This window comes from Lissotriton vulgaris, chromosome 4_1 (genome assembly GCF_964263255.1).
Source record: "Lissotriton vulgaris chromosome 4_1, aLisVul1.2, whole genome shotgun sequence".
NCBI lineage: Eukaryota > Metazoa > Chordata > Amphibia > Caudata > Salamandridae > Lissotriton > Lissotriton vulgaris.
In genome coordinates, this window is record NC_141691.1 from 52,141,651 (window position 1) to 52,430,008 (window position 288,358).

At 47.8% G+C, this 288,358-nt stretch overlaps 1 protein-coding gene across 1 annotated transcript; it reads left to right on the forward strand.

Annotated features, from left to right (window-relative positions):
- Window positions 1–15,785: 15,785 nt before the first annotated feature.
- Window positions 15,786–201,545, forward strand: IL2RG (interleukin 2 receptor subunit gamma). Its single transcript, XM_086918287.1, has 8 exons — window positions 15,786–16,211; window positions 57,442–57,532; window positions 71,721–71,908; window positions 96,433–96,572; window positions 155,416–155,578; window positions 170,082–170,178; window positions 177,322–177,406; window positions 195,191–201,545. The coding sequence occupies exons 1-8, from the start codon at window positions 16,049–16,051 to the stop codon at window positions 195,533–195,535; spliced, it is 1,272 nt and encodes a 423-aa protein (XP_086774413.1). The 5' UTR covers window positions 15,786–16,048; the 3' UTR covers window positions 195,536–201,545.
- The last annotated feature ends 86,813 nt before the right edge of the window (window positions 201,546–288,358 follow it).

A 288,358-nucleotide genomic window follows, 5' to 3' on the forward strand; every position in this document is an offset into this window, starting at 1 on the left:
TTGAGAATTTAATTTTTTGTAAATTAATTAAATTGCAATAGGAATTTTAAATTTGACATTTTAAATTCATTTAAATTTTTAGGAGCGGGATGTTGGGTTTATAGGGGATAAGGGTGGGGAGTGTTTTCAAAATATATATTGAGAATAGAAAATTTTGTAAAATAATGAAATAGAAAATGGAATTTGAAATTTGAAATTAATTTAAATTTTTAGTAGTGGGATGTTGGGTTTATAGGGGATAAGGGTGGGGAGAGTTTAAAAAATATATATTGAGAATAGAAAATTTTGTAAAATAATGAAATAAAAATTGGAATTTGAAATTTGAAATTAGAAATTAAAAATTAAATAAAATTTTTAGGAGCGGGATGTTGGGTTTATAGGGGATAAGGGTGGGGAGTGTTTTAAAAATATATATTGAGAATTTAATATTTTGTAAAAAAATTAAATAGAAATAGGAATTTGGAATTTGAAATTTGAAATTAATTTACATTTTTAGGAGTGGGATGTTGTGTTTATAGGGGATAAGGGTGAGGAGTGTTTTAAAAGTATTTAAATTATGCTAAATGTATAAAAAATTGAATTTTTTTAATTTTTAAATTGTTTATAAAATGTAAATTTTTATTACTCGGATGTTGACTTTATAGGGAATAAGGGTGGGGAGTTTTTAAAAAATCTAAATTAAATAGAGATTTTTTTAAATTAAAATTTGAAATAGGATTTCAAAAAAGCAAATTATAAAATAAAATTCTAATTTTAAGAGTGGGATGTTGAGTTTATAGGGGATAATGGGTGGGGAGTGTTTTAAAAATATTTACTTCTTCATTTAAAAATTTTGAAATTTATTAAATGGAAATAGGAATTAGATTTTTAAATTTACCAAATTATTTTAAATTTTTAGGACTGGTATGTAGTGTTTATAGGGGATAAAGGTGGGGGGATGATTATAAATATAAAAAAATTGAAATAATTATTATAACAAATAAAATAAAATTATGTTTAATTTAAAATATATAATATTTGTTTAGGAGATTTATGAGTGTGATGTTGGTTTGATAGGGGATAAGGGTGGTAATTGTATTCATAAATATTAAATGTATTATTTAATAAAAATATAGAAAAAAATAATCTATTGTTATTATTTGTGATTTTTAATAGATTTTAATGATTTTAATGTCATGAATATGTGTTATTTTTTTTAACAATATAACACAAATCATAACAAAATAGTTAAAATAATAAAATTGATTTATAAAATAAAATATTATAAAAATAAAAAAATCTATATATTTTTAATTTGTATATTAAATTTAAATAAGTTTAGTGTAAAGCATCTACCAAATTAAATGTAGATTACTGTTGGAATAGAAAATTATATAGGTTCCTTGTCCAGCACCGACTCTAATTAAATGTATATTGGAGTTGGAATAATAAATTAAATCGGTTAATTGTCCAGCACCTACTCTAATTAAATGTATATTGGAGTGGGAATAGTAAATTAAATAGGCTCAGTGTCCAGCACCTACCCTAATTAAATATAAATTGGAGTTGGAATAGTAAATTAAAAAGGGTCAGTGTCCAGCACCTACCCTAATTAAATGTAAATTGGAGTTGGAATAGTAAATTAAATAGGCTCAGTGTCCAGCACCTACCCTAATTAAATGTAAATTGGAGTTGGAATAGTAAATTAACTAGGCTCAATGTCCAGCACCTACCCTAATTAAATGTAGATTGGAGTTGGAAATGGAATAGTAAATTAACTAGGCTCAGTGTCCAGCACCTACCCTAATTAAATGTAAATTGGAGTTGGAATAGTAAATTAAATAGGTTCAGTGTCCAGCACCTACCCTAATTAAATGTAAATTGGAGTTGGAATAGTAAATTAAATAGGTTCAGTGTCCAGCACCTACCCTAATTAAATGTAGATTGGAGTTGGAAATGGAATAGTAAATTAACTAGGTTCAGTGTCCAGCACCTACCCTAATAAATGTAGATTGGAGTTGGAATAGTAAATTAACTAGGCTCAGTGTCCAGCACCTACCCTAATTAAATGTAAATTGGAGTTCGAATAGTAAATTAAATAGGTTCAGTGTCAAGCACCTACCCTAATTAAATGTAAATTGGAGTTGGAATAGTAAATTAAATAGGTTCAGCATCCAGCACCTACCCTAATTAAATGTAGATTGGAGTTGGAATAGTAAATTAAATAGGTTCAGTGTCCAGCACCTACCCTAAATAAATGTAAATTGGAGTTGGAATAGTAAATTAAATAGGTACAGTGTCCAGCACCTACCCTAATTAAATGTAAATTGGAGTTGGAATACTAAATTAAATAGGTTCAGTGTCCAGTACCTACCCTAATTAAATGTAAATTGGAGTTGGAATAGTAAATTAAATAGGTTCAGTGTCCAGCACATACCCTAATTAAATGTAGATTGGAGTTGGAATAGTAAATTAACTAGGCTCAGTGTCCAGCACCTACCCTAATTAAATGTAAATTGGAGTTGGAATAGTAAATTAAATAGGTTCAGTGTCCAGCACCTACCCTAATTAAATGTAGATTGGAGTTGGAATAGTAAATTAAATAGGTTCAGTGTCCAGCATCTACCCTAATTAAATGTAAATTGGAGTTTGAATAGTAAATTAAATAGGTTCAGTGTCCAGCACCTACCCAAATTAAATATAGATTGGAGTTGGAATAGTAAATTAAATAGGTTCAGTGTCCAGCACCTACACTCATTAAATGTAGATTGGAGTTGGAATAGTAAATTAAATAGGTTCAGTGTCCAGCACCTACCCTAATAAAGTGTAGATTGGAGTTGGAATAGTAATTTAAATAGGTTCAGTGTCCAGCACCTACCCTAATTAAATGTTGATTTGAGTTGGAATAGTAAATTAAATAGGTTCAGTGTCTAGTATGTACCCTCGTTAAATGTAGGTTTTAGTTGGAATAGTAAATTAAATAGGTTAAGTGTTTAGTATTAACCCAAATTTAATTTATATTGGAGTTGGATAAGTAAATGTATTCTGTTCAGTGTCCAGCACCTACCTCCATTAAATGTAGATTTATGTGTGAATAGTAAATTGACAAAAATATTTTAGTATACTTTTTTCAATGTTTAATATCGATATATATAAAGTTTTTTAAATAGTTTTTTTTATATATTGGTAGTCATGATTTTATAATAGGTAGTAGACAAAAATTACACAGTTTAAAAAAAAAATCTTTATTTGTTCATATAGTACATAAATCAAATAATATTTTTTTTATAAATGAATGTATACAATTTAAACAAATAAATATAAGTACATTTTAAAATAATTTTTTAGTTTTTGGATAATTGTTCAGTAAAGTACATTTTAGGTATATCTAAATAATATAGTAAATGAAAATACATTGAAGATTACAATATATAGAGTACATACATTTAGAAAAAAATAAAAATATTTCTAAATTTTTATTACATGACATTTTTATTAAATTTTTAACATGTAAATGTGCTGTTCAAATTATGTTATACATGTTGATATATTTTCAAAAAACAACATCGATATTATATATTGTTAATATTATACAATATACATAATTTTAATAAAATGTTTTAAATATAATATCAGTTACATATTTTAATTGTATTAAAATTAATTTATTATTATTAATATTAATACATTTAAAACATTTGTAAAAAAGTTTAAATAAATACAGAAATATTATACATTGTGTTTCACAATGTTTAACACAACATGTTTTAATAATTATAACATTAAATATTAAACTGTAATAGTATTTTATGTTATATTTTTAAAAATATTAATATAATAATCTAGTTATAATAAAACATACATAAATTGCATAAATGTTGAAAAATAATTTATTACAGTTTTACTAATTTTTTACTAGTAAAATAAATATTTTTGACATTTATTTCACTATTTCCTTGGTAATACTATTATTTGGGTCTTTTATTTTGTACCCGCTCCTAGTCTTTTTGGGTCATTTTTGAAGATTCAAGCTCGCGGTTGGAAGCTACTTCGCGTCTGAGAAGGTAAGTGTTCTATTCGTTATATTTTAACAATTTTACCTAAGTTTGGAAGGTAGTAGTTTGTTATTTAGGGTTTGTGGACTACTATATTAGGATTTAGTTAGTATGTAGTTGGTTATGTACGTTTTTCAGTTTTCTTTGCGTTTTCTCGATTTACGGCCTTGGAGTTATTGTGTTTGTGGCTGTTTATTTAGTTTTGGTTTTAAATATGTATGTTATGGTCATTATTAATGTATAGTTCTAAGTTTTTTGTGGGTGGAAATGTTTATTTTTCTATTCTAGGATTTTAGATACAGCCTTTTCCGTTTCCGAGCTGTTATGTTTTTTTTTTAAAAGGAAGTGTGTTTCAGTTGTTTTAACTGATATGTATTTTACACTTCCTTTATTTTTTGGGTTTCCTGGAGCGTTTATTAAATGTTTTTACCTTTTTTGGGTTTTTGATGGATTCTGAATTATCAATTTATTTGGATGTTGGATGGATTTTGCACAGTTGTATTTTTTCATTTTACTGCGCAAATTTTTTTTATGCTGTGGATTTATTACTATATGGATTGTTATAGATATTTGGATTTGCTAATTACGTTGCTGTGATAGGTAAGTGATTTTATATTAATATTTTTGTGGGTTGGGAAATGTTCAATTTTTAAACAGTTTTTGTTTAGTTACATATTTATTTTGTCTACATATTTTTAAAAATGTAAATTTAATAGACAAAATAAAAATGTTATAATTTGTTAAGGAGATGTGTTTGGTTATATTTCAGGCATTTTTAGGATTTTGATCATTTTATATGGTTAGTGTTTTCAGTTTAGTGTGTTGGCAATCATTTTCAAGTATTCTAGTCCTCTTGTAGGATAAAGTTGTACTTGTTGTAAACATTGGTACATTTGGGCTGTTTGTCTTGATAGTTTAGGTTTTAATTGTAAGACAGATTGCTCCATTCTTAATTCTTGAAAACTTTGTTCTTTTTGGATTGCTGTTAGGAGTTTATGTACTGTAGGAGTTGTTCGGCCAGTTGAAGATAGGAAGGCATTATGCCAACCGTCCACTGCGTTGTTTGTCTTGGCTTTTTTGGTTTAGGGTTGGTAGATATACATTCTACCAAGGTATAAGGAATTTAGGTTGGCGTCTGTGGCCTGACCTGTGTAGTCTCCCTACCCAGGTGTCCTCAAAATAATCCAAAAGTGGAGCTAGTTTTTGTTCATTTTTTGTATAGAAAGGACTTTCTATTAAAAGGTTATAGTGTTCAGCCACATCAGTGATTGGCACGTATGCTAGGGCTATTAGGTGTTTTATTTGGTAGGCAAATGTAATATTGGTTGCATATTCTACACTGAGGGGTCCATTAGGATGGCGGGCGGATTGCCCCCGCCAGGCAGGCGGTAGCCACCAACAGCCTGGCGGGGGAAATCTGCCCGCCATCCTTCCCTGTATTCCCCCCGCCATATTAGAATGGCGGGGGGCACCACGGCGGAGAAAAACATCGCCCGCCACTTTTCCGCCCCGGTTGCATTGCGGCCGGGGCGGAAAATGATTAATATGGGGGCGGTGTCTATGAGACACCGCCAGCCATATTACAATGGCAAGAGTGCAATGCCTTTCCGCGGCGGCAATGCCGCCACGGAAAGGCAGGCGGTGTTCACTGGGCCCCCAGAGTGAAGGCCAAAGGGGGTGGCAAACGGGGGGTACCTGTGGTACCCCCCTGCATTTGCATAATCAAAGCAGCAGGCACAGCGCAGTTAGTGCCGCTTTGATTATGTAAATGATGCAAAGCATTTTTAGTATTGTGGTGGGCGGAGCAGAGGGCTCCGCCCGCCACTATACTATAAATACAGGATATGCCCACCACTGTGGCGGGCACATCCTAATGGTGCGTGCGGGACCCCGCCCTTAGGGCGGCCGGTCCCGATTTCTGATAGGATGGCGGGTGGGCAAAGCCCACCAGCCATCCTAATGAGCCCCTAAGTGTTGATTTTTGCAAATGTCTCCATAGACATTGGTTAAAGTGGAAGTAACATCCTTGTATGGATGTGTGTGGATATATTTTAAGGATGGAATTTATCATTGCTTGTTCAAAGTCTATTATAATTTTTAGGGGAAAGAAGTCTGTTGTTTCGTCATTTATTTTGTTTAATATTTCTGTATATGTAGAAGTTTGTTTGTTCGGTAACAAACAATAGATAAATGGTATGCAAGTATTATGGTATTGCCCATGTATGGTATATAATTGATAGAATGGTTTAGGGCATATGGTAAATGTGCCATCCATCATCCATGTTTGACTTTCTTTAAATTTTTTTAGGTTGTTGTTTGTAGCAAACATTATTATCCTTTTATCTTTGTTGTTGTCATCGTAGAAGATAAAAGGTTCATCAGGATGTATGACGTTACATCGCATACATTTACATCGCACACCATTACAACGCAATTTTTACAACGCAGTTTCCTTTACAACGAATGCCTTTACAACGCATGACTTTACATAGCAGATGCTATTACAACGCATGCCATTACAACGTAAGTATAGGTAAGTATATTATTTTATAAAAAAATGTAATTAATAAATATTTAATTAATTTAATAAATAAAATAAAAATTACATTAATTTATTTGTAAATATATATATATATATATATATATATATATATATATATATATATATATATATATATATATATATATATATTATTTTTTTAAATAGTTTAGGTGTTTATAAATAATATTCTAACTCCAGGGGAGTGTAATAGTAGGGTAAGTGCTGGATAGTGTAGGGAAAAAAATTACTTTTTTTTTTTTTAAGAACTATTATTAATAAATAATAAAATTATTAAAATTACTTTTTTTAACTTATTTAAAATATTTATTTGAAAACTGAACCCTAAAAATACCCCAGTTTCCCAAAACCCTAAAATTACCCCTGTACCCCAAAACCCAAACTCAGCCCTGAACCCTAAAAATACCCCTGTACCCCAAAACCCAAGCCAAGCCCTGAACCCTAAAAATACCCCTGTACCCCAAAACCCAAACCTAGCCCTGAAGCCTAAAAATACCCCTGTACCCCAAAACCCAAACCAAGCCCTGAACCCTAAAAATAGCCCTGTACCCCAAAACCCAAACCTAGCCCTGAACCCTAAAAATACCCCTGTACCCCAAAACCCAAACCAAGCCCTGTACCCTAAAAATACCCCGTACCCCAAAACCCAAACCCAGCCCTGCACCCTAATAATACCCCTGTACCCCATAACCCAAACCCAGCCCTGAACCCTAAAAATACCCCTGTACCCTATAACCCAAACCCAGCCCTGAACCCTAAAAATACCCCTGTACCCCATAACCCAAACTACATATATAAACGTACTTAAATTAATTTATTTAATTTATTTATAATGTTTTTTAAATTAAATTAAAAAAAATTGTAATTAAAAAAGTTTAAATAAAATGATATACTTACCTATACTTACGTTGTAATGGCATGCGTTGTAATAGCATCTGCTATGTAATGTCATGTGTTGTAAAGGCATTCGTTGTAAAGGATCCTGCATTGTAATGGTGTGCGTTGAAACAGTATGCGTTGTAAAAGTTGCGTTGAAACGGTTGTATACCGGCCGAAGCATGTGCCGGCGTTTTTTCTGGCCTGGACTTTAAAGTTGAGGTCCTGGTCCATCCAGATACCTAGGCTCTTGACTTCGGTCTTGGGGGGTAGGGTGTGATCCCATACAGGGTGGCCAGGAGAGAGATGGGGGAGTCTGCGTGGGTCTCCCAGAAGGAGGATCTCGGATTTCTCTCCGTTTAGTTTCAGACGAGAATCGCACATCCATTGAAAGATATTCTGGAGGCAGGATGACAAGTTGTCCAGACATTTAGTCGACTGGTTTATGGAGATGACCAGCTGGGTATCGTCGGCGTACATAACAGTTTTTATGCCGAATGGAGTTACGATGTCTTCGAGGGGAGACATGTACACATTAAAAAGTGTGGGGCTCAGGGAGGAGCCCTGGGGGGTCCCACACTGGTGAGGGAGAGCTCTGGAGTTAACTGAGCCGTCGGTCACCTGGAAGGTTCTGCCTTCTAGGAAGGATTTGATCCAAGACAGGGCGGTGCCGGAAATTCCTGCCATGCTAAGATGGTGGATAAGGATGGCATGATCCACTGTGTCGAAGGCGGCACTCCGGTCCAGGAGGATCACTGCCACTGATCCTCCCGCATCTAGGATGGTTCTTGCCTCTTCGACCACGGCTAGAAGTGCGGTGTCCGTTCCCTGTCCCGGTCTAAACCCTGTCTGGGATTGGCGGAGAAGGTTGTTAGATTCTAAGAAGAGGGATAGTTGGTGATTGACGAATTTCTCGGCCACTTTGCTGATGGCCGGGAGGAGGGAGATGGGTCCAAAGTTAGACAGGTCAGCGGGATCGAGATGGGGCTTTTTGAGAAGCGCGCGGACTGTGGCTTTTTTCCAGTTGGTTGGGACAGTGCCTTGTGCAAAAGACGCATTAATGAGGTTGGTGAAGGGCGAGGAAACTGTGGAGTCGACCAATTATAGTTTGCTCATAGGAGCTGGGTCTGTGGGAGCCCCACTCTTCACTGTATGAAAGGTGGTCAAAAACAGTTCTGTGGACACCTGGGAGAACGCATCGAGACATGGGGCCTCCGGGCAAGTGGAAGGAGTCGGGGGAAGTTGGGAGGTGCTGTGGGTGGGGAGGGTTTTTAGGATGTTGTTGATTTTTGTTGATAAGAACTCAGCTAGCTGGTTGCATCTAGTGCCCGATGGTATGGGCACTAGATGGGCCGTGGTTCCGGGGTTTTCGCCAGAAGATGAACAATACGATAGGTTTCTTTGGCAGAGTTGGCTGCAGCTAGTATTTTTCCCTTGAAGAAAGTTGCCTGGGTGTTTTTTATGCAAGTTTTGTAATCCTTCATGGCTGACCTATATTCATTTTTACTTTCGTTAGCCCAGTCCTTTCTCCAGAGGCGCTCAAGCTTTTTGCACCTTTTCCTAAGTTCGCGTAGTTCCGGGGTGAACCAGGGAGATTCAAAAGTTCCCTTTTTACTGGGGAGAGGTTTGACGGGGAGGATAACGTCGAGGGATTGTTCAATCCAGGATCGGAGTTGGGCATCTGCTCTGGAGGGATCTGGTTCCAGCTCAGGTGTAGTGGAGGCTAGTGCTTGGATCCATGCTGCCGTGTCCAATTTTTGCCATGGGGGGGGGGGGTGGTGCTTGGGGAGGAGATCTATCTGGCGCTTCGTTTGAGAGTTGAAGCTTAAAAGGGATTAAGTGGTGGTCTGACCAAGGGATAGGGAGGGGTTTGTTCACTACTAGGCTCTGGAGGTTAGTAAATATGGGGTCCAACAAGTGGCCCTTAAAATGGGTGGGCTGATTGCATTTTAAGTGGATATTAACGGAGGCTAGATCTTCCTTAAGGTCCTCCGCTATTTTGTTTGTTGAGTCGTCGAAGTGGAGATTTAAATCTCCTAAGACCGTAAGTTGGGTGACAGACAAGCAAGAGAGGAGATGGTTTCCACTAGGGATTTGCAACAAAGACTTTGCTGTCCCGGGGGCTATAGACGAGGATCCCCGAGAGGGTTTTTGACGGGGATAAGTGGATGGAGAACCGGACATTTTCACAGTCCTGAATTGGGCTGTCCTTGAAGTGGCAGGACAGGTTATTTCTGTAGATAATCGCGAGTGGACAGATACAAGAAAGACAGTCACCCAGGCCCTCGTCAGCAGCAGGCTCGGCTACGGAAACACCCTCTAAGCGGGAGCCCCGACCAAGCTCATCAAACGACTACAACGCATCCAAAAAGCCTCGGCACGACTGATCCTCGACGTACCACGCCATGGCCACATCACCCCCACCTGAGAAACCTGCACTGGGTCCCCATCAACAAGAGGATATCCTTCAAGCTCCTCACCCACGCACACAAGACACTCCACAAGACCGGCCCGCCTACCTCAACAGACGGCTCTCCTTCTACATCCCCAACCGCCAGCTACACTCCGCCGACCTCTCACTCGCCACCGTCCCGCGCATCCGAAGAACAACCACCGGTGGAAGATCCTTCTCCCACCTCGCCGCCAAGACATGTAACACCCTGCCACTGAGCCTACGACTGACCCAAGACCTGCTGACCTTCAGGGGGATACTCAAGACCTGGCTGTTCGATCAGTAGCTGCCCCCCCTACCCTATAACACCACACAATTCACAACACACATCTACATTTAAAACAAATGTACCTCCATAATTAACATAACGAATTATCAATTAAATAAAAGCAACTTAAAACAGATAAAAATTAATTTACTCCCCAAAGGTTACCCCTATAAAACCAAAACCCACATACAAAATAAAAATAAACAATTACCATAAATATTATCAATTGATGAATTAATATTAATAATCAACTAAATGGTAATTAATTAAACAAGAAATTATTTTCCACCCTTTATCCCAATAAACACCACAACCCATACCTAAAAAGCATTACACAATTTCCCTAATAAATTTTACATTAATAAATAAATATCAATTAACAACTTATGAATTCATTTAAACAATGTAGTTCCCACCCTTTACCACTATAAACCCCACAACTTACATTTAAAATATGACACAATTGCCATATTTAAATGTAATTAATTAATTAGCATTGATTAACATACAATTATTAATTAATGATACATTAATTCATACCCTATTCCCCTACAAACCCCACCACCCCCTCCTTAAAAATGACACAATTAACATAATAAATTACCAATGAATTAATTAATAATGATTAACATCCAATTAATAAGTAATTAATGATTAAAGAATTCCCACAGTTAACACTATAAAATAAATATTTATAAATACAAAATATTAATACATTATAATTAAATTACTTACCACCTTATTCCCCTATAAACCCACAACCCACTTTTAAAAAATGGCAACATTTACATAATTGCCAATTAATTAATTAATTAATAATAATTAACACCCAATTAAAAAATAATTTCTAGTAAATTAAGTCCCACAATTAACACTATTAAATATAAATTAAATAAATTAAATAAAACATATTAATACATGTATTATAATTAAATTACTTCCTACCCTATTCCCCTATAAACCCACAACATGCTCCTAAAAAAGGACACAATTAACATAATTATCAATTCATTCATTAATAATAATTAACAACCAATTAATAATTAATAGTAAATTAATTCCCACAATTAACACTATAAAATCGAAATTAAATAAATACTAATACATAAAAAAAAGTTATTCATTATAATTAAAATACTTCCCACCCTATTCCCCTATAAACCCACAACCCGCTACAGAACTAAAAAATGCAAAATGTAATTAAAATAAAATTAATAACTACTAAACAATAAAGATATATATTAAAAAAGAAAAAGCAATTCTTACAAAAAAATAGATCACATACTTTTAAAATACATACTGAAATAAATAACAATAATTAAAACATCGATATTTTAAACAACCATATTTTTTGCAAACGATATTAATAACTTCAGTATTTCCAAAAATGATATTCCTTACCTGGAAGTCGATATTCTTGACCACGATATTCTTGCTGTCGATATTTCTGTATCACGATATTTCCAACTCAATATTTGTGCATGTCGACATTTCAAGCTCGATATTCTGTCTGTGCACCATACTAAGCCAGCCCCCTACAGTACACAAATGTTGTAGCGTGTTTTATGAGTGCGGTGCTAAAAAGAGAAGGGATGTCACCTCTATATCCCTAACACAGAGGTAAAGGACTTGAAAGCAGGTCTCCTCGCACACACATTGATATACAAACACAACTAAGAGTCATCTAATCGTCCTTATGTTGTCCAATCTTTTCTTTAATTGGATACGGTTTGCTCTGCCAGCCGACACGTGTTTCGTCAGTATTCAGCAATGTCCAATATAAGTGCCTGATTTGTAAACCTTGAAGGTGCAGACACCCTGGAATCAGGGTATGTAGTGGAAAGCAATCACAGGTTTCAATGCCCTATTGTTATAAACACGTTCTTAAATATGTCTTACAATATATTAACATGAATATTGCGACACGACAATTTAGGTAATTTTGATTAAATGTCTTTAGTAGGCCATTAACACTTTGTGGGATGCATATGGGTCTTAAGCTGTTCAATAGTTCATGCTAGGATCGAATATAGATCGCAGACGTCAAGTTGGCTGTGGTTCACCCTATACCCTCGTACTCAGAACCACCTCCTTCTTATCAAGACGTCGGTTAGATATGTGGGTATTGATGCACAATCATTTTATGAGAAGCACAACAACAGTTGTTTAATGATTAAATATACATTAAAATCACTAATACCTGCCACCTACAACTAAAAGAATAGTTTGGGTGTGATGCATGAGTCATATTTAATGTGATGTGGTGTCTGAATTGGCTCCAGAGACCTCAAAACTCTGTTGTAAGAAATGCAGAGAAAGAGCCACGTGGCAGGGCAGACCTGCGTGGTGAGGTAAAGAGCGGTGAGGACGCACCTTGGTCCCCGAGCACACTTTGCCAAGGAGAGGACCTTGGTGGGAAACAACCTTTGCAACGCAACTTTTACAACGCACTACCATTACAATAAAACTTTTACAATGCAACATCCATTACAACGCATGCCATTACAACGCAACCATTAAAACGCATTACACTACAACGCATACAACTACAACGCATGTCATTACAATGCAGTCATTACAACGCATATCATTACAACGCATAGCATTACAACACATAATACCCTTACACTATCCAACACTTACCCTACTATTGCACCCCCTGGAGTTAGAATAGTAATTTTTACCCCTACACTATCCAATTCTTACCCTACTGTTGCACCCCCTGGAGTGGGAATAGTATTTTTTACCCCTACACTATCGAACACTTACCCTACTGTTGCACCCCCTGGAGTTAGAATAGAAATTTTTACCCCTACACTATCCAATACTTACCTTACATGCAATGTAATGTTATGCGTTGTAATGGTATGCGTTGTAAAGGTAGTATGCGATGTAATGGAATGTGTTGTAAAGGTAGTTTTAAAAAAAAATTGTAATGGCATGCGTTGTAATAGAATGCATTGTAATGGATGTTGCATTGTAAAAAAATGTGTTGTAAAGGTATGCGTTGTAAAAGTATGCGTTGTAACGACATACATCCGACCTTGGTACCACACTCTGGGCACCCCCAGGCTTCCCTGTGTCTGACCTCATGCCTCAAACACGTGCTAGCAGACAGAGAAGGTGCCGTGCCAGGGTCCAAAGACATGGGTTTGCTGTCTCCCCCACAACCATCCAGGGATAACACTGGGGACGCAAACCTGCCAACTCCCACGGTGCTCTAGGGTGACCAACCGTCCGTAAATTTCATGGACTGTCCGCAATTTGGACCTCATGTCTGTTGTCCGTGAGGATCCTTTTTACGGACACCTTTTGTACGCAATTCTGGGCCTTGCAGGGAGCCGATGCTGCTACGTAATCCAGTTCATGAAAAGAAGCTGGTGAAAGAAGTTAAAGTTCTTTCACAGTCTCATCATTTTAGAACTGATGCATTTTCAACATTATATTCAAGGAAGCCATGGTTGCTGCTTTTTATTTTAGGCAACTAACATTCTTTGACAAAGCCAATAGTTCTGGCTTGTTGTAGGTGTAACGTTACTTGTTGTGTTATATATCGGGATAAAATGACAGAAGAGGCAAAGTACCAGTCGGGCAGCACACTATACTAAGCACAGATTTTTAGCTTAGGTGTTTTAAGCCACACCCTTAATTACACTCAACACCCCCTTTGGAGATACACCCCAGTTTCTTCATCTCACTTAAAAACCTGGAAACAGCACCATGTTACAGTCACAGTCATCTCACGTCCAGGCACTGTGCCTCATGCATGACTCATGACTTCCAAGGTTTCAGATGGCCCATGTGGAGGGGCATAGTGAACCCTCCCCTCCCCCCCCCCCCCCCTCCCCACCCCCCTCCCCACCCCACCCCTTGCTTTAGGAACTACAGCGAGGTGAAGTTCTTGATGGGCCTCTTCTGCCTGCAACTCTGCAGACAAAGGCTCAGCTCATAATTAATGTGAACAGGTGGGCGAGTGAGTAAGTGAATGGATGGATGGATGGCTGACCGGATTAGTGAAAAAGGTGAATGGATGAATGAAAGGGTGAATGGATGGACAATGAGAGGATAGATGAATGGATGGATGGATGGATGGATGGATGGATGGATGGATGGATGGATGGATGGATAAGTGAGTGGAAGGACGGATGAGAGAAAAGGTAAATAGATGGATGCATGGGTGGATGGGTAGATGGATGGGTAAAAGGGTGGATGGATGGATGAGTGAAAGGATGGATGGATGAGTGAAAGGATGGAAGATGGGTGGGTGAATGGGTGGATGAGGGGAAGGATGGATGAGTGAAAGGGTGGATGATGGGCAAGTGAATGGGTGGATGGGTGAGTGAAATGATAGATTGACGAATTGATAAGTGAAATGGTGAATGGATGGACGGATGAGTGAAAGGGTGGATGATGGACAAAAGGATGGATAGAAGAGTGAAGGAGTGCAAGGATGGGTGAGAAATGATAGATGGATGAGTGATAGGGTCAATGGATGGATTCATGAGTTGATGAGTAGATGGATGGGTGGGTGGATGGATGGATGGAAGGAAGGATGGCTAAGTGAAACGGTTGATGGAGAGAGAAGGGAAGATGGATGACTGAAAAGGTGAATGGGTGAATGGATGAGTAAGTGAAAGGATGGCTGTATGGGTGAAATGGTAAATGGCTGGATGGATGAGTGAATGGATGGATGGATGGGTGGAAGAGTGGATTGATGAGTGTACAGAAGGATAGGGTGAAAGGGTGGATGGATGGATAATGGATGGATGAGTGAAAGGTTGGAGAGAGGGATGGATGAGTGAAATGATGGATGGAAGGATACATGAGGGATAGGTTTGCAAATGGTTGAATATGTTTGGAAATGGATGGGCTTACTTACATCCTATTGCACGACCTCCTTTGATGTGTCTGTAAAACTCACCTTTTGTCTCGAAACTTTGTCCTGAATTTTTACACTCACCGTCCTGAATGTGCACCCATGCCAGTTGGGCACCCTACAGTGCTACCGTGTGACACAGGATGTGGGCTCTCATCACACTGTCACCTGGTGACTGCAAAAAGTGGGTTAGAACTGCCTACATCCATTAAGGGGTGTGGAAACACCCTAGGAAATTGGCACCAGCCTCAGCAAGCATTGTTCATGTTTTTAAAGGAGGCGTTTGGGGGCGTGTTCGGGGTGGGGGCAAAAGTTCCCCCTATGTACTTCTGGCAGGGGGCCTCACCCCCTCCAAGGGCCTGCCCCCTCCTCACACTGTGAGATTTTTGTTCAAGTTGGCAGGTCTGGTGACGCCGTGTGATCTTGGGCGAACCCCGTCCGTCTTCGCACGCAGGTGGCAGTTTGCGTGGGGTGCGAGGCCCGTGTCTGGACGTGGGCATGCGAAGGGAGAATGTCTGCCAGGAGTTAAAATCAGATTTGATATTAGTTGTTTTAATAATGGTGGTGTGGGGGACAGGAAACGACGGGGGTCGCTCTGTCTTCTAGACCTGTTTGTCTGACAGAAGCTGTGGGCAGAGGCGCGTCTCGTGGCCGCTCGCTCTTCCGTTCTCTGCCGGGGCCCTGGGGGGCGGTGGGGGTTTCCAGCACAGGAAGCCTTCACACCGGAAGGTTCACAGGATCGGCGTCTGTACTGAGAGGGAACTGCTGACATCTATAGCTCTCTTCCGTTGGGTGCCAAAGAGGCTCTGCCAGTCAGTTGGGTTGCCAGGCCTGGCACCAGCGAGGTGTTCAATCTCTGCAGGGTGAGAGACCCCCAGCTGACGGGCGACTGGCCCCTACCACGGGCGAGGGGCCCCTGTCACGAGTCAGGTGCCATCTGCAGGGAGGTGGCCCCTGCTTGGTGAACACCTCCACCCCAGCCATGGCACCGTGCGCTGCTGGCACAGCTGCGCGCACCGTGGGCACAAGGATGCACCTGGCTCATCTGCTTGTGGGATGGCAAGATGGCAGAACGTGGCTGCGTCTCCTCTTCGTCCTGGCATCGCTGCAGCTCGGCATCACCGGAGCGGCACAGACGCAGACAGGTCAGAGGGTGTCTGTGTGAAAGAAGCCTGGCACTGCCAGGCGTACTGACGACATCTTGCAACAACTTCTGCGCCTCCAGGGTCTATCAGGGCCTCTCTTTTCTTTCTTTCTTTCTTTCTTTCGTTTTTCTTTCTTTCTTTTGTTTTTCTTTTTCTTTCTTCCTTTCTTTCGTTTTTCTTTCTTTCTTTCTTTCTCTCTTTCTCTCTTTCTTTCTTTCTTTCTTTCTTTCTTTCTTTCTTTCTTTCTTTCTTTCTTTCTTTCTTTCTTTCTTTCTTTCTTTCTCTCTTTCTCTCTTTCTTTCTTTCTTTCTTTCTTTCTTTCTTTCTTTCTTTCTTTCTTTCTCTCTTTCTTTCTTTCTTTCTTTCTCTCTTCCTCATCTGTCAATCTTTCTCTCTTGTATCCATCCGTCTTCATTTCTTTCTTTCTTTCTTCCTTTTTTCGCTCCCAGGCCAGGGTTGTTATAAACTATGGTTGTGCTACTGTAGGGCCGTGTAGAGGTATTGGTGACCTTGTGACCTTGAACAAAGCATTGTCTCCTGGTAGGTTATTCCCCTTTGTATGTTCAAATATTTTAGCTTAGGACACTCTGATGACATCCAGCTGCTAACAAGGAGCTGCAGAGGGCGAGCCTGCCCCCCCCTTCTTTCCTGAACTCAGTTAAAGGTGCTCAGTCTCTCTCCATGTCCATGTGAAGCACCCCCCCCCCCCCCCCCCACCATCCCTGTAATTAGACTCGTTGCTTCGTCTTCGGGGTCTCACTTCCTGGCGTTTGTCATTCTTTGGTGAGAGCCACTGGCGGCCTCAATATTTCAACAGGTGCAGCACCGAGGCTGGGATTGCACAGTGCCTGCTGCACGCACATCCAGGTGCCTGCTGCACGCACATTCAGATGCCTGGTGCACACACTTTCAGGTGCCTGGTGCACACACTTTCAGGTGCCTGGTGCACACACTTTCAGGTGCCTCGTGCACACACTTTCAGGTGCCTGGTGCACGCACATTCAGGTGCCTGGTGCACACACTTTCAGGTGCCTGGTGCACACACTTTCAGGTGCCTGGTGCACACACTTTCAGGTGCCTCGTGCACACACTTTCAGGTGCCTGGTGCACGCACTTTCAGGTGCCTGGTGCATGCACATTCAGGCGCATGGTGCACACACATTGAGATGCCTGGTGCACGCACATTCAGAGGCTGGTGCACACACATTGAGATGCCTGGTGCACACTCTTTCAGGTGCCTGGTGCACGTACATTCAGATGCCTGGTGCACGCACATTCTGGTGCCTGGTGCACGCACATTCAGGCGCATGGTGCATGCACATCCAGATGCCTGGTGCACGCACATTCAGATGCCTGGTGCATGCACATTCAGGTGCCTGGTGCACACACTTTCAGGTGCCTGGTGCACACACTTTCAGGTGCCTGGTGCACGCACTTTCAGGTGCCTGGTGCATGCACATTCAGGCGCATGGTGCACGCACATTGAGATGCCTGGTGCACGCACACTCAAAGGCTGGTGCACATACATTGAGATGCCTGGTGCCCACACTTTCAGGTGCCTGGTGCACGTACATTCAGATGCCTGGTGCACGTACATTCAGATGCCTGGTGCACGTACATTCAGATGCCTGGTGCATGCACATCCAGAGATCTGGTGCACGCACATTCAGGTGCCTGCTGCACGCACATTCAGGTGCCTGGTGCACGCACATTCAGAGGCTGGTGCACATACATTGAGATGCCTGGTGCACACACTTTCAGGTGCCTGGCGCACGTACATTCAGATGCCTGGTGCACGCACATTCTGGTGCCTGGTGCACGCACATTCAGGCGCATGGTGCAGGCACATCCAGATGCCTGGTGCACGCACATTCAGATGCCTGGTGCACGCACATTCAAGTGCCTGGTGCACACCCATCCAGGTGCTTGGTGCACGCACATTCAGGTGCTTGGTGCACGCGCATTCAGGTGCCTGGTGTACACACATTCAGTGCCTGCCGCACGAGCAGTCAGGTGCCTGCCGCACGTACATTCAGTGGCTGCTGCACGCACATTCTGATGCCTGCTGCACTCATCTTCAGCTGCCTCCTGCACGCACAGTCAGTGCCCGCTGTACGCACGTTCAGATGCCCGCTGCAGGCACGTTCAATTGCTTGGTGCATGCACGTTCAGAAACCTGCTGCATGCACATTTAGCTGCCTGCTGCACGTACGTTCAGATGCCTGCTGCACGCACGTTCAGAGGCCTGCTGCACGCACGTTCAGTGCCTGATGCACGGACATTTAGTTGCCTAGTGCAAGCGCTTTCAGTGCCTGGTGTATGCACATTCAGATGCTTGCTACACGCACAATTAGATGCCTGCTGCATGTATTTTCAGATGCCTGGTGCACGCACATTCAGTGCCTAATGCACGGACATTTAGTTGCCTAGTGCACGCGCATTCAGATGCCTGGTGCACGCCCATCCAGGTGCTTGGTGCACGCACATTCAGGTGCCTGGTGCACGCACATTCAGATGCCTGGTGCACGCACATTCAGATGCCTGGTGCACACACATTCAGATGCCTGGTGCACGCACATTCTGGTGCCTGGTGCACGCACATTCAGATGCCTGGTGCACACCCATTCAGGTGCTTGGTGCACGCACATTCAGGTGCCTGGTGCACACCCATCCAGGTGCTTGGTGCACGCACATTCAGGTGCCTGGTGCACGCACATTCAGATGCCTGGTGCACGCACATTCAGATGCCTGGTGCACACACATTCAGATGCCTGGTGCACGCACATTCTGGTGCCTGGTGCGCGCACATTCAGATGCCTGGTGCACGCACATTCTGGTGCCTGGTGCACGCACATTCAGATGCCTGGTGCACGCACATTCTGGTGCCAGGTGCATGCACATTCATGTGCCTGGTTGTTAGACCTGGCACCATTGGCGTGGGTCTCTTTCCATTTTTGCTGTTGCCTCATGTGTTTTTGCTGGTGTTAGATGCTTTTGGCACTGTGCCACTGCTGTCCAGTGCCACAGTGCAAGTGCTACCTACTGTAAATTAATTTATTAATTGGTGATTCCATGATTGACTATTTGGTTTACTTGTCAGACCCTAGTATAGTGCACCAGGAGTGCCCAGGGCTTGTTAATCCAAATGCTGCTAGTGGGCTTGCAGCACTGGTTGTGCCACCCACAGAAGCAGCCTGTAAAGGTCTGTCTAAGGTCTGCCATTCCAGAGCCTGCGTGCAGTCTGGTACTGTCATGCTGACTGGGCAAGTGCACCCACTTGCCAGTCCCTAAACCTTCCCTTTTCTTCATATCAGACACCCTATGGTAGACCCAAGGGCAGGGTGCATTGTAAGTATAAGGTAGGTGTGTGTGGCATGGTATAATAGTGAATTACAGCCATTTTCGTTCTTCACTATTGCAAGGCTACCTGTTCTCCATAGGCCAGAATGGACAGTTAGATTATTACATTCTTATAATCCTAACTGATTCAGAGAACATGGTAGAAATTCGAGTTTAGTGTGCCTGAACTCAGAATGATAAAATACATCTTTTAGTGAAGTTGGTTTTAACATTCTGTGTCTGAAAATACCACTTTTAGAAAGTAGGTATTTTCTTGCCTAACCTTTCAAACCTGCCTCTGCTAGGTTGTGTATTCCCTCTCTGGAGTTTGTGAGTGACAGGGCTGGGGATTCCAGGAGACAGAATGAGTCAGCTCAGTGGTGAATAGAGAGATCTGAATCTAGATGGGTAGGAGGGGTTGCACCTGAACCTTAAATAGGGCTGTGCCTGCCTTCCACAATGCTGACTCCACCTCCTGGGGTGCGGCTGATGTCTCTGTCCTGCACAGTGAAAGGAAAGAAGGGGTCATGTCACAGAGTGCTCCAGAACTGGTTTGAACTGGACAAAGGCCCCTCCCCCTCAGAGAACAAAGGATTTTGGGGTGTATAAATATTGGGACCCTTATCCCAAGAAATTAGATCACGTTTAGACTACAAGAAGAAACCTTTACTGAGAAGAGGAACCTGAAGAAACTGAAGAGAGACTATCCCTAAACTATCCCTAAGCTGAAGTGCCGCATGGGGGATTGGCTTGCAGTGGTTGCCTGACTGCCAAAGGAAGGAGAAAGAAACGTTGTGTACTTTGCTTTCAACTTGTGAAGGATCTCCAAGGGCTTGGAATAGAGCTCAGGGACAACAGACTTCAACCCACAGCTCCCCAGAGTTCTTTGGAAGTTCCTGCTCCTGTTATGGGCCTTCTGAGGGACTGCGTGTTGCAAGGAGCTGGAAGCGCGACTCAACGAATAAGAAGTGTGTCGCTGTCGCTGCTGCTGCAGTCGCATCATAAATGTCCCGCTGTAGCTGTTATATTGCACCACATCGAGAGAAGCATCTCGCAACGAAGAGGAAGCGTGTCGCCGTTGCTGCTGCTGTCGTCGCAACTCCGAAGGAGGGTGTCGCCACTGTAGCTGTCGTATTGCACATCGTCAGGAGAAGAGTCTCGCAATGAAGGAGAAGCGTGTCGCCATCACTGTTGCTGCCGTTGCATCGTGGATGTCGGCGCTGTAGCTGTCGTATTGCACCGCATCGAGAAAAGCGCCTCGCATCCCCGGAGAAGCGCGCCGCCAGCGGAGCTGCTGCCGTCGCATAGTGGATGTTGGCGCTGTAGTTGTCGCATTGTGCGGAAGCTCCTTGCAACGTTGGAGAAGAGTGCCGCAGCCAAGGCTGTTGCCGAGAAGCGCGCCTCATCTGGAAGACCTTCACGTCTTTATTTCTTTGCACCGTAACTTTGCCGTATTTCCATCGCTGCAACATTACTTGTTGTGGAAGCGCAACGCATTGTAAGGTACATTGACGCAAAGTGTCGCATCTTAAGAACTGAACTGAACTAAGCTAAAACTACCATTTTTAAGTATAGTATTGTGGATTTTTGTCGTTTGTGGGCTTGTGTTAAGTCTATGTAAAGAATACTTCTTTTTGATATAAACCTTGTGTGGTGTCCATTTGTAGTGTTGTCACTGGATTACTCTATGTGGTCACAAATGCTTTACACACTGCCTCTGAGATAAGCCTGTCTGCTCGTGCCAAGCTACCAAGGGGGTGAGCAGGGGTTATTTTAGGAGTGCACCCCCTTACCCTAGCTAGACGCAAGAGTCCCTATTTGTCACAAGTACCTCCGGTGCCAACTAGAGACTCCCAAAAGCTAACACTGGTGCACGCACATTCAGGTGCCTGCTACACGCACAATCAGAGGCCTGCTGAATGTATTTTCATATGCCTGCTGCACGCACATTCAGTGCCTGATACATGGACATTTAGCTGTCTAGTGAACGCACATTCAAGTGCCTGGTGTATGCAAATTTAGATGCCTGCTGCCCGCACCATCAGATGCCTGCTGCATGTTTTTTCAGATGCATGGCGCACGCACATCCATTTGCCTGCCGCACGCACATTCAGATGCCTGGCGTACATAGATTTAGATGCCCGCTGCACACACCTTCTGAACCTTTTCGAGGCGGTTGCCACCAGGCTGCCTGTATAATGCAGCATTACTTATGCTGTGACGCGGCTGCTCCAACTAACAGCGACATTGAGGTACTCCTCATTAAGTGGGACTTTCAGGATGCTGATGTGCAAGGGAGGAGCCAGAAAATTAAAATACCCCCCACTTAGAACCAAAGCTCTGATGGCACCAAGCAAGGGTAGCAGGTGAGCCTGGCCCTCCCCTGAAGAGCTCCCTTGTAGCCTCTATCCTGGCATCAATACATTCATCCTTTCACTCTTCCATCCGCACACTAAGGACCACCATTTCCTCTTTGCATTCTGTCATCCGTTCATTCTTTCAGTCTTTCACCATTCCATCCATCCATCCACCCTTTTACACATCCATGCGCCTATCTTTTCACCCATGCATCCTTTCACCCACTCACCCACCCAAGCAACTTTCCATCCACCCAGGCATCCTTTCACCCACCCACCCATCCTTTCACCCACACATCCTTTGACCATTTCACCCATCCTTTCACTCATTCATCCTTTCACCCATTCTTTCACTCATCCACCCTTTAACCCATCTTTTCACTCACACACTCTTTGTTTCACCTATCCTTTTTCCCACACACAAATCCTTTAACGCACACCAACACATCCTTTCATCCACCCAACATTTCACCCATCCTTTCACCTACTGAGTATTCCTTTTACCTATCCACTCTTTCACCAATTCCTCCACCCTTGTATCCTTTCGCCCATCCACCCTTTCACCCATCCTTTCACTCAACGAAGCATCCTTTCACCCATCCACCCTTTCACCCAAGCTTTCCCCCACAAACGCATTTTTTCTACCACCCATCCTTTCTCCCACCCTGCATCCTTTTATCCATCCACACTTTCACCCATCTATACATCTTTTCATCCACCGACCAATTCACACATCATTTCACCCACCCACGCACCCTTTCACTCATTCTTCCTTTTAACCTTCAACCCTTCTTTCCCTTTTTTATCAACCCATCTTTCTTTAGTTAATTATAAGCTTTTGTCAGCCAAGTTGCAGGCAGAAGAGGCAGATAAAAAAACCCTCCACGCTGTAGCTTGTGAAGTGGGGGTTCAGGACGCTCCTGCTGACGTGGAACATCACCTCCGTGAGGGCAGTGTCAGAACTTGGCAAATTCGCTCAGTCATCCACCCATAGAGGCCCCTCAGTCAGTTAACCACCCACTCCAGAGATCTGTCTCTAACCTGATGCTTTAATAGTACGCAGGGCACAAGTCGGGGGCACACGCGGGTAGACGGCGTCCACCCACTATTTTCCCTGGGTGGACGCTGTCCACCCTGCCAAGAAGTTGTGGGGTGGGGACGCTTTAAGCAGCGCCTGCACATTGTCGGCTTTCATTCTGAGCAGCAGCGCGGCGGAGAGCGGGGTGAAGGGGTGGAGTGGGGAAGAGGCGGGGTGGGGCTTGTTTTTTTAATTTTAAATGGACCTTAAACAAAGACTGACGTCAAGGGGCCATCAGCCCTCCTTTTGTTCATCATGGCTGTAAGCTCTCTGGAGCTTCACAACTAAGATGCAAATGTAATGGAGGGGAAACAGGAGCACACAGCTTGACGTCACTTCACAAGGGACCCTGTAAATATGAGCTTTGCATGCACTGTAAGATTGTCAGATGTGTGGGGCTGTTCCAGTATTTACACAAATACCAATTTCATTATCACTGCTTTATTTTATTTCTTTTATAGTACTTCTGAGCCCAATGCAGGAGTCAGAGCATTTTACATCATACATACACGTTGACAATAAATCATATGTGTGTAAATCAATGTACAAGATGTGTTACATAGGACTCTTAAAACCTAGACTGCAGTGTCAACATTATCGGCGCCATCTTGCCCCCTTTTCGAGCCCATTCGTGCGCGTAAGCGGCAGCCATTTTAAATACCATGGCCTCTCTGCCCATCGCCGACAGCCAGCGCGTCTCTCTCTCTCTCTCCTAACCTCGCAAGCATCCCCCGCGCGCTGACAGCCCCCGCTCCCACATGCCTTGGGCCATAAACCCCTCTTCAGCACAACTCTGCCTTGGAACCCCATCCTGTTCCCAGCTCAACACCTCCCTTCATTCCTTTCATGATCCCGGGTCCTTTGATAAACCCCCTTTCCTCTGTGCCCGTTTGTCTTACTCGTTCCCAGGCCGCCACCTGGCCCTGCGGATGCTGTTTATTGCCCCCCCATACAGTAGGAAGCTTCTCCCATCAAAGGATCCACAACTGATCAAAGCCCCCACCCCATGAGATCCGATCAACCACATACATTCCGTGAATCGGCGGAATGTCCAGCTGCGCGACAATCATCACCTGTTGTGACCGGGGTGGGGACTTCCACTGTAAATGTGTGTGGGAAAGGGCCTGAAGCGGGGATTCCGAGGATGTCCTTTCATACTTCAAAGCATTTGCAGGAATGTGCCACATGCAATAAACTGTAATAAAGATCATAAACCTGTGTATAAGAGGCCAGGCCTCAGAGATGCGGTTAGAGCACCTCGAGAAGATACCCTGTTGTCTGATTTGATGTGTTCTGCTCCGTCGGAATAAAACTTCTGTTTCCTGCCTTCCAGTCTCCAGTGCCTGCCTCTTTGATTGATAACTTGAATGGTAATAGAGGCGGTTAACGCCGGGCAAGTCTGAAAAAGGTCATCGGCCCTACCTTTTTCCACAGGACTGTGTGGGTTACAAGGTGTAGGAGTCACATGTCCTTCAGAGCTCACTGTGCTATACTAGAAGGATTACAATGTATGACCTGCGAGTAACATAAGGATCTCTGTGTTAAAAGCATTAACCCACTTACCCATCAACACAAAATAAAAATCTGTCATCTGCCTGTTACATAATGTGCTTTGCAGGAGACACATTAACCCAGAATGCTACTTTGATTCAAAACTGGGACTAGACAAAACACAGATCTCTACAGCAAATGACTTAAGCACCAGAGTTATTTCACCATTATTATTACTCCCTGAGAGTTACAGGCACACAAAGCTCTCTGCAGCAGGTGCCTTAACCCCAGAAGATATTTTTAAATGCAGACTTTGCAACAAATTAAGCAGGTCAGATTTATTGGCAGGCGTCTCCTTGTTTCAATTTCTAAGTGGCAGAGTTAAAAATATATATACATAAATGAGGTCCAGTTTTTCTGTCGGGGTTGTGCCACTTTTTGGCAAAACCGAAACGTAAAATCTCATTTGTTAAATCTGCCCTCAAATGTACTTCTTATAGACCTGCTAAACATATACTTGAGCTCTTAAGATTTGAAGTAACTTCTTGTGATGTCAATTTCTTTGAGATTATGGGTTGTATTGCCTCTTCCTGGTATGTCACTTCCTGTCATGTAACTTGCTATGTCACGCACAGTGATATCACACACTGTGATGTCACTTGCACACTGTCTAACTTGGTTAGCTCCCAACCACTTCTTTTTTAGGACTCGTGCCCTGATTGCTCGTGAGCCTCGTGTTCTGTGAGCGATGGAAGCTTGGACCGGGCTGCCCTGCTGAGTCTGTTCAGCCGGGTATTGAGGACAGCACGTGCTGCATTGTGTGACAGGGAAGCTTGCTTTACTGCCATCATGCTGTCCCTGTGCTGTGATAAAGCAAAGCTTGCACTGCTGCGGCCTGATTTGTACGTGTCGTGTCGTGTGAAGGGCAAAGCTTGTGTGGCTATTGACCCTATATCTGTCCTCTGATGGTGGAGAAGTGTGGCTCACTGGTTAGAAGCGGCAGAACCTGAAGTAGAGATCAGGCCCGGGGTTCAATTCCCGACGCAGCAGGGTCTTGGGTTCAATGTCCGCGGACTCGATAATTCTCGCTTCGGCGCCTTCTCTAATCATGAGCCCCACGCTGCAACTCTGGGCAATAGCTTGCTTAATCTCCACAACGGCCCCCACCAGCGCTGGGATGCCTGGCTCCGCCCCTCTCAGGGAGAGCCTGGAAGGGTTCCACAGCCTAAGCGCTGAGATACCCTTATGGGTGATTCAGCGCTATATAAATCAATAACTATAACTAACTATAACTATGGAAGGAAGCTGGCAATGTTTCTGCCCAAAGCGTACCTGTGCCCTGATGCTGCATTTCCACTGCTGAATGAAGGTGTTTCCATTGCTTGTAAGAAGGAAGGATCAAATGCACCTGCATTGCCTGCCCTGTGAACAGGGACTCTTCAACACTGTTTGATATGAGATACTTCTAGTCCTGAGCACGTTCCTGTCTGACAGGGGCATAATGTGAGAGCCGAAACATGTTGACAGGAAAGACAAGCCGGGTATATTACTCTATCCTCTACATTAATCTTGTGGCAGGAGGACACCTGTGAACAGTATTAGCTCACCAACTCTCAGTTCTAATGTAGGTCTGCAAGTGTAACAAAGGGAGAACATACATTTTGATTTACAGGACGACACCTTACGAAAACTCAAACCCATACCTGGGAGAGCGTACAACCGATGAACAGGAGCACTCTTGGGTGCTCACAGAGCCTGATGTGGAACCCCGATGACCCGTCCCACTCCAGGCAGATCGCGTTCCATCATCATGTATAAGTAGATGACTGAACAGTAATTCTGTTCGAAGTTTCACTCTTTCCTCCTGGTGCGTTGAGCTTCTTGTATGTTTACGGAGAGTGTACAACAGTTCCTAACTCCTGTCACTGCCTCTTTAGTGTGTCAGCTGCCTGTGTTGTACCTGTCCTGTGTGTGTGAGAGAACTGGTTGATGTTTCACCTGCCGCTGTCTCCTGCCCTTTACCTATTCTTTGTGTTAGGGAGAGCGGTGTCGCTGGTCTCCATGTTGTACCTTTGCTGTGTCGTGAGCGGTGCCGCTGCTGTCCATGTTGTGCCTTTGCTGTGTTGTGAGCTGTGTCGCTGCTGTCCATGTTGTACCTTTGCTGTGTCGTGAGCGGTGCCGCTGCTGTCCTTGTTGTACCTTTGCTGTGTTGTGAGCGGTGTCGCTGCTGTCCTTGTTGTGCCTTTGCTGTGTTGTGAGCGGTGTCGCTGCTGTCCTTGTTGTACCTTTGCTGTGTTGTGAGCGGTGTCGCTGCTGGCCTTGTTGTACCTTTGTTGTGTTGTGAGCGGTGTCGTTGGTGTCCTTGTTGTGCCTTTGCTGTGTTGTGAGCGGTGTCGCTGCTGTCCTTGTTGTGCCTTTGCTGTGTTGTGAGCGGTGTCGCTGCTGTCCTTGTTGTGCCTTTGCTGTGTTGTGAGCGGTGTCGCTGCTGTCCTTGTTGTACCTTTGCTGTGTTGTGAGCGGTGTCGCTGCTGTCCTTGTTGTACCTTCGCTGTGTCGTGAGCGGTGCCGCTGCTGTCCATGTTGTGCCTTTGCTGTGTTGTGAGCGGTGCCGCTGCTGTCCATGTTGTGCCTTTGCTGTGTTGTGATCGGTGCCGCTGCTGTCCATGTTGTGCCTTTGCTGTGTTGTGAGCGGTGTCATTGCTGTCCTTGATTGTACCTTTGCTGTGTCGTGAGCGGTGCCGCTGCTGTCCATGTTGTGCCTTTGCTGTGTTGTGAGCTGTGTCGCTGCTGTCCATGTTGTACCTTTGCTGTGTCGTGAGCGGTGTCGCTGCTGTCCATGTACGTTTGCTGTGTTGTGAGCTGGGTCGCTGCTGTCCATGTTGTACCTTTTCTGTGTCGTGAGCGGTGCCGCTGCTGTCCATGTTGTACCTTTGCTGTGTCGTGAGCGGTGTCGCTGCTGTCCATGTACGTTTGCTGTGTTGTGAGCTGTGTCGCTGCTGTCCATGTTGTACCTTTGCTGTGTCGTGAGCGGTGCCGCTGCTGTCCTTGTTGTGCCTTTGCTGTGTTGTGAGCGGTGTCGCTGCTGTTCATGTTGTGCCTTTGCTGTGTTGTGAGGTTCAGTATAAAACTTTCCACTGCACAAACAGCTATGCATTGTGTCCTACCAGTGCTGCCTTTAATGCATGAAGTGAATGGAGTGAACCCTCAGAAAAGACACAATCAGAGTTTAGTTTGGGTTTTATGCAACTTTGTAGCATTTTAAAACATACCTCATCTCTTGTGTAACACCCTCGGTCAGTTGTAGCATTTTAACCAACAGCACTTTGTATCTGGGGCTTCGAACCCATAAAGTGTAAAATCCAAACTACAAAGCGATCCCGACTGAATGCTGTTGGCTGAAGAGCAAGGACGGCCCTGCCACAGTGAACTGGGCAGACGCGCGAAACACAAAATAGTGTTGTGTTGCCGACTGTCTGCCTTGTTTCTTGAGGGTTGAACAGTCCAGTGGGTGAGAGCGCAGAATGAGCCATTTAAAGGGAAATCAGAACATCTCACTGGCAATGCACTAACATTATCACTCCTTATCACTTCTTGGAAAGTGAACATGGCCTGCTAGAAAAAAAACAATATTACTCAGAACCATCCGCCCGATTCATCAAACAAAATTGCGCTCGCAAAGGGCCAGATTCTGAGAATCTGGCCCTTTGCGAGTGCGATTTTTGCATTTGGGATTCAGCATCCCAAATGCAAAAATCGCTAATTGCGATCTCGCAATTTTGCGAGGAATTACATTTAAGGAATCTCTATTTGAGATTCCTTAAATGCAATTCATCATCCAATTTTTTTTTGCGAATTCGCAATTTCTGGCCGCAATTTACCGCGAGGTCAGACCTCGTGGTAAATTGCGAAAACTCAGAAAAATGCATTTAAATGCATTTTTATGAGTTGCATGTTACACACAGACATGTCCTTTGGACATATGTGTGTGCAACACCTGTGTAAAATTTCATTTGAGGGGTGCTACAGGGTGTCCTTTGGATACCCCTGGCACCCTTCAAATCGCTGTCTTATTTGCGATTAGCAAATTGCTAATCGCAAATAAGGAATATGTAGGAATCGCAATTCTTCATGCAATTTCTACATGAATCCCATTTTGCGAGTCCTTAATAGCGATTCGCTATGAATCGCTATTAGGGGCTCGCAAAACGGGAGAATGATGAATCAGGCTATAAGTGAGCAGAACACATATATTTTAGATATGTATGTGGTGGTATTTTATAGAGCGTGCCTAGCCAGCGAGCACAGCAATGCTGCAGAGGGAGGAAGGAAGAGGAGAAAAGGGTACTTTCTTTAAGAGTGTTTACTGGGAGGGGGACGGGCCTTATCTTATCTTATGCAAATGTATACAGCGCATAGCTACCCGAGGCTTCCCAGTGCTAAGTGAGTCGAGTGTGCACCCCAATCGTCTAGCGCTGGAGTTCAAGTTAAACTAGTGAGTGTGGGGTCCTGTTTTGATCACCTTCCTGAACGCAGTCGCCTCAGGCTCCATTCCTAATCCCCTTGGCAAGATCAGAGAACCCCCAGCCACCCCACCTTGATCCGTGAGCGCGAGGCACCCTCAATATACCTACGCTCGAGTACCCTGAACTCCTTTTGGGATCAGAGGCTGATAGAAGAGCTTTTATCAGTGGAGGACCCCATGACCCACACTCCTGTGAACCATGCAGGGTGTCTCAACAAGTGTGTGGGTGTGAAGCACTACCCCTGTATGTGTGCACTCTGCCCCCACCCCTCTTCCGTCTGGGTGCTCTTTGCTACTTGAACAGTGATACCAAAGGCCGGAGGGTGGTGTGGCTGTACCCAGGTGACACCCACGCTAGTGCCAAGCTCAGCACTTTGATGTGGTCTATGGTGCGTGTCACATGCCAGAGTCAGAGTGACACGTGTCACATGCCAGAGTCAGAGTGACACGTGTCACATGCCAGAGGCAGTGACACGTATCAAATGCCAGAGGCAGTGACACGTGTCAAATGCCAGAGGCAGTGACACGTGTCAAATGCCAGAGGCAGTGACACGTGTCAAATGCCAGAGTCAGAGTGACATGTGTCACAGCCCAGAGTCAGAGTGACACGTGTCACATGCCAGAGGCAGTGACATGTGTCACATGCTTGAGTCAGAGTGACACGTGTCACATGTTTGAGTTAGAGTGACACGTGTCACATGCTTGAGTCAGAGTGACACGTGTCACATGCTTGAGTCAGAGTGACATGTGTCACATGCCAGAGTCAGAGTGACATGTGTCACATGCCAGAGTCAGAGTGACACGTGTCACATGCTTGAGTCAGAGTGACACGTGTCACATGCTTGAGTCAGAGTGACATGTGTCACATGCCAGAGTCAGAGTGACATGTGTCACATGCCAGAGTCAGAGTGACACGTGTCACATGCCAGAGTCAGAGTGACACGTGTCACATGCCAGAGTCAGAGTGACACGTGTCAAATGCCAGAGTGACACGTGTCACATGCCAGAGGCAGTGACACGTGTCACATGATTGAGTCAGAGTGACACGTGTCACATGTTTGAGTCAGAGTGACACGTGTCAAATGCTTGAGTCAGAGTGACACGTGCCACATGCTTGAGTCAAAGTGACACGTGTCACATGCAAGAGTCAGAGTTACATGTGCCACATGCCAGAGTCAGAGTGATACCTGTTACATGCCAGGAATGGGTTTCTACCCCCACTGTGCTGCGTTCCATTTGGACTTTGGTAATGGCACAGAGAGCCTGCTTTTCAGTGGAAGATGTTTCCCGCAGAAACACTCAATGCAACTTTATATCCTTCTGCATTTTACACTTTTAAATATTCTTCATTCTCTTTATCCTTTTATTGAATCCTCATTCCCTTTACTCTTTTATATAATCCTCAATCTCTTTAAATTCACATGCTCCTCAATATTGCTACTTTTCGAATACTTCTCAATCTCTCGATCCCGGCATTGACTCGCTCCAACCTCATCCCCTGCTAGATCCTGTCTTGCTGCCCCCCTCACAGGTGTGTTTTTGCCTTTAAAAATATTGATATTTATCCTTTTTGGAGGGTCCAGCGGGGGAACTTTGGTATTGGGCTTTCTCTTTGATGTGCTTTGAGCATATCCATTTTTTAATATACCTCTCCGAGATTGTGGTCCAACATCTTTCATAAATCAGAAGCAAAAAATGGCCAACATGTCATGACGTGCATGTGCGTATATGTCATCGCACCTCAGCAACTTTTTTTAGTTTTTGTCGTTTCTGTTCCAGGTGAGCAAGTAAGCATATTTTTTCGCTTTGCAAAACAGATCTGCATTTGCAAAAAGCATTGGCAAAGTGATAAGGTCAAGTGACGTCATTGAAACATGAGTCCTGTCGGGTACACCCCAGCTCTGGAGCACACGAATGACCACGCCACACATGGAACTCTGTAACACACGCCTTTTGTTTTCAGCATGCAACCGTTAACTGAATGCAATACGTCATCATCTTTATTGACCACACCCAGATTCATGCAAATATCTTCCAACTGATTACGTAACTTTGTAAGGGGCCTGCCGTGTAACCCAAGGGTCCTACTGCACATGATCACGTGACACTACAAGACCTACCGGCTCTGCAAAGCCGTCCTGCCTTGCGAGCTGCGCGGTCTGCGACGAGGCCCAACATGCTTCAGCAACAAGACATCAAAGGTCTTCCGGGGAAGGTGTTGTTTCCTCTCCTGCCACAGGACAGGAAATAGAGCTTGTTTTTTCAAAGCTGGTCTACCATCAACCAAGATGCTCTTTCATTGTTAATTGTGTCAAGGGTTGCGTTGGTGCCTCATTAAAACACAGAACCCGACCACGACAACACACACTTAAGCAACTTGTGCTTTCATCCTGTCCCTCCCATGACTCGTTCGGTCCGGTGTGAATCTGAGTGTCGCTGTGTAATAGCGGGCTTCGCTCGCGTTCACTCTCACGCGGGTTTGGCTCGTGGGGTTTGGCTCGTGAGTTCGACTCGCGTCTATATCACGAGCCAAAGCCCGAGGCTAACATTGTTTTCTTTTAAAGTTGTATTCACGAGCCACGGCCCGTGCCTACTGTATTATAACATGTTGTGATTTAAATACTCTCCTCGCGCACGGTCGGCTGTGTCTTCCCGTTTGCCATTGTAACCACCGGCTTAACGGAGACCAGACGTCCATGACAGGTGGAGTCAACTACTCATGGAATAAACTTCACTTACCGGAATCCTCCGCCTCTCTCTCATTTATAACATATTTTGGCGACAAGACGGAGACTCCACCTCACCCACGCTGATTTTTCCCCTGATTCAGCACCTCGTCAATCACAAGCTTTTCCATTGGACGGTCGAACCTCTTGGTTTTCCAATCAACAGAGCTGCCTCTACAACTTTCTTCAACCGGCAACTCTTATTGGACGGTGGCAATCTTCTTCAACACGATCAACCTCATTGGATATCCTTTCATACAACTTTATTGAGGTATCGTGCGAAGACTGTTTACAAGACGCAACCACAAGGTACTGTGTTGATCTTAAATGTTTCTTTGTTGTGCGCACCTTCAACGATACGCACGTTGTAATTGAAAACATTGCGTCTCACTTCAGCGACACGCACGCTTTCGACTTACAGCGCATTTGTCATTTAAATAATTTATTTTAAAGATCCGAACTTTGCGTGTCATTTTCAACGATACGCACGTTATTGTTGGACCAACATGTAAACATTGCGTATCATTTCAGCGATACGCACGCTTCCAACAGATAATCACAGGATATTTACAAGGTTGTGCACGGCGTATCTTTACAGCGATACGCACGCTTTTCAATTGTTGAAATTGCATATTTACAACGCTATAAACGTTATTGGAAACATTTATTTCATTATTTAAACGACTTTTCCACATCTTAAACCGCAAATACTCATTTTAAAAATGACATATTGTTATTGCTAAGGTTATTGTGATTTTAGATTTATAAACCCCACTCATATTTCTGCATTGATATTTAACATGGCTAATAACCAGTGGCATCAGATTACTCAACCTCCACCTTTCTTGAGCAAACCAGGCACTCCAGACATAATTTGGTCCGAGTGGTTCGGGTTGTTCGAGAATCATTTAATTGCTATTGATGCCACTGAGTATTCTGATAAAAGAAAATTCGCTATTCTTTTCGGTTGTTTAGGACAAGCTGGTCAACGAATCTTTAAGAGTATTGTTCCCATAGCACCACCTATTTCACTAGATGAAAGTGGAGACAACCTTTGGAACGTTTACATTGAAGCCATTGCAAGATTAAAAAAACAATTTTGTGATGAACCTAACATTATGTTAGAAAGGCACAACTTCTATGCCAGGAAACAAAATGAGGACGAGAAGGTGGAAGAGTACATCGCTGCACTCAGAGTTTTAGCAATCACTTGCAATTTCGAACCTTCTCCTGATAAATTTATAAGAGACCAGTTCGTATTTAATTGCGCATCAAGGAAGATTAAACAGAGAATTCTGGGATGCAAGAACCCATCTTTAAGTGAAGTCATAGACCTTGCTCTTAGCATTGAACGTTCTACATTAACCAGCAAAGTTGTTATGGACCAACCTAAACAGGGTGTTAATGCTATAGACTGCTATGACTCTGATGAAGGAGAAACTCTCTGTGCCATTACTAATAAAGGCAGAGTTCAACCCAATAAATTTAACCAAAGAAAGAAAACCTACTTTTGTTATAGGTGCGGTTCAAAGGATCACATTGGGAACGCCCCAAATTGCCCTGCCCTCAAAAAGAGATGTTCTATTTGTAAAAAAATTGGACATTTTCAGGGGGTTTGCAGATTTGCGAAGAAACCTCCGAATGTTAATATGGTAGACTTTGATGCATGTACTGAATCTTTTAAAAATATTATCGTGACTCTTGATGCTAATGGTGACATTGACTCTATTAAAGGTCCACTATGTGCAGCTATTATTGATAATGTACATCTCCAAGTCATGGCGGATTCAGGCTCCCCATACACTATCCTTAGAGATTCAACCTTTTACGAAAAATGGGACAAAAGAGTCGAACTGATTGAATCTGATGTTAATCCACTAGCATATGGGGAGAAGAATATTAACATGCTAGGGTATTTTGAAGGATTAGTCCAATGCTTGGGGAGGGAGACCGTCACTAAAATTTATGTAGCAGAAAAAGGCAAAGACATCGTGGGTTGGAAAGACTTAGCCTTGATGGGTCTTTATTTAGTTCCAGGTGACGAGAACCCCATTAAAGTTGGGAAGTTACCTACCTTTAAAACTGATTTACCTGTTGCTGTAATTGATGATCATAACGCAAAGGTTCAAGAAATTTTGGCAGAATTTAAACCAGTATTCATGGAAATGGTAGGGAGTGTCAAAGGATTTGAGCACAAGATTAGACTGATTCCTGGGGCACAACCAGTTAGTCATAAAGTTAGAGCTGTCCCACTAAGTGTCAGATCTGAATTAAAAATAATGTTGGATGATCTGTGTAAACAAGGTATCATTTCCCCCATCAATTCTTCACAATGGGTCGCACCAATTGTAGTCGCACACAAAAAGACTGGGGAAATTAGATTATGTGCGGATTTACGCTCATTAAATAAGAACATTATTGTTGACTGTCACCCGCTACCAAGAATCCACGAGCTTCTGGCTAACATAGGCGACGCTAAATGGTTCTCTTTGATCGATCTGAGGTCAGCGTACCATCAGGTGTCTTTAGCGAAGGAATCCCAAGAACTTACCTCTTTTATTACTCCTTTCGGAGCTTTCAAATTCCTTCGCCTCCCTTTTGGGTTAGCGTCTGCTGGGAGCGTTTTCCAGAAGCTGATGGATGTGATGTTTCAAGGCATAGCGGGTGTGCAGGCATACCTTGATGACATCCTGATTTTTGCAAAATCACTAAACGAACACAACGTTATTCTTAAAAATGTACTTTCAATTTTAATGTCTAGGAACATGACGGTCCGCGCAGACAAATGCAAGTTTGCGGTTAACAAGATCGATTATCTGGGACATACAGTATCGGACCAAGGTATCACTCCCAAGTTTTCAGTCATTAGAGCCATTCAAGACGCAAAACCTCCTCCCGATAAGGATGCCTTACGATCCTTCCTAGGACTCGCAGAATATTATGCAAGGTTTGTCCAGTCATATTCCCAAATAGTGGAACCTTTAAGGAAGCTTTTGAGGAAAGGGTCTAGTTTCGTTTGGACGCAGGAGTTAGACAAGGTTTTTTGTGAGATCAAGAAGATGATTGTTTCCGCTAAAGCCATACATGCCTTCAGAGAAGATGCCACCTCAGTTATCACTGTAGATGCGAGTATTTCTGGTCTAGGGGCAGTTCTTACACAGAAGGTGAATGGTCAGGAACAAACTGTGGCGTTTGCATCTAGAGCACTCAAAGAGTTTGAACAGAGGTACAGCACTATCGAAAGGGAAGCCCTAGCTTGTGCTTGGGCGGTCCACAAGTTTAAAATGTACATTTGGGGTAGGAGATTTGAGTTGGTCACTGATCACAAGCCACTAATTTACATCTTTGATAAATCCAGTTCAGCGTCCATGTCAGCTCGACTGATGAGATTAGTCTCAAAATTACAAGAGTTCAATTTTTCTGTTAAGCACATTGTTGGTGGCAAGAATTTTCGGGCTGATTGCCTATCTAGAATGGCCATGGAGAAGGACGATGAGGAGGATTTTCTGGTAGAGGACGTCGAATGTGTTACCTTGGTGGATGCAGTGGATGTAGTTAGTGATGTGATTTCTGAGGGCGATTGGAAGGAAGCCACTGCTTCAGACAATGTATTGTTAAAAGTGATAGAGTTTACCACACGGTGTTGGCCTGAACCAAGAAGTCTGAATGGCGATCTACGTAGTTTTGCCCAAATTTCTGAGGAACTGTCTGTTGAGAACGGCATAGTACGAAGAGGTGAGAAATTTGTCCCTCCCTTTAAACTGAGGGAGTCTATTATTAATAAAGCACATCAAGGGCATCTGGGGACAACTAAAACCTCTATGCGCATTAAGCAGCGCTATTGGTGGCCCTCAATTGATGCCCAAGTTAGAAATTTGATTGATTTGTGCCCGGAGTGTTTATTATCCGATAAACATTGGCGCACACTGAAAGTTCCCCTACATCCCACGGATTTCCCTAGCTCTCCCTGGGAGAAAGTTGGGGTAGACTTTTCGGGGCCATATTCCATTCTTCAACAGGAGAATAAGTACATTATTCTTTTGGTGGACTATTTTTCAAAGTGGATGTACTTCGATTTTGTTAAGACTCCTGATTCAGATTCCACAATTACCTTTCTCAAGAGGGTGTTTGATTTAGAGGGACCTCCCAAGTTTATCGTCTCAGATAACGGAACTCATTTTGTTTCGGATAAAATGTCCAAATTTTTGAAACAATTAGACATCAAACAACTCAAAGTCTCTCTTTATTCCCCAGCTTCGAATGGTCTTGTCGAGAGGGGGAATAAGGTGGTTAAAGAAGGTGTTCAGACGGCGATTTCTTGTGGTTACAATGTGGTTGAATTTGTAAAGCAAAAAGTGTGGCACTACAATACCTCCCCTCACTGCGTAACTGGGGTCTCCCCGTTTTCCTTGCTGAGAGGTAGAGAGAATCGTTCTGTCCTATTTCCTTCATGGTTGCATCAGGACTCTGCTGGTAAAATTATCGATTTGGATTCTGTTAAGAAATCTGTTCTAGAAAAACAGAGCCAAATGAAGTTACAGTTTGATGGTACCTCAGATGGTAAATTGGTGGACCTGCAGGTTGGTGACTGGGTTTTAATCAAGAGTCCAGGTAGAGTAGTGAAAGGACGCTCAAAATTTTTTGCACCCATTCAGGTAGTTAAAGTAAGTAAGGGAGCTGCCTTTCTGGGAAAAAAGGGTTGGTGGAACAAACGCCAACTAGTGAAAGTCTCTGATCACCAAGCAGAGATTATCAAAGGAATAAAGCATAATGGTAACTCCAGTAACTTGGATTGGAGTTTTTGGATGGATGCTCCTTCTGTTCCCAGTGTTCCTAACCATTCCTTTTCACAAGCTCCTCAGCCTTCGGTACAACTCTCAGGGGAGGTTGCTGTGGATCCTCCAAACGTTGTTGTTGACCAGGATGTCCCCTCCCACACAAAAGTTTCTTCTTTTGGCAGGCACATCAGGGCTCCTGAGAGATATAACGAGTTCATTAAATTTTAGGCATTTGTGTTACTTCTGGTTAGATCCATTTTAATTTGACAATGTTTCTTTTTCCATTTTATTGACTGTTGTAAGGGGGAAGGTGGTGTAATAGCGGGCTTCGCTCGCGTTCACTCTCACGCGGGTTTGGCTCGTGGGGTTTGGCTCGTGAGTTCGACTCGCGTCTATATCACGAGCCAAAGCCCGAGGCTAACATTGTTTTCTTTTAAAGTTGTATTCACGAGCCACGGCCCGTGCCTACTGTATTATAACATGTTGTGATTTAAATACTCTCCTCGCGCACGGTCGGCTGTGTCTTCCCGTTTGCCATTGTAACCACCGGCTTAACGGAGACCAGACGTCCATGACAGGTGGAGTCAACTACTCATGGAATAAACTTCACTTACCGGAATCCTCCGCCTCTCTCTCATTTATAACACGCTGGCAGCGGGCATTAGAAGGTTTAGCCAGGGGCGGCTCTAGGCTCATGGAGGCCCTGGGCAGGGAGCGTAGGTAGGGGGCCACGGAAGAGGGGGTCTGGGCGGGGCGGAGTGCGGAGGCCAGTGAAGAGGGGGGTCAGGGTGTTTGGAAGTGGAACAGAGCCGGAGGCCGCCAAATCCCTGCCAGGGGCCACCACGCAAATATGTATCCATCCTCAGAGGATTATTATATTAAGGATATATATTGGTGTGGTGGCCCCCGAGGTTTGGTGGCCCTGTGCAGGTGTACAGCTTGCACATGCCTAAGGCCGGCCCTGGTTTAGCCCATGGTGTGCCAGGACCTGGGCCGAAGGCGCATGTAGACGTTGAGCACTGCCAGTGAAGAGTCCAGACCCTTGAGGTACTCCAAGGGGCACCTTCTGAGCAGATGAAGCCCCAAGCCCAGTTCATGCTTGTTGGCTAGGCTCCAGGGGGCACGAACGGACCCCGCCTAGAACGCTCCCTGGGAGCCCCGCTCCTCAATAGTACTGTGGAACCCTCAGATTCAAATAAAATCAATAATGTAGCCAGAGGCCGCACAGTTCATTCATGTTTTCCTTTCCTTTCTTCCTGCTTCCCCCTTCTTTATGTGAACATAGGACATGCATGCTGCCTCTCCCGAATCAGGCGGGAGACTGCAGATTTCAAGGCTAATAGGCAGATTATTCAGCAGATGATGGATTATGTGGCAAATGCGGCAAATCAATAATGATATGAACATTGCTGCGCAGTCGCATCATTGCAGCGGCCCTGCTAACATCCGATCCTGCAGCAGCGCACATGCAAGTCCCATACACGACAATAGCCCGATTCAGGCATCTATACAAGTCAATTGGGGAAATACATTCTCCCGATCATTTTTTATAAATCTTGCACTCTCGTCTAAAATGTTGGAATGCGTGATTGGTGTGCCTCGCCTGTGCTTCCGTGTTTCTGTCCTTCAGCTTTTCTCAATAAGAGCCCTGTGTCTCTCACTGGGCGACGTGTTCTTTCCAAAAGTGTTAGGTTGGGGCCTACTCATTATTCTCACATCCCCGACCACCAGTGAAGGAAGGGACATCTCCTCCTCAGGAGCAGAGGAGCGTCGTCCCGCTTGCTGCGAGCACAGCTGACAAACCTAAATAAGTAAAATGTCATGTCAATACCATTGTATTTATTTGCCACCGCAGCGGCTTGCGCTGCCTACAGGGCGAGGTTGGGGGCGGGCCTGAGTCCGGCAAATGCAGGATGACAGCACTGTCTACAGTGCGCATGCCGGATTGGCCGGCCTTCTTGCGACGGCCAGCCGACATGCGCATTGTAGACCCAGCAATCCAAAGGCTTTGAATCAGCCTGGGGGTTGTTGCCACAGGCCCCCACCCTCAAAATAAGCGTTGGGTGAGCCTGCTCCCACCAATCCGGGAGCTGCTTTCACAGCATGAAAGCAGAGCCCAGGTAGGCCCCTGTCCCTCATTATGTAATGTAGATAAACGAGAGTAGGACACGGAGTAATGCAATTACCGGTAAGTAATAGAAGCATTAGCGAACTTCAGACCTCAAACAGCCTTAAGCAAGGCTCCCAAGCTCCATGGTCCACCCTCCCCAGACAGGCCTGCGACGACCTCGAGTACATTTACAACTTTGGTGGGCTTTGGGACAGAGTGCTGCTGGCATGCTGGGACTACAGGTGATCATTATTGTCTCCCAGTTTGTGGGTTTCTGATGTCCCTTATAAGTTATCGGGGTTGTGTAATTGATTTTTAGGACAATCACAAGACACGCATGGACGCAGGTGCCAAGCGATGTATGGTTCCTTTAAATGTATTAGATTGGCGCCTCTATACAGCTTAGGTTGGGTTCTATAGTTTATTTTTTGTAGGACTCCATCTACACAGTGGAAGACCCTATAAATTCCTCGTAAGTCTTCCTCGCCAAATGGGTTAACTACTTCAGTAATGTGGCGAGGAAGACTACACTCGGAGTAATGAAGATTACCGGTAAGTAGCCGGGGCATTATCGCCTCTATTAGTCGCTGTGGCAGTAGGACGTGGGAAAGCTGCAGGGGAGAATGAGGGCAGGGTATAGATTTAAAGGTCTAGGAAGGCGACAGCCTTAACATTGGACATGCAGGGGCCGATTCAAAGAATGAACTTAAGACAAAATCCTAAACTTACTACTTTTGGTATTCCCAGAAGTTGGGATTTTGTCTTAATTTTGTCTTAAGACAGATTTAAGACAAACTTAAGACATTCTTAAGACAGACTTAAGACAGACTTAAGACAAAATCCTAACTTAAGTCTGTCTTAAGTCTGTCTTAAGACAAACTTAAGACAAAATCTTAACTTCTGTGAATACCAAAAGTAGTAAGTTTAGGATTTTGTCTTAAATTAATTCTGGGAATCGGGCCCAAGGAAACTAGGAAAATACGCAGTGGCTTTACTTTTCTCTTGATTCTGATCTCTCAATGTTTAGCCATGATGGACATCAGAACGGGGGAGGGGGCCGATGAAATGGAGACCGGTAAAATCCCAGAAGACCTCAGTGAACGATGCACTGTAGGTCACATGCTCAGCATAGGCGCGTGCATCCTTCTTCAACACCTGGTGCTAAATGCAAGAGCTTTCTGCAAGCATGGGGTCCTTCGAGGCGTACCGCCCCGGCTAGCCCATCCGGTTCTGCGCGCCATGTTGTGTGCTCTTAGGACAGGGCTCAGTGACTGCACCAAAGGCAATTGTGATCTGTAATTGTGAACGAGAAGATGGCCCGTGCCTTGGCAGCGACAAACTCCTGTCCTGTGCTCTGTCCTGTCTATGATAACTCTCGACAACAAGGCCACACAGGAGCCCGGTTGCCAAGGCTGGTGTTGGCAGTTTCCTCTTTGAGATTACAGAGAGGCCACATTTCAATGAATGAATCAATCAGTATTTGTTGAGTGCGACTACTCACCCGTGAGGGTCTCAAGGCGTGGGGGGATGAGTGGGGGAGGGATATCTGCAGGTCCGACTGGGCACTGAGGTTGAGTCGAAGAGCCAGGTCTTGAGATCCATCCTGAAGTGGGCCATTTAAACTAAAGAGCTTACAACTGCTTTCCAAAGGGTACTTCGGCTTTAAAAAGCACGCGTGAACGATGGATGGAGGTAAGAGTCAAGTGGCTGTCAGAGCTAGTGATCAAACATCAGTATAAGTACCAAACCACAAGTTACTTTAGGATGCATAAAAACAAGGGTGAAGTCTCGGGGGTGGAGTGTTGAACCCCCTCACCCTCCCATAAATCTATTTTCTGATAAATATTTGGGGGAAGGCAGTAGCGGCCGGCAACATTAACATATGGTGAGGCGCAATGCCCCAAAAAAACTCACCATAAGTATGTTGCTGGCCACAGGGTCCGGCCGCCATCTCTCCTTCCTTCTGGTGCTCTCGGACTCAGGTGGAAAGGGAGGGACTTCCTCCGTTGCGCCACACGAATCCAACCAATCCTGGAGCTGCAATTGGTTGGAGCAGGCTAACCCAGCGCTCATTCTGAGGCTGGGGCCTGTGGCTGCAATCCCGCGGCTGGTTATTCAGCCCGGGATCGCAGACTTTGAAGTGCGCTTGACAGTTGGAAAATCTGACGAACCCCGCCCCAAATATTTCAAACCCCTTCATACAAGCCCTGCTAATGTCGCGTGTGAGCTTTGAAACCCAGCATTTGAAGGAATACACCTTTGCATTCTGGGACTTGTAGTCTCAATGGTTCTATTAGCTGTGTGGTCTTTGAACTGCCACCATACAGAGTGATGCTGACAGAAAGCACGCGCTGGCTGCTTCCAACCTGCTTGGGTGTTCATGTTAACTAAAAAGCCAGATCTGAGCCTCGGGTTGTGTGAGTAGCTATTCCACTCCGGGTTTTATTGATATGATTCTGACGTGTGACCACTTCAAGTTGAGACTCCTGAAGACTCCAGCACAGCAAGTGAGTCCTCAGTCAAGTTAAAAACAAATCCAGTCCCTTCAATTCTCACTTCCTTTTGGACAAAAAAAGTCCCCCGGCCAACTCAGCAAATGAGCTGTCCTTACCACCTGCTCAGTCAGTTGCACAACCCTCATTGGTTCTCAGCCAGTAGAGAAGATGAAAAAAAGACTGTACCGGTAATGCATCGTCAAATCTCGAGTCTCAAATCATATGGAGAGTTCATCAAAACTCGTATCACCGGGAAATTCAGTAGATACGAGTTTGAGTAGATTTTCATCACCCGGAAGTAATTCTAATATTTCAACGAGGTCTCTTTGAAAATAGCTCCGCCACCCACAGAAAAGTGGTGTTTTGGTGTGACGCAAGGGAGGTGGAAAGAAGTCCAAGGGAACAGTGAGCCATGGCCCATTGGACTTTGGTGATGGCGTCGAGAACCTGCTTTACCAGCACAAACACTCAATGCGATTTCACATCCTCCTCCACTTTACACTGTTATGTACTCTTTAATCTCGTTATTCTTTTACTTAATCCTCATACTCTTTACTTTTTTACTTAACCCTCATTCTCTTTACTCTTTTACATAATCCTCAAATTCTTTTGCTTTTATATACTCTTCAATCTCTTTACTTTTAGATACTCCTCAATATCATGAGTCTTTTAATACTCTGCACCTCTTAACTCTTTTTCACATTCCTCAGTCGCTTTATTCTCTTACAGATTCATCAATCACTCTCCTCTTTTACATATCCCTCAAGCTCTTTGGTCTTTTACATACTCCTCAAACTCTTGACACTATTACATTGTTCTCAATATTCTTGTACATAGTCCATAATATCTTTCGTCTTTTACATACTGCTCAAAATTCTTACTCGATTACATATTCCTCAATCTCATTATCTTTTACGTACTCGCCCGCGTATTTACTCTTTTATATACACTTCAATCTCCTTACTTTTTTACATACTACTCAGCCTCTTTATCCTTGACACACGCCTCAATCTCTTTAGTGTTATACATGCTCCTCAATCTCAGGGCACCAGCATCAGTCTTCTAAGGACAAAGTAGAGACAGTGTAAACATCTTTTCAGGACTGTGATGAATCCATACTTGGGAACCCTCTAGCAGTTACATCTCCTTTCCCACCTAATCTGTTCACTTCCTTCTCCCCTCCTCCCACAGAACAGCTTATCCAGGTGGTAAAAACATCCAAATCGGAGGCTCCATTCGAACCTTGTCCTCCTAAAATACTGCACCTGGTTCCTGATGTCATCTGTGAACACCGAGGTGTTGTATACAAGGAGATACTCTGCTCAGGTACGTTCCCTGACCATGGGAAACAACATTGATTCTACCACTTCTAAAAAAAACAACCTCGATCCAGCCAATCCCAGCGGTTACCGACCTATCTCCAGACTACCCCAACCAGCTAAGGTGCTGGAGAAAATACTAAATGCACAGCTCACGGCATTTATCTCCTCCACGGACCTTCTAGATCCCTCACAATACGGGTCCGGGAGGGGCACAGCACTGAGACAGCTCTGGCCATGGCAGCAGAAGAATTAAGAGCAATGCTAGACGCTGGGGGTAAGGCTGCCCTGATTTTATTAGATCTATCGACGGCCTTTGACACAGTGAACCATGAAATATTAGCCAACAGGCTAGCAGAGCTGGGAATCAGAGGCACCGCCCTTAAGCTGCTGACATCATTTCTTTCCGATAGGTTTCAACCAGTAGAGTCCGGAGCCTTCTCGTCCGAGCAATTTAAACTCCTCTGCGGGGTGCCACAGAGATCGTCCCTGAGCCGTACGCTTTTTAATCTCTATGTGACCCCACTAGCTACAATCATCAGACGGCACGGAATCTCAGTGGTACACCCAGTTAGGGGTGTCAGTCTCAAGCACCTTTCAAGAGACAGCAGGACGATTAAACAGCTGCATGACACAGTTAAACCAGTGAATGAGGTCCAACTGCCTAAAACTAAACAGCGGAAAATGGAGGTCCTTCTGTTAGGTACTGACACCTCCTTTTGGTCACCCAGATGGTGGCTAACCAGTTTGAGAGACTTTCCAGTTCCAGTGCAGAAGGTGAAAAACTTAGGGTTCATTTTTGATCACAAACTGTCATTCAAAAATCAGATCAATAAACTCACCTCAACTATTTTTTTCCTCTTAAAGATGATCTGGAAAGTTTGCCCTTTTATCCCGCCCGACTCCCTGAAAACACTTGTAACAGCATTACCCTCTCCAGATTAGACAACGGCAATGCTTTGTACATGGGTAACCAGTCGCAGTTTCTGCCGAGGCTGCAGCGCCTCCAAAATGCGGTAACTGGACCACTGCTGGATATCCCGAGGTCCCAGCCAGTCTCCCACTGTCTGAGAACCCTGCGCTGGCTCCCAGTGGCCAGGAGGATCAAGTTTAAACCGTTAAGTGCTGCAGTCAGCCGTTGAACGTTCGGAGCACTACCTGGCTGGTGCTGCGCACGTTCAACGGCCGGCGCAGCCCTGCCCGTTCTTTAAAACGGCTGCACTGCTGCGAAAAAAAAACGGGTGCAGTTAAATGGCTAAATCCCAATGCCTAGCTTTTAAGGCACGTTTGCAAAAACAACAGGTGATGGACCGAATGTGGATCAATGTCACACATTCAACCCAGTCAAAAGATCTGGGTCCTAATCCATCGTTTTTTTGCACTCCACACCACCCTGGGTTAGACAATGGCGATATGCAAATCAGCTCTGACCCTGTGCCCCATGGGAACAGTCCAGTCCGAACTACAAAAGCCATGTCCTTCCCAGAACGGAATCAAGCATCCGAGGACCGGACCGGTTTTGAGGTAACACCTCTCATCAGCCCGGCTAGCTTGACTCCAGTGGTGTGGAGTGCCTGGGACCCACGTCTGGGCATCCCCAGTACACTTATAGCGAGTTTGCAAAAACAACAGGTGATGGACCGAATGTGGATCATGTCACACATTCAACCCAGTCAAAAGATCTGGGTCCTAATCCATCGTTTTTTTGCACTCCACACCACCCTGGGTTAGACAATGGCGATATGCAAATCAGCTCTGACCCTGTGCCCCATGGGAACAGTCCAGTCCGAACTACAAAAGCCATGTCCTTCCCAGAACGGAATCAAGCATCCGAGGACCGGACCGGTTTCGAGGTAACACCTCTCATCAGCCCGGCTAGCTTGACTCCAGTGGTGTGGAGTGCCTGGGACCCACGTCTGGGCATCCCCAGTACACTTATAGCGAGTTTGCAAAAACAACAGGTGATGGACCGAATGTGGATCAATGTCACACATTCAACCCAGTCAAAAGATCTGGGTCCTAATCCATCGTTTTTTTGCACTCCACACCACCCTGGGTTAGACAATGGCGATATGCAAATCAGCTCTGACCCTGTGCCCCATGGGAACAGTCCAGTCCGAACTACAAAAGCCATGTCCTTCCCAGAACGGAATCAAGCATCCGAGGACCGGACCGGTTTCGAGGTAACACCTCTCATCAGCCCGGCTAGCTTGACTCCAGGGGCACAGGGTCAGAGCTGATTTGCATATCGCCATTGTCTAACCCAGGGTGGTGTGGAGTGCAAAAAAACGATGGATTTGGGCCCAGATCTTTGGACTGGGGTGAATGTGTGACATTGATCCACATTCGGTCCATCACCTGTTTTGTTTGCAATACCGCCATAAGTGCGCTGGGGATGCTCAGACGTGGGTCCCAGGCACTCCACACCACTGGAGTCAAGCTAGCCGGGCTGATGAGAGGTGTTACCTCGAGACCGGTCCGGTCCTCGGATGCTTGATTCCGTTCTGGGAAGGATATGGCTTTTGTAGTTCGGACTGGACTGTTCCCATGGGGCACAGGGTCAGAGCTGATTTGCATATCGCCATTGTCTAACCCAGGGTGGTGTGGAGTGCAAAGAAACGATGGATTTGGGCCCAGATCTTTGGACTGGGGTGAATGTGTGACATTGATCCACATTCGGTCCATCACCTGTTTTGTTTGCAATACCGCCATAAGTGCGCTGGGGATGCTCAGACGTGGGTCCCAGGCACTCCACACCACTCGAGTCAAGCTAGCCGGGCTGATGAGAGGTGTTACCTCGAAACCGGTCCGGTCCTCGGATGCTTGATTCCGTTCTGGGAAGGATATGGCTTTTGTAGTTCGGACTGGACTGTTCCCATGGGGCACAGGGTCAGAGCTGATTTGCATATCGCCATTGTCTAACCCAGGGTGGTGTGGAGTGCAAAAAAACGATGGATTTGGGCCCAGATCTTTGGACTGGGGTGAATGTGTGACATTGATCCACATTCGGTCCATCACCTGTTTTGTTTGCAATACCGCCATAAGTGCGCTGGGGATGCTCAGACGTGGGTCCCAGGCACTCCACACCACTGGAGTCAAGCTAGCCGGGCTGATGAGAGGTGTTACCTCGAAACCGGTCCAGTCCTCGGATGCTTGATTCCGTTCTGGGAAGGATATGGCTTTTGTAGTTCGGACTGGACTGTTCCCATGGGGCACAGGGTCAGAGCTGATTTGCATATCGCCATTGTCTAACCCAGGGTGGTGTGGAGTGCAAAAAAACGATGGATTTGGGCCCAGATCTTTGGACTGGGGTGAATGTGTGACATTGATCCACATTCGGTCCATCACCTGTTTTGTTTGCAATACCGCCATAAGTGCGCTGGGGATGCTCAGACGTGGGTCCCAGGCACTCCACACCACTGGAGTCAAGCTAGCCGGGCTGATGAGAGGTTTTACCTCGAAACCGGTCCGGTCCTCGGATGCTTGATTCCGTTCTGGGAAGGATATGGCTTTTGTAGTTCGGACTGGACTGTTCCCATGGGGCACAGGGTCAGAGCTGATTTGCATATCGCCATTGTCTAACCCAGGGTGGTGTGGAGTGCAAAAAAACGATGGATTTGGGCCCAGATCTTTGGACTGGGGTGAATGTGTGACATTGATCCACATTCGGTCCATCACCTGTTTTGTTAGCTTTTAAGGCACTGCACAGTGCCGGTCCTCAATTCCTGAAGAAACACCTGAACTGGTATGTGCCTTCCAGAAATCTAAGATCCGCACATGGCAAACTCCTACAAACTCCCAGGTTCAAGAAAGCTCGATGGGGCGGAAGAAGCTTTTTGGTAGGAACGGTCCAAACATGAAACCCGCTTCCAGCCTGCACAAAGAACAGCGCTATGCTGTTATCTTTTAGGAAATCGCTAAAAAAACCTGGCTCTTTGCCAACTACCATGTTCATCCACAGTTTCATCTGCACCTTACTCGACTCGCTGGTCTCAGCGCCTAGACGCCCTTGGGCATTCATGCACTATATAAATGCACAAATCAAATGAAGTTGGTGAATCAGTGTTAATCAATGCAGGCATATATTTGGTGGAAGGCTGAGAAGCGTGCAATCAGTTGACATCGGGTGACAGTGCGACCAAGCATCAACTAGGTTCAAGTCTCCGCTCGGGTCTTCCCATCTACTGAAAGTTCAGGAGTCCCTCCTCAGTTATAATTAATTGTACTCAATTATCTCCTGAACGACGTGTAACAAGAATTTAACCTGTCCTTGACTGGGGGATATAGTAACACTAAGCAGCCGCGGCCGCTGCAGGTGAGAGTGGTGGGGCCGGCTGGGGGGGGGGGGTTTCGAGAGAAGAACACAAGGGAAATTTTATTATTTATTTAAATTTCCCTTCTGCTCATCTCTCGAAATGTGGTGTACCTTTTTACACGGCACTCACTGGGGAAATACCTAACCCAATCAAGTAAGCACCCTATCCTGACATGGGCAGGAAGGGCACGTGCCCTTTCCCGCTGCAGTACAGTGCGAAATTGCCTGGTGTCCTAAGGTCATGAAAAGAGAGTCGGCAAAAACCAGGAGGACAAAAAGCAAAAAGTTTCTCAGAAATCCCCATAAGAAGGGCCATGCCCAACATAGTTCTCCCAGGAGTTTGTTTTGGCTTTTGGCGGCCTCCAATGTTGTGAGTTGCTAGTGTCAGCTTAAAGGAATTATGTGACCTCAAGACGCGTGAGGAATTGCCGCATTGTGTAGAGTCACCATATTGGCATGTAAACCAGGGATTATGGTAATCGTCTGAAAAAGTCAGGACCCCTCCACACCCCAAACTTGAAACATTCAGAGCCTAACTAAACTTATTTGAACTGTAACTTACAACTTTAAATCCATTTTGAATGACTTCCCTGTCCCATCTCCTAACACACCAAACCAAGTAGTGCAGGTTGTCTACAGTACAAGAGGGGTATGAGCTCTGACTGCCAAAATGACAGACTTTAAATCACAACCTGTGCCCCACCCTCCGACACAGAAAGGATCCCAGGCACAGCACCACTGCAGCCTGCGGCGGACAGACTCATACTTACAAATAGGTACTCCAAGATAGTACAACTAGGGTTCCTATGCCCTGTGTAGAAGTAGCTGCAGAGAGTCATCCTATCCAGAAACATCTCAGAAGATGGTGTAGGTGCACCACAGCCCTTTATCATCTACTAATATTATTAATGTATTGTTAATGTTTACTATGGACACTAATACCTTATAAATACTCTGCTTAGTTTTGAACCTGGGGCCCCATGTTTGCATCCCGGCTTCAGTGCTTCGTGTAACATTGTGTGATTCTGGGTAAATCACTTGATCTCCTTGTGCCTAAAAAATGGTTAATGTGCAATATGCGGTGTGGCTTTTGTATGTGAAATTTCCACTTGATGTATATGATCTTGGAGATTGTCTCTCAAGCCCCCCTACCCATATCATGTAACATACAGCGCTCGGTTTTCTACATGAATACCAGTACAGACATACATGTCTCCTGGAGCCTTATACCAATCTGATACTTTACGTGTCATTGTTTTCTACTATGATCGCAAATACCTTGTACATATTGTGCTACTTGCAACAGTGCACAACGCGTTTGCGCCCAAGGACCTCAGAATGCTCGACAAAGAAAGTGCTTTCAGGAAACATCTCAAAACCTGGGTTTATAATTTATCAGACAGTATCGCAATGGCAGCAATCTAGATATTCATCGTTACGGGACACATCTGAATAGCGCCAAGATGCTTCTTTCGGAGCGATAGGTTGCGCTCTACAAATATCCAAATACAACTACAAATATCCAAATACAAAATACAAGAGAAGAGGCTTAGAGATTAGAGATTTCCCCATGGGTAATTCATCAGAGATGGAAAGAAAGTTATTTGACAGCAAATAATACTTTTGTAGACCAGTCAACAAGTGTGATGTAGATAATAATTTAGTATAAAAGCCCATCTTTATATTAAGTAGTTTTAAACGATTAAACCACTAGCTGCAGAAGAAAGAGTTACTCAACGTATTTGTCTTGATGTCTTTTACATATTCACGTGTGACTTGTCACTCAAGAAAGGAAAGTGCAGGTTGAGCTGCTCTGAAGTGACAGCCCAACAAAGCATGAACAGGGCAATGAACTGGACAATCTTCTGAGGTTGGTGGGAGGAGTTAAATAGGGGATTCTGGGACAAATGTTGCAGCCCAACGACCAATTGGTGGACTTTGGACTCCATGATCCGGCCTAAGATGGCGACCCCCGGTTCTACGGTCAGACCCTACAGGCTGAGCTAAGCCCTACCAAGGAACTCCCCTCATAGCAAGCAACCCTGCACCAAACGCGAGAGCGTGCAGCGGAGATGAGGGCATGCCTGACCGCGGAGAGGTGCCAAGGAACTGAAGGCCCAGATCACTATGGCATCACCACAGGCCAGAGGGGTCCTGTTGCCATGAGCAACAAACTCAGAGACAGCTAACCACAGGAGGAAGGCGCCAACCTCTGGATAGTAGCTATGAAGCTCTGAAGCAGGTGACCCCAAGGCGAGGCAGCCATCTGTCTGAGGGGAACCCACCTGCCCCCCACCACGGCGGTGAAACTGTGGCCTGTAACGCTCCTTGACCAGAGGCACAGGGGATCCCCCACAAGACACAATGGGGGGGGGAGGGGGGGGGGGGTGGAGGACAAGATGAGATACTCTGATGATGACCTGAAGTTGACGGGTGGATAGAAGCTGGTGGTGAGACCCCCCCCCCCCCCCCCCCCTTGGAAATTGTGTTCTTGAGGGTGGGGGGATGCTTGTCCGCTTTGTTCAGGAGATAGAGAATTGCTGCACTTAAGATGGAGGCTGAGCATGTCACACTGGATCCTCTCTGCAGTTGAGCGATACAGGAGGGTCGTGACCTGAGATTATCGTCTCCTGGACCACAGAAGCGATCATTTGCATGGCATAGAGGCCTTGGAGCATCCCGCCATGAGAGCCCTTGGACCCTTTACTACTCCTAAACTGAGAAAAATTCTAACTTTAAGACTTTCGGTATTCACAGAAAGCATTTAGGAGCCCTAAAGTTAGGACTACTATCTTCGGTGAATATCGAAATGAGTGAGTGTCTTCTGTGAATACCAAAATGGTAGTAAATTTAGGATTTTGTCTTAAGTTAGTTCTGTGAATCGGGCCCGGAGTGACCAAGTAGAACTAGAAAGAACACAGAGTGTCGGCCCGCCATCTTGATGCGAGATCTGGTCCCTGATGAGTTAGCCAGGGAGTATTTCTATGAAGATAAATAAGTTATACTGTCTAATGCACGTCCACCATGAGCAAATGCAGCTCTTTCTTTCTGGACCTTTCTTCGCTCTCATTGGGCAAACAAAGGTCATTTGAACCAAACATGGACTATCTTTAGGGTGATTTTCCAGTGGGAAGGTAAACTTCTTTCACTTGCCTCTCTCAGGGAAGGTTGCAAATATCTGGGTCTTGAGACTTGTGAGGTGGGCCAACTCACAGAGGGGAGTAAAGGAGGAGGGTGGGCAGTTGTCACAAAATGGCAAGTCACCCACCCCACCACTTTCTAAGGCTAGCAGCCGCCCGTAGTAGTAGTTAGGCTGTATATAGCTAGGCTGTGGGTATGATTCTCTCCACAATTGTTTGACCACTAGGGCAGTGATATGGAATGGTGCGAGCAGGCTGAACACGTTGTCTAAAGGACAGGAATTTGAGTCACTGGTTTCCAGGACTCCGCACCACCACTTAATTGTCAACACCGGTACACATGACAGTCTGACACATGGTGTCTAATTTAGAGATGAGCACAACAACAGATGTTTATTAATAATTTTATATTAAAAATGACTAATACCTGCGGCCCAAGAGTTTCTTACAGCTTGGGGTCTGGTATAGTCGGACTTGTCACACTTTTCGGAGTGTGATGATTATGTTATGTCAAAGGTGTTTATTGAGCACACTACACCAAGCGGTTTCATGGCGCTAAGATCCAGGGAATGCTGCCGCTGAGAAGTTCTTTCGTATGCCTGATAAAAGAGCCAGGTCTTTAAAAGCTTCCTAAATTGAGAGTACGAAGTTGTCACTCTAATATCAGGAGGAAGAGAATTCCAGAATTCTGGGGCCAGGACTGCCAATCTTAGGCCCCCAGTTTCTTACGTGTGGAAGTAGTAACCAAAAGGGTAAGGGGGGCAAGACGTAACATTCTGGGTAGGGAAGTATCTCTGTACCCAATAGGAACCACATTCTGGACGTTTGCCATGGAGCACTTTAAATATGATGCATCCCAACTTGAATGCACTGCGTTCAGCGACCAGTACCCAGCGTAACTTTTTCATGATCGGGTGACATGGAACCTTCTGTGCTGGTGATATATTAATCTAGTGGCCTGATTTTGCACTAGTTGCAGTCTTTTGGCCTGGTATGCTGGTATACCAAAGTAAAGAGAGCTGGCATAGTCAATGTGACAGAGGACTAAGGCCAGTACTACTTGGGTCAGGGCATCGGTGGTAGGAAATCTGCTGATTTTCCTGATCCTCCAGAGCTGGAAGAAATAGGTAGAAACCACTGTCCCAATCTGAGATTTCATCGACAGGTCGCTGTCAATAGTGATGCCAAGGCTTTTGATGGATCTGGACAGAAGGGGGGATTTCCCAACTCTGGCGGCCAGAAGTTGGAGTTCCAGGGGTTAGAGGGCCCTCCGATTAGGATCAATTCAGCTTTATCAGGATTCAGTTTCAAGTGATGGTTACTAGGTTTGTTTAGGGAGCATTAGAAGGGGCAATGGATGGTGCCAGCTCTAGTGACCTCCTGACGAGGGCTCCAGCACTTATTTTATTACAAATTAAGTGCTGGGGCTGTCCCTGGTAGTGCGAAAAAATGGAATGCCAGGTCTGTGTACGAGGGGCGCCTGAGGACCACGGACAACGGAAGAGATTGCCCATACTCCAGGAGCGACCACGGGTCGCATCCTTGAATGGGAACTCACTGTCTGGACTCAATGACCTACTGTTATGTGAGGGGAGGGTAGGCGGGATCTGGATGCACACTGACTAGACTGACCCTATGATTGTCCTATGTCAAGCACTGTATCAGGTTTCGTCTGAAAACAATAAAAAGTAAAAAAAAGAACCATACAAGCAATATATAAACTGTGGTTGTAGTCACCACAATGTGGGCTATTTGAAAAGAACAAATTGGGCTGCACACATCTACACCCGTTTTCAAACACGGAAGTTCTCCTGCAGCGCAAAAAGTGGTTCAAATGTACGAGGTGCTTTCAGTGGTGTAGCAAGGGGGGCAGGGGGCAGTCCGCCCCTGGAAGCATGAGTTTTGGAGGTGGCGGCCTTCCCCACCCCTGCTCCTACCTGCGGCCCTCGGGGCAGCAAAAGCAGGAATCGCCAATACTCCACCCTTACATGAAGCCGTCGTGGGGCAGCAAACGCAGGAACCGCCACGCGCGGCCAAAGGTCTAACTACGTCACTGGGCGCTTTTAATAATTTATTATAAGCAATTGATGTTTCACACATTTTTGCAATGTTTTCAGAAACTGATGTTCATTTTAGTTGTGGTTCAGAGGTGTTTGTGTAACACTAGGGTGGAATATGGGTCGCTCCTTTCCCCATTCGGCAAGTAGCAAAAATAGTGCAAAAACACTTTTACTTCTTGTACCAGTGCAAACTGTGAGGAATCGATAGTAAAGGAACCCCCTCTTTCTTGATTGAAGTAGTAAGCGTTGTATGTATCCAATACGGTGCATTCCTGTCCTTTCCCCTGGCACTGACGCCATTTTGGCTGCGTAGCGAGACCGCAAGCACCTCTGCAACTAGGTGCAATTTATTTATTTATTTATTTATTTTATATTCTTATAAAGCGCCAGACTAAACTCCCGAAGGGGTATCTCTGCGCTATTGCTGTACCACGAGATTGTGCTAGTTACGAAAGCATGACTAATATAGGGTGCAGAAACTGAAAAGTAAATTATTTATCTGGATACAGGTACGTCTTTAAGTTCTTCCGAAAACACAGGTGACTGGAAATTGATCTGAGTTCTGGGGGCAAGGAATTCCAGAGTGTTGGGCCGGCATAGGCTAATGCACGGCCACCTTGTCTGGTTTTTTTTACTCTTGGTATCTGCAGGAGCTGCTGATGACTGGAGCGCAGAAAACGCCCCGGGATGTAGGGCTGAAAGATCTTAGTCAAGTACTTCGGGCCCTCCCCTATCATGCTCTTGTGAATCGTGCATAGAGTCTTAAATTGGACTCGCTTCCTCACTGGAAGCCAGTGGAGTCTCTTCAGCAGGGGACTAGAAGGAGTCCTAGCTGGAACATTCAGGACAATCCTTGCTGCTGTGTTTTGAATTACTTGCAATTTACTGAGCTGCTCCTCGTTAGCTCCGAGGAGCAGTCCATTGCAGTAGTCCACCCTGCTGATGACCAGAGCCTGCACAAGCGTTTTTCTATGATGGTCTGGTATGTAGGGGAAGACTCGTCTCAACATCCCGATAGCCCGGAAGCAGGTACCAGCAACCTGATTAACATGTCCCTTGAAAGTAAGTTGCTGATCAAAGAGCACTCCCAGGTTCCTGACAGAACTCTTGGGGGTGGGGACAGGGCCTAGCTCCACGGGCCACCAGTCAGATGACCAATATGTTGCCGCTTGTCCAAAACACATGACCTCCGTTTTCCCTACATTGCACTGCAGACAGTTAGTTGACATCCAGTCTGCAATGGCTCTCATCCCATCTGCAAAAGATCTTTTTATTGCAGATGTGAGAGTTTTGAAAGGGAAAAGGAGTTGGGTGTCGTCCGCATACGACACCGGGGTGAAACCGAAAGATCTAGCTAAGTTGGCTAGGGGTGCCACATACACATTGAAGAGTGTAGGACTTAGGCATGAGCCTTGTGGCACACCCTTATTGAGCTCCCTTAGTGTGGATTTATGGGAGCCCAGCCTAACTTCTTGAACACGACCAGTCAGGAAACTCCTCAACCAAGTCAGAGCCTCTCCCTCCACGCCCACCTCACCCAGGCGGTCGAGGAGCACCGCGTGAGACACCGTATCGAAAGCGGCGGAAAGGTCCAACAGCACCAGAATCAGGGAGCTGCCCTCATCCAGTGCCATTCTGATGGTATTGGTCACTGTTTGAAGGGCTGATTCTGTGCTGTGGTTAGGCCTGAAACCAGATTGTGAGTAGTCCAGGCCTTCCGTCGCTTCTAGATGTTGAGAGAGATAGGTGTTCACATGTTTCTCTGTAACCTTACCTAGGTGAGGCAGGAGGGAGATAGGTCGTAGATTGGAGAGGTCAGTCCAAGGAGAGGATGCCTTTTTCCTGATCGGGTTCACCACCGCCCTTTTCCAATCTGCAGGGACCTGGCCTTTAGTTAGGGAGATGTTAATCACATCCAGCATGTGCGGGCTCAAAATGGGAATCATAGGGCCGATCATTTTAGTTGGAATAAGGTCATTAGGCGACCCAGATTTAATGTGGCTGCAGAAGGAAAGGAGCTCTGTGTTGGTAATCGGGGGAAAATGTGAAAGGGTGGGTTTCTTAGCAGATACCGATATTTGGGGATGGGGATGGCCCATGTTGGAGATATTTATGGCATCATTGGCTGCCACTATTTTTTCGTAGATGTTCTTTATTTTATCTTCAAAATATATCGAAACTCCATCACATAGGTCTTGTGAGAAGTCCTCAGAGCTGTCACAGGCAGTCGGCTTAATAAAATTCTGCAAAATATTAAAAAGCTCCTTAGAGCAGTTGCCGGCCTGTGCAATCTGCTGTGTTAAATGTTGCTTCCTGGCTTGCTTGATATTTTTGTAGTACTTAGATTGAGTATCTAAAAAAGCTACTCTAGTGCTCTCGGTCTTCCCTTTCCTCCAGGCTTTCTCAGCCCGTCTGCAGTTTTGCTTAGCTACCCTCAATTCATGGGTATACCAGCTGTCTTGTTTAGACACTGGATATTGTTTGTGCTTTTTTAATGGGGCTACAATGTCAATAGCTTGCTTAATTGAGACATTGAGCTTAGTTAAGGCCATATCAGCGGTGTCGGTTGCTGAGATTTCTGGGTTTATCCAGAATTCCTGGATTTTATTGGCCGTGACTTTGTGCCACTCTCGTCGCCAAGTAGGGGGAAGAGGAACGCTCTTAACAGTTTTTACAGGGGTAGCCAAAAGGAATTCAAGCATGGAATGGTCTGTCCATGTTATTTCTTTTGCCGGGGAACAATTAACTTTAGCACAGTTACAAAAGAGTAGATCTAACGTGTGACCTCCTTTATGGGTGGGTCCGTGGTTCTGTAATTCCAGACCTAAGTTGGCAAGGTCTGTAATCAGGGCAGTGGCATCAGAGTGTGTGGGTAGATCAACATGTGTGTTAAAGTCTCCCAGAAGAAGAAAGTCTTCTTTAGATTTAATGTGAGGGGCCAAGATTTCTTGAAGAAGAAGAGCAAAGTTCGTATTAGTGCCTGGGGGTCGATATACCAAAGCACCTTTCCAGATGATATGATTGGTAAGAGTGAATTTAAAAATCATTATTTCTAACTGAGGGAGCATGTGCTGCTCACATATAGTAACTTTTATACAATCCTTATGTATTATAGCAAGGCCGCCTCCGGTTTTTATTTCTCGGTCTAGATGTTTAATTTTATACCCAGCAGGGATCCCCATGGCAATGGCAGTGACTGTATGCGGCTTTAGCCATGTTTCGACCAGGAAGCAGATGTCTGGTTGCATAGAGTAAATTAGATCCCACACTTGATGTTGATGCTTAGGTAATGATCGTACATTAAGGAAAAAGCTCCTGAGACCCGAAGGAGGGGGTTTAGAAACTGAGGGGGGAATACTATTTTGAGATAGACGCCGGCATTGCAGACAGGAGAAACCTCCCTCTACCTGGTGCCAGGGAATGTTCGTGCTACATGACCATGATGGTCTATAGCTCAGAAGCGTTTGGGCCGAGTAGGTAATTATCCGTGTGCCCTTACCGGTCTGATCTTGGTGGGTAGGGTCAGGGGCCATCGCCCCTCGCCCCGTCCTGTCGCGGACGGGTGCAGACGGGCTTTTCTTCGGCGCTTCTTAGGCGCGCTCGAAGGCGCCCCCTGCGCGCAACCGCTGCGCGCTTGAAGGAAGGGCGTGGCTAAATAGCCCGGAGTGAGGTAGCCACTAGAGCGCTAACCTCAACTCCGGGGCTACCGGAAGTGCAGTCTGCCTGGCTCTTGCCTGTTCGCCCTCCGCACAACGGCACTATTGCCGGGTCGGACCGAGGCGTGCAGGCGGGAAATCGAGCCCAGGAGATTTAGAGGGAGAGGAGCTGTTTTAAAATGAACGCGTGAGTCTGTCCAGATAAAAACACAATTATACAAGTAAAAATATAACAGACTCTAAAATCAGTCCGTTTGTTTTCTCGCTTCTCGCAGCCCCCTATAATTACCACTGCTCATAAAAGTGAGGACGCTCTCTAGCACAGCAGCGGGTCCGGGAGACACTGCCACCGTCTCCCTACCGCGTTGGCTCGAGGGTCAGGGCGGCCTAAATAGCCCGGAGTGAGGTAGCCACTAGAGCGCTAACCTCAACTCCGGGGCTACCGGAAGTGCAGTCTGCCTGGCTCTTGCCTGTTCGCCGCAGGATTGATTTTGTGCAGGAAGGGACACCTTCCTGCTCAAAAAGAATCCTGAGAGGCTGTTTTCTCTTTCTATCTGTACTGTTGAATGCTGCACACATAAACAGGGGAAACAAAGAGGAGAAATAAAGATATTTCTCCCTGTTATGCCTCACCTGGGAGGCGTATCTCTTTTGGCTCATTCCCAGTTTCACCAGGTTTTGTAAATCTGTAAATGTATCTTAAACCATGGGAGTTGTGTGGGAACATCCACACGCCTCCCTTGGAACGCCTCCCTTGGAACGCCTCCCTTGGAACGCCGCCCTTGGAACGCCTCCCTTGCACAGAGCAGCGTAACGCAGCGATCTGCGCTGCATTTCATTACTCCATATTCTTGAGGTCATTCGAAGCCACACACTATGGCTTTGCGTGGCTTCAAAAATATGACTTTGGGTTTGCGTCGCTCTTGCACCTCCTTGCGTGGCACAAAAGTGACGCAAACTGGTCATAAATATGGCCTTAAGTCTGGTAGACAATCCGCGCGTGCACCTTACTCCCCCGTGGGAGAGAGTGGTGAACTGAATTCCGTCAGAGGATTCTCCTCCGGGATTTACTGTTACCACCCACTCTAAAGCAGTGCACGTGCAGGGTGGCGCTGGCGTGAGTGACCAGTAATACATATAAGAGAGCCCCTGAGCGACGCTTGGTCGGCAGAGCTGCTCGCTGCTGTACATGGCGCGCACATTGAAATACCACGCTGTTGTGATTTTACCAGTGCGCTAGGCAATGGCTCTCTCAGCAGGGCCAGCTTTAGGGGGGTGGGACCGGTGCAGCCGCACTGGGCGCTGACCTGGAAGGGTGGCGCTGACCTGGGAGGAGGGCCGTGCTGTGTTTAGCATTAACGTATGATGTAACAACACCTGCGACAGAGTTTCTTGTACGTCCAGTTTTCAGGCAGCAATAAAAATTTCAAGATAACTCTTGTCATTAATGTTCCTGCTAGAGAGAGAGAGATCAGGGTTTTATCTAGGTACAGTTTGGACTCACCATAAAGTAGCACAGAGAGTTAATATGCATGCAGATTGGTAAATCTAGCCCTTACCAGCACTTTAAAATAAATGAAACATATGTGAGAGAGGAGCTATGGAGAGATAAGAGGCACTTTTGCTGGGTGGTAGTGAGGAAATCTGAAGAGAAGGTCATGGAGTGGGGGAGGGAGGGGGGTTGCTAAAAAAGGTTGTTGCACCGGGCGCCAACAGTGCTAAAGCCAGCCCTGTCTCTCAGGGCCATAGGACACGTCTGTTCCACCCTCAAAACTTGCATCCCCTGAAGGCTAGTGAGAACCTCTAGCCATATTACTGACCCGCTGTCGAATTATCTTTTCCAGGTGTGGAGTGCATCATTTTCAACAAGGAGCACATGACATGCATGTGGAACAATCAGGGGAGGCCGGAAGTGAACAATTCCCTCTTTTACTGGTAGGTGAAATATGACCGTCGCGCCTACTTCCTGTCCATCTCATGTCCTTTGTTTGTGTATTTAATTCTACCTTCGTTTTACAGCCCCAACCTCCATTCCATTTCTTCCATCATCCCTTCTTTGTCTCCCTGTTCGACCCTCCCCCAGTCTCTCTGTCTCTCTCTCTACTAAAGTCAGACATCCACTCAGAAGCAGGACAGTCCGTCAGCCACTCCCTCCTTGGATGATATACAGCACCACTGTCGTGCAAGGAATCACACTTAAGGACTGTAAGGCACCACTGCCATGCAAGGTACCACCCTGTGGGGATGTAAGGCACCACTGTCCGCCTAGAGGCCACACTCGGGTGTAAGGCACCACTGTCCTCCTAGAGACCACACTGGGGGTGTGTAAGGCACCACTGTCCTCCTAGAGGCTGCAGTGGGGGGGTGTAAGTCACCACCGTCCTCCTAGAGGCCACACTGGGGGTGTGTAAGGCACCACTGTCCTCCTAGAGGCCACACAGGGGGTGTGAGGCACCACTGTCCACCTAGAGGCCACACTGGGGGGTAAGGCACCGCTGTCGTCCTAGAGGCCACACTGGGGTGTAAGGCAACGCTGTCGTCCTAGAGGCCACACTGGGGTGTAAGGCACCACTGTCCTCCTAGAGACCACACTGGGGGTGTGTAAGGCACCACTGTCCTCCTAGAGGCTGCAGTGGGGGGGTGTAAGTCACCACCGTCCTCCTAGAGGCCACACTGGGGGTGTGTAAGGCACCACTGTCCTCCTAGAGGCCACACAGGGGGTGTGAGGCACCACTGTCCACCTAGAGGCCACACTGGGGGGTAAGGCACCGCTGTCGTCCTAGAGGCCACACTGGGGTGTAAGGCAACGCTGTCGTCCTAGAGGCCACACTGGGGTGTAAGGCACCACTGTCCTCCTAGAGGCCACACTGGGGTGTAAGGCACCACTGTCCTCCTAGAGGCCACACTGGGGGTGTAAGGCACCACTGTCCACCTAGAGGCCACACTGGGGGTGTGTAAGGCACCACTGTCCTCCTAGAGGCCACACTGGGGGTGTGTAAGGCACCACTGTCCGCCTAGAGGCCACACTGGGGGTGTGTAAGGCACCACTGTCATCCTAGAGGCCACACTGGGGGTGTGTAAGGCACCACTGTCCTCCTAGAGGCCACACTGGGGGTGTGTAAGGCACCACTGTCCGCCTAGAGGCCACACTGGGGGTGTGTAAGGCACCACTGTCCTCCTAGAGGCCACACTGGGGGTGTGTAAGTCACCACTGTCCTCCTAGAGGCCACACTGGGGGTGTGAGGCACCACTGTCCTCCTAGAGGCCACACTGGGGGTGTGTAAGGCACCACTGTCCTCCTAGAGGCCACACTGGGGGTGTGTGAGGCACCACTGTCCTCCTAGAGGCCACACTGGGGGTGTGAGGCACCACTGTCCTCATAGAGGCCACACAGGGGGTGTGAGGCACCACTGTCCACCTAGAGGCCACACTGGGGTGTAAGGCACCACTGTCCTCCTAGAGGCCACACTGGGGTTGTGAGGCACCACTGTCCACCTAGAGGCCACACTGGGGGTGTGAGGCACCACTGTCCACCTAGAGGCCACACTGGGGGTGTGAGGCACCACTGTCCTCCTAGAGGCCACACAGGGGGTGTGAGGCACCACTGTCCACCTAGAGGCCACACTGGGGGTTTGAGGCACCACTGTCCACCTAGAGGCCACACTGGGGGGTGTAAGTCACCACTGTCCTCCTAGAGGCCACACTGGGGTGTAAGGCACCACTGTCATCCTAGAGGCCACACTGGGGGTGTAAGGCACCACTGTCCTCCTAGAGGCCACACTGGGGGTGTGAGGCACCACTGTCCTCCTAGAGGCCACACAGGGGGTGTGAGGCACCACTGTCCACCTAGAGGCCACACTGGGGGTGTGAGGCACCACTGTCCTCCTAGAGGCCACACAGGGGGTGTGAGGCACCACTGTCCTCCTAGAGGCCACACAGGGGGTGTGAGGCACCACTGTCCACCTAGAGGCCACACTGGGGGTGTGAGGCACCACTGTCCTCCTAGAGGCCACACAGGGGGTGTGAGGAACCACTGTCCTCCTAGAGGCCACACTGGGGGTGTGAGGCACCACTGTCATCCTAGAGGCCACACTCGGGGTGTAAGGCACCACTGTCCTCCTGGAGGCAACACTGGGGGTGTGTGAGGCACCACTGTCATCCTAGAGGCCACACTGGGGGTGTGTAAGGCACCACTGTCCTCCTAGAGGCCACACTGGGGGTGTGAGGCACCACTGTCCTCCTAGAGGCCACACTGGGGTGTAAGGCACCACTGTCCTCCTAGAGGCCACACTGGGGGTGTAAGTCACCACTGTCCTCCTAGAGGCCACACTGGGGTGTAAGGCACCACTGTCCTCCTAGAGGCCACACAGGGGGTGTGAGGCACCACTGTCCTCCTAGAGGCCACACTGGGGTGTAAGGCACCACTGTCCTCCTTGAGGCCACACTGGGGTGTAAGGCACCACTGTCCTCCTAGAGGCCACAGTGGGGGTGTGAGGCACCACTGTCCACCTAGAGGCCACACTGGGGGTGTAAGGCACCACTGTCCTCCTAGAGGCCACACAGGGGGTGTAAGGCACCACTGTCCTCCTAGAGGCCACACTGGTGGGTGTAGGGCACCACTGTCCTCCTAGAGGCCACACTGGGGTGTAAGGCACCACTGTCATCCTAGAGGCCACACTGGGGGGTGTAAGGCACCACTGTCCTCCTAGAGGCCACACTGGGGGTGTGTAAGGCACCACTGTCCTCCTAGAGGCCACACTGGGGGGGTGTAAGGCACCACTCTCCTCCTAGAGGCCACACTGGGGGTGTGTAGGGCACCACTGTCCTCCTAGAGGCCACACAGGGGGTGTAAGGCACCACTGACCTCCTAGAGGCCACACTGGGGGGGTGAGGCACCACTGTCCACCTAGAGGCCACACTGGGGGTGTAAGGCACCACTGTCCTCCTAGAGGCCACACAGGGGGTGTGAGGCACCACTGTCCTCCTAGAGGCCACACTGGGGTGTAAGGCACCACTGTCCTCCTTGAGGCCACACAGGGGGTGTAAGGCACCACTGTCCTCCTAGAGGCCACGCTGGGGGTGTAAGGCACCACTGTCCTCCTAGAGGCCACACTGGGGGTGTGAGGCACCACTGTCCACCTAGAGGCCACACTGGGGGGGTGTAAGTCACCACTGTCCTCCTAGAGGCCACACTGGGGTGTGTAAGGCACCACTGTCCTCCTAGAGGCCACACTGGGGGTGTGTAAGGCACCACTGTCCGCCTAGAGGCCACACTGGGGGTGTGTAAGGCACCACTGTCATCCTAGAGGCCACACTGGGGGTGTGTAAGGCACCACTGTCCTCCTAGAGGCCACACTGGGGGTGTGTAAGGCACCACTGTCCGCCTAGAGGCCACACTGGGGGTGTGTAAGGCACCACTGCCCTCCTAGAGGCCACACTGGGGGTGTGTAAGGCACCACTGTCCGCCTAGAGGCCACACTGGGGGTGTGTAAGGAACCACTGTCATCCTAGAGGCCACACTGGGGGTGTGTAAGGCACCACTGTCCTCCTAGAGGCCACACTGGGGGTGTGTAAGGCACCACTGTCCGCCTAGAGGCCACACTGGGGGTGTGTAAGGCACCACTGTCCTCCTAGAGGCCACACTGGGGGTGTGTAAGGCACCACTGTCCGCCTAGAGGCCACACTGGGGGTGTGAGGCACCATTGTCCTCCTAGAGGCCACACTGGGGGTGTGCGAGGCACCACTGTCCTCCTAGAGGCCACACTGGGGGTGTGAGACACCACTGTCATCCTAGAGGCCACACAGGGGGTGTGAAGCACCACTGTCCACCTAGAGGCCACACTGGGGGTGTGTAAGGCACCACTGTCCTCCTAGAGGCCACACTGGGGGGGTGTGAGGCACCACTGTCCTCCTAGAGGCCACACTGGGGGTGTGAGGCACCACTGTCCTCATAGAGGCCACACAGGGGGTGTGAGGCACCACTGTCCACCTAGAGGCCACACTGGGGTGTAAGGCACCACTGTCCTCCTAGAGGCCACACTGGGGGTGTGAGGCACCACTGTCCACCTAGAGGCCACACTGGGGGTGTGAGGCACCACTGTCCACCTAGAGGCCACACTGGGGGTGTGAGGCACCACTGTCCTCCTAGAGGCCACACAGGGGGTGTGAGGCACCACTGTCCACCTAGAGGCCACACTGGGGGTGTGAGGCACCACTGTCCACCTAGAGGCCACACTGGGGGGTGTAAGGCACCACTGTCATCCTAGAAGCCACACTGGGGGTGTGAGGCACCACTGTCCTCCTAGAGGCCACACTGGGGGTGTGAGGCACCACTGTCCTCCTAGAGGCCACACAGGGGGTGTGAGGCACCACTGTCATCCTAGAGGCCACACTGGGGATGTGAGGCACCACTGTCCTCCTAGAGGCCACACTGGGGGTGTGAGGCACCACTGTCCTCCTAGAGGCCACACAGGGGGTGTGAGGCACCACTGTCCACCTAGAGGCCACACTGGGAGTGTGAGGCACCACTGTCCTCCTAGAGGCCACACAGGGGGTGTGAGGCACCACTGTCCTCCTAGAGGCCACACAGGGGGTGTGAGGCACCACTGTCCACCTAGAGGCCAAACTGGGGGTGTGAGGCACCACTGTCCTCCTAGAGGCCACACAGGGGGTGTGAGGAACCACTGTCCTCCTAGAGGCCACACTGGGGTGTAAGGCACCACTGTCCTCCTAGAGGCCACACAAGGGGTGTGAGGCACCACTGTCCTCCTAGAGGCCACACTGGGGTGTAAGGCACCACTGTCCTCCTTGAGGCCACACTGGGGTGTAAGGCACCACTGTCCTCCTAGAGGCCACACTGGGGGTGTGAGGCACCACTGTCCACCTAGAGGCCACACTGGGGGTGTAAGGCACCACTGTCCTCCTAGAGGCCACACAGGGGGTGTAAGGCACCACTGTCCTCCTAGAGGCCACACTGGTGGGTGTAGGGCACCACTGTCCTCCTAGAGGCCACACTGGGGTGTAAGGCACCACTGTCGTCCTAGAGGCGACACTGGGGGGTGTAAGGCACCACTGTCCTCCTAGAGGCCACACTGGGGGTGTGTAAGGCACCACTGTCCTCCTAGAGGCCACACTGGGGGGGTGTAAGGCACCACTGTCCTCCTAGAGGCCACACTGGGGGTGTGTAGGGCACCACTGTCCTCCTAGAGGCCACACAGGGGGTGTAAGGCACCACTGTCCTCCTGAAGGCCACACTTGGGGTGTGAGGCACCACTGTCCACCGAGAGGCCACACTGGGGGTGTAAGGCACCACTGTCCTCCTAGAGGTCACACAGGGGGTGTGAGGCACCACTGTCCTCCTAGAGGCCACACTGGGGTGTAAGGCGCCACTGTCCTCCTTGAGGCCACACAGGGGGTGTAAGGCACCACTGTCCTCCTAGAGGCCACGCTGGGGGTGTACGCACCACTGTCCTCCTAGAGGCCACACTGGAGGTGTGAGGCACCACTGTCCACCTAGAGGCCACACTGGGGGGGGTGTAAGTCACCACTGTCCTCCTAGAGGCCACACTGGGGTGTGTAAGGCACCACTGTCCTCCTAGAGGCCACACTGGGGGTGTGTAAGGCACCACTGTCCGCCTAGAGGCCACACTGGGGGTGTGTAAGGCACCACTGTCATCCTAGAGGCCACACTGGGGGTGTGTAAGGCACCACTGTCCTCCTAGAGGCCACACTGGGGGTGTGTAAGGCACCACTGTCCGCCTAGAGGCCACACTGGGGGTGTGTAAGGCACCACTGTCCGCCTAGAGGCCACACTGGGGGTGTGTAAGGCACCACTGTCATCCTAGAGGCCACACTGGGGGTGTGTAAGGCACCACTGTCCTCCTAGAGGCCACACTGGGGGTGTGTAAGGCACCACTGTCCGCCTAGAGGCCACACTGGGGGTGTGTAAGGCACCACTGTCCTCCTAGAGGCCACACTGGGGGTGTGTAAGGCACCACTGTCCGCCTAGAGGCCACACTGGGGGTGTGTAAGGCACCACTGTCATCCTAGAGGCCACACTGGGGGTGTGTAAGGCACCACTGTCATCCTAGAGGCCACACTGGAGGTGTGTAAGGCACCACTGTCCTCCGACAGGCCACACTGGGGGTGTGAGGCAGCATTGTCCTCCTAGAGGCCACACTGGGGGTGTGTGAGGCACCACTGTCCTCCTAGAGGCCACACTGGGGGTGTGTAAGGTACCACTGTCCACCTAGAGGCCACACTGGGGGTGTGTAAGGCACCACTGTCCACCTAGAGGCCACACTGGGGTGTAAGGCACCACTGTCATCCTAGAGGCCACACTGGGGGTGTGTAAGGCACCACTGTACTCCTAGAGGCCACACTGGGGGTGTGAGGCACCACTGTCCTCATAGAGGCCACACTGGGGGTGTGAGGCACCACTGTCCGCCTAGAGGCCACACTCGGGTGTAAGTCACCACTGTCCTCCTAGAGGCCACACTGGGGTGTAAGGCACCACTGTCCTCCTAGAGGCCACACTGGGGGTGTGTAAGGCACCACTGTCCTCCTAGAGGCCACACTGGGGGGTGTAAGGCACCACTGTCCTCCTAGAGGCCACACTGGGGGTGTGAGGCACCACTGTCCTCCTAGAGGCCACACTGGGGGTGTGAGGCACCACTGTCCGCCTAGAGGCCACACTCGGCTGTAAGTCACCACTGTCCTCCTAGAGGCCACACAGGGGGTGTGAGGCACCACTGTCCACCTAGAGGCCACACTGGGGGTGTGTAAGGCACCACTGTCCTCCTAGAGGCCACACTGGGGGTGTGAGGCACCACTGTCCTCCTAGAGGCCACACTGGGGGTGTGAGGCACCACTGTCCTCCTAGAGGCCACACTGGGGGTGTGTAATGCACCCTTGTCCTCCTAGAGGCCACACTGGGGGTTTGAGGCATCACTGTCCTCCTAGAGGCCACACTGGGGGTGTGTGAGGCACCACTGTCCTCCTAGAGGCCACACTGGGGGTGTGTAAGGCACCACTGTCCTCCTAGAGGCCACACTGGGGGTGTGTGAGGCACCACTGTCCTCCTAGAGGCCACACTGGGGGTGTGAGGCACCACTGTCCTCCTAGAGGCCACACTGGGGGTGTGAGGCACCACTGTCCTCCTAGAGGCCACACAGGGGGGGTGTAAGTCACCACTGTCCTCCTAGAGGCCACACTGGGGTGTAAGGCACCACTGTCCTCCTAGAGGCCACACTGGGGTGTAAGGCACCACTGTCCTCCTAGAGGCCACACTGGGGTGTGAGGCACCACTGTCCTCCTATAGGCCACACTGAGGGTGTGTAAGGCACCACTGTCCTCCTAGAGGCCACACTGGGGGTGTGAGGCACCACTGTCCTGTTAGAGGCCACACTGGGTGTGTGAGGCATCACTGTCCTCCTAGAGGCCACACCGGGGGTGTGTAAGGCACCCCTGTCCTCCTAGAGGCCACACTGGGGGTGTGTGAGGCACCACTGTCCTCCTAGAGGCCACACTGGGGGTGTGAGTCACCACTGTCCTCCTAGAGGCCACACAGGGGGTGTGAGGCACCACTGTCCACCTAGAGGCCACACTGGGGGTGTGAGGCACCACTGTCCACCTAGAGGCCACACTGGGGGGTGTAAGTCACCACTGTCCTCCTAGAGGCCACACTGGGGTGTAAGGCACCACTGTCATCCTAGAGGCCACACTGGGGGTGTGAGGCACCACTGTCCTCCTAGAGGCCACACTGGGGGTGTGAGGCACCACTGTCCTCCTGGAGGCCACACTGGGGGTGTGAGGCACCACTGTCCTCCTAGAGGCCACACTGGGGGTGTGAGGCACCACTGTCCTCCTAGAGGCCACACTGGGGGTGTGAGGCACCACTGTCCTCCTAGAGGCCACACTGGGGGTGTGAGGCACCACTGTCCTCCTAGAGGCCACACTGGGGTGTAAGGCACCACTGTCGTCCTAGAGGCCACACTGGGGTGTAAGGCACCACTTTCCTCCTAGAGGCCACACTGGGGGTGTGTAAGGCACCACTGTCATCCTAGAGGCCACACTGGGGTGTAAGGCACCACTGTCCACCTAGAGGCCACACTGGGGGTGTGTAAGGCACCACTGTCCACCTAGAGGCCACACTGGGGTGTAAGGCTCCACTGTCATCCTAGAGGCCACACTGGGGGTGTGTAAGGCACCACTGTCCTCCTAGAGGCCACACTGGGGGTGTGAGGCACCACTGTCCTCCTAGAGGCCACACTGGGGGTGTGAGGCACCACTGTCCGCCTAGAGGCCACACTCGGGTGTAAGTCACCACTGTCCTCCTAGAGGCCACACTGGGGTGTAAGGCACCACTGTCATCCTAGAGGCCACACTGGGGGTGTGTAAGGCACCACTGTCCTCCTGGAGGCCACACTGGGGTGTAAGGCACCACTGTCATCCTAGAGGCCACACTGGGGGTGTGTAAGGCACCACTGTCCTCCTAGAGGCCACACTGGGGGTGTGAGGCACCACTGTCCTCCTAGAGGCCACACTGGGGGTGTGAGGCACCACTGTCCTCCTAGAGGCCACACTGGGGGTGTGTAAGGCACCACTGTCCTCCTAGAGGCCACACTGGGGGTGTGTAAGGCACCACTGTCCTCCTAGAGGCCACACTGGGGGTGTGTGAGGCACCACTGTCCTCCTAGAGGCCACACTGGGGGTGTGAGGCACCACTGTCCTCCTAGAGGCCACACTGGGGGTGTGAGGCACCACTGTCCTCCTAGAGGCCACACAGGGGGGGTGTAAGTCACACTGTCCTCCTAGAGGCCACACTGGGGTGTAAGGCACCACTGTCCTCCTAGAGGCCACACTGGGGTGTAAGGCACCACTGTCCTCCTAGAGGCCACACTGGGGTGTGAGGCACCACTGTCCTCCTAGAGGCCACACTGAGGGTGTGTAAGGCACCACTGTCCTCCTAGAGGCCACACTGGGGGTGTGAGGCACCACTGTCCTCCTAGAGGCCATACTGGGGGTGTGAGGCACCACTGTCCTCCTAGAGGCCACACTGGGGGTGTGTAAGGCACCACTGTCCTCCTAGAGGCCACACTGGGGGTGTGTGAGGCACCACTGTCCTCCTAGAGGCCACACTGGGGGTGTGAGGCACCACTGTCCTCCTAGAGGCCACACCGGGGGTGTAAGGCCCCACTGTCCTCCTGGAGGCCACAGCGGGGTTGCATAAGTCACCACTGTCGTCCTATAGGCCACACTGAGGGTGTGTAAGGCAGCACTGTCCTCCTGGAGGCCACACCGGGGTTGCGTAAGTCACCACTGTCGTCCTATAGGCCACACTGAGGGTGTGTAAGGCAGCACTGCCCTCCTATAGGCTACTTAGGGAGTTTATAAGGCACCACTGTCCCCCTAGAGGCACACTGGTCACTGCAGCAGATCTCATTACCAATGCTTAAAATGGCAGCATGTCCTCACTTCCTGAAACAACTCATTGGCTTCTGATTGGCAGCAGGTCTTCTATAAATTTATGATCATCAGCCATAAAGCCTGTATCCGGGTCTACCAGAGTTCATTGGCTCGAGTTGTCATTGGCATGGGTCTCCTTGTTCTCTTCGCTCAAGCTCTCGGTTCCTCCTTGACCTTCTGAGAGTAAAAACATCTCGCCATGGCGACCAGGCCTTTTGTGTCACTGCGGCCAAGGTCTGGAACTCTCTTCCACCACACCGGTGACAAACACCTCCTTAAACTACTTCAGGGAACTGTAAAGGAGAGAGCCCCTAAGGCTGGAGAGATAAGGTCCTAGTTATTTTTAGAGCATTACGTTTACGATGGGGGAAAACTCTTCTAGGCCTGGATCTCCTCAAGAGCATTGGCCACTGGCGATGATACCAATAAAGTAGGGTCGGCAGGAGATGGCTCAGCCTTTTAGCAGATTATTATTATTATTATTAAAACAGTTTTGTATAGCGCGTGGTTACCCTAGAGCATCCCAGCCCTTCACCAAACAGAGTAACAGATTAAGAGAGAGAAAGGCACAGCGGTTTAACAAAAGAGAAAAGTTTTCAGCTGTTTACGAAAACGCAAACGGCATGGCTCCGAGCGCAAGCCTAGGGGGAATGAGTTCCAGAGGGTTGCAACCTTTACGGAGAATCTTCTCCCTCCTGAGCGGGCCTTTTTGACCCTGGGGATCATGAGTAAGTGTTGTTGGTCTGAGCGTAGTGTTCTACTTGCCTTATATGGGGTCACCAGCTTTTGAAGGGCAGTAGGGCCTTTGCCTTGCAAGATTTTATGTGCAAGGCAGAGAGATTTGAATTTCACCCTTTCTCGCACTGCCAACCAATGCAGCGCCCTTAATGCGGGTTTGGCCGATCATGACATAGGGATGTTGTGGAGCAGTGGTTCCCAACCTTTTGACTTCTGGGGACCCCAAACTAATCATTGCTGGAAGACAGGAACTCCCACTGAGTCATTACTGGAAGCCAGGGGCCCCCCCTGAGGTCATTACTAGAAGCCGGGGACCCCCACTGAGTCATTATTGGAGCCCGAGGACCCCCCATCCTCCCCGAGCCATTACTGGAAGACACCACTGAGTCATTACTGGAATCCAGGGACTCCCACTGAGCCATCATTATTAGAATCCGGGGACCCCCACTGAAACATTACTAGAAGATCAGGACCCCCCATGAGTGATTACTGGAAGCCGGGGACCCCCACTGAGTCATTACTGAAAGCTGCTGTTGTGTAGCTCCTATAAATCTATATAGAATATGCATGTATAGACAACATAAACTAAGGGATTGGTGTCCAGACTGATTCCAGGCACCCCCAGAGGATATGTTAGTCTGTAGACCAGCTAGTTCACAGTACCACCAAGAGCCCCTCTTACCAAGAAGCGAATACTTTCTGGCAACTATCGAACATGACAACCCTGACCCCTCCGGGATCGTGGAAACAGTACAGTACTTTTCGCTCAGTCACTCATGCTTACTTTGTCTCAGAGAGATATACAGAATAAACGGTGGGGGCGTTTTCAAAAAGCATTTATTGAACCAGCATCTTTCTAGTATAAAATACGTGTGCTGCAACAACCATGAGCCAGAAACAGATGTATACGGTTATAAGCACAAACAGACTAAATAGATGGTCGAATTCTACCTTTGTGCTAAAACAATGAATACATGCAGGCATATAGATACATGACAGTAATAATGCGTACTCTTACCATGTAGACCCTAACTAGATGTACCTAAGTGCACCTTGCATGTATGTATGTGTATAGCCAAGAAACCCCTTAGGATAGAGCCAAACACATTACCTGATGTTTGAAAGCGAAGGACCCCGTCATGGTCTCGAGATGGACACCCTGCAAGGGATGCCAAACCACTGCGTGCTGGAGTGAGACTGCTTGCCGGGACTTGAGCGTCTCGTGTCAGTGTGTCAGAAAGGAAGTCCCTTTTCTCCTCTGGCTTGCCCAGCGAAGATGTGGGGCTTATATACCCAAAAGGTACCCTCAGGGGTTCTACCTAGATGTGTCATGGTACTGTGGGCATGTCAGACAAGGATGGCAATGGTGGTGACCCTTATATAGAGTTATTAAGCAGACAATAGTAATCCTGCTGGAATTCAGAGTATCCTAATGCATAATAAATGAGGCTAGTTTTCGGAGAACACCACAGAACATTTATGCAGCACCTAACTAGGTAAAAGGTCAGCATCAAACCTGTTAAGTAGAACAATGGTAGGACAAATATAGGTAAAACTACCTAGGCCTATATTGGGGTACATTGGAGTTCATAACACTGGGACCCCCCACTGAGCCATTACTGGAAGCCGAGGAACCCCCTGAATCATTACTGGCAGCCAGGGACCCACTGGTGTAACGAAAAGTGAGGGGGCCTCCCTGCACGGTACTTAGGGGGGCCCCCTCCGGGCTCAATCAGGAGCTCTCCTGGCCAGAGTTCAGTGCCAAGGGGGCCCCTTGGAGATAGAGCCCCCCCCCCGCACTGCGTGGGCTGCGGGGGCCTGTGTTACGCCCCTGCAGGGACCGCCTATGGAGTCATTAATGGAAGCCGAGGGCCCCCACTGAGTCATTACTGGAAGCCGGGATCCCCCACTTAGTTATTACTGGAACCCAGGGACCCCAACTCAGTCATTACTGGAATCCGAGGACCCCCACTGAGTCATTACTGGAAGCCGAGGACCCCCACTGAGTCATTACTGGAAGCTGGGGACCCCCACTGAGTCATTACTGGAAGCCGAGGACCCCCACTGAGTCATTACTGGAAGCTGGGGACCCCCAATGAGTCATTACTGGAAGCTGGGGACCCCCAATGAGTCTTTACTGGAAGCCGCCACCCCTGGCCTAAGCATTATCCATGAATTAAACCACAAAACAATACACAAAATATGCAGAAAAAAGCCTTCATCAAACAAATACACAAACGATGGCACATTTTATTTAATTTGCAAACACATATAAATGTTTGTTTTATAAATGTTTTACTAAAAAGGTTTGAGCTTTTCTAAATTCACTTGAGGCCACTCATCGACTATACTATATTCTATTTAATGCACCCGCACTGCTCCCACAAATTAATCTGAGGATACTTGTTACATTTTAGCCTCCAATTTCAAATTCCTTTCCATTTACGGTACATTGAATTGTACATTCTGCTTCTTTATTTCTATACGCTTTATTAATCTGATAACATTGTTTAATTTTCTAAGTAGTCGCGGACCCCAAGGGTCCCCGGACCACAGGTTGGAAACCACTGATGTCGAGAATGGCTGTACACATTGAAGAGAGTTGGTGGCATAACTGAGCCTTCTCAGATAGAGCTGGTCATGAAATGACTCACATTCAGAGACCACATGCGCACACCACCTGCGCACTCGCTGTGCGTTGCTCCTTTATATAGAGCGCTGCCCGCTACTACGACCAGCCACCGAGACTGCTGGACGACATATCCTACAGTGGGGTCAGCCACACTAGGCATTTCTCACCAGCCACACGTCAGACACCGTATCACTGCCGCCTCATGACCTCTGCCGCAATGGTTCACGGTAGTTACAGAGCAGTGTCCATACTATGCCTCATTCCATGTTTGAATGTCTTTCTGGAACCTTCTTTTTTTTTTTTGGTAGAGTTTTATATAGCACGAACTAGACCCAAGAAATCAGGCATCAGAGCGCTTTACATGAGCACCAGTTTCAATACAGATGGACACATTCATTTTTGTTAGGCGCAGGGAGATTAACACTAGCATGCATCAATCTCGGCATTTGCGATTCCTTAATTGCGATTTTTAAGGAATCGCAAATAAGGAATCGCAAATGGCTATGCATCAAGAAATCGCTGAATAAATAGCGATTCCTTAGAATTCCTTATTTGCGATTAGCATTTTGCGAATCGCAATTAAGGAATCCCTTCCCATTCATTCCTATGGGCCTAGAGGCCCATAGGAATGAATGGGAAGACAATCTCAATTTGCGATTCGCAATTAGCTAATCGCAAATTGAGATTGCGATTTCAAGGGTGCAGGGGTGTCCAAAGGACACCCTGTTGCACCCCTGAAATCAAACAATGCACATATGTTGTGTACACACATGCCCTATGGGCATGTGTGTGCACAACATGAAAGTTAAAAATATGAACAAAATTGCATATTTCTAACTTTTCGCAAAATTACCATGAGGTCCAACCTCATGGTAATTTTCTCTCTCTAATTGCGAAATCGCAATTTTTTTAAGTTTCATGCATTGCTTTTAAGGAATCGCAAAATTGAGATTCCTTAAAAGCAATCGCACTTGAAAAAATCGCTAATATAGCGATTTTTTCACTTTTAGGTTGATGCATCCCAAATAGTGATTTGGGAATCGCAAACGGCCGAATTTTGCGATTCGCACCGTTTGCGAGTCCCAAATCGCTTGATGCATGTGCCTGTAAGTGATTTGCCCAGAATCACAGGATGTTGAGTGTCGTTGCCAAGACTCGAACCCGGTTCTCAGCTTCGAGATCGACTGCTCTAGTCGTAAGGCCACATCCTCTCAGGTTGAATGATTTTTGTGTTATTATGTGATACAACCATGTCAATCCCTTACATTTGGTTCTGTCCTCCACCAGGTACAATGATAATCAGGGTTCCGTGGTGGAATGCCGGCGCTACCTACAGGAAGGTGGAATCAACACTGGATGCTGGTTCGAAGCCGCGGAGCTCAGATACTTCCTGGGTTTCAACATCCGGGTGAATGGGAGCCATGGTGGAGACGAGGTTGTTATTCCCACCAAGGAAATGAGGCTGCAGAACCTAGGTAAAGATACACAGCATACACTGGTGGAAAGAGACAACCCGCTCATAGAGAAGTCCAGCCCTAAAGGCGGCCTGGGTGTGGGTGGTGAAGTGATGTTATGTCTTCCTATAAAGTGCAGTGTGAGGTATACTGGTCCATCTGACCCCATGACCTGCTTCTCACCTTCAAGCAGTTTCCTCCTCGTTGTCTTGCTTGCTTCTCCTTCCTACCTGGCTGACCTCTTCTGCCTTCTGGCGCTGGGCTGGACAGAGAAGAAGACCTTTCTTCATAGAAGAGAAATGATCATTAATAAATGCTGCACAATGACATTTGTTGGAAAATGAAATGTTGGCTAACCATGTGTGTACTTTATAAATTCAGAATGTAAAGGATGGCAAACTGAGAAAAGGATATTCAGAACCTGTGGAAGGTGCCCTGTCGGACAATCCACCAACATCGCCCACACTTGTCAACAAAATCCACAGCGCGCACTCCAGCGCTGCACGCCCCAGTCCACACTTCTATAACCCCCCAACCACCCCACGCAGAAGACCTCAGAACCCATGGATTGTACCAATCCTCTACAGGCCTGAGAATCACTACTTCTAAATGAACACATCCTCCTGGCCCTCCCAACTCTGCCAGCTACACCACTCTACAAGGTTCAATTCTTCTCTAATAATCTTTATTGTAAATATGGGACTCTTGGGGGTATTATTAGTCAAGCAAGTCAACCCCCAACAGCATACACTGCTGTATCTCAAGTTTGATGCATGTCCTTTATGTGACTTGAGACCCACCAAAACAGAACACACAGATGCCAGCTCCAGCTCAGACCAAGATAGCTCAACTAGATGTCACTTCTTCCCTTCCCCCACTCGACTTGCACTTTCTTTCTGGTCAAGAACATCAAGTCCTGCTTCAATGAGGACAGCAGGTCAACTGGAATGGCTAAGCCTCCTCTGAATCAAACATCCCCTCCCAGCTGCCATCTTTTGAACTAGGGTGCCAGACCCCATGCCCCTTCACATCAATGGGTGCAAAGTCTCACCTCCTATCCCACCTGACAGCCCCAAACTCGTAAAATTCAATCTGATGGAGCTTTTCAAGATATAGAAGAGAAAACAAGATAACAGGCTTTCTGCTTCAATTCACACAAACCATCGAACAACTCGTTCCTCCATTCGATACTGCCCCCCACACTTGAGACCATCATGAAGAACTTAAAATTCTCTTCCTTCAAAGTGAAATATTCAGAAACTGCATTATAATAAATGGATATTAAAGTTAAAGAGGTAACAAGCAAACAATTCCATACGTAAGCCAATACTGTGATGCCAAACACATCTCAAAAGAAAGACTATCAAAGTGTGTCCAAGATGAGCATCTTTTTCACTCCTCTTCTGGAAAAAAAATTGCAAACAAAAGAGTTCATAATTGCCAACTGAAAACTCCTGAAAATAGTGCTCCACTGCAAAGCTTGACGCGTGAATCACAATTATTGTGCTTGAGTACTTGCCTGGATCCAGTTCAATCTTGTGTCAAACTTCCAAAGATAAAAATAGTCTGTAAAGATTCCAAACTCTGACAACATCTGTGCTGCAGCAACTATGCGTCCCACCTGCATAAATGAACGCTACAGACCAGGAGGAAATTCAACTCTAAGAGTTCAAGATGGCCACCATCTTTGTGGCCCCATGGCGCACACAGTCAGCATTGGCTTCATTTGTGCTTCTTATAGCGTGTCCATCAGTGATGCCAAGCCTCTTTTCAGATGTTGCCCACGCTCCATGCATGCTGCTGCCAGCCTCTACTGCATCTGAAAGTGCGACTCTAAGAGTTCAAGATGGCCGCCACTCTTTGTGGCCCCATGGCGCACACAGTCAGCATTGGCTGCATTTGTGTGTCTCAAAGCGCATCCATCAGTGATGCAAAGCCTCTTTCCAGATGTTGCCCACACTCCACGCATGTTGCCAGCCTCCACTGCATCTGAAAGTGCGACTCTAAGAGTTCAAGATGGCCGCCATCTTTGTGGCCCCATGGCGCACACAGTCAGCATTGGCTTCATTCATGTGTCTTATAGCGCCCATCAGTGATGCAAAGCCTCTTTCCAGATGTTGCCCACACTCCACGCATGCTGCCAGCCTCTACTGCTTCAGAGGTGTGTACATTCTGGCAGTTCGGAGTCTTGCATCTCTGCAAAAGATCAGGTCAAGAAGGTGAGTGCAGGCAGAAGATCATGACAGGAAGAGAATATATACTCGTTTTTGTACAATACAAGTCTTAAACATGCCATTAAATCCCAGTGGAGGAGAAGACTATAAATACCATTCTTAAATTGCGGATCGCACTACCGTCTTTGACATAGATCATTCAGTGAAAGATGTCACAAACTGTCTTAAGACATAAGAAAACGCCATTGAACAAAAGGGAATTATAGAATCCTTAATGTAGGTGATGTAGCACTGGGTAAAGCGAACTTTTCTTAACTTTTCACTCACCTGCTCTTTCAAAGAGTTTGTGTTTTTTAATCAGGATAGCTGGGTTTGGAGTATAGCGCCTACCAAGCCTACTTTCCCTAGTCTTTGATGGGACCGGCTGCTTTCTTACTTCTTTTGTTGAGTATCTAACTTTGGATACAAGCTGTTGCTGGCACACACCAGTCTATCTTTGATCAATATACTCTTGAGCCATCTCCTCGGTGGATTCCATACGATTGTGATACTTTCGTTTTTGGTCCACTTCAGAATAGATGTTTTTTTAACTATCGTAGACGCTCCTATATTTATTGTCCTGATGAAGACCATTTAGTTTCCCCATGGTCGAAACACAGTTGACGCACATATGTGGCCTAAAATGAAGAGGACACATTGTCTGCTTTGTGTTGATTCAGTTTTATTGATATACTGGGAGGGTTTGAGGTATTCCAGAATAGGACAGGCGCACTCCCTAGTGGCCGCACATTATCGTGTTACAGAGTGTAAGATTCCAGGCAAGGGGGCGGGCGGTAATCCCTCTTAACCGCTCAAAGGTGGATTACAAATCCACACTAATTCGTACAAAAACAACAAGTGCCCCTGCTCTAGGAAAATATTATAAAGACTTGGTAAGTTCAGGTTGTGATACAGCAGTAAATTGCGCACATCAATGGTGTTTCAGAATCCACAGTAAGAAAGTTCAAAGGGGTAGAGTCTTTGTTATAGAAAACAAATTTATTGTTCCTCTTGTTCTGGCCAACACGTGTTTCATCGCAGGGAAACAGACTGCGAATCTTCAGGGCTGGGTATAGATACAAAAGATACATTTGTATGGTTGATTTGAACTGAGTGAAAAGGTGATTGGTGATCATTGGTGACATAGGGCGGGCATGCCATTGGGTGACATTGTCTAATAAGAAATGTGACTTAATATCTACGTTGTTTGTGACTGTGAGAGGTAGTGATTATTTATCGTGGCTATTCCGATTGTGTGGATGTGATCTTTAAAAATTGGCGTTTTTCTAAAGTTTATGAATGTTTTTAGAAGCAGACACATTAACCAGTATGCGTGAATAATATTGCAAAAAAAGAGGAAAGTTAAGATACGGGAATATGGCAAGATGTGACAACCGAGTGAAAAGGTGTCCGTGCTTGTAGGCGAGTGCATGCCTCATTGTGACTAGTAGTGACTTTTTAGTGTTATAATTCTGTCAATTGTATTTACAAAAAGAAGGTTTAACAAATAAAAATGTTGACAATTCCATATAATACACCATGTAGGAGCGAATAGTGTTATTCTATGTACAGAAGGCGATGTGTTAGTCTGTTTTAATCTCAGTTCATGGATTTTTTGAAAATTGCACCATGAAATTAAAAGGGTAATCGAGCCTTACTGCTAGTTCCCATGTTAGATAGATATCCCCAGTATCTCTTGCGAAGTTGTGCTGAGAAAACGTTCGTGAGAAGCGTCACTGGTTAATGTGAGCGCCAGACTTGCACAAAAGGAGGGTAATAATTTTGGGGAGTTTGCTTGGAAAAAGCACTTGTGTATTCAAGGTTAGAACACCAAATACGAATTACCTCGTGTTTGATATGTATACGCGTTTAAGACGTTACAGAGGATGAATTCTGGGATATGATCGTTGTGAGGCTGAATATAAATCTAATCCTAAAAAATATCCAAAACATCGGTATATAACTCACCCTTTGGATAGCAAAACCGGAAGTAGTGTTAAGGCCAAGAGTATTAATATTGCGCTAAAAAAGCGTGGTCAGGTGATTCCTACAGGAAAACATAATTTGAATCAGAAACGTTTAAGAAAAGTGATGGTCATGTATACCATGGCACTTAAACACCTTATGGGAGCTGTTACTGTATAGACAAACCAATGCTAAGTATCCATACCTTAGAACGTTTGATAGGAAAGACCTTGCCCGGGAGGAGAAGAGTTTTAAAGCTGTTGCGCTGAAAAAACGGGTATTTATGGCGGGTACACCTGTAAAGCGAAAAAGGAAAAGAAAAACACGAGTGGTGTAATCTTTTCTCAATGTAATGCGGTATGTTACCGGAAATGGAAGAAAATTATTAGTATCAGAGGCGAGTTGTCTTACCTCAGAAAATTCGATCTCCCTCCTGTAGTTCCCGGTGCCGTTCTTCGTAAAACGGTCACCTGACAGGAAGTGAGGATCTCTATTTAAGCTTACTTCCGGAACTTGCTCTCTCAGTCTTAGAGACACTAGAACGGTAACGTGTCGTTTATTAAGACGAAACGTTGGCCGATTTTAGAAAAAATACTGCATTCTAGAATCGGGTTGGGTGAGTCAATAGAAAAGAAATTGTTCAAGGTAAAAGAAATTTGAGCCTCGGCGTTCTAATGGTTGGAGTGGAAATATGAAAAACCAAGAATCAGTTAATATGTCGATTGAAGCAAGGTGAATGAGAAAGGGAGCACACATTCAAAAGCGAGTTCGCTTAGCCAGTTAAAACCAGGAGTCAACCCGGTTGGCATCCAGTAGAATGAGAGTATTAGGAGCAGGAAAAATTATATTAATTATTTGTGCTGATACTTGGTCTTGATAATGGTAGTGTTTAGTGTTGTGTATGTGATATTAAACAGACGATTTCAACAGCAAAATACATATTTGAAATTATAAAAGGTAATATTCCAGTGAGTATATACAGTTACATACTTTCTGACAAGTAACAAAAAGAAAAAGGCGTTCGAGAGCACACATTAAGTATACATAGTGTAGTGTAAATACAAACATTAGTCTTATTTTTGAAGAAAATGTCCCTATTGTAAAGGGGAATTGGGATCCAGGAGATGTTCTGTATCATTGTAAGGACTGTTTTGATTTTGTCTTAATCACCTAAGAAATATTGCATCTCAGGGTCGTAGTTCACGATAAATAATCACTACCTCTCACAGTCACAAACAACGTAGATATTAAGTCACATTTCTTATTAGACAATGTCACCCAATGGCATGCCCGCCCTATGTCACCAATGATCACCAATCACCTTTTCACTCAGTTCAAATCAACCATACAAATGCGTCTTTTGTATCTATACCCAGCCCTGAAGATTCGCAGTCTGTTTCCCTGCGATGAAACACGTGTTGGCCAGAACAAGAGGAACAATAAATTTGTTTTCTATAACAAAGACTCTACCCCTTTGAACTTTCTTACTGTGGATTCTGAAACACCATTGATGTGCGCAATTTACTGCTGTATCACAACCTGAACTTACCAAGTCTTTATAATATTTTCCTAGAGCAGGGGCACTTGTTGTTTTTGTTGATTCAGTTTTATCCTGAACTCCCCAATACTCTTTTTTTTATATAAGTCCTTCCCTCAGCCACTTATTTGACTACACACTGTATTGTTTATTTTGTTATATGCGTACTGTGTTGAGCGCCATTGTTATATATGTTTTAGGATCTAACAGATGAGTTTTGTCAGTAAATTTTATACTAATTATATTTATTTGTACATGGGTTATTTATTTTCTCCCTTTATCTTCCCCTTTTTTTCAAAGAAACTTTTTTCCATTATCATTTGATTTGTTTGTCCTTGCTTGTTTTTATTTTTGATTAATATTTAATCTATGTATTGTGTTAAATTGAACCCTTGTTAGGATTCCAGTTTTGTTTGCCCCTGGTTCAGGTTTTCAGGGCTGCCTTTGTTGTTGTTAATTATTACTTCCAGTTGAAGCAATGGTGAAGACCAAGTTGAAAGCTGTTAATCAAAGGTTCCTCTAGAGGAAGTAGCTACTTGTATGGGGCAAGAGGGAAAAGTGAAAGATTGAATGTAATATTCAAACAAGCATTTGCAATGCAATAGGTCTTGTATTTGCAAGAGTTTAAGCTATTGGCATTGTAAATGACAATGCCTTTTATATATCTGTTTTGATAATTAACACATAAATAAAAGGCATTGTCATATACAATGCCAATATCTCAATCTCTTGTAAATGCAAGACCTATTTCATTTCAAAGAAGCGGCCGCCATTGTCCAGGGGGGCTTGGAAAGTGAAAGCGTGCATGGCGCGCTGAAATCTGCAGGAAAGCACGTCGTGCCTGCAGTATGAGAAACTCATTAAAGAAAATAGTGTTTACAGACTAAATAAGACATACTGTGTAACAACAAGGGCCAGTCCTAATGGGCGGTAGCAAATGAAGACAAGGCGGTACTAAGGAGGGATTAACACGCCTATTAACGAATCAGAAGTCAGCATTTCAGAAGACAATGACACAAGGCAATGACAATTATGGGCACTAGTGGGCGGAGCTTCAAGTCCATACTAGAATACAGCATGCCTCGCTGAGCAGCGCATGTACTGCCCAGACTCGACCTAAAAAAAGGCTAATAGACCATGTGGAATTGAGAAACTAATAGTTGTTTGAAAATGCAAACTTAAATTCTTTTAACTGCTCTTAACAAACATGGCTTTTAGCCAATTTTTTGTGAACCTTTGCAGTTTTGTCAGTGTTTGAAAGTGTTGTTGGGGAACATGACCCACAAACTCCCGGTGACAGTGAGCCCTGCTGTGCACAGGATCAAAGAACGACTCTACACGGTCAGGATCCAGGGCTTCTAGGCACTTTAGGTATTCATTATGCTCTAAACGTCCTATGCTGGCTCATTCTTCCAGAACCCGCCTTATGTGTCCGGTTCCTTCCTGTTATTGACGCACCACCGCAGTGCCACTTCACCAGACGCGCTGCGAAGTTCAACAGCCACGACTGCCATGGGGCCCTTCGGGGGCATTGTCACCAGGCCCTGAGGGGCCCTGCCGGTTCGTTTCCTCGGTAGGGTGTGCAGGGGCGGCTCTAGGCTCATGGTGGCCCTGGGCAGGGAGCGTAGGTAGGGGGCCCTGGAAGAGGGGGTCCGGGCGGGGCGGAGCGCGGAGGCCAGTGAAGAGGGGTGAGTGGGTCAGGGTGTTTGGAAGTGGAACAGAGCCAGAGGCCGCCAAATCCCTGCTAGGGGCCGCCACGCAAATATGTATCCATCCTCAGAGGATTAATATATTAAGGATATATATTGGTGTGGTGGCCCCTGGGGTTTGGTGGCCCTGTGCAGGTGCACAGCTTGCACATGCCTAAAGCCGCCCCTGGGGTGTGAAGGTGGGGGCTGTGTTACTGCTGGGGCATTTCCTGCCCGCAGCGCTTCCGTGCTCTAAAAACAAATAATGCAAAACAGATGGTTTTAGGGGGCGCCCAGTGAGAGCCCGCTGAACCCTGACCCCTGCCTGGCCTGACCCCCGGGGGTGAAGTGGGGCGTTGGTAGGTGAGGGGGCCTCAGACCCTGAGCACGAGCTGAGCCATCGACACATCTGGAATTTATATTCAGAGACTGAGTCCAGGCCACTGATGGGAAACGAAGACTCTTCCGGATTCTAAACCATGTATTTCTATATAGCGCCACCTTTGTAAACGCCGCAATTCAAGGCGCGTGAAATGAGGTGCGTGCGCTGCCGGGCTTCACGTGAGACCATGTAATACTGTCACCGCCGTGGCCGCAGACACGCGTGTGGCGTGTCCTGCAGCTGTGACATTTACACGTGACCTTTTTAAAGGTCAGGCGAGGACCCACGCACGTCTCTGACGCACCGATGGATGTTTCTGAGTCATTCGTCCTCAGCTGAGGCGGGAACAGAGCGAACCATGAATGAATCTTAGGAAATGCCAACCCCGTCCATAGGTGCCATGACAGGCGCTGCGTGTGGGCATCTGTGATTCTGCAAAGCCCATGCGTGCTGGAACACATGCGACTACAAGGACCACAATGCAACGGGAGGCTGGAAAAGAGGACGGTCTCTTACGCTCATGTACGCACCAGAGAGTCTTCGATGACCCCTGGCAGGAGGGGGGCAGCAACACACGTTTTCAGAGGCCAGTGTGCGTCATGGTTCACGTAGGTCAGGTATTGGAGCTGCTTCGAAGCACACGTGTCTCCTCATTGTTAAAAACTGGAATGAGTAACATGGTGTACTTTCATCCGACAGTGGGTAGCGCTGTACATAGCGCAATGGTGGGTAGAAGCACAGAGGGGTGCTTCTGGGCGCTGCCTGCGCTCATTCGGCCTCTCCACTCGTGGACAAGCTTGAGTGGCCCTCAGCGGAGGGGCCCGCCTGGAGAGCCTGTAGTGTCGGGTCTTGGGGCGTTTCTTGCTTCTTATGTCTGCTCGAAGTTGTAACAAGTGTGAGACCCTCAAGGCACTTCTGGAAAATGTAACTGCCCACCCCCTTTGAGAGATATGGGTTCAAAAGCCCCTGTCAGCACCTTGGTCAGCGCTGCACAGCATCAGCGCTGACAGAACTGACTGACCACGAGTCACCCCTGACCCGATGCTCTTACTTACTCCTGTACTATCTGTGCCTATCTTAAATATTTAATAACCATAGCAAAGAACAGAAGTGCAAGTTGTTGTTTACATGGTTGATGTGCAAGTTATGGATTGCAGGCCTAATCATAACTTGAGATGTCAAGTGTTTTTTTCGGTTTTATTTCGCATCTGCATTTTTTCGGAGAGGTGAGAGAAAAGTGTTGGCTGTAATAGTTTTCAAATATTGTTATGACTAGGAAGAGACACGAAGAAAGGTTTTTGGGTGAAAGACAGGAATTTCTCAAAAGGAAAAGATGATATAAAAGACAATTCAATGTCTTTCCAAAGTAGGGAGAAATTTGAAGCAGTATCTAATAAATATTGATACATTTTATTATGTAAGAACACGGCATGATTACATTGAAAGTCAGAAAAGTTCACACCAACTTGCTGTTTTTTTCATTTTGATTTAAGAAGAGTTTTTCCTTCTTATTCCATTGGAATGAGGAGAGAAAGGAATCTTTTCAAGTAGGCTGGGATATTAAGATGAATTGCAGATAAAATAAATTGATCAATCCGAACAAGCATCATCTTAATGGGGTCAATCCTGCCCCATCAGGACAGAAATAAAGGACGCCACACAGCTGTTAAGGTTGCTAAGTTAGCTCTAACTGCATTTAGAATAAAGGAAAGGGTTTCCTTAGTACATGTTGTACACCAAAGGCCTACATATTTTAGTTTGGAGATGGTGCAGGCACAGTTAGATTGAGTAAAATCACGTTATAAAGCATAAAAGTTTAAGAGGAATAATTTCACATTTGTCAAAATTAAGTTTGTAACCAGAAAGGTAATCAAAAGTATGAAACTTCTGTAAAAAATGCTGGGAAAGAGGAGTCAGGTTTAGATAGAATTAGTAGAATATCATCCACGTAAACACAATTCTTAATGTGTTTATCTCCCTTATGAAAACCAAGTATATCTGAATTTTGTAAGAAAAATGTCCAATGCAAGAATAAAGAGCAAAGGGGAAAGAGGACAACCTTGTCTGACACCTCTAAGTAAGGAAACATTGAGGTTTTAGGAGCTGTATAAAGAAGGAAAGCCAAATCAATAAAATCCTCTGTCAACCCCCGGGACCTCAACACATTTTGACCGATCTCCTTGCTCTCCAACCCAGCCAAAGTACTCAAGAAAGGCATCAACCAATAGCTCACGAACGCTTGTAACTAGACTACCTACTCAACGACTCACAATCAGGATTCTGTGGCAACCACAGCAATGAGACCGCACTGATTGCCACACTGGACCACATCAGAGCTCTCCTCGACAGTGGAGAAACTGTGGCCCTGAGTCATATTGACCTCTATGCTGCATTTAATACCGTCTCGCACCACACCCTCATCGACTGACTCCACAATATCGTCATACAGCAAAACGCCCTCAAGTGGATTGCCTCCTTCCTCTCACAGAGCATCCATCTGCCTCGCTTCACCTCTGCGCCCAAAGGCACTACATACGGCAAACCACAAGGATCATCCCTCAGCCCCACCATGTGTAACATCTACATATCCCCCTCACAGACATCACCAGATCCCTCGGACTCAACATAATCTCCTATGTTGATAACACACAACTGATCCTCTCGCTCATAGAAAACCCCTCAAACACCAAAACCAACTTCTGCAACACCATGACCGACGTAGCCAAATAAATGAGAGACAGCTGCCGCAAACTCAACTCCGACAAAACAGAAGTACTGATCTTTGGGAAGTACACCTCCGCATGGGACCACAGCTGGTGGCCAGCAGAACTCGGACCAACACCCACACCGACAGACCATGCAAGCAACCTCTGCATCATCCTTAACAGCGAACTGACCATAAAACGACAATTCAACGCAGTCGCCTCCTCCTGCTTCCACACCCTTTGCATGCTCTGCAGAATCTTTAGATGGACCCCAATCAACACCAGAAAGACCGTCACTGAGGCCCTCCTCAGTAGCCACCTCCACTATGGCTTATATGCCGAAATTTCCACCCAGCTCCTCAGAAGACTCCAAACTATACATAACACTGCAGTTGGACTCATCCTAATCCTCCCCAAATGGACCCACATCAGTCCATACCACAGAAAACTCCACAGGCTACCCATCCAGTAGAGATACCAGTCCAAGATCCTCACACACGCACACAAAGTTCGACACAACCAAGGACTGTCCTACATTAACCATCAACTGAACTTCGACCTGCCCACAAGAAACTTGTGCTCCTCTTCTCTTGCCCTCGCACACACCCCGCACCCATCACAGCTGTAGTGGGGGTTGCTCCTTTCTCATACATCGCTGCCAATACATGTAACAACCTGCCCCTCTACCTCTAAACAGCACCCTCACTGGCGGATTTCAGAAAGAAACTCAAGACCTGGCTTTCGACTGAGATGCGGCGCGCTCAGCTCCCAGATACCACTAGAAGTGATAGTGCTGCGCTATACAAATTCTTATTGATTGATTGAAAAGTGTCTAACAACAAGAAGGTATTAAGGTGCCGTCTTTTGTTACCACTGGTGACCGGTAGCAAATCTAAATCTAAAATGACAAGAGCGTGATCTGAAATCAGTTTGGAACCAATATCGGCATGCAGAATATGTTGTGGGAGGGGTTTAGAGACATTCAGGTAGTCAATTTTAGATTGACACAAAGTATGCTGGGGCGGGAAGGGTACATCCTCTTAGTGATGGATTACATATTCTCCAATTATCTATAAGAGATGATTGTTCTATAGCTGTAGTGAATTGGTGATGCATAGTGGAAGGGACAAAAGTCAATTTAGAATTGCAGTCTATCAAGGGATCCAAAACTAGGTTACAATCACCTCCAAAAATTACTTAATTGGCCGAGATTGACATCAATTTACGAGAGAAAGCAGGCAAAAAAGTGTAATCTGGTTTAGTAGGAGCATAAATGTTGAATAAGGAGAAAGGTATTTTATTTACGTGTAATTTTACCTCCACCCATCTCCCATACATATCAGACTCTTAAGAATTTAACATAACATCTAAAGCTTTATGACCGAGTACAATACCACCATTCTTTTCCCCTGAACCTGGGGAAGAAACATATTTCTCACTCACTGTTGCTTAAGTTTTTGAACTTCTGGATCAATAACATGAGTAACTTGTAAAAATATATTTTCTGCTATTATCTTGGACAAGCAGCTGAGACCCGCTATCTTTTAAATGCAAGCCTAACCCTTTAACATTCCAAGAAATAACTTGCAAAGTCGATTAAACAGAATTAGAACATTGGAATGTTGAGAGCTCCATTGCAGACAATGGAGTGCTCCCTGCTTCTACGGGCCGGTAAAGGCCAGCAGAGCAACATTCCAATGTTCTACAAAGGCTTCTCGAAGCTCGAGGGGATTTATAGCCCCTCGAGCTTCGAAAACCCTTTGTTTAATTTGTTAGAACATTCTGCCTTCTAGTGGCAGAATGTTCTAATAGCCTTATAGCCCGTCGTAGCAGGGCTATACCGGCAATTAAAGTCCAGCTGTCTCGTTAAAATCCCTCGCCTTAGGCTCGGGCCTTTAACAATTCAGCGGGCCTTTAATAGCCGGTATAGCCCTTTACGACGGGCTATAAGGCTATATGAACAATGTGAGAAAACCTACACATCTAAAAGGAAAAACAGAAAATGTAGGTACAAGAATAAACAGTCCTGAAATAAGTCAACAAGTGACAATTGTCATGAAGAGAGAGAAAAAAGAATGAAAGGGAGAGAATAGAGAAAAAGAGAGAAATGAGAAAATATATAGATAGAATGCATGTATAAAATACCAAATGTGGCATACCTGAAGAACAAACATAAAATCGAGGGTGGTGAAGCCAGACGAGCAAGATGACATGAACTCTAGGACATGTCAGAGAAGGAAACCAAGCCAGAGGTAGGGAGATATGAGCCAAGTGGGGCACAATACCTAATATAGGCAGAAGATAAAACAAAAATAATTACAAAAGTACTGATGAATTGTAATATATCAATTAATGACAACTGAAACATCTTATCAAGAATGCGAGACTAAGTAGTAGAAAGTCTAGTCACATCCATTGCTTCTTCTCTGCAGTTATCCAAAAATTTCTGTAAAGGAGCTGGATCCTCATAGGTTGTACTCTTCTTGTTGTAACTGACTTTAAAAAGGCAAGGATGAAATAAGCCAACTCTGGCATTGAGATTTTGAGGAGCCAACCGCATATCCATAGAATGTCTTACTTCTGTCTACCATGGTTTTGCCTAAGTCTTGGGAGAAGAACAAGTTGTATCCTAACCAAGAAGTTTGACCTTTATTCTTAGCTGCTTGTAGGACTTTCAGCAAATAAGTGTATTCCATAAAAAGGATGATGATCCCTCTGGGTATTTGAGAAGATGATGCTTTATGAGGATTGTAGTCTAAGTGCCTGTTGAATATTCAATAGGGGTGGGCGAAACTCGCAGAGTTTCAGTCGGTGGACTTCTGCAGAGTTACATAACAACTCTGCGATATTCTGCAGAGTTCCACCAATGAGCAGAAAATATACATGCAATTTAGTGTCAGTCGCGCAAGCAGCACTGAAAAATCAGTGTATTCTGCACCATGCGGTGCCAAACAGCACACGGCCATTCGAGTTGATTTTGCTGACCCTTGGGAGAGAATCGAATTGAGTTGCAGAAAATCTACTGAGAAGCAGCCTTTTGACTGCCTGTGTTAGAAAATGGTGCTAAGGGATGCCAAATCTCACTCGCATTTCTGGAGCCTCATAGGAAAAAATTCTGCCATGCGGCTATTGGTGGAATTTGGCCAGAACTCTGCGTTACAAGAGTAACATGGAGTTGCCAAATTCCGCCTATTCCTCAAGCGAATAAAGTATTATGCCCACCCCTAATATTTAATGAAAGCATTTCAGGCAGTTCACGAACCTTAGAGAGGAATGACTGAAAAAAGGAAATCGGGTTGGATTCTTACAAACCGTCTGCTAAACCATAAGTACAAAGATTATTCCCCTGACTGCGACTTTTGGGATCTTCCCCTTGTTTCTTTAAGGGACAACCCTGCGTTTGTAAAGGAGTGACTTGTTGAGTAGTATCCTGTATGATTTCAACCTGTTGTTTCAACTGCGTGACTCTGTTGTCGATGACGGACCATTTATGATCCCGATTTTGAATGCATCTATTTGCTTCTTCCACATACAGTTTAAGAGCCCGTTCTTCTTCTGGAATAAGTTCCATACAAATAGGAGGTAAAGACTTGACTGGTGAAGGAGGGTACTTTTTTAACCCTTTTAGGCGCTCACATCTTAGGTGTACCACTGAGCTTTGATTCAGATTTAGCATCGCCTGCAACAGTACTGGGTGCATCTGACACAGGTGATGATGATTGGGAGGTTTGAGCGGTGGGACCGAGTCCTCCATGGTATCCAGCAGAACAGAGAAGGGATTAGGGTCAGGGAAAGGAGGAGTCTTGTGTTGTGATACTAAATGAGGAGAATTACATTTGAAATTTAGGGGCTAATTACGATGGCGGGCGGATTGCCACCGCCGACCCGGCGGTGGCGATCCGCCCACCATTGTGACCTGATTTTCCCCCACCATATTATAATTGGGGGGGGGGGGATGGCGGCAGGCGCAAAGTGCGTTCGCCACTTTTCCTCCAGTCAATTGCCAGCCGGGCGGACTGGAGCCTCAATGGTGACGGTACCTAGCAGACACCACCATCCATATTACGATGCTGGCTTTTAAAGTCCTTTCCATGCTGACGAGGCTGGCGGGAATGTGCTTTGGGGGCCCGGTGGGTGTGGGGGGTGGACGGACTTTGTCTGTTGTTTCGAGTTGTTCACTCGCCCTGAGGCGGAAGCCGGGGCTCTTAGCGCTCTCTTGCGCCCTATTGAATCGGTGTTATTGTTGAGGAATAATAATAGCACAGGAACTACTTAGGGCTCGCACGAACGCTGCCTTCAGCACCTAAGAATTGAAATCTTTTAAAATTGTATATATCTTAAATTGCTCGTTTTTAAGCAAGTTCTTACCTGGGGTGAGATTACTTCCCTCCAGGCAGCGTCAAGACCGGACAGCGCAGCTCAGCTTGTGAGTGACGCTGGGCACTCCCCCCACCCACCGGAGCCGCCATCTTGGGAAGGGAAGGGAGACGGTGCAGTCCATTGTCCCTCCCACCCTCCTCACTTACCTATGGATAAAAACACCCGATTTGCACGTCCGCGCAGCGGGCGGGCGCAGCGGGCGCTCCGGCGGCGCGCCAAAGACGCGCCAAAGACTAGCCCGTCTGCGCCCGTCCGCGCCAGGACGTCGCCCCAAGCCCAAGGAGACATTAAAGAAGGTTACTATAGATACTCAAAAAATGAGCTACTGTCTCTGAACCAAGGACATGTACACTGTACTAAATTCAGCCTTAACTGCAATAACTCCCTTGCCGTGTGCCCGTGTGGATTTCATGCGCCTACACTCACACTTCCACCGTCGTGCATCAAATCCCCCCCTGCAACCCTTAGACTAGGCCTTTTGAATGTCAGGTCCCTTCCAAAACACCATCTAGAAATATTCGAGTTGCTATCCAACCAAACCTGTGACATTTCATTTGTTACAGAAACATGGTTGAAGGAGGACATGGACTCCATTATAAATTTAGCAACCCCTAAGGGTTACACCGCGTACACCCTAAATAGACATTCCAGAGGAGGTGGGATAGCAATGATTGCTAAAAGTCATCTTACGTGCACCTTTACTAATTTAGTAATAGAGGACTGTGAAAGTGCTCAGTATCATATCAAAGTTAACCCCCAACTCACCCTCACGGGTCTCCTGATCTACAGACCCCCGGGCGCGGATGCGAACTTTATAAAGTCCCTCTTGGAGAATGTCTGTTCCTTAGTCATCAAAACCGCCAATTTCTCCATCATTGGGGACCTAAACATCCATTTTGACTCAGTTACAGACAACAAGGTCGACTCCCTGATTGCTGACCTTGCTGCCTTACAGCTCTGTCAACTCGTGAAGGGTCCCACACACAGTGGTCTGCACCTTCTCGACCCAGTTTTCTCTAACTTGGATAATCTGAATGTCCATTCTCCCATCCCCATGACCTGGACAGATCACTATCTAGTAACTATGGATTTATCCGCTAGCAGTGACCTTTCTACCATTTCCACCCACCAGGTCTTGAAAAGACCATGGAAAAAACTTCGCTTGGAAGACCTCCACACTCTCCTTACTGCAGACCCTTCCATTTCCAGTGACGACCCCCATTTAGACTACGATTGTTTCTGCAACCGGATAACAAAAGCTCTAGACTCATTAATTCCAGCTAAACTAACTAAACCACGAGCCCATGAATCTAGCCCCTGGTTTAATAATGAGCTCACCTTGCTCAGAAAAGAGCTAAAAAAAGCAGAACGCAAATGGAGAAAGGAATACGACCCCATGCTAAAAAGCATTTACTGCCAGCTTCAAAAAAGCTACCATCGTAACATATGTAGGACCAGGGCGGCATACTATGCATCGGAAATTCAGAACAGTCACAATGCCTCTAAAACCATCTTTCGCATAATGAAAGAGCTGAGTGCAAAAAAAACTGTAAAAAACATCAATACCTCCCCTGACCTGTGCGAAAATCTGGCCACCTTCTTTATGGACAAAATTAAAAAAATCTACAACACATTTACAACTGTACCCCATAATTTATCCATCACCGATTCTCATGGACCTAAACTTTCTGTTATTCCTCCCATTAGCCATGACAACTATTTGAAAGTCTGTGCCAAAATCAAATCCGGTTCTCCCGCCGATCCTTTAAAACCTGAATTCTTCAGAGAAGCTGGTGAGCATGTTCTGGGTCCGCTCAGAGCCATCACCAACTCGTCTTTCCTTACGGCCAACATCCCCACCACCTGGAAACAAGCATGGGTCTCACCTATTATAAAAAAAACCTCACTTGACCCTAGCCTCCCGGAGAATTTCAGGCCCATTTCCCTGCTCCCCTGGCCTGCCAAGGTGGCAGAAGCCTATGTCAATTCCATCCTGACCAACTTCCTAATGTCCAACTCCATTCTAGATAGGTCTCAACATGGATTCCGAGCTGGACACAGTACCGAGACTGCTCTCCTTAGCGTCATTGAACATCTTCGAACCATACTGGACGCAGGAGGAAAGGCAGCACTGATTCTTTTAGATCTCAGTGCTGCCTTTGATACAGTTTCACACAAGGTACTGCTGTCCAGACTTGAGGAAGTAGGAGTTGTAGACCAGGCCCTTGACTGGTTCAGGGCCTTCCTTGCCGACAGATCCTTTAGGGTCTCTACCCCTCCTTTCATCTCGAAGGAATGTCCCGTTGAACAAGGAGTTCCTCAGGGGTCGGCTCTTAGCCCGACCTTGTTTAATGTATATGTCCTCCCACTGGCAGAGGTAGCTAGGAAATATGGACTCACATTGGTGTCCTATGCTGATGACACCCAGCTGGTGGTGGCTCTAAAAGACGATAATGGCCTTAGTGCCATGAACTTTAGGCAAACTCTCAGTGACATCACCAGCTGGATGTCAGCAAACTACCTCCAATTAAACGCCGGTAAAACGGAGGTTCTGCTCTTAAGCAAAGACACTACGGTCTGGGGCAATAATTGGTGGCCTGAAACCTTAGACCAACCGCCTGCCCCCAAGAAGGTGGTAAAAAATCTAGGAGTTTGGGTGGACTCTGCTCTGAACTTTACCCACCACACAAAAATAGTTGCTGCCACATGTTTTGGAATTCTTCGAAACCTTCGGCCCATCTTAAAATTCTTCGACCGCCAAACCCGCCAAGTGATAGTACAGTCGGCTATTTTATCACGGCTGGACTACGCTAGCTCACTTCTGCTGGGAACTAACGTAGCTGAGAAAGTGAGACTACAAAGAGTCCAAAACGCCGCTGCAAGAGCTCTTACAGGGCTACCCCGGCACAAATCGGTCTCCTCCACCCTCAGGAACCTACACTGGCTACCTGTTGAAAAGAGAATCCATTTTAAAACTCTCTGTCTTGCTTTTAAAATCTTGAAACTCTGCTCTCCACCTATGTTATGTCCTCTGCTCTCACCCTATGTCCCTAGGCGGTCCCTTCGGTCAGAAGGTCAGAACTTGGCCATTGTCCCCCGCATCAGGTTATCCAGAATGGGCGGCCGCTCGTTTGGATACTTGGCCGCCAAACTTTGGAATGGACTTCCAGCCCACATCCGCGCAATGAATGACCTTTTATCCTTTCGCAAAGCCATAAAAACTTACCTGTTTAACTAGTTTTGTTGTGTTCACCTCTGGACCTCCGCAATTCCATCTTGCTGTCCCCTGGACATAGGCAGCTAGCGCCGGGACGCCCCTTGGCTGGGGCAGCCGTGCGCTATACAAGCACATCTAACATAACATAACATAACTTGGAGGTTACACATGGTACCCCCTCCTACCCCCCCTCCATTTCCATGCACAAGGTGGCACGTTGTGCATAGAAATGCACACAATGGCACTTTGACATTGCGGCGGGTGCTGCTTAGAGCAGCACCTGCCGCAATTTCAAACATGCGGAATTTGACCGCCAGGGGTGCAGTCGCATCACAATTAGTGGCGTGGGACCACATCACATCTGACGGCCGGTCCCAGCACCGCTAGAGTGGCGGGCAGACTAGAGTCCGCTCGCCATTCTAATAGCCCCCTAAGTATTTTCCCCATAAAAGAACAGCCAAAAACAAGTGTTCTTTGTAATAATAGGTGGATGATATAGTTTCCCAAAAAGACGTCATACGTAATGCCAGTTTTTGAATGGTAAGAGAAGATGACCTGTTAGCAGAGTAAGAATATCCAGAATGCTAAGGAACTGCTAACCTAGAAAAAAAGGGGTTGAGCCATTTAAGTAAAGAAAGTCATAGGGCTATGGTATGGAAAACCTACAAATGGGAACAAATCTTCCTGGGCTTGAAATTTGTCTCAAGCATTGAGAGAACAAAATGGCGGGCACGTCTTCTGGCAGTCAGGGTGCCTGCCATATCATAAAAAAATTAGGGCTATCGCCGTTCACCTTGTGTAGAGAGGCATACCCTAAAAGGCAGGGTATTTTCCCCTGCAATTGGTGCTCCGAAATGGTGACCATGGAGGAAGTAGTCTGCCGGAAGGCCGACAACCCCCTCTGGTTGCTGAGGAGCCAAACTAGCGACTGGCCATCTCCCATGGCGCCAAGACACTCTATCCCATTTCTTCACTTTAAACTTTATTTTTTCAGTGAATTTATTTACATTTTCATATATAAAACCGAGTCTGCAATAATGACTATATAGTTTAAGTTAAGATTAATGTTCTACTGAAAAAAAGATTTTTGGTTTGCCTATAACTTTGGGACAATTTTATGTATCTGCTAAAAAACTATGGGCCCAACCCTAACTTTACTACTCCTAAACTGGGAAAAATCCTACCTTTAAGACTTTCGGTATTCACAGAAGGCATTTAGGAGTCCTAAAGTTAGGACTCCTAACTTCTGTGAATACCAAAATGAGTAAGTGCCTTCTGTGAATACTAAAATGAGTAAGTGCCTTCTGTGGTAACAAAATGGTAGTCAGTTTAGGATTTTGTCTTAAGTTAGTTCTGTGAATCGGGCCTTATCCAATTAAATAGCGTAAATCGCTATACTTTGGCAAGCCATGTTTCGCGCAGATCCATCTGGGACAATGTTAATATTACCATTAATAGTTTTATTTTCAAGATTAACTCCCAAAGGAATCTCTGCTCAACGCTACAGCAAAAACTGCTGGATGCTGTAACAGCTAACTTGGCATGAAGCCTCTGAAGGAGTGCCTTTCCTTTGTTCAGAGTAAAGCAGTTCAGTAATATTTGAGGAATTTGCATTACAAAAAGGTGTTTGGCGGTCTCAAAGGGTTAATGAGGAGGACCCATTGGAAGAGAAGGCATTTCTTCTTTTTCCTCAACGCAGGATTCATGGGTCCTCAGAGGATTCAGGGATCTGTGCAATCTGATTGGTTAACAGTAACTTATATTTTTGTTGCAATGGCTATCACAAGATATTAGGCACTAATGCTTGTGTCCAAAAACAAAATGACTGCACACAGAGCAGCAGCGGCCCCTCTGATATGGCAGAGGAGCGTAGCCCCCCAACAGCAGCCCAAAAAATAAAAATAAAACGATAATAAGCCCATGTTTATTTTCATTTTTTTTTTTGCTCTCAGAGCTGAGTCTTGGGGGCGGGGCCAGGGTGTGACAGGGACTAGGTGAAGTGGTTGCACTGCTCTCAGTACGCAGTCTAAGGTTGGCCACACCGTTATGCGCAGTGAAGCTCTCTCCAACCCGAGCTGCATTGCTGGGTTGGAAGACAGGCCCAGTAAGCATGGGCGAATTTTGCGAATCTGGCGTTCGTGAATTTTGCGAATTTGCGAACTCGCAATCCGCAAAATCCGCGAATTCTCGCGAATTTGCGGATTTTTTTTGTGTTCGCAAGGATTTCTGCCAGTTCGCAAGGATTTCTGACAGTTCGCGAGGGTTTTGTAACAGTTCGCAATCGCGAACTTACATGTCGGCTCGCAATGGTCACGATTATGTTGTTTCTACGTCTAGTTCATCATCATAGGTTCCCAGCACCCTCTGTTTCACCCCTGCCACCCTCTGTTTTACCCATGCCACCCTCTGGTACATCAATGCCTTATGCCACCCTCTGGTTCATCATCACTGTAGATTATGGGGGGGAAAAGCAAGCACACCTGCCTGCTTCAACTGACATGAATTAATTTGGGGTTGATTTATTAATGTGTCACTGTTTTAAAATTCCAGTCTGGCACCTGCATCCTTATCTGTAATTTGCTTTCTGTTGCAGTGCAATTTTTTTTCCAGGACCTTTGTGGCCTACTTGTAGCTATTCTATGAGCCTACTGTGAGGGTCAGAGCAGGGTCATACAATTGTTGCAACTAGCAACTGAACTCTGGAGGGGCCCTTGTCAGGAAGCACTACAGGGAATGGTTACTAATGATGAGTTTGAACTTTTGAACCTGCTGAATGCTTTTTTTGTGTTCGCAAGGAATTCTGCCAGTTCGCAAGGATTTCTGCCAGTTCGCGAGGGTTTTGTACCAGTTCGCAATTGCGAACTTACATGTCGGCTCGCAACGGTCACGATTATGTTGTTTCTACGTCTGGTTCATCATCACATGTTCCCAGCACCCTCTGTTTCACCCCTGCCACCCTCTGTTTTACCCATGCCACCCTCTGGTACATCAATGCCTTATGCCACCCTCTGGTTCATCATCACTGTAGATTATGGGGGTAAAAAGCAAGCACACCTGCCTGCTTCAACTGACATGAATTTATTTGGGGTTGATTTATTAATGTGTCACTGTTTTAAAATTCCAGTCTGGCACCTGCATCCTTATCTGTAATTTGCTTTCTGTTGCAGTGCAATTTTTTTTTTCCAGGACCTTTGTGGCCTACTTGTAGCTATTCTATGAGCCTGCTGTGAGGGTCAGAGCAGGGTCATACAATTGTTGCAACTAGTAACTGAACTCTGGAGGGGCCCTTGTCAGGAAGCACTACAGGGAACGGTTACTAATGATGAGTTTGAACTTTTGAACCTGCTTTCACTTTTGCAAAACTCGTTTTTCTGCAGAGCAGCATTACAGCAACTTTAATGCCCCACCAAGCTTATATGAGAAAGTTGATTTCTAATCCAAAAGTTATCCAAAGAAAATCAAAAGGCCTCAAATCTAAAAAAGTGCAAGCAAATGTCAACCTGAGGAGTTATTCTGATAAAAATAATCATTTTCAGAAGGTCTATGCTGCTTGCTAGTAGATTTCTTGTGCGGAATTGCAATTTTTGTAATTTCGCGAGTGCGAGATTGTTGCGGCCCGCCGCACCTACATGTTCGCAATTGCGAACTTACACCGCAAAGAAAAAAAATCCGCTGCGTGCGAATTTGTGGATTTTGCGGGAAATTCGCGAATCTCGCGGATTGCCAATTTACCGAAAATCCGCAAAATCCGCGAGCGTAACGGATTTTCCGCCCATGCTTAAGGCCCAGGCTCCCAGTCTAACTGGGAGCGCGAATCGAATGCGCGCAGGCCAATCCTGATGCTACCAGGAGCATGAAAGCAGCAGCAGGATTGGCCGCAGTACACTCTGGGAGCCTGTATCTGCAGTGGAGAGGAGGACGATGCGACAATTCGACAGGTAAGTATTTTAAGTTTTTTTTTGTCTTGTCCCCCCCACTCCCACCCACGCTCACTGCAGAGGGTTATACTGGCTGTTAAAGGCCCTGATTCCCAGTTATAGGCCCGAATCGCGGCGACGACCTTTAACGAGTTAGAGGGCCTCTAACAGTCGGCACAGCCAGTAGCAGAAGGGCTATAATGCTATTAGAACATTCCATCTTCTGATCATAGAGTCTTCTAAATTAAAAAAGGGACGAGCACAAAGCGCCAACACTGGAACGTTGAATCCGCAGGCCGGGGGCAGCCATTATTAGCGCTGAACCGCTTCATTGTCTTCAGTGGAGCTCACACCGTCCCAATGTTCTATTATTAACGTTACGCACGCTGCAAGGTACCTCACACATACCCATTGCAAACAGACACCACACGTGCCACACCCGGTGTCCCACAAACCCACACAGACAATCTCACACACCCTTCCTGCAGGGTGTACAACTGTTACCACGGATTTTTTACAACGGATTCCATGACCACGGATTTTTTACAACGCAGGTCATGTTACAACGGATCCTTTTACAACGCTATTCACTACAACGCAGGTACTATTACAACGCAATACCATTACATCGTAAGTATAATTATAGGTAAGTTTATCTTATTTGGGGTTTTTGGGTACAGGGGTATTTTTAGGTTTAAGGGCTGGGTTTGGGTTTTGGGGTACAGGGGTATTTTTAGGTTTAAGGGCTGGGTTTGGGTTTTGGGGTACAGGGGTATTTTTAGGTTTTAGGGCTGGGTTTGGGTTTTGGGGTACAGGGGTATTTTTAGGTTTTAGGGCTGGATTTGGGTTTTGGGGTACAGGGGTATTTTTAGGTTTTAGGGCTGGGTTTGGGTTTTTTTCTGGTACAGGGGTATTTTTAGGTTTTAGGGCTGGGTTTGGGTTTTGGGGTACAGGGGTATTTTTAGGTTTTAGGGCTGGGTTTGGGTTTTGGGGTACAGGGGTATTTTTAGGTTTTAGGGCTGGGTTTGGGTTTTGGGGTACAGGGGTATTTTTAGGTTTTAGGGCTGGGTTTGGGTTTTGGGGTACAGGGGTATTTTTAGGTTTTAGGGCTGGGTTTGGGTTTTGGGGTACAGGGGTATTTTTAGGTTTTAGGGCTGGGTTTGGGGTTTGGGGTACAGGGGTATTTTTAGGTTTTAGGGCTGGGTTTGGGTTTTGGGGTACAGGGGTATTTTTAGGTTTTAGGGCTGGGTTTGGGTTTTGGGGTACAGGTGTATTTTTAGGTTTTAGGGCTGGGTTTGGGTTTTGGGGTACAGGGGTATTTTTAGGTTTTAGGGTTGGGTTTGGGTTTTGGGGTACAGGGGTATTTTTAGGTTTTAGGGTTGGGCTTGGGTTTTGGGGTACAGTGGTATTTTTAGGTTTAAGGGCTGGGTTTGGGTTTTGGGGTACAGGGGTATTTTTAGGTTTAAGGGCTGGGTTTGGGTTTTGGGGTACAGGGGTATTTTTAGGTTTTAGGGTTGGGGTTGGGTTTTGGGGTACAGGGTTATTTTTAATATATATTTACAATTAAAAAAATTAAAATTAATTGTATTAATATATGTTTTATTTTTTAAATAATAAATAATTTAAATTAATAATACATTAATAATTATTTACTTTAAATATTAATTTTATTTACTTACCTGTAAATATACTTACGATGTAATGGTATTGCGTTGTAATAGTACCTGCGTTGTAGTGAATTGCGTTGTAAAGGGATCCGTTGTAACATGACCTGCGTTGTAATGGATCCGTGGTCATGGTATCCGTTGTAAAAGGACGCGTTGTAACATCATATATCCTTTCCTGCAGGTGACACATATAGATAACTCGAGCCCAAACATAAGGTAGAACCCTCCAGTATAGACAGCACACGCATGCCTCCCGCACAGAAGTCCAACATATCCCAGCCTATGCACATACTCCACAGACATGCACGGAGTAAAGAGAGAGAGGAGACAGCAAACCACCAGGTAATGACTAAATCTATCCATGGGGCACTTTTTGGTCGCTTTTCCACAGGAATGTAGTTGGTTGAGTATTCTTAACCCATGCCCAAGTGATAACTTAAAAAAAACAGAGCACTTTGGACTTTACTCTCTTTTGCCCTTTGCATAACTTGGCAAGAGTTGAAAACGCCTGTCTTATACAGCAGGTTATAGATTCCTTCTCTCTTTGGACACTATGGACATTTGTTCTGCAGTTTTACATTTTATCGGAGGAGCGAGTGCAATAAGAAAGAAATATGGATAAGGGAGGGTCAGTGTATTCTGTATTGGTCTGTTTAATTTGTGATTTATTCCAGATGCTTACAGTTGCATTGAAGCAATGGGGGGTTTGGGGGGGGCTTCTATTTTTTATTATCTACTATGATGCATTTTGGAATTTCTCTTTTTATATGTATTTTGAATAGGTTTTACGATGAATACTTGTCCCATGTGCTTTTATGATTTATTGTAAATCAAATAAAGCTTGTTTAACTGACTGAATCTGTCTCCTTTTCAGTGAAACTAGGCCCCCCTGTGAATCTGACCATAGTGAATGTGACCAACAACCAGCTGCTGCTGAGGTGGAACTCCAGCTACAACAGGGGATGTGTGGAGTTCAAAGTCAAGTACAGGAGCAACAAGGAGACGGAGTACACGGTGAGGAGGCGGCCATCTTGGACCGGCCCAGAGGAGTGGGCATCGCTCCCCTTATGCGCTTGTTGCATCTCTCTACCTCTAGGAAGAAGTGACCCTTGAATGTAGGGGGCTGTCCCACATAGACATGGCACAATGGGCCAGATGTATCGAAGGGTTTTACCCATTCTGTGTCTATGGGAAAATCTGTTCATACTATGATCCCACTTTGTGTCACATTCAATTCTGTATCTCATACATTACATGCACAGGACACCGAAAGCAATCTTTTTTGTTGTTTTTTAATCCCTGCAAGTCACATTGGTTGACCTTACACCAAAACAAATGCTTTGCCAGTCTGCCAAATAACAGCTCCTCCAATGGCTTCCATGAAAGTGTGACCTAGCAGGCACATTTAGCTGCTGCACTGCTGATAAACCTCAGTCAATTCAGCAGCTCCTCTGCTCCTGCTGCCCGATCACTGCCGAAATAAGCGTTCAGTCTGCTTACTGAGTTTGGATAAGCCAGTAGGTCTGACATAGAAGTTGAAATACAAGCCAGGCCCATTGGCTCTGCCAGTGCTTGTTTTCTTGTCATTGACTGGCCCCTTTACCACTTCCATGGTTGGTTTTTGTGTTGAGCAATAGAGATGTAACTTGCTGAGTAAAACAGTAGACGTCAGATTATGGATTTACATCTCACATCATAGCATGTATAAGGCCCAGGCAGGTAGGATGCAGTAACAATGCCACATGCCCTGAAAAAGGATGTAAAGAAGAAGCAGTGTGGCCAGACAGGGGCTGTCTGTGAATAAACACTAGCAACCGGCTGTCAGGGTTCAGCCCAAGGGGGCAGCAGCAGGCAAGGTCTGATGATGATCCCCCAGTCTCCTCCTGGGAGGGCGGCCAGTGGCCTCTGATATAGACACTACCACAACCTCGGCAGGGGAAAGGGGGTAAGTGATTAGGGACAGAAAGAAGCCAGCACTGCTGCGGCCGCACGTCTTCTGGCTACAAATGACACGTATCCCGCGGCAGCTCCTCCGTCATGGCGGAGGAGCGTCGCCCCACTGCTTAGAGCCAGCAGATGACAAATAACACGATGATAAAACTATTATATTTTCATTTTAGTTTTGACTGACTGAGACGAGTCCGCCGAGTCTAGGGCGTGCGGGCCATCCTCTATGGCGAGCAGAAGGGAGTGGTGGGCACTATAAGTGCACATGTAGGTTTGGCCAGCTGTCTTTGGACGGGCAAATCGCCATGCGCACGTAGATTTCTCCAACTCAGCTGTGTTGCACTGCCGGGTGGAGAAGAGGCAGAGGCTGCCTGAGCGAGCGTCACACCAGGCTGCTTAGACCAATCCCAGTGCTTCTCTCATGCTGGGTAGTATCATGAGAGCAGCATATGAATTGGGTTGGGAATCTGGGAGCCTGTGCGCCTGTGCAGAAACCATCTACTCGTGGAAGAGGCTGTGAAACTGTGGAGAGCACCGATGCAGCGAGCGGCAGCGGCAGGTGAATACTTTTTAAAAAATTATTATTCCCCCCCGTGCTGCCTCACCACTTTCTATTGGCAGCAGCCACCACTGCATGCATCAAGGTCCATCTCTCAGTAGGAGATTGGAATATTAGAGGAAACAGAGAAAACAGCAGTACCTGATATTTCAGATAATGCAGGCGCATTCATCTAAAGCAGTGTATAGACTCACCTCATGCTCCAGGTGTTGGACAGGCCACATGACGGGCCGCTCTCCCCCGGCTCGACCAAGCCCGAGCCAGTCATACAAGCACCACACACCACCATTGCACGTCCTACGTCCCCTCAGGGACACCTGCCCTCAAGCATGATAACCTCGTGGGTCCGATCCACGGCCGACCCACGCGCCCAGCCCGGGCCGCCATCTTGGACACTTCGCCACGAGGCCGCCTGGCCCCCGATCGACCTCAACCCTGGGCCTAGCCCGGCCTCAGACATTCCGGCACCACCCTCCACCCAGGAGGCGAGCGAGCTACTTGGCCAGTCAATGGGAGAAAGAGGTGTCGATGGTTCTCCCCCGGCCAGTGCCGCTCGCCCATCGCCTCCCCGGGCGCTGGCTCCACCCCCCTGCTGGGTGTCTGGACTCCCTCATCCCGGACCTCCCGACCTCCAAGTGCGAGGGTCCGGACATCAAAGCACGCCAGCCCTATAACTGGGGCAGCTCCAGAACAGGAAGGCAGTTGTATCTTGGAGTCGAGAGACGAAAGAAGAACTCATCCTGGACGGACTACTGGCGCTGCCGTAGCTCTGTCCTGTGCACCATCATCCTGCCTGTTGGCGCTGCCACAGCCGTCGTAACCTTCATCCTTCACCGTCGTCCGGATCTGCTGGCGAGGCCGCGGACCGTTGTAACTGTCATCTGCATCGGGACCTGCTTGGCTTCTCCACGGCCCGTCGACCATCCTTCATCCATATCGGGACCTGCTTGGCTTCTCCACGGCCCGCCGACCACCCTTCATCCATCTCGGGACCTGCTTGGCTCCTCCACGGCCCGATCAGCAACCACGCCGAGCTCGAGGATTGAGAGCTATTGAACTCATTGGTAACTAAGACTGTCCCGCTACCCTTTTCCTCAACCAGAGATCAGAACCGAGGGGACCCCTGAGTCCAGACCTCCTTGTATTATATCAACGTAACCTAAGAAGTGCATATAAAGTCTCGTTAACCTTCAATCTTGTGTGGTGTCCGTCTGTGGGGGGGAAGTTACTTATCTGTACAGTCGTTGGAGACGGCTCTCCCTGGAGACCTCTCCCCGTAATCTCGGCCGACCCTCCCGGTCCGTCTAACATTGGTGGCCAGCGGCGCGATCCGAATCACCGCATAACGTACAGAGAGTAGCTCACCCCACAACGAACAACAATGTCGACTAAAGAGAGCGGATCAACTGAGAAGTTCCAAATGGAAAAGCTAGAGGAATACAGCCATCGTGAACTAAAGCAGTTCTGCATCGAACTAGGTATCGCTACCACCGGACTAAGTACCAAGGACGATTTTAAGCATGCCCTAGAATCTTGGGCAGAGACCGGGGATGTCGAAGCCCCGGAGCAAAGCACCGCGAAAAAGACCAACACGGCCCCTGAAGAGCAAAGAACGGGTCTCTCGCAAGACGAGATCCAAGAAAGAGAAAAAGCCCGACTACACGAACTTGAAATGGCCCGACTCAAGATGGACATAGAACTCAAATTGGCCGAGCAAAAAATAAACTTAGAGCACCTTCGCCTCCGAGAAGAAAGAGAGGAGAAACAGAGGCAAAGGGAGCTCGAGGAAAAAAGACTAACGTACGAGCACGAGCGGAACCTAGCCGAGATCAACCTGCGCAAACAGAATAAAGAATTAGGGGTGCCCGACAGACCGTCCACCCCCGGGACCACGGACAAAAAAGTGCACATCCCCAAGGATGTGGTCCGAGAATATTTTCGAGAAGACGACATCCAGCAATGGTTTAAGGCATATGAAATCGCGATGACTGCGCACCGGATCGATAGAGCCGACTGGGGAGCCGGCCTATGGGGCAAATTCCTCAATGAGGGCCGCGATACTCTGTTACAGCTCCCAGACCACCAGATGACCTCCTACGACCATATGAAAGCGGCCCTCCTCACTCGCTATGGCCTCACGCCCGAGATGTACCGTCAGAGGTTCCGAGACTGCACACGCATTCCAGGTACAACTTGGGTGGACTATGTAACGTACTTCAGCCGAGCCTTCGAAGGCTGGATCAGAGGGAACAACGTCACGACCTACGAGCAGTTGTTCAATCTGATGGTATGGGAGCATCTGTCCAACAACTGCTTCATTGAACTACGCCAACACCTCCTCGACAGCAAGTTAACCGATCCCCGGCAGCTCGCAGCCGAAGCTGACCGGTGGGAGATCACCCGAGTGGGCCGGAATGGGTCCTACGAGCAGAACAGGAACAACAATGGTCACCACCGATCCAGAGGAGGAGGAGGGGGCCAAGGACGAGGAAGAGACAACACTCCGGCCGCCCCCACTACCAGCACCACCCCCCCGGCCAACCGGGGCAGCACCCCGGCGCGACCGGGATACAGAGCCAATGTTACATGTCACCGATGCCAACGAGTAGGCCACTATGCAAATGACCCAAGCTGCCCGCAGTATCCGAGCCCAAGACCCCGCCAGGTGGCCGCCGCGGCACTAGGGGAAGAACAGATCTCCGAGGAACCAGAAACAGACGAGCAAGAGTATCAAGGGTGGGAGCCAGCCGCCATGACTCTCGCGTGCTTAGGGGGAAGAGACATGGTCCCGCGGGTCCCCCTACCCGCTAACACCCAGAAGTACAGCCAATGGGTGAGCATCAATGGACAACGGGCCGAAGCCCTTCGAGACACCGGGGCCAGTGTGACAGCCGTCCGCTGTCATCTGGTGACCCCAGAACAATATCTACCGAACATTCTCTGCCCTGTACGATCAGCCGACAACTCGGAGAGTCTGTGTCGGATGGCCTGCGTCCCCTTTGAGTGGGGAGGGGTCTCCGGCATGTTGAAAGTAACGGTCCGAGACGACGCCCCCGTGGACTGCCTCCTCGGAAATGACCTGGAAAGCTCCCCGTGGGCAGCCGTGGAGCGAAAAGAACACTTGGGGATGTTGGGCGTCCCAGACTGGGCGTGCGTCACCACCCGGTCTATGGCCGCCCGTGCCAACCATCACCCGGAAGAACCAGAATGGCCGGCGCCTCCGCCTCCGGTCGCCCCCGCCGAGACCCCCGACCAGGGCATCCCCCTCGAACCTGCTCAACCTTCCGACCTTGCTAATCTCGACCAGTGGGCTCAAGAAGGGGGGCCCACACAAGAACAATTTCGTCAGGAGCAGAAGACCTGTCCCTCCCTTGAGGGACTCCGACAACAAGCGCTCGCCCAAAGCGCAGGGGATACCTCCGGAACTCATTGGGTCTACTGGGACAATGACCTACTGTACAGCGAGCAACGAATCGCCGAGCTGGGGGCCAACCGAGTACTAGTGGTGCCACTCCGCTTTAGAGACTTCCTGCTAAATCTGGCCCACGATGTCCCCCTGGCAGGGCACCTGGGACAAGATAAAACCTACAGCCGCCTAGTGACCCACTTCTTCTGGCCGAAAATGAGAAACGATGTGCACCAGCATTGCCGATCTTGCCCCACGTGCCAAGCCAGTGGGAAGAGCGGCCGCAAATTAAAGGCCCCCCTGCAACCCTTTCCCGTAGTCACGACCCCATTTGAGAGGGTCGGAATAGACATTGTGGGACCCCTAGACCCACGTACAAGACAAGGCCATCGCTTCATCCTAGTACTAGTGGACCACGCCACCCGCTACCCTGAGGCTATTCCTCTCCGGACCGTCACAGCCCCAGTGGTCGGCAGGGCCCTGATGGGGATCTTCTCCCGTGTGGGGTTCCCCCGAGAAGTCGTCAGTGACAGAGGCACGAACTTTATTTCCAAATACATGAAGTCCCTCTGGCAACAGTGTGGGGTCACCTACCGCTTCACGACCCCCTATCACCCCCAAGGAAACGGACTTGTTGAGCGGTTCAATCGCACTCTAAAAGGGATGATCGGGGGATTGGAAGAACCCCTCCGTCGCCAGTGGGACGTGCTGCTGCCGTGCCTCCTCTTCGCCTACCGGGAGGTCCCACAGAAGTCCCTAGGCTTCAGCCCATTCGAGCTGCTCTATGGGCACCCAGTACGGGGGCCACTCAGCCTGATCAAAGAAGGCTGGGAGTTGCCTCCGGCCAAGAGTCCTCCAGATGTCTTCCGGTACCTCCTCACCCTCCGCAACCAGTCCCAGCGGTTCAGAGACCTAGCGAAAGCCAACCTAGAGGCCAGTCAAGAGGACATGAAGAGATGGTATGACCAGAACGCCTCATCTATTGAATTCGAGCCGGGGCAACAGGTCTGGGTAATGTCCCCCACAGAACCGTGCGCTCTCCAAGACAAATGGACGGGACCCTTCAAAGTAATCGAGCGCAAGGGACCCGCCACCTATCTGATCGATATGGAGTCCGCCCGGAATCCGCTCCGAGTCCTCCACACCAACAGACTGAAACCCCACTTTGCACGAACAGAACTCAGCCTCTTGATGGCCACAGACAACGGGGTTGAGGACGACTCCGAGCCTCTCCCTGACCTCTTGCGGACCCAGGAGCAAGACGGCTCCGTGGATGGGGTCCGACTCTCGGAGACCCTCTCCCAGGAACAACGCCAAGAGTGCCAAGCCCTCCTATCACGGTTTGCCAGCCTGTTCTCCCTCACCCCAGGTGTCACTTCCTGGTGTGTGCACGATGTGGACACCGGAGACAGCCCTCCTATCCGCCACCGGGCCTACCGCGTACCTGATCGGGTACGGGCCTGCATCCAGGCGGAAGTAACTAAGATGCTCACGCTCGGGGTCATCGAGCCCTCCGACAGTCCATGGGCCAGCCCGGTCGTACTGGTCCCCAAAGCAGCCGCCCCCGGAACCACACCCGAACTCCGGTTCTGTGTCGACTACCGGGGCCTGAATGAAGTCACCAGAACGGACGCACACCCCATCCCCCGGGCAGATGAACTGGTCGACCGAATGGGCGCTGCCCGCTACCTCAGCATCTTTGATCTAACGGCAGGATATTGGCAGATCGGCCTCACACCCCGAGCACAAGAACGTTCTGCCTTCTCCACCCCCGATGGCCACTATCACTTCACGGTCATGCCCTTCGGCATGAAAAATGCCCCAGCGACGTTCCAACGGCTCGTCAATCAGGTCCTGGCGGGGCTCGAAGAGTTCAGCGCCGCCTACCTGGACGACATCGCTGTGTACAGCCACCACTGGACCGAGCACCTCCACCACCTCCAAGCAGTGTTGCAAGCCCTTCAGCGAGCTGGCCTCACGATCAAGGCCAGCAAATGTCAAATTGGACAAGGGTCAGTGACCTACCTCGGACACCAAGTGGGAAGCGGTCTAGTGGCCCCTCTTCAACTGAAAATTGCCGCCATCCAGAACTGGCAACCCCCTAACACTCAAACTGAGGTGCGAGCCTTCCTGGGCCTCACGGGCTACTACCGAAGGTTCGTGAAAGACTATGGTACCATCGTGGGGCCTCTCACCGAACTCACGTCGAAAAATCAGCCCAAGAAGGTGAACTGGACCCCAGAGTGTCAAGCGGCCTTCGAACAGCTAAAGGCCGCCATGTGTTCCGCTCCTGTACTCCAGGCCCCAGACTACAGCCGGGAGTTCGTCGTCCAGACGGATGCCTCCGACCAGGGCATTGGGGCGGTCCTGTCCCAGGTGAACACCGAAGGCCTTGATCAACCGGTGGCCTTCATCAGCCGGAGACTCCTACCACGGGAGCAACGCTGGAGCACCATAGAGAGGGAAGCCTTCGCTGTGGTATGGGCCCTCAAGAAGCTCCGACCCTACCTTTTTGGCACCCACTTCCGGGTGCAGACTGACCACCGACCCCTGCAGTGGTTGATGCATATGCGGGGGGAAAACCCAAAACTGCTACGCTGGTCCATCTCCTTGCAAGGTATGGACTTTACCGTTGAACACCGGCCTGGGTCTGACCACGCCAACGCGGATGGCCTGTCCCGGTTTTTCCGCCTCGACGAAGAGAGTCCCCAAGAGGATGGGTAACTCTCCCCGCCTTCAGCTGGGGGGGACGCATGTTGGACAGGCCACATGACGGGCCGCTCTCCCCCGGCTCGACCAAGCCCGAGCCAGTCATACAAGCACCACACACCACCATTGCACGTCCTACGTCCCCTCAGGGACACCTGCCCTCAAGCATGATAACCTCGTGGGTCCGATCCACGGCCGACCCACGCGCCCAGCCCGGGCCGCCATCTTGGACACTTCGCCACGAGGCCGCCTGGCCCCCGATCGACCTCAACCCTGGGCCTAGCCCGGCCTCAGACATTCCGGCACCACCCTCCACCCAGGAGGCGAGCGAGCTACTTGGCCAGTCAATGGGAGAAAGAGGTGTCGATGGTTCTCCCCCGGCCAGTGCCGCTCGCCCATCGCCTCCCCGGGCGCTGGCTCCACCCCCCTGCTGGGTGTCTGGACTCCCTCATCCCGGACCTCCCGACCTCCAAGTGCGAGGGTCCGGACATCAAAGCACGCCAGCCCTATAACTGGGGCAGCTCCAGAACAGGAAGGCAGTTGTATCTTGGAGTCGAGAGACGAAAGAAGAACTCATCCTGGACGGACTACTGGCGCTGCCGTAGCTCTGTCCTGTGCACCATCATCCTGCCTGTTGGCGCTGCCACAGCCGTCGTAACCTTCATCCTTCACCGTCGTCCGGATCTGCTGGCGAGGCCGCGGACCGTTGTAACTGTCATCTGCATCGGGACCTGCTTGGCTTCTCCACGGCCCGTCGACCATCCTTCATCCATATCGGGACCTGCTTGGCTTCTCCACGGCCCGCCGACCACCCTTCATCCATCTCGGGACCTGCTTGGCTCCTCCACGGCCCGATCAGCAACCACGCCGAGCTCGAGGATTGAGAGCTATTGAACTCATTGGTAACTAAGACTGTCCCGCTACCCTTTTCCTCAACCAGAGATCAGAACCGAGGGGACCCCTGAGTCCAGACCTCCTTGTATTATATCAACGTAACCTAAGAAGTGCATATAAAGTCTCGTTAACCTTCAATCTTGTGTGGTGTCCGTCTGTGGGGGGGAAGTTACTTATCTGTACAGTCGTTGGAGACGGCTCTCCCTGGAGACCTCTCCCCGTAATCTCGGCCGACCCTCCCGGTCCGTCTAACACCAGGTATCGTGCCATGGACAAAACCCGTGCACGAGAAGACTCTCTCTGGGTTCAGACATACTGGAAGCAACAGCATAGTATGGCAAGATAGAACCGCCGAGTGTTTTAAGAACATCTCAAGAGCCACCGGAGCTACAAATAGAAATCATGAAGAGGGAAGAGGGAAGAGGAAAGCAGAAGCAAAGCTGCGGGAACACTAATGGTGAGCAAACTGAGCGGAGTGGGGACCTTATGAAAGAGGATGGTCACATTTCACGAGGTCCGTATGCTTAGGCATTCATTGCTCTTTTAGTTAGGCACCCCAGTACCGAATCTTGAGACACGGTCAAAATTCATCAACAATTATTCCAAGGGGGGCATGGCCAAGACGCCGAAACGACATGGCTCCTGCCTTGTCGGTTCTTCTGCCGGTACCTCAGTGCCTCAAGGCCCATTCATTGCTCCCGGTGGCCTTGTCCGGCGCCCTCCATGCAGGAATGTAAGGAGAGGCAGCTGATGGGGTGTGCGGTCCCAGAGGTGCTGAAAAATTATCCTGCACCATTGTATCTGTGGAGGTGTATGAAAGCCAAGATGGCAGTTGGACCGCACTCCCTCAGCTGATTGGGGCCAAGTGCGCAGCTCCAGGAGTCTCAGTCTACACCACTGAGTGGACCCCGGGGCCCCTCCCTCCACTGCCATTGACCTGGGGAGCGTACAGTGAAGGTCCCGTAGTCACTTGGGAGCACTGCCCAACTGTTGTCGTGTGGCACGCCGCCTCTGTAGTTGCCCGCGTGGGGCCTCAGCTACATCGACCCTATGTGGAGCACACTGCCCCTGAATCCTGGCACTCCTGGATGCCCCCTGTTGCTGTTGGCTGGGTCAGGGCCACAGTGGGGGACCCCAAATCTATTTGGGGGTGCTGCAGGGCCTCACTGAAGCCCAACATTGAACCTACACCCATCTGGATCCGCTGCTCTGTTCCTCTGGTCGGTTGACTGGCCTGGTGATCATCGAGACATCGGGGGATGTGCGAGGAGGCTGGGAATGTTCCACACCCCATATTTTTCTCTTCTTTTCGCACCGGCCCCCCATCTTCCATTCTGACAAAGATTGTAAGAACTGGTCTCTAAGAGGGGAAATGGACTGAACCCTTTCCTGTTTCCCTGTGCCCCACAAGCAAAAAAAGTAACACGGTGGCCTGATTGTGCAAAACAAGGTCCAAGGCGCCTCAGGCTAATCACCTGGATAAGTATGCATTCCTTGGAATGAGGGGTGTAGTTGGAGAGGGCTCCCTGGCTGCGACCACGGCTACTGACTCTGGGGTCCTACCATGAAAGAACTGCTCAAGGGGTATCCAAGCCTCCAGGGCAGTCCTAGAGACAAAAATTGATATGGTGGCAGTGGATATCACTCTGATTCGGGCTGACGTGGGGAAGATCACCATTGGCAACTGAGTCTGCCCTGAAAGACCACAATGCTACCATCAAGGCCTTTGCTGCAGATATCAATCAACTAAAGAGATCACCCAACGGCTCCATGCCAGACGTGGAGGACAGGACTCGCAGCAACATTGTACGGTTTGTGGGGATACCAGAAAAGGCTGAGGGAATGGATGTCTGTCACTTTATTGAAGTTTTCATAACCACCAGAGTGAACACCAGGGAATTTGCCCCACAGTTTGTGGTAGAGCGAGTCAATAGAGTGCCTAGAGCGCTACCCCAGCTAAGTGTGTACTCACGGCCAATCATTGCTTGATTGCTTAATTTAAAGGAACTGGACATTGTTTTGAGAGTGGCTAGGCAGTAGGGCCGTCTTATGTTTGTTAACCACTGTCGTGGTGTTCTCAGATTTCACTCATGAGGTGCAAACGAAGAGGCGCTCATTTGATAAAATCAAACAGGAACTCAGAAAACGGAAACTGCAGTACTTTTTCCAGCAAAACTGCACATACATGAAAGTGGAAAGTCCTGGTTCTGCACTACTCTTGAGAAAGCATGTGACTGGCTCGAGGGTTGGTGCCCCGCTGGGCAGCTGCGGCAGGTGGGCCAACGGCCCCTCCCTTCCCCGATGAAGTGGAAGGCGAGATATCCTGAGGACGTAGGAGGGCTAGAGGCGAGGTAGACGATGCTGGGCAGCCCACCACAAGTTGGGACAGCTGCAGTCCGTTGGGTTTGGAATCATTTCTCCCCATTCCCTGTCAGGGAGACTGGGATTGCTTGACTCTCAGCCAGTTCAATAGATTTTATGTTTGGAATGAGGGGATGACCGATACCACAAGCAGGTCTGGTAGGGAAGGGGTAGTATTTTGGGGAGTTCCAACACCACATGTGGTGCATACACTGGGAAGATGGCACCAGCGATTGGGAGACCATTTGCAGACTCTCTGGGATACCAGAGATGGTGACATCTGACACACACCGAGGGAGACTCACAATACTCTCCTGGAAAGTGAACAGGCTGGGACACAGGCTGAAGACGGGGGTGGTCTCCTGTTTCCCATACTGTCACAATACAGATAGTATCCTGCTCCTAGAGACTCACTTGGTGAGCAATAACTGCATATATCACTGGTAAATGTGACATAAAAACAAAGAGGCAGTTGAGCTAGAATCCTATCTACTGACTGCAGAGGTGCCCGAGCATTACATAGCCCTTCTTCAGGAGGAATTCTGTAGCCTGATAGAAGATGAGGCATGGACGCAGTACCGCGCTAAACAATACAGATTGTATTATCTAGGCAATGAGGCCAGGAAATTGCTGGCCTGGCTGGCACGTGAGAGGATGGGAGGCACTGGATACACCAAGTAACTAACCACGAGGGTCGGACAATGCAAACCCAAGGATATTACAAGCTTTTTTGCAGTGCACCTCGCGGTGCATTACCACCCAGAGGCCTCATGGCCCAGAGCTGACCTACAAGCGTTTGTGAGTGACCTGCCTACCCCTAAGCTTGCTTAGGATGAGTCACTGGCCTTGGACTGGAAGATTGGAGGGAAAAGACCCCATGTTCAAATGGTCTCCCACTGGAATTTTTAGATGCAAGGGTAGACTTATAGCTGAGCCCATATGAAAACTGCTACATACAGTCAAAAAAGAGGGGACTCTAGTGGTAGACTTAAGGACTGCCACCATAGTCCTAATGCGCATCATAAAGGGAAAGCCTCCTACAGGCTGACCACGCTACTCAACTCCGAAGTTAAAATCCAGGCAAAAATCGTAGTCAATAAACTAACACAAATTATCGACAAACTTGTGGAACCCGACCCATCAGGCTTTATGCCCACTGACTGGACCCAACACAACCTGCAAAATCTTTTTTGCTCTATGGCCAGGAGGCAGAGTCTGGGAGAGTTGGAGGTATTGCTGGCTCTAGATGCCGAAAAGGAATTTGATTCAGTCGGTGTTGGGCACGATGGGGTTTGGTGAGGAATTTGTGTCCTGGGCACAGGAACACACACCTGCTAGGCACCAGTCTGGTAGCCAGGGTCCTGTTAATGGGACACTCAGAGACATTCACTATGGGATGAGGGGCTAGACAGGGCTGCCCACTTTCCCTCTGTTATTCGCCATGGCCCTGGAACCACTCGCTTGCTGGCTGAGGTCTGATGCTCAAGTAAGGGCCCTGAAATGGGCGATAGACAGGGAGGATAACATCTCCCTATATGCTGATGATGTTTTACTGTACTTGGCGGACCCGATGTGCTCTCTCCCCAGGGACCATGGGGCATATTACCAAGCTATAGCGATAATTATCGCTAAGCTTGGTTAGCGGATATTAAAATATCGCCGCGCCCCGACGATTTTTACAGCTGAGATACCTTGATATTATCAAGGTTTATCTCAAAAGCGGTAAAAATCGAGGGAAATGCATGAATATCGCTGTAAAATCAGCGATATTCATGCATTATCGTGACAATGCTCTTAGCCATGTTATCCACCTTCCATTGGATAACATGGCTAAGAACTGCTCTGGGCAGGCGTTAGCTTTTGGAGATAATCGCGCTTAGCGCGATTATTTCCAAAAGTTGGTAATAGGTGATAGCGATGTTAGCGACTGTTTCCAGTCGCTAACATCTTGGCACGCCCACTTTGCATGTCATTAGCGATAATTATTGCTGACATGCATAGTGGGCCCCTAAATGCCCGCTACCGCCTATTAGCTGTCGCTAACTGGTGTTAGCGACAGCTAGGTAATAGGGCGATAAAATTATCGCCGCTTTAGCGGGAAAAATTCCCGCTAAAGCGGCCTCCTTGAGATTCTCAATACATATGGAAGGTGTTTTGGGATTCGCATAAACTGACAAAAGCTGATGCTATTCCCACTTACCAGCTAAAAGCCCCCTGCAGCTCTGACTGTAAAACAACACTCTGCAGGTGCGCAACACCCATTGGACTCACCGAGCTTAGCCCCCCCCCCCCCGTCGCGTGTTACAGATGAGGCAGATCCCGGGCACACACAGAGCCGCACCCGAACGTTTCACAGGTCTTTAAAAGACCATTTGAATGTTAATTAGGCCTTGCAGGTGTTTCGCCCCTTCTAAGAGCCCCTGCAGCTCCACTCTGCCTACTGATTAAAGGTTCAGCCCCCCCCACCAGCAGCGGTGCGTCCATTGGGGCGAACCACCATGGACCTGCATCGCGGCCGCCGGCCGTATCTCCAAATCAAATACATTGCGCAGGGGGGGTGGCCTGCTGCAGCTTGAGTGACAGTCCACACACTCAGGCTGCAGCAGACCGTAGTGCGCAGTCCCGCTGGGGAACTTACAGTGCACATGCTTGAGAAAGTTGAAAACTTTCTCAAGCATGCGCACTGTAAGTTCCCCAGTGGGACCCAGGGGTGCTTCACAGTGCTGTTCGCCTGCCACAGCCCGGCTTTTCTAAGGGCGACAGGGCGAGCAGCAAATGTGCCACCCTAGCCAATCCTGGCGCTGCATGCCGCGCCAGGATTGGCTGGTCCACCGGCGCAGCATCCCATTGGATGCCGCGCATGGGGGTGGCCCGGCATTCGTCTCAGGACTCAGAGCCAACGGACCCGAGGCGGCGCGGACCTGATCAGGTAGGATCTGTTATTTTAAAGCTCCCCCCAGGCCCCCAACCCTACGAGACCCCCCCTCCCCCCCTCCCCCCCCCCCCAAACATGTTTTATATGACGGTTGCGCAGCTCTTCTCCTTGTGATGTGTGAATGTTCCTCGTCCCTGTGATGCGTGCCTCTGGCCTGCAAGACAATTAATTGCACGTTACCCTGGTATGGAAATTGGTGTTAAAAGTAAAAACACAGCACGTTGGTAGCCTAAAGTCCAAGTAACGTATAATGCAACACAGCAAGAAGCAAAGCAAAACTTAAAAGGCAATTGTTTTTTCAAGTGACCCTGGTTCTTGCTAGAAAACGGCGAGTTGAAAGAGCTAAAATTAATGTAAAATCAACCTTGTAGATATACACAATTTCTCTCAATGCAATGTGGCCAAGTTACAGAAGGTGTTAACACTCAGCAAAAACTTGACTAATGTGCTCGTGTCCGAATCTTCGCCTCAAGGGAGCACAGAATGGTCATGAGGGGAAGTTATATGTACAATACTGGCCCCATTATTCTCAAAATACCTCTTCCCTTGCCCGGTTTGAAAATGTGCAAAGTGCAATACTGAGCTCTGGGGCTTCCTGCTCTGCTAAGGCTGTAAAAGTCTAGCAAAAACTCAATGTCATAAGAAGCCTCAAACAAATAGAAGGCAACAGCTATTTTTGATTATTAGTTAATACATTAATCACTACATATGTGGTTAACATGACACTTCCTAGGAATATATGAACATAAAATATACAGATTCTCAATATGTTTTCACAATGGTAAGGCTTTTTACAATAACATCCAGGTTCTTCTTCATTCTCAGTAGTAGTGCAGGGTATTGACTGCCCAGCTCGGTGCCCCACACTGCGGGCGATGCAGTGAGACCTTCTGTTTAAGGTTCAAATGCCTTCTGCAGGAACTGGAGGCTGCTCCGTTCTGGATAACTCATGCTGTTCCCACTCTTGCAAGGGCAGCAGAACCTTTACTCTCACTATTTCCTTGTTTAAAGTAACTACAGAGTACCTGCTTCGACGCTATATGTCAGCCAGATCCCGCTCCTGCACAAGTTCAAGATGCTCACTTTAGCTTTAATATGGGCAGCTCTATAGAGTGACTGGCTGCGCTCCATGGAGCTTGAGGATCCCTATTTCCAACAAAGAGCAAGGGAGGAAGAAAGAGGTTGGGTACGTTGTGGGCTCCGCCTCCTTTAGAAATGAAGAAAAAACAAAAAGTCCACCCATCATTCATGGAAAAAAACTGTCCTTCCAGTGATTTCTTTAAATTTGTCAAAGAAAATGATTAGTTTTCTTAAAATAAACCTTCCCCCACCAAAAAGTCCCTTGGTGGCAAGCTTCATCATAGGATTCTTCCCACCCACTGCGGGACGGGGAGTGCTGCGACCGCCGAAGACGTGGGAGCACTTTTGTGAAGTGATACTATGTGTTATTGTTAGAGTGGAAGAGTCAGAAAAATTGTGTTAAAAATAACTGGCTATGTCGAACCTACACTTTATTAATTCCTGTGGCTGGTATTTTTAAAAAGGGGAGAAGAGAAATGTACACTATGAGGAGTGGTTTCCTCCCTGGTCTACATGTTTCAAGCCTTCCCCTAGGCTTTTCTTCAGGACCAAAGTGAGATCCCTTTAACCACTCCTTGTTAACCTAATTGGTCTACTTGATAAATATCAAGGTGGAATGTGCATTTAAAACATGCATAAATACAGTACCTAATCTGTATACTTCCTGTAAGCAATATGTTCGATGCCTACCTAAGGCCGCATGAGTTTATCACGGGAGGGGAGGGGGCGCTTGCAGTCGCACAACCATCAAAGCTCTCTCACCCATTCAATTCCTACCCGTGGCTCTGAGGAATGGTTCACAGCACACCAGTCCTGCTCCTTCTCACAGCGTTAGATTTGGTACTCCTGCCTTGATAGTCCCATCTGTTACTAACTCAGTCCTGGCGCTCCCGTCTCTATGGCCTTGCACCGATGTTGCTTATTGCCATCTTTAATAGGCTCTCTCCTGGTCACACCAGTTCACCAGATCGTGCTAAGTAGTATCATTATCTGCCATTGCCTTTTCTAGTCTCTGTCCCAGGGCCATAGATACTATCACATATAAAAATTACCCAAGTGTCCCAGTGTCTGCAGTGATAGCTGTCTGGATTCTCCTGCAAAGCAGCACAGATGTTGTTATACTTAAGGTACACATAGAATAATGAAACAGGAAAAAAAAAGAAAAACAAGCAGTGGCTCTGTGTTGAGTAATGTAGTCTTTTTAAACCATACTGCTCACGGTTCGCAGGATATAAGCAATACACCGTGATACTGGGATCTGTAGTGGTGCTTAAAGTTTCAGTAAAAAACACTTTTGATTTCTGAATAATAAGTATAAAAGTGTTAAGGTAGCCATGTTGTTCTACTTACATTTCATATGCTTTACTTAATCTTGCATCCATATGAGGGTTTGCTTTTTCCAGGAAGGTACTTTTTTTCCAGGCAGCATATCACTCTTGTGCATAATTTGAATTGAGCCGCATCCAGGTATATGTAGCAGCCTAGCAGGGCACAACTGGGTTGTAGCTGAAGGAAGTGTGGGTGTCTCAGTGGGATAGTATGGTGTTCATTGGGGGATGTGACACTACGCCAGAGCTGCCGAATTTCGTTCTGGGGAACCAGGTTCAGCCTTCATGAACAGTCCACCAGACCACTCTCCTGGATTCCTCTGACTTCGTTCTGTTTCTTTACTTTTTGTGACTGTTGGTCCTGCGGGGAACCATTTTCAATTTATGTTGTCCTGTTTACTGGGAGCATTGCTTTTATTTTCCTTTAGTGTAATAGGCTGGCTGGTGAAGTGCACTTCCCATAGTGTGCAGTCACTTCAATTTGCCTTTAGGTGACTACCTGGCTTGATGGTGGTTTTCTATTTGATTTCATGTAACTCCTTGTCTTGATGAGTGCATTGGTTTTAGTTTGTTTGAGGTAACTGCTTCACATGCTGGTTTCATCACACAGCTGACACCCACCCTGAGAAAGCCAGAGCTGCCCTGTTATTGGTATCAACACCAGTGCGCTTAGGTTCCTTACAGCTCCTTCACTTGAAGTGGGTTACCACCTACTCGTTTACTTTTTGTATCCTGCTCGTACCAAGTCAGATCCAGACCCAGACCAGTCATTTTTCTTTCATTAAACTGTTTGACTTGCTTGGTGCTTTTATGTTGGTGCCTGCATGCTGAGGTGTACTCTTCTTCAGTTTAAATGTATGTGACTGGCCTGTTGACTAGCACCCTGCTTTCAAAGTGAAGGTTCACAGGTTCACACTTGCTTTAGTTTACTTTTGTATGGTTGACTGCATGCACTGTTTTGCTGGATGCATTGCTTTAAGTTACTACTTGATGCATTGCTTTCAGTTTGCTTTCAAGTAATTGCCTCTCATTTTCCTAATGCTTTGTGAAGGCTGTTTCCCAACTGCTGTGCAACTTCTTCTACTCTTAGAGCTCAGATTTTCATGAAAGTCTTATAGCCTGAATTCAGCACCTGAGCGTAATAGGACGGAATGAATGAAGCTCTGTGGTATACTGAATAAGCAGCTACTTATGTTATGCCATCTATTAATGTAATAACTGCACTTTCAAAATTGCTTTATTAACCTTCCTGCTTTCTCAAATTTGCTTGAAAATGCACGATTTTTCTTCTTTTTTTTCAAAATTTTCTTGGTGGGGGTAATCCCCCCAAACCCCCCTTTTGGGGTTCGGGCTCGCTCGCTGCGCTCGCTCGCTACGGTGCTGTATACAAATCACTTGGCGCCTCACCACTCTGAAATGTCACCCACCGCCCCTGCCCCCCACCCCCCGAAATTCGGCTTTAGTTGCGCCTCTGCTCCATTCCCAAAATGTACCACAGTCTATGCAACCAGCCTTGGTGTGTCGGAGTATGGTCTGTACCCCAGTGCGATAGTATATTGTGCAAAGATGCCATTAGTACAAGCCCCATCTGCCTGCCTCTGCGGGATTTTGGTGGAAAAGTGAGAGCTTCTCTGGAGTTCCGTTTGAAGAAATTGGTCGATGTCATTAAGGACGCTTGCTCAATATGGCTCTAATTCCGGGCATTCCCATAATATATGTGATAAAGTGCCAGGAAGGCCACATTGACGCCAACAGTCTGGGGATTTTGACGGTGCGAACTTGTGAAGTCTGATGGGGGTAAAATACCAGTATGTTATAATCTTCTTCGCTGTTTCAATCCCTGGTATGTTACGGACTGTGTGCCTAGCGCGGTAGTGGATGTCTTCCCATTTGCTCGGGGTCAGTTCCCACCTAATCTCGGACTCCCAGCGGAGTTTACCTGTGGTTTTACTAGGTGAACTCGGAGGCTTAGGGATCTGTATAAGTGTGTGATTAGGCATGAGTTCGAGGAGTTTGAGAGTAGCCAGCGTTCAAAAGGTGTGAGATGTCGTTGTTTCCCAGGTCGGACTGCTGGTTGCATCACCCAGTGACGTATCTGCAAATAGTGCCATCGCTCACTTTCGGGAAGCCCGAGATCTGCACGGAGGGACTCGAATGAAATGGGCCCTCTGTGTCGAACAAGTGTCTCACTAACCTCGTGGTTGGCTCCATTGATGGAACGCTGGTTCGTTCAGGGTCGACGTAAATTCAGGGTTCCCTGCTATGGGGGTCAAAGGGGAAGGGAAGGAGGTGAGGTTACTCTGGAAGGCCAGTTTGTCCCAGATATTTAATGCTGGTTTGGTAATGAAGGACAGGTGTAGGTTGGAGGGCCGGCCGCTTTTGGGGAAGAAGGAGATTTGCCGACGGGGTTGTCCTGCCAGCGCCCTTTCCATGAACAGCCAGTGTTTCTCTGACTCTGCTCTGGACCATTCCACAATATTTCTCAACTGGGTAGCCTGGTATTATCGTATTAGATCTGGACCCCTAGGCCACCTTCGAGTGGAGTGCAGCAGGGCATTTCTCGGTGGGGGCATTTATCTGCCCAAATAAAGCGGTTTACCTCGTCTTGGAGGGTGTGAAGGGTGCCCGGTGGGGGTTCTCCTGGAAGGGCTTGGAACAAGTACAAGATCCATGGAAGTGCGTCATTTTTATAGCCGCGATCCTCCCCAGCCAGGAGAGGGAGTCATGTCGCCAGTGAATAATGTCAGCGCGTATTTGGCGAGTCAGTGCCATGTAGTTGAGAGCAACCATGGCCGGTATCATAAGGGCAATTTGAAGTCCCAGGTAGGAGAGATGTGACGGGGCCCAACAGAGAGGAAATGTGTGCTTAAGAGTGACCATCGTATGGGGCTGCAGAGACAGGCTCAGGGCCTGCAATTTATAGATGTTCATTTTAAAACTGGATGCTTGGCCGAGCGTCTCTAGTTCTTCCAGGAACACTGGTAAGGAGGTGGATGGGTTCTCCAAAGTTGCCAGAATGTCATCTGCGTACAGGCTAAGTACGTGATGACCTCCACCAAATTTAATCCCTATTATCAATGGGTTGGATTGAACTCAATAGGCCGTGGGCTCCATGTATAATGCGAAAAGTAATGACAGCAGAGGGCAGCCATGCCTGGTGCCCCCTGTTTTTGGAAAGCAGGTGGACGTGTGGCCATTGACCCAAATCATAGCTGTAGGGCAGTCATATGCACTGAAAATCAAAGCCAAAGTGCTCCAGCGTAGCCTTAAGGTACGGCCTGTGCACTCTAACGAATGCCTTCTCGGCATCAACCGCTCCTGGCTGTGTATTTCTTCTTTGTCTATGAGATGAAGAACCCTATGCCTATTGTCTCTGCACTGACGTTGGGTGACAAATTCGACTTGGTCTGGGTCAATAAGGCCCGGGAGGAGGGATTAAGGCAGGATGCCAAAATACCCATGAAGATTTTAATGTCCACGTTTAACAGGGATATCGGGCTGTATGACGGGCATTGTCGGTTGTCCTTCCCTGGCTTGGGGCTCACTACTATTGATGCCATCTGCATGGAAGGGGGAAGGACCGCTAAGTTCCCCAGTTCATTAAATAGACGAGTGAGAATGGTTGCAAGGGCCTTGCAGAAGGTCTTATAAAAGATGGCTGGGAATCCATCCAAGCCTGGGGATTTAGAAACCTGTTGGCGGGCGATGCAAGAGACGACTTCTTCAATTTGGATAGGGAGGTTTAATTCGTCCCTTGGTTTGGGGTAAGAGCAAGTGTACGCACACCCCTAAGGTAGGGTGGGATGTTTTTGGATGGAATTGTCTGGGGTGTTTAAGACGGATAGACCTGTATTCCGCTATGTCAGTGTCTAGGCCGGGTAGCTGAGATCTGGCAGCTTCCAGCTGTCTCCATATTCTAGGGGCACCAGTCCCTTTATGAATGCGTTCCAGTTCTGCAACTTGGAGAGATAGTTGTTGCTGTTTTTCCCAGCTGGTGTTATTTTTTGCCGACGATATGGCAATCAGTTCCCCACTAATCACCACCTTTAGGGCGTCCCATAGAATGGACGTGGTCATACACGGGGTATAATTTATGGCTAGGTAGTTGTCTATGGCATCGGAGATCTGTTTTACATTTTCAGGTCGTTGTAGGAGGTTATCCCAGAGGTGCCAGGTTCTAGTGTATGTGCTGTATTTAGAGATCTCTGGTGTAATTACTACTGCCGCATGATCAGAGTGGGATATGGGTTCGATAGTGACACCTTGCACTCTAGTGATGAGATCTGGTGTGACCAGGCGGTGGTCCAGTTTGTCATAGGTTTAGTGAGAAAATGAGTAGTATGTGTAATCTCGGGTCTGGGAATGGGTGTATCGCCAGATGTCTGTGAGGCCTGTGCTTTAAACCCATTGTAGTCCACCTTTGGAAAGGGCACCTGTTGAGCCATGTCTTTGCGCCGGCCTGTCCAAATCGTTACCAAATACGAGGTTAAGGTCTCCCCCCACTATAAGTGATTGAGTCTGGGACCCCAGAGGGTCCTCCTTAGTAAAGGTTCCTGTCCCTCATTAGGCGCGTATAAGGTGGCTATGGTGGTCATACTTGAAGCCGGTTTGTATTTAGGAGGCTAGCATCCTCCCCTTAATATCAGTCCCTTTGGAGAAGAGCACCCTGCCCCTGAAATGCCAGGAGATCAGGATAGCTACTCCTGCGGTTTTATTCAGAAAGGATGAAAAATATGGGTTGGGGAAATTTTAGGAGCGGAGTCTATGTTCATCCTTAGGGAGGAGGTGGGTTTCTTGTAACAGGCAAATAAGGGCCCGGAGTGTTCCAAATACGATAATATGGCGCTCCTTTTCAAAGAGTAATTGAGGCCTTTTACATTCAAGGTAAGAATTATTAAGAAATACGACATAAAGTAGTGAAGGGCTAAAGCTACTTAGGTCACTTTGGAGTAACCAAGCATAGTTATGGGCAGGTGAAAAGGGAGTTCTGAGGCTAAGGGTGGCAATGTCAGGATATTGTAATGGCGGTTCCCGGGTCCAACCAACAAAAAATAACAAATCGCTCAACTTAACAACGAAAAACCATAATAAGATAAATGTAACTATTGTAAAGACAAAGGACTACATGCATCAAAGTAAGGAATTGCGATTCCTAAATTGCGATTTTTAAGGATTCGCAATTTAGGAATCGCAATTCCTTATGCATGTAGGTATCGCAAAACAAATTGCGATTCCTACACATTCCTTAATTGCAACTCGATTCCCATTCATTCCTATGGGCCTAGAGACCCTCAGGAATGAATGGGAATTGCAGGCGCAATTTGCAAGTACTAAAAAGGTACTCGCAAATTGCGCATGCAATTTCAAGGGTGCACCCTGATACACCCTCGTAATTGGCATGTGTACACATGTGGCACGCAGACATGCCCCAAAGGCACGTGTGTGCGCCACATGGTACTTTGAAAAATGCACTTTTGTGTATTTTTCAAAGTTTTTGCAAATTACCATCAACTTGCAGTTGATGGTGATTAGCGTTTCCTAAATGCGAAGTCGCATTTAGGAAAGGCTTGCTGCATCCCAAATAGGGAATTTCAATTTGCGATTCCCTAAATGCATTCACAATTTAGGTAATCACAAATTTTGCGATGACATATTTTGCGAATTTGCATTTGGGTTGATGCATCCCAAATGACAAAATACCGGTGGCAAAGGGGCCGATTCTGCGATTCGGCCCGTATGCGACCGGTATTTTGGTTGATGCATGTGCCCCAAAGTCCATTTCCCATAAGTCCATGGAATGTTCTCAAAGTGGGGTCATGGAAGCCCTTTTCCGCCCCACCCGGCCCACACCAACCCAGGGTAAAACCCTTAGCTACAAGGCTGGGATAGGTGTAGGAGAAAGACATCACACATTTGGAACCTCAATAGCCCCGGGCTGAAGTGCACTGCCCGGGCATTAAGGAGAAGGCAGTCTTGAGGTGTTCTGGGTCAGGGAGTCGATCACGGCTTGTTTCGCTCTGGCTACAGTGTAGGCATCTGGTCTGTGCTCTGCAGGGAAAGCTCTTATGACTCTCCAACTATGATTGCCTCCTCCGTCGTGGTCTTGTGTGTCCTCCTGATGGGGCTCCAGGGGCATGTCTGCCAGGTCTACAATTTGGCGAGCCTCTTCCATTGATCTTGTTTGGTGAAGTTTCCCTTTGTAACAAAAGCTGAGATGGAAGGTGTGCCCCCAGTTATAAGGCACTCCCCCGAAGATGTGAGGTGATTCGGCAAAAGGCTTTCCGCTTTTGAAGAGTAATAGCAGCGAAGTCCTGATACAGAGTTGGGTGGTGGCCCTGGAACTGTATAGGATGTTTCTCCCTCACCCGTTGGAGATTCAAAGGGAAATCATAAATACAGGTGAGGATGTTCGATGGTGGAGCTTTGGGCAAGTGTTTAGGGTCCACCCTGTGTTTTCTGTCCAGCTTGATGTCCTCCTCCGGGGGGCCGCCTGTGTTGATCTGAAGAGATTCTTTAGGAAAGTGGAGATATCTGATTCCTCTGCGCCGGAGGGCACGCCTCCTATGTGGATGTTGTTGCGGCGTGATCTGTTCTCTAGATCCTCTGTGTGTGCCTGGAGGTCTAGTTGCTGGTCCCTAAGGCGGAGAATCTCTTGTTGCAGTTGTTCGATCCCCTCATCCCTTCTTGTTTCATGATCTTCCAGTGTGGAGATTTTTTCCCCAAGGCCATCCAGGTCTCACTGTGTTTCTTTAAACTCTTGCGGGAATTCCCTCTTGAAGGTCTGAAGATCTTCACGCAGTGCTGCAAACAACGATTCCAGGTAAGGGCGAGTGACTGGGTCCTCTGTTGTTTCCATACCGGCAGGCCACTCTGTAGGTGCCCCCGCCAATGCGTCACTTGACTGGGCCCCTGGTGTTTTGAGAAGTATGTCTTTAAGAATGCGGTCCTTCTTCCCTTTTGCAGTCATCATTGTGGAAGGCACGCTGTAGCCCAGTAAACAGACCTGGCACGTGATGTCGGGAGCCCAGGGACCGGCACCCAGATGAGACCGCCATTCCAATGGGTGGGTGAGAGTCTCCTAGCCGGGTTCAATTCTGTCACTTTGTTTGGCGCCCCCATATGGTCTAGCTGCCGGCATTCTCTGGATCATTTGTTGTTTGCCTGTGAAGTTTGCACTACAGGTTTGGTGTCAGTGGAGCACCCATCGGGCTCTACCCTCCAGGAATGTCCTGTCCCAGGTGAGACTGATGGACCTGGGACCAGCCAACACTGGGGACCATGATCCTCGGAGGGCCGAGGCCTACCTCTTTTATAAGCTGCTGCGCTCAGGCCCCGCCAGTTTGGAAGAGTCCGCCCCTGTGGTGTGAAATGCCCATTATAATGAGGGTCGCAGAAGTTCTCTCACAGGGGTGGGCCTCGTCCCCGCATTAAGGGATCTCCAGAGCCGACTAGTTCCGTGCTATACTGTATCTGGCTGTAGGCCCTCTGACATTAGCAGACCCACCAGATGGGTCCCCGGGGGCGCAAGGGCCTGTGCCGCGTCAACAGTCGATTGTCCCGGGCCTGTCGGTGGATAAGCAAAGCAGCCTTTCCTCTCTTAGGAGGTTGATTGCTGTCTCTCGGGTCTATTTCTTTCTAGGCCCTCTGTTTCTGTTCCAGGGGCTTCTTCAGTGGCCCTTCGGGTGCTTTCCGTGGTGCCTAGGGAGCTGTAGGGGTCTCCGCTCTGGGAATAAGCTCACTGTGGCATTTAGCAGGGGCCACTTCCTTGCACGCTCCATCGGTGTCCCATAAGTCGGCCTCAGTGCTTTCGGTTGCACCCGTCTATTTCCCGGGGCTGGACAGCCAAACCGACCTCTGCCTCGACTCCAGGAGACCCCCCCTGGCAGTACAGAAGGAGCCGGTGCTCCAGAGGTCTGCCCCCACGTTTAGTGCTGTTCTGGGCAGATGGGCCTTGGGCGGGGATTTAGAGACTCAGAGACACGTCCCACCCATCCATCATCTTGGCCACGCCCTCCCAATAAAAATATTTAAAAGAAAAAAACAATTCTTCCAGGGGCAAATGACTTTCTATCCCACTCACTATAGAAGAGCCATTTTTTGCTAAAGGACTTAAATAATAAAAACTGCCCTGTTCTTCTAAATACTTTTTTAACTGAACACCACTTGGTTCTGACCATCTAGATTTTTTTGATGACTTAATGCAGTGAAACAGAGTCTTTGTTAATACCCCTATCTAAAGTATGTTTGCAGCCTGTCTATTTTATACGCCAGTTAGAATCTGTTTACTTTCTGCATTTACTGGTGACGGGTTTTGCACAAGAATTCATCACAATCATGTTTTTTTGTGTTTGAAATTAATGTCTTTCGAGAAAATTGTCATTCATAATGTATATTTTGAATAATATAGTAATGACTTTTACAATGATTGTGAGAAGTTAGCCTGGCATATGATGTCCACTATTCTAGCGGGCACCTTGCACCAGTCTAAACGACCCTTATTGATGGTGGTTGTAAAGTCAACCTCATAGACAAGCTATCATAGTGGTAGCATGGACCAGCAGTCTTAGGCTAAACTCCAAAGAGCATGTGAAGCTGTTTGTTTTACCAATTATAATCCCTTGAAAACCAAATGAAAGGACACCACACAAGGTATATATCAAATATATATGTATTCAATTCTAACACAACCCCTCTGACTTCTTTAATCAATCAATCAATCAAGAGTATTTGTAAAGCGCGCTACTCACCCGCTAGGGTCTCAAGGCGCTGGGGGTGGGGGCTGCTACTGCTCGAAAAGCCAGGTCTTGAGATGCTTCCTGAAGGAGAGATGGTCCTGGGTGAGTCGTAGGTGGGTGGGGAAGGTGTTCCAGGTCTTGGCCGACAGGTTGGTGAAGGATCTTCCTCCGGTGGTGGTTCTGCGGATCCGTGGGACGGTAGCGAGGGCGAGGCTGACGGAGCGGAGCTGGCGGGTTGGCGTATAGAACGTGAGGCGGTTGTTGAGGTATTCGGGGCCCAAGTCGTGGAGAGCCTTGTGTGCGTGGGTGAGGAGTCTGAACGTGATCCTTCTGCTGACGGGGAGCCAGTGCAGGTCGCTCAGGTGGGCGGAGATGTGGCTGTGTCCGGGGATGTCCAAGATGAGTCGTGCTGAGGCGTTCTGGATGAGGTCAGAGATCGAAATACATCACAAGTTACTCATTAAGCATACTATAAGTTGCACAAATACAGTTCTGCCCTAGGGGTCTCACAAACCATATACTAAGTAAGTGGTATAAGAACGACTTCAGGAATAGTGAATAGGCCTAGGGCCTAGGGAATTGCTGGGGCTACACTAGACAATCAAAGGTTAGGAAGTAGGAGACCCACGAGAGACGCGTGCAGTGTCTAAACACAGTCGCGAGTTACCATTGACTTACAATGGAGAACGTAGAAGTTCCAAAGTTGCAGTTTTAAGACACTTCCGGATGGACTACGGTAATACCCCTTTAAACTAGGGCACTTCGGGGGAGGAGCCAAGCTCGCGACCGTGATGGCCGCACTGTAGCTCGGCTCCGTCAACCTTCCTGCCTGAACCGTAAATCCTGTACTTCATCCTGCCCCGAGGAGACACACTCGACGAAATATGGAAAGGTGAAAGGCTGCTTGCACTCACCGTTTGTCCCGCGAGCTCCTGGGTGCCGCGGATCTTGAGCTGTGCCCTTGTTTGCTCCGGAGCCTCCGTGGCGTGCAGGCCGGGGAAACACCTGCGACAGTCGGCCGGAGCGGGGTATCGACGCCGACTCCCGGCGGAGGAGAGGAGTCGGCCGAAGAGGCCATTGTGCGGTTGAACCGGTGGCGACTGACTAGGCCCGGTCTGGTGGCCCGGGGGCTCAGCTGCGGGGCGCGGCCTGCCTCGGACGGGGGTTGACCGTGCAGGAGGCTTGTCCCCCCTTTGTTGTCCTGTCCGGCCATCTTGAAGCCCTTCGCCCGGAGTCGGCGGGCGGCGCCCATGAGACGGTGGCGCCGGCTACCCCTTGTGTCTTGGCGGCCCATCTTTCGGCACCAAGATTGCCATTAGCGGGACCCGGCGAGACTCCGCTGGGCCTTGTTCGACGGCCCGGACCGGGGTTGAGGAACGGAGCGTCTTTGTTGCACCGACAAAATGGCGGCCGGCGCCTTGGGTCTCGGACCTGTTGGGGGCGGCGAATCTGGTCTGTCGAACAGCACGATGGCTGAAGATTGTGGGAGTGAGCCAACGATTGGCGATGTCTTCGCTGCCCTGTGTTCCTGGCGCGCGACCATGGCCTTTGACGCAGCTGTGCAAGATAAAGGTTCGGCCGCCGGGCCTGTTGGGCCACCCCCCATGTATGCGGCTCGACTGAGGGAGTGTGCTGACTTGTCTCCCCCGGCTGTTGCAGGGAATGCGGCCGCCGTTCATCTGAGAGTTCATAAGTCTGTTGCCTCGAGTCTCCAGGAGGTTTTGATTGTGGCGGACGTGGGTGAGGGCCCCACGCCGGGGTCCGTCCAGGTCAGTCTGGTTGGAGTACTCGGCGGCTGTTTGACTCGAACTGCTTTGGTGGGGACACCTCCCCCCTTTGGTCGGCGGGACTGCACCCACGCTGTTTGCTGCTCCTGACGTGGCTCTTCGCCAGTTTGGTCCGCTGCCGCCATAGTTTGCATTGCTGCTCGAGACTGGGATCCCCTGTTTTGCACCCTTGGCCTGCCTTGTTTCGATCCTACGTACACTCCATGCCTAACTGCTTGCTGTATTCTCCTTTATTGTGTACTAAAGTAATGATCAGGAGAGGACAGGGGTGAGACAGCCTTGACTCGGCTGACTGCTAATTAATGTATGGAGATGAGGACTGCTCACAGCTGAAATAGTATGACCAATTCCTCTTCATGTGCCTGATGTTTGAGTCTGTGTCGATCTCGTTTCGATGTGATTCTAATTGTGTTAAGGCGGGGGGTGGGAGCTGAATGTTCGATTGCATATCTCCTCTCCCACTGGTTCTTTCTTCCCCCTTTACTTCCTCTTTTTGTCTGTAGTGTTCTTTTCTTACTTTCTGATTCTTCTGTATTTCGGGTTCTACTTAGGGCGACAGGCACGCTGCCGGGGGGGTAGGCCGTAGCCTTCTGCAGGGGTGCAGGGTGGTGTGGGTGGGGTGGGGTTTGTATATTGTTTGTTTTTTCTTCGTTCTATGGCTCTTTTGTATCCCTTTATCGGGACGCTGTGTCAGCGCGTGCTCCATGGGGTGTTGGCTGGCAGTGTAGGACATGACTTCTTCGCGTTAATGATAATGATAGCACACTTACACGTCTTACTTGCCTTGACCCTGACTGTGGGTCTCTAGTATTGTGTGCTTTACTCGCCATGGGGCGCGTACTGCGGCGCTGCGTTCTTTCTTTATTGTTTTTCCCATCCCTTTGTCTATCCTTCTTCTCTTTTTCCCTTTCTCTGGGTTAGTATAGTGGATGGCTATCTTTGCGTTGCTGTTCTGACTTATTTGATTTGTACTAGCACATATTCAACTGGTGACGGGTGGACGGTGGACAGCGGTGGGAACTGATTTGAAACGGGGAAACTATGCGTTGCCTTTGCCAATTGTTGCTATTATTTCCGATTCTCACTGCTCCTTTGTACTGCCGCTTTACCAACTGCCCGCCATAGGAATTCAGATGTCAACAGTTGCAACTGATCCTGCTATACTTCCTGCTATATCATAAAATTAACCTTCACTTATCCTGCTCCTAGCGGTTGTATCGGGCCCTTTAATGTTGATTGATTGCTCATATACTGCTGAGAAACTGCTGGAGAATTTCAATCCTGATTTCGTGCGCCCATATTGTGTTGTGGCTGGCCTGATTGGTTGTAGGCCCGTATTTGTACGCTTCTACTTGCACAAAAAAAGTTTTCAAAAATGTAAAAAAAACAACAAAAAAACTAGGGCACTTCGAGAGTCAACACCCACGGGAGCACCGGAGTACTCGAGTTACCTCACCCAGGGAAGCCGGGTGCATAGGTGTCTTTTTGTGTCGGGTTTCGTCGATGTTTTCAATGTAGATCTGCAAAGAAGTGCTGTAGGCAACCAGAGGAAAAGTGACCGGGTGGATCCAAGGGTGGATCAGAGATGAGAAGAACCTGAAAGCAGAGGGGGCAGAGTCTGGGTCGCTAGCCAGTGACCAGGAAGGAACCAGGCGATGTCGAGTTGATTCAGGTGAAGAGGTGAAGCTTGTCTCTGCAGCCACGAGGACCAGGAGGTGTCGACGATGACCAGGAGCTGGATTCCAGCTGTCCCATGAAGGATCTAGTTGACTGTGATGTCGGTATCCAGACTCGACCCAACAGGCCTTGGTAACCACAATCCACGGATGAAGTGAAGATGGGTTTCGAGTCAGACCAGCAAGGTCTGTGGAGCTTCTCCTTTGGAGGGAAACTAGAGAAAGCCTGGAGCAACCAGGAAAGCAGTTTAGTTTCAAAGGTTCGTCTTCAGAGGCTCACTAGCCAATGGGCTAGCAACCGGGAAGACGCGTCAAGCTAAAATGCAGGAGCAGTGCCAACTTGTGGAGTGTGGAGGGCTGAGCTTTAATGCAAATGGTAATCAGGTCTAGGGCTTCTCAAACCCTAATGCAGAACTTCGAGGGTGCCTCAGTAGTTGCACTGTTAGCAAAGTGCAGGATGTCCACGGTGTCCGGTCCCACATCTCTCGTGTCCGCCATGGGTCTCAGCTTTCCTGTGTATGCGGGTTGGAGTCGGAGAAGTCTGGAAGTCCAGTTCCTGAGTAGCTGAGTCTTTGGGTTCCGGCAGGAGCGTCGACAAAGCAAATTGGCAAGTTACTGGTGGTGCCTGTTTGCACAGGGTGGTCACTCCTTGACCACAAGGGAGATGTCTTCAGTCTTCTAGTCGATATAGAACGTTGAAGGTCCAAGAGTTTGTATCAAAGTTTCTTCCAGGATTATTCTAAAGTCTCTAGACACAGCTCCTATCTTTATACTGATTTTAGGGGCTGGATTACCTGCTAGGTCCCTCCTATTGGTGGACCCTGAGAAGGGGGTGGTTACACCCCTTTCCCTTTGCCCAGTTTTGCGCCAGAGCGGGGCTGGAGTGCCCCAGCAACTGGTTTAAACCGGGCTATGCATGGAGCACCTTGTGTGCCCCAGGCAGTGTCTGGAAAAGCATCTTTCCATTCAACCCACCCTGCCACAATACACCACAGGTTGTTTGGGGAAGTGATAGGAAACCTATTGTCCAGGCCTCCCTTGCCGGAGTTTCGTCCAGCAGCAGGAGGTCAGACTCGTGTCTGTGGCAGCAGCATCCATTTTGTGATGCTGAGGCTCTGTTTAACTTTAACCGGGTAAAGCAGTAACTGCATGTCTTCTCCCTCTAGAAGGGTGGAACGCTACCCCCACTGCCAGGACTGGCGGGTGGTAGTATTCCAAAGTGTTTGACACCTTACACAACATGTTTTGATAAAGCCAAACCAAAGTTAGCATTAACCGCGAGGATTATAAAGCACTTAAGAGTATATGGTATGGCTATATCATAAAACAGTTATAAGGAGATTGTTCTGAAAGCTGCAGAAGGGCTCAGCTCATGCTAGAGCACCCTCTCACATAAAACCAAGCACTCTACCTTCAGGATTGTCAAGGCCTGCCATCAGTGGCGGTTCCTGTGCCTGGGCGTCGGGGCTCCGCCCTCCTAATTTTGTGAAGCATGTGGATGTTTTAACTGCTTAAAGCAAAAGCAATTACTATCCATCCACATGCCTAACAAAACAAATCAGTTCCTCCGTGCGGCCGTGCCTAGTCCTACCTTTCTATCACTCTGACTCTCACAAACTGCAGGGTCAGGCAACCAGGCCATTTTCCAGTGTGACACATGCACGCTGTGCGCATGTGCCCGACAAACTTTTCTTAGTTTTTTTGGCTACGCAGGGCGGACCTAGCGCAGGCCCTGGTCTGCTGTAATTAGGGTCCTCTGGGACCACCCAATTATGACGCGCAGCAGCGCCACATTTTAGAAGCAGCCCGGGCGTGCAGGGCATCAGCCCTGTACTTCCCGGAGCTTCTTGTCAATCATTGCTGAGACTGCATCACCGTCCCACCCTTTCCCATGTCGTCATAGGGTGAGGTGGGGTCGGTAAGCGTCACTGACCCCACCCTCTGATGACCTGGGAAGGGGTGGGGTGGAGTTGCAGGAGGCTTCTTGGGATTCCCTCGCTTCGTGCCGATGAATGATCCAGGGATTTTTCTGAGCGAGCACTGGGCCAGGGCAATACCACACTGGAACACGCACGGTAGGCCCCCGCCTTTATTTATCACATCTGCCCCTTAACATACACTTGTCCATGTTAGGGTCACTGCACTTTTTGTAAAGGGGAAGCCGACATGATGACACGACTCTGAAGAAGATTAACAGACCCGGTAACAGGAGACGATGTTTCTTCATATCCCTGATCCTGTGATCCTCAGCTCGGTGCTTCTCCAGCTCCTGACTCCTCTCCCACACCAGAGTACAAAAAATGTTGACATATTCATCAAGAGAGTGGAACTGTATGCTTGGATTGCCTGGGTCACCTAGGTGCCCGCTCCCGCACTTAATTTGTTTTGATTCTGCACGCACCAGCAAGTGAACGGACAGAGTCTGTTCACTGCTACGTTGCTATTTGTCATTTTATTGCACACTCTGCAGTGCTTTTAAAGTAACAAAGAGTGAGGCATCGACTTAAGGGAAGCCAAACACTACATAAATCAACCAAAAGCCCAAAATGCAAAGTGTTCCACATTGCGACACAAACGCTTGGTGAGGCCAGGTCACTATTTTCAGATATCTAATTTATGAACCAGTGCATTCCGTGAATAATTAAAGCAGTTCTCTGATTGCAGCTTTAGACAATAAATGTGTTTCTGTTTTAAATGCACTATAGTTGTTCCCGAGTAGAGGTGGTGTGGCTGAGTAACTGTTTTAGTTCTGGATCCTGCCTGGAGGGAGCGACGGACTCGAAAAGCAGTTAGCAGCAGCAGGCAGTGCCCTTCTTGAAGTTTTGTTTTTTGTGTGAAGGGCTGACTGTGGATCTAGTTTGCTTGAAATTGGTGCATGATATGTACCACGTTTATTTGCCACCTCAAAGTCTGTGAGTTCCAGAATGCACAATGGTTTCCACTTCAAATGCTTTGGTTCTGTTTAATCTTCGGCGGAAGAGGGACAGAACGTCTCTCAGTTCAAGTTTAATAACTCTCACTTTAAATGAATACTTTTCATTGGCGAGATGAAGTCTGAAATACTAAGGTGAAATGCTTCTTTTGGAATATAATAGGCTGTCTTCAATATTCAAAAAAGTGCATTTCTCTAACACGCAGGTTCTCTAACACGCAGAAGCGTTTCACCTTACTACATCAGATTTTCTCTCACATTGAAAATAATTTATTAAAAAGTTAGCGTTTGAGTACCTGAACTGGGAAACATCCCTACCCCAATTCTAATACCAATGCTATTAGTGAACTAAGACAAAAATCAGTGGTCATGTGATCCTATGTGGACTAGTTACCTATTATATATACATTATTTTACACCAATTTGGAAAACCATTCTTGGTGCGAGAACCACTCCCAAGAAATGTCTCGCTCGCTCGCATTGCAAAAGTCATTCATTGATCTTGCGCCCTGCCACTTTTAAATTTCACCAGCCGCCACTGCCTGCCATAGGAGTGACTTATAGGTATATATGTGTCTATATATGGGTAGATATAGGTATACTATGCCTAAGCAAAGGGTGATTACACCACCTTGCCCAAGCTGAGTGATCATCCTGTGGTGTCAGTTTGGATGGCCAGCCAGGGGTGGCATAATACATGCTGCAGCCCCTGGTAGGCCTTGGATGCACCTATGCCCTGGGTACCTATGGTACACTATAAAGGGACTCACAAAGGTGACCCAATTCCCAATTAGGTATGTACCTAAAGTGCATGGTATCAATTTAGAGAGAGAACAGCTGGGCTGTGGGTCTGATTAGCAGGCCCACAGCCATACTAAAGTCGAAAAACCAGAGAATCACAGCAAAAAGTGGGGGTGACTATAGGAAGCAGACCCTACTCTACTACACTACCCCCCCAAACGCAGAGACATTAAACTAACCTTGACCAGTTGAGTCTTGATGTTCTAAGTGGAAATATCTGGAGAGTCCATCTGCATTGCCATAGTCAGTTCCAGGTCTATGTTCCACTGTAAAGTCCATCCCCTGCAGGGAAATGGACCACCTGAGCAGTTTGGGATTTTCACCCTTCATCTGATTTAGCCACAAGAGGGGCTTATGGTCTGTCTGAATCTTGAAGTGAGTGCCAAACAAGTATGGACTCAGCTTCTTCAGGGCCCAAACCACAGCAAAGGCCTCCCTCTCAATAGCTGACCAACGTTTCTCTCTAGGGGTCAGCCTTCTGCTAATAAAAGCTATTGGCTGGTCTTGACCATCTTTATTCAATTGTGAAAGAACAGCTCCTACACCCAATTCAGAAGCATCTGTTTGGGCAATGAATTCTTTGAAGTAATCTGGACTTTTCGGAATAGGTGCATAGCACATGGCCTGCTTCAGGTCATCAAATGCCTTTTGACAGCTTACTGTCCACTGAACCTTCTTTGGCATTTTCTTTGAGGGTAAGTCATTAAGTGGTGTCACAATGGACCCATAGTTCTTAACAAACTTCCTGTCGTACCCAGTCAGGCCCAAGAAAGCTCTGCCCTGTGTCTGGGTGGTGGGAGGAGTCCAGTCCTGTATGGTCTGGATCTTGCTCTCCAGTGGTTGAACCTGACCTCCACCTACAAGGTGGCCCAAGTACACAACCTTACTCTGCCCTATCTGGCACTTGGTAGCCTTGATAGCTAGGCCTGCCTTTTGCAGGGCCTCCAAAACATTATTTAGGTGGATCAGGTGATCTTCCCAAGTGGAGCTAAAGAAAGCACTATCATCAAAATAAGCTGCACAGTAGTCATCCAGACCTGAGAGGACTTGGTTCACCAAATTTTGGGATGTGGCAGGTGCATTCTTCAAGCCAAAGGGCATTACCACAAATGTATGATGACCTCCAGGGGTTGAGAATGCTGTTTTAGCTTTTGCATCTTCAGCTAGTCTGATCTGCCAGTAGCCAGCTGTCAAGTCAAATGTACTCAAAAACTTGGCAGAAGCCAATCTGTCAATGAGCTCATCTGCTCTTGGTATTGGGTGGGCATCTGTCCTAGTGACAGCATTGAGGCCTCTGTAATCCACGCAAAACCTCATCTCTCTCTTACCATCTTGGGTGTGAGGTTTAGGCACTAGGACTACAGGAGTGGCCCAAGGGCTCTCTGAGGGCTCAATGACTCCCAACTCCAACATCTTTTGGACCTCTGTCCTGATACAGTCCCTGACATGGTCAGGTTGCCTGTAGATTTTACTCTTCACAGGCAGACTGTCACCAGTGTCCACCTCATGGGTGCACCAGTTTGTCTGACTTGGAGTCAGTGAAAACATATGTCTATAGGACTGTAGAACTTGTCTGCAGTCCTGTTGCTGTTGGTCAGTGAGGCTGCCCGCCAAGGCTACACCATCAACTGATCCATCGTCAGGGTTCTGAGAAAGCAGGTCTGGGAGAGGGTCACTCTCCTCCTCCTGTCCCTCATCTGTAGCCATGAGCAATCCCATGTCTGCCCTGTCAACATATGGTTTCAGTCTGTTGACATGAAGCACCCTGTGGGGGTTCCTGGGAGTTCCCAGGTCAACCAGATAGGTGACTTCTCCCTTCTGTTCAACAACAGTGTGGGGTCCAGACCATTTGTCTTGGAGAGCTGCTGGGGCCACTGGCTCCAACACCCACATATTCTGCCCTGGCTGGTAAACAGTCAGCACAGCCTTTTGGCCATACCAGGCTTTTTGGAGTTCCTGGCTAGCCTCAAGGTTTTTGGATGCCTTTTTCATGTACTCAGCCATCCTGGGGCGGAGACGAAGTACATAATCCCCAATGTCTTGCTTTGGAGCTTTGAGAGGTAACTTCCATGCCTCCTTCACCAGACAAAGGGGTCCTCTTACAGGGTGCCCAAATAGAAGTTCAAAAGGGCTGTAGCCAACCCCCTTCTGGGGTACCTCTCTGTAAGCAAACAAAAGGCAGGGCAGAAGGATGTCCCATCTTCACCTAAGCTTTTCAGGTAAACCCTTGATCATGCCCTTTAATGTCTTGTTGAATCTCTCCACCAGACCATTGCATTGTGGATGATAGGGTGTGGTGAACTTGTAGTTCACTCCACCCTTTTTCCACATAGCAGTCAAATATCCAGACATAAAGTTTGCAACTCTGAGACAACCTCCTTCAGAAAACCCACTCTTGAGAAAACTCACAGGAGGGCTCTTGCCACAACAGGTGCTGTTGTGGTCCTTAGGGGAATAGCTTCTGGGTATCTGGTGGCATGATCCGCTACCACTAGAATAAACCTGTACCCAGCTGCTGTTTGGAGATCCATTGGTCCAACAATGTATATCCCAACTCTTTCAAAGGGAACCCCCACCACAGGTAGTGTTATTAGGGGGGCCTTTGTGGTGCCACCTGATTTGCCACTGGCTTGGCAGGTGACACAGGAGCGGCAAAACTCCTTGGTATCTTCTAACATGTGGGGCCAGTGAAAGTGAGGGACAAGCCTGTCCCATTTCTTGTTCTGGCCAATATGTCCTGCTAGGGGAATATCATGGGCTAAGGTAAGAAGGAAGGCCCTGAATGCCAAAGGTATGACCAACCTCCTGGAAGCACCAGGCTTGGGGTCTCTAGCCTCTGAATACAGGAGCCCTTCGTCCCAATAGACTCTATGGGTACCTGTAGCATTCCCAGCAGACTCAGCAGCAGCTTGCTGTCTGAGGGGTTCAAGAGAGGGGCAGTCCAACTGCGCCTGCCTCAGATCTGCCCTTGAAGGTCCCCCTGTCCCAAGAAACTCAACCTGATCAGGCTCAAGCTCTTCTAGGACAATTCCTTCTTGGGTCTCACAGTCAGCTTCCTTGGAAGGCTGATCCTCATTCTGAGGCAAGGGGGAGGGCACTGCCTTAACCCTACTGCTCTTTCTCTTGGTAGGCAACTGGTCCATAATTTCAGGATCCAGGGCCTGTTCAGTTTTGCACTTTTTTGGCCTGTGACCTGGTCACATCAAGGACATGTGCTGATATGCCTAACATCTCTGCATGGGTCCTATACTCCACTTCAGACCAGGCTGAAGATTCCAGATCATTGCCAAGCAGGCATTCTACAGGGAGGTCTGAACTAACAACAACTCTTTTGAGGCCAGATACCCCTCCCCAGGAGAAATTAACAATTGCCATACTATGGGTGTTATTGACATTGCTTGCATTGGTCACTAGGTAATTCTCACCTAGTATGAACTGTCCAGGGTCCACAAAGTTAGGCGTCACCATGGTGACACTGGCACATGTGTCCTTGTAGGCCTGAGCCACTTTATTATTAATCAAAGGAGTCTGTCTGTACTTGCCCAGGTTACTGGGGCTCACAGTAGAGGACATAGCCATGTAGACAAGAACAGCTTGAGTTGGTATTCTGACTAGGCCAGAATCCATCTCAGTTCCCAGGGTTAACCCTACTACACCCTTCTGTGTAGAACCACCACTATTAGCTGTACTAGGGGGAACAGTTTCCTTAGGGGCAATGGTGGTTGGAGCTGCCTCCTTCTTGGTGCAATCACTGGTCCAGTGAGTATTCCTTTTACAAAAGTTGCACCATGGTTTCTTTGGACCTTCTTTCTTTTTGGATCTCTTAGAACCCCCCTCATTAGAAGCTTTTTGGGGACCTGACGAAGACTTCTGGTCTTTTGCTTTCTCCCCACCCTTTTGGTCTTGCTTCTTCTGATCACCACCTTGGTTCTGTACCTTCTGCTTCACCCTGGTTCTGCCCCATTTGTCTGCCTTCTTCCCAATTCTTGGGGAGAGGTCAGATCAGAGTCAAGCAGGTGCTGATGCAATAACTGGTTCTGACAGTTGTTAAGAATTTGTTCTCTCAAAATCAAATCATACAATCCTGTATAGTCGCCCACTTTACTGTCCAGCAACCAGCCTTCCAGAGCCTTAGTAACACAATCTACAAAGTCAGTCCAGTCCTGAGTCTGTGTCTTCTGTGTGTCTCTGAACTAAGCATGGGCGTAAAATCCGTTTCGCTCGCGGATTTTGCAGATTTTCGGTAAATTCGCAATCCGCGAGATTCGCGAATCTCCCGCAAAATCCGCAAATCCGCGAGCAGCGGATTTTGCTCGCACTGTTCGCGTGAGTTCGCGGCTTCCCAGTACAACTTCGCGCCCCGCGAATAAGTGCAAAATTGCAGAAATACGATTTTAGCAAAACTGAAACTACTTACCAGGTTCAAAAGTTCAGGCTCATCATTAGTAGCCATTTCCTGTAGTGCTTCCTGAGGGGCCCCTCCAGAGTGCAGTTGCCAGTTGCAACTATTATGTGACCCTGCTCTGAACCTCAGAATAGTTACACATATGCCACAAAGGTCCTGAATTACAGCTAAGGGAGACAAGCAGGAGCCAGGCTGGAGGTTCAAATCCATTAATCAGCCCCTAATTCATTATTGTCAGTTGGGGCAGGGCAGGTGTTGTAACTAATTTTGCAACAATGAAAGCACTTAGCAAGTTCAAAAGATCACTAATCAGGAAGCACTAAGGAAGCAGGTGCCAGCTAAAAAAATATTCTGTGACACATTAATCAGCCCCAAATTAATTCAGGTCACTTGAGGCAGGGAAGGTGTGCTTGTTGCCACAATAATGTACACTGACTGGACAACCAGAGGGTGCTGTGATGAAACAGAGGGTGGCATGGGTGGGCCAGAGGGTGGCATGAGTAGTCAGAGAGTGGCAGTGGTGACAGAGAGTGGCAGTGATGAAGAAGAGTGTCCCAAACAGGCTGGACACGTAGAAACAACAAGTTCGCGAAACTTGCGACCCGACAGGTAAGTTCGCAATTTGCGACATTGTACAAAACCCTCGCGAACTCGCAGAAACCCGCGCAAACACAAAAAAAAAAAAATCCGCAAATTCGCGAGAATTCGCGGATTTTGCGGATTTGCGAGTTCGCAAATCCGCAAAATTCGCAAACGCGAGATTCGCAAAATTCGCCCATGCTTACTCTGAACAGCAACCTATACTGTTCAGTGGTTAAGCCAAACCCATCTATCAGAGCACTCTTCAGGACAGTGTAGTTGTTAGCATCCTCATCACTAACTGTGAGGAGCTTGTCTCTGCCTTTATCTGAGAAGGAGGGCCGTTAGATTGCTGCCCACTGACTTTGTGGTACCTGCTGTACTTTGCAGGCCCTCTCCAAAGCAGTTATCCATTTGTGGATGTCATCCCCACTCTTGTAGGGAGGGACAATCTTATTTAGGTTTTTATGGTCATGAGACCTTTCCCTATCTCTAGGAATTATGCTGCCACTAGTGGGGTCTAATCCACTCAACGTTTGATCTATTGCAAGAGCCAGGGTCTCTTTGGCAAAGGCAATTTATTGCCTCTTGATCCTAAGATGTACTTCCTTCGTCCTAGCTTTATGCTCTCTTCTCTCAGGGGAAGTCATCCTCCTTAGAGCTGAGGCATTGGACCCTATTGAGTCACCAGAGTGGTTGGATTCACTGGATAGTGAATCCAACCACTCCAATTTTTGAAAAGGCAATGAACTTACAGCTGTCGAACTATATTGATCAGAATGAGCTGCTGGATGACACCCAGTTTGGGTTCAGGAAGGGCCACGTGACTGAGACTGCTCTGATAAAGGCAGCAGAGGAGGTCAGGATAATCATGGACCAGGGTGGTGCAGCGGTCTTAATATTCTTGGATTTGTCTCCAGCCTTCGACATGGTCGATCATACCATCCTGATCGACCGTGTCGCTGCAATAGACATTCAGGGCAAAGCCAAATCACTCCTGGCATCCTTCTTGGCAGACAGAGAGCAGTCTGTGAAGATGGGGAGCTATTACTCTCCTGATTTCACTCTGCCTTGTGGAGTCCCCCAGGGCTCCTCGCTAAGTCCGACACTTTTTAACATCTATGTGTCGGACTTGGCGAGGGTGATCAAGTCATTTGGCATTGGACTGACCTCATATGCTGATGACGCCCAGCTGGTCCTGGCAATCCACAAAAATGGAGGAGCAGTGGCCGCTATCTTCCAAGAGGGCATGAGAGCCATCAGTACCTGGATGGATCAGAATTGTTTAAAGTTAAATTCTGACAAGACTGAGGTCATGGTATTTGGTGAGCTGACCCCGTCTTGGTCCCCAGTCTGGTGGCCTTTGGAGCTGGGAACCCCCCCATCACCAGTGTCCAAAGTTAGAAATCTAGGAGTTCTATTCGACAACAAACTAGCTTTTGTCGGGGGGGGCGGAGCTAGCCGGCGTCAATGGCGGACGCGTAAGCGCGAAGCTCCGAGCCAGCGCCACCATCTATCCGGCATCTATCCTCTTCTAGCGGTGCCTCACACTCGAAACCGGCGGACAACGTCCCCGCGGATACTAGCGGACCTCCGGCTGCAATTCTGGCCAAAATCGAGCTAGGGAAACCCTATTTTGCCTGACTGCCCTGCTGACGCCGGACCAGGCCCGAATCCCCGGCCTTTCCTGCTTGGCGAGGCCGAGCGACGTCACCCGACGTGCGGCGGCGGCGAGTGGGCGGCCGGGCGTCTGAAAATACCGGACGGCGGCTGGCCTCCGGACTGCCCCGCGCTGAGGAACTGCGCACCGGAGGAGCTGGCACACACTTGGGAGCCGGTGGGAGCAGCGGTGGAGACGCCGGTGAGACTGCGGAGCCGGTTGCAGCCCACGTGGTAATTGCGGAGCGCACTGGAGGTAGGCTCGGCCCGGGCCCCATATCTCGACATTCGGCCACGCATATCAGGCGAACTGGACACTGGTCGGGGCGCTAGCAGACTCCTGTGGGCATAGCTCCTCTCCTACGCGTGCGGACTCCCCTTGCCGCCCTAGGCCATATAGTAGACACTGGAGGCCATCAGGCCCTGGCAGGCTGCACTCCAGACACAGCCCGCCTAGTTACTCCACGGACGACACTCCCTGCCACAGCGGGCCCCCCCCGACGGAGAGAGCCGCTCCCCCCTCGAACTTTCACCATGGTCAAGGGGGACCGGACCCAAACGAAGCTGGCGTTCGAGCAGCGACGACAGAAGGAAACGGAAAGACCGGCTGCACAATCCCCGAATCCGGCTAGCGATCAGAGCCCCTCATTATGTGCTGAGATAAAGGAGATGCTCAACACTATGGAGAAGGGGCTGCAGGAAGGTATGTCAGCCATTGGAAGTAAAATTGACGCACTGGCCTACCGGATGGACCGGATGACAGAAAGAGTGGACAAGCATGCGGAGAGGCTGGACATGGCAGAACGCAGACTCACCGAGGCGGAGGAGGCCCAAACCGAGTGGGATTCGGATCGTAAGCAATTTGGTAGGTTGCTCCAGATCATCCAGGAGAAGTCGGAGGACTTAGAGGCGCGTTCCCGGCGCTCCAACATCCGCGTCACAGGTGTGGCCGAATCGACCCAAACGGGCAAAATGGAGTTGTTTATTGAGAAACTGTTGAAGACGATGCTAGGGGACGACACCTTCTCGCCCATGTTCATAGTGGAACGCGCCCACCGCACCCTCGGCCCGAGGCCTCCCCCGGGCGCCAGCCCTAGGCCGATAATAGCGAAATTATTAAACTACAGGGACAGAGACGCTGCCCTCAGAGCGGCCCGGGAAAAGGGCAAGCTACAGTATGAGGGAATGGACATATCGCTATATCCAGACTTCACCTCAAAGGTCCAGGAGGAAAGAAGGAGATTTGTTCCATACAAACAGCAACTTAGAGAACTGGGCCTGGACTACGCTATGCTATACCCAGCGAGACTACGCATCAACAGGCAGGGACACTCGCACTTCTTCACGGATCCTAAAGAACTGCAGAAATCCTTGAAGGTCTGGATAAAGGAGGCCCGGGGGAGTCCGAATCCACACTCGGCGGACCGGACCTGCACTGGGGATCTCGAGGAACAAGACTGAGTCACGGAGGGCGGTAAGCAGTGCAACCCGTATATCTGAGCGCCTTCGTGCCCCTGTGCCCCCTTGCTGAACTAATGGGTGATGGCTGCCCGGAGCGCGCGGCCACAGGCCCTGGACTGCTTCACGCTGCACTGTGGGTGAGATTTGTGTGTTATGTTCTGGGGCCGCAGGGGTGCTGCATTTATGCTACTGAAACTGCCCTTGGCGCGATTTGACCCCCGAAAGCGGAACACTGCAATGTGCCGAAGATTCTGGGCGTGGGGGGGTGAGGGGGACGGGATAGCCAACACGTTGTTGAACTATGAAGCAGAGTGGACACTGCTAGGACTGGTTACCGAGGCGCTGGCAAAGGGGCGAGCTGAAGGACACAGTTTGATAGTCCCGGTGGGGAAGAGGACGACAAAAAGACTACACAGGCTACCTCTGCCCCAGCGCGTGCTGCAGTTACGGCTCGGATTGAGCCGAAATGGGGAATTGTTGCTTGAGTAGGGATGTGGGAGGGGGGAGGGACACGGGAATTTCGGTCACATCAGGTTGGGGGTTGAGTGACTGTGGGAGGCGGGGGGCTGCGAGAGTTGGGGGATTCTTTTACGCCAGGTTGGGGTTGGCGGACTGTGGTTGGGGGGGGAATCGGGGCCTGTGGGTTCAGAACTGTTTGGGGAGGGGGTCCGAACTGTGCTTTGAACTGTTGTGCTATATGGAGGGCGTAGGTGCATGCTATGGACGGAGTGGTGCGGTGAATGGCTGGGCCTGGATGACACTTTGCTTCTTTAGGGACTATGGCTGATGCACCACATGCCGACCTGCTGAGTGACTCGGAGACCCTCAAGGCGGTTACGTGGAACGTTAGGGGGTTGAATGATTACCGAAAACTGCGCAAGGTGCTCCAGTACCTACACCGACACCACATAGATCTAGCGCTGCTGCAGGAAACACACTTGCCCGACACCAGCAAGATGCTAATGCACAAGGGGATTCAGGGAAACGCCACTTACGCGGGCTTCACCACACATGCAAGGGGTGTCCTCACATGGGTAAACCCGAAATCCAAGTTGTCGCTCACACTGCTGAAAGCTGACCCGGAGGGTAGATTTGTTTTGAGCAGGTGCGTAGGCAAGGGCTACGACATACTGGTCATGAACATCTACGGCCCAAACTACGATTCCCCTGACTTCTTTGCGGCAGTGGCGAGCCACTGCGCTGAATGCCCCACCGATAGAATGCTCTGGGGGGGGGACTTCAACTTCACATTCAACCCAGAGCTAGATAGGTCGGCGGGCCCCCCCCGGCGCCCGGCGGCGGCCGCTCTGCAAATGCAGGCTGAAATGTTGCGCCTAGGGCTGGTAGATGTTTGGAGAGATAGGCATAGCGGTCAGGGGGGATACACACACTACTCTGCGTACCATAACATCCATACCAGGATAGATCACTGGCTGTCCACGCACACGCTGCTTCCCATGGTTAAGGGCTGCAGTGTGCTCCCCCGCACCCTGTCGGACCACTCCCCAGTAGTGCTAGTGCTGACCACTCCCAAGAAGAGGATCCCTCCGTACACGTGGCGCTTCCCGCCATACTCGCTTCTAGATGAGGCATTTAGGGCTGACCTGGGGGAGGACATTGATACCTTCTTTGCGACTAACGTAGGCTCAGTTGACAGATTTGGGACGGTCTGGGAGGCATTCAAAGTCTACGTCAGGGGGGTCGCCATGGCGAAGCACTCTAGTGTCCTCAAAGCTATTAGGAACAGACTTAAGCTCCTTGAGGGGCAGATTGCGGACTGCGAGCGCCGCCAGCTCCTGGACCCGACACCACTCGGGGATGGGACCTTGCAGGACCTGATGAAAGAGTTCCAGGAGGAAGCGGACAGAGAGGTTAGGCACCTGGGAAAGTATGCGTCAGCGCGCTCTTACGGAGAGGGCGAACGGCCTGGAGCACTGCTAGCTAGGATAATGAAGGGCGCTAGGCGTAGGCAAACAATCCCGGAAATGCAAACTCCGGGGGGGGAGAGAGTCACCGCGGAGGACGACATTCTAGCGGAATTTAGGAGATACTATGGGGACCTCTACACTACCAAGATCTCTGGGGTGGAGGACCAAATTGACCACTATTTAGATTACATTAAGATGCCGTTCCTTGAGGACTGGCAGAGGGAGTTCCTGATGTCCCCTATTCTCCGTGAGGAAATATCAGACGCGCTCGACACCATGAGGTCCGAAAGCGCCCCCGGGATAGACGGGCTGTCGGTAGCATTCTATAAGGCATACAAGGACAAGCTGTTGCCTTACCTCTCCACGCTCTTTGACGAGATTTGCGAGTACGGTGCTATGCCGCCCTCGATGAGAGAGGCGCTCATCGTCACAATTTTGAAGCCGGGCAAGCCCCCTGATCTCCCAGGTTCTTACCGCCCCCTTTCCCTGCTGAATGTGGACGCTAAGCTTTATGCGAAAGTCCTGGCAACCAGGCTGGCACTGGTGGCCCCGGAATTGGTAGCCCCGGAGCAGGCAGGGTTTATCCCAGCACGGAACCTCACTTACAACCTCCGCACTGTTCTGGGAGCCATGCAGCACACTAGGCATGATACAAAAGCCATGGTGGTGTTCCTCGACATGGAGAAGGCCTTTGACTCGGTGGAGTGGCCCTTCATGCGCAGGGTTCTGAAAAAGTTGGGACTGGGGGAGCTCTTCCTCCAACTCCTGGGCGCGCTTTATCATATGCCCACGGCGAGGATCAGGCTAGGGGACGCAGTCTCGGAGCCGATCGCCATCAGCAGGGGCACAAGACAGGGATGCCCACTCTCCCCTTTGCTATATGCACTGGTGGCGGAGCCACTGGCGTGCGCGATGCGGGAATACCACTCCTATGAGGCCATCAGCTACCCTACATACAAGCTTGGCATATCCACGTACGCAGATGACACTCTGCTGTACGTTAGAGACCCCGCCAATAACCTGTCGTCGGTCCTACGAGAAGTGGTGAGGTTTGGCGCGCTCTCGGGACTAAAGGTCAACTGGCCAAAGTCGGTGGCCTTCCCACTGACCCCTATCACAGAACCATTTGAGATGGATTACCCGCTCCACTGGTCCACGGAACCAGTGAGGTATTTGGGCATCATGCTCCACACAGATCCTGAAGTGCTGATGAGGGAAAACTACGGGGTAGCATACAGCAAACTTGTAGATGACGTAGAGGTTTGGATCAAGCTTCCGCTGTCACTGATGGGCAGAATAGCCATGATGAAAATGGTAATTCTCCCTAGATTCCTGTTCCTTTTTAATAACCTCCCGATGGTCCTCTCGAAGGCTTTCTTTGCTACCATGAACAAATTACTGGTGAGATTGGCGTGGGCTGGCAAGCAGCCTAGAGTGCAGTGGAAGGTGCTGCAGTTGCCGTACGAGCAGGGTGGCCTAGCTGCCCCGGATCTGGAGCGTTACTACCGGGTTGCGCAAGCCTCCCATCTGCACACCTGGATTCACGGTAACCGAGACATCCCACACGTGATCCTGGAGCGGCTGTTTGCGGACCCCACCCCACTCCCAGCTACCATATGCGGACCCAAAGACCGCAGAGTGGGAGTGCTGGACTCCCTCCTGTCCACTAATCATGCCTGGCACTCTATATTGCAGCGCCAAGACAAAGTCCTGATGTACGCATCCAACATGCCGATACAATGGGCGCTATGGCTCCCAACATTGGCGGAACCCGGTGTCTACAAGGCCCTCAACGAATTAGGCGTACGCACTATGGGTGACCTCTTTGCGCAAGGGAAGGTGAGGACGTGGGACCAACTCGCGCACGAGGGGGTGCGTGCCTCGGTGCTCCAACGCTTCCAGTATCATAGAGTGAGGAGTGCTCTGCTGGATCTGTTGGGCCCCGACCTTGAGGAACCTCCTGACGTCCCGGAACTAGTATACATCATAGGTACCGAGAACCCGAAGAAACTGATCTCTAGGCTTTACACGATAGGTCATGAGCACACGGCACTGCACTACACTAGGGCGCGGTTAGCTTGGCAGACTGACCTAGGGACTCCAGTTGATGACAACATGTGGGGGTACTGCTGCGCGGCATCCAGGCGCGTTTCCCTAAACGGGCGGCACCGTTTGATCCACTTTAAGTTCCTGCAGCGGGTGTATCACACGCCGGAACGCTTGCATAGATACGGCTTACGTGACTCGCCCCGCTGTGAGAGATGTCATGCGCCGGTGGCGGACTTCCTGCATTTAGCCTGGTGGTGCCCTGGAGTTCAGAAGTTCTGGGCAAGCGTATTCACAGAACTTAGTACTATAGTGGAGCTGGACTTGACCCTTAGCCCGGCCCTCGCACTGATGGGTTACACGAAGGAGATACCTGTCGCGGTGAGGAGGCTGGTGAGCATGGGCATGCTCCTCGCGAAAAGGGTGGTGGCACTGTGCTGGCTGCGGGGGCCCCTCCCCACACTGAAGAGGTGGACTTGCGACATGAAATACTGCAACACGCAAACAGACACATACAGCGAGCTCCTCCCGCCCCGAAGCCGCCCTAAGAACTTCTGGGGGCTGTACCAGAGTTACCTAACCTCCAGAATAGAAGGGGATGCCTCCACGGAGGGAGAGGGGGAAGACCCAGATGGCGAACTGCACACGGGGCCAGGGTAGTCCTTCACACTGCACTGTAACTCGTCACGAGGGGGAAAGGACACCACTCCCCTGCCTGTATGGGATATTGGAGAGCCTCTGCTGGGATGCTGGGAAGCTGTGAGTGACACGAGCCGTACACGCCACTGGGATGCACACTACCGCACACGAGAAGCACACACACGGGACCGGGTGTGGGAGGGGGGGGTTCATGGGTTGGGAAGTTAGTTGGGAGAAAATGATAAAAATGTACAGTTTTTGTTTAAGATACGCGCAATGCACACCGCAACGCAGTAAGGAATAGCGAGCGGGGGCTGCCCCGCTTGATCAGTATTGCCACTGAGACCTAAGCTCTGCTCTACAGGTCCTTCTGCTTGCTAAATGTAAGTGTCATGACTATGGCGAGGCAGTCCACCGCCGGCCTGTGAAGGGTTGTAGGCGAAGGGCTCCTCGCACATTGTACTGTGCTGTTATCTTTGCATAATAAACGAAATTAAAAAAAAAAAAAAAAAAAAAACTAGCTTTTGTCAGCCATGCCAATGCAGTAGTCTCAGCCTCCTTTTTTACCCTAAGAATGGTAAAGAAATTGCTTCCTTTTCTTCCCCCAAATACAGGCAAGACCCTAATGTCCACCTTGGTATTGTCTAAGGTGGACTACTGCAATGGCCTACTGTTGAACGCGCAGGAGCAAGTTTTGAAGAAATTACAGCTTGTTCAAAATGCTGCCGCAAGGATTCTAACCGGCACACCTAAATATTCATCTATCTCTCCCATCATTTGTCAACTACATTGGTTGCCGGTTAGAAGCCGTACAAAGTTTAAGGCCCTGTGTATCACATATAAGGCATTGAACAACATTGGACCAGAATTCTTTAAAAAGGCCATTAGTGTTTACACACCTAGTCGAACATTACGCTCATCTGCAGCCCAACAGCTCCAAATCCCACGCACAAAAAAAGCGACATGGGGAGACAAATGCTTTGTGGTTGCTGCTTCTAAACTATGGAACTTGCTCCCTTCCTATATCAAACTTAGCCCATCACTACTAACATTCCGAAAGCACCTTAAAACCTGGCTTTTTAATCAGTAAACTTTCAATAGGAACCCCTTGCAATCTGTAAACTCCAGCGTCGAGACACCAGAAGGTATTTGTGCGCTATAGAAATCTTATAAATAAATAAATTCCTCTCCTGTGCTCATGGTTAGGCTTATCTGGGGGTCTGGATTGGGTTCTCCCTTCTCCAGTCCCATGTAGTCCTAACTTAACCAGATTTAGTTCACTAACTTCTACCTGGTCCTCATCCACTTCATCATCAGTGTCCCCCTGATGGTCATCAGTGGGATCCTCTGTTGAGGGATGGCCAGCCTCTACACTACCTGTTTGATCTGGGTTTGATGCTTTTTCCACATCATACTCAACTACAATATCTACCAGGTGATTAAAGGTTGGACTCTGCCCTTGTCTTAGCTTTCTAGCTATACACAGACTTCTCAGCTCATGAAAAGTAAATGTGTCATATTTAGAAGGGATCCTGGGGGGGATCCTCTTCTTGCAGAGGCAAACTAGACCCTGCAGTCAATTACATTTTCTGGTGGGGTGTGGTGTGTGCACCTACCTACACTAAATGTTTCCTACTCGAACCTCTCTAGGAGTTGTAGTCAGGGTGTGCTAGGCCCTTTGCTCTACAACAACTAAGTTCAGTAGAACTTAAGTATTATAAGAACTTGATTTATATGTACCTTCAGGTACCTTAATGTGATCTTTCAAATTATATCTCAAGATTATATGGTAAAACAACAGCAAGCTGTTATCCCATCCGCTGCACACCAATGTGAGAAGTTAGCCTGGCATATGATGTCCACTATTCTAGTGAGCACCTTGCACCAGTCTAATCGACCCTTATTGATGGTGGTTGTAAAGTCAACCTTATAGAAAGCTATCCTAGTGGTAGCATGGACCAGCAGTCTTAGGCTAAAACTTCAGAGAGCGTGTAAAGCAAGCTGTTTTACCAATTATATTCCCTTGCGTACAAATGAAAGGACACCACACGAGGTATATATCAAATATATATGTATTTATTTCTAACACAACCCCTCTGAACTCTTTATAAGGTCAGAGATTGAAGTACATCACACGTTACTCATTAAGCATACTATAAGTTGCACAAATACAGTTCTGCCCTAGGGGTCTCACAAACCATATACCAAGTAAGTGGTATAAGAACCACTTCAGGAATAGTGAATAGGCCTAGGGCCTAGGGAATTGCTGGGGCTACACTAGACAACCAAAGGTTAGGAAGTAGGAGACCCACGGGAGACGCGTGCAGTGTCTAAACACAGTCGCGAGTTCCTATTGACTTACAATGGAGAACGTAGAAGTTACAAAGTTGCAGTTTTAACACACTTCTGGATGAAACACGGTAAAACCCCTTTAAACTAGGACACTTCGAGAGTCAGCACCCACGGGAGCACCGGAGTACTCGAGTTACCTCACCCAGGGAAGCCGGGTGCATAGGTGTCTTTTCGTGTCTGCTTTCGTCAATGTTTTCAATGGAGATCTGAAAAGAAGTGCTGCAGGCAACCAGAGGAAAAGTGTCCGTGTGGATCCAAGGGTGGATCGGAGATGAGAAGAACCTGAAAGCAGAGGGGACAGAGTCTGGGTCACTAGCCAGTGACCAGGAAGGAACCAGGAAGGAACCAGGCGATGTCGAGTTGATTCAGGTGAAGAGGTGAAGCTTGTCTCTGCAGCCACGAGGACCAGGAGGCATCGACGACACCCGGGAGCTGGATTCGAGCTGTCCCATAAAGGATCTAGTTGACTGCGGTGTTGGTATCCGGACTGGACTCAACAAGCCTTGGTAACCACAATCCACGCAGGAAGTGAAGATGGGCTTCGAGTCAGACCAGCAAGGTCTGGGGAGCTTTTCCTTTGGAGGAAAGCTGGAGCAACCAGGAAAGCAGTTTAGTTTTAAAGGTTTGTCTTCAGAGGGCTCACTAGCCAACAGGCCAGCAACCAGGAAGACACTCCAGGCTGAAATGCAGGAGCAAGCCCCACGGGGCACTCGTCGAGTGTGGAGGGCTGAGCTATGGTGCAAATGGTGCTCGGGTCTGGGGCTTCTCAAGCCCCAATGCACAACTTTGAGGGTGCCTCGGTAGTTGCACTGTTAGCAAAGTGCAGGATGTCCAGGGTGTCCGGTCCCACGTCTCTCGTGTCCGCCACATGTCTCAGCTTTGCTGTGGATGTGGGTTGGAGCCAGAGAAGTCTAGAAGTCTAGTTCCTGAGTAGCTGAGTATTCAGGTTCCAGCAGGAGCGTCGACAAAGCAAACCGGCAAGTTACTGGTGGGGCCTGTTTGCACAGGATAGTCACTTCTTGACCACAAGGGAGATGTCTTCAGTCTTCTAGTCGATATAGAACGTCGAAAGTCCAAGAGTTCATATCAAAGTTTCTTCCAGGATTAATCTAAAGTCTCTAGACACAGCCCCTATCTTTATACTGATTTTAGGGGCTGGATTCCCTGCTAGGTCCCTCCTATGGGTGGACCCTGAGAAGGGGGTGGTTACACCACTTTCCCTTTGTCCAGTTTTGCGCCAGAGTGGGGCTGGAGTGCCCCAGCAAATGGTTTGAACTGTGCTATGCATGGAGCACCCTGTGTGGCCCAGGCAGTGTCTGGAAAAGCATCTTTCCATTCAACCCACCCTGCCCCAATACACTACAGGCTGTCTGGGGAGGTGCTAGCACCTCCCTCGACAGGAAACCTATTGTCCAGGCCTTCCTTGCCGGAGTTTTGTCCAGCAGCAGGAGGTCAGACTCCTGTCTGTGGCAGCAGCATCCATTTTGTGATGACGAGGCTCTGTTTAACTCTAACTGGGTAAAGCAGTAACTACATGTCTTCTCCCTCTAGAAGGGTGGAATGTTACCCCCGCCGCCAGGATAGACGAGGGGTAGTATTCCAAAGTGTTTGACACCTTACACAACATGTTTTGATAAAGCCACACCAAAGTTAGCATTAACCACGATGATTATAATGCACTTAAGAGTATATGGTATGGCTATATCATAGAACAGCTATAAGGAGATAGTTCCGAAAGCTGCAGAAGGGCACAGCTTATGGCTAGAGCACCCTCTCACATAAATCCAAGCACTCTGCCTTCAGGATTGTCAAGGCCTGCCATAGGAGTGACTTATAGGTATATATGTGTCTATATATAAGGGTAGATATAGGTACGGTGGCTACACCACCTTGCCCAAGCTGAGTGATCAGCCTGTGGTGTCAGTTTGGATGGCCAGCCAGGGGTGGCATAATATATGCTGCAGCCCATGGTAGGCCTTGGATGCACCTATGCCCTGGGAACCTATGGTACACTATACAGGGGCTCACAAAGGTGACCCAATTCCCAATTAGGTATGTACCTAAAGTACATGGTATCAATTTAGAGAGAGAACAGCTGGGCTGTGGGTCTGATTAGCAGGCCCACAGCCACACTACAGTCGTAAAACCAGAGAATCACAGCAAAAAGTTGGGGAGACCATAGGAAGCAGACCCTACTCTCCTACAATGATCAACTAATTTGTGGTACTTTTGATCTTTATTTGTAACGAAGCAAAAGTACTTGTCTACGCAAGCTCTTTTTTCTAAGCTTTATTGTAATGAGGTCAAACCTCCTGTGAGAAAACGATTCACCCCCTTGCCCTTATATTAAGCAGCAGGGGCAGCTGGTAACCTTAGACAGTGGTGAGGCAAGGAAAGTGCTCAGCACTTCTCAAAAAACAAAGTAAAACACCCTATCCATCCAAAAGCCCTTAATAAAACACCCCTCTCTCCAAAAGCCCAAAATAATAAAAATACTCCCTCCTTCCAAAAGCCCAAAAGCCCCAAATCAAAGAAACTCTTCCTCCAAAACCCCCCAAAACGTCACTAGCATTTACAATAAATACATATAAAATAAAAGGTACTTTCCCACTGCAGCACGTCCTCCTCCGCGTTCTAAAACTACAGTCTGCTGTGGAGCTCTCCTAACCAATCAAGACGCTGCTCTCATGCTGATAACCAGCATGAAAGCAGCGCCAGGATTGGATGGAGCAGGCTGGCTAGACACTCCTTCAAGAGGTCTGTGCTTGTTCTCTTAGAGAGCTGCAAAGTGCGCGTCAGGCTGGCCGTTGCAAGACAGCCGGCCAAACTGACATGCGCACTTTGGAGCACCGGTCAGCCACTGCTCTAGTCCTCTGCTGCTTCCATTTCTCCTGGCTTGAGGAAAGGCTGGCAGCTGCGGCGCTCCATGGGGAAAAATAAAATGGCACGCAGTGGGAGGGCCAATGCCCCCACCCCCCCCCGCCCTAATGAAGAAACCGCAGCTGAATTCAGAGTTGGCAGCATACAGGTTCCATACGTCTTTAAAAGGAGCATATGATTCATTACCTCCTTAAGTCATGGTGAGTACACGTGCGCACACTCACAAACAGAAAGAGAGTGCAGTCATAATGGGAAAAGGTGGTTTCAAACTCATAAGACAATGTAGAATGAAGATTATTTTCTTTTAAATGAATCTACTCCAAGGTAGAGTGAGTGTGCAGGAAGGGGGTGTCCCAGGACAGAAGTGCCCTGAAAGTGTGTGCACGCCCACAATCTTACACATTGGGAGGGATTCCTAAACTGATCCATCTTCAGTACAGAACAGGACAGGTTTGCCCAGGATAAGTCAATCCCTTTCCAGAGTGAATGGCAGGGGCTGCAGGGACATAGGTGTAGGTGGAGATAAAAGGCCTTACTGACGTTTTATATTACTCTGGCACTGGCATTCCCTCATTTGGTAATTACAGCCTTAGAAGTCCAAAAACAACCAAAAAGCAGATTCCATTTTACTGATCAGAATACTGTTAATTGATACAAATAACCAGAGCTCAGAGCCAGGGCTCTGCAAGTGACCTGGGAAGCTGCAGACGCCCTAAAGATGAACCCCCAGAGCTGCCAATGCTACATTTGGTGTTGTTAATGGTGCTTTATATCAGTGATCTGATCTTTGCAATATACAATCAATAAAGACCAAATTAAAAAAGGATGAACCCCTAAACATCCCGACTGCTGCTACCCCCGCTGTAACATGAGACACTGTGGGGGGAGGATGTCTGTGCTTGGTCTCTTAGAAGGCTGTAAAGTGCGCATGTCAGGCTGGCCGTTGCAAGACAGCGGCCAAACTGACATGCACACTTTGGATCGTCCGGTCGGCCACTGCTCCATTCCTCTGCTGCCCTTCAAGACCTCTTCTCCAGAGAGACTGAGAACACAGAAGGGTGTCCTATGTTCAGAAAGGTATTTGAGAATGTGCCATATAGAAATAGCACTATCTTATTTTTATCTGGCACTTCATCCATCCTTTTGAAGCACTATAAGTATCAAGTGTTAATATTACCTATTGATTTGAGTTATTAACAGCCACATTCCATCCTTTTTTTTCTGCTCCACTCTCTACACCCTTTTGTTCTCCTGGCCCCTTCCCTCGTGTCATTGATTCCAACAGTGTGAGCCCCTCCAGGTCTCCCCTGTTCTGACGGAGTTCCCTTGTAGGAACCCCCCTACTCACGGGTAATGCACCAGTTTCAGTGAGTCGAATCTGTTTGTGAGTGGCAGATTGTAAAAAAGTGGTCTGGGTGGTGTGAAACCCTAGGGCCCGATTCACAGAACTAACTTAAGACATTCTGGACGGAAAGAGGTGGGACAAGATCTGTGCCTAGCGATAAGCGCCTTTCTGTTCATTCGATTTCCATTGGCAATGCTCCAATTGCCTTTTGGAACAAACAAAATGTACCTCTGGGACCATCAATTTCCAATACTTCTCAAGACCTAGGTGTAGTTACTTTACCTACGTCTATTTTTGTAAATGAAAATGATACTTTTATCTATTTGGCATAGGGTCTGTAGACATTAGCTCATCTCTCTACTATTGTCCTTCGGGCATGTATGTGTGCCATAGGCGCACACATATTCATTTCAGGGGTGCTTCAGGGTGTCCTTATGACACCCTTGCACCCTTGAAATTATTCTCAATTTGCGATTCTCAAACTGCGAATCGCAAATTGAGAATGACTTCACATTCATTCCTATGGGCCTCCTGGCCCATCGAAATGAATTGGAAAGTGTTCCTTAATTGCGATTTCGCAATTTGCTAATCGCAGTTATAGAATACTAGCAGCCCGTCCCGACGATGTCCGGGTATGAATTGCTGCCGGCCAGTTGTATATTGTTTTGTCGGATTTCGTTTTGATAGCATTTCTTATCTGTGACAGGCCTGTGAAACCCTCCGATTCACAGTGCATTTCTGATGCACTTAAGAGTGCGCGTTCAGTAGTGTGTGAACTCGAGTTTCCCTACTTTATTTTTCCTTGCAATATTATATAGCGAAACTCGACAACATGGCATGAACGCAATTTCCATTACAGAAGAACACATTCATTTGTGGTAGGCACGGTGAGACAAAGCCATTTGCCTGGAATCACAGGATGTTGAGCTGATGCCGAGATTCGAACGTAGCTCCCCAGCTCTAAAGTTCGCAATTCTAGAACTTGTGGCGGGAGGTGTGTCTAAAAGTGTATGTCGGTGCTGGCCATCAATGAGAGAGACCTGTGCATTTTTCAAATCGGTGGTGAAAAAATATGAGTATGATGCTGGAGATGTGGGCCGCCGTGCCACCAATTTACTTACCGGGGAGGGTAAACACCCATTATTCCGCAACTTTCTTTCCGCATACCATCACTCTGCATACTTTCATTACGAAAGTACCATGACTTCGCAATGCCATTATAACGCATGGCATTACATTTTATATGCTTTTACCACGCATACATTTACAACGAAATTTGTTGTAAATGCATGAATGGTAAAAGCATGTTTTTTTTTAATGTTTGGATAAGGTAAGTATGGGTATAGGGGTATATGTGTCGGGGTGCTGAGGTATATGTTTTGGGGTGTTTGGGTATTTCAAGGGTTCAGATTTAGTTTTGGGTTATGGGGTACAGGGGTAGTTTTAGGGTTTAGGGATAGGTATGGGTTTTGGGGTACAGGGGTATTTTTAGGGTTCAGGGCTAGGTTTGGGTTTTGGGGTATAGGGGTATTTTTAGGGTTCAGGGGTAGGTTTAGGTTTTGGGGTACAGGGGTATTTTAAGGGTTCAGGGCTAGGTTTGGGTTTTGGGGCACAGGGGTATTTTTTGGGTTCAGGGCTAGGTTTGGGTTTTGGGGTACAGGGGTATTTTAGGGTTCAGGCGTAGGTTTTGGTTTTGGGGTACAGGGGTCTTTTAAGGGTTCAGGGCTAGGTTTGGGTTTTGGGGTACAGAGGTATTTTAGGGTTCAGGGTAGGTTTGGGTTTTGGGGTACAGTGGTATTTTTAGGGTTCAGGGCTAGGTTTGGGTTTTGGGGTACAGGGGTATTTTTAGGGTTCAGGGGTAGGTTTGGGATTTGAGGTACAGGGGTATTTATACGGTTCAGGGCTAGGTTTGGGTATTGGGGTACAGGGGTATTTTTAGGGTTTAGGGATAGGTTTGGGTTTTGGGGTACAGGGTATATTTGTAGGGTTAAGATGGGTTCGTTTTTAAGGGTGTTGGGGTATTTTAAGGAGTAAGGATGGGTTATGATTATGGGGAGCAGGGTGGGATTAGCACACGATATGAGACATGGCATGAAGGGCGGAACATACCACACGCCCCCCGCGTTTGTCACGCCCCCAGCACACGCCCACAGCACAACGCAGACACGCCCACAATGGACTACTTTGTTGCCACTGTTCTTTTACCTTTTAAATGTATATGGTGGGCGTCTGCATAGCCTATGTCCTTCTGCTGCAACTGCCCTTTCCAACGCTGTATTGGGTGTTGTGATGGGAGCTGTGGTTCCTGAGATTACCCGCCTCAAAGGTTTGGGCTCTCTCTTTATTATATTAGTATGGACTAAGAAATCACTAAAAAATTGCGATTTTTACATACATCCCTTTATGCCATTCTCAAATAGCGATTCTCAAAAAATCGCTATTTGAGAATCGCAAACAGGGATTTTCATACACATGCCCCTTACTCATTTTGGTATTCACAGAAGGCACTTACTCATTTCGGTATTCACAGAAGTTAGGAGTCCTAACTTTAGGACTCCTAAATGCCTTCTGTGAATACCGAAAGTCTTAAAGTTAGGATTTTTCTCAGTTTAGGAATAGTAACGTTAGGACTCCTAACGTTACTACTCCTAAACAGGGAAAATCCTAAATTTAAAACTTTCAGGGTCCGATTTACAGAACTAATTTAAGACAAAATCCTAAACTTACTACTTTTGGTATTCACAGAAGGCATTTAGTAGTTGTAAAGTTAGGATTTTGTCTTAAGTTTGACTTAAGTCTGTCTTAAGTTTGTCTTAAGTCAAACTTAAGACAAAATCCTAACTTTACTACTACTAAATGGTTTCTGCGAATACCAAAAGTAGTAAGTTTAGGATTTTGTCTTAAGTTAGTTCTGTGAATCGGCCTCAATGTATTCACAGACGGCATTTAGGAGTCCTAAAGTTAGGAGTTCTAACTTTACTACTCCTAAAAGGAGAAAAATCCTAACTTTAAGACTTTCGGTATTCACAGAAGGCATTTAGGAGTCCTAAAGTTAGGAGTCCTAACTTTACTACTCCTAAACGGAGAAAAATCCTAACTTTAAGACTTTCGTTATTCACAGAAGGCATTTAGGAGTCCTAAAGTTAGTAGTCACCTAAAGTTTGTAGTCACCAGGAAAAAAATCAGGACTGCCACTACGTCCACGCTGAAGGTAAACCCTTTGTCAACTGCGCACGATGTAACCCAGCCGAATACTGCTCGGGAAAGCCGGGACTACAGATTGGCCTCCTTAACTGCCGCTCCCTCCCTAAGCATGCGCATGAAATAAACTTGTTGATACAGGATCATGGCCTGGACGCTCTGTTCCTCACAGAAACCTGGCTCTCTGCTAGCACGGACTCGGATATTGTCAATGCCCTACCCCCAGGCTATCTCATTCAAACCTTACATAGACCTAAAGGGAGAGGAGGGGGGCTGGCAATCATCCACAGAGAACATCTTGCATGTAGGACTAGCAATGCCAACATTGAAGATTGCGAAAGCTGCCACTTCGCCCTTCAAATTTCCCCGGCACACTCCCTCTCAGGACTGTTGATCTACCGCCCTCCGGGGACACCAGGGAATTTCCTCAACGCCCTCACTGACACGGTGTCACAATCAGCCTCCTCTGCCTCGAACTTTCTCGTCGTGGGCGATCTCAACCTTCACCTTAATGACCCCACAGATTCCTCAGCTTCGGATCTCCTTCAGGACCTTAGGTCTTTCAACATCCGACTGGTCAACAACGAACCCACCCACGATAAGGGTCACCTTCTGGACCCCGTCCTGACCAACATCAGGGATATCACCTCGGGTCCCCCCATCCCTCTCCCTTGGTCAGATCACTTCCTCGTTCCCTTTTCCTGGCACCTTGCCATAGCACTCCCCCAACCCCCCAAAATCCGAGTGACAGACCGACGTTGGCACAAGCTTGAACCGGTGGAATGGGCCAGTTTGCTCTCAGATTCCACACCTGTCCTCTCCACGGACCCGGTTACGGCCGACGAACAGTTCAATTCCTGGCTCACATCCTCACTGGATAAACTCCTCCCCAATACCACCACTCTCAAACATACGAAAAGAGTGACACCTGCTCCCTGGTACACTCCGGCACTCAAATCTCTGCGACAGGAATGCAAGAGAACAGAACGCTCCTGGAGGAAGGATAAATCTAACGAAAAGAAGGAAGCCTATCACACCGCATCACAAAACTATAAAACCGCCCTCCACAATACCAAAAGTCTATTCTTCCGAGAAAGAATAGAACACTCCGCTAGTTCCAGTAAGGAATCCTTCACCATTTTGAAAGAACTCCTCAAAATCCCTGACCCGGAACCGAGAGACCCCCCAGACCCCAAAGCTGATGAGGAAAAGTGCTACAAGTTAGCTAATTTCTTCAAGGAGAAAATCCAAAAAAATCCTCGACTCCATTCCATCCACAAGTCCGAGCGAGGAAAAAGAAGCCAACAACTCTCCTACCCCCCCATGTCTCACTTCCTGGGGACAAGTGACGGCAGAAGAGGTCGAAGATACGCTGCATGTCATTAAAAGCGGGTCTCCCAGGGATCCTGCCCCTTTACGTATTCTCAAAAGGGTAGCACCCACGATCGCTCCCCCCCTCACCCACCTTATCAACGCCTCCCTTCAACAAGGAGTCATCCCCCCCAGCTGGAAGGCGACTGTCGTCAAGGCACTTCTAAAAAAACCCTCCCTTGACCCTGCCGACCTGGCAAACTATAGACCAATCTCCCTCCTCCCGGAAACTAGCAAGATCGTGGAAAAACTTGTGAACAGAAAACTTTCACAATTTCTGGAGAACAACAACCGTCTAAAAAGCTCGCAGACGGGATTCCGCCCCGGGCAGGGCACCGACATCGCCCTCCTCATGGCGGTGGAGGAGGCCAGAGCACTCTTAGATGAAGGAGGATCAGTGGCAGTGATCCTCCTCGACCTCAGTGCGGCCTTCGACACCGTCAACCACCAGCTCCTTATCCAACGACTCAGGAGTGTCGGTGTTGAAGGAACTGCTCTGTCCTGGCTATCGTCCTTTCTGAGTCAACGCTCCTTTCAAATCTGGGAGAATAACACCCGCTCCTCCGACACTCCCCTCCAATGTGGCGTGCCTCAGGGCTCCTCCCTGAGCCCCACATTATTTAACATCTACATGTCCCCATTGGAGGAGGTTGTTATTCCGTTCGGAGTGAGCATCGTCAGCTATGCTGACGATACACAGTTAGTGGTGTCCCTTTCTCATTCTAGACAACAACCTGTGGACCTTTACAACTGTCTGACACAGATACAAGGATGGATGAACAGATCGTCTCCGAAACTTAACGGTTCAAAGACTGACATTCTCCTCCTTGGTCAGAAGGGGCCCTCTCCACTACAAAACATCTGGCCACCCTGTCTAGGCCCGCTCCCAGATCCGAAACCAGAGGTAAAAAGCCTGGGTGTTTGGCTCGATAAGGACCTATCATTCGCAACACAAGCAAAAAAGGTAACCGGGACGTGCTTTGGGCTGCTCAGGTCAATTCGAAAGATCCTGCCCCTACTCCCCCACAACTCCCAAAAACTGCTGATTCAAGGCCTGATACTCTCTAGGCTCGACTTTAGTAATTCTATCTACTTAGGGGCCCCAGAGGCAACCCTGAACAAATTACAAAGGGTCCAAAATGCAGCTGCCCGGATCCTCACTAACACCCCTGCCAGAGCCTCGGCCAAACCAGCTCTGAAGCGTCTCCATTGGCTTCCGGTGAGAGAACGTGTGATGTTCAAGGCCCTCTGCCTGGCACACAGACTGCTTCAAAACAATGGCCCCCCAAGCCTGGAAAAATTTATCAAACCATACAAAGCCCCTAGATCCCTCCGCTCCGACCAGGAACATCTCATCGTCACTCCCAGAGTTAAGAAGGCCCGAACAGGAGGAAGACGCTTCTCGGTCCACACCGCACGCCTCTGGAACGCCCTACCTCAGCACCTGAGAACTGAACCCAACTACCTACGGTTCAGGAAGCAATTGAAAACCCACCTCTTTCCTTAACCTGTCTCCCTCCCTGCCCCCGCTGACCCCCAGTTGTACTGATCTTAGCGCTGGGATACTTACGGGTGACTACACACTCTATAAAATTAAATAATAATAATAATAATAATAGTCCTAACTTTACTACTCCTAAACAGAGAAAAATCCTAACTTCGGTATTCACAGAAGGCATTAACGAGTCCTAAAGTTAGGACTCCTAACTTCTGTGAAAACCGAAATGAGTAAGTGCCTTCGGTGAATACCAAAATGGTAGTAAGTTTAGGATTTTTTCTTAAGTTAGTTCTGTGAATCAGGCCCTATATGTCCAATTCAGACACGGGGTGCTCCCACTGAGCACATTTACTAGTAAATTGGTGGTCATGTCCTGATCAAGGCTGCCCAGCTTGTAGCAATAGAGAGGAGACAGATATCCATGTATTCTTCATCTGCCAAGGCTAAAAGAAGGCCAGGTCGCACCGGCTCCGCCAGATATGGAGAAATCTGGAAATTAAACACAGTAGAGAGGCATACAGGATATTGAAATATGATACACATCCACCCATTATGTTTTCTGTCGCACAATGTTTTTACTTTCAATGTGGTGTGTGCGCAGTGCCATTTTAAAGTCAACACTCTAGTATGGTGTGGGCCAAAACACTGTACTGTACCTCCCACGACGAACCTAGTTTCTAGTTTCTCATTGGTATCTTTGTAAATTGTATGGAAGCATTTTAGAACTTTTCAAGAAAACTTTTTAACTACAATGCTCAAATGGATATTGAGTATCTCCTCTTCTTCGGTTCTTAATTGTTGTTAGATTAGATTAGGGACATCTCTTTCCTATATTAGTGTCTCTCATGAACTTAATATTCTAGACAAAGTAGTAATCGTCCGTAGGTTGCACAAGCACTTAAAATATTCGTAGAATATGTATATGATGCATAAGCACTTTGTTACCGCCCTAACTAACCACCATCGTGGGGCTGTGGTCTGAGGCAGAAGGAAAGTGGAATTACAATCTGCCAGACTGGCTACATGTTGCACAAGCACTTTACCATTCACTCACCTACACAACAATGTGGGACCAGGGGGTGAGCTAGAAGGCCAAATGAGTTGATAATGAATTTTGTTCATAATACATGTTTTTATCTCCTTTGCTGGTACTCACCGAGGCCCTTGTTGTGATAATGCAATGTACCACATGTCATTTTTTAACTCTGTTTTTATTCAAATGTAATGTAATTTTTATATTTGAGCTTGTATGGCTATTTTTAGCCGAAATAAAGTTTTTTGAGATGAGATGAAATATTACCTAGTGTAATGCCATCTGATTGAGGAAATCCATGCTTTTGCAGGAGCTCGAGGTTAAGAACCAGTTTGAGTTCACCTACCCTAGTGCGGATCCCGAGAAGTTCTACACGTTCTACGTGAGTGCCAAGGTGTACTGGCTGTGTGCCTCCACCAACCTGTGGAGCGACTGGAGTGCGCCGATCCACTGGGGCAAGAAGCCAACAGAAGGTAAGGATGCACTCCGCAGGCGTGCACATTGTATGAGTGGAGTGTAACTGGAGTGTGCCGATCTACTGGGGCAAGAAGCCGACAGAGGGTAAGAATGCACTCCACAGGCATGCACATTGTATGAGTGGAGTGTAACTGGAGTGTGCCGATCCACTGGGGCAAGAATCCAACAGAGGGTAAGGATGCACTCCGCAGGCGTGCACATTGTGTGGAGTGTCACTGGAGTGCGCCAATCCACTGGGGCAAAAAGCTGACAGAGGGTAAGGATGCACTCCGCAGGTGTGCACATTGTATAAGTGGAGTGTGACTGGAGTGTGCCGATCCACTGGGGCAAAAAGCCGACAGAGGGTAAGGATGCACTCCGCAGGCGTGCACATTGTATGAGTGGAGTGTAACTGGAGTGTGCCGATCTACTGGGGCAAGAAGCCAACAGAGGGTAAGAATGCACTCCACAGGCATGCACATTGTATGAGTGGAGTGTAACTGGAGTGTGCCGATCCACTGGGGCAAGAATCCAACAGAGGGTAAGGATGCACTCCGCAGGCGTGCACATTGTGTGGAGTGTCACTGGAGTGCGCCAATCCACTGGGGCAAAAAGCTGACAGAGGGAAAGGATGCACTCCGCAGGTGTGCACATTGTATAAGTGGAGTATGACTGGAGTGTGCCGATCCACTGGGGCAAAAAGCCGACAGAGGGTAAGGATGCACTCCGCAGGCGTGGACATTGTATGAGTGGAGTGTGACTGGAGTGTGCCAATCTACTGGGGCAAGAAGCCGACAGAGGGTAAGGATGCACTCCACAGGCGTGCACATTGTATGAGTGGAGTGTAACTGGAGTGTGCCGATCCACTGGGGCAAGAATCCAACAGAGGGTAAGGATGCACTCCGCAGGCGTGCACATTGTATGAGTGGAGTGTGACTGGAGTCGCCGATCCACTGGGGCAAGAAGTCCACAGATGGTAAGGATACACTCCGTAGGAGTGCACTTTGTATGAGTGGAGTGTGACTGGAGTGTGCCGATCCACTGGGTCAAGAAGCCGACAGAGGGTAAGGATGCCCTCCGCAGGTGTGCACATTGTATAAGTGGAGTGTGACTGGAGTGCGCCGATCCACTGGGGCAAGAAGCCGACAGAGGGTAAGGATATGCTCCTTAGGTGTGCACATTGTATGAGTGAAGTGTGACTGGAGTCGCCGATCCACTGTGGCAAGAAGCTGACTGAGGGTAAGGATATGCTCCGCAGGTGTGCACATTGTATGAGTGGAGTGTGACTGGAGTCGCCGATCCACTGGGGCAAGAAGCCGACTGAGGGTAAGGATGCACTCTGCAGGTGTGCACATTATATGAGTGGAGAGTGACAGGAGTGTGCCAATCCACTGGGGCAAGAAGCCAACAGAGGGTAAGGATGTGCTCCGCAGGTGTGCACATTGTATGAGTGAAGTGTGAGTGGAGTCGCCGATCCACTGGGTCAAGAAGCCGACAGAGGGTAAGGATGCCCTCCGCAGGTGTGCACATTGTATAAGTGGAGTGTGACTGGAGTGCGCCGATCCACTGGGGCAAGAAGCCGACAGAGGGTAAGGATATGCTCCTTAGGTGTGCACATTGTATGAGTGGAGTGTGACTGGAGTCGCCGATCCACTGTGGCAAGAAGCTGACTGAGGGTAAGGATATGCTCCGCAGGTGTGCACATTGTATGAGTGGAGTGTAACTAGAGTGTGCCAATCCACTGGGGCAAGAAGCCGATAGAGGGTAAAGATGCGCTCCGCAGGTGTGCACATTGTATGAGTGCAGTGTAACTGGAGTGTGCCAATCCACTGGGGCAAGAAGCCGACAGAGGGTAGGATGCGCTCCGCAGGTGTGCACATTGTATGAGTGGAGTGTGACTGGAGTGCGCCAATCCACTGGGGCAAGAAGCCGACAGAGGGTAAGGATGCACTCCACAGGCGTGCACATTGTATGAGTGGAGTGTAACTGGAGTGTGCCGATCCACTGGGGCAAGAATCCAACAGAGGGTAAGGATGCACTCCGCAGGCGTGCACATTGTATGAGTGGAGTGTGACTGGAGTCACCGATCCACTGGGGCAAGAAGTCCACAGAAGGTAAGGATACACTCCGTAGGAGTGCACTTTGTATGAGTGGAGTGTGACTGGAGTGTGCCGATCCACTGGGTCAAGAAGCCGACAGAGGGTAAGGATGCCCTCCGCAGGTGTGCACATTGTATAAGTGGAGTGTGACTGGAGTGTGCCGATCCACTGGGGCAAGAAGCCGACAGAGGGTAAGGATATGCTCCGCAGGTGTGCACATTGTATGAGTGGAGTGTGACTGGAGTCGCCGATCCACTGGGGCAAGAAGCCGACTGAGGGTAAGGATGCACTCTGCAGGTGTGCACATTATATGAGTGGAGAGTGACAGGAGTGTGCCAATCCACTGGGGCAAGAAGCCAACAGAGGGTAAGGATGTGCTCCGCAGGTGTGCACATTGTATGAGTGAAGTGTGAGTGGAGTCGCCGATCCACTGGGTCAAGAAGCCGACAGAGGGTAAGGATGCCCTCCGCAGGTGTGCACATTGTATAAGTGGAGTGTGACTGGAGTGCGCCGATCCACTGGGGCAAGAAGCCGACAGAGGGTAAGGATATGCTCCTTAGGTGTGCACATTGTATGAGTGGAGTGTGACTGGAGTCGCCGATCCACTGTGGCAAGAAGCTGACTGAGGGTAAGGATATGCTCCTCAGGTGTGCACATTGTATGAGTGGAGTGTAACTAGAGTGTGCCAATCCACTGGGGCAAGAAGCCGATAGAGGGTAAAGATGCGCTCCGCAGGTGTGCACATTGTATGAGTGGAGTGTGACTGGAGTGCGCCAATCCACTGGGGCAAGAAGCCGACAGAGGGTAAGGATGCACTCCGCAGGTGTGCACATTGTATGAGTGGAGTGTAACTGGAGTGTGCGGATCCACTGGGGCAAGAAGCCGACAGAGGGTAAGGATGCACTCCGCAGGCGTGCACATTGTATGAGTGGAGTGTGACTGGAGTGTGCCGATCCACTGGGGAAAGAAGCAGACAGAGGGTAAGGATGCCCTCCGCAGGTGTGCACATTATATAAGTGGAGTGTGACTGAGTAAGCCGATCCACTGGGGCAAGAAGCGGACAGAGGGTAAGGATATGCTCCACAGGTGTGCACATTGTATGAGTGGAGTGTAACTGGAGTGTGCCGATCCACTGGGGCAAGAAGCCGACAGAGGGTAAGGATGCCCTCCGCAGGTGTGCACATTGTATAAGTGGAGTGTGACTGAGTGCGCCGATCCACTGGGGCAAGAAGCCGACAGAGGGTAAGGATGCACTCCGCAGGTGTGCACATTGTATGAGTGGAGTGTAACTGGAGTGTGCCAATCCACTGGGGCAAGAAGCTGACAGAGGGTAAGGATGTGCTCCGCAGGTGTGCACATTGTACGAGTGGAGTGTGACTGGAGTGCGCCGATCTACTGGGGCAGAAACTGACAGAGGGTAAGGATGTGCTCCGCAGGCGTGCACATTGTATAATTGAAGTGTGACTGGAGTGTGCCGATCCACTGGGGCAAGAAGCCGACAGAGGGTAAGGATGCACTCCGCAGGCATGCACATTGTATGAGTGGAGTGGGAATGGAGTCGCCGATCCATTGGGGCAAGAAGCCGACAGAGGGTAAGGATTCGCTCCGCAGGTGTGCACATTGTATGAGTGGAGTGTGGACTGGAAAGCGGGTACTCACAGACCTTTAGGTACCGGTGGGCAACCCTGTTTTTATTGTGAGTTTTAAAAATTATCCACTATTTTATTAATTGTTTAAAGGTTTAAAGTTTGGGAAATTGTCTTCCGATAAGTTATTCCTATAATCATCATCATCATCATCATCATCATCATCATCATCAATAATCGTCATCATCATCTAATAAAAATAAGCTCAAGGTATTTTGGGTTCCAAGCTACGAGAGCCATTGGGGGTGAGTCAGGGCCGGCTCGAGACTTCAGTGGCACACCTCAGAATTTGACGATGAGAGTGTGACATTGTGTCTTGATTCAGGTGACATGAACGAAGGTGAGGGGGGAGACAGATCAGTTCTACAGGTAAACCGTGGTCTAATCCAGAGGCCCTACAGTCAGATCCGTGTCGCGGATATGTCAGGGAATGTTAAGGCGGATTTCGGATCCCCTTTTACACTGATAGGAGTGAATGATTGGAAGAAGTTTCAGTACTTCATATTAAAAATAACCATTGTCCAGCCAGTAGCATATGGTGGTAAATTCATAGAGGGCCTGGGAGAATTTGATTCAACTGTGTTTTATGAAGGCAACAGGAGTCCAGTCACAGTGTATGTGGCATAAATGGGCCTTCTTTATTGGGCTGGTTCGAGCAAAGAAACTTAGAGACAATATTTGATCCCAATAATTCTGACCAAGTTTTGTTGTATGGTAGTGCACTACTCAGACTGTGAAGAAAGGTTTTCCTCAAGTGTTTGCAGAAGCTTTAGGAAAATGTAAGGAATTCAAACACAAAGTTCAACATAGACCTGGCCCTGTTCCGATAGTGCCTAAGGTTAGAAGGGTACCTTTGACTGCCAGAGTTGAATTACACAAAGAAGTGGATAAATTGTGTTTTTGAAACATAACAGAACCCACTTAGTGTTTAGACTGCCTGTTGCCTGTGGTTTCAACACACAAAGCCAACAGGTCCCTGAGAATGTGTGTGGATCTCAGCAATGTAGATTCTAGGATTTGAGTTGGCAGACTCACGCTTCTGAATATTACTGAAATGTTGTCATTGATCACAGAAGGAAAAGTATTTGCAACTTTTGACTTGGCTTTGGCCTATCACCAGGTAGTTTTGCATGAGGAGTTTCGTCATCTTCCCTCCTTTGTCACTCTAGAAGGTACATGTTGTTTCAAATAAGTGCCTTTTAGATTGCGCTCCACATTGGCTGTGTTACAGCATTTAATGGAAATTTTGGGAGGCAAAAATGGGGAGAACTATTTTCAGGATGACTTGTTGATGACATTAAATTAACTTAAATTGAATTAAATTAAATGAAAATTTAATAAAGCTCGACAATCACCCTTGGGTATCTAGGTGCTAGGCGGACTATAAAGCTAAGAGGATTCGGAAGAAAGACAGTTATTTGCGGAAGAGCCAGGTTTTTAGATGTTTGCTAAAGTCCAACAGATTTGTCTTAATTTTAGGGTACTGTTGGAAGAGAGTTCCTCAGCCGAGATGTGCAAACAATGAAGTCTCTCCCACCCCAATTGGCTTTTTTAAATCTGGCGATTATAAGATTTCCCGCTTGTGGATGAGCGTAGAGGACGAGAAGGAATGTAGTGTTGAAAACGCTGAATCAGATAGTCTGGGCCGACAGCTTGTTGAGCTCTGAAGGAAATACATAGTGCCTTAAATTGAATACTTTTATCAATAGGGAGCCAGTGTAGTTGAATCAGTGCTTGGGAAGCTGGTTTATGTTTTGGAATGCCCAGTAGTAGCCGTGCCGCTGCATTCTGTAGTGTTTGTAGTTTTTGAAGAAAACACTTTTGGATACTGATGAAGAGAGCGTTGCCATAGTCTACTTTGGAGGAGATTAGAGTGACTACCCTCTTCTGTAGACTTGCTGGGATGTAAGGTAACACTTTCCTTAGAGTTTTCAGGATGAAAAAGCATGAGAAAGTGATATGATGTATCTGTCCTTCAAAGGATAAGTTAGTGTCAATGATTACCACAAGGTTTTTTTGCTTTGTCACTGGGGGTAGGCCGAATCCCTAATTCCTGGGGCTACCAGTTGTTGGACCAGAAATATGGATTGTTGCCAAAAAGCATAACCTCAGTCTTTGAAGAGTTCAGTTTCAGACTGTTGCTGCTCATCAACTTCCCGATATAGAGCATGCAATCGTGAAACGAGCTGCGGTGTCCCCAGGATTGTTTGTGATAGATACAACAATCTGCGAGTCATCTGCGTAAGAAACTAATAAGAAGCCAAATGATCTGATCAGGGCTGCAAGTGGGGTCACATAAAGGTTGAACAGAGTGGGGCTCAAAGACGAGCCCTGGGGGACCCCGCAGGGCAATGAAAAGGGTGGTGAGGTCAAATCACCAAGAGAGATTGTCTGGATACGGTCTTCCAAAAAAGAAGAAATTAATTTAAGAACGTTAGCTTTGATTCCTATGGTTTCAAGGCGGCTAATTAGGAGAGCTTGGTTGACCGTATCAAATGCGGCTGAAAGATCCAAAAGGATCAGAGCCGCATTGCCTCTGCTATCTATGGTTTTGCTGCTTTCTTCCGTGGCTGTGATCAGTGCCGACTCTGTACTATGGTGAGTGCAAAAAACGAATTGTGTAGAGTCCGGACACTTGGATTTCTCTAGGAAGGTGTTCAGTTCCTTATTAACAAATTTTTCAACCAGTTTAGCAGGGAATGATAAACGAGTGATAGGTCGGTAGTTATTGGGGTCATCCATATCTAGATGGGTCTTTTTTAATAATGGCAAAATAGTGCCAGTCTTTTGAATAATATCCTACTTCGAATAAGTTGTTAAAAATGGTCGTAAGGTGAGTGGCTATCACTCTCGGGACCAGTTGAATAATTCTAGAAGGACAGGGGTCCAATAGAGAGCCTGATTTGATCTGTGTCAGCGTCATTTGTGTCTGATCGACCGTCAGCGGCCCAAAGCTAGATAGTGTGGAGACATTATGAGCACCCTTAGGAGATCTACGATTTATGTCATCAGTTTGATTGAAGTCTCGGAGAGAGTCATAGACAGATTTAACTTTATCTTGAAAGTGAAGTGCTAACTTATTGCAAAATTGTTGGTTTGTGTTTGGGTTCTTAGAGTCTGGAAGTTTTGATAACTTTTTGACTGTTGCAAAAAGCTCCTTAGAGGAGTTTATAGCTCCTTCGATTTTGGCTACAAAGTATTCCTTTTTTGCTATAAGAATCTTCTTTTCATAAGTCAGCAACTTGATTTTATAAGACTCTTTATAAGCAGTTGATAGGTGGGGAGAACAAAGTTAGCTTTGATAAAATTGTGGCTGAGGTTTTATCTACATTGGAAGAAAGAGGTGTAATGTTGAGAGCAGTTTGGGGCATCAAGTGTTGAGCATTTAGGCATAAAGGGTCTGAGAGTTTGATGTAGGCCATAGTGGAGGGTCCTGCAGCTAATAGCAAGGACAAACTGAGATCATTCGTAGGTCTTATGGAGCTTTGCTCACGTTTTATCTTTAAATGTGCGGAAAAAAGTGCGGGCTATGTATGTGTTAACGAAGAAGCGAGAGAGGTTTGTGTGGAGCAAAGAATGCATGAATGAGTTCAACCAAATCAAGACTGAGATAGCCGATGTCATTTCACTTAAGCCGTTTGATACTGGTGGCCCTAGTAGAATGGTCGCGGATGCTAGACAGTTCGAATTGGGATCAGTTGAATTTAAAGGAGAAAGGTTAAGGACCAAGGAGTTGTGTTTGTGAGTCATAGTCTAAACAGTCCTGAACCATCATATTCTATGGTGGAGCGGGCGGGGGGGTCAACTAGCAGTGGGGGGGGGGGGCGGGGTTCAGTTTTTTCTTATATTATTTGTGGTGGTCTGATTTTACCATTCTTGCAGACCATAAACCATCAAAGAGGCTAGTAAAGCAACTCCCAGGATAGCCAAGTGGGAATTCAGGTTGCATAAATTTAATTATCACTTGCAATACATACCTGAAGTACACAACATCATGGCTGATTGTTTATGTTGATTACCTTTGTATAGTGTAACTAGAAGCAGGATATTGATGAGGATGAAGAAATTGTGGTTAGTCATGTTACATTTGTACCTAAAACTGCCATAACAGAGGTTCATTGGCCCTCTGCGTTGGGGCGAGATGAACCCTCGTAGAAAATGAGGAATAATGTGAGTAAGGGTTGGCCAGACTTAAACTTTTCCATTGCTGAAGTTGATGCATCCGAACATATTTTATGGTCCTCTCAGAAGACTGTATGTGCTGGTAGTACCCATGTCCTTACGGAGTGGAGTAGTAGAACTTGGCCATGAAGGACATATCAGAATGCATTCTTTGAAATGAAGAATAAGGGAGTTATTCTGGTGGCCTGGACTGGATTGGATTGATAGATTGTAATTTTCCTGTTACAGAATGTCCTAATTTATGTTGTGAATATGTTAGCCTAATGTGTCTAACCAATATGCAGTTACAGCCTATTATTCATGTGCTGCAACCCACTGAGCTATTTTTGTAATATGCAAGCTTCAGTTGGATAGAATTGTTTCTGTAATGGTTAAGCTTTTGTCTTATTTTTGCCTTCTAAGTTAGAAGACTTGCTGTAGTACATTGCCTTCTATCTGTTAGGTTCCCATTATTGATATTTTTGTATACTTTCCTATAAGAGAGAGAAGCTTGTCTATGACAGACAGATTTCTGATGCTGACATTTGCTCTGTAGCTCCAATGTCTCATGGTACAGTTTCCCCCCCCCTCCCTTATGAGCATATGCCCTGGAGTAGCAGAGTGGCCTTGAGGGGTGATAACAGTGTTGCCTTCGCAGGTGCAGATGCCTCATGTATGAGTTCATTGTTCACCCTCTGCTGAGCCCAGTACTTTTCCAGTCTGGGCGTGGTTTTACTCTGCCATGCTATGTGATAATGTATTGCTGTGATGAGAGGAGTCAGTCCTCTCGATGCACTCCCTGGGGTGTAGACCTGACAGGGCCCATCTGCAGGTAAATATTATGGGCAATAAAATATATTTCTAATTCTTCTCCACTGCCTGGCTGGCTTATTATATGAGAATGATAGATGAGTGAGGTAAGTCGCGCAGGTGGATTTGAGCCACTCTTATCAGGATGGTCAATTGATTTGTAAGGGAATGAATGATCAGCGCTGCAAATGACAAAACACAGGTTTCTGTGCCAAGTCGGATAGAATCTGTTCCAGTCCCTGATAAAGCTTGGTCTAAACTGGCTATTGACATACTTGCTCTGTTGAGTCGTTATAGTGGTGAAATGAAGTATGATAGTAGCCATTGACTACTATTCTCCGTGGCCGTAAGTGAATTTGGTGTGTAGCGTAACCTTGGCCAAGGTTATAGAATTTCTATAACATTTATTTTTCACGAAACAATTGGTATCAAAGGACGTACTTTTTGTACAGTCTGAGCATCAAGCACGTTACCACATCTTTGTATTATCCTAGAAGCAATGGGTTAATGGAGAGGTGTCACAAAGTTGTCAAAGAAAATATTCAATTACCCATGAAAAGTTGTTTACATTGGATACGAGAATTGAAACATCTATGGGCTATTCCCATGAGTCCAAGCTCAAATACTAAGATTTCTCCTTTTATATTATTGAGAGGGAAGTTGCATGTACTAAAAGAATAGATCATGCATGGACAAGAAGGATTTGCCAGAGGAACTGATACAAAAGCACAAGTAAAACACGAGGAAGCTGAATACAAGAAACTGAATGTGAATGTGGGTGACATATATGGTTAGGGTCAAGTTAGCACAAAGTCACAGGGAAAATGGTTCACGTTTCTCTTTACCTATGAAGGTGGTACAGGTGATGAAGAACGCTCTGAGATTAGAGAATGGATTGTGTTTGAGCAAAGTTGTTGATTGTGTCGAGTGGTGAGTCGAGTTCAGTGAAGTCAAGTCTGTGAATCCAGATGAAAGAGTGTTTGGGAGGTCGTCTGTCAATAATATTGGGGCATATTATCAAGAACGGCATTAAAATTATCGCTGGTTTAGCGCAGAAAACTGCAGCTAAAGCGGCGATAATGGGCTTGATAATATGCCCTGGAGAATTCCAATAGAAGCCCAGGTTCACACCAGAACATGGACTTCTATTGGAATTCTCAACGGCATATTATCAAGCCCATTATCGCCGCTTTAGCGGCAGTTTTCTGCCTCTAAACCAGCTATAATTTTAACGCCTTTTCTTGATAATATGCCCCATCCTTCCTAATAGATTACGTGTTCTGTATGATGAAATGTTTATTCTTTCCTTCCTTTTACATTGTTTATGTGTTTGATGTTTTAGTATGTTTAGTTTTGACTACTACATCAGATTTTATGGGGAAGATGTGTTGGATCTTGCCGGGTCATTTACCATAGAGTGTTAATTTAGAATATTTGATGTATTTGACTATGTTAGAATGTTATTATTCAACTGTGTGGGTAGTTGCTGCATTTCTGTTGTATGTGGTAGCCACATTAATGGATGCTGATATAAAACCGTCAAACGAAACTGAAAATGTGGCAGTAGTGCTCAAAAACAATGTAAAAGGCATTAATATATACAAGTAAGTAAAAAAATTAAAAACAGAGATCTTGTTTCCGGGCCAGAGAGGACCTGGCCAACCAGTTCGGGATGAACTGTTCCCATGGTGGGCGGGGTCAAGACGGATTTGCATATGGCTGGGTTTAAAATGGAATGGCATGGAGAGCAAAAAAAATGAAAGATTTAGGCCCAGATCCTTGTACTGGAGTGAATGCTTGACATTGTTCAACATTCTGTCCATCAATTGTTCTTTTTGCATTTGTCACCCCGAGTGGGACGAGTAGGCCCAGACATGGGTTCCGTGCTCTCCATAAAAATGGAGTTAAGCCGCCTGGCTGATGAGGGCTGAAATCCCGAAACTGGTCCTAGGATGCTTGTTTGCGGTCCAGGGACAACCTGGCCTGGCAGTTCGGGCTGACCTTTCCCATGGGGAGTGGGGTCAAGACTGATGTGCATATGGCTGGGTTCAAACTGGAAGTGCAAGGGGCGATTGATTTAGGTCCAGATCTTTGTACTGGGGTGAATGTTCAACCTTCTCTCCATCAATTGTTCTTTTTGCAATCATTCAGGAAGACCGCAGACATGTTTCTAGCCTCCCAAAAGATATTCAGAATTGAACCTAGCCTACACTCTGTGGATTTAAACTTGGTAGACGCAGATATTCTGGACTGCATTTCCTGAACTCTTGTGGCACATTTATTCTACAAATCTGTGACAAGAATATGCTCACATCAGTGAAAGAAAGATGATGATTATTTACTGGGGGATTGGAGGGGGGTGCTGCACCTATGTCCTATGTAAGTGTGGCAGGTTGTGCTCAGACGTGAGTCCCTTGCTCACTTTGCCACTGGATTCAAGCAAGCTGGGCTGAAGACGGCTGGAATGCCAGAAACCGGTCCTCGGAAGCTTGTTTCCGATCCAGGGAAGACATGGCTTGGCAGTTCGGGTTGGACTGTTCCCATGAGGCACAAGGTCAGACTGATTTGCATATAGCCATGTCTGAACTGGGGTGGCGGAGTGGGCTAAAGAACGGTGATGGATTAAACCCAGATCTATTGACTGGGTGTGAGTGTTTGGTTGATTCGGATTTTCCGTCCATTACCACCTCGTTTTGTACCGCTTTTGGCCGCCATAAGTGTGGCAGGGTATGCTCAGACGTGAGTCCCTTGCTCACTTTGCCACTGGATTCAAGCAAGCCGGGCTGAAGACGGCTGGAATGCCAGAAACCGGTCCTCGGAAGCTTGTTTCCGGTCCAGGGAAGACATGGCTTGGCAGTTCGGGCTGGACTGTTCCCATGAGGCACAGGGTCAGACTGATTTGCATATAGCCATGTCTGAACTGGGGTGGCGGAGTGGGCTAAAGAACGGTGATGGATTAAACCCAAATCTTTTGACTGGGGGCGAGTGTTTGATTGATTTGGATGATCCGTCCATCACCACCCCCTTTTGTACCGCACCTATGTCCACAGCATAACAGCAGTGATTGTTCTGGATGCTGTGTGACCAAGACAGGGAATGTCTTGCCGCTGTGATGTCAAACTGCAGCAGTTGCTCTCCTTGGGCATACTTTTGGGCCCACGCATCTTACGATTCTTCATCTACTGGGGTGCCAGGTTGTTTCCACTTCTCAGTTGCTCGGATGTAACACTGCCGGAAGCTGCCCAGCTGGGAGCGATGCAGGGAACCTCTAAGTGTAGACTAGCTTAGGCTGCTTTTGAACATAGATTAGATATGCAGGCCAGACAGAAAGCAAAGCATTTCCATAATCACTCATGGAATTTGTCACAGGCCAGCCACCGTACTATGGGGCTTATTTATGAGAGGCTTGCCCCACTGGAGCATCACTTGTTTTTACGCTTAGGCGGCGCAAGCCTCTCAGTCATATCTATGAGGCGAGGCGAAGCCACTCTGCATGGTTTGCGAGGTCTCACACATATGGAGTCACACGTCACTGTGTTGCCTTCCTCTTTGCCAGAGAGGCGCTCCATGGGTGGTGCAGTGGGTTTCCCCACGCAGCACGCATGGATTTTGACGCTTCCTTAGATTTACAAGAGCATGTAACCTGGGACAGCACCAAAACCTAACACCTCCCCAGAGCGGGTGTAACAAGGAGAAATATTTTTGTTTCTCCTCGTTTTTTCCTCTTTCCGTGTGTACTGCATTCTGCAGCACACAGAAGAAAATGAGGAGAATGCCTCTCTGGATTGTGTTTGTGCAGGAAGGTGCCCCTCCTGCACCAAAACAATCCTGCATGTAATGGAGGCGCACGTGCACCGTGGTGCACGGATGCCTGCGTTGACGCTGAGCAGAAAAATGTGTTGTGTCGCAGGAGAAAGGACAGGAATGCACCGTACGAGATAGACACAGTGCATTCCTGCCCTTTCACAGTGGCTCGGGCAGCACAGCAAGAAGACTTGGGCGCTGCCCGATGCCAATTTCTCATGAATGAGGCCCTATGTTCCATGGTACAAATACATGTATTAACTTTCTCCAGCTTTCAGAGATCGACAAACCCTCATCTAGGACACTATGGTGAGATCAGGTTCCCAGAAAAAGTTTAATTAAAAAGTGAGGTTGATTCCAAACAAGGTTGGTGGCAGAGAATGGGGTGGGATAGGTAAGTCAATGATGGCCCCCGGAGCATTGCCTATAGACTCGGTGGAGTTCCGTTTCAGCAGCTGGGACTCATCCTTTTTGTCCAGTGGTGGAGACTGCTGGACCCTGTGAACCACTCTTGGGCGGATCACAAGCATCTGTTCCAGGTGCCAGGGCGGAGAGATTGTGCCCGCGTTAACCCAACCATGGGCCGCCCGCCCGTTGTTCCGGCCAGCGTCCTGGGTGGGGAGGTGGGTGTTTAGCTTTTGTTTCAGATCTTCCTATTAAACATTTTCGGATTTGTAAAACAATAGAATGCAGAATCATCTTTCATCGGTTCAAGATAAACAAAGCCGGAGGCAGTCTCATAGACCGCCTTTAGACCCTTGCGGGTAGTCACGCTTAACAAACACTGATTGTAAATCCACTTTTGATGATTGATTGATTGATTGATTGATTGATTGATTGATTGATTGATTGATAGAGAATGGCATTAGGGCAATAAGATCTTAGAATGGTCCACCTTGACCTGAGAAGTATTGCAAAACATGCACAGACCATATCTAAACATTTCAACACAACATTAAAGCAACCTCCATCCCACCAGGACCTTGAGGGAAGTCCATGTTGGAGGAAGAAGAAGGAAGGGGGTGGGGCTGATCCAGGATGCTGAAGTCAGAGAGAGGAGGGGGATTGCACCAGTCACAGGGAACTAAGGACCAGGGGCGGGGCCCGGGAGAACCTTTTCTGGAGAACTGTGGTAAATCATGATGTCGGGAGGGGATGGATGGGGAGCGACTTCTGTTCCCCTGTGGTAGAATCCTTACCCTCTTCAGTCAAACAGAGAAATTCCAATTTAGAAAGGCAGTCAATTGCGGTTGCCATCAGGGGCCACATTTCTTTTCATGATGGGGATATTTGTGAGTCATCTGTTCTAGAGCAGGCAATAGCATAAACCATGATGCAATCAGAGGATATTCTAACATTTTCCAAAATGACACAATAAAATGCTTGGCTGCTCCTGCCGCCATGTGATGAATGAACGCCCAATTGGTAGGCGTCACGCCCTCAATATCAGGTGGTCAAATTACCAGGATCCGCGTGCTAAGGTCAGCGGGTGCGGGTTGTCCCAGTGTCCCTTTGATGTGTCCATGAAAATCTTTCAACAATGTTTGAATGATATTCAGGACCACCAGATGTGTATGAGTGTGCCAGTTGCCTGGTTACAGGGGACTTGGGTGTCACAGGGTACATCCGGCTAACCCTATCAGATTCAGGTACCATTGACACATCGCCTTCCAGGCGGATCCTCTCTGCGGGATGCTCCCGTGTGATTTGGGGATATCCGCCATAAGTACTCCCATCTTTAGTCTGGGAATCTCGCCCCTAGTTTGTGTTCCCCTCAGGTCTCAAATGGTGTTAAGTAAGTGGCTTGGATTCTTGGGTTGTAGAACAGACCCTATAGATAAGGCCTCTGAGGGGGGGTCAGGGTTTTGCACAGGGTGACAGGTCTCATTGCTACAAGAGTGTGTGGGGGCATGTCCAGCTTTCAAGGGACCTCTATGAATCTACTCTAATTGCTGCAGCTCCTCCCTCCTCACTTTGCTCTGCTTTGTCATCTCTTCCAGAGCCCGATGGGTTCCTGACCACACAGAACATCAGCATCATCTGCTTTTCCATCTTGTTGGTGATTATTTGTGCCCTGGCTCTGCTCCGCATTGAAAGGTAAGAGCAGGAACCTCTCCCCTTTTGTTTTAACTGCAGTCTCTGTCCTCTGCCAGCAGGTGGCGCTGAGATACACCAGGAGAGACATAGTACCGGTGCCTTCCACCACTCCCCTATGCTCTTCCCAGTGCTTAATTGGTAAAAAATAAAGTAAGTGCCAGCGCCCTCCTCATGGGGCCTCTGCACACTATGTCACCCACAACTACTAACCAAGTGTGACAGTTCAGACTATTCCAGGCCTCGAAAGCTATAAATTTAGTATGGGCGGCAGATATTAGCATTTTTTATGTATAATGAATTAGTAAACAACTGTTGTTGTGCTCACTGTAAATCAGAAAAACAGCGCCACCATGTGGCAGACTCTCATAAGTGCAGGTGCTGCCAATTAAGTGTCGGTACTGAGCACCTGAAACCACCAGCTCAAATGAAGTACTGGCTCTTCCTCCGCAAACTCTGCAAGCCAAGCTCCTGCGCCTGCTCCGCTGTGAGCACTGTATCAAGCCGCTACTCCGGCTTCTCCTGTAGGGCAGTGGCACAGATTTTCTGTCTTCACCCAAGGCCTCTCGGAAGCTTTTGCGGTGCCCCGGTCACAAACTTCAAGTGAGGCCCCTCCCTGCTTCTCATACAGTGACCTTTGTGGAAGGGTAAGGTGTATGTCCATCATTGAGTCATTGGTCACTGATCATTGGGGAAAACAACATCTCAAAGAAAGACAACTTTGTACCGGAGCTAAAGGCTCTTCCACAAGTGTACTATCAATGGTGGATTGTAACTGACATTCATCCAGTAACCGTGCACGACATGGGATAGGATTTAAAGACACCTTTAGATAGAATGGCTCCCCCAAAAAATAGTTGAGGTTGGGTCCAGCACCGTGGCAACAGTGCAAGCTTCCCTCACGGACACTTAGCAAGTCTATCACTGCCAGAAACAATGGAACCCTCACTAGCAGACAAAACAAGTGCAACAGCAGCACTGCAAGCTTCCCTCGCAGACACTTAACAAGAGCATCAGTGCCAGAAACAATGGAACCCTCACTAGCAGACAAAACAAGTGCTGCAGCATCGCAAGCTTCCCTCACAGACAGTAAACAAGTGCATCAGTGCCAGAAACAATGCAACCCTCACTAGCGGTCAAAACAAGTGCAACAGCAGCATTGCAAGCTTCCCTGGCAGACACTTAACAAGTGCATCAGTGCCAGAAACAATGGAACCCTCACTAGCAGACAAAACAAGTGCAGCAGCAGCATTGCAAGCTTCCCTCACAGACACTTATCGTGCATTAGTGCCAGAGACAATGGAACCCGCACTAGCAGACAGAACAAGTGCAGCAGCAGCACCGCAAGCTTCCCCCACAGACACTAAACAAGTGCATCAGTGCCAGAAACAATGGAGCCCTCACTAGCAGACACAACAACTGCAGCAGCTGCAGCTTTGCAAGATTCCCTCACAGACACTAAACAATTGCATCAGCACCAGAAACAATGGAACCCTCACTAGCAGAAGGAACAAGGCAGCAGCAGCAGCACCACAAGCTTCCCTCGCAGACACTAAACAAGTGCATTAGTGCCAGAAACAATGGAACCCTCACTAGCAGACAGAACAAGTGCAGGAGCAGCATCACAAGCTTCCCTCACAGACACTTATCAATTGCATTAGTGCCAGAAACAATGGAACCCTGACTAGCAGACAGAACAAGTGCAGCGGCATCGCAAGCTTCCCTCACAAACACTTATCAAGAGCATCAGTGCCAGAAACAATGGGACGCTCACTAGTGGATAGAATAAGTGCTGCAGCACCACAAGCTTCCCTCACAGACACTTAACAATAGCATCCCAGAACAATGGAAGGGAGCAATTATCATACCGATCTATAAAAAAGGTGATCGGTCTCTCCTGGCTAATTATAGGCCAATAAGTTTGATTGCCACTATCCAAAAAGTGATAGGGAAGATGGTGGTAAACAAACTTATGGACTGGGTGCATGAGAATAATTCCCTCTCCCCTTACCAGGCAGGTTTCCGGAGGGCTACTAGCACCGTGGATCAGGTGTTTCGTTTCACTATGCTGCGGTGGGGGACGGTACTTCTTGGCAGGGGCAGCCTGTACGTCACCTTTGTCGACTTACGGGCTGCCTTTGACCTCGTCCCTAGGAGCAAGCTTTGGACAGTCTTAAATAAAATAGGTATCCCAGCAGAACTGCTCACCCTAATCATGAGGTTGCACGAGAGCAATTTTGCCAAAGTCCAGTGGGGTTTGAATGGACAATCTTCCGTCGACTTTCCAGTCGAACGGGGGGTTCGTCAAGGTTGGGCAATGGCACCCTTGCTTTTTCCATTATTTATTAACGGAATCGTCAGCAGGATGCTAGATGTTAGTGTAGATGCACCTTCGTTAGCAGGCCTTAGGGTCCCCATCCTGATGTTCGCTGACGATACGTTAATTATGTCTAAGACCCCTTCTGGGCTACAACGTGCCTTAAATATCTTTGATGGGTTCTGCTTGGAGCATGGTCTCGAAGTTAATGTTGGTAAGACCAAGCTGATGGCTTTTTCCTCAGGATGTAAACCTCGCCCTAGGATATACCTGAATAACATCGAGCTTGAGGTAGTTAGGGAGTTTACCTACCTGGGGGTACAGATAGCAAATAGCCAAGGTTGGTCCCATCACATAGACAAAGCGGTCTTGAAACACCAGCAAATTTCAGGGGCACTATGGGTGGAGCATAAAAAATCAAAAACAAAACCCATAAAACCTGTCCTTGCCGTATATGATGCCAAGGCAATGGGATCGGCCCTATACGGGGCAGAGCTGTGGGGTTTTGAAAGGCTTATTTCCCTACAGATAGCAGAGAACAAGTTTTTCAGGGGAATTACGGGACTTCCCCAGAGCACCCCACTAATCCCGCTTAGGGTTGACCTTGGAAGAAGATCTGTTAGCGATCGAGCTCGATTGCGTCCCATCTTATATTGGAGACGTCTTTGGACCACCCCCGAGATCAAGCACTATGCAGAAGGGTTTTTGGCAATAATTAAAGTTGACACCTTCCATAAAATATCATGGTTGAAAAATTTAAGGGCTATGTTAGGTGAACTTGGCCTCCTCAACCTTTGGGATAATCCCGCGGGGGAAGTTTTCCCAAGTAAAGATACCCTCAAGAGTTTATATTGGGATTGGATAGATGGTAGGCTCTGGAGGGGTACAAAATCTGATTCGATGGGGGGTCGTTTTCTGGAAATTTAACCATCTCCTGTGTTAGAACAGTATTGGGACAGTATAACTGTCCCTATGGATAGGAAGTTATTTTTCCAGTTGAGATCTGGTTCCCTCCCCTGAGATATCTAACAGGCAGGTGGAAGAGTTCGAACACCTTGTGTTGCCCGGCGTGTGGGCAGCCAATGAAAGCATTGGCCACTTCCTATTTGTTTGTAATGCCTACGCCACCCCAAGGAGGGTATGGTTAGCTCCTGTGTGCAAGAACCTTGGGACATCTAGTGGTGTTGAGGCAATGAGAATCATCTGTACCTCCACTGATGAGCCTATTGTTCTGGGTATAGCTAAGTATTTGGGGTGGGCCTGGTCCATTAGGCAGAGGGCCCTTTCTACAAAAGTGACTTGATCCCTGTTTTAAATATGTGCTAATTTTTATACTGATTAAGCTTGCACAACTGTTTTAAAAATATGTATTTGTATAAATGTGATTTAAATATTTAATTGTGATGTGTTTAAATGTATGTTGTGCTTTTATGAGTATATACCTCGAATAAAGCTTTTTCTACCTACCTACCTACTTAACAATAGCATCAGTGCTTGCAATCATGGAACCCTCACTAGCAGACAGAACAAATGCAGCAGCAGCACCGCAATCTTTCCTCACAGACACTTAACAAGTGCATCAGTGCTAACAGCAATGGAACCCTCACTAGCAGACAAATCAAGTGCAGTAGCAGTACCGCAAGCTTCCCTCCCAGACACTTAACAAGTGCATCAGTGCTAGAAATAATTGAACCCTCACTAGCAGACAAAACAAGTGCAGCAGCGCAAGCTTCCCTCGCAGACACTTAACAATCACATTAGTGCCAGAAACAATGGAACCCTCACTAGCGGACAAAACAAGTGCAAGAGCAGCAGCAGCACTGCAAGCTTCCCTTGCAGACACTTAAAAAGTACATTAGTGCTAGAAACAATGTGACCCTCACTAGCAGACAATACAAGTGCAGCAGCAGCACCGCAAGCTTCCCTCAGAGACACTAAACAAGTGCATCAGTGCTAACGATAATGGAACCCTCACTAGCGGAAAGAACAAGTGCAGCAGCAGCAGCGCAAGCTTCCCTCACAAACACTTAACAAGAGCATTAGTGCCAATAACAATGGAACCCTCACTAGCGGACAGAACAAGTGCAGCAGCAGCATTGCAAGCTTCCCTGGCAAACACTTAGCAAGAGCATCAATGCCAGCGACAATAGAATGGAACCCTCACTAGCAGACAGAACAAGTGCAGCAGCAGCAGGACCGCAAGCTTCCCTCAAGCTTTCCTCACAGACACTAAACAAGTGCATTAGTGCCAGTAACAATGGGACCCTCACTAGCAGACAGAACAAGTGCAGCAGCAGCAGCGCAAGCTTCCCTCACAGACACTTAACAAGTTAAATAGTGCCAGAAACAATCGAACCCTCACTAGCGGACAGAACAAGTGCAGCAGCAGCAGCAGCACCGCAAGCTTCCCTCACAGAAACTAAACAAGTGCATCAGTGCCAGAAACAATGGAACCCTCACTATCAGACAGAAAAAGTGCAACAGCAGCAGCATCAGCACCTCAAGCTTCCCTCACAGACGCTTAACAAGAGCATCAGTGCTAACAACCATGGAACTCTCACTAGCAGACAGAACAAGTGCAGCTGCAGCACCGCAAGCTTCCCTCTCAGACATATAACAAGTACAGGTAAATGCGCCTTCAAGGGATTTATTTCAATACTTCTTTTTACTCTTTTAGTTCACCATTCAAGGCAAGCTAGCAAACAAGATCTGTAGTAATCTTTTATAGTAGAACCGCATGAAGAGAGCCGTACGTCTTCTAGTCAGCAAGACTGACGGTTCTCTTCATGCGGTTCTACTATAAAAGCTTACTACAGATAAAGGCTGTTGGAGTTCTGAGGCATACCCTGACTCTCCAGAGTATATATAACTGAAGTCTTTCTCTACTAAGGAGTGGTAGAACAATTATCATTACTCACTCCGTGACTTGCTGCATGAGACATTACAGACTCAATCATGAAGCATCTAGTACTTTCCTCATAAACCTAAATAAGCTGCTCAACATTCTGAAAGAGCTACAAAGGGGTCAACTGTTTTTAACGTTTACAGTCCTGAAGATGGTCCTATTGACGAAAGCATAAGGACCGAAACGTCGACAAATACACTTCTTTCTTAAATATCATTTGTTCTATATGAAAATGTGTACACAATTGTTACAGTGAAGAGGTTAATTATTGTAAAAACTTGTTTCCTTCTTGTTTCATTGTGAGTCAAACCTAGAAGTACCCTATATTAATTCTCAATATAAAATAATTTTTATACTTACACACATGTTCGGATATATTTGTCTATGATTAGATCTTGTGTTCTCATTTTGCGAATAAGGGAACAATCTAAGTAAGTTTATATTCTATGAAAAGAAATTACAAAATGAAATAACATTGCAAGCAATATTTGCTAGCTTGCCTTGAATGGTGAACTAAAAGAGTAAAAACAAGTATTGAAATAAATCCCTTGAAGGCTCATTTACCTGTTCATTTGAATCTGCCCAAGCCGTCAGGGGTATATTGGGTCTCCCATTTCATTAGATAACTTAACGAGTACAGCAGTGCCAGTACCAATGGAACCCTCACTAGCAGACAAACTAAATGCAGCAGCAGCAGCACCGCAAGCTTCCCTCGCAGACACTTAAAAACACAGCAGCAGTCACCACCGCTGCCTCAAATTGTGCATGCCTAGACCATGATTGCCACCATACACAACGCTCTCTCACTGTGCATACTCCGTGCTGCATCCCAAGTGGTACACACAGATGACTCTACAGATCTAGTAGCAAGCACATTTTGTAACTATACACTAGTTTTTGGCACTGCCTCAGAGTTACAATTTCTTGTAAATCTGTGGCAGTGTCAAAAAGTCAAGCCATGAATGTTGCTGGGAACGCCCTCAGCAACACCCATTGCACGCCCCTTTAAACAGAAAACTGCGTTAAAGAAAACGATGTTTACAAGAAGTAAGTCTTTATTAAGTCCAGCAAAGTGCGTTACTCAACAAACGTCACAGCGGGTCTTCTTCAGGATCGTGGGGTGAAAGGTGGACAGCCTAAAATGGGCACAATGATTCATAGACTCAATGAGGTGTGTTTCAAAAGGTGAAGGGAATGTTGCTAATTACAAGAAGGTTGGTCAAAGTGACGCACCAAATGCAGTGGTGAAATATGGAGCAGGCTCCTGTGCCATGGAACTTCACAAAAAGTGACGTTCCGGTAGCGCAAGTGGCCTCACTCCACAAACGGCACACCTTACCGCCAAAGAACACTTCACAGGCAGTGCTGGCACAAAAACCCTTCACAAGGGCCGGGAACCACAGAAAGGTAGAATGGGCTAACTGAGCTCTGGCAAGAAGTAGCCCTGCCCTAAGGCTCACTGACTGTCCCTTGCCTACCAGGGTTGTCCAGAATACTCTCTCGCCCTCGCCACCATCTTGAAACATTCAATCCCGCCGGTGTCGCTAAAAAGTGGAATCAATGCAAACAACACTTGTGTGGTCACTGTGTAAGCTTAGGGCTGCCAGGAGGTAATGCTGCAAGGGAATAAATGAAACAATTACAAAATGGAAAATATATAAGGAACATAAGATAGAGGTACTGAGGTACAGAGAGGCAGTGGAAAAGCTGAAAAGAAAGACAGATAGACATATCAGAACATAGAGATGAGGACAGCCACAGAATTGAATGCGAGGCTTCGAGATATATCTGAATACACCCAGATGTGAGATGAGACAATGAGAAAAAGAGTCACAGCTGTTTCACTTCCAGTAGTTTGCTTGTTTTGCAGTTTTCCTCCATCACCACATTTGAAGTAACTTTGCTGCTTTTCCTCCTTTTACAGAATCTGGGTCATCATCCTCCCGCGGGTGCCCAACCCGGGCAAGAACTTTGAGGAGCTTTTCATCACCCATAACGGCAACTTCTCAGTAAGACATTGGAGCATTTCCTACCAATAACTGTTCTCAGAAATCCACAATACCTGCTCCTAGTGGAAACCCTAGTTGTACCCGAGCTCTGCGGTGTCTCTAAACATCCTAGGAGTTGGCTTTGTCCAAGTTCATAGGATCATAGTTTAGCAAAGTCTAATCTAGCAATGGCAACATTCAGCACCTGGACTTAGCACAATCAGAGGGGAGCAAAGTCAGGGATTACCAGTTAAAATGCTTAACTGCACCTGAGCAACTTAGCAATGTTAGAGCTGAGCACTACAAAGGCTTATAAATGTAGGGGCTGAGTAATGCCAAGGCTCAGCAACGTCAAAGGCTTGTAGTGCAAGAGCTTAGCAGTGTAAGAACTTAGCAGTGCAACGTGTTAGCACAGCCACAGCTCACCAATAGATGAAATTACTATGATACAGCTTACCAAAGTCAGAGTTTGGCCAAGAAGAGTTTAGCAAAAATTAGTTTAGCAGTGGGAAAGATTAGCAAAGGTAAAGTTTAGGAAAGTCAAATCTTAGCTCTGTCAGAGGTCAGCAGTGCCAGAGTTCGGTCTAGTAACACATTAGTCAGTTTAGCAGTGAGATAGTTTTGTGGTGGCTGACATTACCAATGGCAGAGATTAGCGATGTGAGAAATTTGCAATGTCAGAATCAGTGGCGTAGCTACCAATGATGCAGCCGATGCCATGCACCGGATCCCAGAAGGTAAGTACCAGTGCTGGCGCTGGCTTGCCTGGAAATACCTTCTTTTTTTTCTTGAAATTGCTTGTAGGATTTCTTGGTTACTATCTTTGTTCCTTAGTTTCTTAGTTACTTAGTTGCTTTGCTGTGCCAAGAGTCACTGGGGTTCAAGACTGTCCTCGTCGCCAAAATAATGTTGTATCCTTAGTGGAAAGACACCAGAAGCCAGGATGAATATTCAAGACTCGTTTATTCAGCCTTCAAATCAGGTTACATCTTAGATGACTCCAGCCAGCCTAGTGTGGTACCAGCCCCACCAGGAGCAGCCTCCCTAGCTGCTCAGCCCATCTCCAACTGCCACATTCACCCCACTCAGTCACCCAGGCATTCCACGCATCACAGGCACACCAACATTCTAACACCAAGACACACTCTGGCTGAGCAGCTAGAGGCAGCAGGGCCAGAATACATGTTATATAAATATGTAGGATATACTAGTAAGCAGACCCACCGAGCTCTTCACTGGCTGCAGTTAGGTAAGAGGGAACCCATTCACTATGTATCTGTGTGAAGCCTGGCTGCGGCCTCGCATTTGTGCTCTCCACCAGTAGGGGCAGGGTGGAGGTATTGTGTCTTGTAGAGGGAGGCATCATGAGCCGAGCTCTGTCATTGGGTGACTGCGGAAGCTGTTATCCAATAACAAAGCAGCTCTGACTTGTAGGAGCCTGAAAGCAGCGCAGGATCCTGAAACAGTGAGGGTCCTAGCGGCTTTATTCAGAGGTTAGTCCTGTCCTGCTGCAAGGTAAATGGGCCTGTGTGAGGGGGCTTTTGTGTTACACAAGACATTTATTGTTTTCTCTGTTGATGGGTATGTCTTGGACTTATCGGTTGCAAGAGCTGTGAAACTGCAAAGGAAAAAAAGCAAGTATGCTTTAAAATCATACACAAGCAGTAACAGTACAAAAAATAATAAATAACAGCAAAATGATTAAAAATCTGTTCCTGGTGATTACTCAAACAGGTGTATAATTTTTCAGGGTTTTCTATAGTAACTAGGGATGGGTGTAGCTCGTGAAATTCTTCGAAGATTATCACTCAGAATTACCCAAGAATTCTGCGAGATTGAGTGAAATTACATGAGAGGATTAATTCTGCATTTAGCGCTATTTTCAAAAATGCCCTCTTGCATCCAAAATGGGTGCAAGGATGCATTTGGTGCTAAGAAATACTGCTAAATGCAACAGAACATGAACAGCGAGCACTAAATGTGCACTTAGGGTAGGATTTTCCCCCAACGTACTCCTGGCATTTAGCGCTAGTTTCTTAGTGCAACATGCACCCTTCTGTCTAAAATATAGAGCTAAATGCAACAAAATATAAACCACAGCGCAAGCAGGTGCTCGCGGTCACTAGATGTGCTCTCGCTGTAGAATGCCACTCTGCGTATCACCGCCATTTCCTAAGTTTATCTGTCACCAACCTGCCTTCTAGAGGGCGAAGGTCAGGATTAAACGATTTCAAAAACACAGCACCAGGCTGACCCTAGTACATACAGCACCTGGATGTCTTTAAGCAGAAGGACCATGAAAGAGTGAAGATCTGACTTTCTTTCACGCTTTCTTAGCGTCATACAAGGTTGAAATTATCAGTGTGTGCCCCCCCAATAGGGCTTATTTTGAGGCGCGGCCTACTCACTCGCAGGGTGGGAGTCCCTAGGGAGGGTGCATGTGTTTGAGGGTTTGGGAGATTTTCTACTAGGGGTAGCAACTGCGAAAATGAACCTGAAATGGCTGCACTTTGACTACTCTGCCGCCAGAGGGAGTAAAAGCCCAATAATTGTGCAGAATTTGCTGTTTTCCCTGTTGCCACTGAAAGCCCAGAATATCCTCCAACAGGTTATTAATGTTTTGTTTTCGAGTTACATCGAAATGTAGAAACCCTATGCATAATTATAACTCCATGTCATATGCAACATTATCTTGACATGAGAATTCGTCCTGGTTCATCACAGGAATTACAATCACAAAAGAGGGGCGAGGGTTAAAGACAGTTTATACTCCACCACCCCGAACCCCCAGAGACCTATAGTGTACACACAAAAGGAGTGGGAAGAGTAAATAATAACACCATATATACTAATACGGTGCAAGATAGAGCCAGCCCCAATAGGGCAAATCACTCTATTTGAAAAAACTGCCCTCACTCACATACCGAGGTATGTGACATGCTTCATCATTGGGCCTGCTTACAATACGCCCTGGTGTACCCCACACAGGACAGAGCATAAGGGAGGGGGAAAAAATAATAAATTTCTCTCAGTACAACATATAGTCAACAAACTAAACAGACACAACACTTAACACATCCAATGAGGTGAAAATAGTGCAAACACCATGTGTTTCCAAACCGAAAAGTGCGACAAAGAAATTGTGCAGTATGAGGAGTGATTTAAAACTGATTAAAGGTGTCAACCAGAAAACAAACTTTATTAGACTTTACTTGGCACCTTTACCAGGATTAAAAAATGAGAGAACAGAGGATGGGAAAATGCCTTCAGGAGATAATTAGGAACCTCAAGGCTTCCCTCCTACCACTGCCAGAGTCAACATGTTTCGACCGCTCTTGATGCGCCTGTATGGTCACTCCGGTCTTCGTCAGGACCGTCGCATTCGGTTTCTCTCAGGGTACCCCCGTAATCCGAAGGAAAGTTATTACCCCAACAGGGAGGTAGGTCCAGTTAATCCATACCCATCCTGTGTGATAGATGGAGAGTGTCCCCTTAAGTGCGGGAAAACAATCACGAGTTTATGTATTAAAAATACTCGTACTGGTGTCCGGTGTACAGGACGCCAGAGAACACAAACGTTCCGAAGGCTCGTCCTGGCTGATTCTAGCACAACCTGTGACACCGCGTAGATGGAATTAACAATTTCTAAAGATGTTATCAATGCTCAATATCAAATGTTCAAAACAGTTCAAAGTTCATTTTCTCAATGCACCTTGATTTTCAGAAAACTTACTCTCGAAAGTCCTCCAACAATTTGTCAAGGAAGAAAAAGAAAATACTGAAACTTAGTAGTGTCCTGGCTCAGCAACTTTGTAGCAAGATTGTCTAGGGAGGGTAGAGTGAACCTCAAAGAAAGTAAACCCTGATAATCCAAGATGGCTGCCGCCATCGCGTGTGAGAGTTCAAGGACTGCTGGGAAATGTAGTTTATCCTTGAGGCACTGTCGCTTAGTGCATTCTCCACACACATAATCCCTCCCACCAGACAGCGCCAACGTTGTTTTCAGACAGACAGCTTTTTCTCCTCTGAAATGGACTTTATGCAAGTGGTTTTGGAAGTTAGCAACACTGTCCCAACTGAGTCGTAAGCCAGAAGCCATACTTCCTGGCATGACTCCTGATCAAAGTTTAATGTCAAAAAATAAAAATTACTTCTAGCTGTTTTTCTCTAACCCTTGCAAGCCCCACCCCCTGAATGGGCCATACAAGACATCAGGACTGAGGAAGGGATATTCCAGTTCTAGGACTACCCATTCTCGCCAGAGCAGACCACTCAGCAGAATATCCCCCTGGACCTCCCTATCTGGCAATGAAGGAAAAAGAGAAAGAAGAAAGGGACAGGAGAGAACATGTAGGGGGTGGTGGGGCCTTTATGGATGCAGAGGTGACACAGAGGAGGCTGGAGTCCTGCACCTTTGGACCACAAGGCAGAAAACCAGCATCAGGCCCTGATGATGAACAAAGACTTGGTGGCCCTAAAGAACATTCAACAGGAAACATCAGAGACAAGATTCCCGCTAGCCTACTTAATTTTTACAATGAATAAATATTCCATCATTATTGGCCCACCAATTGCTTCAAAAAGGTTTTTATTTCATAAACTATAAATTTTTCATGAAACAATCATATTTTTAATGTAAGAAACGTAATTGATCTATACATCCAGCATTATTACTTGCCCAATAATACATTAAAAAACAAAACAGGTGATGGACCGAATGTGGATCAATGTCACACATTCACCCCAGTCCAAAGATCTGGGCCCAAATCCATCGTTTTTTTGCACTCCACACCACCCTGGGTTAGACAATGGTGATATGCAAATCAGCTCTGACCCTGTGCTCCATGGGAACAGTCCAGTCCGAACTACAAAAGCCATGTCCTTCCCAGAACGGAATCAAGCATCCGAGGACCGGACCGGTTTCGAGGTAACACCTCTCATCAGCCCGGCTAGCTTGACTCCAGTGGTGTGGAGTGCCTGGGACCCACGTGTGAGCATCCCCAGCGCACTTAGGGCGGAATATGCAAACACAACAGGTGATGGACCGAATGTGGATCAATGTCACACATTCACCCCAGTCCAAAGATCTGGGCCCAAATCCATCGTTTCTTTGCACACCACACCACCCTGGGTTAGACAATGGCTGCACGGGGTCAGAGCTGATTTGCATATCGCCATTGTCTAACCCAGGGTGGTGTGGAGTGCAAAAAAACGATGGATTTGGGCCCAGATCTTTGGACTGGGGTGAATGTGTGACATTGATCCACACTCGGTCCATCGCCTGTTTTGTTTGCAATACTACATTAAAAACACAATATTTCATCATAATTTCATCAGCACAAAATAAAATGAAACAACTTACAACAAACCCCAATCAATTCTCACATCCATACAAGCATACCCAATCACACATTAAGGACAGGCTGAGCACCATCATGAGGGGACAGCAAACTGATGTATTTTGTGTCACGCCTGATGGGTGAGAACGGCTGGGAGGGATTGGTGAGCACCCAGGGTGACTTGAGGCGGATCAACGGAGCATTGCAAGGACCCACCGTTGGCTTCGCTTCCCTTTCTCAGAGAGTAGAGGAGCACCATGTACTGCCGCCAAGGAGGCCCACGCTGCCACACTGGGGCAGAGAGGGCAATGCAACAGAGACCAACATCTCAACAAGGGTTTGCCACCTCAAGTGCCAGGTGACGGCAAGATAATCTGACCAGGAGCAGCCAGGGTGCTTAAGACGGTCATCCCCGGCCACGTTCAATCACTCAGTCAATAAATCAGTATTTATAAAGCACTCAAATCACCCATGAGGGTCTCAAGGCGCTGGAGTTGCTAGCTGCTGCTATGTGGTTTGTTATTCGAACAGCCAGGTCTTGAGCCCCTTCCTGAATTGCTGGAGTGACGGGACGGTTCTGAGGTGCAGGGGAGGGTCGTTGCAAGCTTTGGCCGCTAGGTGCGAAAAGAGCGTCCTCCCATGTGGGCTCGTCGGATCCGCAGGTGTCTGCGAGGAGGAGGGAGGCTGATTGTAGGTATCTGGTCGGTTGGTGGAAGGTCATGCGTTTGTTGATGTAGACTGCCACTTGAACTTCAACCCCTGGTAGTGACTGACACTGTTACCCAGGATGTGATTGGTACAAGAAATGCCATAGGCCAACCTCTGGCAGACGTGAGCGGCTGCAAGAGTCTCAGGATGCTGGAAGTGTGCACGGACAATGCTGTAGATTCAGACCCCTCCGCCCACCAATAGAGCGTTGGCCAAGTCCTATTCGTTGGTCCGGGTCTCGGATGCCGGGGCCCCCTGGTGGCAGCTTGCCTGACCTGACACTCCTGGGGGTGTCAGCAGTCAAGCATGACATTGGCGTGGCTCTATCAGTGGGCACAGTAGCCACCATTGTAGGCTGCGGTCACCGTTGAAGGCCACTGTGTGGCCCGGAGGCTACAGTAGCTCGAAAGGACTGATGCTGTCCGACACATCTGGGCTCTTTGACCCCAGGCACCTCTCTGGGCTTAGTTCATATTTCGAATACCTTGGACCCCACTTCTGGTTTTGGGGGTGGAGGGGACGTCATATTCACGCTGGCCTGGTCACTGTGGACTTGAGGTCATCAGACCAGCCTCCTGTGATCATGTGTCTGAGACTCTGAGCTAACAGAAAGGATGGGAGGAGTGACAAGGCTCTGTTTGCTGTTCTTAGTGTCTCTTCGGGTGCTTCCAGCTGCTGCTCACGTTGCACTGGTGAATGACGTCTTTTGGGCACAGGTTTGGTTTTCTAAGGAGGACTAATGTTAGCTCATTAGCACCGAGAGGCTCACTTTGCATTTGAGAGGCTGCCTCTGCCTCCCACCCTCTGAGCCGACTGTTTACAAGAAAAGGGCAGAAAGGCAGGAACTAAATTGCATGTTGCATTTCCATCCGACCCAACAGGAGCCCAACGAGTGTTGGCCACAGTGCCAGAACTCAACAAAGGTGGCATCCATGGCACAGAGCCACATAGCAGCTATGCTCAAATCGAGTCCATTTCAAAAGCTGCAGGGTTCACTCATTCATTCACAGAATGCATTGAAGCAAGCTTTGGCAATGCAAATCATTTTGTCTTTCATGTTGTGGCAAGTCTTATTCTGAGCTTTGCTATTCAACAATGGTACAACGTGGACAGTTGCAACACAACCTTCCCTAACACAAAGAATAAGAGCAGGAGGACTGTCACAAGATTCTATCACACATACAGGCCAGGTGGGTACTGTCGTATGAGAGACATAAACACACAATAATGATAAAATTCCTTCACGAAACAGCCAATTATTGACTGATCGTACATTCATCTACTCCATCCAGATAGAATACTAAACGATCCACATAAAGCTTCTGGTATGTTACGTCCCTTACGTCGACATAAAGCTCCTGGTATGTTATGTCCCTTACTTCAACATAAAACGTCTGTTATGTTATGTCCCTTATGTCGACATAAAGCGTCCGGTATGTTATGTCCCTTACTTCAACATAAAACGTCTGGTATGTTACGTCCCTTACGTCGACTTAAGCTCCTGGTATGTTATGTCCCTTACTTCAACATAAAACGTCTGGTATGTTATGTCCCTTATGTCGACATAAAGCGTCTGGTATGTTATGTCCCTTATGTCGACATAAAGCGTCCGGTATGTTATGTCCCTTACGTCGACATAACCTGTCTGGTATGTTATGTCCCTTATGTCGACATAAAGCGTCTGGTATGTTATGTCCCTTAGGTCGACATAAAGCATCTGGTATGTTATGTCCCTTATGTGATCATAAAGCGTCTGGTATGTTATGTCCCTTAGGTCGACATAAAGCGTCTGGTATGTTATGTCCCTTACGTCGACATAAAGCGTCTGGTATGTTATGTCCCCTATGTCGACATAAATCGTCTGGTATGTTATGTCCCTTAGGTCGACATAAAGCGTCTGGTATGTTATGTCCCTTACGTCGAGATAAAGCGTCTAGTATGTTAGGTCCCTTTGCTTGCTTCATTTAGCAGAAATGGGTAATACAATTCAAAGTAGTTGCAAACATGAGGCCCCAAAGGACCTGAGGATGAGACTGCTGTAGCCCTGCATTAAGGCAGCTGCTTATCAGTGCTTAATTTGAGCCGGAGTTTGCCAGTGTGTGCCAGCGGCACACGTCTGTCGGGACTTGCACTTTTTCCTTATTAAACATTCACTAAGAGCAAGAGAGGGAGATACACAAAATGCCTGATTGCGAGGGGGTCCTATTTTTCGACTTCTGCATAAACATCTATTTGCGCAGGGGTCGGAATTACGAGTTTACTGTTATTAAATCCATGGAATAATTACCAGAAGCGTTAAATAACTCAACCTTCATTTACTTTTGGGAGGTCAACCCTGCCGAAATGTCACAGGGAGAAGCATGCACGATTTACTGCATCATGCATTTTAATGCGTTAAACACCAAAATCTGCGCGTTATTCCCCACAAACTCGTGACAGGTGCTATTTATCGTACTTGATAATAACGTACCCCGTGGTATTGTTATTTACGAGGTATGATTGATAACTTCGCTATCAGGGACTCTAGGAGGAGAAGGAGAAAGATGGAAAAATAAAAAAAAGTACCAAGCAGGATCCTGCAAAAGTGAAATAAAGAGGCCGGAGGTGACGTCACTGCTACGCGGCTACGTTTTCCACAAGCAGATATTTAATAACGCTGGGTATATTAGAATGGCCACTGCCAGTCAATCTTTTGTGGCGCACGGATGGGAAGATGCGTGTCGCATCCCCCGGCGTAAAGGCGGCGCATTGCTGGAGTTGCGTCACAAGCGCAACGCAGCTCTAGCTAGGCTCGGGGGTGCCCCTATGGCTAACATGCTGTGTCAATCCTTACGCCTGCTTCAAGCAGGAGCAGCGTTTTAATGCAGCATGGCCTTAAAAGTGATTGAGTGAAATCTTGTAGATTTCACTCAGCCACATTTAGGAGGCGTTCCTGCACCGGAACGCCCCCCGCGCTGGAAGGCCTACATGTGGCGCATGGCTTTACAACGTGACCCATCTCCCAGTTACTTCACATTGTAAATAACCCGCAGCATGGCGCTGGCTTTGCGCTGCCGATGCGTCACAAAAGTGACGCAACAGCGGCGCAAATGTGGCGTAAGGGGCTTGTAAATCTGCCCATAATTTTTTAAAACATGGTGCACTCAATGATTTTATAGGTGTCGCATGATCACAAACGCTACTGGTGAATTAACCTTTTCGAAGTTAAAACTACTGAAATGTTGTCCCTCGTCAATGACACATGAGTGACTGAACTCACGTGCAATGACACAAGAGTGATTGAACTCACGTGCAATGACACAAGAGTGACTGAACTCACGTGCAATGACACAAGAGTGACTGAACTCACGTGCAATGACACAAGAGTGACTGAACTCACGTGCAATGACACAAGAGTAACTGAACTCACGTGCAATGACAAGAGTGACTGAACTCACGTGCAATGACACAAGAGTGACTGAACTCACATGCAATGACACATGAGTGACTGAACTCACGTGCAATGACACAAGAGTGACTGAACTCACGTGCAATTACACAAGAGTGACTGAACTCACGTGCAATGACACAAGAGTGACTGAACTCACGTGCAATGACACAAGAGTGACTGAACTCACGTGCAATGACACATGAGTGACTGAACTCACGTGCAATGGCACAAGAGTGACTGAACTCACGTGCAATGACACAAGAGTGACTGAACTCACGTGCAATGACACAAGAGTGACTGGACTCACGTGCAATGACACAAGAGTGACTGAACTCACGTGCAATGACACAAGAGTGACTGACCTCACGTGCAATGACACAAGAGTGACTGAACTCACGTGCAATGACACAAGAGTGACTGAACTCACGTGCCATTATGGCCACTGAATACGGCGTCTTGCAAAAGGCAGACTTCCAAGATAGCCTCAAAGATCTCACCACAACCAAACTGAGGAAAGTGAATACTTACAGTCTTGTTGGTTTATTAAAAGGTTACCAATTTAATTTTTGTTTAATAACATTAATAATTGTTAATGTTTAGTTTTGTCTAATACTATTTTTTATTAAAATTGTTGATTGGTCAAATTAAAAACGTATTCGGAGATATTTTACGAGGGGGTGGGGGCATAATTTCGACTGCCTCGGGGCCTCCATAGGGTTGAATCCTGCACTGCTCATATTTACTGGGAGGGTGGCGGTGTGACCACATCCCTCCCGCGAGCAGAGGCAGCGTGTGAAAATGTTCTGTGCCTGGTCTGTGCTCCACTTCCGGCTTCTGGTGCGTTTTACCCACTTCCTTCTGAACGTTATGTGTGTGCATGTGTGTGTGTGCGTGAGTGCGTGCATATGCGTGTGTGTGTGTGTGTGCGTGAGTGCGTGCGTGCATGTGCGTGTGTGTGTGTGTGCGTGCATGTGCGTGCGTGTGTGTGTATGCTGTGATCGCGTTAAGCCCTGAACGACGCTTTTCACAGAGCGCTACACAGAAGTGCATTAGTGCATAGGAGACAACTTTGGAACCCGAGATGCTTCAATTGTGCACATTACACGAGTGAGGGAAAGGAAGTGAAACGGTGCACATTACCCAATATATAGAGGGGCAACAGAGTGCAACACTGGGTTATGGACACACAAGGGTACTGGTGCATATTCCAGAATTGTGGACACACATGAATTGTGTAAAAAATGGCACTAGTGTGTATCACCAAATTCTGGATACACAAGGTCAGTCAGTAAATCAGTCAGTAAATCTTTATTTCGAAGAATAAAAATTCCTCATAAAAGCACATTACATAAAATTTCATTAAATTTCATTACATTTCATTCCTGAACTTTTCATGTTAAAAACAACAATAGAGAAGAGAGGATATGATTCATGGGGCAGGTATAATTTTACAACACTAATTCATTTCTTGTATTCCTCAATCTTACTGCTACTTTTAAAAAGCTTAAAATGGCACATAGGGTGTGGGGATCAGTGGCTTTCTGTAAAAACAACAATGCAGTTTTTGCTTGGCGGAATTTCTGTTTCTTTAAAATGTCTACCAAAAACAATCGTCTGGGGTTACTATAAAATGAACATAAAAGTACAAAATGAAGGGTGTCCTGCGGAGACCTATTGTCGCAGCCGCAGGCACCCTTCTGCTCAATTGATACGGTAAAACCAGCAGGGTAAGCTAAAATATTTGGTAACCAATTGAGCCTAAAATGGCACATTAAAAACCGATCATTTTGGCTATACATAAGAAACAGATATGATTCCATTCCCCCTGCATTTCTTACAAGGTCATAGGCTGCTAGTGATTTCTTTGCCAGGCCACAACTTCTTCTGTCAGCGACAAATTTTTCTAAAAGCAATTTTTTTACCTTCATTTTACAACTATTTACAATCAAGGAGGGATCATAAAAAAGCTGGCCCAGGTCAATACTAATATGTATTTCCGAATTGTGGTTGCACAAGAGCACTAGTGCATGTTGCCGAATTGTGGATACAGAAAGGCCTAATAATGAATTCAGGACGCAGAAGGGTACTAGTGCATATTACTGAATTGTGAATACAAACAGGCGTAGAGACTTTTAGTGAACTGTGGATGCAGAAGGGCACTAGTGACCATTAGTGAAATGTGGATCCAGACAGGGATTAATGCTTAATAATGAACTGTGGATGCAGAAGGGCACTAGTGCACATTAGTGAAATGTGGATCCGGACTGGGATTAATGCATAATAATGAACTGTGGATCCAGAAGGGCACTAGTGCACATTATTGAATTGTGAATACAAAAAGGCGTTAGGGCCATTTAATGAACTGTGGATACATAAATGCACTAGTGCACATTAGTGAAATGTGGATCCAGACTGGGATTAATGCTTAATAATGAACTGTGGATGGAGAAGGGCACTAGTGCACATTAGTGAAATGTGGATCCAGACTGGGATTAATGCCTAATAGTGAACTGTGGATGCAGAAAGGCACTAGTGCACATTAGTGAATTGTGGATCTAGACTGGGATTAATGCTTAATAATGAACTGTGGATGCAGAAGGGCACTAGTGCAGATTAGTGAAATGTGGTTCCAGACTGGGATTAATGCTTAATAATGAACTGTGGATGCAGAAGGGCACTAGTGCACATTAATGAATTGTGAATACAAACAGGTGTTAGAGCCTTTTAATGAACTGTGGATACATAAATGCACTAGTGCAGATTAGTGAAATGTGGATTCAGACTGAGATTAATGCTTAATAATGAACTGTGGATGCAGAAGGGCACTAGTGCACATTAGTGAAATGTGAATACAAACAGGCATTAGAGTCTTTTAATGAACTGTTGACGCAGAAGGGAACTAGTGCACATTACTGAATTGTGAATACAAACAGGCATTAGAGCCTTTTAATGAACTGTGGATGCAGAAGGACACTAGTGCACATTATTGAATTGTGAATACAAACAGGTGTTAGAGCCTTTTAATGAACTGTGGATACAGAAGTGCACTAGTGCACATGAGTGAAATGTGGATCCAGACTGGGATCAATGCTTAATAATGAACTGTGGATGCAGAAGGGCACTAGTGCACATTAGTGAAATGTGGATCCAGACTGGGATTAATACTTAATAATGAACTGTGGATGCAGAAGGGCACTAGTGCACATTAGTGAAATGTGGACCCAGACTGGGATTAATGCTTAATAATGAACTGTGGATGCAGAAGGGCACTAGTGCACATTATTGAATTGTGAATACAAACAGGTGTTAGAGCCTTTTAGTGAACTGTGGATGCAGAAGGGCACTGGTGCACATTAATGAAATGTGGATCCAGCCTGGGAGTAATGATTAATAATGAACTGTGGATGCAGAAGGGCACTAGTGCACATTAGTGAAATGTGGATCCAGACTGGGGTTAATGCTTAATAATGAACTGTGGATGCAGAAGGGCACTAGTGCACATTATTGAATTGTGAATACAAACAAGCGTTAGAGCCTTTTAATGAACTGTGGATACATAAATGCAGTAGTGCACATTAGTGAAATGTGGATCCAGGCTGGGATTAATGCTTAATAATGAACTGTGGATGCAGAAGGGCACTAGTGCACATTAGTGAAATGTGGATCCAGACTGGGATTAATGCTTAATAGTGAACTGTGGATGCAGAAAGGCACTAGTGTACATTACTGAATTGTGAATACAAACAGGCGTTAGAGCCTTTTAATGAACTGTGGATGCAGAAGGGCACGCGTGCACATTATTGAATTGTGAATACAAACAGGCGTTAGAGCCTTTTAATGAACTGTGGATGCAGAAGGGCACTAGTGCACATTAGTGAAATGTGGATCCAGACAGAGATTAATGCTTAATAATGAACTGTGGATGCAGAAGGGCACTAGTGCACATTAGTGAAATGTGGATCCGGACTGGGATTAATGCATAATAATGAACTGTGGATGCAGAAGGGCACTAGTGCACATTATTGAATTGTGAATACAAACAGGCGTTAGGGCCATTTAATGAACTGTGGATACATAAATGCACTAGTGCACATTAGTGAATTGTGGATCTAGACTGGGATTAATGCTTAATAATGAACTGTGGATGCAGAAGGGCACTAGTGCACATTAATGAATTGTGAATACAAACAGGTGTTAGACCCTTTTAATGAACTGTGGATACATAAATGCACTAGTGCAGATTAGTGAAATGTGGATCCAGACTGGGATTAATGCTTAATAATGAACTGTGGATGCAGAAAGGCACTAGTGTACATTACTGAATTGTGAATACAAACAGGCGTTAGAGCCTTTTAATGAACTGTGGATGCAGAAGGGCACGAGTGCACATTATTGAATTGTGAATACAAACAGGCGTTAGAGCCTTTTAATGAACTGTGGATGCAGAAGGGCACTAGTGCACATTAGTGAAATGTGGATCCAGACAGAGATTAATGCTTAATAATGAACTGTGGATGCAGAAGGGCACTAGTGCACATTAGTGAAATGTGGATCCGGACTGGGATTAATGCATAATAATGAACTGTGGATGCAGAAGGGCACTAGTGCACATTGTTGAATTGTGAATACAAACAGGCGTTAGGGCCATTTAATGAACTGTGGATACATAAATGCACTAGTGCACATTAGTGAATTGTGGATCTAGACTGGGATTAATGCTTAATAATGAACTGTGGATGCAGAAGGGCACTAGTGCAGATTAGTGAAATGTGGTTCCAGACTGGGATTAATGCTTAATAATGAACTGTGGATGCAGAAGGGCACTAGTGCACATTAATGAATTGTGAATACAAACAGGTGTTAGACCCTTTTAATGAACTGTGGATACATAAATGCACTAGTGCAGATTAATGAATTGTGGATCCAGACTGGGATTAATGCTTAATAATGAACTGTGGATGCAGAAGGGCACTAGTGCACATTAGTGAAATGTGAATACAAACAGGCATTAGAGCCTTTTAATGAACTGTGGATGCAGAAGGGAACTAGTGCACATTACTGAATTGTGAATACAAACAGGCATTAAAGATTTTTAATGAACTGTGGATTCAGAAGGACTCTAGTGCACATTATTGAATTGTGAATACAAACAGGTGTTAGAGCCTTTTAATGAACTGTGGATACAGAAGTGCACTAGTGCACATGAGTGAAATGTGGATCCAGACTGGGATTAATGCTTAATAATGAACTGTGGATGCAGAAGGGCACTAGTGCACATTAGTGAAATGTGGATCCAGACTGGGATTAATGCTTAATAATGAACTGTGGATGCAGAAGGGCACTGGTGCACATTAGTGAAATGTGGACCCAGACTGGGATTAATGCTTAATAATGAACTGTGGATGCAGAAGGGCACTAGTGCACATTATTGAATTGTGAATACAAACAGGTGTTAGAGCCTTTTAGTGAACTGTGGATGCAGAAGGGCACTAGTGCACATTATTGAATTGTGAATACAAACAGGTGTTAGAGCCTTTTAATGAACTGTGGATACATAAATGCACTAGTGCACATTAGTGAAATGTGGATCCAGACTGGGATTAATGCTTAATAATGAACTGTAGATGCAGAAGGGCACTAGTGCACATTAGTGAAATGTGGATCCAGACTGGGATTAATGCTTAATAGAGAACTGTGGATGCAGAAAGGCACTAGTGCACATTACTGAATTGTGAATACAAACAGGCGTTAGAGCATTTTAATGAACTGTGGATGCAGAAGGGCACTAGTGCACATTATTGAATTGTGAATACAGACAGGCGTTAGAGCCTTTTAATGAACTGTGGATACAGAAGGGCACTAGTGCACATTAGTGAAATGTGGATCCAGACTGGGATTAATGCTTAATAGTGAACTGTGGATGCAGAAAGGCACTATTGCACATTACTGAATTGTGAATACAAACAGGCGTTAGAGCCTTTTAATGAACTGTGGATACAGAAGGGCACTAGTGCACATTAGTGAAATGTGGATCCAGACTGGGATAAATGCTTAATAGTGAACTGTGGATGCAGAAAGGCACTAGTGCACATTACTGAATTGTGAATACAAACAGGCGTTAGAGCCTTTTAATGAACTGTGGATACAGAAGTGCACTAGTGCACATTAGTGAAATGTGGATCCAGACTGGGATTAATGCTTAATAATGAACTGTGGATGCAGAAGGGCACTAGTGCACATTAGTGAAATGTGGATCCAGACTGGGATTAATGCTTAATAGTGAACTGTGGATACAGAAGTGCACTAGTGCACATTAGTGAAATGTGGATCCAGACTGGGATTAATGTTTAATAATGAACTGTAGATGCAGAAGGGCACTAGTGCACATTAGTGAAATGTGGATCCAGACTGGGATTAATGCTTAATAGTGAACTGTGTATACAGAAGGGCACTAGTGCACATTAGTGAAATATGGATCCAGACTGGGATTAATGCTTAATAATGAACTGTGGATGCAGAAGGGCACTAGTGCACATTAGTGAAATTTAGATCCAGACTGGGATTAATGCTTAATAATGAACTGTGGATGCAGAAGGGCACTAGTGCACATTAGTGAAATGTGGATCCAGACTGGGATTAATGCTTAATAGTGAACTGTGGATGCAGAAAGGCACTAGTGCACATTACTGAATTGTGAATACAAACAGGCGTTAGAGCCTTTTAGTGAACTGTGGATGCAGAAGGGCCTTAGTGCACATTAGTGAAATGTGGACATAGACTAGGATTAATGCTTAATAATGAACTGTGGACGCAAAAGGACACTCGTGCATTTTACTGAGTTTCATATACAGACAGACATTTATGGCCTAACTTATGGGTTTTTTGCCGTAGGGCAGTGCCACAGGCCTTCCTGCGGCGCTGCCGCAAAAGAAAAGGGCAGGAATGCGCCGTATCTATTAGTTACAACGCATTCTTGTCCTTTTCCCCTGTGCCGATGCACAATGGGCTGCTGTGCGCCAAAGCAGGCACCTTTGCACCATGGTGCAAGGGTGCCTGCACTGCGGGAATTATAATTTTTGTGCAGCAAGCGAAACCTTCCTGCACAAAAACACTCACAAGAGGCTGTGAAAAACGAGGAGAAATAAAGATATTTCTCCTCGTTGTGCCTCCCTTATGCCTTGCGATGCCTCAGATTTACGATTTCTCGTAAATCTGGGGCAGTGTCACTAAGCCATGGAAGGCGCAGCACCACCCATTGCACGCTCCTCTCACGCAGAGTTCTGCATGAAAGGGGTTCATATTTATAATCCCATGGAAAATTCCATGAAGTGCCATGAAAAACCACGTAAAAGGGCTCCAGGGGTCCTCATAAATATGCTGTGGCACTTTGCGCCACCGGAATGTCAATAAAGTGGCATTCTGGAGGCGCAAAAGTGTTGTATTAATGAATTCTGGATGAAGGATGTGACTAGTGCATATCAAGGAGTAGTGAAAGAGGACACTAGTGAATATTAATAAATTATTAATTCAGGCGGGCATATAATTAACTTGTGGATGCACAAGGACACTGGTACACAGTAATAAATAGTGGATGAGCAAGAGCACTAATCTATAATATTGAATGGCACTATTGTACATGTCTTTATTGTGAATAGAGATCAGTGGATATAGGATCGCACAAGTGCATGTTAATGAATAGTGGATTCAGAAAGGTGGTAGCGTATATTAAATGTGGATGCAAACGTTCCATATTGAATATTACTGAATTGTGGATGCAGAAGGACACTAGTGCACTGTATTGTGGCTATGTACGTGCACTATTGAATATTAATCGATTGTGGATGCAGAAGACCACACATCCATATTTTGATGTTATGTTTTCCTTTTTTGTTTTTTCTAAAGTACAACTAAAGAGCAAAATGATGTCTGCTACAGAATCTGTTTGGGTGGAGGCAAGCCTTCCAAAACCACAGAAACTTGCAATACATAGTACTCATGCTGTGCTGAAGTTGATCTCAAATTCAGCCTAATTTTTAACAATAATTTGCAAAAAAACTCATATGCAATTACTTCTTTTGGAAACACATTTATTTTTGAAGCATGTTCAAAAGTAGCATTTTGCTTATTACATTTGTTTGCTGTTCTAAGTAATAAACGTACTACATGTTTCGGTCATTAAAGTCTTCAGGCTCAGTGGGGCTTTCTCAGGCACTCTGTATATTAACTCACAGTTAGGATGTCACAAAGGATATATGATTAACACTGTTAGTTTCTAGGTGTTCCTCAGTTGTACCTTCACTCTGACTGTCCATTTCGGCTCTCTTCCAGGAGTGGACCGGGGTGCCCAAGGATGCTCTTGAGAGCCTCAAGCCAACCTTCAACGAAAGCATCTGTTACGTGAGCGAGCTTCCTCTACACCAGGGCTCCGGGCAAACAAGCTTCCCTGCTCAGAAGACTTCGAGCACCTTCCCAAGAGCGACGTCCAGCCCAAAGAACGTCTTCTTCCCAACTCCAACCTCCATGGGGAACCTGTACACTGACGGTCTGCACCAGCAAGGAGTGAGCAAGAATGGATACATCACGCTCCAGCACTCGCTGCCTCCCGTGCAAGCTGGTGCGCCAACTCGCAAACCCGAGCAGAGCTCCATGCCTCCCAGACCAGAGGAGGTCTAGTGGCTAGAGCTGCTCTCCTAGCACAACCTCTGCTCTTCATCCTGTCCCTGCAGGCTTCCTTCTCTTGTTTCATACCGCCTTTCCATGCCTGAAGGGGTTTGCTCCCTCCCACCCTGTCCTGGCACAGCTTCAGCCTGTGTTCATTCCCTCTAGAACTTCCATCTCTGTTACCTCATTCCATCAGAGAGCCAGCCTCTTCCAGCAGGTAGCTCCATTACTTCCTCGTCAGATCCCTCATCCTTCAAGTACACCTGGCTCCCCTCTTCCTGGACTTGTTCACCCTCCTTCTTTCCATCCTTTCACTGTAGACCTTCACCTCTTTCTTGCTCGCCATTCCCTTGGACTGGAGCTCGAGACCTGAGCTTCTCTCACCCTGTCACCGCAGACTTGCCTTAGGCCTATTGGTTTCATCTAATGCTTTCTCTGCCCCTGTGGGCAGAGTTCCCCCTCTTCCTGTCCCCTTAGCGTTTGAGCTGTATTGTCCAGTGCATGTTGACCTCACCTCCTCGTGTCCAATCCCTGTGTGGCTTCACACCTGTTCATCCTACCTCTGCAGTCCTCACCTCCTCTTGTCCAATCCCTGTGTGGCTTCACACCTGTTCATCCTACCTCTGCAGTCCTCACCTCCTCTTATCTAATCTCTTTGTGGTGTCACAACCTTTCATCCTTACCCTGCTGAACTCACCTCTCCTTCTCCAATTCCTGTCTGGCTTCGTCCCCTCTCACTCTAACAGTGTTGGGCTTGTATCTTGTTTTCCCGGGCCCATAGGGGTTCATCTCTTTTCATCCTTACCCTGTTGCCTCTTGTCCTTTTCCCAATCGGTGTCAGCCTGAACCTCCTCACATTAGCCCTGTTTGCCTCATCTCCTTTTGTCGTCCAATCCCTATCGCGATTCATACACTTTAACCCTACCCCTGTTGGCCAGAAATGCTCTTGTCCAATCCCTGAAGGTCTGAAAACCCTCTCTCCCTACCCCTACGGTCTTGTTTCCTATCCCCCAATTCATATCACGCTTCCTGCCCTCTCATCCTACCCCTGTTGGCCTGATCTCCTCTTGTCCAATCTCTGATGGTCTTCACGCCCTCTCATCCTACCCCTGTTGGCCTGATCTCCTCTTGTCCAATCTCTGATGGTCTTCATGCCCTCTCACCCTACCCCTGTTGGCCTGATCTCCTCTTGTCCAATCTCTGATGGTCTTCACGCCCGCTCACCCTACCCCTGTTGGCCTGATCTCCTCTTGTCCAATCTCTGATTGTCTTCACGCCCTCTCATCCTACCCCTGTTGGCCTGATCTCCTCTTGTCCAATCTCTGATGGTCTCCACGCCCTCTCACCCTACCCCTGTTGGCCTGATCTCCTCTTGTCCAATCTCTGATGGTCTTCACGCCCTCTTACCCTACCCCTGTTGGCCTAATCTCCTCTTGTCCAGTCTCAGATGGTCTTTGTGCCCTCTCACCCTACCCCTGTTGGTCTCATCTCCTCTTGTCCAATCTCTGATGGTCATCGTGCCCTCTCACCCTACCCCTGTTGGTCTCATCTCCTCTTGTCCAATCTCTGATGGTCTTCGTGCCCTCTCACCCTACCCCTGTTGGCCTGATTTCTTCTTGTCCAATCTCTGATGGTCATCGTGCCCTCTCACCCTACCCTGTTTATCTAATTGTATTTTGTCTGATCCCAGTCGGGCAGTGAGAACTCACCATAACCTCAAATGCTAGTCAATGAAAAATGATTTCCTTTTGGAAAGTGTGTCATCTCCATCTCTTCACAAAACTGATTACTGAGGCAAAGACACTCCCTCCTCTGTTGCTGGGAAGTTCAACTGGTTGTATAGTGGACCCTAGATTGACAGAGGACTCACCTGTGCAGGTCAGCAGTGCACTCACCAGTCCGGGTCACCCCAGTTTGCTGCGCGGCTTTATTTGCTCAAATGAGCGCCAGCGACGAGCTTCACAAAATGGTCCCTGTTCTTCTGTAGCCCAAGAGAGATTATTGAGGTTGTTTCAGTGGATTAACCCTGGTCCCCCCTCCGGCTCTCAGGAGATGGTACAGCCTACAGTATTGTGAATCTAGATCACCCAGAGTGTGTGACACTGACATAGAGACAGCCAGCGGGTATGAGAGACAGATATAGAGACAGCCAGCGGGTATGAGAGACAGATATAGAGACAGCCAGAGGGTGTGAGAGGCTGACACAGGCACAGCCAGAGGGTGTGAGAGACTGAGATAGAGACATACAGAGGGTGTGAGAGACAGATATAGAGACAGCAAGCGGGTATGAGAGACAGATATAGAGACAGCCAGAGGGTGTGAGAGGCTGACACAGGCACAGCCAGAGGGTGTGAGAGGCTGAGATAGAGACATACAGAGGGTGTGAGAGACAGATATAGAGACAGCAAGCGGGTATGAGAGACAGATATAGAGACAGCCAGAGGGCGTGAGAGACTGACATTGAGACAGCCAGAGGGTGTGAAAGACTGAGATAGAGACATCCAGCGGGTATGAGAGACTGATATAGAGACAGCCAGAGGGCGTGAGAGACTGATATTGAGACAGCCAGAGGGTGTGAGAGGCTGACACAGGCACAGCCAGAGGGTGTGAGAGACTGAGATAGAGACATCCAGAAGGTGTGAGAGACTGACATTGAGACAGCCAGTGGGTATGAGAGACAGATATAGAGGCAGCCAGTGGGTATGAGAGACAGATATAGAGACAGCCAGAGGGTGTGAGAGTCTGAGATAGAGACAGCCAGAGGGTGTGAGAGGCTGACACAGGCACAGCCAGAGGGTGTGAGAGACTGAGATAGAGACATACAGAGGGTGTGAGAGACTGACATTGAGACAGCCAGAAGGTGTGAGAGACTGAGATAGAGACAGCCAGAGGGTGTGAGAGACTAAGATAGAGATAGCCAGAGGGCGTGAGAGACTAAGATAGAGACAGCCAGAGGGCGTGAGAGACTGACATTGAGACAGCCAGAGGGTATGAGAGACACATATAGAGACAGCCAGCGGGTATGAGAGACAGATATAGAGACAGCTAGAGGGTGTGAGAGTCTGAGATAGAGACAGCCAAACGATGTGAGAGACTGACACAGAGACAGCTAGGGGATGTAAGAGACTGAGATAGAGACAGCCAGAGGGCGTGAGAGACTGACATTGAGACAACCAGAGGGTGTGAGTGACAGACATAGAGACATCCAGAGGGTGTGAGAGACTGAGATAGAGATATCCAGAGGGTGTGGGAGACTGACATAGAAACAGCCAGAGGGTGTGGGAGACTGACATAGAAACAGCCAGAGGGTATGAGTGACTGACACAGAGACATCCAGAGGGTGTGAGAGACTGACATTGAGACAGCCAGCGGTTGAAAGAGACAGATATAGAGACAGCCCGAGGGTGTGAGAGACTGAAGGCCCGATTCACAGAACTAACTCAAAATAAAATCCTAAACTTACTACTTTTGGTATTCACAGAAGTTAGGATGTTGTCTTAATGTTTGTCTTGGGACAACATTTAGACAGACCTAAGACAGACCTAAGACAGACTTAAGACAAAGCTTAAGACAGACTTAAGACAGACTTAAGACAGACTGGAGACAGACTTAAGGTAGGATTTTGTCTTAAGTTTGTCTTAAGTCTGTCTTAAGTCTGTCTTATGTCTATCTTAAGTCTGTCTTAAGTCTGTCTTAAGTTTGTCTTAAGTTTGTCTTAAGACAAACTTAAGACCAAATCTTAACTTATGTGAATACCAAAAGTAGTAAGTTTAGGATTTTGTCTTAAGTTGGTTCTGTGATTCGGCCCCTGAGATAGATACAGCCAGAGGGTGTAAGACTGGCAGAGACAATAGGTGTGAGAGAATGACAGAGACAGCTAGGGGATGTGAGAGACTGACAGATACAGCTAGAGGATGTGAGATACTGACATGCAGACAGTTAGAGGGTGTGAGAGACTGACACAGATACAGCCAGATGTTGTGAGAAACTGGCACAGAGACAGCCAGAGGGTCTGAGAGCCTGACACAGAGACAGCCAAAGGGGTGAGAGACTGACACAGAGACAGAGGGTGTGAGAGACCGACATAGAGTCAACCAGACCGCGTGAGAGACTGAAATAAAAAGATCCAGATGGTGTTAGAGACTGACAAAGAGACAGTCAGAGGGTGTGAGACTGACATAGAGACAAACAGATGGATGGTGTGAGAGACTGACAAAGAGACAGCCAGTGGGTGTGAGAGACTGAGACAGAGGCTCGATACTGTGTACCTATCACTGCCTGACAGGTACAGAGAGCCAATTACAGAGAGATAGAGCGAGAGATGGAGCGATAGATAGAAACTGACAGTCAGTGACTGCTAGCCATACAGAGACAGCCAGAGAGAATGAGAGACTGACGGGTGCACTGAGCCAATGACAGAGAGAGAGAGATAGAAACTGACAGTCAAAAGCTGCCAATGAAAGAGACAGCCAGGGAGTGAAAGAATGACAAAGCAACAACATACAGAGAGATTTGCAGGGTTAATAGGGAGAAAAACTGACAGTCAAATAGACAGACATAGACTGATAATTACACAGAGAGAGCCAGAGACTGCCCCTTCAATTCACAGAAAACTGGAAATATGCTTCGACTAGGAGAGAGCTGCGCAGACGGGGCGACCGTGGGGCGCAGACGGGGCGACCGTGGGGCGCAGACGGGGTGACCGTGGGGCGCAGATGGGGTGACCGTGGGGCGCAGACGCGGCGACCGTGGGGCGCAGACGGGGCGACCGTGGGGCGCAGACGGGGCGACCGTGGGGCGCAGACGGGGCGACTGTGGGGCGCAGACGGGGCGACCGTGGGGCGCAGACGGGGCGACCGCGGGGCGCAGACGGGGCGACCGTGGGGCGCAGACGGGGTGACCGTGGGGCGCAGACGGGGCGACCGTGGGGCGCAGACGGGGCGACCGTGGGGCGCAGACGGGGCGACCGTGGGGCGCAGACGGGGCGACCGTGGGGCGCAGACGGGGTGACCGTGGGGCGCAGACAGGGCGACCTTGGGGCGCAGACGGGGCGACCGTGGGGCGCAGATGGGGTGACCGTGGTGCGCAGACGGGGCGACCGTGGTGCGCAGACGGGGCGACCGTGGGGCGCAGACGGGGCGACCGTGGGGCGCAGACGGGGCGACCGTGGGGCGCAGACGGGGTGACCGTGGGGCGCAGACAGGGCAACTGTGGTGCGCAGACAGGGTGACCGCGGTGTGCAGATGTGGCGACCGTGGTGCGCAGGCGGGGCGACCGTGGGGTGCAGACAGGGTGACATGGTGCGCAGACGGGGTGACCGTGGGGAGAAGACAGGGTGACCTGAGGCGCAGACGGGGTGACCGTGGGTTGCAGACGGGGTGACCGCGGGGCACAGACGGGGTGACCGTGGGGCGCAGACGGGGCGACCGAGGGACGTCCATCTGCAGCTCAGGATGTGCAAGGGACAGAAAAAATACATTCCAGCTAGAATGTTGATTAGTTTATCTGGCCATAGTCTGGGTCTTAAATAACACATTTTCAAATATAAAACTATTACATTGTTTACATTTTAAATTTCGCACCGGCAAAATATCATATCTGCTTTTCTCTCTTGTTAAATTTCCACTGAGATTTTGTCATTTGTATTTGCTGTTGTGTGTTATTTTTTCATGACGATGGATTAAAGGATGCTGAGAGCTCCTTGGTGCTTGAAATTACCTTTAAAAAAATATAAACGCTTTGCTTTAAGGCGCTATACAAATGCAGCTAGCAATAATGACCCCTGTGACGCTCAGCTTAAGACCTTGCTTTTTCTCACAGCAATGCAACACACTGAATACCATTAAAAGCAAAGATTTATGCATAATAGATACGTAACAACTACGGAATTTGCATATTTGTGCTGGCAGTGCCTACTGCCTGATCTACGCTTCTTGTTCGATGGATGACCTTTGAACTTTATTTTTGTTATGTGTTTTTATCTGCAAGGTCAGCTGCTCCCAATAAAAATAACCAGATGCCACCATTGCAGTCGTGACAACCTCTGTTCAGCTTCCAGGGCGTTCGGGAGGGGGCCAAACCTTCAGAAGGTTCCGGGGTCGGGTCAAGGGGTCAAGAAGTGGACCTGAAGCAGGCCAAGGTTGTGGGGTATTTCTCATGAGAGTTTCATTGTCTGCAAACAGTGTGGTGCCGAGTATCTCTCTCCAGAGAGCAAGAACTGTGTACAGGACCCACTTTTCGACTCATCTCAACTTCAGTTCTCAGTGTAGGTTTGGTGACTGTCAATCAATCAATCTGGAGTTTGTTAAAGCGCGACTACTCACCCGTAAGGGTCTCAAGGCGCTAGGGGTGGGGAGGGTGGGGGGGTGCAGGTTCCATTCCATCAAGGAGGGGGGTCTGTCGAAGAGCCAGGTTTTGAGGTTTCTTGCGAAGATGGGGATCGATGTTGTCTGTCTGAGGTGGAGCGGAAGGGCGTTCCATGCTTTGGCCGCGAGGAAGAAGGAGCGGCCTCCCGATCTGGTCTTTCTGGTGCGGGGGACCACGGCGTAGGAAAGCTGGGCTGATCGTAGGGTCCTTTGGGGTGCGTGGAATTTGAGTCGGCTGTTCAGGTATGCTGGTCCGGTGCCGTGGAGGGCCTTGTGTGCGTGGGTGAGCATCTTAAAGGTGATTCTCGCCTCAACGGGGAGCCAGTGGAGTGTGCGCAGGTGCTGGGAGATGTGGCAGTGTTTTGGCAGGTTGAAGACCAGTCTTGCGGCGGCGTTCTGGATGTTCTGTAGCTTGCGGATGAGGTTTGATTCAGATAAAAGCTGTTTGTAGTAGGGCATTCATTTTGGATCAAACATTGAGTATCTTGAGGAACTTGGCTCTCTGTTTACAGCTGCAAACAGATTGAACACCTTACACAGTGTGGGTTTCCCATATATCTGGTGTTGACTGTTAATGTAAACGAGTCTACCTGTGAAGTGTATGGTATGGGGTCAATGCTGCCCATACTCACGCTTGCTGCACCTGAGTTGGGTCTGTGATGGCATTCACGATGCCTCATATTATTCTGAGCTATTTTGTACTTACTTTCAGGCCTCTAATACTAGACTCGTTTATAAAGCAATGTGTGCAAAAGAAGCTTGGATGATGTCATCAGTTAAGTCATCAAGGACGTCGTTTGGGATGTTGACAGTGATGTCTTAAATGATGTCATAGACATGTCATGAGTGATGAAATATGTGAGGTCATAAGCAGTGCATGGCAGGAGCAAAAGCTACAACTGGTAAATTTCTGTTTTTCTTTTTTAGTCCACGTTAATATTGTGACTGACATATTTATCTTACTAAAACAATACTTTAACATTGTTTTGTTTTCCAGTAACGTTCTACATTTAAAAAAAATAAACAGATCTTCTTATCACACCTAACTATAACATTATTTTAACCTTTCATTTTTTTCTGTGAATTTCTAGTGATTATTAGGTCTCGCCTGGCATTGCAGTGCAAAGCGCTGCACGCTGTGCGAGAGATTTTGTAGGAGAGTACATTTCAGAGGCGGACTTGAAGCCCCCCCCCCCCTTCATTTCCATTGGCTGGCATCACCGTTTATGCTAAACGGTGGCCTGCCATTGGAAGTTAGGGGATTTTTTGTTGACATCCTTTCGCCTCCAATCCGACTGGGTCACCTGCTTTGCTGCTGTCGCAAAGCACTTTCTTATCTTTATGGGGCCATGTGTTTCTAATTCACGCTAATTAGAAACACATGGCCCCATAAAGCTAAGAGATCGATGCTAGTTTCTTTTGCTGCACAAGATTAATTAAATTCCTCTGATGCCTCTCAAGAGGTCAAGAAGAGAATTGGGTTGTACAATGTTGATTGTGTTGCCTTCAAAGTCATCCTGACTAACGTTTGCAAGTTTGTCTCGTGCGCTGTGTAACAAAGTCAATACATGCCAAAAGGAATCAAACGGGAAAACACTAATGCCCGGCCATCCGCAGTTACCGTTTAAAGCCCGTACTTTATTCATTTCTACAGCACATTCTTTTGATCCGCTAACTGATAAGATGGATTCACTAACAAATGATTGTGTTTACAGCGATGTAATCGACCTCAGCAGTCTCTTCATTTTTGGGTTTTTCATAGTTATTAAAACATCTGTCCTGCAGACACTCATTTTAAGCACCAGCTGGAGACTTATTGAAAAAAACAACTTTAAGTTGCAAGACTCAGCGAGGGTCATTTGAGTGTCGTACGGAAGAAGCGCTTACTGATAATCAGATTAAAGATGTACATTCGAACTGTGGATCCATCTGAACTAGTTAAAGATCCCTAAAACGACCATTATCCTGCATGACCCTGTGTCCAAAAGTCAGCGGACCATTATTACATCATGCGAATACTCTGTCGCTCTGCTGGAATACAGGGGCTTAGTCTCACATTTCATAGCGCGCGTCGGCACACTTTACACCGGACTCTACCCCTGGTTGGGTTGGGTTGGGAGGGATATTATTGTCCCCTTTTACACTGGCGAAGGTGGGTGAGACGGACATGCCCTTTCTCTCCACTTATATTCACAATTACGATTGAACCGCCTAGGCTGGAACATCTGGCCGTCTGATTGGGTCACTGGGTTCGGTGGTGCAGATACTGGCGACCTTGGGCTTTACCCTTGGTGCACTGAGAGGGATACAGATCCTGGAGGGTGAAAATGTGCTCCCGCTAAGCACATGGAGCATAGGTAGCTAGGGAGCCACCTTACTCATGTAGAAAAGATAGCTGAAGCTAACATCACTTATCCTTCTGCTGGATTGCGCTTCTGAAAAAGATTACCCCCCCAAAAAAAAAATCCTAAATACGCTACAAAACTACTCTTTCATGCTCATTAAGGGAACTACTTTGTGTGGATGTGTACTTTTGGAAATAGGAGAAAGCCACTCACAGTGAAGTTAGCCAAAAGCGGAGGTGGGCTGCCCCACTGCCCCTCTCTGTATGCTGTAGGACGAATGACGCAACAGAACAAAGGATGAAGACAAGGGCAGATGGAAAGCCCCTGTAAATAAAAAAAGCATATTAAAGATATCATTTTAGTAAAATCAAAAGTTATTTGGCTAATGCTAATGGACTTGATTTTAAAGCAGATATATTTCCACTGGCACACGGAGATGTTGAAATAAATACTGCACTTCTATCGTGCGCTCGTCATTTTGAATGTGCTCCCGACTCGCCCCTATCCTGTCAGAAGCCCCGCTGTGGAATTCTTTTGTAGTGGCGCATCACGCACTTTGCACTAAGTTCGAATCTTGATTAGTAAGGAATAGAGCTAACACTTTTTTTGTTGAAGGGCTTAGTTGGTTTGGAAAATAGAACAAATTGATAGCACCATGTTAATATGTGTGCTACATACGTAATAAGTATAATAAAATGATGAAAATTAGTTTTCTTGGTTTCTTAATACATAAGAAGTAAAATAATTATAACAACCTTTTCTCTGCTTCGTTGCCGTGGTGGAAATCTGGCAGGATAGGTCCCTAAATCTATTGTGGATGTATCTATATGCACTACCTTCCCCTTGCATATCACTTGCACTGATCCCAATGTTTGCACTTGTCACTTTATTTGCACCTGCTTTAACACAAATGAAGATGTTGACATATATTCTGTCATCTGAACTGTTGATCCTTTGACCAATCTTGATTAATTGATTAAATCACAGTCATTCATCACATTTGTTATCTGGTGTTGTCATAACTTTATGTGCATTGTCGACATATGTGTTCTCTGACATTTTGTAAACTATTTCCACTGTGACCATTCTTTTGTGTACCACTATTTACCCGAGTCCAGTGGTCTATCGGGTTACCCCATTGATCTATAACTCGCAAATCGTTATGTAGCAAGGCCTGAGTGAACAACTCCTAAAAGTTGAAAGTCATTGGGGCACATGCATCAAAGGAAATTGCATTCGCAAATGGTGCGAATAGCAATATTCGGCCGTTTGCGAATGCAATTCCCATTTTTGAGATGCTTTAACATTTTGGTAATTTTCGCAATTTAAGAAATCGCAAAATTGCGATTTCTTAAATTGCAATTGCATTTAAGGAATTACAAATTGAGATTCCTTAAATGCAATGCATCAAACTCTAAAAAAAATTCTAACCAATTTGCAAATAAGGGGAGCAAATTACCATGAAGTTGACCTTCATGGTAATTTGCGAAAACTTTGAAAAATGCACTAAAGTGCATTTTTCAAAGCTCCATTTTACACACACACATGCCCTTGGGGCATGTGAGTGTGCAAAATGTACTTCTAAGCAGATTTCAGGGGTGCAACAGGGTGCCCACACCCTTCCGCCAGGGTCAAACTGGCCTATAGGGCAATCAAGCAGTGTGTCCTAAGGGATGGTCGGACAGGTCAGTCTGCCGGACGTTTTTTTGGGCTGTTTGTGGGCCTGTGTCTTGTAGGCCAGTTTTGTAAGTCGAGCCTGGGAAGCGCATGCGCTTCTGCAAGGCATGCAGTATTGGAGTATTGCTTTGAAGCCCCGCCCACTCTCTTCCCATATTTGTCATTGGCTTGTGTCTTTGACCTTCGTAAACGCTGGCTTGCGAGTTGTTACTAGGCATGTTAGTCCCTACTTGGTACCGCCTTGTCTTCATTTGTAACCTCCCATGATGACTGTCCCTTTCACTTCTGTTGTAACACAGTATGTCTTATTTAGTCTGTAAGCACTATTTTCTTTATTGGATTACTCCAACTGCAGGCATGACGTGCTTTCCTCGCCATGCGGGCATTAACTTTCAAGCAGCCCCGGACAATGGCAGCCGCTTCTTTGAAGTGAAAAAGGTCTTGCATTCACGAGAGTTTGAGCTACTGCCATTGTAAATCACAATAGCTTAAAATCTGGTAAATGTGAGACCTATTGCATTGCAAATGCTTGTTAGTTACTGCTGCTGGTCACGTCGGTTTTCCAGTTCCAGCGTATATGAGATTCTGATTCCTGCTTCCAGCGTCTGGGCACGTGGTCGAGTGCAGCGGTGTGGCAGCCAAAGCCAACTGAGGAGTTCCACCCCTGCTGAGAAAGCTCCGCTCCGCTCCGTGCAAGCACTGCGGTTGCACTCAGCCACTGCAGGGTTGTCCCCCCGGGAGCACCGCGGAAGCGGCTCAGTTAGAGCGGGTTTCCCAGTGTGCCCCGCATACAGTATTTTCTCACTCTGCACCCTCAGCCTGCAGAACACCGACAGCGAAGCACTCAGCACTGACTGTTGACATCACCCCTCCACCGCAAGATAAATACCCCAAATTAGGGCCTTCAACAACTAAATTTGCCCTGTCCTGAACTGGCAGTGGCATGGAGAACTTGGGGACAGATTAACAAGCCCCTTGCGCCTCTTTTACGGCACCATTGCGTCACTTGTGACAGAGCGGCGGCGCAAAGCCAGCGTCATGCTGCGGGGTACTTACAATGTGACGCATCCAGGAGATGCGTTATGTTGTAAAACCCTGCGCCACATGTAGGTCTTCCGGCACGGGGGGGTGGTGTTCTGGCGCAGGAACGCCTCCTAAAAGTGGCTGAGTGAACTCTACAAGATTTCACTCAGTCTCTTTTAAGCCCATGCTGCATCAAAACCCTGCGCCTGCTTGAAGCAGGCGTAAGGATTGACGCAGCATTTTAAGGATAGGGCTCCCCGAGCCTTGCTGGAGCTGTGTCGCGCTTGCGACGTAACTCCAGCAATGTGCCGCCTTTACAGCAGCAGATGCGGCTGAATTTCTGACGCATCTGTCCATTTTTTCCCCATGGTGCGCCGCATTGTAAATTCGGTGCATCCATGGTGGCGCTGCCGTGACGCACAATAACTGGCGCCTCCCTGCTGCTGATATGCAGGGATGCGCCAGTTCTTGTAAATCTGCCCCTTGGTGAACAAGGCGAACATGGAGGAAAGCGAACAGGACCAGGACAGACAGCTGACCCCTCCGCCTCTCACAATCTCCATCAATTCTTCGATACAAATGATGACATATCTATCGATCACTCTAAAACTGTGATATTCTTGTTGCAAGACCCATGTCCGACCGCTGCCAAACATGAGGATCAGGCAGCAATTAATCAACATGTGAGACACCACAGCTAAACCCCTGGAATACCAGTTCAATAAGTTCAATATCCAAACCCCTTTACTTGAAACATTAGCCCAGTGCATATCCACAATAGACTCATGATTTCAACGCCTCAATGAAACTATAAGCAACTTACTCACAAGTGCTCAAAAACCATCTACATTTATTTATAAAGGCCCACGCTAACACAAATGAACGCATATGTGCTATCCTCATAGAAAAACTGTTCTCTACCCTCAAAAGTGAGTGATTTATTACAGGAAGTAAAAATGGTTGACCAAACCCTACAGCTAAAGCCCACTATTGGCCCAGCCAGGCCCAGCGGCACAGCTGCTCCCAACCCTAATCTTAACAGAGTCTGACAAAACCTTGAAAAACCAAAAAAACGATGGAGTGTCATCATGGTCAAGGCATAGATGCGCACAGTGCAAGAAAACCCTGAACTATCAAACATTAAATGTAGCGAATCGGCCAAATCCAAGGAGACAAACCCAAGGCAACCCAATGACGCAACAAATCTCCCAGAACTTCGGGAACCTGGAATGACCGCCCAGTGAGGCACACCGCCAGAAGAGCTCTCAAGACGCAAAAGGAAGTGACTTAGGAAACTGAATAATAAACAGGCCAAGATTTAAAAGACCACTGGACAAGCAGGAACGAATGAGGACTTTTTACAAATCAAGAAACAGGCAATTGTAGTTGGGCAGAAGATCCCCGTCGACCAACATTCTTCGGCCCTGGAATATAGCGCCTAGCCTCAAAATCAAAGTGATACGCCCACTTCCGGCAATTCCATTAGGGCAGACACCATGCCCAAGGTCCCCGCAGACAGCTCATCTGGCAGAAATTTGTCATAACCAATAGTAAAAAAAAATCCAACTCACCACACTCACAGAAGACACTCCTTGCACAATGGAAAAAAGGGATGGCAGGCCACCTCTTCTCCTTATAACAGCATCACCACACCGGTACACCAAAATGGGTAGCCCAAACAATAATTCCCCAAAGTTAGCAAAATGCCACCACTCTGACACCCTGGAGCCAGTGACAGAACCAGGCACATGGCTGGCATCAACAAGTACAACACCAAAAACTGACCGCTACAGCATTGACCACCCACCGATGTTAGAGCAAGCCGCTAAAATCACATCATCATGGAGAAATTGAAATGACACAAATGATCCACAACTGCTCAACCAGAGTACCCAACTACAGACATTGGCAAAAAACTCCACGTCAAAGGCACAAAAGTCGAGCCATGGAACTCCTCTCTGGGACCCGTAAGCCCCAGACATTTGGAAAAATGACTCCTCCATTCCTGGTCAATTCAGACTTCTCACAAGAGACCCAGGTCTTAGCTACAACATGGCCCCCCGATTACACCTCACAACGCAAAGGCGACATCCTAAATCGTGGCAACATAACCAAAATGTTACCATCTCACTCAATGATATAATTTCTATTCAATTTACACCATCTGAACTCATTTCACACAAGGTAGCCAGGGCAGTGACATGGTCATGGTTCGCAGCAGTAAACACAATTTGTGAAAACCAGAAGATTCTAGAAGAATGAGGCATACTGATCACCTTTCCAAAAAGCTTTGATATCCTATGGCGCTACAAAAAAAGAAGTTTGAGCACGATCCTCCATTGCCCCTCCTTAACCAGGCGAGCAGCTGTCGGCACTCAGGTGGAGAACCACCACAGACCTGCATCCCTCCTGAGGAACGTGCAGGCCCTCTTCAATCTACAACTTTAACAAATTTGCAGCCATTCACCGTCTACACTAACAACAATGTCGGGAGGTTTTGCAAAATTGCCACACCACTAGCTGGCAACCCTAATTAGGACTGGGGCTGGCTCGCTTCAATCTTGGCCTGTTCAAAACCAAATTGACGTATGTCATCGAATCACAACAAGACCACAGCAAGTAAGAAGAAGAATCCATAAATGATGGGCCCGATTCACAGAACTAACCTAAGACAAAATCCTAAACTTACTACCATTTTGGTATTCACAAAAGGCACTTACTCATTTCGGTATTCACAAAAGGCACTTACTCATTTTGGTATTCACAGAAGGCACTTACTCATTTCGGTATTCACAAAAGGCACTTACTCATTTTGGTATTCACAGAAGGCACTTACTCATTTCGGTATTCACAGAAGTTAGGAGTCCTAACTTTAGGACTCCTAAATGCCTTCTGTGAATACCGAAAGTCTTAAAGTTCGATCTAATAGGATCAACTCTTGAGGCGAATATAGCATGTTGCAACGCATGCTATTACATCGCGTTCCTTTACAATGCGGTCATTACAACGGCCGCATTGTTAGAACGCGATACCTTTACAACGCAAGTCATTAGATCGTAGGGGGTGAGGTGGACTTTGGAATAGTATGGATTACTATTCCAACTCCAGCCTGCGCAAAAGTAGAGAAGGTGTTGGAATAGTAAATTATACTATTCCTTAGGTTGGAGCGGCCCCTACAGCAAGCCGATCTAATGACTTGCGATGTAAAGGCATCGCGTGCTAACAACGTTGTTGTTGTAATGACCGTGTTGTAAAGGGAATTGTTGGACAGGCCCCATGAAGGGCTCGCTCCCTCCCCGCATGACAGGGCCCGGACACCGGCTCTCCAGGTGCTACCCACAGAAGCAACCCGCAACCCGTCCCCTACGGGACGCCTGCTCCCGGATATCTCTGTATCACTGGCCCGGGCCACCGTCCGCACCATTGCCCGGCCCAGCCGCCATCTTGGACACTGCACCACGAGGTCGCGTGGCCTCAGCCCGACCCCAACCCTGGGCCTGGCCAGGCCCCGACATCCCGGCACCACCATCCACCCAGGAGGTGAACGGACCACTTGGCAGGTCAATGGGAGAAAGAAGTGTCGATGGCTCTCCCCCGCCAGGTGCCGATCGCCCCCAGCCTCCCCGGGCGCTGGCTCCACCCCCCTGCTGGGTGTCTGGACTCCCTCATCCCGGACCTCCCGACCTCCAAGTGCGAGGGTCCGGACATCAAAGGGCACCAGACCTATAACTGAGGCAGCTCCAGAGCAGGAAGGCAGTTGTATCCTGGAGTCGAGAGACACCGTGAAGAACTTATCCTTGACGGACTGCTGGCGCTGCCGCAGCCCTGCCTTGTGAACTGTCGTCCTGCCTGCTGGCGCTGCCGCGGCCTTCTGCAACCTTCATCCTCGTGGGGACCTGCTGGCGCTGCCGCGGCCTCTTGCAACCATCATCTTCGTCGGGACCTGCTGGCGCTGCCGCGGGCCCGTTGCTACCTACGACCTCCTCGGGACCTGCTGGCGCTGCCGCGGCCCGACCTTCCCGAACGCCGAGCTCGAGGATTGTGAGCTACCCATCGTCTTATCTCAATACCAGATTGGTAACAAGACTGTCCCGCTACCCCCTTTCCCTTCCAGAGACTAGAATTGAGAGGATCCTCGTGTCCTTATCTCCTTGTACCGTACTACCTTACTTCAAGAATTGCCTATAAAGAGCGTGAACCTTATCTTTGTGTGGTGTGCATCTGTGGGGGGGAAGTTACTTGTCTGTACGATCGCTAGAGACGGCCCTCACCGGAGGCCTCTCCCCTTGTCCTCGGCCGACCCTCCAGGTCCCCGTCTAACATTGGTGGCCAGCGGTGGGATCCGAACCAACGCGTAATCGTACAGAGAGTAAACTCACCCCACGACTAAAACCACAATGACGACCAAAGAGAGCGGATCTACAGAGAAATTCCAGATGGAAAAACTGGAAGAGTACAGCCACCGAGAGCTAAAACAATTTTGTATAGAACTAGTCATTGCTACCACCGGTCTGAGCACGAAAGATGACTTCAAACACGCCCTAGAATCCTGGGCAGAAACAAATGCCGCCGGACCCCGGGACCAAAACATCGAAGCACCAGAGACAAACACCACTCTGACGGAAGAAAGGAGAGCGGGTCTCTCCCGGGAAGAGATCCAAGAACGAGAAAAAAGCAGACTACACGAATTAGAGTTGGCACAGCTCAAGTTGGACGGAGAGCTGAAACTGGCGGAACAGAAAATAAACTTAGAACACTTACGGCTCCGAGAAGAGCGGGAAGAAAAGCAAAGACAGAGAGAACTCGAAGAAAAAAGACTGGCATACGAACACGAGCGCAAGCTAGCAGAGATAGAAATGCGGAAACAGAACAAAGACCTAGGGGTGCCCGAGCAACCGCGCACCCCAGGCGCTACCGAACAAAAGGTCCACATCCCCAAAGATGTGGTCCGTGAATATTATCGGAACGACGACATACAGCAGTGGTTCAAGGCCTACGAGATCGCCATGACCTCCCACCGGATCGATCGAAGTGACTGGGGAGCCGGTCTATGGGGGAGGTTCGTCAATGAAGGCCGCGATGCCCTGCTACAGCTCCCGGACCATCAAATGACGTCCTATGACCACATGAAGGCCGCCCTCCTCACTCGATATGGGCTTACGCCCGAAATGTACCGCCAGAGGTTCCGCGACTGCACCCGGATCCCGGGTACAACTTGGGTAGAATATGTGAACTATTTCAGCCGAGCCTTCGAGGGATGGATCAAGGGTAGCCACGTAACAACCTACGAGCAGCTCTTCAACCTCATTGTGTGGGAGCACCTCTCCAACAACTGCTTCGTCGAGCTTAGGCAGCACCTCCTCGACAGCAAATTGACTGAACCACGGCAGCTCGCCGCTGAGGCTGACCGATGGGAAAGCACCCGAGTGGCCCGAAGTGGGCCAAACGAACAGAACAGAACCAACCAAGGTCATCATCGTCCCCGAGGAGGAGGAGGAGGCCAGGGCCGGGGCAGAGACGCCGTCCCGGCCGCTCCCGCTAACAACACCCCGCCCCCGGCCGGCCGGGGCAACCCCCCGATGCGCCCGGGGTTCCGGGCCAACATTACTTGTCACCGATGCCAGCGAGTCGGCCACTATGCCAGTGACCCGAACTGCCCAAAGAACCAGACTCCCGGGCCCCGCCAGGTAGCTGCCGCCGCCCTAGGAGAAGAGCAAATCTCCGAAGAGCATGAAGAGTACGAGCAGGAGCAGCCCGAGTGGGAACCTGCCGCCATGGTCCTGGCTTGCCTAGGGGGAAGAGACATGATCCAGCGGGCTCCCCTACCCGCCAACACCAGGAAATACAGCCAGTGGGTGAACATAAATGGGCGCAAGGCCGAAGCCCTGCGGGACACGGGGGCCAGTGTGACGGCCGTCCGCTGTCACCTGGTGACCCCAGAACAAATCCTGCCAAACGTTCTTTGCCCCGTCCGATTGGCCGACAATTCTGAGAGCCTGTGTCGGATGGCCTGCGTCCCCTTCGAATGGGGAGGAGTGTCCGGTATGCTAAAAGTGACTGTCCGCGATGATGCCCCCGTGGACTGCCTCCTGGGAAACGATCTCGAGAGTTCCCCGTGGGCGGCCGTCGAAAGAAGAGAGCACCTGGGGATGTTGGGCCTCCCGGACTGGGCGTGCGTAACAACCCGGTCCATGGCCGCCCGCACCATCCCCAGACCTGAAGAGCCCGAATGGCCAGCACCTCCTCCCCCGATCGCTCCAGAGGAAGACACCGTCCATACCGACCCCCCTGAACAAACCCAAGAAGGGCCCGCTCAGCCCCAAGACCTTCCAGACCTGGCTCAGTGGTATCAAGAAGGGGGACCCACCCAGGAGCAATTCCGGCAAGAGCAAAAGACCTGTCCCTCCCTCGAGGGACTGCGACAGCAAGCGCTCGCCCAGAGCGCGGGAGACACTGCAGGGGCCCACTGGATCTATTGGGACAATGACTTACTGTACAGCGAACAAAGAATCGCGGAGTTGGGGGCCAGTCTAGTGCTGGTGGTGCCCCTCCGCTTCAGAGACTTCCTTTTGAACTTGGCACATGATGTCCCCTTGGCTGGACTCTTGGGGCAAGACAAAACATACAACCGCCTGGTAACCCACTTTTACAGGCCAAAAATGTGAAATGACGTCTCCAACCACTGCCGGTCCTGCCCCACCTGCCAGGCCAGCGGGAAGAACGGCCGCAAACTCAAGGCACCCCTGCAACCATTCCCCGTGGTTACCACCCCGTTCGAAAGGGTGGGAATAGACATTGTGGGGCCCCTGGACCCCCGAACAGCACAAGGGCATCGATTCATCCTGGTCCTGGTGGACCACGCCACCCGCTATCCCGAGGCCGTTCCCCTTCGAACTGTAACAGCACCAGTAGTAGGCCGAGCCTTAATGGGGATCTTTTCTCGAGTGGGCTTCCCCCGGGAGGTCGTCAGCGACAGGGGCACGAACTTTATTTCAAAGTATATGAAATCCCTCTGGCAGCAGTGCGGAGTCATCTACCGATTCACAACCCCCTATCACCCGCAAGGAAACGGACTGGTCGAGCGGTTCAACCGCACTCTCAAGGGGATGATCATGGGGCTGGAAGAACCCCTACGCCGCCAGTGGGACGTGCTACTCCCGTGCCCCCTCTTCGCCTACCGAGAAGTCCCCCAGAAGTCCCTCGGCTTCAGCCCCTTCGAACTCCTGTACGGACACCCCGTTCGAGGGCCCCTCAGCCTAGTTAAAGAGGAATGGGAAATGGCCCCCCTGAAGACCCCTCCAGACGTCTACAAGTACCTCCTGACCCTCCGCAACCAGACCAGACGATTCAGAGAGATCGCCAAAGCCAATCTTGAGGCCAGTCAGGAGGACATGAAGAAATGGTACGATCAACATGCCTCCTCCATTGAGTTCGAGCCTGGTCAGCAGGTATGGGTGATGTCCCCCATCGAACCTTGTGCATTGCAGGACAAATGGACGGGGCCCTTCAAGGTGGTCGAACGCAAGAGCCCCGTCACCTATCTCATCGACATGGAATCCCCCCGGAACCCCCTCCGGGTCCTCCACGCCAACAGACTCAAACCACACTTCGTGCGCTCGGAGCTCAGCCTGCTGATGGCTACAGACAGTGGAGCGGAAGAGGACTCCGAGCCCCTCCCTGACCTACTGAGGACCCGTGAAAAAGATGGTTCGGTGGACGGGGTCCGACTCTCCGATGCCCTGACCCCGGTGCAGCGCCAAGACTGTCGAGCCCTCCTGCTGCAATTTGCAAACCTATTTTCCCTCACCCCCGGGGTCACCCCCTGGTGCCTGCACGACGTGGACACTGGGGACAGTCCCCCTATCCGACACCGGGCGTACCGAGTACCAGATCGGGTGCGCGCCTGCATCCAAGAAGAAGTCTCCAAGATGCTCGCACTCGGAGTCATCGAACCCTCGGACAGCCCCTGGGCCAGCCCAGTCGTACTGGTCTCCAAAGCTGCTGCCCCGGGTACCACCCCCGAGCTCCGATTCTGCGTCGACTATCGGGGTCTGAACGCTGTCACCCGAACCGACGCTCACCCCATCCCCCGAGCAGATGAACTGGTCGACCGCATGGGGGCTGCCCGCTACCTAAGCATCTTCGACCAGACGGCAGGCTACTGGCAGATCGGCCTCACCCCCAGGGCCCAAGAACGATCCGCCTTCTCCACCCCGGATGGACACTACCATTTCAAAGTGATGCCATTCGGCATGAAAAATGCTCCAGCCACTTTTCAACGACTTGTGAACCAGGTATTGGCAGGCCTCGAAGAGTTCAGTGCCGCCTACCTGGACGATATCGCGGTATACAGCCGCCACTGGTCAGACCACCTGCGCCACCTCCGAGAGGTCCTGCAGGCCCTCCAACAGGCCGGCCTCACAATCAAGGCCAGCAAGTGCCAAATTGGCCAGGGGTCCGTGACCTACCTCGGACACCAAGTGGGAAGCGGTCTGGTGGCCCCCCTCCAGCTCAAGATCGCTGCCATCCAGTCCTGGCAGCCACCCGTCACCCAAACCGAGGTCCGAGCCTTCTTGGGGCCCACCGGATACTACCGGCGGTTTGTGAAGAACTATGGCAGCATTGTGGGGCCCCTCACGGAACTCACATCCAAGAACCAGCCAAAAAGAGTCAACTGGACTCCCGACTGTCAAGCGGCCTTCGAGAAGCTGAAGGCCGCCATGTGCACCGCCCCTGTGCTCCAGGCCCCCGACTACAGCCGTGAGTTCATCGTCCAGACTGATGCCTCAGACCATGGCATTGGGGCCGTCCTCTCCCAACTGAACCCCGAGGGAGTCGACCAACCAGTGGCCTTCATCAGCAGATGCCTGCTGGCCCGAGAACAGCGCTGGAGCACCATCGAGCGGGAGGCCTTTGCAGTAGTATGGGCCCTTAAGAAGCTCCGGCCCTACCTCTTCGGTACCCACTTCCGGGTACAAACAGATCATCGCCCCCTGCAATGGTTAATGCAGATGCGGGGGGAGAATCCCAAACTATTGCGATGGTCCATCTCCCTGCAGGGGATGGACTTCACTGTGGAGCATCGCCCTGGCCAAGACCACGCCAACGCGGATGGCCTGTCCCGCTTTTTCCGCCTCGACGAAGAGAGTCCCCAAGAGGATGGGTGACTCTCCCCGCCTTCAGCTGGGGGGGACGCATGTTGGACAGGCCCCATGAAGGGCTCGCTCCCTCCCCGCATGACAGGGCCCGGACACCGGCTCTCCAGGTGCTACCCACAGAAGCAACCCGCAACCCGTCCCCTACGGGACGCCTGCTCCCGGATATCTCTGTATCACTGACCCGGGCCACCGTCAGCACCATTGCCCGGCCCAGCCGCCATCTTGGACACTGCACCACGAGGCCGCGTGGCCTCAGCCCGACCCCAACCCTGGGCCTGGCCAGGCCCCGACATCCCGGCACCACCATCCACCCAGGAGGTGAACGGACCACTTGGCAGGTCAATGGGAGAAAGAAGTGTCGATGGCTCTCCCCCGCCAGGTGCCGATCGCCCCCAGCCTCCCCGGGCGCTGGCTCCACCCCCCTGCTGGGTGTCTGGACTCCCTCATCCCGGACCTCCCGACCTCCAAGTGCGAGGGTCCGGACATCAAAGGGCGCCAGACCTATAACTGAGGCAGCTCCAGAGCAGGAAGGCAGTTGTATCCTGGAGTCGAGAGACACCGTGAAGAACTCATCCTTGACGGACTGCTGGCGCTGCCGCAGCCCTGCCTTGTGAACTGTCGTCCTGCCTGCTGGCGCTGCCGCGGCCTTCTGCAACCTTCATCCTCGTGGGGACCTGCTGGCGCTGCCGCGGCCTCTTGCAACCATCATCTTCGTCGGGACCTGCTGGCGCTGCCGCGGCCCGTTGCTACCTACGACCTCCTCGGGACCTGCTGGCGCGGCCGCGGCCCGACCTTCCCGAACGCCGAGCTCGAGGATTGTGAGCTACCCATCGTCTCATCTCAATACCAGATTGGTAACAAGACTGTCCCGCTACCCCCTTTCCCTTCCAGAGACTAGAATTGAGAGGATCCTCGTGTCCTGATCTCCTTGTACCGTACTACCTTACTTCAAGAATTGCCTATAAAGAGCGTGAACCTTATCTTTGTGTAGTGTCCATCTGTGGGGGGGAAGTTACTTGTCTGTACGATCGCTGGAGACGGCCCTCACCGGAGGCCTCTCCCCTTGTCCTCGGCCGACCCTCCAGGTCCCCGTCTAACAGGAATGCAATGTAATGACCGCGTTTTAAAGGCTGTTTCCCCTTGAGACTGTCTCTACGAGTCTGAACGAGCACCTACCAGACTATACGGTTTGTTTAGTTTTTTTGTTCAACACAATCCTGTCATATTCCATTCCTCTGCGCTGCGAAAGTGATCACACGCCTCAGGCCCTGCTGATCAGAAATACCATCAACACTCATGCCACCCTAAGCCTTATAGGCACAGAACAACCACCCCACAACTGGAAACGGGTCAAATGGAACTAGTAAGCCGCCACAAAATATAATAACTGGAAAGCATCACTATCAGATGTATGATGTTACCACGTGATCAAAATGATCGTGGTACATCACAACGCAGCTTTTACAACACAAGTCGTTACCACAACTTGCTCTGTAGGGTGCTGGACTTAGGAATAGTATAATTTACTATTCCAACTCCAGCCTACGTACAGTAGGGAAGGTGTTGGAATAAGAAATCTACTATTCCTTAGTTTAGAGCGCCCTCCAGTGCAAGTCGTGGTAACGACTTGCGTTTTAAAATCTGCGTTGTGATGGCACTGCGGTGTTTGACCGCGTTGTAAAGGTTGTTTACCTCACTACCTAACCCATGCACTGCCCAATCCACACAATTAACGATTAGGAAATCTTCGAAGACAAGCCTGTGTGTGCCCTTGATAGCAGCCGACACGCAACTCCATTGTCAACACTTTCAATCACAAAACCATGGTTCACAAAAGTACTAAGATTGCAGAAAAGAACATTAGGTAGGAAGCTGTTAATACTCAAAGCTAGCTGAAGTCAACATGCTTCACACCCAATAAAAAAAAACAAATCTGACAAGCCAAACGAAAACTTGAGGAAGCAGCGCAGACAGAACCTTTTTTGCATGTCGAAATAAAAATTCAAAGGGGCAGATTTAGAAGCCCCTTGCAACACTTTTACGCCGCATTTGTGACACAGCGGCGGCGTAAACCATACGCCACGTTGTGACTTATTTACAACGTGACCCATCTAGGCAGATGTGTCACGTTGTAAAGCACTGCGCCACATGAAACCTGTGTCAGGTTTCATGTGGGCGTTCTGTCACAGTATGGGTGTTCCCGTCGGAGGAAAGCCTCGGAAAAGTGACGCAGTGAAATCTACAAGATTTCACTCAGTCACTTTTCCGACGCCGATGCGTCAAAACCTTGTGCCTGCTTGAAGCAGGCGTAAGGCGTGATGCAGCATGTTGGGGATAGGCTGGGTTGGAACAGTGCTGGAGTTGCGTTGCGCCCATGACACAACTCTCACACTGCGCCAACTTTACTCCGGCAGATACATCACGCATCTGTCTAGCCGTGCGCCGCATTGTAAATGCAGCGCATCCATGGTGGCGCACGGGTAGTTTTGCGTGATGCGTCTTTCTTGGTGCATCCCTGTTGATTTGCAGGGATGCGCCAGAAGTTGTAAATCTGTCCCAAAATATTTCTGGACAATAATAAACCAATTAAACAGGGGGTCACCACTCCCCATTATACATGGGAGCAAAATCACCTCGTAGAATTGGACTAAACGCATCGCTATGCCCCACAAAGCAACAAGTAAAATACCAGACCAGCGACCATCTCCAGACCCTCAAACAATGCAGCGGGAGAGTTCAGTGGCAAGAGAAACGCAAGTGAGCCAATATGCGACCACCTTCAATGCAAGGAGGAGAGCAAATCTGATCGGGAAAAGCAGAGCTGGCAGCGGCCCTGTCCCCGACGGCATTCCAGCAGCCGTTTACAAACAAGACTGGGGGGTTTGGTCTGGCACGCTGGGAGAGCTGTTCAAATACTGCATCATCACAGAAACCTCTCCATCATCTTGGCACGGCTCGATCTTACACACGATCTACAAAAAGGGCCCAGTGTCGCTCCCCGACAGCTCCCGATACCTCGCACTGCTTGACATTGAGGCAAATACTTGCGTCACTGCGACTGGAAGATCTGGAAGCATGGGCAGGTACAAACAATATGCTGCCGATCAGCCAGACTGGCTTAGGACCACTCTCTGGCACCACAGACCTCATAGCCTTAAGGATACTCGCAGCAAAACAATTTACAAAGAAGGAACCGCTTTATTGGTGTTTCATCGATTACAGCAAGGCATTCGACCATGTCAATCGCCAACTTTTATGGGCAAAGCTAAAAGTTTCGGAAAATGCCCGGCCCCCTTCTACGAGGCATTCTGTTGCTCTACTTGGATACTTGGGCAAGGGTTAAACTGGGCTACAACAATGCAGTCTCAGAGAAAATAAACATGGAACAAGGTGTGAAGCAGGGGTGCGTATTAGCTCCGACCTTATTCAATCTATTCATGTGCGATCTAGTACCGGCATTAAAGTCAGTAATCAATCATGCACCAAAACTAGCAAACTCGCGCAGCATCTCGCTTCCGTATGCGGACGATGTTCTTATCAGCCAAACCCTGAACGGGCTCCAAAGGTTATTAAATGCCCTAAATAATCAAAGAAGCGCAAACAGCATGACAATCAACCATGAAGAAACAAGCATTGCTATCTTCGGCAGGAAAAGGAAAAAACTGGGCTTCTGGCACCTTAACAATAACCGCCTGGCTATCTGGAACAAACATAATTACCTTGGGGCTTATTTGCAAGTTCCCTGCGCCACCCGTAAGCCACTTTTCCCGTGTTAAAAATGACGCAAAAGTGGCGCAAGAGGCTTATATATAAACACCCGTGGGTGGTGGCTGGACGACAAGGAAGGAGACTTATTACACCTAAACTCCCTAAAACCAAAATTGGCCTCATTACAATCTGCCTTCTGAACTATCAGCAAAAGCTCTAAACACTATACACTTGAGCCATTACTGAAAATAGTTGCTGCTAAGCTCACCCCCACCTTGGTACACGGGACAGAAGCATTTCCAGGGAAACTAGGCGCTTTCTTGAACATCGCACAGAGCGCAGAATTTCGATCATTGTTTAACCTTCCACATAACCCCTCCCCAGCTCAAATCAGATTGGAGTTCTCCTTGAGAGACCAACTTCTCACACAAAGAGCTCGCCTCTTAAATTACATGCGTTCAACATGTTCAGCGAAAGAGGGATCCTTAAAAAACCTCGCCTGGCGCGAATCCGCAAGCACACACAGTCAGTGCCCGCAAGTTAATACATGGGCAGTTCTGCGCCCAGAGTGCAGAGAAAAGGAAGGAGGGGGGCGGGAGGGGTTTACAGTTGTTGAATGTTGTAGTTGTTGAAGTAGAGAAGTGTTGCTCAAGGGTTAGAGTGGCAGACCCTGATGCAGTAGTCTGGCTGGGACCAGGGTTCAATTCCCGCCTCGGCGAGTCTCGGGCTCAATTTCCTCGGACCTGATAATTCTCGCCTCGGTGCCTATTCCAATCATGGAGTCCCACTCTGCACCTCTGGGCAATAGCATGCTTAATCTTTACAATGGCCCCAACAACGCTGAGGATGCCTGACGGCCCCAACAACGCTGAGGATGCCTGACTTCACCTTGGGGATGCCCAGGAGTGGGCTCCTCACAGGGAAAGGCCAGGAAGGGTTCCTCGGCGGTATTCATACAAGCACCGAGATGCCTACGGGCAGTTGTGCGCTATACAAGTGCGTAATCATTCATTTCATCATCATTTCATTTCATTGAAGCGACAGTTCAAACTGATATCGAGGATATGAGGAATTATACAATATCCAATGAGTGCGCAGTGGGATAAAAGTGCTAAAATACTTAGTTGGAAAGTCAACGGGCTTGGAGATAAGGTCAAGCGCAGCGTAATCCTAAAATATATTAAACGACAGGCCCCTGACTTTATCCTGCGTCAAGAAACACATTTGGTGGGAAACTCCTGTAAGGCACTAAACATGTGGGGCTACAAGTTTGTGGCGCATGCCGGTTTCACAACAAGTTCACGAGGGGTAGGCAAAATGGTGAGAGACTCCTTCCCTCTATCCATGAGTTCCACATGGGCAGATGACCGGAGCAGATATATAGGAATCTCGGGACTTTGGGAAGGGAACACATTGATGCTCATGCCGATCTACGTGCCACCTGGCCTCCAGAGTGACACATTTAAAGACCTGGGAACGATAATACCCTCGCTCCCGGTGGGTCTCCTGGTGGTTGGGGGTGACTTCAACACAGTAATATCAGGCACCTTAGACCAACACCCTCACGTGAGATTGGGTCTCCCTATAGATGGCTGCCTAACTTTTTTGAGGCGTTGGGGCTGGCGGATGGGTGGAGAACACACAACCCAGACAGAATTCAACATACTTTCCATTGTGGGGCTCATCGTAGTCTTTCCCGCATAGACTATCTCCTCGTCCCTGCATCCCAGGTAGCTAATATCCAGGAGATCAGACATTTGGCAAGGGGAATTTCTGACCATTCTCCGGTTTGAGCGCGTATAGTCCTAGGTTAAACTAGAGAAGGGAAAATTGCTCCCATTAATCCATGGTATCTTCGAGACCCAGGTATCCGGAAAGCACTACTCCAAGCCATGGGTCACTATTTTCAAGAGAATGAGGGGTCGATGGACTCTGCCCAGACCCTGTGGGAAGCGTTCAAAACAGTAATAGGAGGACAAGCACTGTCACTGATTGCTGGGACGACAAAAGACAGACAGAAGGAAATAGTAGAGGTGGAAGATGAAGTCCTCTGGCTGGAGGAAGAGTTAGAAGTGTAGGTTTCATGTGAGAAACTTCATGCATTACAGCTCAAACAAGAAGATTACGAGGTGCTGCCACTGACAGGGCTAAAAGTCTGGAAGGGAAAAACTGGGTAGAATATATGACCTGGGGGATAAAGCTGAGAAGCTAATTGCATGGCTTGATAAAAAGGATTGGGCTGGTAAACTGGTACAGGAGCTGGTGGGAGCCAACACCACATCCATAACTGATCATCAAGAAATTGTGAATCACTTCGCCGGCCACTACAGTGCGGTATATCACACTAGTGGGCCATTCACAGAGGAGGACTCCTAGTCACCAATACAAAACATAAAGCTCCCTACCCTGGCAGCAGAAGACCTGCACTTCCTGGAAAGTGAGTTTACAAATGACGAAATAGAGCAAGCCATCAAGTCACTACACTCAGGCAAGGGCCTTGGCCCCAATGGCATAGCCATTGAATTGAACAAACTTAGACTCGACAATTAGACCCATACCCACAAGCCATGTTCTTAGTAAGCAAGGAGCTGGGTACGCTACCAGGGAATTGCGATTCTCCTATTAACATGACCAGAGAATCTATATTTCCTTAAAGACACGGAGGCTAACATTATGCATACAACTTTTAATGCAGTCCAAGCATAGCCGCATATGTCACAAAGCAAAAGTTCCAACTTAGAATACATATGAACCAACAATAGCATGAATCACTAGGCAATCAGCCTCTTTTAAATGTGGTGACAGTGAGAAAGGAATTTCCAAACAACTCCAATGAAACATCAAACTTGAAGAAGGATGACGGAAGAATACACCATCCAAGATTGATTCACCAGATGTGGAATCAAGAAGACAAAATCAAGAAAGGTTATCTGCAAAACAAAGAAAGGTTGTTAATAAACCCAAATAAAAATATTAAGGATTTGAATAATAAACAATCAGCTAAATAACAGTCCTGAAAAGGAAAAGAAAATAAACAGTCCTGCAAAGGAAAAGAATGTAAGCTTGTAAGTAAAATATTCAAATAAGCATATCATATCATAAACATCAACCTGTACCGTAATATATCATATAATCAACCACCCAGGGAAAGGGTGGGAGGGATAATGTTAGCCTTGGTGTCTTTAATGAAATCCAGATTCTCTGGTCATGTTAATAGGAGAATCGCAATTTCATTACAAGACCGGAGGCTACCATTATGCATGTTGGTAGCCATGTAAAACAACATCAGACATGTGAGATACAGGTTTGCAATAATGATGAGCAAAGGTTCTAGAATTAGACCAATCACCAGCCTTTAGAATATCATCTAACTTACCACCTGACCAGAATGACTTACTGGCCATTGCGCCTCTAATAGAATGTGATTTAAAAATATCCAGATTGATTCCAGCAAGCTTCATGTCTGTCTTAACCCATCTAGCAATATGTTATGTTAATATTTTATTAAGCGCAAACAGCTGCCCCAGCAACGAGGCGTCCCGGCGCTGAACCACAACAGAAACCTGAAGGGAGGGGGGAGGAGGGAGAGGAACTGCAGGAAGATTATGTTAGGGAGAACAGAAAAGTTTTAATCGCGTTGCGAAAGGCCAACAAGTTGGTCATGGAGCGAATGTGGGGAGGCAGAGAATTCCAAAGCTTCGCCCCTAAAACTCTGAAAGAACGGCCACCCATTCTGCTTAGCCTAGTACGAGGGACTACCACCAAGTGTTGTCCTAAGGAGCGTAGGGCACGCTGGGGGGTGTAAGGCACTAGGAGTGGGCGTAGGAGCCCGGGACAGTCAGATCTAAGAATTTTAAAAGCAGTGGTGAGAGCCTTGAATTGAACACGGGCTTCAATACGTAGCCAGTGTAGCTTCTGGATGGTATTTCTGGCAGAGCATCTGCGAGGGAGGCCTACGACAGCCCTGGCTGCAGAGTTTTGTATCCGTTGCAGCCGAGCCATCTCTGCTTTGTTGATGCCTAGGAATAGAACATTGGCATAATCCAGTCGAGCCAAAATGATAGATTGAACTATCAGTTGGCGCGTACTGGGGTCGAAAAAGCCAAATATCGGGTGAAGGCTCCTCAGCAGGCCCACACAAGTAGCAGCCACTTTCTTGGTGTGTGTCTGGAAATTGAGGGAGGAGTCCACCCAGACACCTAGATTTTTCACCACATTTTTGGGGGAAGGGATGGGGCCAAGTAGGGATGGCCACCAGTGCTCACTCCAGTAACAGGGATTATTTCCCAGGAGCAGCACCTCTGTTTTTCCAGCGTTCAACTGTAGGCAGTTGTGTGACATCCAACGCGCGACTGCCTCTAAGCCATTCTTAAATTTCGCAGCTGAGATCGAGGGGCCTTCAGATAGAGAAATGACCAGCTGCGTGTCGTCGGCGTACGACACCAGCGTGAGGTCCCATTCTTTTGCTACTTCAGCGAGAGGCTGGACGTAGAGATTAAAAAGGGAAGGGCTAAGCGCCGACCCCTGCGGGACTCCTTGCTCTATGGGGTGAGGCTGAGAGATAAATGGGGGGGCTGAGACCCGGAACGATCTATCCTTCAGGAAAGACCGAAACCACTCAAGAGCTAGGTCACTGATCCCTATGGCCTCGAGACGTTTTAGCAAAAGAGGGTGGGAGACTGTATCAAAGGCCGCGCTGAGGTCAAGTAAAATCAGCGCAGCACTTTGACCGGCGTCCAGGATGATCCGGAGGTGTTCAATAGTAGTCAGCAGGGCGGACTCAGTACTGAATCCCGGCCTGAAACCGTTCTGAGAGGGGTCCAGGAATTGATATTGCGCCATATAATTGGATAGTACTTTGTTCACATGGGCTTCTGCCAGTTTCGAAACCCATGGAAGCAGCGAAATAGGTCTAAAATTTTCTGGTTTTGAGGGGTCTAGTGTGGGCTTTTTGATAATCGGGGAGACCCTTGCCTGCTTCCAGCATGTGGGAACCACCGCCGAGGAGAAAGAGAGGTTGAGTAGGGTGGCCAAGGAGGCGAGAAAGAAGTCCAGGGATTCTAGAAATTTGGCAGGTCTCATAGGATCAGTAGGTGAGCCGGACTTAACCTTTGTGCATAGTTTGGCTAGATCGTCATGGGTTATACTGGGTATAAAAGGCAAACTGGGGTTGTCGGGTGAGAGCTTACGGGGTTTGGGGATTTCCAGGAGGTCCTATAAAGAAGGTGGCGAGGTTGTCACATTGTTGTGAGGAGGTAATGCTTGGTGCTGGAGTAGAGCTGTTTTGGAGTTTTTGTACAAGCTTAAAGATGGTTTTGGAGGGGTTTGTACTTAAGCTGATTTCTTCAGCATAAAAGGATGCACGGCTGGTACGTACCGCCTTGTGGTACGACCTTAGCTTTGACAGGTAGGTGGCTTTATCCGTGTCCTTATACTCTTTCCGCCAATGGCGTTCAGCTCTTTTGCAGTCTTTCCGCAGGGTTTTTAGGTTTTCGTTATACAATGGGTTAGATGGGGTGCTACGGGTTTTGGTCCACTTCGCTGGGATTAGGGAGTCAAGTCCTGTGTTGATCCACTCATGAAAGGCAGCATAGGCTGAATTTACGTCTCTGTTTTCAGAGTTAAGGTGGAAGTCGCCTAGATTGTTAGTGAGGTCATTAGATGACAGTTTGTGCCAAGGCCTCTTGTAGCAGGAGCTGGAGATATTTTTCGTGAGCGGGTCTCTGACCCTCAAGGAGAATCTAATAAGGGAATGGTCGGTCCAGCCCATGGGTTTGGGGGAGTCAGCCGTGGCCTCTGAGAGGTTGGAAAAAACAGGGTCCAATAGGTGCCCGGCAGAATGAGTGGGGGTGTGAATAAGCGGGTTTAGCTGAAGGGCAGTGAGGTCCGCCTGTAGGTTCTTGATGGTTGGATCAGACATAGAGTCGAAGTGGAGATTGAGGTCTCCCAAGATGGTGAAGTTGGGAGAGGATACCACTAGAGTGTGAGCTGCATCTAGAAGTTCTTCAATGAACCTAGAGGTGGGGCCGGGGGGACGGTAGATATAGAGTCCAGAGAGGGTAAACTGAGGACTGGTGGAGATCTTAAACCGTGCGCTTTCACAACCCCAGATGGCTTCCTTTATGAAGGAGCAGTTGTATGTTGTTCGGTATACGACAGCTATCCCACCACCCCTAGAGTCTCTATTGATGGTTTTCATAGAGAAGCCCTCGGGTAGCGAGAGGTTCTGGATACTAGTTTGTTCGTCATGGAGCCAGGTTTCGCATAGAAACAGAATATCTGGGCTTTCCTCTGTTATAAGGGTGAACACTTCAGCGTGGTGTTTCACAAGGGATCTGACATTGAGTTGGAGGACAGTGAGGGAGGAGTACTTATGCGCAGTAGTTTTATGTCTTGCTAGACCAGGTGTGGGTGTCGAGAATCTGCAGGACTTGCAGTGCAGACCTGTTTGTCCTGGACAGCCTTCAAGCTTGTCGCATCTTGCGTCAGGGTTGAGTGCGAGAAGAGGCTCCCTGTCATACTGTAGTCTGTGACGAACGAATTGTGCAGGGGGACTGGCGAGAGGCGATGGTCTGGCGATGACGGGCGCAGACGGGCTTGCCTTAGGCGCTCCCGCTGCGCTCGTCCGCTGCGCTTCCGTCCGAGGCACATTATGCAAGTGGTTGCCAGGGGGGGGGTCAGGGGGCGTGGCCAGAAAGGGGCGTGGCCTAAGTCCTCGCGCTGGGAGCGTCAGAGGCAAGGATTAATTAGCGTCCAGCCGGCAGCGTTGGGATCCGCTACCTGTGCTGAGTGAGTTGCTGGGAGCGTGGTGAGTAGTGCTTTTAGAAGCTAGCACACAAGAAAATAGTGACAGTTTACAATTTTAAAAAGATCGCTTTGAGCTCTCCCGGCTTCCGCCTCAGGAGTGTGGTCAATGGGCTGTCAGGCGCTTGTAATCAGCGCTTTATAGTCGTCGCGGGTGGGCGTGGCCAGAAAGGGGCGTGGCCTAAGTCCTCGCGCTGGGAGCGTCAGAGGCAAGGATTAATTAGCGTCCAGCCGGCAGCGTTAGGATCCGCTACCTGTGCTGAGTGAGTTGCTGGGAGCGTGGTGAGTAGTGCTTTTAAAAGCTAGCACACAAGAAAATAGTGACAGTTTACAATTTTAAAAAGATCGCTTTAGGCTCTCCCGGCTTCCGCCTCAGGAGTGTGGTCAATGGGCTGTCAGGCACTTGTGATCAGCGCTTTATAGTCGTCGCGGGTGGGCGTGGCCAGAAAGGGGCGTGGCCTAAGTCCTCGCGCTGGGAGCGTCAGAGGCAAGGATTAGTTAGCGTCCAGCCGGCAGCGTTAGGATCCGCTACCTGTGCTGAGTGAGTTGCTGGGAGCGTGGTGAGTAGTGCTTTTAAAAGCTAGCACACAAGAAAATAGTGACAGTTTACAATTTTAAAAAGATCGCTTTAAGCTCTCCCGGCTTCCGCCTCAGGAGTGTGGTCAATGGGCTGTCAGGCGCTTGTGATCAGCGCTTTATAGTCGTCGCGGGTGGGCGTGGGCAGAAAGGGGCGTGGCCTAAGTCCTCGCGCTGGGAGCGTCAGAGGCAAGGATTAGCTAGCGTCCAGCCGGCAGCGTTAGGATCCGCTACCTGTGCTGAGTGAGTTGCTGGGAGCGTGGTGAGTAGTGCTTTTAAAAGCTAGCACACAAGAAAATAGTGACAGTTTACAATTTTAAAAAGATCGCTTTAGGCTCTCCCGGCTTCCGCCTCAGGAGTGTGGTCAATGGGCTGTCAGGCACTTGTGATCAGCGCTTTATAGTCGTCGCGGGTGGGCGTGGCCAGAAAGGGGCGTGGCCTAAGTCCTCGCGCTAGGAGCGTCAGAGGCAAGGATTAGTTAGCGTCCAGCCGGCAGCGTTAGGATCCGCTACCTGTGCTGAGTGAGTTGCTGGGAGCGTGGTGAGTAGTGCTTTTAAAAGCTAGCACACAAGAAAATAGTGACAGTTTACAATTTTAAAAAGATCGCTTTAGGCTCTCCCGGCTTCCGCCTCAGGAGTGTGGTCAATGGGCTGTCAGGCACTTGTGATCAGCGCTTTATAGTCGTCGCGGGTGGGCGTGGCCAGAAAGGGGCGTGGCCTAAGTCCTCGCGCTAGGAGCGTCAGAGGCAAGGATTAGTTAGCGTCCAGCCGGCAGCGTTAGGATCCGCTACCTGTGCTGAGTGAGTTGCTGGGAGCGTGGTGAGTAGTGCTTTTAAAAGCTAGCACACAAGAAAATAGTGACAGTTTACAATTTTAAAAAGATCGCTTTAGGCTCTCCCGGCTTCCGCCTCAGGAGTGTGGTCAATGGGCTGTCAGGCATTTGTGATCAGCGCTTTATAGTCGTCGCGGGTGGGCGTGGCCAGAAAGGGGCGTGGCCTAAGTCCTCGCGCTAGGAGCGTCAGAGGCAAGGATTAGTTAGCGTCCAGCCGGCAGCGTTAGGATCCGCTACCTGTGCTGAGTGAGTTGCTGGGAGCGTGGTGAGTAGTGCTTTTAAAAGCTAGCACACAAGAAAATAGTGACAGTTTACAATTTTAAAAAGATCGCTTTAGGCTCTCCCGGCTTCCGCCTCAGGAGTGTGGTCAATGGGCTGTCAGGCACTTGTGATCAGCGCTTTATGGTCGTCGCGGGTGGGCGTGGCCAGAAAGGGGCGTGGCCTAAGTCCTCGCGCTAGGAGCGTCAGAGGCAAGGATTAGTTAGCGTCCAGCCGGCAGCGTTAGGATCCGCTACCTGTGCTGAGTGAGTTGCTGGGAGCGTGGTGAGTAGTGCTTTTAAAAGCTAGCACACAAGAAAATAGTGACAGTTTACAATTTTAAAAAGATCGCTTTAGGCTCTCCCGGCTTCCGCCTCAGGAGTGTGGTCAATGGGCTGTCAGGCACTTGTGATCAGCGCTTTATAGTCGTCGCGGGTGGGCGTGGCCAGAAAGGGGCGTGGCCTAAGTCCTCGCGCTAGGAGCGTCAGAGGCAAGGATTAGTTAGCGTCCAGCCGGCAGCGTTAGGATCCGCTACCTGTGCTGAGTGAGTTGCTGGGAGCGTGGTGAGTAGTGCTTTTAGAAGCTAGCACACAAGAAAATAGTGACAGTTTACAATTTTAAAAAGATCGCTTTAGGCTCTCCCGGCTTCCGCCTCAGGAGTGTGGTCAATGGGCTGTCAGGCACTTGTGATCAGCGCTTTATAGTCGTCGCGGGTGGGCGTGGCCAGAAAGGGGCGTGGCCTAAGTCCTCGCGCTAGGAGCGTCAGAGGCAAGGATTAGTTAGCGTCCAGCCGGCAGCGTTAGGATCCGCTACCTGTGCTGAGTGAGTTGCTGGGAGCGTGGTGAGTAGTGCTTTTAAAAGCTAGCACACAAGAAAATAGTGACAGTTTACAATTTTAAAAAGATCGCTTTAAGCTCTCCCGGCTTCCGCCTCAGGAGTGTGGTCAATAGAGGAAGAAGAAATTCCTTTGTGGGGTTTAACAAAAGAGATGAGTATTGAGATACATTCAAAGGACGAAGAGAGTTCATTCTAACATCGTATTCTTTCATACATTGAACAACACAGAGTTTAGTCAAAATTAACCCCAAACATATCATAAGATCTATAAGAAATATCAAGAGCTTTAACATCAGAAACTCTTCTGCATAAAATTAAGCAAAGAAGAGTAGCTAATTTGATAGAAAGATTCTTCCTGCTGAGAAGAGAATTAACTGGCCAAGAACAGAAAAGGTCGAGAATTAATTTAACATTCCATAGAGATTGATATCTAGGTTGAGGAGGTCTTCTAAGTCTGATACTCTTAAGTATTCTACAAATAATAGGATTTTTACCTATTCAGGGGGTGGCCACATTAATCGTCATTCACAAGGCGGGTAAACCAAAGACCGACTGCGAGTCCTACAGACCGATTTCCCTACTCAATGCAGAACCCAAAATCCTAGCCAAACTCTTAGCAAACGGCCTAATGAAGGTGATCGGCATCCTGGTCCATCCTGACCAGTCAGGATTTACGCTGCATCGAAACACCGCTTCAAGCTGAGTGGGGGGATCCGTCAGGGATGCCCTCTCTCCCCCCTTCTATTCAGCCTTGCCCTTAAACCTCTGGCTGCATGGATTCATAGGGATCCAGTCATACAAGGTATGCGTTGGTCCTCCAAATGGGAAGACCGTATCTCTCTGTACGCAGATGACATTCTGCTATACCTAGCCTCCCCAAAAGCATCACTGGTAAGAGTATTGGATATCTAGGCAATATTCCAGAGGTATTCTTGGTTCTCCATTAACTGGAGTAAGTCCCTCCTCTACGTCCTGAAAGGAGATACCCTACCCCACCACAGAGCTGCCCAATACAAAATAATACAGTGGGTTTCAAATACCTAGGTATCTTCGTCTCCCTAGATCAGACACTCCGTTTTAACCATAATCTTCTCCCTCCACTACAAAAGTTTGAGCGCGACATAGCGAGCTGGAAAACCCTTCCGCTCTCACTGCTGGGCAAAGCAGCCCTCTTCAAAATGATGTCACTGCCCTGCTTTCTGTACACACAGCAGAACTCTCTAGACCCAGTTCCAGCATCATACTTTAAAGAAATTGAGGGCCTGCAGAGATAATTATTGTGGGACGGGAAACCTCATATGGCATTGGTCAAACTCACGCTAAATTGGTATGATGGGGGGATTGGCCTCCCAGACATAAAGAAGTACAACTGGGTGGCACACCTTGCAGCCAATAATCAGGGTACCTAGGGACGCCTGAATGATCCGGGATTTGCCATGGATAGGTGGTTCCTACAGGGAGGGAATTATAACAGAGCACTCTATTCTAAACCCCAGAAATACCCCTTAACTGGGCCAACTAAGCACTCGGTCCATATATGACCAAATAAAAACTTGGGATGGGAACAAAAACTTACGTTGGCAACCCCTTTATGGGATTCTGAGAAGTTGGGTAATTTATGGAGGATAAAAGGATTCTATAAATGGGATCCCATCGGGATATCACAAATCAGAGATGTATGGGTTAAAGACGAAGTGAAAACATTTGCCTCCTTGAAGAAACAATATGAATTAGCCGGTCCAGAACGCTTCAGATACACACAGATCCGCCACGCGCTGCAGTCCCATCTCCCAAAATACTCCTCCCCCCAGAAGCCTCACCACTAGAGAATAGACCGCTAGATGGCTATCTGCCTGAGAAAGCAATTTCTCTGACATATAAGAAATGAATCAATAACATGGCCGACCCTCTTCAGTTAATCAGAGAAAAGTGGGTACGGGATGGCATTGAGTTGGACGATGAAGAGTGGCAAGAAGCAGTGTCCTCCCTGAGAGAGGTGGCAATCTCGTCTAGACTGAGGTTAGACCAACTCAAAATTCTCCACAGAGTGTACTTTACAGGGCCCTGTTTGGGGGTATGGGTAGAGCGGAAGGAGGAGATAGTAGGCGATAATGTGGAAGGGAAGCCACATTCATGCACAAATTATGGAGTGCAACTACATACAAACATAACTGTGCAAAATTTGCGACACCCTTAGCGAAGTGCTCACACTTGTCCTTCGCCCAGAGGCTCGGAGATGTCTCCTGAATGTGTGGGAACCCACCGACCTAAACACTTATAACAAACAATGGGTCATACTGGAATTAATGCTGGTAAAGAGGAATATCGCACAACTCTAGAGTAGAAGCTTGAAAAGAAGACCTAGATTGGTGTATGTTTAGGGAAAAGACAGTACACATAGCTCGGGACTGACCCAGAAAGTGGTCCCAGATATGGAGCCCCTGGAATGCTTACCAGGGGAACATTTGCAACTCACCACAATGCACGAACCTGGATGAGTCCCTTACCCCATAAAATGTCTGTACAATGTACTGTTGCACAATTCTATATGATAATGGGCCTACTGAAAGAGAGTGTAATTTGTCTCCTCTGTATTGTATACTGTATATCGATGAATACGTTCAATAAAAAGAAATATAAAAAAAATAGTCAGTGCCCATCAAACCCTTGGTCCTGTGCCCTCTCAGACATGCTTGATGGGCGACGTAGACATGTGGACTCTAGGTTTGCCGGTTCAAAGCAGCCCTGAACAAAAACTTAAAAATGGAATCCTTTGCATCAGACTTTCGGACCTTCAAAAAAAGAGAGCCCGCTGCTCTGGTTCTCAGTAGTTACGACCAGCGAGGTCCCCAGCAATATATTAAGGGGCCATTCTCATACTACCGCAAAATGAAACTCTGGATGGGCTGCTTTACATCTTTAGATTTACTATCCCCATGGGTATCCCAGCCACCCTCTAACCTGTGCCATCCATGTGGCTAGCTCCTGGAATCGTTAGCCCACCTGCTCTGCATTTGTCCCGCCCACCTTGGGGAACGCAGAGATTCCTGAGACCTCCGCTGACCAAAGAAGGGACTCAAACTATTCCTGAAGCTGTTATTATCTTTTTTTTTTATATTTGTTTTTATTGTTGCATCAAGTAAACATAATCAGCAGTTCAATCATTGAGAGGTGCGGCGTCAACATTCCGCCACATTCTGTCAGGATCGCAACATTTTCTTTTTTTTTAAATTAAACAACAAACAACATTCAGGTGTATAGCTTGGTCTTACAGAAGCATGTTAAGTATACATCATCATTCTAGTTATGTCAGGCCAGCGGGCCAGTTTCACCACCCACAGGTAATCTTACCATCTTCTACGCCAGAAGGGCGTGGGAGGACCTAAGCAGCCCGCACCCATACCATCCTGTCCCTCCCGCACTTCCACTTTTACTCTACATCATCCTCCTCCTCTGAACTATCTACGTCTTCTTCTTCCGGTAGTGGTTCACAAGGCTCCCCCCTGTAAGCGTTCCATGGCAGCCATATTTTGTTCCATTTACGTGGTTTAGCCCTCTGCTGATATACCGCCCGCTCCACCACCATGAGCATATCCATATTTCTGCACCATTGTGTCAAAGTCGGCGTCTCTGACGCCCCCCATTTTTGCGCTATATCTCGCTTCGCTAGCATCATCCCTATAACCACCCATTGCCTCCCTTGTATTGTCAGGTTGGTCGGGCCCCACACATTTAGCAGACAAATTCTAGGGTCGGGAGTGAACGGGAGCTGTAGCGTCTGGGCGACCGTGCGTGCCACTCGCTTCCAGTAATCTATTATGTTCGGACAGGACCACAGGGTATGGAACAGCGTTCCCTCCTCCCCACAGTTTCGTAAACAATACGGGTGATCTGCCCTTTGGAATTTGTGTAGGGCGGTGCGTGTGTAGTACACTCGGTGTAGTATCTTGAATTGTATCAGTCGGAATCTTGCTGAAATTCCCGCTTCTCTAGGCGATGCCATTGCGGCATTCCAGTTTGCCTCATCCAGGTCACCAACATCATCCTCCCATTTCTCTTTCAATTTCTGTAATGGGTCAGGCAGGTTATTCACTAATTTGCGATATGTGAGGGATGTAGCGCTGGCTTCCATGTAGTCAGTGAGTAGTCGGTCTTCTAAAGGGGCCGATTCCGGGACCTTAGTACCCGGTGTCAGTGCAGCCAGTAATGCATGTCTAATCTGTATGTATCGATATGTCTCAGTGGTGCTCAGCTCATACTGTTCTCTCAGAGTGTCAAACGGAACCACCCCATCTCTTGTCCACAGATCACCCACCGTGGAGATCCCTATAGTGTCCCAGTGGTCAAATCCTTTACTACGTCTCAAGTTTCCCAGTGACCTAGAATCCCACAAGGGTGTAAGCTGTGTAATCACCCCCCCCACTTCAGACGAGATTGAGCTTTATGCCACAATGTCACAGTGTGCTTAGTCGGGCCGATCAATTTTGCCGTCAGGCCTCTGTTATAAAGCGGGGCCAGAAGTGTATTAGTGCCAAGCTGCCGTCTGTCCGCTAAGTATGTCGGGTCCTCCTGCGGTGCATGCAACCATTGGTTAATCACCTTGAGGTGCGCCGCCCAGTAGTACAACTCCAGGTTTGGGAGCGCAATCCCCCCACTGTACCAATCTCTAATCAGTTTCATCTGCGCTACCCTCGCCGGTCTATCACCCCACAACAGGCCTGACAGTTGCCCCGTTATCTGTTTGAAAAAGGAAGGCGGGACCAGTGCCGGCGTATTTTCCAAAACATAGAGGAACCGGGGCAGCGCCATCATTTTGAAAAGCGCCGCTCGGCCCAATAACGTCAGCGGGAGTGTCTTCCAGTGGCGCACGTCCGCTTTCAATCTATCGAGCAGTGGCCTTAGATTCATATCCTGAAAGGTCACGTGATCTCGTGTGATCTGAATCCCTAGGTATCTAAAGGAAACGGCCTCTACCATCAAGGGGCAGTCCACCTCCAGACGTGGCGGGGTCCCACGCAGCATGAAGAGCACCGATTTCATCCAGTTAATCTTGTACCCTGAGGCAATTCCCTGCCGCTCACACAATGCCAGTAATACTGGAATACCCTCAACCGGGTTCGCTAGGTATATTAGCATATCATCTGCATATAATGACACTCTGTCCTCCCAGCCATCACCCCAGGTAATGCCCCGCAGCAGTGGCGTGGTCCTAATGATAGTTGCCAAGGGCTCCAGTACCAGGGCGAACAGTAGCGGTGAGAGTGGGCAGCCTTGTCTCGTGCCCCTTGCTAATGGAATGACTCTCGAGATGTGTCCGTTTGCTTTCACTCGCGCCATAGGATTCTTATAGAGTAGCCTGATCCACGCTATGAATTTTGGGCCGAAGCCCATATGTTGTAGGACTGCAAAGAGGTACCGCCACTCCACCAAATCGAACGCCATTTTGGCGTCCAATGAGAGGATTGCTGCATCGGTTGTCAACAACGGAGCCCTCACCATAACACCATGCAGGCGCCTGAGATTCAGTGCCGTACTTCTGTGCGGCATAAATCCCGATTGGTCCGGATGAATGAGGTGACTAAGGTGAGGCAACAGCCTGTTGGCTAATAATTTCGCCAGGATTTTGCTTTCAGCATTGAGGAGGGAAATCGGCCGATAGGAGCCGCAGTCCTCAGGGGGCTTGCCAGGTTTCGGGATCGCCACAATGGTAGCCATGCACTGGTCAGGTGGCAGGTGACCTCGTTCTAAGCTGTCTATGTACATGTTGAGTAGCGGTGTCGTGAGCGTTTCCGACATGTTTTTGTACCATTCAATCGGGATTCCGTTGGGGCCTATGGCTTTTCCTGGATGTAGTGCCGCGATAGCTGATTGTATCTCCTCAGCCGTCAAGACTGATTCTAGGTCATCAGCATTGTCCTGCAACAGGGTGCGGGTGGGCACTCCCACGAGCGCTGTCTCCGCCATTTCCCATGTAACCTCTATTTCAGAGGTATATACCGCCTGGAAGTGATCAGCCAGGAGTTCGACTATTCTTTTCTACTGCTTTCCATCATAGCACGCTTGGGGGTAGAAAGAAATACCGAAAACCTTTTGTAAAGACGCCTGGAGATCTGAATCAGCCGCACATCCAGGTACGCCACAGTATGTAAAATAAGAACCCCGGGTGTATTAATTCGGCAGTCCCGCTGTTTCCCGGTCCTGACTGGCTCTCCCTTCTCCCATTAGGTCGCCTTGTGCCAAGCGATCAACTATTCATTCAAAGAGACTTGAAAAGCATAATAAAAGATGAAGCCATAAGGTATGGTGTCACTTGAATGAATTTATATTGACCCCTCCAAATGGGTAGTAGGTTTGGACAACAACGTCCCTCTTCTTATTTTTTAACCAGGATCCTTGCCATATTGATCATTACCTCCTTCCTCCACGAGGCGCCGGACGGTGCATACGGAGGTAGGTCAAATTAGAATTAAGATGCGTGCATCTGAACATTTGTAGTAAAATGTCGCCAAAATTCTTCATCTAGCCTTTGTTTCATTCACTACAGAAGTAGAAGTTTTGAAACATCGTCCCCCAGGCCTATTAATGATAATGCCATCAGCCTGAAATATACAGGTACCCTCTTTTTTGATTCCACAAACTACAAGAGGTAACAGTGAGGCACACAGGTATTCAATAAAACTTTATTGTTTGTATGCCCCACTCAGACAATTCACAAAGCCCTGATGAGGGTTCGGAAACTGGGTATTCGAACCTGAAACGGGTCGGCACATCTACAAGAGCTATTGATATCATTAAGTGATTAACTGATAATATAGGATATATTGTCTTTGCTCTTGCTTTCACGTTGCTTTGTTTGTCTCTAAATAGGAATTGATTTGTAAACATTGATGGAATGTACTTTTAATGTTTATCGTTCTGTGTTAATTTGATGTTGTTTGATTTTTTCTTGCCACCATTGTTTAAATGTTGTGATAGTATAAATGTATATCCTTTTTTGCCTAAAAAAAAAAGTCCTTTACAGAAAACGGAAAAAACATGAGTGATGGTATAAATAAAAGTACCTAACCAGGCTCCATGTATTTGTGTTTGGTTTTCACCAAATAATTGTTAGATTAAGATGTGAGGGTTCGGGCATTCTTTATTGTGTGTATATGAGGCCCTAACCAGCAATTAAGGCACTGTGTGCATATGCAATAGGTGTCTTAGAAAGCAACTGTCGTTTTGTGACCTTCCATTTCAAGGATTTTTCAGCAGTTTAAAGTTCTTTCTTTAGAGCTTTTCATTGCTCAAAAATGTGTAATTTCTGATATTAATGTCTTTCTGTGCACTAAATTGCTTGATTTTACAAGTGCAAAAGCAGTTTCTTATTGCTCAAATGGGTATAATTTCTGATATTTATGTTTCCCACGTCTGCATTGCTTGATTTTGCCCGAGAGACAGTGTCACTCGTAGTCGTTGAATGTCACTCATTAATACACTAACATTTTGAAAATGTCACACATAAACAATCTGAAATCTTGGCAGCTATGGGTGACAGGTATGGCTAGCAGGGTGTAGGAAGGAACTAGCCTGACCGCTGACACCTCTTGCGAAGGTGAATAGCACACGTAGTAGAGTGCGGGGAGAGAGTGCCCTCTCCTTTCAGATCTCTTCGAATATTGATGGGCGTGAATAGTAGGCGCTGATAAACAAATGCATCGCCAGTAAGACTGCTTCCTACAGTGACAGGTGTGCGCAGTAGATTGCATTCAGAGATCACCTTCTCCTTTTTACTTTTTAAGATCCCGCGAGAGCCCCGCCAGATCGTAAAATGTTTTTCAACATAATTTACATTTGTTTCCATTACCGTATTTATGCCTTACAGACTTCCTCTCAATAACTAGGTCGACCGGCAGCCTTTGTCCTGCCCCCTTTTATAGTTTTTTTTACTTCATTCCCACAACACCAGTAATTTTTGACAGTAAACAGTAATGGCGGGCATTTAATTTCTAAGCCTCCAACAGCCAGCCAATCGGAGCACTCTCTCCCGCTAAATTAACAGGAGCCTCTTACTCCCAGGGAAGTGAGGCGGCCCAGGCTAAAATGAGCCTCTCAACCAATCACAGGGCTCCATTTTCTAATTTGCCCTCTAGCGAGCCTCTCACAAGCCTCTCGCGAACCCAACTGTTCAGATATCTATATTTTTTAAGCTTCATTTCTCAAAACCTACTGAACGGATTTACACCAATTCACCAAAGCACAATCTATGTAGCAAGATCTAGCTTTCCCCCAAATTTGGTGTACTTTCATTCAGCAGTTTTTGTTGTTGCCCTGCATCAAGAAATCTATGAAAAAGCATGGCAGTTTTGCGTTTCGGGACCCCTCCTTTTTTTTCAGCCTCGACCTAAACTTTCCATGCTCAAACTAGGCAAAAAGTAGCACCTTTTTTGAAAGTTTTGTGGAGATTTGTTAAATTGTTCCCCCACAGGGTAATATATATATATATTCACTGAAAAAAAACATACGTTACACGGACACTACAGTTAGGAAATAGAATATGTTTTAAACGTAGAAATTCACACAAAAAAAACAAAGGTTACAGGGATGTTATAGTTAGGCTGACTGTGGTGTTTACACTCCTTCCATTTCTATTAATGTTGGTTTCTATGTGATGATACAAAGGATCCGAATCTGGATGGTTGCTGGGGTGGAATTAAGAATGTAGAAATTGGCAGTTAACCCTGGATCAATGGTGGATGAGGTCTTTGCATTTGTAGCTTTTGAATAAATCTACCTGTTCTTTTACCCTTGAAGCGTCTAGATTTCATTTTGAGTCCAAGACGCCCTTCACACTAACATTCGACTTGTCTAAAACCAGAGGAATTCAGCAGTTATAGTTACCTGAGCTAACTGCAACTCAAGACTCTGCAATGCACTGCTTATGACCTCACATATTACATCACTCATGACATGGTCAGTGACATCACTGATTACATCACTAATGACATCTCAAATACCATCACTCATGACATCTCAAATGACATCCCAAGCAGGTTCAGGTAGATCTGGCTATGCCATTGGTTACGGCAGGCTGTACGGGTCCTTCATAAAACGCCAGCCAGTCGTAAAATCCAATGCTACCAGATGGCTGTTCCACTGGGCAGGGTAGGATCAACGTGGGCATATCTCCTTGATGAAATAAGTGATTATGAGCAGATGTATCTTACTAATGATACAGTATTCCGGAATATTTTGGAAAACACATAGAATGACTATAAGGTCTATAAGAACACAAACTTGTATTATGTGCGTGTTCCCATGGGCTTTGCTTTAAAATGTTCCTTGTTTGTTCTCCTTTTCTAATAACATAACACACTCCCTTGTGTGTGACTATAGGAGGCACCCACACAGAACAAACCATGAGGCAAAGTGCCCTCTGGCACTAGGTAAAAAGTCCATGCCCCGACACGGGAAATATGCATGTGATTCCCTTTTACGTGTGTCTTTGTTATTTATGTATGCACGCAGAGTATGAGTGAGTGACATTCCACAGTTGTTTTTAATATACTTGCAACTGTACCGCACTACAAATAAGTGTGTTTGACACTGTGTAACCACACACCAGTTACACCTACCTTCTCTATAACTGCTGCTACCTGTTAATCCTTTTTTTCTCAATCAGGTACCTTGACCTGGTGATTGAAGAGAGGCAGGTTTAGACTTATTGAAAGGGCAGAAATGTGTTGGTACGGCACTTCAGAGGCATGTAAGGGTCACAGTAACCAGCAGCATCCTCTGATTATACCTCACTGTGGGACATATGTACAAGCCCCTATCGCCACCACAGCGTCACTTTTTCCGATGTAGTGATGGCGGTAGGGTTCTTAGCCTTATTTCAAGGCTGCGTTCAGCCACTTAAGGTGGATTAACACTGCCTTGTAAATAAGGCCCCCTTTCACACTATGGTTACCGTGAAAGGGGGGGGGCAGTGGGTGTTGCAGTGAGCGTTCCACCGCACCACCCACTGATTTTGACGCTGCCCCCTATGTACAATGGCAGGGTACATAGGAGGCAGTGCCAAAAATAAGACCAGGTAAAACATGGTCTTAACTTGGTGAAACAAGAAGATATGCATTATTTCTCCTCATTTTTGCTTTTTCCATGTGTGCTGCCTTGTGCATTCTTATAAATATTGTGCAGCCTTGCGTTTCAGAAGTGGAGGAGGGAGGCGTCAAGCCAGGAAGGCTAACGCCTCACTCCGCCACTTCCTCATACACATGCTCCAGTATTTTGGTCAGGCCTAGGGTATCACCATAATAAAGAATTCTTTATGGTTTACTCTAAGGTTTTTTTTAATAATACTAAATTGTATTCAAGTACTCTATCCAGAGGAAAAAATAATTATTTCTGAGACCTCCCTCAATCCAGTCCAACTTAAGGTCGAGTCCGCCCTGGTAGTAGTATCCCATCAGGGTGGTACAAGGTGGCCTGTGATGAAACATGTCACATGACGTGAGTGAGTCCACCTCAGCCAATTGTGGGAATTACTGATTTGAAAAGCAGGGGTGTTAGCAGCAGAAAGGGAGTACACATCAGACATTGGGAATATTGTTTCCCAATGCTCCACAACAGGTCATCAGGTCATTTTTGTGTTTTGTGTGGTGGATGAAATGTACACATTTGGTTCAACAAGGATGTTGGCAAAATAGAATTCCCGTTCTGACAATATAAATATAGAAAGGTGTAGTTTATTTAAGGTTTTTGTAGAGCGCGTAGTAACCCGTGAGTATCCCAGCGCTATGCCTAGTAAGTCAAGAGGAGACGGAATTCAGGGATATGCAGAGAAGTCAGGGGAAGAGAAGGGTTTTCAGCGATTTTCTGAAATGGAGGAGGTTGGGTTCTGTTCCCAATTTCAGAGGTAGCGAGTTCCAGTGCTTCGCTGTGTTCACAGAAAAGCGACGTCCTCCTGCACGGGCTTTTTTCACTCTGGGTACTACGATGAGGTTCTCGTGGTCTGATCTGGTAGGTCTATAGGGGGTGATACAACTTTTAAGGATGGGAGGGCCTTCATTATGGAATAGTTTATGTGCCAGGCAGAGGGCCTTGAATACCACTCTTTCTCTGACAGGTAGCCAGTGCAGTTTCTTCAAGGCAGGTTTTGCTGAAGGTCTGGCCGGGGTGTCCGTGAGCAGCCGGGCAGCGGCATTCTGGATTTTCTGTAGGGTGTGAAAAGTGGCTTCAGGGGCTCCCAGGTAAATAGCGTTACTGTAGTCCAACCTGGACATAATAAGGCCTTGGATCAACAGCTTCCGGGATTTGGAAGGAAGCAGGGGGAGCACTTTCCTACATGACCTAAGAAGGCCGAAACAGATGCCAGCCGTTTTCTTTGCCTGCGTTCTAAAGGTAAGGTCTTTTTCTAACCATATTCCCAGGCTCTTGACCTCCGTCTTGGGGATCGGGGGTTCACCCAGATAGGCGGGCCAGATGTTGGGAGGCAGGGAGAGCCCTTTTTGTCCTAGGAGCAGAATTTCGGTTTTGGACCCATTAAGTTTGAGTGCTGAGTTGTTCATCCATCCATGTATTTTGGAGAGACAGCCATGCAGGTTGGAGGGTTCTTGCTTGGGGTGAGAAAGGGTTACCACCAGCTGGGTATCATCAGCGTAACTGATGATCGTCACTCCAAATGGGGTGACCACCTCCTCCAGTGGGGCCATGTACACGTTGAATAACGTGGGGCTCAGTGACGAGCCCTGAGGCACTCCACACCGGAGGGGGATAGCAGAGGAGCGGCTGCCATTCTCCCAGACTTGGAAGGAACGTTGGCAGAGAAATGATGAGAGCCATTTCAGAGCCTTGTCCTTCACTCCGATGTTTCCCAGGCGTTGTGTTAGAACCTGGTGGCTGACAGTGTCGAAGGCCGCGCTGAGATCCAGGAGGATCACTGCCACTGATCCTCCTGTGTCTAGAATGTCTCTGGCCTTCTCCACTGCCGCCAGGAGGGCGGTGTCCGTGCCTTGACCTGGACGGAAGCCCGTTTGGGAGCTCTTGAGCAGATAGTTAGATTCTAAGAAAAATGACAGTTTTTTGCTCACTAGTTTCTCAGTGACCTTGCCAATCCATGGGAGGAGAGAAATGGGTCTATAGTTTGCTAGGTCCTCAGGGTCTAAGGAGGGTTTTTTGAGAAGTCCTTTAACGACCGCCGCTTTCCAGCTAGGAGGGACTTCACCTTGGGATAAGGAGGCGTTGATGAGAGCGGTAAGCAGGGGCACTATGGTGTGGGTGACTTTTTTGAGAAACCGTATGGGGACAGGGTCACTGGGGGAGCCACTCTTGATTGAGGCAAATGTGGCGGCTACCTCCTACGTGGTAACTGAGCTGAAGGAGACAAGGTGCGGAGCAGGTGGTTTCGGGGAGGAATTCATCCGAAGAGGAGAGTTACCCTTATCACCTTCAATGAAATCAGATTCGGTGGGGGGTAGAGAGGCGAGATTTTTTTTGATTTTTTCATCAAAGAAGGTTGCTAGTTTGTTACATTTGTCCTCCGCTGCATTGGAGTCCAGGTATTTCCCTGGAGGGTCGGGGACATGGAGGAGTTCTTTCAGGATGAGGAAAGTTTCCCTAGCAGAGCAGGAGGAACTTTTTATTTTTTCCTCATAAAATGCACTTTTGGAGTTACTGAGTGCTAGTTTGTATGCTCTTATGGATGTCCGGAATGCGTCTTTTTTGTTAGCAGACTTGTCCTTCCTCCAAATGCGTTCCGACCTTTTACATTCCTTCCGTAGAGCGTTCAGTTCAGGGGTGTACCATGGGGCAGGATTGATCCTCTTGGCATGTTTGAGGGTGCTGGTTCGGGGTATGAGGCTGTCTAAGGACTGGGTAAGCCAGTCATTGAATTCTATATCCGCCGTTTTAGGATCCAGGGAGGGGAGGGGGGTGGATTCCCTTAGCTTAGCTGCCCAGTCTTCCGGTACAAGCTTGTGCCAGCGTCTAACGAGGGTCCTAGCTTTAGGTGGTTGAATCGGAGTAATTTTGAGATGCCAATCCATGGGGATCAAGAAGTGGTCTGTCCATGGAAAAGGAAGGGGCGCCCGGGTTTTAAAATTTCGAATATTCGTAAAAATAGGGTCCAAAAGCTGGCCTTTTTCGTGGGTGGATTGTGAGTTCATGAGATGCAGGCCAACCGAAGAGAGGTCCGTCAGTAAATCAGCTGCGGAGTTGTCGGTGGGATCAAGGAAATGGAGATTGAGATCCCCTAGGAGAAGGAAATTAGAGGCTGTGGTTGCTTTCAGGGTGACGTAGTCCATGAGTGTGCTGGGGAACTCACCGAGTGGGCCAGGTGGCCGGTAGACTAAGAGTCCGGAGAGAGAGATTGCAGGCGAAATCTGCAGAGTGAAGTGGCAGCTTTCACAATCTTTGATGTTGCCATTGTCAATCCTGCAGGTGAGATGATCCTTGTATAGGATGGCTAACCGCCTCCTCTGCCGAGAGGTCTGTTCAGGAAGCGTATTTGGTAGCCAGAGGGAACGGCAGTCGTTGTTCGGCGTCAGCCATGTTTCTGTGAGAAACAGTATATCCAATGTAGAGTTTTGAACGAGGATATTTATCTCGTGAGCGTGCTTGACGAGAGACCTGCAATTGAGAAGGCCAAGTTGGAGGATTTGTGTGCGTGCCTCAGCACCCGGCGGGTTGCAGAGGATGCAGCCCGTAAATGGGTTGTCTCCAGTGAAGATGTATTTACAATTGGGATGTTTATTCAAGTTCAGTGCTCGGAGCCTGTCTTGGGTGTATGTTATACGACTTTGAGAATCGGGCATAGTGCTTGGGCCTAGGGCCGTCTGGGCCCAGACGGGCCCAGACGGGCTTGCCTTAGGCGCGCCCGCTGCGCCCGTCCGCTGCGCGTCCGGTGAAAACACATGGTAATATGGGAAGACTGGAGGGAGTGGCCTCAGGAGTGAGGGCGTGTCCTGCACCTGGATTCCCTCTCCCGCGTCAGAGCTGACCTCGGCTGCGCGGGGGGTTCAAGTCCGAGTAAGTGCCTAAGTTTTTAGCAGCGTTTTAGTGCAAGCAGCAAGTAAAAACACAGTATACAACAATTAAAATCAATTATCCCAACAGTTAGAATCTCCCGGCTGTGCCTCAGGAGTTACCAGGTATAAATATAGAAAGGTGTAGTTAAATAAATTAAACCTATATTTATTTATAATCTGCTTACATTATCGATATCCGGTCACAAACATTTTGGCCGCGATATTTTGGTAACTTGGGGGCATATTAACAAGGCTGCGATGTAAAATTATCGCCGCTTTTGCGCCCGTTTTCGGCCGAAAAGCAGGGATAATTTTATCGCCTTATCAGCAAAGACACACTATTGCGTGTTTTGCTGATTTTGCTCCCATTTCAAGCATGCCTAACTTTGCATCGCTAATGAGATGCAAAGTAGGCGTGTCTGTGGAAACAACATGGGTAAATATCGCGAAGGCAGCTTCGCGATATTTACAACGCGGGGAAGCGAGTATTTTATTTGCGCTAAGTAAGGCATACCTAACATGGGAGGTGGATTCATGTGATACAACCACAGGGTCGTATCATCAAGCATATCGCTGTTTTACATGGAACATCGCTGGAAAACCAGCGATGTTCCATGGAAAAGGGCGATATCGCTGGAATATTCATCGCCATGGCGCTAAACGTTGTTAATACAACGCTAGCCTGGCGAGATATATTCCAGCGATAGAAAATAATGCGGTATACAAGGTCAGCGTTAATTATCGCTGCCTGTTGCAAATATGCCCCTTGGAGTCGACATTAAAGTGGGATAACATATGCCACAGAGAAGGTGCTCCCAACAGACACGCCTGCATTCCAAAATTCCCAAAGACTTTGGAGGGCAGCTTAGTTGTCACCTTTTTCCCAAGTTAATTAAGAGACCATAAGGGTGTATTTTATGTCTGTATGAATAATACGACGAACCAGCAGGCTCAGTGCCCCTCCTTCTGTGGAACATCATGGCGCGGGGCGTATTTATGGAGGACGGAAGCCCTCGAACCATGAACAAAAGGGTTGGACTAGCAAAGAAACTAAAGTTAGATTTGATTTCCTTTAAGCAGAATTTCTATATCTCTGCTCATTGCCTCGCCCAGTAAGAGATATTTAATGTTAACATGATAGAATACCTGCAGGGGTATTTGCGGTCCTGCAGCGCCATCTGCTGACGGTTATCAGAACTGACACAGCACAATATCCTGCTTAGGCTGTGCTTGCACGTGAAGCCCAGCAGCTCTCTGCCACAGGGGCTGGCATGTGATTCTAGGCAGAAGCCACTCGTGCCTTTGCTTATCTTGGTGTGACTACTAGTGCTGGTTAAGAACAGATGCACTCTCTGCCTCACGAGGGCGCAAATGGGCACAATTAGCTGGCTATCCCAAGTTAGCAACTTGTGCCCAGGCCAATACCCCTGAACTGACAGGGAGTACAGAATTTGGGGGCATATTATCAAGGGGGTTTATCTCTGCTTTTTTGGCTTTAAAAGCCAAGAAAGCGGAGATAACATTATCTCCCTATTACCTAGCTGTCGCTAACACCAGTTAGCAACAGCTAGTAGGAGATAGTGACCATCTTGGGCCCCACTTTGCATGTCAGTGATATTTATCACTAATGACATGCAAAGTGGGCGTGCCAAGATGTTAGCGACTGGAAACAGTCGCTAACATCGCTATCTCCTATTACCAACTTTTGGAGATATTCGCGCTAAGCGCGAATATCTCCAAAAGCTAACATCTGCCCTGAGCAGTTCTTAGCCATGTTATTCAATGGGAGGTGGATAACATGGCTAAGAGCATTAGCTCGGTAATGCATGAATATCGCTGACTTTTCAGCGATATTCATGCATTGCGGCCGATTTTTATCGCATTTGCGATAAACCTTAGTAATACCAAGGTTTATCTGCGATAAAAATCGCCGCAGCTCAGCAGCAAAGTTCTGTCTCTAACCAAGCAATAGCGATAATTATCGCTATTGCTTGGTAATATGCCCCTTGATTCTCACCTTTTTCACTCCTGGATAACCAAGGTATGTAATGAACTTTCTCCTCCAGAGATAACAGGCAAGCATAAAAAACTAAGGGGCATATTACCAATAACTAGCGATAATTATCGCTATGTTGGTTTAGCGGCGATTTTTTTATCGCCGAGCTGCGGCGATTTTTATCGCTTAGGAACCTTGCTATTATCAAGGTATATCTCCTAAGACATAAAATCGGCCGAAATGCATGAATATCGCTGAAAAGTCCGCGATATTCATGCATTACCGAGCTAATGCTCTTAGCCATGCATGTCCACCTCCCATTGGATAACATGGCTAAGAACTGCTCAAGGGCAGGTGTTAGCTTTTGGAGATATTCGCGCTTAGCGCGAATATCTCCAAAAGTTGGTAATAGGAGATAGCGATGTTAGCGACTGAACAGGCATCGTACCAGACGAGTGGAAGCTTGCACTGGTCAAACCTTTGAAAAAGAAACAAAGCATTGACCCTTCGGTGTTGTCAAACCTCCCCCCTATTTCTCTGCTTCCCTTTTTAGGTAAAATAACAGAGAAATGTATCCAGAAGGAACTAACTAAGTTCATTGAAGGTAATAATATCCTTCACCTGCAACAGTCTGGATTTCGCCCAAAGCATTCCACGGAATCAGCTCTCCTGGAGATAACTGACACCCTAAAAATGATTGCAAACAAAGGCAGGAAAGCGGTTTTGATCCTTTTAGATTTGTCGGCTGCATTCAATACCATCTCACACAATATTTAATTGAAGCGTCTCGAACACAGCGGCACCTTGGGCATGGTGCTGGAATGGATCAAATCATTTCCGCAGAAAAGCAGACGACACCCAAATGATCCTTTCAGTAGACAATACTACCTCAGATGCTGAATCAAATTTTAAAGCTGCCTATCTACATTCCTCCAGTGGCTGAGGGATAACCACCTTAACCCTTTGGCTGTGGGGGTTATTTCCCCGCTGTGCTGGGGGGCGGAGGGCACGCACAGCACCCTGGTGCTCATGGTGAGCCACGGTGCTTGTGTGCTCATGACGAGCTGAGCTCGTCACGGCCACACCCATTTCCTTAGAGCACTCAGCACAGCAGGGGAATTAGCCCCGCGTGTGAGCGTTCTAACCGCCATGACGAGCTGAGCTCGTCATGAGCATGGGAGGGGTTAAATGTAACTCAGACAAAACGGAAATTCTCCCAATAAGGAAAGATGTTCTGTTCCAGCCTTGTAAATGGTGGCCGGGGGGGGACCACCCCTCCGCCAGACGTGGTCAAGGTGGCTGAAAATTTGGGGGTACAACTTGACGCAACACTCTTCATTCTCCCACATGCCCCAGCTGGAGCAGGGACATGTTTCAGTCTAATCAAATCGCAAAATGTTTGTTTTAATCTTCTCCCACTAGCCGCAATGAAATCAGTGGCAGTGGTCCTGATTCTCTCGCGTTTAAGCTATTGTAATAGCCTGCTCGCCGGAGCTAATAAAGTAATTCTTAAAAAGCTACAGGTGGTGCAACACGCAGTGGCACGGTTGGTGCTCAAACTCCCACGAAGATCCTCAGCATCTGCAGCATTAAAAAGTCTTCACTGGCTTCCGGTGCACAAGAGAGTCCTTTTTAAGATTCTCCTGATCACCTATAGAGCCAGGCTTGATCTGGGACCCAAGTATCTTGCAGCACGATTCCCTCCATATAACACAACCAGGTCTCTCAGGTCATCATCAGCGAACCTGCTTAAACCCCCCACTTTCAGATACAAATTGAAAGGAGCAAAAACAGTGGCCTTCCTTGGGACTAAAGCCTGGAATTTACTCCCACCTCATATAAGGCTACCTAACTCAGAAATTCAATTTAGGAAGGCCCTGAAGACCTGGATTTTCATTGCCCCAGATGAATTAGGTCTTTCTCTTATTTAGCATCTTCACGGCTCACTCTCACCTCCAACCAAGATAACGCCAGGATACTCCTCGCGGAGTGACAGACGCGCTTTGCAAGTACCGAATTACATTACATTACTTCACGTGAGCTCCTAGAAGCACGGCTACGTGACTGAACGAACAAGAATTGGAAATTCAATAGGGTTTGCATTTGTTGGAGTTGAAGCTATTGGCATTCTAAATGGTAATGTTTTGTACTTATGTATTATGGGATGTATGTATATGGTGTGTTGTGGAATTGAGGGGCATATTATCAAGGGGGGCGATAGGCAATTTTCGCAGCTTTAGCGGCCGTTTTCGGCCGCTAAGCGGTGAAAATTCTATCGCCCTATTAGCAAGCTGTCGCTAACAGCAGTTAGCGACAGCAATATTCGCGCTAAGCACAAATATCGCCAAAAACTAACACCTGCCCAGACCAGTTCTTAGCTATGTTATCCAATGGGAGGTGGATAACATGGCAAAGCACATTTAGTCACTAATGCGTGAATATTGCTGTATTCTCAGCGATATTCATGCTATCGCCGGAAAAATTATCGCTTTGGAGATAAACGTAGCTAATAGCACGTTTTCTCAGCGAAAATTTCCGGCTAGGCTTAGCGATAAAATAATTGTTGCTATGCCTAGTTAGCGATAAATATCGCTAATCGTTGGTAATATGCCCCTATGTGTGTTGGATTGGATTAGTTAGTTGTGTAATTGTGTGGAGTGGAATTTTGTGGTGTGGCGTGGATTTGTGTTTTGGAATTATGTGACATGGGGCCAGATGTAGGATGGCAAATACCGGTCGGTAATGGCTGATTTCTGGCCTTATAGTTATAGAATCGGTATATTTACCGATTCGGTAAATTTACCGATTCTGTAAAATACTGAATCGGTAAATTTACCGAATCGGTAAATACAGATGTAGGTGGCACTTTAAACAGTGCCACAGGCCCTTACCGATTCGTTATTTACCACCAAATACTATTTGGTGGTAAATAACGAATACCTGTGTACATGCCACGTGGCACACAGACATGCCCTAAGGACATGTCTGTGTGTCACATGGCACACAAGCCTGAATCATACAGATTCGGTAAAAATTACTGTTTTTTTACCTACATCTGATTTACCGAATCTAGAATACCGAATCGGTAAAATTCGGTATTCTAGAGTTGGCAAATCAGATTTACCTACATCGGGCCCATGGTGTGTTATGGAATTAAATGGATAGTAATTATGTGGTATTCAGTGTATGCTCAGTATGCTCATTATTAGAAAGTCACGTACTGCCACTGGAGAGGAAGTTCACTGTGTCAGCTCAGCATTTTAAAAACAATGTTTTGTAAAATAACGCCATACTCAGCACTAATGCACTGCACTTTAAGATATTACATGTACCGCCAGGGCACTGCAGTCAGATGTTATAGGCAGCACTGTGGTGAGGATGGAATATTGCATGCTTATGTCTATTTATGTAACCTTTGTTTTTGCTTTCGACTCCCAGCATAATGTCAACATTTGAACATGATCCGTTTAATATGAGTTGTGCTACAACTTTAGTACTTTAACTTTGCACAGGTCTGAATTCCACCAAAGAAACTATGCACTAGGGCTCTCTGCTTCTGAACATGGGGTCTTTGAAGTTTAGGCTTAATATGGTCTTAGCTTCTGCGCAACAGAGCAATGCATTAACGAGTTATTTAACCATCCTAAACATGGCAACAGTGAAACTTCATGTTACAGAGTAAAAGGTGGTTTTGGTTACTTACAGGTATAGGTGCCCTTCCTTTTCTCTGTGCGACGGCCTCTCCTGATGGCTGCATTTGCCCACTCTCACTCGTGGATGAAAACAGCCCTCCCTCCGCCTCTTCGGGGAGCCGCGGTGAGCGTGCACGAAGGCATGGCAGAACCACTGTCCAGGATCTGGCAGACGACTCCTTTCTGAACAGTGAACCGTGCCTTTGAGGATTTCAATGGACATCAAACGCTTCAGAACACTTGAACGCCGACCCGTGTTGTGTTGCGAAGAATACATTTATGTTTATTTAAAGCATTTTTACTCCAACGATCTAAGAGTTATTAAAGGATACCGATTTTAGCTATTATAACGTGGGTTAACAGGACATGAGAGGGATTTCTTTAAAAGGCGGGGGGGGGTCTTTCGACCCCCCGGCCGTATTTATTAAAACATACAAAATAAATCAAAAATTGAAATAAACAATATTTACACAATTACGCAGAAAATTTTACAATTGATATATACAGAGATCAGACGGCTAACCTTAACATACTTCTAGTACAAGGTATTTCCTATCCAAGACTAACATATCAATCACATACAATATTTATTTTCTGCGTACCTATTTGGGCCTACCCCCGTATGCCCTATTAACCACACCCTTCCATCGAAGTGCGCATGCGCAGAGGGCCCGCTTACCGTGAGGGTACTTCCCCCCACCCCCGGTTACCCCCGTATGCCCTATTAACCACACCCTTCCATCGAAGTGCGCATGCGCAGAGGGCCCGCTTACCGGGAGGGTACTTCCCCCCACCCCCGGTTACCCCCGTATGCCCTATTAACCACACCGTCCATCGAAGTGGCATGCGCAGAGGGCCCGCTTACCGTGAGGGTACTTTGGCCCCGCTGGTTACCCCCGTACGCTTTATTAACTCCATTAAAGGGGGCCCTTGATTCTCTGTGCCGTTTACTGGCGCCATTGTGCACGTGCGGGGTGGCCAACCAGCCTAGAGAAAGCGTGACTCTCCCCTCCTCCACACCCATGTAGCCAACCGGCTGTAACTGCCCCTGGAGTTCTAGGAGAGACCACTTGTCCCTTCCTTTGGGCGACCCCATTCGAGAATGGCACCGCCACCTAACGACCTTAAATTAACTGCTCACCAATCATAACCTTACCGCCACAGGCCAGTGTAGTTGATCGACTTTCTGCCCCCCCCCCTACCCTCCTACACTGAAAGATCATGCCCTGCCTCAAAAATTCCCCTAGCCAAGCCATTATATTTTTCAGCCCAACTATCAGGCCCTACCAACTCACTGCAAGGTCATGCCATATCCCTATAAGCGCCTAACCAGGCAAGAAGATCCCCTGCAACTGCTTCATCCCCCGGTGTGAACAAATGGACACCGTCTTCTTAGGAAGCATGGTTCCCCCCATATCCTCCCCTGTGCTATAGTCTGTAAGTGTCAAACCCTAGCTAACCTCAGCAGTTTGTTACTCGGTATGTTTCCAATGGCCTAATGGCCTCACAGACTCGCTTCCTCCCCTTGGAGGCTCTGGAATGTCTGGGTGTACCCTGGTGCACCAACAGGTCGCCTTTACTATACACCACTAGATGGGCCTAAAGATCTGTCCGAAGGTTTCATTCCCTACTCTGGGCGGACAGACACCATCTTTAGAATCCCTGGAGTCGCTGTGACCGGGCGTATCTTGGCCCTAGTCGTGTAAAACCAACCTACTTCAGTGTTCCTGACCAACCAATCCTGCTCAAGTTGCAGGGTCATAAAGCTGGGGCTGGCCTACTCATAGGAACGTGACACACCTTCTTGGAGCCACTACCTGGCCCCCGTCATCAGCATCATGGTGCACCGGGTATTCACGCCTCCCTGTCCATGCTAATCGTTGTTGGTGCAACTATACCATTGTAAGGCTAAGCCCTGTGCAAGCCTACCTTCCTAGGGATACCCTTGAAGATATGCAAATATGGGGTGTACTGTTTTGACGTCAGTGTTGAGAGTGTACCTGAGTGACCCTCCCCGAGGCCATAGCCAAGTAGGCCTGACCTCCCCGCCATGTAAAGAAATTGCTGTAATATGCTAAGCATACCTCCCTCAGTAAGTACCGACCCCTTGTTGAAACCTGGAGCCCACCCTAGAGGTCACCTACATGCAAAGAAAAGAAGATTTGGGCCATATTTGGCAATTCACTAACTACATGAGCTGACCCTACAGTGATAGGTCTGAAAAGACATTTCACAGGTACCCCCTGCGGGTGGCCCTACCGGTGGTGAAAGCCCACTACCAGCATTTGGCTTACAGGCCATGGCACCCCCCCTTATAGCTCCGGAAAAAAACGTAAACCTAGTTACTGTTACAATTTCCACCGAGGGCACATGTCGTATCTACAATGAATCTATAGCGCCTACATGGTTACTTAAGGAAGGCATGGAGTATAAATTGGAGCTCTTTCAGTCCCTTATGAAAGATCCCCCCGCAAAGTCCAGTACCATTTACCTTACATGAGTAACATTGATGTCGTACTTTCAAATGAGAGCGTTTGCAATTAATATAATAGTGCGTCGGCTCTTTTCAGGACTGGTTGGCCTGAAGCTAAGGGACTCAAAGCGTTGTGAAATCCAGCATAGTTGAATAAGACATGATGTTGAAAGCCCATAACATCACTTCCAATGTCTGCTTTTCTATCAAAGTCTTTAGGCATAGGATATAAGATCGAAAGGGACACAGTCTTTTGCCAGTTCAACAGTAAAGTCTTTAAGCAAAGGATTAGCACAGTGCAATCCATGCCGAGCTGTAAAATGGCCCAAAGCCTTTTACAACTCCAAGCACAACATTACAGCTTTGGCTTTTGGTAAAATACCACCCAAGCCAAAATGACATGATTAAAAGCAACCCCCGACATGTGTTTCACTCTCATTAGAGCCCGCAGAGAGGTATAGCTCTGTCCCTACCCAAGGGAGCACCCAGTTTAAGTCTAAACAAAACCCATTCAGAAATAAAGTGCTGCATAAATTATGCAATAAAGAAGCAGCGAACTCTGGGTAGTTCTCAAGTTTAGGTGGAAATCAGCTCCCGTATAGAGCACTCTCAACATCAGCGGCACAGTAAATTTGCTCACCTCAGGTGCCTTGCTGAGCTTAGCGTTTTGGTCTCCCCATAATAATAAATGAGATAAGAGTCTTTTACACACTACTGGTTTTCCAAGCCCATAATTAAAACTAAAAAAACCCTTCCTGTTATGTGTGTTATTACCATTGATTGAATACCCTGGTAAAGACAAATCTAGGTACAGGGAAACTGGCTGGGACTGCAAATTCCACTTCGCAGGATTTGCAACAAGTTCCGAAATGCACCACTTTGACAGTCAAAATTACACCATATGTCGGTGAAAAAGTCTATATTTGAAAGAAGATAATCCAAATAAAGGAGCGCTGAGTCCAAAATTTGCAAGCAAGTGTTCAGGATTCTTTTAATTTTCAGATCGAAATGCCAGCCAACGCGTTTCGTTCCTTCAAAGGGAACTTCTTCAGGGCAGTAATGATAGATGACAAGTAAGGGGATTTCCTGAGCCGAGATCAAAGATTAACCATAGTTATATATATCCTATGTCTGAATGTCGACGAGTAGGTAGAGTCACCAGATATCAATTTCAGAAAGGTAGTTGCCTTTGGCCGGAGCAGACCAGGCGCGAGCACTGTGAAACGCCGACTGGGGATAGCGATTGGGACCCCCACAGGTAACTACCTGAATGTGACCACATCGCCAGAGTCAATTAGGGATTTCCAAATTGGAATAAGTGACAGTGAATAATACGGACTTTCAAAATATTTAAAGGTATAATTCAGCAAGAAACTTAACAGCTCATTGATACTAATGAGGAAGAAATGAAAAATAAGAAACAATAGAGAGAATTGAAATATCTGCAGGAAGGCTTTCATAAGGTGTATTCCTTTTGGATGATATAAGGCAACTACCTTTCTGAAATTGATATCTGGTGACTCTACCTACTCGTCGACATTCAGACATAGGATATATATAACTATGGTTAATCTTTGATCTCGGCTCAGGAAATCCCCTTACTTGTCATCTATCATTACTGCCCTGAAGAAGTTCCCTTTGAAGGAACGAAACGCGTTGGCTGGCATTTCGATCTGAAAATTAAAAGAATCCTGAACACTTGCTTGCAAATTTTGGACTCAGCGCTCCTTTATTTGGATTATCTTCTTTCAAATATAGACTTTTTCACCGACATATGGTGTAATTTTGACTGTCAAAGTGGTGCATTTCGGAACTTGTTGCAAATCTCGTGTTTACCCAAAGCTGTTGGGTTATGCTCTCTGGACAGGGAGTATTCTGAATATTGCACACGATTTTGAAAAACAATCTATATGCAAATATTGGAAATAGTTGGATTGGTGCTTGTAGGGTGTGAAAAGTGGTCCACTGTCCATATTGTGTTTTTGAAAAATTCCACTTCGCACCTTAACGTTGAGTCTGGGGTGGTGTAACTTTTTTCATATGTTGTGTGTTCCGACTGTGCCCTGAAAACATGCTCGTAAATACCCTGAAATACATGCTCCTAAAGTGCTTGTAGGGCAAAGTGTAGCGATCCCTGCAGGGTGAAAGCCTCTGCCGCTCTGCTAATCATCAGCGAGGAGACACCGTCAGGAAATGTTCACCATCGCAGGTGTGTTACCCCGAACCCCCGCCCCTACCCCATGATATACTTTCTATATGTGGCAAAATGTTGTGACCCTGAAGTAGGAAATGCTGATCCGAGCTGCAAACTTCAACAGGTAATCACCCTTTAATAAAAAATTGCCCCCTACCGCAGTGCGTAGCAACTCCTACCGTTGCGGGCATACCTGCGCCGTTGCCATGAGCGGTTGAATTTAGCGGAGCCGTAAACAAAGACCTGCCCACATCACATGGCATAACTTGCTTTATACTGACGGGGTACTACGATCCTGAAACTGATAACTGTGTACTTTGCAAAGCATGTTAATCGTAATAAACAACCAATTCTACCACTAGCGACGAAAGGAGTGGAACCGATGTAGCCCGTCCTAGGACATTTTTTGACTAAACATATCGTCCTAATGTCACTGAAAAGGAGAGGGGAACCTTACTTGTAATTCTTGCGCCCCACCCGAACTTGTTTTTATTAAAATGTGGTCACCCAAAGTAACTTGAGTGGGCTGTTGTGCATTACAACTTGGCGATTGAACAGATGGGGATGCCATACATAATATCAAGAAAAGGTTTCAAACCTTTACTGTGCCCACGTTATGGCTGTGTTCCTTGCAAACTGCACCAGCCTATGCTATGCTTTTGCATGCTATCACCCACCCTACGCCAGACTGCGTATGCTCCGTCTGAAGCGTCATTAGTTTAAGGATAAACAGCGCCCCCCCCCCTTCCTGTCTATCTGTGTTTTCAACAGAGTGCGTCACCTGCGCTGCAACAACGCGCTGGGTCACAGTAAATCAGAGCTGGGAGCATGAACAGTATGGCCCGTCCACTGAGGAAGATTCGAACCCTTGACCAGCTATACAGTTATGGGGAGCACATTCCACGGCATTCTGCATTTCATGTATGCCTACGGTCTAATCATCAGCATTATACCTTTTAAAGGCTTGTTTCATACTACCAACGCTGTAAGCATGAATGGCTTGAAAACAGAGGAATGTGTTCTGAGGTATATTGCATCTCAAAAAAAATTAAAGAAACCTTGTGTCGTGTTCTTACTACAATTATACAAAACAGTGTCAACAGCGGTGGGCTGTCCCAAATGCCGGAACTAAAAAATTAGGTGTCCGTGCAAACACCTGCATACGCCTGCTCTGAGTAAGAACTGGCCCATAGCTTAGTCATTGTCCAGAGCGTGACTGCCTGACCCTCCATCTCGAGTCAGGGAGCCCGGCACCAATGTATGGAAGAGATAATGTATCTAAACGCACTTTTAAAGTTCGGCCAACAGAATAGAGAACAATGAGCACAGACTCCCTTAAGTAGTGTTGTTATGCTTAAGGGATATGTATCACATTATGGTTTTAAATTTCACCCATTTCACAAGTCCCTAAAAGGAGAAACACGAATGTGAGACAAACAAATTTGGAGCCGATCTCCGCTACCACAACTCATACCATGAACCAATTTCGGGACGTTCCCCAGGCCGTAAAAACTGCGACATCCGAGGGGCATGCCGGTGCCTGTGACGATTACACTGTATATTGGAACTGAGGTGGAATTCCTTAAAGAACACGGCGTTGGCCAACAGCATGCGTGCATTATGAACACATTTGTGAACAAGCTCCACCACAAGAAGAAACATGGCGGGCACAGGAATATTCCTAATCCACCCGCCGACCACTACCACAAGTAGAGCGAACAAACCTCAACCTGCCCGGAGAACTTAATGACTGTCCGTTGTCCTTGTGCCTCATTGCCAGACAAGCCCGGCAATGCCCAACAAATTATTTCAAACAGCACACCCAATCCTGCAGCGGGAGCGGGAATACTTACACTCCGATCCCCGCTACCCGGTAAAGCTGGAAAAAACAGCTTCCAGCAGGGAAACGCGCTGCACCTCAGGAGGCCCTTGGGACTAAGACTGTTCCGATGCCGATCAAGCTGCCCACACAGCGGAGCTTCTGGATGCAATCCACTGGTGTCCACACACACAGAAAAAACGCACTCGTCGATTCACGAATTTCGAATACCGCTCGAGTCACGAACCGCCCGAGCCTCTCCTGCGCGCAGATCTCAGCCTGCAAAACAAAGAAGATATTAAAAGCCCCCAACGCGAGGCCGCCGACCTCCAAGACCTTAGTAATGGATGCCGATCAGATCTTAACGCCAATCCCTGGAAGACAAAACAGAAAACAATTACAGCCCCCTAGAGGCTGGAAGGGCAGGCCGTGGTGCGCAGGATTCAAAGAGGCACACTCTCGTGTTCCACGGCCTTTTAACCTTCGTCGGCCAGGCCGGATCTAACCGGCCTAGCCTTTGTTCCCTTCGTGACCCGGAAGTGACTCAATCACTTCCGGGTCACCAGGGGACCCGGGGCAGGTGGGGGCCGGTGTGCACCGCCATAACTGCAGCGGGCCTATGTTGGCCCGCCTTTCCTTCTACTTCGCAAGAAACACGCCTGCTGGTGTCCAGCTGTGCAGAGCACAGTCTCTTGCACATGTCCTGTGGTGCAGAGCACCTACTTCTTATGGAGTGTTTTCCTATTCACATGTCCAAATAAATATGTGTGGCCTGCTGAGTAAATCACTAAGCCAGCACCAGCCCAGCTGTGCAAATCAAGTCTTTGCGAGTGGTCCATACTGTAAGTTTCCCATCCTTAGCCAATGTGTGCTGATGCGCACAGTCTATGCGAGCACCTTTTCCACGGACATAAACATAAATCCTTATCCCCCTAAGTGAATTACCTCTTGTATTTCCTAACTGTTGTTATTGTTAAACTTTAAAGCGCGCCTGTGAAATATTTATAAATAAAAGGCCAAGCAGACTACGGAAAATTAAAGCTGCGAGTTGCAGTTTTACACGGATCTAGGAGTATGTTTGCAGCAAAATGGTACCCATCTGGCTTAGGCGTACATTTTTCTAGGGGTTCTCAAAACTGCCAAGCACACAAACACACAAATTGCACGTGTTCGCTTCAGGAAAGATTGTAAGGATTCACACAAAATATGAAATCTCAACTGCAAACAATGAAAACAGTTGGGCAGCTCCAAACAGATGTACAAATGGGAAAACCCACCAAAATGCTAACACTAAAGCCCCTCGGGCTGGTGACGAATGGTGGGGGCCCACTGAGTGACTCACGAACTAATGAGGAAATAAACCTTTACCAAGAGGACGCAATAAGTGCAAACCTTTCCTGTGCTTCAGGCTCAGGCCCGTTTATGCCCAGGAGGGCAGGTGCCAACCCAACACCTTACCTTTTCATGTGTGCCCTTGTTTTGGTCGCTCACTAAGCTGCAGTAACCAAGGGAGCGCTTGGCTGAGATTTCCACTTCCTTATTATTTGCTTGACTGACTGGGTCCCGACATCCTGCTCTCGGGACGGCGTGCCCTCTCGGGTGTGCGTAGGAGAAAATAAAGTAGTAAAGAGGGAAACTAGTGAGAGGAATTGTGAATACGAATCTCTTCCTCAAAGCCCAGACCTCACCAATCACTAGCTGGCTGATAAGCGATGGTCTTGCAGAGCAACTTAAGGAGGTTGGACAGAGGCAGATTCAGGACAACGGCAGCAACCGAACCAGACGTTCACCTTTCACAGAAGAAGAAGGTCTCCCTACCATTCAGCTCACCCCTCAAGCCCCGGCCCTCCTACCAATAAACAAAGCACCTTCTCGATGATCTGAAACCGCAGCGCCATTTGAAGGACACCGCACTCCTTTTTTTAAAAAACTGTAACACTGAGCGCAGTGTCCTTGAAGCAGGCGCTGCTCTCAGTGTTAAAGATACGAAACATATAAATAAACCGAGCGCGGTGTCCTTGAAGTGGCGCCGTTCTCAGTTGTAAAGTAAAAAAAACAAAACACAAACAGAGCTCGATATAAATAAAGAAAGTGAACGCAGTGTCCCTAGCGAAAAATATATATTTTTTAAAACGCCATGGTGGCAGCCGAGCTCCCAGCACCCAGAGGAGGGGAGCTGGAGTGGACGGCACCGGGAAACAGGACAGGCCGGGGAACAGCACGAACATGTGAGCCCGAGGCCAGCAGGGAGTCTCTGTGTACGATGGTGAGCATCGTATGGGGGCCGGGAGGACTAGAATAAAAAAAATGTGCAGGGGGAAGAGCAAGGAAACACATGGACTTCCATAGAGTGCTAACTAAAAAACAAGCATGCAGTGCACTTCGCGCCAGGTGGATTCAAAGCACCAGGAGCTCAGGAGGAGCAGAGTTCCTCTCAGCCCTGCTTGGTGAGCTTAGTTTTGTCTTAGATCTCTTATCTTTATGTGGCCATGTGTTTCTAATTAGCGTGGAGGCGCGCACTGCCCCGACCTCTCAAAGGAAAAAAATCTTGACAAAACCAAGATTTTTTTCCTTTGAGAGGTCAGGGGCAGTGCGCTCCTCCTCGCTAACTAGAAGCACATGGCCCCATAAATATAAGAAAGTGCTTCACAACAGCCGTGAAGCAGAAGAGCCTATCTGGATGGGCCATCTGAAAAGGAGAAAGGGCAGCGGCTACAAATCCCTATTTCCAATGGCAGGCCACTGTTTAGCATAAACGGTGACGCAAGCCAATGGAAATGAGGGGTGGGCTTTGATCCCCCTTCTAAAATCTCCTCTCTAACTATAGGTCTCGATGAGCGACAGCGCATGCACTGCAACGCTAGGCAAGACCTAAAAACGTCACCCCCCTTACAAAATGCACAGCCAAGGGCAGTGGAAACTCACCCAGTAACCAGCAGGGGACAGCCTGCCCCAGAGTCACTGAGACCAGGACATGTGTTTTAACAGCTGAATTGGTGGTTAAGAACCACATTGATGGAAATATTTCTAAACAGATAGATTTTTTTTTCAGGGGGGGGTAATTTATTTCTCCATTCATTAACATTGAGACAGAGGCAATTTTAGGTGGGCGACTACTAAAATGAAGCCATTTTTGGCTTTAAAAACCGAGAGTCACCCGTCTGATTTGGGTCTGTTGGATATCACTGGACCAAGTGAGTGTGTCTGAAAGATGTCTGGCACTCTCTACAGGGCGCTGAGGATGACTGGAGCTCCGAGATCGGTCTCCAGGGCTCTGAGGGCCTTAAAGAGGTGTCCGGAGGCACCCTCAGGGTATCTAAGGGCTGACTGGAGGGGTGTGAAGAGCCTTTGGGGGTGACTGAAGGCAGGCTCAGGGGGCCTTATTTATGAAGGACTTGCGCCGCCGGTGCGTCACTTTTAACATGGGAAAAAGTGACGCATCGGCGGCGCAAGTCCTTCATAAATAAGGCCCAGGGTCTCTTGTGGACATGCTTGGACACAAACAGTTTCTGATTGGGATCATTTAAGGCTCAGCTGAGGACTGGGGCAGTATGTGTCTTAGGGCATTTTCTTGGATTCTCAGGGCATCGCTGAAGGTGTCTGAGGGCACACCAAGAGCCGCTGAGGGCACAGCTATGCGGCTTAAATACCAGGCAATGGTGCCTCGGGGTGAGGGACAGGCAAGAATGTCTATGGGCCGAATATGGGTGTTTGGGGGTCTGCTGAGACTTCTCTATGGGTCGGCTGGTGGTGTCTGAGGGTGGTCTGGGGGTGTCTTAAGGGATACTCAGGATGTCTAATGGGTGGCTGAGGTTTTCATGGGTTGGCAGGTCCGTTGCCATGGGAGGGCGGGGTAAGGGGGCGGCCAGGGCAGGACCCCTCTTTATTTGCTCGTGACCCCTCCTACAAACGAAAGTCTCCCTGTTATTTATTTTAAACAACAGTCCCAGCTGCCACTCTGAAACGTAGGCAGCTGCCAAGTAGTCCAGGAGCCTCAGGCCTGGTTCCAGCCCCGCTGGCCTCGTCCACTGATTATCTTAAACAACATGTTGCAGGGAGGCAGTGAATTCATTGCAACCAGCCGCAGCAGCATTTTAGATTCATGTCTCTGTTTTCTGTCTGCCGTGCGAAGGACGTGTGTTGTAAAACAAGTGTTCGAGCCAGCGCCTCGGGTCAGGGAGAGGATGGGAGCGCTGCGGCACTCACAGGTGGAGAAGGGCTTCTGAATAGCCCTGGGGTGGGGTCCTGTGCTCCACTCGCCGCAGCCTGTGGGCCTCGATTATGAGGAACTGGCGTGGGGCAAGTCTTCTTGCTGCGCTGCCGCACGCCGATGTGAATGGGCAGGATTGCGCCGTACTTATGACATATGGTGCCTTCCTGCCCTTTCCTCTGCGCTAACGCACAGTTTGCTGCCCAGCGCCAACGTAGGTGCCCTTCCGCTATGGTGCAAGGGCGCCTCCATTTCAGACACTGTTGTTTTTGGGCCAGAAGCGGTGCTTTCCTGCACAAAAACAATCCCGAGAGGTCTTTCCCTCTTCCTGTGATATTGCAGTACACGTGGAAAGGGAAAAAAATGAGGCAGAATAAACATGTTTCTGCTCCGGGGAGGCGCAGGGTTTTGCCGCTACCTTAGGTTTAAGGGATTAAGTAAATCTGGGGCAGCATCAAAATCCTGTGCACTGCGCGGGAAAACCCACAGCAACACCCATGGAACGCCTCCTTGATGCAGATGAAGACACGGCAGTGACTTGCACTGGGTCGCCTCGATGCACGCCTATGACACCAGTCAAACCACGCACAGCGGCTCTGCGTCACCAACGTAAAAAAAAGTGATGCTCCGGCGGCACAATTCTCTCATAAACAAGGGCCTGTGTTTCAAACCTCAAGCCTTGGTCGCCCTGACTGGCAGAGGGTAATCATTATTAATGCCATCTCCTGAGCCGCAGAAGCTCTGTCGTTCCAATTGAGCTGGGACAAGACAGTGGGTTAGAGAGCTCTTGGACCAGGAAGGGTGGCGCAGGGCTTCGGTTGGGCCGGGTGAGAGTTTTCAGGTCAGACTTCCATGCTCACTCCGCCCTTAGATCCATTCAAATGCACACCCACTTTAAAAAATACAGGGGCATATTACCAAGCAGGGCAATAGGCAATTATCGCCGCTTTAGCGCTCGTTTTTGGCCGCTAAGCGGCGATAATTCTATTGCTCTATTAGTAAGCTGTCGCTAACAGCAGTTAGCGACAGCTTTAGGCAATAGCGAGCGGTTTGGGGCCCGCTTTGCATGTCAGCGATATTTATCGCTAATGACATGCAAAGTGGGCCTACCCAACCTGTTAGCGACTAAAAGCAGTTGCTAACGTCGCTATCGCCTATTAGCAAGGCAGGCATAGCGATGGAAATATTCCCGCTATCGCCAAAAACTAACGCCTGCTCAGACTAGTTCTTAGCCATGTTATCCAATGGGAGGTGGAAAACATGGCTAACAGCATTTCGTCCCTAATGCGTGAATTTCGCTGTATTCTCAGCGATATTCACGCTATCGCTGGAAAATGTATCGCTTTGGAGATACACGTTGCTAATAGCACGTTCTCTCAGCGATAATTTCCGGCGATGCTTAGCGATAAAAAATGTGTTGCTAAGCCTAGTTAGCGATAAATATCGCTAATCGTTGGTAATATGCCCCACAGTTTGCTGACGCTGTCAAATTTTATCCCAAGGCAGTCATTTTCATGCTTCGTGACCGAAAGGGTGCAGGTGAAGTTTTTTTTAAAGAAAATCTATACCATTTCCACCATGAAACATGCAAATGGTAATGTTATCAAAAAATCCACACTGTTCACCTACATCAGAAATTGTTTAATTAAGTATGGAATTGCTGAGAAGGTAGCTTAGTGCTAGCTCTGAAACCTACTTGAGACCTCCACGTTGGACGTTGCTATCCAGGACTGCCACCTCAGCCCTTCATCCTTGTAAGGTCAATAAAATGTCTGGAAATTGGCGTGCCCGTCGCTTGAGTACAGTGCTCAGATGGCAATATTTTTGTACTCAGCACTGTACAAAAATAAACATTTTCTTAGAAGATGCCCATCATTACAGCTTGCATACACGTGTGAGGGAGATTTGCTCACTGTTGGTGTAATGTTGCCCCTGGCACATAATGTTGGTGATTAAATATTGTGGGCATCCATTCATGTGATTATGAGAAACAGGTATTCTTGCAGAGCGTTTCAAAGTGCGGCCATGGTGCATTTAGATACTTGATGAACATGGCAAACTGAGATTTGGGTACTAAATACGCATTTACTAAAAGTGAATAGCTGAAGTTTCAAGATGAAAATTGTATTTTGTGTCATGAAAGTGCTCACTTTCGCTTTGGAGAATCATATTTATTATTACAGAATTGCAGGGTGTATTTCTGTTTGGGCCAGATTCACAGAATGAACTTAAGACTCAGTCCTAAACTTACTACTATTTTGGTATTCACAGAATGCACTTACTACTTTTGGCATTCACAGAATGAACTTACTACTTTTGGTATTCACAGAAGTTAGGATTTTGTCTTAAGTCTGTCTTAAGTCTGTCTTAAGTCTGTCTCAAGACAAACTTAAGACAAAATCCTAACTCCTGTGAATACCAAAAGTAGTAAGTGTATTCTGTGAATACCAAAATAGTAGTATGTTTAAGATTGAGTCTTAAGTTCATTCTGTGATCGGGCCCTCAGTGCTTTAATTTCAGACAGCACAGCTGATAAAATTGAAATGGCAAACATGCCCACAGTTTGCAAGAGGTAGTTCCTAAAAATAAAACACTAACTAAAAAAAATATCAGGTTAACTGAATTCACTTTATGCCATGGAAGCACATAAAAAGGCTTTCTGCTCGGCGTTGCGCCAGGAAATCCCATCTATATACGGCCTTGTGTCAAATAGCAAAATTTGTCTATTCTAATTTGAAAAGCTGAAGTTCAGACTTAAAATCAATATGTTTACAAAAGAAAAAGCAAATCCCCATATTTGCATAGTAATCACTACTGTGGTGTGCAGCACTGCTTACTGTCCTGACAGATGCGCGTCACAGTTGTCTGGTTGCAAAAGTCCTTTGGTGGGCTTACTGAAGGCTTACGTGGGCTTAAATCCTCCCCATTGGTAATCATTGGTGTGCTTTCTCGTCACTCTCATTTGCTTGCTTCTTATTGAACAGCTTTCTGTGTTGCAACATGTCAATCTTGTGATTGCCCCTCCCCCACTACAGCACAGCCTCTTTGCCATCGCTGTGATTGGCTGGCTTTTATATCTTACACAGTGGACTTTTAGCAAACATGTTTTTTTCTTTTTAGCTGAAACCCTTGGAAAGGTGGGAAATTCTCCCTAGAATCAGACTAATAATTCTAGAATCCCGCCACAGGTCGACTAGACCTTTTTACCTGTCAAAGAGTGTAGAAGGTAATCTATCTCGACACCATACCCTCAAATCAACACAGCTTCATTACTTTCCCCAAAGAACCACTGACAAAAAGTCACGTTTAAGGATTTATTATAGAGCCAAAAGCAGTTGTGTATATAAACACCTCAGTAAAAGATTCAGTAAATATACAGGTACTAATACAAACATAATCCTACGGAAAAGTCTCAGTCTACTAAGAATCAACACCAGTATGATTTCCAAGACCACTAGGCTTGCAAGAATTGCTATAATCTGGGTCTTGGTAGACATGGAAGAAAAGAAGAAATACATCCAAATAATCTGTCCCTACTCTATACTAAGTGACATCCCTACACACAGGTTCCCTCCTAACAAAGGTGTCAGCTGTGGTGACTTCCAAAGAAGTTCACTCACTTCGTTCGGACTTAGTCTAGGATAAATCTTCGCATAGCAACGCTCTCTGCCTACCCAGCATCTTTCTTCACCCTCGTGCGCTTCTGCTCTGCTCTCCTGCCGGGGTGCTGTCCCTAATACAAAATCCACAATGAGGGTGACACGCCCCGAGGGACGCCCCCCTCTAAGCATCAATTTTCAAAGTATCTTCATTACGACATCTTCATCCTTGTTCGTTGAAAAACGGCCTTGGGTCCCAGAGTCGTCTCCTCTTGAAGTTGCTTCCCTAAAATTCCGCAGCCACTCCTCCATGTCGAGAACTAACATCCTAACGCTCATATACAATGGGCCCTTCTCTCCTATCTCTAGTTAACCTTGCACCTGCAAAAGAAGGCACATAAATCGATTCGCAACCCCATGCTACTTGCAATTAATTTTCTAAAACAACCTTCCAGGAAAAGTATTTCCATGATTTAATGTGATGAGAAACATTCCTAGTTTGGCCTACACGGCCTTCTTCCCCACCTGGGCCTCTGCACGTTTCGAGATGTCACCCCCTAACATTGGCAAAACATTTTTCGTTCATTAGGCCTACATCATTATAGCAGAAAGAAAGAATACATTTTCTAACTAAACACTTCTATGTCGTTACATGAATACAATAGTAAATGTCTAAACAAGCATTCAAATACATCAACGCCGGAGGAGGAGCTACGCGGGCATCCAAGATGGTCGCGTGAGCAGAGAGCTCCCGAGACCCGCGCCGCCCGTCTTTCTCTATCCTTCACCTATCCTGGTCATTTTGACGGGCTTTTGCAGCGATATCTTCACTGATACTAACGATCCTTTTTTGGTCGAAAACGGGCCCTGGGGACCATTTTTCTGACATCTGCAACTTTGTGGCCTGTCCACGGGCGCGACCGGGGACTCGGCTACCTACTGTGGCCGACCCGTAATTGAACAACAACGGCTGCCTGGCATCTGACCCACCGGAGGTGTACTGCTTTCACTTTCGGTTTCCAGCCTCATTGCTCTTGTCTCCTCCTATTCTGCCTTCGCCTGCTGCCCTCACAGCCCACGCTTTCCTCCGTAGGACTGGCACGGAGGCCGCGATACTCCCACTCCACTGGCACATCGGAGTTTTGGGATTTTTCTTCCTTTTCGCCGTTTCTCCTTGAGGTTCCGTGACGGCTTGAACCCGTGTTTTCAAGTTTGTCGGAAATACATAATATTGGTATCAGTGAACCGCAAATGATCCATTTAGTATATCCTAGTGTTTTCGCTACGCTACGAGCAAGAGCACTCCTTCCACTGACACATTTCTGATATACACACGGCATCCATCTTAGATCGTGGCCGCCATTTTTGTGGTTCCTTGCCCTCACATATGCAATAGCCTCTGATCATTTCATTCACTTCACTTTGATTAAAGACACGTAGCCTTAGCCGGAGATTCACCTCTTACATGACACGTGCACCTTAAACCAGATCACGCTGAAGCTGCATGACTCGACAAAGGCTGCCTCCTCTGCCCGAGGCCAGCCCACCTGAACTGGTTTTCCTGTCCATTGTACCTGATCATGATTAGGCGGCCGAAGCCGGTAGCCTTGCCCATTTACAACCCACAAACATCTCTTATCCCGTTTTCTATCTTCTGCACCTGGCTCTGCTCCTTTTCCTTCTGGGCTTTTATTAGGGGGAGGTAACGAACTTTACGATGAGGCGGTCCGGGTCTTGAATGCAATATTGACAAGGGATTGTGATGGACTGGTGGGAACCCCTCTTCGTGATGTTTGGTATCAGATATTATCGACAGTTCCTGTGTAACGCCAAATATTTATTGTTTAGAGACACAAAAGGTTTGGGAATGTACCGACATGTGAAATATTTGCCTAGAGCACAATTTTTGGTATATAAGGAGCAACCCTCAATATACAAATCGAACAGTCTCCTGAATTCTGCCCGTGTGTAGATTCTGTGACTTCTGTGTCCCTGCAGTAATAAACCTTTCGTCTTTGACGCCACCATCGAGAAGCCCGTGTTTCTGTTCATTTGTGCACCAAGGCAGGTGGAACTCCGGGGTCTTCGGGTGTTGTACCCTGACACCTCTGGACGGAACCAAAAAGTCCAGAACTCCAATTGGCGCCCAACGTGGGGCGACGTCATTCGGTACCGGTCCAAAAGCCTGAAGAGTTCGAGAAGCTTCGTGTGAAGATTCCTGAGGGAGGCGCCCCACTTCATCGATCCCGGCATATCGCAAAAGTGGCCCTGAAGTTCTCTTCCACGAGGGTTCCCGTTCAGGACGGCTGCAGTGGGCCGTTGCCTTGACCGTCGCCCTGTCTTGGACCCGAAGTGGTGCAGTCCTTAGTACGGCGAAACGTGACGGGTTTCTCCTTGGTGACGTCTTCAGTGACTCAGTTAAGTATTTAGTGATAGCTAGTTGGTTACTTTTGTGAGGATTGTTAAAAATCCTTGATCGGTTCTTGGTTTGGTTTGGTTTTGTAAGATTATCTTTGGTTGTTCTAGTTACGATAATCTATTTGGTTTAGTTTTGGGTATCGATACATCAGTTCGTTTTGGTAGGCCTAAGTTCTTGGTTCGAGTGCACATATTTGTTCCGTGTTTTGTTTGTTTTGTGTTCCGGACTGAAAATGGTAAGTCGGAAAATGTTGTCTTGTTTTAGTTGCAACAGTGACTCACGATTGGAGGACTCTTGTCTGGTTCCTCCGATTGGGACTCCCCTATATGATTTATATTGCAAGTATGGTGTGGGTCCTATAACTTATAATGAGATATGGGTCCGCTATTGTAAGAAGGATGGTGTCCTTAGCTGGCCACTGCATGGTAGTTTTGAACAAGAGATTCTCGACAATTTAGAAGAGAAATTGTTTAGGAAGAAAGCCCGGCCGGCAATGTTTGACTCTTTTCGTTATTGGCGGAAAGAATCCAAACAGAGAGAAATGAAAAGGTTGAAAAAAGAGCAAAAAGAACTAGAAGAGTTAACTCTAGAACAAGCGACTAAACAGTTGCAGGCTAACGAGTGTGAGAAGGTCATAGATGTAGCCATTAGAGAGCGTAACTTAGCGATTGACAAGTGCTATCCTGCCTTGCCATCGAAAATGGCTAAGATACTGGAGGATTCCGAAAACGATCCTCTGCTATCTTATCTGTTACGGTCGCCTCCACCGTACGCACAAGGTGCTGCGGCTCCACTTATACCGGATGTTCAATTGCCGGTTGCTGGACAACCTGGTGTTCTTGTTCCTCAGAATCAAGTTCCTATACCTCCTGTGGTGAATGTAAATGTTCCTACAGCTCCTCCTCTTCCCGCACTGCCCGCTCCTATACCTACCACTGTACCTATTGGTCCTCAAACTATTTTCCTCGATACTCCTACTGTTTCGTCATCTATTCCTACCTCTACTGCGTTCTCTATGTCTGCGAGTGTACTAACTCCACTTTCTGTTCGTCGAAGAATCACTGATTCGGTTACTAATATGCTGTCTCCTATATATAAAACTTTGATTAAGACTCCTACTCCTGACTCTGTTCAGAGACGGAGTCAGCTACCAAGTACTGAAGAACGGGGAGTTTTAGACTCCACAGCTCTCAGATGGATTACGAAAGTTAGAAGATATAGTACGAAAGATGTGTTAGAGACATTTATGCAGTGGGGAGAACCAACGCAACGATACGTCTTTGATGAGATGTGCTCGTTGTTACGTGAGGAAATAGAAGAAGACGATGTCGAATCAGATTTGGAAGATTTAATTAAAATTCAAAAAGAGTTTGCTGCTGGAATGATAGTGGGCGATAATATAAAGGAAGCGATGGAACTTATTTTGAGTTTTAGGATTGATCCATCTCTTCGTTCCCCGAGAGATTTAGAGAAAGGTAGAATGAAGCCAAGTCGCCAATATCCTATGAGGGAGGTTCCTCCAATTTGGCGCGAAGCCGTGCAAGCTGATGCGGTTGCGGGTATTGCAGCTGCTCCAGCACAGTTCCAAAGAGTATGGATACATATTCCGTGGAAGCGAGCAGAAGTGTTAGCAGTGAAACAGGCCTTGCCAGATCCGCGTAAGAATCCAGCCGGATATTACAAGGAATTGACACAGACAGTTGAGGCTTGTATAATGAACTTAGCCGACATTGATATGTTGTTTGGTAATGTAGTTCCACAACCAGTGTGGGCTAAAATTCGTAGAGAGGATCATCAGGCTGCTTTAGGTGGTGATTGGGCAGCCATCACTGCAGCAGATAATCAACAAATAGGTGGTGCGAAACCTGAACCTTTGATCGCTAATCTGCCAGGTAGAATAATTGATCTAATGAAGACTCTGATGCCAGCATTGCGTGTTAATTGGGATAAATTATCCGCATGCAAGCAGAAGAAAGACGAAAGTGTCTCGGACTTCTTCACGAGGTTCGAAGAGACTTTTGTGGATCATAGTGGTCAGGACATGAGCACTGAAGGGGGACAGAGATTGTTTGTCGATAAATTTGTGCATAATTTGTTACCTGAATTATGCAATAAATTGAAAGACTCAGAAAGTGCGTGGGCTGTATCTACGACAGCGCAAATACTTGCGACTGCACAGTACTATGAAAATAGGGATAAAGAGGAAAAGGAAAAATCAGAGAAGAAAACGAAAGATTTAAAAACTAAAGTTCTTTTGCAGCAGGCGTATCCGCCTCGCACGAATCAGACTAATATGCAACAGAATTCGTATCAAAAGACAGATTATAATTCGACCAGGCCTCAATACCAGTGGAATCAGTGTGCGTACTGTAAGAAAGAGGGTCACTATAAAAATGATTGTCAGATTTTAGCGCAAAATAATGCGGCAGCAGCTCAGAGAGGTCGTGGTGGTTTTGCACAGAATTCTAGAGGTCGGGGACGAGGTGCTATGCCTCCACAAACGAATGATCGTCCTTCTAATCACTTTGATCAACAAAATGTACAGTCAGCTCAACAGAATAGATCTCAGCAATATCTTGTTGAGGATTATTGTGAAGTTGAAGAGGGATTTCAACAAAATGGGTACTAGGACAGCCATGGACAGAGAGAGGGAGTAGTATCAGTTCCAGTGGATCAGAGTGGGCCTTATGTCGCAGTAGCAACATCAGGTGTAGTCGAACCGTTTCTGTTGGATACTGGTGCCGCAAAAAGTTCTATCATGCATGCGAAACTCCCTGGCGCACCTTTGTCTGGCTCAACAAATGTTTCCGTAGGTTTTTCAGGCGCCCCTGTGTACAACCCGATATCTGGTCCTTTGTCTATTTCTGTTGGACCGTGCCAATTGAAAGCACCCTTGATTTTGACGACAGGTTGTAATGAAAATCTGCTTGGTTTAGATTTGTTAAAACGACTATATGCGACATTGTACTGTTCTCCGGAAGGAGTACAGCTTACATTGGGTAAAAATATCACCTCTCCGATGTACTTGTCAATGGACGCACTCCCGCCGGAGCTACGTTCACTCCCTGATTCTCTTTGGGCGACTGGTCCCAATGATGTAGGTCTACTAGAGATTCCACCGTATGTAGTAACTTTGAAAGCGAATGTGAAATTTCCAAGAATTCCTCAATATAAAATATCGAGTGAAGGTGAGCGTGCACTTTTATTGATTGTGCAAGACTTGATTAAGAAGGGTGTAGTTGAGGAAACTAGAGGAAATGTCTGTAACAGTCCTGTATTACCGATTCTGAAGCGAACAGATCCTACAAAGCCTCCAGTCTATAGGTTTGTCATAGACCTTAGAGAAGTTAATAAGATTGTAATTCCGCAGTTTCCTGTAGTGCCAGACATTACTGCCTTGCTAACATTGATTCCCGCTACAGCCAATTGGTTCTCAGTCATCGACTTGAAGAATGCCTTTTTCAGCATTCCGATAGCCGAGGAAAGCAGAGATATTTTTGGCTTCTGTTTAGGAGGTCGCAGTTTCAGATTTAAACGCGCTCCACAAGGCTACTGTGAAAGTCCATCTATTTACAGTCAAGCTTTAAAAAGCCAGTTAGATTCTTTTGTCCTTCCTCCAGGTTCTGCCCTAGTACAGTACGTAGACGATCTTTTGGTGGCTGCCGATGACAAGGAAACTTGCAAGACAGCTACAATTTCACTATTGCATCATTTGTCTAATTTGAATCATAAGGTGTCACCTTCCAAAATGCAATATTGCTGCCAAGAAGTAACCTACTTAGGTCATCTCTTGTCAAAGGAGGGAAGGAAGTTGACCCCAGAAAGAATAAAAGCAATTACGCAGATGAGTGTTCCACGCACACAGAGGGAAGTACGTGCCTTTCTAGGTATTACCTCTTACTGTAGGCAATGGATCCCAAATTTTTCACTTTTAGCAAAGCCATTGGTAGCTTTGACTGGGAAAAATGTTCCGAGTCCGGTGCCATGGTCTGATGAATGTCAAGAGAGTTTTACTGAATTACGAAAAGCTTTGTGTTCAGCTCCTGTATTAGGTACACCTGATTACAGCAAGCCATTCACGCTCTACGTTCACGAAAGAGAAGGTTGCGCGTTGAGTGTTCTGACACAGAAATTTGGTGATAAACAACGCCCTTGTGCGTATTTTTCATCAACATTAGATCCGGTAGCCAGAGCGTTACCTAGTTGTTTGAGGGCTACAGCGGCAGCTGCAGCTTCCATTCGACAATCTGCTGGTTTGGTGATGAACAATATGCTAGTGGTCATGGTTCCTCATGCAGTGGATACACTCATGAACCGAACGAAGACACAACACCTTACTAGTGCGAGATTATCTGGTTACGAGCTGACGTTATTAGCGAGTCATATTCAGATCAAAAGATGCAATGTATTGAATCCAGCAACATTGTTGCCGACTGATCAAGAGTCGAGTGATTCTGAGCCACATGACTGTTATTTCAAAACGGAGGAAGAGACAAAAGGTCGTATCGACTTGAGAGATACTCCCCTGTCCGACCCAGATGGTACGCTGTATGTGGACGGGTCATGTTTTAAATTGGAGAATGGTGATGTGACTGCTGCCTACGCGGTAACGACTTTGAAGACGATTGTGGAGACTGCAAGAGTGAGTCAGAATTCTGCCCAAGCTGCAGAGTTAATAGCTCTTACGAGAGCGTGTGTTTTAGCTGAGGGAAAGAGAGTGAATGTGTTCACAGATAGTCAGTACGCATTTGGCGTGGCCCATAGTTTTGGCCGGTTGTGGAGAGAAAGGGGTTTCATTACGTCCCATGGGACTAAGATCCAACATGGTCAGCTAGTTAACGACTTGTTGGAATCTCTAACCTTGCCGACTGAAGTTGCGATTGTGAAGTGCAGTGCTCATAAAGCAATCACGGATGATGTTGGTCGTGGGAATGCCTTTGCTGATGAAACTGCTAAACAGACAGCTAGAGACATGATGAGTAGAATGTATGTTGCTACGTCTGCAAGATGGATTGCTGAGTCTGGAATGTGTGAGGACACAATGGAAAGTGTGAAAGAGATTCAGAAAGAAGCGACTGAGGAAGAGAAACGCGTATGGAGAGAAAGTACGGGCAAGTTGGACTCGAATGGATGTTGGATTGATTTGACAGAACAGCAGCGTTGGATGTTGCCTGATGCATATGTGCTTGCAGTAGTGACGATGGCGCATGGAGTAGCGCATATAAGTTCTAAAGGGATATGTAAGATGTTAGCTCCGGTTTGGAAGAATGAGGGAATCAGTAAGTGTGCAGAGAGAGTGGTGAAAAATTGTATGGTGTGCTTGATGCATAATCCTGGCAAGGGAACTCCAACTCCAGCTGGTCATTTTGCTCCTCCTTCCTGTCCCTTTGAAGTAATACAGTTAGACTTCATTCACATGGAACGCTGCAACAATTTAAAATACGTCCTGGTGGTAGTTTGTGCTTTTTCCAGGTGGATAGAAGCATACCCACTAAAGGACAACACTGCTTTATCAACTGCCAAAATTCTTCTCAAAGAATTTTTCCCTAGGTATGGAATGCCACGGATTGTATGGTCAGATAACGGAAGTGAGTTTATAGGGAAAGTTATGCAGAGTGTGTGTGCTGGTCTAGGATTGAAACAAAAATTTCATAGTGCGAATCATCCCCAGTCTGCTGGTTTAGTCGAGGGTTACAATGGCACTCTGAAGCTTAAAATAGCCAAAATACAAGCATCCACAGGTTTGGCTTGGCCAGACGCACTTCCTTTGGCCTTGTTATCAACGAGAGCAACAGTGCATTCTAGAATAGGGCTTTCTCCATATGAGATTGTATTTGGCCGCCCGGCAAATGTCTGGGGTGTGCCAAGGCCTAAACAATTTTGCTCCATTGAATATCCTATGTTGATAGACTATCTTTATGACTTGACTGCTAAATTAAGTCTTATTCATCAACAGGTTTTTGATGCTTTGCCAAAGCCTCCGGAGAGTCCAGGGCATCAACTGAAACCGGGTGACTTCATAGTGGTCCGGAACTTCGCGAGGACAAAGAATCTTCAGCCTCGCTACATCGGCCCCTTCCAAATCCTGCTGGCAACGAGGACAGCTGTACGTGTTGCTGGCCGGAAGAACTGGATCCACGCTTCTCACGTAAAGCGTGTTCCACTGCCGCTGCCCTACGACGACTGGGTGAAGAAGGGAATTGGTGCCTCCGAATCTGAAATAACTCCAAAATTTGTCCCTTTCAGCGATGCCGATTTGATTTCTGACACTTTGAAACGTGACTCTCCTCTTGAAAAGACTCCTTTGAACATTGAACATTTGTCTCCAGCATCAGAAGAAACTTTGCCATCTGCGAACGTAAACTCTACAACAACTGCTAGTGATACACTATTTTCCGATCAGACAGTACCAGCAAAGAAAAGATATAACCTTAGAAGCCATAAAACGAACTAATAAAGCAGGCAACTGCATATTGTGATTTTGATATTTATATACATTGGACTTTTTTGCTTTTCAGCCAGGAAGTTTGCTATTGTTTATTGTTTTTAATAAATTGCCTTGCCGTCTGGGTAGCCGTAGGGTCGTGGCTGTGTGCCTAGTTTGAATTTGCAGGGGTCTGACACAAGGTCGATCTTTCTGTTAGTACTGGGAACTCCCAGGGCTGACAGAGGCATTTTCATCTACGTACACATCATCAGTGGTCGCGAGCGGATTGTAGAAGATGGAACTTCCTGCGCTGCAACGAGAAAATGTGATTTACGTTCGCAGAAACAGACTAAATAGAATTCTTCATAGCAAATGTTTCTTGATGCAATGTGCCATTACATTTTTGATTGTTTTAGCAACACTGGTGGGTGGAATTGTCTTTAGCATAAATTTGATTTTTGTGCCAGTATCTACAGTACCTCCCCTTGATCCTGCTATTTCTACTGTTTCTTCTATACACTCTTTTCACTCGTTTCCGGAACATGAGCAAGCCAGACGCTCAGAATTCACCAACAACACTTTTGTACAGCTCTTGCACCAACACCAACTGGTAGTTAACACGACAGACTGTTGGGTGTGTGGCTTGATACCTCACACTATGGATAAAGGTATTCCCTATTTGGTTTTGCCTTACAGCTATAATGGATCATTTCAGGCCTTCCAAACCATCTTTGCTTATGCCCTTGAAACTTATCCTCCACGTCCACCACGCTCCACTAAATATAACTCTGCTAACAAAGCTTTAGTCCAGGGAATTATTGACATGGTCAAGGACGTCAATAATACTCCATCATACCCTAGAGACGAATTGCGAGTATATTTAAGTTGGAATACTTCAGAGTATCGCCTTAGTTTAGGAGAAAGCAAGCGTAAAAGCTCAACTCCAATCTGGGTCGTACCTCACCGAGGTCAGGTCTGTTTGCAAGGTAATGGGAGAAATCCGAGAGCTCAGCTAGGGAGGAGTGAGTGCGTAGAGACTTATGTGTTTCCGGCTAACTCTTCCCCTGCCTTTCTTACTGCTAGGGGTACCTACTTCATTTGTCGAGACAGAGCTTATACATGGTTGCCTGCCGACTTCTCAGGATCATGTTACATTGCTCGATTATTGCCTCCGACATACACTGCTTCACCTGATTACCACAGAACAAGAGTAGCGAGAGGTGTCTTCAGCAAGGAAGATACCGCTGGTCAGGAAGCCGGAGACTTCTTCAAAGGCTTCCTTCCGTTCTGGGGACCTATGGCCAATAGTAGAAACATACGTCAGCTAACACGGGTAGTTGAATCTACTATTACTGAAACTGCTGGTGCCCTTAGCAATCTGACAGCTGAGCTTCAGGCGGATAGGCTTATGACGTTGCAGAACCGTATGGTTCTAGACGTTATACTTGCAGATCGAGGTGGGGTATGCAGAATGATCCAATCGAGCTGCTGTGTCTTTATTCCTAATAATGCTCCAACAGTCTATGAGGCGATCTCTAAGTTGCACAAGATTTCAGACTCCATACATATAGACAAGGGAAACTGGTCCTTTATGGAGTGGGTTTGGACTCTGATCTCAGCGTGGGGATGGAAGGTTCTAATGGTCATTGGTGTCATCTTAATATTACTATTCTCATGTTGTCTGATTATCCAGTGTGGTCCTGCTCTGTGTAGTCTTTGTGCTACAACCTGTTTTAGGAAACCACCTGCATTTGGAGAAAAGACACGAGAAAGGATGATGATACAACAACATGTCACTGACCTGATGAGCATAGAACTAGATTCTGACATAGACTGAGTAATTGCCTATGTAAGGGCAAAAGGAGGGTCTGAGGTTCCGTGACGGCTTGAACCCGTGTTTTCAAGTTTGTCGGAAATACATAATATTGGTATCAGTGAACCGCAAATGATCCATTTAGTATATCCTAGTGTTTTCGCTACGCTACGAGCAAGAGCACTCCTTCCACTGACACATTTCTGATATACACACGGCATCCATCTTAGATCGTGGCCGCCATTTTTGTGGTTCCTTGCCCTCACATATGCAATAGCCTCTGATCATTTCATTCACTTCACTTTGATTAAAGACACGTAGCCTTAGCCGGAGATTCACCTCTTACATGACACGTGCACCTTAAACCAGATCACGCTGAAGCTGCATGACTCGACAAAGGCTGCCTCCTCTGCCCGAGGCCAGCCCACCTGAACTGGTTTTCCTGTCCATTGTACCTGATCATGATTAGGCGGCCGAAGCCGGTAGCCTTGCCCATTTACAACCCACAAACATCTCTTATCCCGTTTTCTATCTTCTGCACCTGGCTCTGCTCCTTTTCCTTCTGGGCTTTTATTAGGGGGAGGTAACGAACTTTACGATGAGGCGGTCCGGGTCTTGAATGCAATATTGACAAGGGATTGTGATGGACTGGTGGGAACCCCTCTTCGTGATGTTTGGTATCAGATATTATCGACAGTTCCTGTGTAACGCCAAATATTTATTGTTTAGAGACACAAAAGGTTTGGGAATGTACCGACATGTGAAATATTTGCCTAGAGCACAATTTTTGGTATATAAGGAGCAACCCTCAATATACAAATCGAACAGTCTCCTGAATTCTGCCCGTGTGTAGATTCTGTGACTTCTGTGTCCCTGCAGTAATAAACCTTTCGTCTTTGACGCCACCATCGAGAAGCCCGTGTTTCTGTTCATTTGTGCACCAAGGCAGGTGGAACTCCGGGGTCTTCGGGTGTTGTACCCTGACACCTCTGGACGGAACCAAAAAGTCCAGAACTCCATCCTGGTTACTTGGCCAACATTGACCGCGAGATGGCAACGAAAGCGGAGGCCGAAAAACGCCGGAAGGCTGCAACCCGGGGGGGATCGATCCAGTCTAATATGATCGAACGCTACACCCAGCCGAGAGGCTCCCCCGGGGTCACGAGTGTGGGTGCTGAAGGACTTCAAACGGACTTGCCGACCCCTTCGGAAGTATCGCTCCAAGATCTTTTGGCTGCCATCACTGGACTTAAGGCCGATATGAGTCAGCAATTCGAAGCCGTAGTGTCCAAAATAGACACGGTGGCGGTGGATGTAACTCTTATTCGGGCCGACTTAGCCAAAACAAATGAGCGGGTGAAAGCTCTGGATCTTAAAACGTCGAGTCTGGTGACGGACATGGCTGAGGCGCAGTCTGAGATTGGTAATCTGCGTGCCTCGCACGATTTGCTACTCAAGCGGATGGAGGACTATGACAACAGGGCCAGGCGGAACAACATACGCCTAGTCGGAGTGCCGGAATGTGATGGTGCTGTATCGACCGACCTGCTGGTCGAGGAACTTATTGTCGCTCAACTTGCTCCGGCAGGGCTCAGTAAGTTCTTTGCCGTAGAGCGCGCCTATCGTTTTCCAGGAGGACAAGTGAAGCCAGGAAACCCACCGAGGCCTATCATTGCGAGACTTTTTCACTACCGAGACAGAGACGCTATCCTCCAGGCCGCCCGTAAGCACGGCCCTTTGAAATACGATAATAACTCTGTCTCCATCTATCCTGATTTCACTCCCCAAGTGCAGCGACAAAGATCAGGTTTCCTTGGAGTGAAGCGTCGTTTGAGAGATCGGGGCTTGAAATACGCCATGCTGTTTCCGGCTCGACTACGGATCGAATTTCGAGAACGTGCCTACTTTTTTGATCAGCCTGAACGTGCTGCCGACTGGTTGGACTCGTTGCCGACAGATGACTTTGGAAGTGGAGGCCCTGGTGGTGCTGAAGGTGGTGCAACGGCCCAGGAGTAATATGGGGTCCCAGAGGTTCTGATTGAGACTATAACTTGTACTGTGTGAATTAACTTTGTGCTTTATGGTACTGCCCGTGGCGGTGCGGGAACGGGTGATTTCTCCCTTCCTCCTCGGGGGGTTCTTTGTGTAGATAATATGGGGCGACAGGCACACTGCAGTTGGGGGTGGCTTTTTAGTCAGCAGGGGTGCAGGGAGGGGGGTGTTGTAACGGGTTTCGGTTTGGGGGTTGGCTTCAGGGGACTGGGTTGTGTTTTGTTTAGTTTGTTCTGTTTTGGTTTTCATGGTATTTCACATTCTGCAATGACTTTAATCCATGGGTTCTGCTGGGGGGTGGGGGTGGAATGTCTTTGTCGCAATGGGGGGGGGGTGAAATGCGGGTTCTTTCTTGGAACGTAAACGGATTGGGTGATAGGATCAAGCGGGGCATTGTACTGCAATTCTTGAGGCGCCACACCCCAGATGTTGTATTCCTTCAGGAGACCCACTTGATTGGAAATGCTTGCAAGGCTTAAGACCGCCGGGGTTATCGCCTGGTTGCACATGCTGGTTTCACTTCAGGTTCCCGGGGTGTGGGTATCATGATAAAGTCTTCCCTTGCTCTTGCTATTGACGATGTTATCCTTGATGACCGTGGGCGGTATGCTGCTGTTTCTGGGAGGTGGGAGGGTAAACAGATCGTGCTTGTTGTTGTCTATATCCCCCCGGGACTGCAGGCTACCACTTATGCCGATCTTGGCAGGACTCTCCTTGGGCTTCCGGATGGATTGTTGATCCTGGGCGGAGACTTCAATTCTGTAATGTCCGGTGAATGTGATCGACTTCCCCCTAGGGTATTGTTGCAGTCCCAGATGTGGCTCAGTGAGATGGCTGATACTTTTGGCTTGGTAGATGTCTGGCGCTCACTACACCCCACACTCCAGCAATACACTTTTCACTCTGGTGCACATGGTAGTCTCTCCCGTATCGATTATTTTTTTATGTTGGCCTCCACACTGTCCACTGTTCGGGAGCTGCGACATCTTCCCCGGGGTATCTCGGACCACTCCCCCTTGCTGATTACGATTTCTGTGGGCGGTCTACGTGGCAACAGGGTCCCCCCGATTCCTCCCTGGCATTTCCGAAACCCCCGGCTCCGCTCAGATTTGATAAAGGCAATAGATTGCTATTTCGCTGAGAATGTGGGCTCGGTCACTTCCCCCACTGTTCTTTGGGAGGCCTTCAAGACGGTTATTAGGGGTTCTGCCCTATCATTTATTGCCGCAGAGCGTAGGGTGAAGAGGGAGGCTGTTGTGGCTCTTGAAACCGAAATTACTGCGCTTGAAAGTGAGCTGGGTGGGGATGACACGCCTGCATTGCTGCACACTCTGGAATTGAAGCAAGCAGACTATAAAGCCTGTGTCACGGATGCTGCTAAACTGTTGCGAGCGAATCAACTAGGCCGACTGTATGATGTGGGTGACAAGGCTAGCAAGCTCCTTGCGTGGCTGGATAAGACTGAACGTGCGAGTCGAGTTGTACCGGTCATTGTTCGTGAATCTGGTGAGAGTGTCTCTGATCCGGGTGAAATTATTGATTGCTTTGTGGACCATTTCCGGACGGTTTACGCGCCTGTTAGTGATCGAGATGAGGCTGATTCCAGGCTACTGTTGCGCGATATTGCCCTACCCACTGTGTCGGATGAGGACTGTCTTGCCTTGGAGGCCCCTTTTACAGTTGATGAGATTGCCCTCGCTATCCGATCCTTGCGCACGGGGAAGGCGATGGGCCCCAATGGACTTCCCATTGAACTTTACAAGCTTTGTCCCAACAAGATGGCCGCCCACCTGCGTCACATGTTTCTCGAGGCGGTCGAGGCCGGATGCCTCCCCCCTGAGCAGCGCCTCGCTACTATAGTTGTCATTTATAAAGACGGCAAACCTCGTGACCGCTGCGCCTCATACCGCCCTATTTCCCTCCTTAACGCGGAACCCAAAATCCTTGCCAAGGTACTGGCCAATCGGTTGCTTAAGGTGATCTGCGACCTGATCCACCCGGATCAATCCGGTTTCATCCCCCATAGGAACACGGCCCTCAATTTGCGTAGACTCCACAGCGTTCTCGCGAGAGCTCCAATTCTCGCCGAGCCGGCAGTGGTCGCTTCCCTGGACGCCACAATGGCTTTCGACACTATCGAATGGCCCTACCTATGGGCGGCCCTCGCCAAATTTGGCTTTGGCCCTAAATTCATCGCCTGGGTCAAGCTCCTCTACGAACGGCCACTTGCTCAGGTCGCGGTGAATGGTAGATGCTCGGACCCCTTCCCCTTAGGCCGTGGCACACGTCAGGGCTGTCCGCTCTCCCCACTTCTATTTGCACTGGCGCTCGAACCCCTTGCCGCATGGCTCCGGTGGGAACCCTCTATTAAAGGGATCCGATGGTCCCCAGACCTTGAGGATCGTGTCTCCTTGTACGCGGATGATATCCTCCTTTATCTCACTTCCCCTCAGAAGTCGCTTAACGTTCTTTTCGACGTTCTTACGTCCTTCGGTAAGAACTCGGGACTCATCATTAACTGGACCAAGTCCTGTGTTTACGTTATAGCTGGTACTCTACCGCCTCTGCCCCGCAGGTTTCCTATACTGGTAGCGGCCGACGGCTTTAAGTACTTGGGGATCTATGTATCCATGACCTCATCGGTCCGCTATGAGCGAAATTTGTATGCTCCGCTCCGTAGACTTAAGCAAGACGTTCGACGTTGGCGCGATTTGCCTCTATCTCCTTTGGGCCGGGCGGCTCTCTTTAAAATGATGTCGCTCCCCCGATTTCTTTACGCCCTACAAAATTTTTTCGACCCTGTCCCAGCTCGCTATTTCCGTGAAGTCGAGAGTTTACAGCGACAACTGATTTGGGATGGCCGCGCCCGCATTGCTTTGTCCAAACTCACGCTCTCCTGGTATGATGGGGGTATTGCGTTGCCGGATATTAGACGGTACTACTGGGCCTCACACCTGGGCGCCATCAACCATGCGACCTATGCTCCGGGGCCCGCCCCCGCCTTTGCCTTGGATAAGCTATCGTTGCCCGGTGGCAATTTTAATAGGGCTCTGTATTCAAAGGCACCCTTTCGACTCCTTACGGGCCCGACGAAATGTGCAGTGCGGGCATGGAGGGACGCTACCGTGGCTACGGGCTGGGGTGGTAGGCTGACACGTAAGACGCCACTGTATGATTCGGAACGGTTGGGCAACCTGTGGAAGACAAAAGGGTTTGAGAAATGGGACATGATTGGGATCAGCACGGTGGAGGACCTATGGGCACGGGGCGCGGTTAAGTCCTTTGAGTCGTTGAAACTGGAATACCGGCTTGATGATAGAGAGCACTTCCGGTACATGCAAGTGAGGCACGCCTTGTCTTCCGTCTTTCCACCTGGCACCGACATTCCGCAGTCCTCCCCCTTGGAGGATCGAGTTCTAGACGGCCACGTCCCGGACAGTACCATCTCCTTAATTTACAAAAAGCTTATCAACAACAGAGCTGACCAACTCGATAAGCTCCGGGCTGCCTGGACGGCTGACGGCCTTGAATTAGACGACGAGGACTGGCAGTCAGCTGTGTCCTCCCCTAAGGAGGTGGCTATTCCGGCACGGCTTCGCTTTGTCCAGTTGAAGGTCCTTCACCGTGTGTATCTGACTGGGGTGCGTCTGGTGCGAATGGGTTTGGTTTCGGATGGACGATGTAGGCGTGGGTGTGGGATGGATGGTACCTTTCTTCATGTTCTGTGGGAATGCCCGATGATTGCTGCGTATTGGTCCAGGGTGCATGATGTTATGAGTCGTGTCACTGGGATCCCACTGCTTCCCGAAGCACGACGTTGTCTGTTGAATGTGTGGGAACCGTCTGATTGTAATGCTGCCCAGACACTTTGGGTTACCCTGGGCAATATGGTCGCAAAGAGGGACATCGCGCAGCTCTGGGGCTCCCCCAGATTACCATTGCTCAGTGCCTGGAAGGAGAATATGGACTGGTCCATGTTCCGAGAGAAGACTGTGTATGAGGCTCGGGGGCGTCCAGGGAAGTGGTCCAGAGTTTGGGCTCCGTGGAATACTTATCGCGGTGATATTTGCTCCCCTCCGCTTGACTATGAGGTCCCTCTCCCCTCCTCTCCATGATTTACGTTCCTCCCCCAATTTTACTACATGTTTTGTTTTCCCGCTCGAGCCCACCCCCCCCTTGCCAGAGTCCCCTTTTTTACCGCGTCACTTAGCCCCCCCCCCTCAGCGACCCTTGCCACTATGATACCATGTGTTTGTGTGTTGTTGTTCTTCTCAACAAAAACATAAAATTAAACCTTTCCTATCCTACTTATATGATACTATGCTCTACCCGATAATGTGGACTTGAAGGATTGCTTCGGCAACGTGCTGTCTCATAACCTACTTTTCACTCAGCCTGTCTATGTCATAGCGGCCGGCCCTGCGGGGTTGTAGGCAGACGCTGTGTATTGTGCATTCGTAAATAAAGGTTTTAAAAAAAAAAAAAAAAAAATACATCAACGCCTATTTGAGCATCCTTTAACTGAATTAGTATTACAATACTATACATTTCTAAGTTAACATGACATTAGTATTTCAAAGGAAACGCTTTACGTTACAGCTATGTAAATTCTGGTACATGGTTTCATAGCTCCGTGTCATTTTCAAACATGATTATAAACCTCTATATATGCGGGTGCGGATTACTTGTGAATATGATGCACCCCTACAATTTCTAACAAAATTTTGCGCTCTCTCAGTCCCCCCTTTGATGACCTGTGTCATCACCACCAACCCACATTCCTTAGGGTAGGGACCGGTCTAAACAGCACTTGTGGCGACGTTCCCTCACCGGAGCATTTCCAATGCTCTTAAACTTCTGTATTGATTGTCCTGCAACTCCTCCATTCTCTGTGCCTGTACTCTCACTGATCTAGCCAACATATTGGACCTATAGCATTTGTACAATCTCAACAAACTCCGTATTCCAATCACACAGGCCACTATGATGATGAGGGGCTCCAGTATGTATTCAAGAAAACTCCTTCCCAAGTTTGCAAACCAACTTCCAACACTTCCAAACCCTTTGCCAACCTTTTCCCATGTATTTTCTTGCGTCAAATCGTTAATCACATAGTGGATTGCAGTAATGTTGCTTATATATTTCTTCAGATCCTTAGAAATGTCCGGAATATACGTGCAACATTCCTGAACCTTTAAAAGCTTACAGACTCCGCCCTCTTTTGCTAATAGGACGTCTAAGGCAAGGCGGTTTTGTAAAACCATCGCCCGTATCGACAACATCTCACCATGGATCAACACCAGTGATTTTGCCGTACTCATCGATAATTCATCCACCACTGTTGCTAATCTCCGTATCTTTACGTCATTTATAATCACTCCCAACATTGGTATCGCAGCTCCAAACACATCTCCCACTATTGCACCAGCACTTTCTCCTCTCTTCACCCTTGTCAATTTACCACCCTCCACTTGATCAAAATCCTCAGTGTGATATATCTCAGGAAAGATAATCGCCAGGTAACATGTCCCATACCACTTATCCGGTAACCTCACGTACGCATTTCTTCCACAAACAAAATACACCGTCTTCCCACTACTCTCGCTTCTGTGGTTCGTTGAGGTACCCCCCTCGCCTTCCATCGAGCTAGCCCTGTTCTCTACCGGGCCCAAGTCGCTCTCTCTTAGGACTCCACCGTCCACTGTCGATGTCTCTCTTCCTGTTGGTGGTAGTGAGGTCCCTTCTATTTCTGGATTATATGGGGGTGGTCTGTCTGACAGCAGCCTCTCTATCAGACTGTCTTCTGTTTCACTGTCATCATCCTCTGTACTCCTTTTCTGCACCTCCTTTTTGTTGACCAGCAGTGGGTACAACCCACTCCTGGTCTGCACTCTCCACCTCTTGGCCAGTGCATCCCACCTCACGTCCTGTACCGCCCTAACTGATCTATTCACTCTTTCCTGTCTCATATCCCTGTTTTTTTTCGTGGGCTGCCCTGATCCATGCGTTCAATGCTTCGAACTGTGTTGGCCTAGGCAAAGGTCGCAAAGAAGACATTATCGCTTTTAGTTGGTACAACACCTCTAATCTGAATGTCCCGTACCTAGGGAAAGTCAATTCCTCGTTCCCTTCAGTCATCTTACACCAGTTCTCAAGCCACAATATAGTATGTAACCCAACATTCGTAGACATATAATGAGCTGGCGTATCCTCGGGTGGAGCCTCTTCCCCACCCCGAGGTTCTAGTCTCTTTTCTCTCGAAAAACAACTTTGCAAGCCTTTTAGACATTTCATGATGAAATCCACAACAATTCCTTGTTTACTATGCTCGTTTACTTCACAATGACAATCCACCAATCCCAGTGCGGCTTCACTCTAACCATCCTATCCCAGCGCGGCTCTTTTCTGACGTCACTCGCTTCCCGTTAACCGCCCTATCTCAGCGCAGCTCCACACTAACCGTCCTATCCCAGTGCGGCTCTTTCTGACGTCACTCGCTTCCGTTTCGCAGCAGTTCCCCTCCTTTCTCCGCTCGTCTCTCGGTCATGCATGCGTCCCAATCATACAATTTGAAATGATCACTTCCGACCAAGCAACCACTTCTCAGACTGTACGTCCACAGTCTGACTGTAATTGTCACCGACTGGCATATGTCTGTCCGCTTTATGACCAAACAATCGCCTCTCTGATAGGTTTCATACACACGGTAACTTCCGACCAGCGTCCGTTACCCACGCATTCACACATTCATTCCCCCTATCTCGGTCCTGCGGGCGATGAATGGTACCTCAGGATCCCCTTTCAATGGTCGACAATTACTGTAGGTGTTCGATACACCCGAACCACTTAAACTCTCCTTGAGTCTAAGATTTTCACCGGTTGCGCGCGCTCACAACCTGTTCTCCTTTCACACTACAGGCACTCAACTCCACTAGACAACACAATTCAGCAACATAGTACACACCGCAATCTAACACGCATGACCCTTTTTATACTCACACTCTTACGACCTGCTGCTTTCTGCCGCACCGTCACTCTCCGTCATCTTCCGTGGATCGCCATCCTTCGTCCGCTGCTCTATGGACGCACATCTCCAGATCGGGATGGGCCTTGGGGAAATCTTAGCCTATCTGGATTACCTTCACTCCAGAAGATAAACCATCCTACTCTGCTACCAACTGGAAAGGTGGGAAATTCTCCCTAGAATCAGACTAATAATTCTAGAATCCCACCATAGGTCGACTAGACCTTTTTACCTGTCATAGAGTGTAGAAGGTAATCTATCTCGACACCATACCCTCAAGTCAACACAGCTTCATTACTTTCCCCAAAGAACCACTGACAAAAAGTCATGTTTAAGGATTTATTATAAAGCCAAAAGCAGTTGTGTATATAAACACCTCGGTAAAAGATTCAGTAAATATACAGGTACTAATACAAACGTAAACCTACGGAAAAGTCTCAGTCTACTAAGAATCAACACCAGTATGATTTCCAAGACCACTAGGCTTGCAAGAATTGCTATAATCTGGGTCTTGGTAGACATGGAAGAAAAGAAGAAATACATCCAAATAATCTGTCCCTACTCTATACTAAGTGACATCCCTACACACAGGTTCCCTCCTAACAAAGGTGTCAGCTGTGGTGACTTCCAAAGAAGTTCACTCACTTCGTTCGGACTTAGTCTAGGATAAATCTTCGCATAGCAACGCTCTCTGCCTACCCAGCATCTTTCTTCGCCCTCGTGCGCTTCTGCTCTGCTCTCCTGCCGGGGTGCTGTCCCTAATACAAAATCCACAATGAGGGTGACACGCTCTGAGGGACGCCCCCCTATAAGCATCAATTTTCAAAGTATCTTTATTACGACATCTTCATCCTTGTTCGTTGAAAAACGGCCTTGGGTCCCAGAGTCGTCTCCTCTTGAAGTTGCTTCCCTAAAATTCCGCAGCCACTCCTCCATGTCTAGAACTAACATCCTAACGCTCATATACAATGGGCCCTTCTCTCCTATCTCTAGTTAACCTTGCACCTGCAAAAGAAGGCACATAAATCGATTCGCAACCCCATGCTACTTGCAATTAATTTTCTAAAACAACCTTCCAGGAAAAGTATTTCCATGATTTAATGTGATGAGAAACATTCCTAGTTTGGCCTACACGGCCTTCTTCCCCACCTGGGCCTCTGCACGTTTCGAGATGTCACCCCCTAACATTGGCAAAACATTTTTCGTTCATTAGGCCTACATCATTATAGCAGAAAGAAAGAATACATTTTCTAACGAAACACTTTTATGTCGTTACATGAATACAATAGTAAATGTCTAAACAAGCATTCAAATACATCAACGCCTATTTGAGCATCCTTTAACTGAATTAGTATTACAATACAATACATTTCTAAGTTAACATGACATTAGTATTTCAAAGGAAACGCTTTACGTTACAGCTATGTAAATTCTGGTACATGGTTTCATAGCTCCGTGTCATTTTCAAACATGATTATAAACCTCTATATATGCGGGTGCGGATTACTTGTGAATATGATGCACCCCTACAATTTCTAACAACATTTTGCGCTCTCTCACCCTCCATGCGAGTGCATGCGTGTTCAGGCTGTCGCCCTCATGTGCTTCTCTACATCCCCATGCTCCATGTTGTTCTCTCTTCCTGTGCACCACGACCTAACTTGTGTTCCTATCTCACGTGTATGCTTCTCTTCCCACACCCACAACCATCATTTGGGGTCGGCAGTAGGAGTTCCAGCAGGGCGGTGAAGTGGGGATGGGGAGGGGCAGGGTGGGGGGTAGTAATGAATGGATTACGGAGTTTAACAGGTAAGTAAACATATAAATAAATAAAACGATTTTTTTTTTGCGCGCACTGCATCGCACTTGGTGACTGGGGTGAATGTTCAACATTCCGCCATCATCTTGTGTGTTTTGCTGTTCACCCTATGTGGGAAGGGTATGCCCAGACGTGGGTCCCGTGCTCACTAAGCCACTGGAGTCAAGCTATCCTGGCTGAAGACGGCTGATAGCCAGAAACCGGTGCAAGGATGCTTGATTCCGGTCCAGGAAAGACATGGCTTGGCAGTTCGGGCTGGACTGTTCCCATGAGACACAGGGTCAAGACTGATTTGCATATGGCCATGTCTGAACTGGGGTGGCTTGGTGAGCAAAACAATGATGGATTAAACCCAGATCTGTGACTGGGGGTGAATGTTTTGCCATTGTTCAACATTCCGTCCATCATCTTGTGTATTTTGCGGAAACAAGAAAAGTACCAGGGACGAGAAGATGCCCAATCACCTTCAACGTAGAGTAGGGTAGGTCTGCTTCATCCTGGTACCCAGATATTGTCTGCACCTGCTCATTCTGCTCCAAAGGGACCAGATAGCAGTTGACCTCCGACCCCAGTGAGGAGATCCTATTCCACAAGCTGATGGAGGTGGCCCTTACAGTTCCAGAGATAGCATGGTTGAATTTTGGCCAAGCCTCTCACTGCTCATCGGTCATCATTTCCCACTGACTGGCTCAGTTCCTAGTGAGGACAGGTGTCCCCAGTGACTGACGCGAGTGTCTCCAGTCAGAGGGGTGTGAAGACCTGGTCATGAGATGGATTCTGCTCAAAGAAAAGCCCTATCGAAACTCAAGAGTGAGAGCTGGCCCCTGGTTTCATCATTCCCATTTGAACGTACAGGGAACAGGATTTTTGGGGAGTCACATTTTCTGCTGACCCAGACAATCTTTAGGAGTGTTACAATTTATTCCACCTCTTTGGAACCACAGGGACCAGACGACTCTAGAGCCCGCACATCTGCAGTAAGCATTGATGGCCTCTCAGCAGTTGCTTAGGCCTCCCTCAGGCCACTAACTATTGGAATGAGGGAGAGGAGGATGAGGTCATGTGAATTTACTTCTTTACTCCAAGTCTTATAATAACGTGTTACATACTTTATTTCCCTCTTTCCTTGTGCAGGCCTCTCTTAGGTATCTTGGTGACAACGAAAGAGGATGATATTTGGGCTTGATTAAAAAGAAAGAGTGACAGCCGAAGCCTGTCCTATGGCCCAGTTCAGCCTGGTGTGATGGAAGCCGCCGCCAGCCCAAAGGACACCGATGGTATACGGCGGCTTCCTCCATATTTTGCCTGCCTCTGAACATTACTTGTGTTAAACTTCATGCAGCAGAAAAGTAATTGGTCTGGGTATTGAAAGATGGAAAATAAGCAAAGCCTTCATACAACTGAAAACAAGCATTGGCAAAGCCAATAGTTCTGGCGTATTGGCTGTCAGCCTTTTGGTTTTGTCAAAGCATGTTTTATTTTGTGATAGCTTGTGCTAAACTTTATTGTTGAGGAAGCTGCCAAGCCCTCATTAATCTAAAACAAATGAAAAAATGTGGCAAAATCAAAAATATTTGTGCCTCAAAAAGAACACATTGCTATAGTAGTCCCAAGAGAGAGAGAGAGAGAGAGAGAGAGTTTTGCTTGTCAAGGGACAGAATGGTGTCACTCAGTGTATTTAGTCGATGGATCAAGTGGGCTCCATGTTTTACTCTGTAGTGGGAGAAACCACAATGTGAATCACACAGTAATAGGCCAATGGGTGAAGGCGGCTGGCTGAAAGCCCCTAAAAGTAGGTATTTTATACACAGTTTGTTTTTAAAATCAGAACGTCTTGGCTAGTGCCATACCTAACGAGCGCTTGCCATTCCGGCTTTTTATTTTTGCATCGCGCATTCACTTTAAAGTGGAAACGTGATGCAAAAATAAACACGCGGCTCCCTGACTCCGTTTGGATGGCCCATCTGGACTGGATCACATGGCTTGTTAATACTACATGCCTCGTGAAGATAAGATACTGCTTCTCGACAGATGGAAAGCAGGCGAGCCAGTCCTGGTGGGCCGATCAAAAAAGCCTAAATGAGGCACCCCAGAAACTCTATTTTCAATGGCAGGCCACCATTTAGCATAAACAGTGATGCCAGCCAATGGAAATAAGGGGCGGGGCTTCAAGCCCTTTTCTAAAACTCCTCATTAGGAATAAATCTCACGAGCGAGCTGCTCATGTGTGCAGCAACTGTAGACAAGACCTAAAAAGCAGATGTCACACTACCTATGTATGCAGATAGAATTGAGTTGTCTCCAGGATCAGAGTTTTAATTGTCATTATTACAATGAGCATGCCAAAAAGGCACAGGATGCAGGCCAGGAAACAAATGTATTGTATTGTAATATCTATACAGATCTCAATACCTCCATGTAAATGCAGCACTTACCCAGGCCAGAAGCTCCTTATCCCGTGTGGAGTGTGTAGTTGGAAGGGCAATGTGCTGGTTTTAATCCTATGTGGGATCAGTGTCCATGTGATGCGTGGTCGTGTTACACGACAATCAATCAATCAATCAGAGTACTTGTAAAGCACGCTACTTACCGTGAGGGTCTCAAGGCACTGAGGAGAGGGGGTGCTGCTACTGCTTGAAGAGCCAGGTCTTGAGGAGTCTTCTGAAGGCGAGTAGGTCTTGGGTCTGCCGTAGGTGGGTAGGGAGGGCGTTCCAGGTCTTGGCGGTGAGGTAGGAGAAGGATCTGCCGCCGGAGGTCGTTCGTTGGATGAGGGGAACAGCAGCGAGGGCGAGACTGACAGAGCGGAGCTGTCGGGTGGGGGTGTAGAAGCTGAGTCTGCTGTTCAGGTAGGCTGGTCCGGCGAAGTGGAGTGCCTTGTGTGCGTGAGTGCGGAGCTTGAAGGTGATCCTCTTGTCGACGGGGAGCCAGTGTAGGTCTCTCAGGTGGGGGGTGATGTGGCTGCGGCTAGGTCGGTTGACAATCAGTCAGGCGGAGGCGTTTTGGATGTGTTGTAGTCGTCGTAGATGTTTGGCTGGGATTCCTGCGTAGAGTGCGTTGCTGTAGTCCAGTCTGCTGCTGACGAGGGCCTGTGTCACCGTTCTTCTTGTTTCGGTCCGGATCCACTTGTAGATCCTGCAGAGCATGTGGAGGGTGTTGTAGCAGGAGGAGGAGACAGCGTTGACCTGTTTAGACATGGAGAGGGAGGAGTTGAGGATAAATCCTAGGTTGCGTGCATGGTCGGTGGGTGTTGGTGCTGTTCCCAGTGTGGTCGGCCACCAGGAGTCGTACCAGGCTGAGGGGGGTGGGTCAGAGGATGAGTACCTCCGTCTTTTCCGAGTTCAGCTTCAGCTGGCTGTTTTTCATTCAGTCGGCGACGGCCTTCATTCCCTCGTGGAGGTTGGTTTTGGCGGTGTGCGGGTCCTTGGTGAGGGAGAGGATGAGCTGGGCGTCGTCGGGGTAGGAGATGATGTTGAGGTTGTGTTGGCAGGCCATTTGTGTGAGGGGGCCATGTAGATGTTAAACAGCGTCGGGCTGAGGGATGAGCCCTGGGGGACGCCGCAGATGATGTCGGGGGCCCCGGTTCGGAAGGGCGGTGACAGACGCTCTGGGTTCTGCCGGAGAGGAAGGACGTGGTCCAGTCAAGGGCATTCTCTTGGATTTCCGGCTTCTAGGAGGCGTGTCTTTAGAGTTTGATGGCAGACCATGTTGAA

What these genes read in the sequence shown, in the direction of transcription:
- IL2RG (XM_086918287.1), top strand. Translation starts at nt 16,049, where the DNA reads ATGGCACCGTGCGCTGCTGGCACAGCTGCGCGCACCGTGGGCACAAGG. An exon ending in GGGCAAGAAGCCAACAGAAG is followed by an intron (nt 155,579 to 170,081) that starts GTAAGGATGCAC and finishes CATCTCTTCCAG; the next exon opens with AGCCCGATGGGTTCCTGACC. An exon ending in GCTCTGCTCCGCATTGAAAG is followed by an intron (nt 170,179 to 177,321) that starts GTAAGAGCAGGA and finishes CTCCTTTTACAG; the next exon opens with AATCTGGGTCATCATCCTCC.